General features: G+C 44.4%; 1 protein-coding gene across 1 annotated transcript; it reads left to right on the plus strand.

The window, feature by feature from the left end:
- Positions 1-36,196: 36,196 nt before the first annotated feature.
- On the plus strand, positions 36,197-235,570 carry BICC1 (BicC family RNA binding protein 1). The gene is made up of 21 exons (XM_060241083.1): positions 36,197-36,407; positions 94,621-94,667; positions 116,405-116,474; positions 168,841-168,920; positions 173,746-173,904; positions 175,786-175,839; positions 177,517-177,711; positions 178,805-179,056; positions 182,384-182,515; positions 186,565-186,751; positions 187,874-188,032; positions 188,139-188,335; positions 190,786-190,927; positions 201,857-202,013; positions 206,186-206,351; positions 210,058-210,097; positions 211,227-211,381; positions 223,275-223,431; positions 225,306-225,466; positions 229,322-229,421; positions 232,782-235,570. Exons 1-21 carry the CDS (start codon positions 36,212-36,214, stop codon positions 232,913-232,915), a joined length of 2,940 nt encoding a protein of 979 aa, XP_060097066.1. The 5' UTR covers positions 36,197-36,211; the 3' UTR covers positions 232,916-235,570.
- The last annotated feature ends 52,788 nt before the right edge of the window (positions 235,571-288,358 follow it).

Here is a 288,358-nt window from a genome sequence, read left to right on the forward strand (position 1 = left end):
AGACGGCGTATTACTTGGCGACTTTGATAAGTCCCCTGGAGAAAATGACTGCTTTGAAGGGTGGACTCTATGGCATTGGACCATGCTGAGGCTCCACCCTTCCCCAAACCCCGCCCTCTCCTGGATCCTCCCCCAAAGTCTCCAAGTATTTTCCAACCCAGACCTGGCAACCTTGTCTCAGTCACAGCGGATGTTATTAGGCTACCCAGACTAACATTCAGGCCCAGAGTAAAGCAGCGTCATACATTCAAAACCCAGGTGAGTATCCATGAAAATCCAACATGAAGCTTTGCAATACCAACTAGTTGTTTATCTACAGAGCATTTTGTTAGAGCAAGCAGCTATCTTGACCCACGTCAACAATGGAAGGTTCTGAGAGATATTTAGAAGGTTCCAGTTATTGCCATATCAAATTTAAAAACTAAACATGTGAGGAAATATGAGGTTCTGCTCTGGAGAAGTTTTGGTTGATTGAGATGGGTAGGTAGCGAGATGTCTACCTAAGTTCTGCGTCATGGTTCAATTAAACCAATTTTGGGGAGAAAAGCTAAAGAAATAACTGGGTAGCATGATCATCTGAATGTGGACTATCCTATTAATTATGTGACAAAGTTAGAGGCCAATAGCACCTTTCAGACCAATAAAGTTTTATTTAGGATGTGAGCTTTCATGTGCATGGACACTTGATCGAACAGAATGGAATCAGATTTGCCTGTGCATATATACATGGCAGAGGTTGAACAGCAAATTACCTATTAATTATGGCTACGGGTCATCGAACTATGATTTCCCCACTTGTTTTGCTCCCTCTACTGGTCAATTTGATATTACATCACTGTATGTCCAGCATATTTCCCTGCGCTTTAAATCTCTGGAAAGAGATGCTGAACATACAGCGCTGTAATATCAAATCAACCACTAAAGAGAGCAAAACACATGCAGAAATTTGGGGGGGGGGGGTGAAAGCAATAAGGACACAGAAGTGATGAAAATAAGAATGTGAAAGAGTCCCATGATTTGAAATTGGTTCAAGATGACTTAGTCTTATCTTTTCATACAATGTACAAATGTGAGCATTCCCAATTTCACCCCAGCTTTGCCCTTGCAGCAGCCTGGGATACTCGAGCAGAGAGGGTCAACATTAAGAAGAACTTCCTGACCATTAGTGTGGTTCCTCAGTGGAACAGGCTTCCTTGTGGGTGGGCTCTACTTCCTTGGAGGTTTTTAAACAGAGGCTAGATGGCCATCTGACAGCACTGAAGAGCCTGTGAATTTATGTGGAGGTATCTGTGAGTTTCCTGCATTGTTCAGAAGGTTGGACTAGATGACCCTGGAGGCCCCTTCCAACTCTATGATTCTATTATTCTAGGGGAAAAGAGATGAAATCTGCATTTCTTGTGCATTTGAATGATCGCCTGCAAGCTGAATTGTGCTTTCATAAACTAACCATAGTTGAAGTAGCCACGTCCAAACACAGCCAATATATAAAGAGGCCTGAAACGTGTTACATTTCATCTTATGTGATTAGATTTGGCTCACGCTGAGCCATATCTAATCACTTAACCCACAATGTTGATAAGTTCAATTACTCAGGGCTTTCATAATTGTTGTAACAAACTCTCATGGAACCAAATGCTAAAATTCCCAGCCTGACATGACTTCCCATCTGTGTGTACTTATGTGTGTGTGTGTTTTTAAAGTCAGCCTATGAATGCCAAGTGTGATATCAAATGCAGGCTAGAAGCATAAAGCAAACTCTGCTCTTACTGAATTAAGGGGAAAGATTTTCTAGAAGGATCTTTGTTTTTTCCCTTCGGTTACACATAATGATTTGTTCTTCTGACAAATCCCGTTTGTCAGAAGAACCCAGAGGTGCGGGATGGAGGAGGGTGGAATGCTTCCGGATTAGGAGTTCTGCAAAGGGTAAAATGGAAGATCATTGGATGTAAAAATGAAATTGCATATGTATGCATCCCTGCCACAGTGGAGCTGGGGAAAGGGCAGGTGTGTTTGGTGCAGTGGTTAAGTATGCGGACTCTCATCTGGGAGACCCGACTTTGATTCCACACTCCTCCACATGCACTTGCTGATGTAACTTTGAGTCTGTCACAAGTTCTTTCAGAGTTGTTCTCTCAAGAGCAGCTTCTTGAAAAGAGCTCTCTCAATCCCGCCTACCTCACAGGGTGTCTGTTGTGGGGAAGGGAAGGGAAGGGAAAGGAGATCTGTAAGCTGCTCTGAGACTCCTTTAAGAACATAAGAGAAGCTATGTTGGATCAGGCCAATAGCCCATCCAGTCCAACACTCTGTGTCACACAATGGCCAAAAAACCCAAGTGCCATCAGGAGGTCCACCAGTGGGGCTAGAAGCCCTCCCACTGTGCCCCCTCCCAAGCACCAAGATTAAACTTGCTTGGATTAGCAAAAATCTCCTCCTCCTCCTCTTCTTAAAAAAACATTTTTCTTTAAAGAGGATATAATATCAATGCACTGAAGAAGCTTTCAGCTCTTGAAAGGGCCTAAACCAACAACTTGAACATTATGAGTACCCTTAAGAATATTCAGAGTTCTTAATGTACAATATTTCAACCATTCTTATCACTTTTAAGGCTCTGTCAGTGTTTTTTGTTCTCCTGAGGCTGCCCACTGAGTCAGTGGCTAAAAGAACAGATACTTTCCAATGAACAGTAACTATCCCAAACCTGCTGTCTTAGGGTTGCCAACCTCCAGGTGGGGCCTGGACAGCTCCCAAAATCACAACTGCTCTGCAGGCAGTTTAGAGCAGTTCCCCTGGAGAAAATGGCTGCCTTGGAGAGGTGGACTCTCTAGCATTGGGAGGAGAGCAACCACATCACAGTACAATTCCCTAGAGTCCGCCCTCCAAAGTAGCCATTTTCTCCAGAGGAGCTGATAATAATAATAATAAGTTTTTATTTATACCCCGCCCTCCCCGCCAAGGCAGGCTCAGGGTCGCTTACAAAGCATGATATAATATCATGGTATAACAATAAACAGATAATAAAATCAATAAACAATGGCATAGATACAATATATAAATTAATATTAAAATTAAGCTATTAAAATTAAGCTAAAAACAATACAATAGTGCTACAATCTCTGTTTATCCAAGATAGCATAATATTAGTTCTGGTTCCATCTTAAAAGGCTAATTGGAAGAGGGCGGTTTTGCAGGCCCTACGGAACTGATTGAGATCCCGTAGGGCCCGCACCTCTTCCGGCAGCTGATCTTGGTCATCCAGCGATCCAGGGCTTTTTTTGTAGAAAAGGCCCAGTAGGAACTCATTTGCATATTAGGCCACACACCCCAACACCATTGTTTTACACTGGGCTTTTTTGTATGATATTATTTTAACTCTGTTTGGTTTTACTGTTGTAAGCCGCCCTGAGTCTGCTTGCAGGATGGGGGGGATATAAATCCAAATTAAATTAAATTTAAAAACCCAGGAAGAACTCATTTGCATAATAGGCCACACACCCCCTGGTGCCAAGTCAGCTGGAATGGTGTTCCTGCACATTCCTGCACAAGAAAGACCCCGTGGAGATCGAACGTAATAGTGGGAGCTCTCCAGGAGCCACCTGGAGACTGGCGACCCTAGCAATTGGATTCACAGACTAGCATGCATAGAGCGCTGTGGTTTGTTTTGGAAGCCTGCTTCAGTAACTTGCTCCTGACAAGAAATGGCACACTAGGCAGGATTTGAAACACAAGAGCTTTCTCTGGCCCCTGCCTTTCTCCTTCTTCCCTCTTTTGCTGCCTTTCCCTCCTTCTCCCTGACCCCCTTGGCCTGTCTAGTCCTGCAGCCTATACTACAGAAACTCAGAAGGGACAGATTTCCAAGCAAAACCAAAGAATGACGGGAAGTGTCGTGTGGGTAAGGAATAAGTGGACACCCACCAGGCCATCATGTTGTTGTTATTCCAGTTGCATCTGCCCTGCCTGGTGTAGTGGTTAAGTGTGTGGACTCTTATGTGGGAGAACTGGGTTTGATTCCCTACTCCTCCACTTGCAGCTGCTGGAATGGCCTTGGGTCAGCCATAGCTCTCCCAGAGCTGTCCTTGAAAGGGCAGCTGCTGTAAGCGCTCTCTCAGCCCCACCTACCTCACAGGATGTCTGTTGTGGGGGGGGGGGGAGTAAAGGAGATTATGACTGCTCTGAGATTCAGAGTATAGGGTGGGATGCAAATCCAGTTTCTTCTTCTTTCACTCCACCTGCATTACCATATAATTTAGGGGATGTTTAAAATTCACTTCAGAATGGGGGAAGGTGAAGCTTGCCACAGATTTCAGTTTGCGCATCATTTTATTTTACGTTACTGATGCCAGAGTTGCCAAGAGCTGCCACAGGCAGACCCTGGGACAAAGATTCTTCCCTCCCTCCACCTTTTAAAGAGAGAGGGAGAGAGCAGAAAGCAGACAGTAGTGTTTGATGAGCCGCCCAAGTTAAATATGTATACTGTATGTGTTATGTATTGTGTTTCACTGGATTGTTGTTGCCTAAGCTTGAGACAGGCACTCCTTGCAAACCAGGATCCTGAAGCCTGGAAGAACTGGCCAATCAGGATGCTAGGCAGGTAACAACTTGTAACAAAGAGATGCAAATGAAGGATTCTGGAATGAGCCGATAGGAGTAACTGTTGCCTGCTGGGGGATGTGGTTAATCATGGCCAGATTGCATATAGTTGCAGTTTTGTCTGTGTTCCTCTGTGCCTGTTTCTTCCTGCAATAGTTCTTGGTTGATTCAAAGCTGCCTGAACTCGCTTTATTTCAGTAGAGGCTATTTAAAAAAAAAAAAATCTGAATTTGTGACCTGACACAGATTAGCAATTTCTGCTTTAAAAAGAAATGCACTATTTTCAGTTGTATAACAACTGAAGGATACATATAACAACGGAAGGAATGCAAGAAGTTATGTTTAATATGCAGATTTGCAATTCCTATGGAATATCAACAGCTCAACAGCAGTCATGATGATGTATTCCCCCCCCCCCCAAAAAAAAGAAAACAGGAGAGGGGCAACAGTATTGCTCCTTATCATGACAAACAGTGATATCGTGCAACCTCTGCTGGAATTTCCAATATTAACCTACCTGTAAACCAAGGGAAACATGTTCTCATAGCTCAGGAATTGCATGAGCACATCCGTTTGCTTACTGGAGAAGGAATGCAGCTTATTAGAATTCCTCTTAATTACAAATGTAACGGAGGTCAGGGCAACCAGAAGCAAGGAATTCTTGAGGGTTACTTATTGCATCTTATTTATTTAGTTGCAACAGAAGTTAAGCAAAGACTCCGCTATTGCTAACTGACTGCATACTGACTACAATACCTGTCTAGACAGTGTACCTGTGAAGCTGCTTCATAGTGACTCAGATCCTTGGTCCTTCAAGGTCGGTCTTGAATGTCTACCCAAACTGGCAGCAGCTCTCGAGGGTCTCAGATGGAGATCTTACATATCACCAGGGTTGGAATTCTAGCAGGAGCTCCTTTGCATATGACATGTCTTGTTAGCCGCCCTGAGCCTGCCTAGGCGGGGAGGGCGGGATATAAATAAAAAGTTTATTATTTATTATATTAGGCCACACTCCCTGATGTAGCCAATCCTCCAAGAGCTTACAAGAAAGAGCCTTGTAAGCTCTTGGAGGATTGGCTACATCAGGGGGTGTGGCCTAATATGCAAAGGAGCTCCTGCTAGAATTTCAACCCTGCACATCACCTACTGTCTGTTTACCTGGAGATGCTGGGAATTGAACCCCGAAACTTCTGCATGACTAACAAAAGCTAGGAAATTTTATCTGCTACCATCCCTCTAACACCGCAAGCTACACTACTAGATTTCTGGAACATGAAATGTAATGAGGAACCGAAAAAAGAAATTGCTCTCATACGTACGTCTACAGCAAAAACTTTGTCAGTGTTAAAATGGAACAATCTGAAAATACCTTCCATTGATCAATGGGTAAATAAACTGTGTGATTATTTCATTTTAAGTGAATTGGCGTTTACTACTTCTAACTGCTCTCCTGCATTATATGATAGAAAAGTGGTAAGACCAATTTATTCTGTTACGAAATGATTACTTACCTGCCAATCAGTGTTCCCTCTAAGCTGAGTTAATGTGAGTTAGCTCACAGTTTTTTAGCCTCCAGCTCACACATTTTTGTCATAGCTCGGGAAGGATGGCCCCAGAGCACACTAGTTTATGCAGGAGCTCACCACTGTAATGCCAGGAGCTCACAAAGTAGAATTTTTGCTCACAAGATGCCACATCTTAAAGGGAACTATGCTGCCGATGTAGTATGTTGAAAAATTATTTCCTTTTAGACTACTCTAGATACCCTGTATTTTCTCTTTTACTTTGTCTTATGAACACTGTGTATTTGCATTGTTTGTTTGTTTCTTTGAAATTCTGAAAAACAGGCCTTGAATTCAGCAGGAGCTCACAGGAGCACAGCTCCTGAGCCTTTCTGAGGGTTCCCCCTCTTCCTCCCCACCTACCTTGTCCACTGAATAGCAGGTGCAGCTGCATAATGATCCCTGGATGAGGAGAGCGGGCAGCCAGGAGCTTTGCCACACCCCCAGGGGCCCTCATTAGCCCATGGAGAAGCCTGTGCCACCCTTTCTCCCCTCCTGATGTGATTTTGGGCAGTGGGTGGCTTGCTGGCCTTTTGACTGGGGAGAGGGGTGGCCCAGGAGACCCCCAGGAGAGCGAGGCCTGCTTGGGCTGGCTGCATCGGGTTGCTTTTATTTATTTATTTATTGGCTGGAGGGGGGATGGCATATGCTAATGAGTTATGCTAATGAGCTCTGCCATCTATTTTTATACAAAATGACCCCTGCTGAAAAATAATAAAAATTCTAAATTGAGGGGGAGGGCGGGGGGGGGGGGAGAGAGAAACAGCAACCAAAGGCTGAGTCCAGACCGGCAACTTCAGACTCACAGGAGGCATCTCAAATCGGGCCAGTTCAAAATGGAAGAAGAAGAAGATAATGAGATGATATTGGATTTATATCCCACCCTCCACTGTAAATCTTAGAGTGGCTTACAATCTTCTTTATCTTCTTCCCCCACAACATACACCCTGTGAGGTGGGTGGGGCTGAGAGAGCTCTCACAGCAGCTGCTCTTTCAAGGACAACCTCTGCCAGAGCTATGGCTGACCCAAGGCCATGCTAGCAGCTGCAAGTGGAGGAGTGGGGAATCAAACCCGGTTCTCCCAGATAAGGGTCTGCACACTTAACCACTAAACCAAACTGAAGAAGAAGAAGTTTTATATTTCATTCTTAACTACCTAAAGCAGTCTAGGAGGGGCTTACAATAACCATCCATACCTCTTCCTGCAACAGACACCCTGTGAGGTAGGTGGGGCTGAGAGAGCTCAGAGAGGATTGTGACTGACTCAAGGTCACCCAGCTGGCATCATGAGGAAGATGGGGAATCAGACCCTTTTCTCCAGATTAGGATCCGCTACTCTTAACAACGACAACTAGCTCTAGGTAGACATACGCATGGCTGGCTATGTTGGTGGGTCTGTGTTCAAGCCTGATCTGTGGAAACAGCACAGGAGGGATTATACAAATCCTTTGTTTGTTAAAAATGAAAATAAATCAACTCAACCTAATTGTTCCTTTTTTCTTTGAGCAGAAGCAACAGAACACTCTCTTGCTGTTTCAGTTAATGATTAGAAGACCTTTCCCAGGGGTTAACCAAGTAAAGTTACTTATTTAGTTGTTGTGGGTTTTTTAAATGACATCATAGGAATTCAATGATATGAGAATCATTTAAACTATTTTTTTCTTTCATCACCTCAATATATCTAGAGTCTGCAGAATGCTAGGAATCGAGACTGGGATAGTGTTTTGCACTCCCTGACTCCCCAAGCCGTAAGATGCTCTGAACCCTTTCCCAGGATCAACTTCTGTGTGGGGGCAGTGTGCTGGAAATCTTTTGTGTGTGTGGGGGGGGGGGGGGGTTGTATAGTTTCAGTTAATTTGCAAACACAAAAACAAGAAAGGGAGAGTAAGAGAACATCTTTAAACCAGTATGCATTTCCCTACTTCTTGCTAGGCAGTTCCGAGAAACAGAACCTCTTTTGAAGTCCTTTTCTCAGTGCCTCTACCTGAAAAAGCATAGCAGGTGATAACCAGAAGCAGGGCCCTCTTGGTGGTGGTGTATCACCTTTGGAACGGTCTTCCTTTGAAGCTAGGTTTTGCTTACCTTACTTTCCTGTAGGTACCAGACCAAAACATTTCTCCTCATCCAGACTTTTAACTAAGAGGATTTCAGCTTTTTTATGGTATGTTCCAAGTTTGATAGGGTTGCCATTCTGGGAGGCAGGGAGATCCCCACCCCTTGGGGGCAATATATCTCCATAGAAACCCCCCCCCCTCCTCCCCTTCCTTCTGGAGCTTAATTCTACAATAGCAGCCCACCCTGCCCCAAATGTTCTATGTAAAACAAATTTTATTTTTTTTTCCAACATATTGAAATATATTTAACCATATACTTTAAGATGTTAACCAATACATTACAAATTTCCTCCTTCCCCCAACCCGCAGTTTCTTTTTCTCAGTTAAAACAATTTATTTGGTAACATATGGTAACAAATTATATTTCTTGCATCATTAATAACTTCTTTTATCTGTCCCATATATTACTTTCTACACACCCCTCCCCCCGTTACTTGACCCTCGCCGGTGTTATTTACTTAAAGTAAATCCCATTACTTAAAGTAAATACCCATTAAAGGTACCCTTAACTAATAAAAACAAAATTTAATATTCTTCTTTTTTCTAAAACTTAATCATTATCAAAAATTGCCCAATGTCCTTTCATTTTCCACTCTTTTTCTACAGATCTTCTAAACTTTTTCCACTCCATCTTAAAAACTTCTAAATCATAGTCTCTTAAAATTCTTGTTAATTTGTCCATTTCACTCCATGTCATAACTTTTACAATCCAATCCCATTTCTCTGGTATTTTTTCTTGCTTCCACAACTGCGCAAATAATGTCCTAGCAGCTGGAAGCAAGTACCAAATTATAGTTCTATCTTCTTTTGGAAATTTTTCCATTTGTAATCCCAACAGAAAAGTCTCTGCAACTTTCTTAAATTCATATCCCAAGATCCTAGAAATTTCTTGTTGAATCATCTGCCAATACTTTTTTGCTCTTTCACAAGTCCACCACATATGGTAGAAAGAACCTTCATGTTTTTTACATTTCCAACATCTGTCTGGCATCTTATTATTCATCTTTGCCAATTTCTTAGGAGTCATATAGCATTTATACATCATTTTAAAACAGTTCTCTTTAATACTATGACATGTTGAAAGCTTCATAGAGTTCTTCCACAAATATTCCCAAGTTTTCATCTGTATTTCTTTATTTACATTAATTGCCCACTTAATCATTTGAGATTTCACTACTTCATCTTCCGTAGACCATTTAAAAAGTAATTTATATAATTTTGAAATTAATTTTTCGTTGTCTCCAAGCAGAACTTTTTCCATTTCTGTTTGATCTTTTCTTATTCCTTCAGTTTTAATGTCATTCTCCACCAAGCTCTTTATTTGTTGCATTTGAAACCAATCATATTTATTATTCAGCTCTTCAGCAGTTTTCAATTCTGTTTTGCCACTTTGTATTTTTAATAGTTGATTATATGACAACCACTTTTCTTCACCCATCTCAGCTGTTATATTTATCACTTCGGCTGGCACTATCCATAACAGTTTTCTCTCATCTCCATATTTCTTATATTTCATCCATGTATTTAGCAAGCTGTTTCTTATATAATGGTGAGAGAAAAAGCCGTCTATCTTATTTTTTCCATAATACATATAAGCGTGCCAGCCAAATTTATTTCCATGACCTTCCAACGCTAAGAGTTTTTTATTTAACAACATTATCCATTCTTTTATCCATACTAAGCAAACTGCTTCATGATATAATTTTAAGTCTGGTAATTGAAATCCGCCTCTCTCTTTTGCATCTGTTAAAATTTTCATTTTAATTCTTGGTTTCTTCCCCGCCCACACAAATGCTGAAATTTTTCTTTGCCATCTATTAAATTGTTTACTGTCCTTCACAATTGGAATAGTTTGAAACAAATACATTATTCTTGGTAGAATTTTCATTTTAATTGTGGCTATTCTACCCAACAGTGACAAATTAAGTTTATTCCACTTTAACATATCTTCATCCATTTTACGCCATAGCTTCTCATAATTATTTTTGAACAAATCAATATTCTTCATTGTTATCTCCACACCGAAATATTTTACCTTGGAGGTAACTTCACAGCCCGTTAGTCAGTCTCTGCAATTCTTGTTGCTTATTTATTTGCATATTTTTACATAGCAGTTTTGATTTTTCTTTATTAATACAAAGTCCCGCCAACTCCCCATATTCTTGTATTTTGACTAACAACAAAGGTGTGACTTGTATGGGGTTTTCATTTATAAACATTATATCATCTGCAAATGCTCTGTATTTGTAAGTAAATCCTTTTACTTTTAATCCTTCTATTTCTTTATCTTCTTGAATTTGCATCAGTAATATTTCAAGAGTCATTATAAACAACAGCGGGGAAAGTGGACAACCTTGTCTTGTACCTTTACTAATTATCATGTCTTCTGTAAGATCAGCATTTATACATAGCCTTGCACATTGTTCAATATATATTACTTTTATCATTCTTATAAAGCTTTCTCCCAGCTCCATTTTCTCCATTACTGCAAACATAAAATCCCAATTTAAATTGTCAAATGCTTTCTCTGTGTCTGCAAAGAATAATGCTACTTCTTTTATGGATGTCTTTCATAATATTCTACAATATTTACAACAGTTCTGATATTGTCTCTTATTTGCCTTTTGGGAAGAAACCCCGCTTGATCTTCCTTTATGAAATTTATCAAATATTGTTTAAACCGTTTTGCCAAGATTCTTGTATATATTTTATAGTCATTATTTAATAATGAAATTGGTCTATAATTTTTTATGTTCATAACATCTCTATCTTCCTTTGGAATCAACGAAATAACAGCTTGCTTCCACGCATTTGGTATTTTCCCTTTTGTTCTTATCATATTCATCAATTTCTGAAGTTTCGGGATTAACTCCTCTTTGAGGGTTTTAAAACATTTAGCTGTATATCCATCTGGCCCAGGTGCTTTTCCATTTTCCATTGCATTAATTGCTGCTTCAATTTCTATTTTTTCAATTGGATGGTTCAAGACTTTTCGCATATTTTCTGCTAAGGGTGCTATTTTTATCTTTTGTAAGTACTCATCCATCTTTTCTTTCCTTATTTTAACACCTTTAAATAACTTGGCATAATACTTAAAGAATTCTCTTTTTATTCCTTCTTGATCTACCACCCATCCACACAATTTTATTAATAATTTTACTTTCTCTCTTTTTCTTCAGTTGCCAGGCCAAATATTTTCCGGGTTTGTTTGCTCCCTCGAAAGATTTCTGCTGCAATCTTTTCAGATTCCATTCCAGTTCTTTATTTAACAAATGTCTCATTTGTGTTTGTAATATTGTAATCTCCCTTATAATTTGCTTTTTCCCTGGCCTTTTTCTCGGTTCCCCTTCTTTTTTCTTTATTTCATTTTGAATGTCCAACATCTGTTTTTCTTTTGCCCTCTTATCTTTGTTATTCAATGTAATCAATATTCCTCTCATTATAGCTTTATAAGCATCCCAGACCGTCTGAAATTCTATATCCTCTTTATCGTTTATTTGGAAGAAAGTTTTAGTTTCATTTTCTAGAGATGTCACTATTTCTTTATTCTGTAGTAAATCTTCATTCAATCTCCATCTTCTCAACTTCTTAGACAATTTTGTAATCCACATTATTGGGTTATGGTCAGGCCCAATTTTAGGTAAAATCTCTATTTTCTTTGTTATAAGAATTAAGTCTTTAGTGCCCCACAACATGTCAATTCTAGAAAAAGTTTTATGTCTTGCTGAAAAAAAGGTATAATCCCGCACTTCAGGATTAAATCTCCTCCATATATCCTCCAAATTTTCTTGTTTGACCAATTCAAAAAAAGACTTTGGCAATTTTCCTTCTTTATTATTTTTTTTACCCCCAGACCTATCCAGTGTGTTCTTAATTGTTCCATCAAAGTCGCCCATTATCAAAACTTGGTCATGTCAGTTCATCAAATTGTTGTATAATGTCTTTTTTAAAAGCATCCTTCACATCATTTGGTGCATACAGTCCCAATAACAATGGGTTTTTTGCATTTAATATTATATCTACCACTACAAATCTTCCATCTTTATCTTTAAACACTAATTTCGGCTCCAATTCTTGTTTAATATAGAAAATCACTCCCCTTTTCTTCTGTTCAGCCAATGAATAAAATTCTAGTCCCAATTGTTTATTCCATAAAAATTTGTAATTCTTTTGTTTGATATGCACTTCTTGTAAACAAACTATATTACAATTTTGCTTTTTAATCCAATGAAACATTGCCTTTCTTTTTTGTGGTGAATTTAGTCCATTTACATTCCAAGATAATAATTTGTGCAAATTCTTTATGTTCTTCATAAAACCTACGCAGTTCCTGTGTGCTTATCATTATATTCCTTTTTCCTTGCAGCTCAAAGCTCAGACCTTCAGGTATTATCCATCTATACCTCATTTCATTGTCACATAGTTCGTCTGTCAATTTTTTGTATGCTTTTCTGTCATTTATCACTTGTCTTGGCAATTCTTTCATAATTCTTACTCTGCTGCCTCCCACTATCAATGTCTTTTCCAAATTTTTATTCAAGATTTTTCCCACCATTTCTTTTGTCATATATCTTATAACCACATCTCTTGGTAGATTATTTTTCTTGGCATATAGTGAGTTCACTCTATACATATAGTCATACATGCTTCTAGTTCCTTCAAGGTCTTCCTCCAAAAATTCTGCAATTATTCTTATTATATAACCTTTCAAATCAGTCTCTTCATCCTCAGGTACTCCTCTCAGACATATCTGGGTTTCCATCAATTTGCAGTCATGAATTGCCACCTTTTCTTGTATTTTTAGCAAGGTAGAATCATGTACTTTCACTCTCTTTCCCACCTCTTGCACTTTCTTTGATGTTACTGCAGTCTCATTTCTTAGATCTTCTATATCTTTCCTTAGCTCTTCAATGTCTTTTCTAATTTCTTTTTTAGAAGCAGTTATCATGTCTTTCACCCCTTTCATCATCCTGGCTTCCATTGCTTCTAATTGCTCTTGCATATTCTCCATTGAGGCAGTCCTTGCACGGGTTAACTTATGCTCTGACATTTAAAAAAACACCGAAAATTTTAACCTCTCCAAATTAAATTAAAACTAGGTTTGATAGAATAAGGCTTGCTCTTTTCACTAAGCCTAATTTCGCTGTCCTCAGAGCCTCCTGGGCTCAGATATTAATTTTTAAAGTTTTTATTTCTTCCAAAATGGCGGTCGCGACTTTCTGCTTCCCTTAAAAAAAAATTTCCTTCAAAAGGTTTCTAAAATAATTATCAGCGATAATGTCCAATAGTATTTACCTTATAATTGTCACCACTGTCAGCTTCACCAATTTTTAATGTCCCAAACACTTTAAAAACTTTGTTTAAATTTTGACCTCCTAGCAATGGCCGCCGATGTTTTCCTATGATATTATAGTCCTAGAGTAGGCTAGCTGCTTCATTGATTTCCCTTTTCCATCCAACACTTCCTGCTTTTCTTGCCACCAAATCCCGTTTTCACTGGTAAAAGATCTCACGATGTTTGACGTATTTCCTGTGTTGACTGAGAGAGCTACAAATCTGTGACGATGGGGCTTTTTCACCAAAACCACAAGTTGACAAAACAATAAATTCCTTTCCGCTTTTTAGCACTGTCCTTTAAATTTACAAAATTCAAATTTTGCCCCTTCTCCCCTTCTTCTTCCAAGCTTTCTGAATCTCTATTTTCCACCTTCTGATTTTATTTTGTTTTATTTTGTTTAGTCCCGGAATGAAGATAGTCATCAGTATCTTTTTCTGCAGTTATCCAGATCCAACACCGGTCTTGTATAGCTTTAGATGTTTAGCAGTCTCAAAGAAGGTTAGGATCCTGTCAAGCTCATGTCAAATAAATGACTCTGGAAACTTCTGCAGATGATGAATATGCAACTCGTCTCTGGAGACCCCTCAAAGCCTCAAAGGAGCCCCCCCCCGGGACTCCCTTTTATCCAAGGTAAATCTCCTCAGAGTTTCCTGTACATATCTTGGACTGATCTCTGACTGAGAAAAGTAGGCAGTAGGCATTAAATTGCCCTCCACTACCCCAAACAGAAGCCCCAGCTTGCTCCCCTTCTGAGAAGCAATTCAGCTCGGCATTTTCCAACCTCGGAAGTCCCCTGCCCCAAATGTTCTTCTCCAGTGTGCCTGCCCTGAGTCCATCCTGAAGGACTAAGTTTGCACAAGACTATGTTTGCACAGGGGAGGGGACAATCCTATTGCCAGGGCTTTTTTTGTAGCAGGAACATCTTTGCATAGTAGGCCACACCCTCCTGGTGTAGTCAATCCTCCAAGAGCTTACAGTGGTCTTAGTTAGGGTTGCCAAGTCCCTCGTGGTCTCCAACTCTAGCATTTTGGAAGGTTAAAATTCTATGGTACCTATTGTGCCATAGAGTTTTCCCTCCAAAAATGCTAGAGTGTCCAGGAAAACCATAGAGCTTTCCTGGAAATCCTAGAGCAGCTGGCGCGTGACATCACCAGCACTATGACATCACTCGTGGATGATGTCATTGTGCTGGCAACGTTGGGGGAGGTTGGGAACCTCCTGGGTGGGAGAACACCTGCCCAGCCTGGGGACATGGCAGCCCTACTTAATACAGGGTCTACTGTAAGCTCCAGGAGGACTGGCTACATCAGGGAGGTGTGGCTTAATATGCAGAGGAGTTCATGCTACAAAAGACCTTCCTATTACAGCATTCTAGGCCATGGAAGGAGGGAAGGAGGCAGGAGCCTACACAAAGGAGGCTCAGCCCTGCCTCCCCTACCAGGAAAGCTTGTGAGAAGCACAGAGGTAGACAAGGAAGGGAAGGACAGGTTTGTGTCTGGCTTAGTTCATCTAAGTCAGAAAGAGAACTCAGTATCACTAATAAATGGGAGAGGAGAAAGAGAGGACCTCTTCTCAAACTAGGGTCTCCAACCTCGTCTGGAATTACAACTGATCTACACAGATCAGTTCCGTTGGAGAAAATGGCTGCTTTGGAGGGTGGACTATAGGGTGTTAAACTCCAGTGAGTTCACACCCCTCCCAAAACTCCACCCTTCCTGGTTCCACCCCTGAATGTCTAGGTTTTTCACAACCCAGAGTTGGCAACTCTATCTCAATTCCTGCTCTGTGTCCCCAGCTCAATAGGTGAGACAAGGAGTGACTAGGGACAGGACTTTTTCAGTAGTGGCTCCACTCATCTTTGGAATGCCTTCCCCTTGAGTCTCAGCTGCCATGGCACCTGCCTCACTCTCTTCTAGGCAGCCAACCAATGGATTCTCCAGGAAGGAACTAAGGAGCTCCATCTTTTCAAACTGTTTTTATGGTATGATTCTAGCTTGAGGTCTTTTTAAAAAATCTTTCTTAAGCTGCTTTTTATGCTTTTTTAAACATCCTGGCTTGTCTCTAATGGCCTGTTTTAGGACTTCTTGTATGGCTATTGTTGATCACTCTTCAGCTTTTAAGAATGATTTTATTGTATTGTTTTATTTTGTTACCTGCCTTAAGCAGAAAAGGCAGCATATAAATTTTCTCAGTAATAACATTGCTTGTGTTTTTTCTTCCCTTCCTCCATCCCTCTTACACACACACTGTGCAAGGGGCTTTTTTGTAGAAAAGGTCCAGCAGGAACTTATTTGCATATTAGATCACACCCCCTGGTGGCACCATCGTTTCACACATGAACTCATTTGCATATGAAGCCATACACCCTTGTCACCAAGCCAGCCGGAACTGCCTTCCTGTGTTCCTGTTTTAAAAAGCCCTACATCTTGCACCAAATGAAATGACACAATTTGTGGCTTTCTGTGAGCTTGTTGACCCCCCTCCCTTTATTCTGCCATCCCAAACAAACATAAGAAGAGGTTCCTTGCATCTTTGATGGGATGTGATATAGGGATGGTAAACAGCATTAATAGATTTAGAGTTTCATGCCCCACTTTTTCCCTCAGTGGAGCTGCAAACACCACCCTTCCCCCCTCCTCCATTTTATCTTCACGCCAACTCTGTGAGGTAGATTAGGCAAAGGAGTGACTTGCCCAAGGTAGGGGTGCTAAGTTCCCCCTGGCTATTGGCAGGAGATAGGGGGAGGAGAGGGTTGCCAGATGTGGTATAGTGGTTAAGTGCGCGGACTCTTATCTGGGAGAACGGGGTTTGATTCCCCACTTCTCCACTTGCAGCTGCTGGAATGGCCTTGGGTCAGTCATAGCTCTCACAGAGCTGTCCTTGAAAGGGCAGCTGCTGTAAGAGCTCTCTCAGCCCCACAGGAGATTGTGACTGCTCTGAGACTCAGAGCAAAGGGCAGGATATAAATCCAGTATCTTCTTCTTCAAATCCAGGTTGGGGAACTCCTGGAGATTTGAGGGTGGCGCCTGGGGAAGACAGGGACCTCCATGGGGTACAATGTAGGGTGGACAGTTCTGCATTGGGAAATACCTGCGGATTTTGAGGGTAGAACCTGAGGAAAGCAGGGCTCGGGGAAGTGAAGGTCTTCAGTGGGATATAATGCCATGAGTCCACCTTCCAAAGCAGCCATTTTCCAAAGCAGGTGAACTGATTTTTGTTGCCTGGAGATCAGTTGCAATCGTGGGCAATAGCGCCACCACCTGGAGGCTGGCAATGCTGTAGATGTCACTCTCCAAAGCATCCATGTTCTCCAGGTGAACTGATTTCTAGAGTCTGGCGATGAGCTGCAATTCTGGGGGAACTCTGGGACGCACCTGGAGGCTGGCATCCTTAGCCCAAGATCACCCGGGAAACTTCTGGGGCAGAGTAGAGATTTGCACCTTGGTCTCCTAGTTCGACACTATAACCACCACGGTGAGCTTGCTCTCATCTTGATAGCTCATGCCCGACACAGGCCGGTTCATTTCCTCATGCAATTACTGCTGGTTTTGTTTGATAGCAGGAACAAGTGAAATGACCGTGATCAGTGCCGGATTAAACCCTGTGGAGGCCCCTGGGCAGTCACAATCTTGGGGGGGGGGGCCTTGCAAATTATCTCAGAGTTGGAGCGCCTGCCCCATTGCCTGTGGCCCCCGCTGCAGCCTGCAGGCACCTTCTCAAAAGCCCCTTTAACAAAGCTGTGGGGGAGAAGGAGAGAGAGAGGCAAACTTGGAGACGATGCCAGCAGCTGTGCCAGGCAAAGAGCGGCTCAGTTGCTGACTGCATGCAGGCTGGGAGGGCTGCAAGCAGGGGGGAAATGGGGGAGCTGGCCCAGGGTCCCTAAAGGCGTGGGGGCCCATAGGCGAGTGCCTGCTTGGCCTAATTGTTAATCCAGCCCTGACTGTGATAGCTTTTTAATGTGACCTCGGAAGAGCGAGGCTGATTCTTAGGAGGGGTTCATTTGGAGACAATTTTGACTCAACACGAGAAGGCGGTTAGTAATAACGATCCAGCTCAGATCTTACTGGGTTTCTTTTCAGAGTCATTTTGAAAGTGTAGGCTTTTGCAAGGCCCTACCATTGAGTTAACAGCATTTATACATCAGTCCCAAGTGGGGATTTTATTTGCTGTTTTGAGGAACCAAAAGGACATATGCCATTGATCAGGTTGAAGGAATCTGAAGCAGCTGCTAAAAGGGCTGGTGAGTGTCTGGTTCCCCAATACAACAATTCCAATGGGGCAAACTAATTAATGTTACTTGTGGCACAAGTTGGGTCATTGACAGTAATTGCAACCAGCACATGGAGCATCATGGAGAGCAGAGCTGCAAATGCACTCATATTCCTGAGCCAAACTGGCCCTCAGGGAAATGCTGATTGACACTTTGGTGCCAGTTAGCAATTGTTCTCCAAGCCAGTTAGGCAAGGGATCCTGGGGTTTTTTGCCATCTTCTGGGCATGGAACAGGGCTCACTGGGGATGTCTGTGGGGGGGCGGGGGGAGGTATTTGTGAAGTTCCTGCATTGTGAGGAGAGTTGGACTAGATGGCCCTGGAGGTCCCTTCCAACTCTATGATTCTATGGTTGGGAATGTTAGTTACCCGTCTTTCTGCACAAAGGACGCTGTGAGGTTGGGAGAATCTAATTCATGCCACTGAGACCATATAGTCTGGCCTTTTGATACAATCCATTTGATGCAGAAATACATTTTAAATTAGCGGGATTATTTGATTTGACAGGACTATCTGTGTTTTCAATATTACATTTTTAAATGCAGCATTAGAATATCAGAATTGGTAAAGAATGTGAGGAGCTAGCCCCAAAGACCCCCCCAACGTGGATGGCCCGTGTGAGCCTGATCTCAGAAGCTCAGCAGGGTCATCAGCTCCACTCAGTATTCGGCTGGGAGACCACCAAGGAAGTCCAGGGCTGCTATGCAGAGGCAGGATGTTTCAAACAAACTTCTGAACGTCTCCTGCCTTGAAAACCCCACTACGGATCACCATAAGTCGGCTGTATCTTGCTGCATCTTGCACCACCAGTCCAAGAGAGCTTGGTAGAAACGTCTGGGCAGAAGATACAGGAGCTGAGGTGCTTTGAACACATGAATCTGGCTTAAATTAAGCCAGATTATTGGTCTATCGGGGCCTGTGTTTTATTCGCTGTATTGTCTGCTCTGATTGGCAGCAGCTCTCCAAAGTTTCAAGTAAAACACATCACCAACTGCTATCTTACACCTACTGGTCACCTAGGGTTGCCAATCCCCAGGTAGGGGCAGGGGATCCCCCAGTTTGGAGACCCTCTCCTTGCTTCAGGGTCACCAGAAAGAGGGGAGGGGGAGAGGGAAAGGTCTGCTGAGCCCTTCATTATTCCTTATAGAGACCGATTCCCATAGTGTATAATGGATAATTGATCCATAGATATCTGGAGCTCTGGGGGGCTGTATTTTGAGGCAGAGGCAGCACATTCGCGGCATAGCGTCTGGTGCCTCTCCTCAAAACACCCTCCAAATTTCAAAAAGATTGGAGCAGGGGGTCCAATTCTAGGAGTCCCCAAAGAAGGTGCCCCTGTCCCTCATTATTTCCTATGGAGGGAAGCATTTAATAGGTGAGTGGTCCCTTTAAATGTGGTGTCCAGAACTCCCTTTGGAGTTCAATTGTGCTTGTTCACACCCTTGCTCCTGGCGCCACCCCCAAAGTCTCCTGGCTGTATCCCCAAATTCCCCAGATGTTTCTTGAATTGGACCTGGCAACTCTATGGTCACCTGCCTATGGAGGGCAGCTTCCAACCCCCGCCCCACCCTGAGCTTCAGCCTCCAAACTCCAGCCCCCTATGTTCTCTGGGCAGAGGAGCAGGGGGAAAGAGGAGAAAGCAACGATGCAGATGATGATGTCACCAACACAACCCCTCCCCTGGCTCAACCCACAATTTTTTTAATCGGGATCGTCAGTGGAGGGCTGACAACTGTGGACCCCCTGGAGATCAAGTGGAGATGCTGGGGATTGAACCTGGCTCATTTCCTTCAGAGTCAAAATTGTTTTTTGTGAGCCCTTCAGGATCCATACAGGCAGGGCTTTTTTTTTGTAGAAAAAGCCCAGCAGGAAATTTAGTTAGTTAATTTGATGTATTTGATTTATATCCCACCCTCCCCACCAAAGCAGGCTTAGGGAGGCTCACAAACACAATACGATAACAATAAAAACAGTTAAAGTAAACATTAAAATAAACAATTTCATAGAATCATAGAGTTGGAAGGGACCTCCAGGGTCATCTAGTCCAACCCCCTGCACAATGCAGGAAACTCACAAACACCTCCCCCTGAATTAAACAGGATCTTCATTGCAATGATCATATTTAAAGCAGTTTAAATAATTTGGTGCTAATTCCGTATGATTTAGTGTTCTTAGGCATCCAACTGGATCTGATATCGTGGTGGTGGTCGTTGGTCAGTTAAAGGCTAGTTGAAATAATACTGCCTTGCAAGCCTTGCGGAACTGGGCAAGGTCCCGCAAGACTCTGATCTCCTCAGGCAGGTGGTTCCACCAGTGGGGGGCAGTGATGGAGAAGGCTCTTTCTCTAGTTGTTTCCAGTCTTGCCTCCCTCGGGCTGGGGAACAATAATAGATTTGTGTACCTGTTCTAAGTACCCTCTGGGAACATGTGGGGAGAGACGGTCCCTAAGGTAGGCAGGTCCTCGGCCTTATAGGGCTTTAAAAGTAATAATCAGCACCTTGTAGCGAATCTGGTATACCACCGGCAGCCAGTGCAGCGTCCACAGTCCAGGATGTATGTACTCCCGCATGGAGAGCCCTAGTAGAATATTAGGCCACACCCCCGATCCCAATCCAGCCAGAACTGCGTTCCTGTGCGTTTCTGCTCAAGAAAGGTCCTGCGGGATCCAAGTCTTGCTTTGTTTAAAATACAAATGTGCTATATTCTTGTCCTTGAGGAGAAATCTAAATTAATAACAAATTAGCCTCATTTTTGGTCTATTGCTGTCTTCTTTGAAACCCAGCAAAATTGGCTTGGGATTCACCGCGACAGCAAAATCGAGCAGACCTGACTATGGCCCCGTATACTGTTGCAGGAACTTGTGTTCCTAGCTGTCTCTTTTTGCTCTGGGCGTGCCCACCCACAGGAAGTGGGGGAGAGACCCGTATGCCTTACATTTAATGAGGTGCAGATTATATGGTAGAAACGACAATGTCTAAGCCAGAGAAAATAGAAGACCACTGTCAGCACAGTCAGATAGACAACTATTGTGAAAAATCCAGCTCAGATGAAGTAATTATGCGCCAGAAAGCTAGAAATAGTCAATTTTATCAGTGTGGTGGACTAATTCATATTTATGTGTTGTGAATAGAAATACCTCTTTGTTTCGAACCATTTTGTAGCCTAGCCCTGGGCACAGTTATTCAAAAATAAGTCCAGTGAATTTAATAGGACACCCAGGTTGCTGCCTGAATGTGAAACTTTAGGTAGCTAGTATGGTTGCCAACAAGTTACACAAAAATAGACTGTGGTATCCAGTGTCTACTTGTTAGTAATTTGTTGTCTTTTCTGTGGTTCTCTCCATTGTATTTAACCCCCAGGTGGTGGCTGGAGGTATCCTGGAATTACAGCTTCTCTCAAATGGAACAAAGTTGAAGTCCAGGAGCATCTTTAAGACCAACAAAGTTTTATTGAGAACGTGATCTTTCATGTGCTAAAAGCACACTTCATCAGGTGATGAAATGGGGTACAGTGAGCAGTGCTACATATAGCTGGTGGGGTAGTGTTTAAGCATGTAAAATAGTGTAAGGATCAGAGACCCTCTCCCGAGAATATTGTTGCTAGTCTCATATTGATTATTGATTAACGAGCCAGACCAGGTGCTGGAAGCAAAAGGACAGGCCTGAACTTGAAACGTGAACTCCCTAAATAAAAGGCAGGCAACTTTTAATAAGCTTCAAAATTCAGCCTTGAAACAATAAATTTTCCTATACAGACACAGAGTTGTCTTATGAAGCCGCTTGCCAACTCTAGTCTACAAGGAGGCTTTTAGACTGAACACCTGTTGGTACATAATTAGAGAAGTGGAAAGGAAGATATCACCTAGGGTTCAACATGTGTCTTCTTCATTAATTAGCTATAGTAAGACTTGCTATGTAAGCTGTATGTCTTTTGAACTCTCGTTATTTGAAATTTACGGTTTGTATACCTCATTAAGTGTCTGGAGCCTTGGACCATGGTTTGAAATTGAAAACACAGGTTTCCATTTATTGTATTATTGGTGGGGTCAAAAGTACCACCAATGAAAAGTGCTGACAAATATGTTTTCTTGATCTGCATGCTCAAGTTTTAAACAAAGAAAGTTCAATCGAGCATGCTCAGTGATGTCACAATGAGGTGTTTTAGAAGAGGGGCAACCTCAGGTATAAAATTATGTGTTACCACTGTATCATGAAGGTCTGGAGGCTGAATTTTGGCCAACACACCTTCCTTTGTTTGCAAATAAAGATTAGTCCTATGCTACCTGGTCTCCCAGCTTATGGTGTGACCTTATTGGCTCAGCTGCACTGCCTAAGAATCTCTTCCCTGAGGTATTCCTTTTAACAGTACAAAGTTAGCAGTTCCCCTGGAGAAAATGGCAATTTTGGAAGGTGGACTATAAGACATTATACCGCATTGAAGTCCCTCCTCTCCCCAAACCCCATCATGGCTCTGCCCCCAAACCTTCCGGTATTTCCTAACATGGAGCTGGCAATCCTAGCAGGCAGGAATGATTTCCACACTAGGCAGACTCTTAACAAAAACAACAACCTTCAATTCAAAAATGGTTGTAGGAAAGACTTGCCTGAAACTTGGAAATGTAGGGTTGCCAGGTCTGACTCAAGAAATATCTGGGGACTTTGGGGGTGGAGCCAGGAACAAGGGTGTGACAACCACGACTGGACACCAAAGGGAGTTCTGGCCATCACATTTAAAGGGACTAAAAAGGTAAAGGTAAAGGTAGTCCCCTGTGCAAGCACCAGTCGTTTTCAACTCTGGGGTGACGTTGCTTTCACAACGTTTTCACAGCAGACCTTTTGTGGGGTGGTTTGCCATTGCCTTCCCCAGTCATCTACACTTTCCCCCCAGCAAGCTGGGTACTCATTTGACCGACCTCGGAAGGGTGGAAGGCTGAGTCAACCTGGAGCCGGCTACCTGAACCAGCTTCCGCTGGGATCAAACTCAGGTCGAGAGCAGAGGGCTTCAACTGCAGTACTGCAGCTTTACCACTCTGCGCCACGGGGCTCTTTTAAAGGGACCACTCACCTTTTAAATGCTTTTCCTCCATTTGGAAATAATGAAGAATAGGAGCACCTTCTTTTGGTCCAATCTTTTTGAAACTTGGCAGATGTTTTGAGAAGAGGCACCAGATGCTATGCTGAAAATTTGGTGCCTCTGCCTCAAAAAAAAAAGCCCCTCAGAGTCCCAGATCAATTCTTCATTATACCCTATGGGAATTGTTCTCCATAGGATATAATGGAGCGTCCAGCAGGCATTTCCCTCCCACCTGCCCGCTTTCTGATGACCCTGAAGCGGGGGGAGGGCCTCCAAACTGGGGGATCACCTGCCCCCACCTGGGGATTGGCAGCTCTAGATGACACCATTAATTGTTAATTGTTATTATTTGTTATGTCTCAATGTTTTATTCTTGTCTGTGCTTGGTTTTGAAGTTTTAGAAGTTGGATTATGTATTCATTCATTGTTGTAACGCGCCCTGAGCCTGCTTGTAGGGCAGGGTGGGCTAAAAGTCCAATTTAATAAAGAAATAAACTGCAAGAAAGAAAACTTCCTGCAAGTAGAGATTCTGCCCATTTCCCAAACTTCCCCTTCTCCTCGAAAGGAACCAGGAGGCCTTGGCTTGGCTCACTTTGTAACCTCAGACTGGAACCTCAATATTAGGCCTTCTGTGGGAGACCAAGTCTCAAGAAAGGAATTTTTCTCCCTTATAGATGGGTCCCGTGAAGGAGGAAGTCAAGACAGGATAATTTATAGCTCGTGTGTTAATAAAATTTCCCCTTTGGAAGAGGGGAATTGATTCCATGCCCTATAGCAACAAACAGCGGCTCGATAATTTACCCACACTGAGACTGGTAAGAAATTTGTCCTTCATTTTGTTTGGGGTTGTGAGACCACAGAGGAGCCAAGCTCAATAGGTGGCGGGGGCAGGGAGATAAAGGAATATAGAACTGAATGAGAAAGCTCTCATTACTCGGCTTTGATAAAAACTACTAGCCAAGCACACGCAAAATCACCGAGCGGAATGTGCCAAAGTCAACACCAGCCAAATATTCTCCTTTCGCATTGCCAATTTCCTCCTGGTTCTCCCCCCCCCCCAACCCAGTTTTCTCCGCATGTCGTGTTGTTCTAAGCATTAAGAATGTGGCTTTCTGTTTTGTTTGAGTGTAACTTAAACCAAACCATGCAATTGCCATTTTATGCCTTTGCTGAAATGCATGGGAGAAGGACTCTGCAGTGAATGCAACCTGTTATTACGTTAGAATTCGAAGGGGCATGAGGAGGGAGGGGGAGAAGACATTATAATGGCATCCAGGCTGTGACCCCACTAGCTGTCCCAGGATAGCGCTGGGGAGTTCTCATGCAGGGCCAAGCCTAGACTGTCTGGCACTCTAGGCAAGGCTAACTTCTGGTGCCCCTCCCCCCGTACTGATAACATGACTGAGTCACATAGGGGGCACTCAGTTTGGTGCCCCAGAAGGCTGGTGCCCTGGGCAATCACCTATTTGCCTAGCGGTAAGGACGGCCCTGTTCTCATGAGAAAAAACACTGAGAGATAAAGGCTGACGATAGGGTTGCCAAGTCCAATCCCAGAAATATCTGGGGACTTTGGGGGTGGAGCCAGGAGACTTTGGGGGTGGAGCCAGGAGACACTGGTGTGGAGCTAGGGGGAGGGGGGGGGAAATGGCGCCGGGGAGCGTGGCGAGCCGCTCCATCTCGGAGTGGGCGACACCGCTGTGCAGCTGCCGCCTCTTCTCCGCTCGCCGTGGCTGCTCCTCCGAGATGGGCTCAGGCTGAGGCCATCTCGGAGGAGCAGCTGCGGTGGGACGGGGGGGGGGGGAAGCGGCAGCGGCGCAGCGGCCTCGCCGGCTCCGCTCCGCCTCTGGGGTGGAATCGGACGGGGGGGTGGAGGCGGGCCAGGAGCATGGCAAGCCGCGAGTCTGGGTCCTAGAAGGGCCCGGATTCACGGCTCGCCATGCTCCTGGCCTGCCTCTGCCCTCTCCTGGTTTTGCCTGCGCTGCTGCTGCCTCTTGGCTGCTCCTCCGAGATGGGCTCAGCCTGGGCCCATCTCGGAGGAGCAGCTGCGGTGAGCGGGGAGGGGGCAGCAGCGGCACAGCACGGCGGCCTCGCCCGCTCCAGGATGGGGTGGCTCGCCATGCTCCCCGGCGCCGTTTCCCCCTCCCCCTGCTTCCGTTTTTTGGGGAAGAGGGTGGAAATTCTGGGGTCCCCTGCCAGGGCGGGAGGGTTGGGAAGCCTAGCTGACGAAGGCCTGAAACTGTGGGGAATCCCGGACTGTGGTCCCTTACTCTCTCAGAGGCAAGCTGTGCTGGAGATCTGAGAACTCCACCCAAGTTGCTGAACATAAGGGAGAACAGCAGGAAGGCAATAGCCTCTGAGGAGCTGTACCTTATCATCTTCAAGCAGCAGACAGTGTGGGGGAGTGAAAAGAACTCTTTATCCAACTGCGTTTGTATTATGAGCGTTTGTGAATTTAGTATCAGGAGCGGTTTATAAATTACCAATGCTATGCATGTATTTTGATAAATGTAGGTTGCATATACACTATATTGTTAAAAGTATTATTGTTATTCTGGTGTTTTTTCACATTATTCGCTTACATTGGAACCTGTTGATATTTACCATTTTCTCCAGGGGAGCTGATCTCTGCCAGCTGAAGGTCAGTTGTAAAAGTGGGAGATCTCCAGGTTCCACCTGGAGACTGGTGACCCTAAGAAAAAGCACCTTGGGGGGAGATCATCCATAATCTCTGAATAGTTAAGAGAAAGGGACAGAGGATGGAGGACAATGCATTGACCTTCCTTGGCAATGGCGATCCAAAGCAGCTTACAACTTCATTCTCCCCTCCTCCTGTTTATTCTCACAGCAACCCTTTGAGGTCATCTCAACTGAGAGTGTGTGACTGGCCCAAGGTCACCCGGCTAGCTTCCATGGCAGAGTAGGGACTCAAACCTCATTTAGAACCTGGAGTCTCCCACATTCTAGTGGACCTGGCTCTTCATTCAAGCAGAAAATGTCTCTAGCAAGAGAGTGTTGCCAGTGTGGCATCATGTGGTGTAGTGGTTAAGTGGCAGACTCTAATCTGGAGAACCAGGTTTGAGTCCCCACTCCTCCACATGAAGCTGGCTGGATGACCTTGAACCAGTCACAGTTCTATCAGAACTCTCTCAGCCCCACCTGCCTCACAAGGTTCCTGTTGTGGGCAGGGCTGGATTAACAATTAGGCAAAGTAGGCACTGGCCTATGGGCCCACACACCTTTAGGATCCCCAGGCCAGCTTTCCCCCCATTTGCCCCCTGCTTGCAGCCTTCCCAGCCTGCACGCACAGCCAGCAACTGAGCTGCTCTTTGCCCGACTTGCCTGGTGTGGTTGCTGGCATCGTCTCCAAGTTTGCCTCTCTCTACTTCTCCCCACAGCTTTGTTAAAGGGGCTTTTGAGAAGGTGCCTGCAGGCTGCAGCAAGGCAGGTACTCCGAGATAATTTGCGAGGGGCCCCCGAAGATTTTGACTGCCTAGGGGCCTCCACAGGGTTTAATCCGGCACTGGTTGTGGGGAAGATGATTGTATAAGCCACTTTGAAACTCCTTAAGATAGAGAAACGCAGGTGTAAAAACCAATTCTTCTTCTTCGTCTTGTCGCCCCCTCTTGGCTCCTTTAACCACGCCCTTTTAGCACTGCCCCTCCTACCTGTGTAGCCATTTCCATTCCTTCAAGGAACAGATATGCAGTAATAGGATAATAAGAAAGGAAATACTTCTGAGCAGGTCCATGAGCAACTGTAGACTAGCCACCCACACTTAGAATGAAGGAACATGGCTCTCACTCAAGACTGCCTCTTTAAAACCTTAACTACTGCCTGATAATATCAGAAGAAGATGTTGTTGTTGATGATGATGATATTGGATTTATATCCTGCCCTCCACTCCGAATTTCAGAGTCTAAGAGCAGCTCACAATCTCCTTTGCCTTCCTCCCCCACAACAGACACCCTGTGAGGCGGGTGGGGCTGTGAGGGGTCTCACAGCAGCTGCCCTTTCAAGGACAACTCCTGCCAGAGCTATGGCTGACCCAAGGCCATTCCAGCAGCTGCAAGTGGAGGAGTGGGGAATCAAAGCCAGATCTCCCAGATAAGAGTCCGCACACTTAACCACTACACCAAACTGGCTCCCGTTGGAGGCCGGATAAATGTTCACAGTGTACTCCAAAAGTCCTTTCCCTGCCTGTTCCTACCCATTTATATCACTTAGGGGGCTGGATGAGATCACAGGGTTGACAGCTCCATGTTCAGAAATTTCTGGAGATTTGGGGATGGAGCTTGGGGTGAGTGGAATTTGGGGGAGTGAGGGAGCTTAGTGGGGAAGTGAAACCACCCTATGGCCCCCTAAACTTCCTCCAGGCGAACTGATCTCTATAATCTGGAGATCAGCTGTAATTCCTGGAGATCCCCAGGTCCTGCCTAGAGATTGGCAACCCTAGACCTTGACCCCTCTCTTCTGGTTTCAAACACCAGAGTTGGGTGGGCAAAGGAAGAGGCAAGAAGCAGTAGTGGAGGCACACTTAAGCTTCTTATGCCTCCTTCCCACATACGATATACATAATAGCTGAAATAATATAGTAATACAGAAATATATAATAGCACCCATATAATGCAATAATAATAATAATATAAAAATTGGCCAACTAGTATAGAGGGCTTGCATAAAAGATGCTGAGTCCTTATTTTCAACAGTAATATAAGAACCCATCATTAAGGGAGTTATTTCCACTGCTAAGAAAATAGATAGAATGTATGGATTCACGTGGGACGTTTCCAGTAAAACCCATAATAGACTTCATTATTTGCATTACTGCTGATACAGTGCTGGGGTACAGTAGCCTGTATGTTAGACTTAAACTTTGCATAGCATTTTTCATACAGTCTTCCAATCCTAAGGCCAATATTATCGTACCGTATGTGACAAGATAGCAGCTTTCTACATGGAAACATCTAAAAAGGGAGAGCGACTGACTGTTTTAGAAATGTTATGTGTCACCTCTCTAGACCAAATTGAGGTGGCTTACAGGTAGGGTAACAAAATAAAGTCATTAAAACACAACCTTTAAAACAGGCCAACACTATTAAAAAGAGCTTTTTTTGTAGCAGGAACTCCTTTGCATATTAGGCCACACACCCCTGATGTAGCCAATCCTCCAAGAGCTTACAGGGCCTACTGTAAACTCCAGGAGGATTGGCTACATCAGGGGTGTGTGGCCTAATATGCAAAGGAGTTCCGGCTTTGAAAAAAAAAGCCCTGAGAATACTGCTATTAATAAAGAGGCTGATGCAATCAGTATGGTTCCAAGTCCCTGCTGTTCAGTGTTGAGTGGGTTGACTTACATGCTGTGAAGGAAATCTGGATCTATAGGCACTCTGGGGGGCGAGAACAAACACGTCTGCTTCATTCACTTGAACTGCCCACCGTGTCTTGTAGAGTTGCCAACCTCCAGGTATGGCATGGTGATCTCCAGGGCTATTTTTGGTAGAAAAAAGCCCAGCAGGGACTCATTTGCATATTAGGCCACACCCATTGTTTCACGCAGAGCTTTTCTGTGGAAAAAGCCCAGCAGGAGTTCTTTTGCATATTAGGCCACACCCCCTGATGCCAAGCCAGCCAGAACTGCGTTCCTGTGCGTGCTCCTGCTCAAAAAAGCCCTCACGATCGCCCAGAATTACAACTGATCTCCAGATCACAGAAATCAGTTCCTCTGGAGAAAAAGGCAGCCTTGGAGGGTGGACTCCATGCCACACTGAGGTCCTTCCCATCTAAAAACCCTGTCCTCTGCAGGTTCCACCTCCCAAACCTCCAGGAATTGCTGAAGCCAAAGTTGGCAGCCTTCCCTGTCACATAATCCAGGGCTCCGTGTTCAAATTTGTCATTTCACTTATATATTTATATCTGTATTTTAGACTTGCCAATCCCCAGGTCCCAGCAGGGGTTCTTCTGCTTTCCCAGACTCTTTCCCGCCCCCAGTCAGCTGGCCGGCGAGGGGAAGCCGCGCCCCCAAACCCATCATGTGACTTTCAACCTCTGGAGGCTCCAGTCTCCGATTGGAAAGGCTTCCTCTTGGGATGGGGTGTCTGTGTTACTTGGTAGAAGTTGGCTGCAACTCATGAGTAGAGAGGCCAAGCCCTCGCTTCAGAGTCACCAGAAGCGGGGCGGAGTGTGTGTGTGTGTGTGTGTGTGTGAGGGAAACGTCTGCTGAGCACTTTATTATTCCCTATGTTGAGATCGATTCTCATAGGGTATAATGGGGAATTGATCTGGAGGTTTCAGGGGCTCTGGAGGAGCAGTTTTTTTAGGTAGAGGCACCAAATTTTCAGTATAGTATCTAGTGCCTCTCCCCAAAGTACTCTCCAAGTTTCAAGAAAATTGGACCAGGAGGTCCAATTCTATGAGCCCCAAAAGAAGGTGCCCCTATCCTTCATTATTTCCTATGGAAGGAAGACATTTTAAAAAGTGTGCTGTCCCTTTAAATGTGATGGCCAGAACTCCCTTGGATTTCAATTATGCTTGTCACACCCTTGTTCCTGGCTCTGCCCCCAATGTCTCCTGGCTCCACCCCCAAAGTCTCTTGGCTCCACCCCCAAAGTCCTCAGATATTTCTTGAATTGGACTTGACAACCCTATTGTATTTAGATATTTATACTCTGTTTTTCTCCTCCATGGAGACCCAAAGTAGCTTCCAACATCATTCTCACCTCCTCCATTTTATCCTCACTGCGACAAGTCTGCAAAGTAGATGAGGCTGAGAGAGAGCGTCTAGCTCAACTTGTTCCATGGCAAATGGGAATTCAAACCCGCGTCTCCCAGATCCTCATCTGACACACTAACCATTGCACCACGGGCTTGCAGATCAGTGCTTCCACATCTCAGGGCTAATTTTGCATTCCGAATAGATCCATGTGAGTAGTCATGTGGGCCCGAAACAACGGAGCAAAGTTTGAGTCCAGGGGCACCTTTAAGACCAACAAAGTTTTATTCCAGGTATCAGCTTTTGTAAGCAGGCAGACTTCTTCTATCTGGAGACGGGTGCATGCACATGGAAGCTTATACTAGTTAGAATAAAACTGTTGTATTCCTGAGTAAAGCTCCCATATAAATAGGGTTGCCAATCCCCAGGTGGGGGCAGGGGATCCCCCGGTTTGGAGGCCCTCCCCCCGCTTCAGGGTCGTCAGAAAGTGGGGGGAGGGGAGGGAAATGTCTGCTGGGAACTCTGTTATTCCCTATAGAGATTTATCTCCATAGAAAATCATGGGGAATTGATCCGCGGATATCTCGGGCTCTGGGGGGGGGCTGTTTTTTGGGATAGAGGTACCAAATTTTCAGTATAGCATCCAGTGCCTCTCCCCAAAATACCCCCCAAGTTTCAAAAAGATTGGACCAGGGGGTCCAATTCTATGAGCCCCAAAAGAAGGTGCCCCTATCCTACGTGATTTCCTATGGAAGGAAGGCATTGAAAAGGTGTGCCGTCCCTTTAAATGTGATGGCCAGAACCCCCTTTGGAGTTCAATGATGCTTGTCACAGCCTTGATCTTGGCCCCACCCCTAATGTCTCCTGGCTTCACTCCAAAGTCTCCTGGCTCCACCCCCAAAGTCCCCAGATATTTCTTGAATTGGACTTGGCAACCCTACATATAAAGGAAAGCTGAGAAAGGCTGCATGAGAGCCAGTGTGGTGTAGTGTTTACGGCAGGGCTTTTTTCGAGCAGGAACGCACAGGAATGCAGTTCCGGCTGGCTTGATGTCAGGGGGTGTGGCTTATTTATTTTTTATTTATTTGTTTACCTTAAATTTCTATCCCGCCCTCTCTGCAAGCGGACTCAGGGCGGCTAACAGTCAATTTAGATATTTACATTAACAATTTAAAAGCCAATAAAATACAATTATAATTAAAACATTCTAAAAAACATTCTATGGTGCTGACTTTAATGTAGGCGGGTTCTTTTCCTGATGGTGATCAGATGGTAATCATAGCTCTTTAGAGATGTGGGGTGGCAGTCTTCTCCTGGGTCAGATGTTAAATGCCTGTTGGAACAGTTCTGTCTTGCAGGTCCTGCGGAAGGTAGAAAGATCCCGCAGGGCCCTTATAGCCTCCGGGAGAGCATTCCATATTCCTAGTGCTGCCACCAAGAAGGCCTTGGTCCTTGTGGAGCATAACCTAGCCTCCTTTGGTCCAGGGATGGGCAGTAGATTTTGTGTCCCTGAACGCAGTGCTCGCTGGGGAACATGTGGAGAAAGGCGGTCCCGCAGATAGGCAGGCCCCCGACCATAAAGGGCTTTAAAGGTCAATACCAACACCTTGAAAAGGACTTGAACACAATAGGTAGCCAGTGGAGCTCTTTGAGCACTGGCTGAAAATGTTCCCAACGAGGGAGCCCCATTAACAGTCACGCCGCAGCATTCTGCACTAGCTGTAGTTTCCGAGTCAGAGTCAAGGGTAGCCCCATGCAGAGAGCATTACAGTGATCTATTCTCTAGATGACCGTAGCGTGGATCACCATTGCTAAATTGGCATGCTCCAGGAAGGGGGTCAATTGCCGTACCCGCTGAAGATGGAAAAAGGCAGATCTGGTAGCGGCTGCTACCTGGGCCTCCATTTTAAGAGAGGACTCCTGGAATACTCCCAAGCTCTTGACCTTAGGAGCCGGTATTAATGACACCCCTTCAAGAGCCAGTAAAGGGATCTCCCTTCCCGGACCACCCCAACTCAGATAGAGAACCTCCGTCTTTGCCGGATTCAGCTTCAACCAACCCAGCCTGAGCCAAGATGCTATGGCTTGAAGAGCCAGGTCTAGAGTTTCCGGGGTACGGTCGGACTGGCCACCCATCAATAGGTAGAGCTATTCCTTCCTGCTTAGTATGCAAATAGTTCCTGCTGGGCCTTTTCTTTTAAAAAGTCCTATGTGGAACAATGGTGGCATCAGGGGGTGTGGCCTAATATGCAAATGAGTTCTTGCTGGGCTTTTTCTGCAAAAAAAGCCCTGGTTTACAGTGTTGGACTAGGATCTGGGAGATCCAGGTTCAAATACCCCACTGCCATGGAAGCTCATTGGGTGACCTCGGGTCAGTCACACTCTCAGCCTAACTTACCTCACAGGGTTGATGTGAGGATAAATGGGGGAGAGGAGAATGATGCAAGCCGCCTTAGGTCCCCAATAGAGAAAATGGAAAGGTATAAATGAATAAAATAAATATAGAATAAAATAGAATAAATGCAGAAGTTCAGAGGCAGGGTCAAGTGACCGTAAAGAAGAAGCAGGCAGGGGAACTCTCCCCCCCACCCAGCCCATTGACTTTGTAGGCAGGTCTCTTTATTTTTTTCTGACCTGACTCACTACTAACTTGCAACAAAGAGTGCAACAATTTTAAGAGCATTTTTTTGTGACTATTTTAATGCCGCCTTAATAATTATAGCAATGTTACATGTTACTAACAAGCAGTTTTGTGCGGTAAAAAGATGGCTGTTTCTGCATTATTAATTCTTAAGTATGCATGGGTTGAACGTATATTCATTTACTTCTTTATAACTATAGTTACTCAGTTGGTAACAGTGTCTGGAAATACGGATACTGCTGAGCTAGATACCTGTTTGCCAGAACACTGGATGGGGCTGTCCCCTGCTCTCTCTAAACGACACTTTTGATGGAGTTTTATTGGTTGAGTGTATTTTGACCCTGCCTTTTCTCCCAGTGACTCAGATTAGTGTGGCTAGTTCTCCACCCCTTGAGTTTAATCTCACAACAACCCTATGAAGTAGGTTAGGCTGAGAGAGAAAAGTTGGTCCAAGTTCAGCCCCTGAGTTTCATGGCAAGTGGTGATTTGAGCCCTGCTGGTAACAAGATGGCAAAAGGTGATCACTATTCCTTGTGGTTTCCCCCTATCGTCTGGCAATGACGGACAGAACTGAAACCTCTGCAAATAGAGGTTTGATTTCTATTGACAGACCATTAATTGTTTTGCTATTAGTGCTCATAGCAATAAGCTGATTTTTAATTAGTTTATTTAATTCATTTATACCTCACTTTACTCCCCAGTGGGAACTCAGAGCACCTTACATCATCCAACACTCCTCCATTTTATCCTGGCAACCGCCTTGTGAGGTAGGTTAGGCTGAGAGAGTGTGACTGGTCCAAGGTCACCCAGCAAGGTTCTATGGCACAAGTCAGGATTTGAACCTGGGTCTTGTACATACTAATCCAACACTCTTTAACCATGACATCACACTGGTTCCCTGGAACATCAGGTCTCCCTCCCCTCACAATGGGCAGGTATGGAACTCTATGAGAAAATCTATCTGCATGCATCATCATCTCAAAACATTAATGGAGTTCTTTCTCCTTGAGCTCAAATTACATACATTGCTGAGACTTCTGTGATTGTTTCTGCTAATAACAGGGGTGGCTGGGGTTGATGGGAGTTGTAGGCAAAAAACATCTGGAGCGCTACCGTTGGCCACCTCTGCCCTATAAGTTTAAAAGTGTTTTTACCTGAAGTGGAACGACCATTTCTGCTTCAGGTACCAAAGTATTTTGAGCCATTCGTGTCCATTGATGGTCATGCCATTGATGATGGGCCCCACAGACACTCAAGGAAGCCTTTCAGGGCTAGGTCAGTGGTTCCTTAAAGAGCCACAGGCTAATTGGGCTACTCCTCTCAAAAGAAAACCCCCGTTTCTACAAAAAGCACTTTGCAACTGGAATGGCTGCCTTCATAAAAATTAGCAGCAAGTCTAACTGTATCTCAAAACTAAATTTTTTTTTAATTGACGCCTAAGCATTCACGAGCCATAACCTGGATAATCCAGGCTAGTCCAATCTCATCAGATAACAGAAGCTAAGTAGGGCTGGCCCTGGTTAATACACGGGTGGGAGACTGCCAAGGAATACCAGGGGTGTGATGTGGAGGCTGGAGAACCACCTCTAAATGTCTCTTGCCATGAAAACCTTATGAGGTTGCCATGTGACTTGTCGTCAAGAGAAAAATAAAACTCATATATTCTGTGCTTTTTCTGTGTGAGGATCTACTAGGCTCAGTTTGTGTGTGGGCGCACGTAGAAGCGTTCAGATCTGGGTCCACTTTGAAGCGGATACTCCTGAAGCAAGAGTGGTTGTAATTCACTCCCTCCAAGCTGTGGAGCCTTGTGAGCAAAAAATTCTACTTTGTGAGCTACTGGCATGAAAGTTCTGAGCGACTGCACAAATTAGTGTGCTCAGGGGCCACGTCTCCTGAGCTAAGACAAAAATGTGTGAGCCGGAGGCTAAAAAACTGTGAACTAGCTCACACTTAACTCAGTTTATGGGGAACACACTGGATATGATTGGAGCAGGCTGTAATTCCTTGGTGGACATGAGTAACAATGTGAAAGCATTCATGAAGTAGCAGCCACACCTTCGGATGGACGACATTTCATGTAGGAGCCAGGAAAAACCAAACATTTAATCAGTCACGTCAAGGGGCTCTGAAATGCAGGATGCCCAAGGTGAAAGCTAAGGATGTAAATTCAAATTTAACGCTACCCTGTGTAGAGTTACTCCAAACCTAAACCTATTGAAACTAACGGGTTTAGATTGGAGTGACTCCGGGTAGGTTTGTCCTCAGTGTTTCCCAAAGCTTGCTTGTTAACCCCTTCCTGGACAGAGAATCCCAGCTGAGCTAAAGCCGCTGCTTTTCTTCTGAAGGAGCTGGGACTCTCTTTCCCTCAAGTTGAGGCAAGAATAAAATCTCAAGAAATTCCTGGAAGGGCCACAACAAGACTCCCGTGCCTGACCGAGGGAATTCGGACTCTCTCCCCCTTGGACACTTTTGTGGGTGTCTGAAGGGCTCCTAGCCTCTGACTAAACCAGGGGTGGCCAAACTTGCTTAATGTAAGACCCACATAAAATAAATGTCAGATGTTTGAGAGCCACAAGACATGAATGTCAGGTGTTTGAGAGGTGCATGGAAGGAAGGAAGGAAGGAATAGATGGGGGAAGGAAGGGAGAGGTGGAAAGGAAGCAACTCTAACTTTAAATGCTTCCTCCAAGCCACCAGCTGGCTTGGCTTCAAGAAAAAATTTAAAGAGAGAAATGCCTTATATCCAAGCCAGCAGACAGGTTGATGGGGACTTCTAGAGCCGCACAATATGTGTGAAAATATTTCGTCTGAAGGAGTTGGGACTCTCGTCCCCTCATGTTTTAAGGGCGAGAATAAAACTTCGAGGGATTCTTGGAAGGGCCACAAAGACTCCTCGCATCTGTCCGAGGGAACGCTGTGCTTTTTTTTTTCTGTGTGAGAATCTACTAGGCTTTGTTTGCGGCACTGTTCCCTCTAAGCTGAGTTGGCGTGAGCAGGCTCACAGATTTTTAGCCTCCAACTCAGGCATTTGTGTCTTAGCTCAGGAAGGATGACCCCAGAGCACACTGGTGGATGCAGCAGCTCACAAAGTAGAATTTCCCCTCACAGCTTAGAGGGAAGGTTGGTTTGTGGGCGGATGTAGGGTTGTGGGTGCATTCAGATCTGTGTCCACTTCGAACTGGGCGCTCTCTGCCCCTGAACACTTTCGTGGGTGTCTGAAGGGGCTCCTAGGCCGGGACTAAACCGTCGCACAGAAACTGATGTTTGTGCTTTGGCGGCAAGCCGGCGGCGCGAGTCAGAGCAGGGTCGGGGCCGCGGAGCAGGAGGGGGGGAGGGGAGGGGGAGGGGCGGGATGGAGGGGGCGGGGCCTGCGGAGTTTCTCTCAGAGCCGCGGCTGCAGAGCGAGAGGCGCGACTTTCGGGCGTCCGGGGAGCGCTTCTTTCTCGACCCCCCCCCCAACCCCTTCGGCCCGCCCCTTCGCGCGAAGCTCTCCCTCCCTCGGCCTGTGCTCGGGGCCGCCCAATGGAGGAGGCGGGGGTGCTGTGCGGCCTGCGGGCGGGATGGGGGCGCAGCCGAGCCGCCGCCGGCCCGGGCCAGGCGCTTTGCAAGGCGAGCTGCGGTGGCGGCAAGCGGAGCCGGGAGTCCGAGCTGGAGGCGGACGAGGGCGCCCGAGGAGGAACCGCCGAAGCCGCCGCTCTGGCGGGCTGGGATGAAGCGGGCGGCGGGCGGCTGTGGGGCCAGATAGCGTCCCGAGGAGGAGGCGGCGAAGGCGGCGAGGACGGCTGCTGCTGCTGCTGCTGCGGAGAGGACGGCGAGGAGGCGGCGGCGGCGGCGCTGGAAGAGGAGGACGAGGACGAGGGGGCCGCCGCCTGCGTGGCTTCTGGCGCGGAGTGGCGGCCTGGAGCGGCGGGGCGCGGGATGGCCGCCCCCCCGGGCTACTCGCTCTCCGACCCGGGCTCCACCAGCGAGCGCAGCGCCGACTCGCCCTTGGCCGACGACGACTGCGGCGGCTCCTCCTCGGCCGGCCCCGCCCGCGCCCCCTCCGCGGCCAGCCCCGAGTGGGGAGAGGAGCGGTTCCGCGTGGACAGGAAGAAGCTGGAGGCCATGCTGCAAGGTGAGCCCCCCGCCGAGGGGGGAGGGAGCCAGCTGGCTGCAGGGGTTCAGTGCGCGGACTCTGATCCGGGAGAAGCGGGTTTGAGCCCCCACTCCTCCACTTGCGGCTGCTGGGATGGCCTTGGGTCAGCCAGAGCTCGGGCAGAGGTTGTCCTCGAAAGGGCAGCTGCTGTGGGAGCTCTCTCAGCCCCACCCACCTCACAGGGCGTCTGTTGTCGGGGAGGGAGATAAAGGAGATTGTGAGCCACTCTGATACAGAAAGAAGGGCAGGGTATAAAGCTGCAGTCGTCTTCTTTCGTGGGAGTTGTTCTTGAAAGGGTAGCTGCTGCAAGAGTTCTCTCAGCACCACCCATCTCACTGGGTGTCTGTTGGGGAGGGGGGGAGATAAAGGAGATTGTGAGCCGTTCTGAGACTTTCTTCCAGAGAGAAGGAAAGGAAAGGTCCCCTGTGCAAGCACCAGTCGCTTCTGACTCTGGGGTGACGTTGCTTTCACAACGTTTTCACGGCAGACTTTTTACAGGGTAGTTTGCCATTGCCTTCCCCAATCATCTACACTTCCCCCCCAGCAAGCTGGGGACTCATTTTACCGACCTCGGAAGGATGGAAGGCTGAGTCAACCTGGAGCCAGCTACCTGAAAACCCAGCTACTGCCAAGGATCGAACTCAGGTCGCAAGCAGAGCTTAGGACTGCAGTACTGCAGCTTTAACACTCTGCTCCACGGGGCTCCTCAGATCCAGAGAGAAGGGGGGGGGGTATACATCTACAGTCTTCTTTTGTAGGAGTTGTCCTTGAAAGGGCAGCTGCTGCAAGAGCTCTCTCAGCCCCACCCACCTCACAGGATGTCTGTTGTGGGTGAAGACGATGAAGAAGATTGTGAGCCACTCTGAGATTTGGAGTGGAGGGCAGGATTTAAATCCAGGGTCGTCTTCTCTTTCCCATGCCGCTGCACTGTCTGGGGAGCGAGGCTTCTCCACGTGCCAGCCAAAGTCCCTCCAACGCCCACGGAGGAAGCCCGGCTGCACAGGGGATATATGGAAGAAAGAAGGCAAGGGAGAGCTGAAAAGGGTACCCCCAAAGGTCATCTAGTTGAACTCCCCTTCCCTCCACGATGCAGGGAATTTGCGGCTAATCCATCCCTATGGCCACGCCCAGGCTAGTTCCGCGCTGGACCTTTAAGCCTGGTCTGACCCTGTCCCCAAACTGATTTTCTACACTAGAATCACAGGGTGCTTTCACACATGCTGAATAATCCAGTTTCAACCCACTTCAGCAACCGTTTGATAGTGGAGTTTGCCATTTCACACAGTAAAATCCAGTTGAACTGTGCATTGAGGTTGGATTGAAAGTGAATCGTTTATTGGATGTGAAAGCACCCATAAACTCATAGAGTTGGCTTCTCCTATTCTACCACTCAAGTGTCAGTTTGGGGAGAGGGCTGAACCAGGATTAAAGGTCTAGTGTGGAATTGGCCCCAGTGATCCCTCTCTGTGCCCAGAGGACGTAGAGGAGAGCGCTTCTGCTACAGGGCCAGAGAAGCCGGGAGCCTGACCAGTGCTCCCTCTAAGTTGTGGGGTTCGGTGAGCAAAAGTTCTGCTTGGTGAGCTACTGGCGTTAAAGTTGTGAGTGACTGCATAAATCATTTTGCTCAGGGCTGTTTTTCCTGAGCTAAGACAAAAATGCGGGAGCCGGAGGCTAAAAAACTGTGAGCTAGCTCATGCTAACTTGTCTCAGAGGGAGTGCTGAGCCTGATCCCAAAGCAGACCTGAAATGGCAAGCCGTGGTGCTCTTTCTGGTTTTCACACCTGCTGTTGACCAGAAGCCAGAGGGAGATAAACGCCGCTTTACCAGAGAACAGCTTGCTGAAATATGCTGAAGCCAGGGCTGGCCCTAGACCATCTGGCACTCTAGGCAAGGCTAACTTCTGCCCCTTCCCAAACTGATAACGTCATTGCGGGGGCACCCAATTTTGTGCCCCCGGAAGGCTGGCACCCTAGGCAATTTCCTAGTTTGCCTAGAGGCAGGTCGAACCTGTCTCCTCACCGCTCTTTACCCTGGGATGAGATCTTGTCTCTCCCAGTTGCCTGCAGAACAAAAAATAGTTCTCCTTGGTTTGGACCTTAGAAGCATGCCAGAACAGAGAGAGTTTGTCTTGCTAGATCTTTGAGTCCATGAGATCATCACTGGTGGAGGGAGGGAGAGAGTAAAGGATGCCCAGGGGCTCTGCTCTCTCTCCCTCCCCCACCCAGTTTTGATGTCACTTTATGTCAATGGCAGTGTGCGGAAGTTATAGAGTTTCCCTGTAGAACAAAGTAGGAGTCAAGTTTCACCTTTAAGACCAACAAAGTTTTATTCAGAACGTAAGCTTTCATGTGCTCAGACAAGGAATCAGGTAATGAGAGCAGAGCTACATATGGCTGGTAGGCAGTGGTTTAGAATGCAAAATGGTACAAATTTAAGATCCAGTGGCAGAGCTTCCCTGTGTCTTCGGGATGGCTGCCCTCACCCTTTATTATAGAGGGCTCCTAGAAAAAGATAGATTCTAGTTCAGTCGCATCTGAGAGACCAAAGGGATCCTTGATCTCAAAGATGCTAATGAACTGGAATCTAATTGTTCTACTTCAGACCAACATGGCTGCGTTCCGAAGCTGTCTTCTGGAAAAGAGTTTTCCAAATTTTGTATGTTGCAATTGGAGTCTTGGAGTTTACTCCGTTTAGTCCAAAAGACATCTTACCCAGGGTCAGGGGCAATGTTCCCTCTAAGCTGTGGAGTCTTGTGAGCAGAAATTCTACTTTGTGAGCTTTAAGCATTAAAGTTGTGAGCTGCTGCATAAATTAGTTTGCTCTGGGGCCATTTTTCGTGAGCGAAGACAAAAATATGTGAGCCAGAGGCTAAAAAACTGTGAGCTAGCTCACACTAACTCAGCTTAGAAGGAACACCAGTCAGGGGTGTCCAGGGGAGTTCAGCAGATGGGAGGGGCTTGCTTAGAGGTGTCCCTGACCAGTGGAATTGGATTGGTAGCCAAAAGGCAGGATCTCTACTGAGACTTGGCAGTCTCCATTACTTCTATACAGCAGTGGAGAACCGGTGAGGTGCTTAGATTTTTAAATTTTCCTTCCTGTTTGGTTCCAAGCCTCGGGTCACTTCCTCTGTTCTGGCTGAGGTTGATTTGCTGCTCTGGGATGCTTCAAGTTCAGAGTCTCTGTCCTCAGTCCCAAGTGCCAGCTAAAGTAGAAATGCTAGAAATAGGCTTCCCGGCACACACTTTTGGCTCTGGTTCTTGCATGCTGTTTTCCGTCTCCTTCATCCCCAGTCTTTGTGGCTTGTTTCCCAGAGACGTTCGATCTCCCAGATGTGGACGAACTTTCCTTTCTACAGATGGCAGGACTTGTAGCTTCAGCTGTTTTCAGGGGGAGTGCTTGTTTTAGGGTAGATTTTTCTGGAAGCTGGCATCCCTTGTTTGGAGGCTTGGTACAAAGTATTTCATTGGCCTCTTGTGCGCTTTTTTCGAAAGTGTTTTAGTAATTTACACGGATGTTAAGTTCTGCCGCACAGCAGCTCAAGGCAGTAGGTCTCGCTGGCCATAATGAAACGTGAACTCCAAGAGAACGTCAGAAGTTACGACATAATTGTACTGTATGCGTTCACATTTCCAGAAGGCAAATAAATATTTAGCTAGGTGACATTTTTGGTTAAGAAGCTGCCATTGCTATAACGTGTACAGAAAGAGATGGCTAGACAGGAAAGTGATATTGTAACAAAAGGAAAAAAACTGTATAAAAGTAACAACTGTTACAATAGAGGGTTGATGTTACAGCAACAGTTTAGCACAGAGACCTTTTGAATCTGACAAAAGGTAACCCCTAATGGAACTCTGTTGATCTCTGAGGCTCCAAATCCAACTGTCTATACAACAATTGTAAAAGCTAGAGAGTGTCTAAATATAAATTTGAAGGAAATACTGGGCATCCCATTACTGAATTCAAGGCTTTACCTAGTATATTGCAGCCTGAAGAAGGTGAATGAAATGGATAGTCATCTAGGCATTCCATTTCCACTGCTGTTGCTGTAACATCTACCCTATTGTAATTTTGCCAGTGTTGCTAAAATCTGGCATCTAGTGTGTAGTGTTGTTTGTCAGTAATATGGATAATAAATTGTTTCAAAATATAGAAGAGCAAGCCAAGACTTGTATCAACAGTGGTAACTTTTATATAGGTTTTTCCCCCTTTTGTTACAATATTGCTATAATGTGATCATCTCTATGAAAACTTTCAGACTTCCCTCCTCCCTTCTCTATTAGGCATTATCCAAACCCAGACTTTGCAAATGTCCTTACTCTTATTTTTGATGTAACCTGATACCTCTCCCATATAATGTAACCTGATACCATCTCCCATGATGTAACCTGATACCTCTGGAGAGCCAGTTTGGTGTAGTGGTTAAGTGTGAGGACTCTTATCTCGGAGAACCGGGTTTGATTCCCCACTCCCCCACTTGCACCTGCTGGAATGGCCTTGGGTCAGCCATAGCTCTGGCAGAGGTTGTCCTTGAAAGGGCAGCTGCTGTGAGAGCCCTCTCCAGCCCCACCTACCTCACAGGGTGTCTGTTGTGGGGGAGGAAGGTAAAGGAGATTGTGAGCCGCTCTGAGACTCTTCGGAGTGGAGGGCGGGATATAAATCCAATATCATCATATAAAGTGCATTTCCTAGGCCTTTTCGATCCATTTTGGTTTCCTAAGGCAAACAGATCCCCCCCCCCCCAAGGATACAAGTAATCTTCCTGCAGTTAAAGAAGCTTAATCTGTGTTTTTGAAGAATTCTTTTGCTCTGATTTTTTTTTTTTGCATTTTATTATGGTTGTGTGAAACCCTTTAAAAACCTATTTGCTTTCAGAGGCCAAAGTGGGTTAACAAGCCCTATGAAAGGGACTACAGTAACGTCTCGGGGGGGTATTCTTTGAGGTCCATAGAGTTAAAAGTTCTGTTTAAATCATTATCTTCACATGGAACTCAAGGATGTTGCTGAGAATGTGGGGACTTGGTGCCCACTGGATGCTTCTGAGTTCTCTTGAACTGAACTGTTGTGCAAAGTGGTACTGCTTTGCTTTTTAAACAGAACTGATGGGTGGTACTTGTAGTTGTAGCCCATATTCTCATTCCTTTTAACTCCCCCCCAGTGTGTGGTCAAAACAGGTATTGCAGGTTTTAGAAGCACGAGAATCCTTTTTGACCATAGATGGCAATGGGACAGAAAAAGCATGGGTGTCTATAACACAAGTGGCCCGTGGCGCAGAGTGGTAAAGCTGCAGTACTGCGGTCCAAACTCTCTGCTCACAACCTGAGTTCGATCCCAGCGGAAGCTGGGCTCAGGTAGCCAGCTCAAGGTTGACTCAGCTTTCCATCCTTCCAAGGTTGGTCAAACGAGTCCCCAGTTTGCTGGGGGTGGGGGGAAGTGTAGATGACTGGGGAAGGCAACAGCAAACCACCCTGTAAAAAGTCTGCTGTGAAAACATTGTGATGCGACGTCACCCCAGAGTCGGAAACGACTGGTGCTTGCACCTTTACCTTTTTATCTATAACACTTTCATACAAGGTCTCCAAGGGTGTGTTGGGGGGACTCGTGTACTTGCCTCCTGGAAAGCACCTGTCAGTCCATTGTCGTTTCATATTGCAGCTGTTTGAAAAGAGCATTTAATGTCTGTAGATACCTGAAAGGCTGTGCAGCCATTGTGTGCTGGTTTTCTTACATTGTGCGTGTTGAATTCAGATACCATAGCTTTTGATCATTTCAGTGAGCTGTGGGTTAGCAGAAAAGCAGTTGGTGCAGCTGACTATAAGGCTTGGAATTTGTTTCAGATTAGATTCAGTCTCCTGGGGGTAGGTTAATCTTTAAGCAGTTAATATTTTGCTTTGCTTAGTAGAGGGGTTTTGGAATGCAGCTGAGTAGAGTTCAGTGTTTTCGCAATTGCTGTAATATCATAATTTGAAGATGCTTTTAAAGGCTGGGAAGGTGTTCTAAAGAGTTGTGATTACACATACTTGATGTTAGGAGGCAAAGAGTGAAGAGAATTTGTAGCATAGGGCAGATATTGCCATGAAGTTTGCTGTTAAATAATATACCTAGAAATATGGTAGAAGTTTCCTTATCACTTAGGAGGGCGATAGCCAATATGGATAATATTGCCATACATTCAGGGCTCTTTTTTTGGTAGCAGGAACTCCTTTGCATATTAGGCCACACATTCCTGATGTAGCCAACTCTCCAAGAGCTTAGCAGGGGTGTCAAACATGTGACCCGGGAGCCAAATCAGGCTCCCAGAGGGCTCCTATCAGGCCCCTGAGTAACTGGCTGTTGTCTGTTTCCTTCTCCCTCTTCTCTCGCTTCTTTCTGTATCACAGCTTGCTATGCCAGGCTTGCTCAGTAGCACAGACTACAGAGCAAAGTCTCTACATTGGCTGAGGCTTCTCCCTTAGGGAGGAAGGGGGAGAGGGATAGTTTGCTTTGCCAGGCTCTCTGTTGCACAGGCTACTAAGCCAAGCCTCTCTTCCTTCTATTGGATGAGGCTCCCTCCCACACGCACTGGTCCCCTGGGGAAGGAAGGAAAAAGCCAGAGCTTCCTTTGCCCAGTTTCCTGAATCACACGGGAGAGAAACAAAGAAAGCACCATTAAGACCAACGAGTGCTAATTTTTTAAGCATGTTTTATTTTAAGTTTTAAAAAATCTTTAATTGTGTTTGTCTGTGTCCTTTATAAAGTTTATATCTCTGCTACCTGGCGTTACATTTTATGACGCACATGGCCTGGCCCGACAAAGTTACATTTATGTCGGATCTGGCCCTCAACAAATGAGTTCGACACCCCTGACTTACAGGGCTCTTAGTACAGGGCCTACTGTAAGCTCCAGGACGATTAGCTGCATCAGGGAAGTGTGGCCTAATACGCAAAGGAGTTCCTGCTACAAAAAGAGCCCTGCATACATTTATAAAACCCTGTTTGTCCTGGGCAAGCTGAAGCAAGGAACTTAGCTGTCCAAGTGTGGGACTCATAGGTCATTTATTACATTTGGTTAGACTTAAGTGCCTAGTTTATTATGGGTACCTGCGCACCTTGGCTAACAGTCACTTGGCCAGGAGTTGTCTGTACCCACCCTCGTGCAGGTCTAGCTTTAGTGATACTAATGGGCCTGCCAGTCTTTACAGCATGTAAAGGGAGGGACGGTGGCTCAGTGGTAGAGCATCTGCTTGGGAAGCAGAAGGTCCCAGGTTCAATTTCCCGGCATCTTCATAAAAAGGGTCAAAAACCTAAACCTTGGCTTGAGACCCTGCAGAGCCACTGCCAGTCTGAGTAGACCATTACTGACTTTGATGGACCGAGGGTCTGATTGAGTATAAGGCAGCTTCATATGTATAAGATGTTCAGCTGTTGCCAAAGGTGCTTTGCAAGGCCGCCACTTGTGTGGTGTTTTGGATTTGGTACAGCTTCATTATTTTGGCTTGATCACTTTTATCATAGCTCCTCTTGACCATTCCTTCGTTTTTGCACCAGACAGTTGCCAAGGAAGAGGGCCAGTTGAAATAACCAGGATAAATCAAAATTTTCCATTGATGGTTTTAACTGCTTCCAAAATAAAAGTTCATAGTAGTGCGTTACTAGAACAAAAAAAGCTACATTGAATCAAAACTTAATGATCTGTATATAACCTCTGAGGAGCCGCAATAGATTTCTTAAATATTTAACTGGTTTTCTAAGACAGTCAAAATATGAATGATGCACTGCTTTTATACAGTTAGAGAACTTGAAAGTTCATGACCTGTAACCATGGCAGATTTTTGTGGACAAGCATGGATTGGAATACATGCAAACCTGGGGCAGTTTCCCACTCTTCCTCTCTGCTTTAGTATGACCCATCTCCTTGGCTCTACCTGATCCCCTCGTCTGATGAAGTGTGCTTAGAGAACACACGAAAGCTTACCTTCTGAATAAAACTTGGTTGGTTCTAAAGGTGCACTTGACTCCTGCTTTGTTCAACTGCTTCAGACCAACACGGCTGCCCGCTTGGATCAATAAAAAATAAGTAACCTCAGTCAGAAGTGCCTGGGCCAATCTCATCAAGTTTTAGGCAGGGTCAGCCCTGGTTATTTCTTTGATTGATATTGTTACAGCAGGGGTGGCCAAACTTGCTTAATGTAAGAGACACATAGAATAAACATCAGATGTTTGAGAGCTACAAGGAAGGAAGGCTAATAGATGGGGAGGGGGAGGTAGAAAGAAAGCAACTTTAACTTTAAATGCATTCTCCAAGCTGTTGGCTGACTTGGCTTGGACAAGTGATTTGAAGAGAGAAATGCTTTCTCCAAGCTGGCCAATGGGGGCGGTGGGAGATTTAAGAGCTGCATGTGACTCTTGAGATACAGTTTGGCCACTCCTGCATAAACTTATAACATAAGTTTAAGCATAAACTTATAACAATAGTTACATTAAAACTATAAAACCATCAATTCCTAACACAAAGCAATTAAGAAAAAAAAGCCCAGTGTGAAACAATGGTGATATCAGGGGGTGTGGCCTAATAGGCAAATGAGTCCCTATTTATTAGTGATCCAATACAGCCAGATCCAAGGCTTCCCGGTTTACTAACTCCCTGCCCACAACAACTGGAAAACAGTTTGGCAGGAAGTTTGGGCAGGAGGGGCCGAGCAGTATTAGATTGTTGCCTCAACTAATAGCCTGGTTAGTATTAGGATGGGTCCAGAGACAGGCAACGGTAAGCCCCTTACGTTCATCTCATGTTTATCTTTATGTTTAATTCGATTTATACCCCACCCTCTCTGCCGAGGTAAGCTTACCTTAAATTGATGGGGTAATTTAAATTGGCTGCAACATGACAGCGCCACCTTGCCTCCGAGAACGAGGATTTATTTGAAGCTGAACACTCTGATTGGAAAACTGGAAACGGTGTCCCTGTAGGTGTCCTAGATGGTCCATAGCTGTTTATAAACAGCTCCCAAAGCCCAGACCATGCCCTCATCTGACTGGCCCATGATAGCTCAGTCTTGCCAGTTCTTTGAAGCTAAGCAGCTCTCGTTAGTGGTTGGATGGGAGCAGGGGTCATTTTGTAGAAAAATAGGTGGAGGAGCTCATTAGCATATGCCACACACATACACACCAAAACCAACCCAATGCAAGAAAGGAGAGCCCTGGGCGAGCGAGGCCTGCTTGGACTGGCAAGAGATCCAGCCAGCCCAAGCAGGCTTCACTCACCTGGGGTTCTCCTGGGCTGCCTGCCCCCCCAGTCAAAAGGCCAGCAAGCCACATAAGAAGAAGACGACATTGGATTTATATTCCGCCCTCCACTCGGCTCACAATCTCCTTTATCTCCCTCCCCCACGACAGACACCCTGTGAGGTGGGTGGGGCTGAGAGGACTCTCACAGCAGCTGCCCTTTCAAGGACAACCTCTGCCAGAGCTATGGCTGACCCAAGGCCATTCCAGCAGGTGCAAGTGGAGGAGTGGGGAATCAAACCCGGTTCTCCCAGATAAGAGTCCGCACACTTAACCACTACACCAAACTGGCTCTCATAGAAGTGGAGAAAGGGTTGCACGGGCTTTGTCATGCTTCTGGGGGCGTGGCAAAGTCCCTGGCGGCTGGCTGGCTGCCCGCTCTCCTAATCCAGGGATTGTTATGCAGCTGCACCTACTGTTCAATGGACCAGGTAGAGGGGGAACCCTCAGAAAGGTTCAGGAGCTGTGCTCCTGTGAGTTCCTGCTGAATCCAAGGCCTGGATGGGAGACCTTCAAGGCACACCAGAGTTGATATGCAGAGACAGGCGATGGCAAGCCACCTCTGAATGTCTCTTGCCTTGAAAACCCAACGAGGGATCACCACAAGTCAGCTGTGACTTGATGGCACTTTATGCAGGCCCAATCAGAAGTGAGGGCTGCTGGTAGTTACTGGGCAGACCAGTATTCTCTATGAGAAGGGAAGTAGATTTACCTGACGGGGAGAAGGAAAGTAAATGTCCTCTATAACTGGAGTAGTGATCCAACTGCAGAGACAAGGTGGTTACACAGATCTTACCTGTGTAATCACAGAATCATAGAGTTGGAAGGGACCTCCAGGGTCATCGAGTCCAACCTCCTGCACAATGTAGGAAACTCACAAACACCTCCCCCTAAATTCACAGAATCTGCATTGCTTTCAGATGGCCATCTAGCCTCTGTTTAAAAACATCCAAGGAAGGAGAGCCCACCACCTCCCGAGGAAGCCTGTTCCACTGAGGAATCGCTCTAACAGTCCGGAAGTTCTTCCTAATGTTGAGCCGGAAACCCTTTTGATTTAATTTCAACCCATTGGTTCTGGTCCTACCTTCCGGGGCCACAGAAAACAATTCCACACCCTCCTCTATATGAGAACCTTTCAAGTCCTTGAAGATGGTGATCATATCACCTCTCAGCCGCCTCCTCTCCAGGCTAAACATGCCTGGCTCCTTCAGCCTTTCTTCATAGGACCTGGTCTCCTGATGTTGTGGTGGCATCTGTTATGCCATGCCTGTCCTCAGCCCCCGCCCTCATGCCACTGGGTCCCCGCTGGTGAGAAAGGCACAGGTACAAATGTAAATAAATAATAATACCACAATAAGTATATGAACTGGGATTTCGTCATGCTACTGTAGTCTCCACATTGCTGTTCATTTTATTTTCCCGGACCTCAGTTCTGTGGGTCTGTCCTTTGTGAAACTTCCTTTGTGTCTTGTTTGAATGGCTTGCACATCACCTAGATCTTTCAAGAAAGGTGGATTGAGGAGGAAGGGGGTGAAATGGCCTTCTCCGTCTTCATCAGAAGAGGAAGGGAAATGATTGCATCCACATCTCCTTCTGAACTGCCCCTTCATGACCTGCATAGCTGTTAGTCCATGCAGGTCCCACAACCCAGGGTGGGGGGCACAAAAAAACCCCATATTCATCACCTTCTGTTGACAGATTACTGGCCCTAGCCCATTGGCATTAATGCCTTTCCCCAATAAAGTAGCTTGAAGTAGCATTTAGGATACCATTCTATGAACCCTGCCTTGGGGACGATGCGGTTGAACTTGCGTTCTGCTAAGGACTGGGCTGTGAGTGTGAAGTAAGATTGCCAGCCTCCAGGTGGGGCCTGGAAACCTCCCAGAATTACAGCTGATATCCAGACTACAAAGATTTGAGAAGAATGCAGATTTATACCCCGCCTTTCTCTCTGAATCAGGGTCTCAGAGTGGTTTACAATCTCCCATCTCTTTCCCCTCCACAACAGACACCCTGAGAGGTGGGTGGGGCTGAGAGGGCTCTCACAGCAGCTGCCCTTTCAACATCAACTCCTGCGATAGCTATGACTAACTCAAGGCCATTCTAGCAGCTGTAAGTGGAGGAGTGGGGAATCAAACCCTGTTCTCCCAGATAAGAATCCGCACATTTAATCACTACACCAAAATGGCTGCTTTGAAATGTAAACTTCTTCCCTTCCTCAATCTCCACCCCAACGCTCTAGGAATTTCCCACCCCAGAGTTTTAGCAAGCCTAGCACTGTGGAATGAGAGTTGCTGAATGGGCGAACTTCCTCCAGTTGTCATCCTAGTTCATTTTTGGCACAGCCAGGGCTTTTTTTGTAGCAGGAACTCCTTGCATATTAGGCCACACACCCCTGATGTAGCCAGTCCTCCACGAGCTTACAGTAGGCTCTGTAAGAAGAGCCCTGTAAGCTCTTGGAACATTGGCTACATCAGGGCTATGTGGCCTAATATGCAAAGGAGTTCCTGCTACAAAAAAAAAGCCCTGGGCACAGCAAATACAATAATCATTTCAATCAAAGAAGCAAAGTCTGAAACACTTAGCAAATATGGAGTGCTGGAACATGATGTTCTTCTGTGCTTCTCCAAGGTGGGGTGGGGGGGGGATGAGAAATGGTCCAGCTAAGTTTTATTCCTGTAACAGGGGTGAGCAACTTTCTTGACACTGAGGATTTTATTACAGGTATGTTGTAAGCTGCTGGGCCACGATTGATTTGAATGATTGCATGGTGGAATGCACTTTAGGTAATGTGATTTGTGTATCAGTTCATGAACATGATGGATTCCAAGCTACAGGGGGTATGTTGGCATTCATTCTAGACTAGTTCTGAAAATTCAAGCGTTCATATGAAAAAAAAACAACAACCCTAAAGTACTTGGGGCTGTTGGGAAATCTTGCAGCATCAATATAGAAATCTTAAGTTTTAACATACGTTTGAGTTTGGGTTTGAGCTGCCCAGCCAATGGCTAAGCTTCCTGAACTGAAGACTGGTGGCTCAAAGCACTGCATCGGTAGGCCACGTACCTTGGCAGCTGCATACAATCTGGGTCTCATATTTTGCTCATTCCAGTGGTAGAACTTGGAATCTGCTGCAAAGAGCACAGTGCGGGTGCTCTTTTATTATTGCTTCTGTGTTCTGCTGCTGATCTGTTGTAGAATTTAGGATGGCGGACATACAGTTTCCCAGCCGGTCTCCCACGCAAGCATTTGTCCATACCTCTGTAGCTTTAGCAAGGCAGTAGGATCCTATGCTTTCTGGCTATACCCTGGTCCCTGGATGCTAGTTTACTGGGAGGGAGTTGTTGGTTCAAAGCTAGTTCACTGTTTTTCCTCAGCTGCTAGCAGCAGTCTGCTTAACTGGCGTTGGCAGAGGCACCATTCAGTGCGAGCTTAAACGCTGCGGAGGCCCCTAGGCAGTCGAAATCTTGGGGGCCCTCTCGCAGATTATCTCCATCTGAGTGCCTGCCCCACCGCCCACGGTCCCTAATGCAGCCTGGAGGCAACTTCTTAAAAGCCCCTTTGACTAAGCTGCAGGGGAGAGGCAAACTTGGTAACAACGCCACACCAGGCAACAGCAGCCACACCAGGCAAGTCGGGCACAGAGCAGCTCAGTTGCTGGCTGCTCATGCAGGCTGGGAGGACTGCAAGCAGGGGGGAAACCAGGTGGGAAAGCCAGCCTGAGGCCCCTAAAGGCATGGGGACCCATAGGCCAATGCCTACTTGGCCTAATTGTTAACACGGCTCTGGTGTTATTAATTTGCTGCAGTTGGCTCGCTTGGGAAAGAGGGTGTAGACTGCAGTGTTAAACTTGTGCTTAAATCTGTGAAAGTATTATTTTTGTTAGCGCACCAGCCTATTATTTTAGTAATCTGTGGCCTAGCAGTCCCAAAGAGGGAGAGGATCTCAATCCTATTCTTATTTATGAATTATTTTTTTGCTTGCCACAGCTGGCCAAGTACACCTGGTGGAGTGCTTCCTTCTTCCTGTACATATGTAGCGGCCCTGTCAAATTAAGGCTCGTTTGGTGAGCTTTTGTTCAATGCAAAGGGGCAAAGGAGTGAGACCATCAACAATACTCTCTAAACTGGAGTCTTGTGAGCAAAAAATTCTACTTTGTGAGCTACTGACATTGAAGTTGTGAGTGAGCGATTTGGCTACTGCATAAATTAGGTTGCTCTGGGGCCATCCTTCTTGAGCGAAGACAAAAATGTGTGAGCTGGAAGCTAAAAAACTGTGAGCTAGCTCACACTAATTCCGCTTAGAGGGGACACTGACCATCAGTAACTTTTCAGCATGTAGGCAGAGAACATATGAACATAGGAAGTTGCCTTATACTGAATCAGACCCTCAGTCCATCAAAGTTAGTATTGTCTACTCAGACTGGCAACGGCTCTCCAGGGGCTCAAGCTGAGGTTTTTCACACCTGTTTGCCTGGAGCCTTTTTAGGTGGAGATGCCGGGGATTGAACCTGGGACCTTCTGCTTACCTAGCAGAGGCTCTACCACTGAGCCTCCATCCCTCCCAGAACTATCAGTAATCCTGCTCATTGCAGTGGCAGACTGACAGTTACAGAATTAACATTAATACGGCTAAGAATAATAGCTATGTTTGATAATCTCGTGCCTTGAAGATGAGCAAGAGGTTTTCTCAGACTGTTTAGACTTGCACAGTACTGAATGCTGGCACCAAAGATCCCTGAAAAAGGACGTTTCATCTCTCCATATTTTCCCCAGTACACAATTCTGTTGTTCTGGCAAAAGGAAGGAAGCATAAACTTCACTTGTATTACTGAAATAATCCGGTAGTTGTAGCTATGAGTATGGCAAGGTGTTTTCTAAACGCACCGTTCTCTGACTTCCTTACTATCAGCAATCATGGCTGTAGCTCTAAGTGATGGATGAATGTCGTGGTGCTGTTTACGGTTTCCCAAAATTAAGCGTCTGAATAGGCTGCTGGAATACGTAAGACCAACAACTCATCCATTCCCAACACACACACACACAGGGTGAAATCCAGGGGCCATCAGGAGGTCTAGAGGTGAGGCCAGAAAATGTTTAAATGCTTCTAATTTTTTGCTTGGGATGTTGCAGTACGCTTGCTTTTTGTTAGCCCAGCTTTCAGCTGCTTCTGCCATAACCAGGGTAAAACCAGACAGGTTCCTATTTAACCTTTTTATTTAGTAAGACTCCAAACAGGATGGGCAACCTGCAAAGGGGTCACTTGGTCACTGTAGCTTCCATTGCCCAGCTTAAGAGTTGGGTTCATCTCATTTAGTGGAGAAGCAGTTATTAAAGTGACAGATTTGTGTGAAGCATAGAACCAGGGCTTTTCTTTGGTAGCAGGAACTCCTTTGCATATTAGGCCACACACCCTGATGTGGCCAATCCTCCAAGAGTTTACAGTAGGCCCTGTACTAAGAGCCCTGGAAGCTCATGGAGGATTGGCTACATCAGAGGCGTGGCCTAATATGCAAAGGAGTTCCTGCTACCCCCCCCCCCCTTTGCATAGAACTGTTTGTAGTTCATCCTCTCCTTGAGCCTGCAGTTAGGTGCTTCCTTTCAGTGATCCAACATCAGTTAGATTGCATTGTCTGCTTTTTGCCTCTGTTTGAGAAGAGATCACATGAGTGTATTGCGAGGTTAGATTAGTTGAGATTATGGGCAGACTCTCTGCTCAGTTAATGTCTCCACTCAAATCTCATCCTGGTTTTTCTACCTTTTACTGTGTGCTCTTTGAAAAACTGGAGGCAGTGGCAGATGGTTTGCAAAGGAATTGATATTGGTGTGATGTGAACAAAATGAAATCTGCAGATGGTTATAATCACCCAGACTTAGTAACATTTGGACAGCTCATCAAGCAATGGACTTGCCAGCCGCCAAACTGGTTGGGTGTTTGAGCATAACAGATCACTTTAACTTGGTCACTGACTTTCTGAATTTCAGCATAGCTAATATTAGGGATAACCTGACTTGGATGGCCCAGGCTAGCCTGATTTTGTCAGACCTCAGGTGCTAAGCAGGGTTAGCCCAGGTTAGTTCTTAGATGGGAGAGCACCAAGGAAGTCCGGGGTACCTATGCGGAGGCAGGCAATGGCAAACCACCTCTTGAACATCCTTTGCCTTGAAAACCCTACAGGGTTGCCATTATGTTGGCTGTGACTTGATGGCACTGTCCACCACCCCCAATTTTGGGGATGGGCTCTGGGCTACATAAGGAAATTGTTAGGGCTTAAAATACTTAGTAAGCTCAGGACAATTGTTCAACTCTGAGAGTGACATAGTTTGCAAATCTTTGCTCTGTACATATGAAGCTGCCTTATACTGAATCAGACCCTTGGTCCATCAAAGTCAGTATTGTCTACTCGGACTGGCAGTGGCTCTCCAGGGTCTCAAGCTAAGGTTTTTCACACCTACTTTCCTGGACCCTTTTTAGTTGGAGATGCCGGGGATTGAACCTGGGACCTTCTGCTTACCAAGCAGATGCTCTACCACTGAGCCACCGTCCCTCCCCAAAGCTGGGTACTCATTTTACTGACCTTGGAAGACTGAGTCAACCTTGAGCTGGCTTCCGCTGGGATCAAACTCAGGTTGTGAGCAGAGAGTTTGGACTGCAGTATGGCAGCTTTACCACTCTGCATCATGCGGCAGACTGTAGACAGTAAACTGTAGACAGGCAATGTTCCACACTGATTGTCTAATACTCCGTTGCTGTTAAGGGGGTTATTGCCTCAAGTACTTGAAATACTCCTGGTAGTGATTTACCCAATTGGAATAATTTTGTCTTAAGTTAAAGTGCAGAAACCTACGTCAGATAACGGCCACCCTCTGAATGTCAAGAGTAAGTTAAGTTAGTTTTGAGGTTTACAATTAAGTAAGTAAAGTAAGTAAAGTAAATTTATTTTTATATCCCGCTCTCCCCCGCCAAAGGCGGGCTCAGGGCGGCTCACAGACATGGAATACCATGATTTGAATAAAATACAATGTAAGCAAACAATTTAAAATACAATTCAGTTACATAAATTAATTAAAATAGGTAAAAGGTGCTATAAGGTACTATAGGTCACAATTATGCATAAGATGGCTAGATGGCTACAGGTCAGTTTAGCCAGGTTCTGTCTTAAAGGCAAGCTGAAAGAGAAAGGTTTTGCAAGCCCTGCGGAACTGATTCAGGTCCCGCAGGGCTCGCATCATCTCTGGAAGTTGATTCCACCGAGGGGCCATTGCTGAAAAGGCTTGCTCCCTGGTTGTCTTCAGTCTAGCCTCTCTTGGCCCAGGGATTTGTAGAAGATTTTGAGAGCTAGATCTCACTGCTCTCTGGGGAACATATGGGGAGAGGCAGTCCCTAAGGTAGGCAAATTAAAATGCAAATGTGATGGATAATTTATGTGGCACCGACACCTTCATATTGAACTGAGCATTTCTATGTCTTCAATTTCGGGGAATGAGATTTTTGCAAAATCCCCTGGCCTTTAATTCTGCATGCCCATGCAACTCTCGGTGTTTTGAATATCGTGATAAAAGGTCTCTCTGTGGTTTCTACTATTTAACAGTTTCTGGTGGTTGAAATTGAAATCAATTAAGTTCTGGCTCCTCTGAAATGGGTAGGTGTTCAGGGCAGGAAGCAAATTCTTTCCTATGTAAATAATTCTTGGTGTAGTAATAAAACCTCTGCAAGAATCCAAGTCCTTTTAATGTAGCTCTTAGCAAAACCAAAACGCTGAAGTTTCAGGTTAGCAGGCGGGATTTTGCAGTAATGGGACATCTTTAATAGCATTTACATTTGGTGTTTCGTGTGTGCCTAGGCAGGAAAGGTTTCAGTTACTCCCTGAGACTTCACATGCCAAATTTGCTGATGAGGCTTTCCTATAGAAAAAAATAAATATACAAAATTGATTTGTGGGAGTTGTAGTTTTTAAAAATGTCCTTGCATTCCATTGTTAACTATTGTAATAATACCACTTCCTTGAATTCCCGTGTTTCCTTAGTAGTATAACAGGCTATCTTGGTTTGGCATGAATTTGTTTTTTGGTTCAGTATTGCTGGCTTGCACATTCTTGCTGGTTACATTATAATCTTTACCTATCATTGGAAAATATGTCTTGTTACGGGCTGGCTGTGGACAGCCTGATTTAATGCCTGTCTGGCAAATAAACATGCCTCTGTGTAATTTTTCAGCAGCAGCAACATCATTAAATATACACATACCTTAGTTTTAAGGGACAAGTAAAAAGGATGGCAGAGGCTATATGTACTTTGCACCAAAAGAAATGCAAGTTTGGGTCCAGTGGCAATAATTTTGGGGGTAACGAACCTATCATTTGTATAGGTTTCCCTCCCCCTGAGTTTCCACAGAAATGTTTTTCCTGTAATGAGCCAGGATTTAAGAGGAACTGGGGAGGGGGGAAGTCAGTGGTAGTTGTAACTAAGCCACCCAGGAGGAGGGCATGCAAATAACTGTAGAAGAGGGAAGCTCTTCTGCAGCCCCCTATATGCCCCAGAGAACGCTACGATCTGGCAGTGTCTGCTTACTGTCCCTGGCCAGAAGGACGTCTGACTAGTCTCGACCAGGGGCTTTTCGGCCTTGGCCTCAGCCTGGTGGAATCAGCTCCCCTCATAGATCCTTACTGAATTGTTACCTTTTCGTAGGGCCTGTAAGACCCTATTCCAACAGGCATGTGGTTGAGGCAGCGGGCGTCCTTTCCCATCGGCTGACCGTGTGCTGCGATACCACCTCTGCTGAAATACTGATTTTATACTATCTGATGTTCAGTACATTACGATGTGCCCAACTGAGCTGCCGGAATTGTATTGTGTTTACTTTTATTGGTTTCAATTGCTGTTTTACTGTTTTAAAACGTTATCTGCCCTGAACCCATCTGGGAAAGGGCAGAATATAAATGCTCTAAATAAAAATAAATAAAAGCTCTTCGCTGTAATTTTATGACTACATGAGATCCTAACCAAAGTCCTCTGTGGTTGCTTCAATTTTGGTCCCATCTCTATCTCTGGTATAAAAAAGAAACGAAACAAAGCCCATACCTTCAAAAGCAGAGATTATTGATACTCTGCTGTCAAATCACAGCTGACTCACGGCAACCCCATAGGGTTTTCAAGGCAAGAGATGTTCAGAGGTAGTTTGCCATTACCTGTGTCCGCATCACAGCCCTGGTCGTCCTTGGAGGTCTCCCATCCCAGTGCTAACCAGGCCTGACCCTGCTTAGCTCCCATGATCTGACAAGATCAGGCTGGGCAGAGCTGATTAGAATGAGTGCAATGGCTTGCCTGTCACTCCAGTGCTTGGCGTATTTCTTTTCTTGTTCTTTTCCACCTGTGACCTTTTGCTGTTCTTTCACATGTTCAGAAGTCCGTTTTCCGGATCAGGTTCCTGAGCAATGCTTCCTCTAAGCTGCAGGGTCTTGTGAGCAAAAATTCTACTTTGCGAGCTACTGGCATAAAAGTTGTGAGCTCCTGCATAAATTAGCTTGCTCTGGGGCCGTTTTCCCTGAGCTAAGATGTGTGAGCCAAAGGTTAAAAAACTGAGCTAGTTCACTAACTCCGCTTAGAGGGAACACCGTTCCTGAGTACACTTCCTTGTGTCTAGCTTGACTGTTATTTCCTGAAACAATTCTTCTCTGACTTGAAAAATAAGTTAAGAATTTGGGCATGCTAACACTAAGGTTCAAAGCCGTGCAGACACAGATGCAAAAGTTCCTTTAAATGAATTCCTTACTGTTTCATTGATTACAGTAAGCTATGAGAACAGACCACCCAATCAGTCTCTTGCTTGAGTATATCCTGTATTTGGGCTGTGCCTTTCTCTTGATAAATTTCTTGCATTTGTTTTAGCTTGTGGTTTCCCTGTGCAAATCTAAAGTCCATGATTTGTGGGAATGTCCAGAGGAAGGGGACAGGGAATTAAATGTTTGTGAGACTGACTACAAGAGAAAGTGATGGGAGCAATGGATCCTAGTGGATACAATGATAAGCCTGTGGGGGCGCACTGTTGGTGTATAGATACACCAGCATTACAAACAGTAGAATTCTTGGAATATAGACAAGCTTTCTATGTGCACATAATTACAGAACCAAATGAAGGGGAGATCAAGCCTCAGGAATGAAGAATCTGGCATCTATAGCTGATGTCTCTTGAGTCATTTATATCCCTGTATTGTAGATGTATCTTGAGCAGGGCTTTTTTTGGTAGCAGGCACTTTATTGCATGTTAGGCCTCACACCCCTGATGTAGCCAATCCTCCAACAGTTTATAGTAAGCCCTGTATTAAGAGCCTGTAAGCTGCTGGAGGGATAGCTACACCAGGGGGTGTGGCCTAATATGCAAAGGAGCTCCTGCTACAAAAATAAAAAGTTCTGCTCTTGGATCGTTTATATCCCTGTTGTCTGAAAGAGTAGCTGATTCCTAGGTCTGATGTGCTCTCTGCTCTCTCTCCCGTCCCCCATCAAGAGTCAGCTAGTTGTCTTCAGTTTCATTTTTCTTTGCTGCTGCTACAGAGTCAATGTTACAGATTTCAACAGGCTTCACCTTCTTTCCAGTAGGCCGCTTATTAGACTTCTGCAAGCAGCATACTATCATTTTGAGTAACGTTCCCCCCCTCCCCCACATATTCAAACTTGATGTCTTTGAGGAAAAATGAAATCTTCAGTCCAAATTAAACGAGTTTTAAGTTGTTCACTGAAGCGTTACGTGTTAAGCAAAAAAAAAAAAAGAAGTTCAGTAAGGTTGAAATGTATTCTGAAGATATTATGTCCCTAACTTGTATGTGAAGGAAACCCCTGCTAGAGAACAGATGCAGTCTCTGCCTTTCCCACAGAATTGCAGTAGCAGTCTAAAGCCACACTGTAGAGAACATTTGCACTTCAAGGTTCAATTTGTTAAGGGCATATTTTATTGACTTCCAGTGTCTTTGGGAAATGCCTGTCAGTTTTGCTCTTTGACAGAAAACTTTAACCACAGCTATTGAGAATCGAAGCGTTACAGCAGCAGTCCCCAAAGGGACCAGCTAGCATAAGCAGACTTTGTTCTTTTCTTTGCTTAAAAAGCCATACAGGAGCATAGAATCATAGAGTTGGAAGGGACCTCCAGGGTCATCTTGTCCAGCCCCCAGGTTCAAAGACATTTTTGACTACACATATGTTGTTGTATGCTTGATGTTCTAACTTTAGAGATAGCTCTTTTGGATGCCCTTTCATAGTCTTAACTTGGTCATGTTTGTGTTTAAATTTTGCACTTCACTGTTTTATCAGCTTATTTGCATACACTGCTTACAGGGAACTTGTCAGAGAAACTTGGATGTGTAATTAATACCAGCATGTGTCTACAGACAGATTCGTTCTTCTTATCTACAGCCTCTGATTATCAATAGATTTCAAGTCTCCTTTACTAAATTCATATTTGGTTCAGTATTTGCAAGTTTTCTTAGCAGACATGTGGAATAAAATCTTGTTTTCCTGGCTTGTAACAGTGACATCCCTTCAATAATAACTTGTTGCATGTTTGTCCCTACTGTATGTAACAGACATCCTTGTAACAAACATGGGTGAAAGTGGCATATAAATGAAAGTTTCTCCCTTGGGAACTAGAGAAACTTTTAGGTCTTTCATGGCGGATTTCTGTTACATACAGTATTAAGAGAATTAACTGAAGTAGAGAAAAGAGTTAACAAAACATACAAGCTTGCTTGGTTAAGTTGTGTAGCTCACAGCAACTGACCAGAGACACCTAAGAAATAAAGCAGGGGTGGCCAACGGTAGCTCTCCAGATGTTTTTTGACTACAACTCCCATCAGTCCCAGCCAGCATGGCTGATGGTTGGGGCTGATGGGAGTTGTAGGCAAAAACATCTGGAGAGCTACCGTTGGCCGCCCCTGAAATAAAGGGTTACAACCTGACCTGGGTAGCCCAAACAAGCACGATTTCTTTAAATCTCAGAAACTAAACAGGGTCAGCTCTGGCAAGCACCTGGATGGGAGACTTCCCTGAAATACCAGAGCTGGGAGGGCTTTATTCAGCCACATCTCAATATTTTCCAGGCCCCCAGTAGGGGTCCATCACCAGAGGTTGCCATGATGTCCAAGTTCATACACATGTACATTAAAAATAGAAATAAAAGGTCACAAACGGGCTAGTTGAATGCCCCCCTTTCCCTATATGAGACTACCTTTCAACTAGTATCTTCCAGACATGCCCTGCCTGCAATGCCTTCTTTATACTAGATGTGGTTATCGATGAGCCAAGTAATGGCCTTTTCAGTGGCAGCTCCAGTTTTATGGAAGGTGCTACCAGAGGATTTGTGGAGAGCATCTTTCTGATGTTTTTCAGTTGTCCTCAAACTTTTTAGGAACATGGGTACCTTTGTAAATAGGGCTGCCAAGTCCATTTGTCTTGGCAGCAGTGGTGGGAGGAAGCCATTCAGGAATGTGGGAGTCAGGGAGACATTGCTCCACATGATGACATCACACAGAATTGATGTCATTGTGCTGGGGACATCATGCATTAGTGCTCTAGCATTTGGCTGAAACTCTATGGGAGACTTTCCCATTTCCTAAAAATAGATATATAAAAATACAGTCTTCATTTCCTCCTCCTCTTTTTTGAATTCAAATGTTTCTGCAGCAGCTGCACTTCACTAAAATGAAAATGAACTCACACACTCTCACAAAGCAGCCAAAATAAACAGTTTGCATGCCCACACTTTTGTATCCCCCTGAGGCAATGGTATAGATAACTTTACTCACTGGAGTTGCTGAATGTAACAATCTGCTGTAGTTCAACCAACTTAGAAAGAGAGCAGTCTAGGAGGTGACGTTTTCCTCTACCCCATACTCAGGTTCTAGTTAATGCTTTACTATTCATTTTCTTACACAAGCAGCTTCTGAAAGGAATGCAAAATGAACAGAGGGATTGGGCTCTCTCCCTTCCTCTCTCTCTCACACACTTGACTGTTCCTGCTCGCTCCCCTGCAGCTTCAGTCTTGCTGAGATTTAAAGGCACACACACACCTTCTAAAACAGAAGCAGTTGCAAGCTTCTGACCCTGCCTGAGATATAAAGACACATTGTGGCTGTTGGGGTGGGGCTTCCCCCTTGCTGGTTGGTGGTGGGGAGGAGCCTGCAAAACCAGGGTATCCCCTGCCCTGGGGTCTGGCAAGCCCAGATAAGCTTGGCCAAGGCTAGTTGGCTTTAAGCGTCCAGCCTGAATTTAATTATTTTGACTCTACCACCAGTTCTTTAACTCAAAATGACTTATTAGAATGGAACTTGAAAATGCCATCCAGTAATTCTTTCTACTTTGCTGTGAAAGCAGGAATCCTACTGTCAGTGAACACAGTACAACTCATTTAGAGGAAGCTGATGCAGCATAGTCTCTGGTGTTCTATGGCTGCTCTTTCTTCTGTAGAGCTAACAGATACTTAGCTGAATCTAAAATAAGAGTCCCATAATTACGGCTTTTGTAGGAGTGACAAGCTGTCGTTCAGTTCCCATCAGTGTGTTTGGCGTCAGTTCCCATCAGGATACCCACATTTTAGCAACTACTTATTTGTCTGAAGCATTCTTCAAGATTACTTTCTTTGCCTGGTCTAAGTCCAAAAATGTGGGCCCTTCTTGAAGTTAATAAGGGTGCAGGAAGTTGAGGAAACAAGTGATTGTGGAAAGTTTAATATTTCCATAAGGCTTTCTGTTGACCTCAAGCGCTGAGTGATCTAGTCTCAAAGCAGTGTGCTGCATACTTGCTGCTGGAGCCCAACGAGAGAATGTTACCGTTTCTCAGGATGCATCCCTTCACCATGAAATCTTAGTTTCTCTTTAAAAAGAAGAAAAAGCTTCCTTGCTTCTTTGAGTTATTGGAGCCTTTACTTGCTGTAACTGCACTATTGGGAGAAAGTGTAGATACCTAAGATTTGAGTAAAATTTCCTTTAGCATAATGTCTTCCAGGGACTCTTAAGGCATTTCCTTTTCCATCTTGTGATCTGTATCACTGAAGTGCTTCCAATCACCACAGCTACACTGCCAAAAGGGTTGATTGGCTGCCAGTGCTACAAGACCTGGTATGTAGCCTTCTACTCAGATCTGGATGGCCCAAACTAGCCCAATCTCAGAAGCTAAGTAGGGTATATTCTGGCTAGTACTTAGATAGGAGACCAGGGTTTCTATGCATGAGTGGCAAATCACCAGTGTTCCTCTCTTGCCTTGTAAACCATATGTAAAGGTAAAGGTAGTCCCCTGTGCAAGCACTAGTCGTTTTCAACTCTGGGGTGACGTTGCTTTCACAACGTTTTCATGGCAGACTTTTTACGGGGTGGTTTGCCATTGCCTTCCCCAGTCATCTACACTTCCCCCCCCAGCAAGCTGGGAACTCATTTTACAGACCTCGGAAGGATGGAAGGCTGAGTCAACCTGGAGCCAGCTACCTGAACCAGCTTCCGCTGGGATCGAACTCAGGTTGTGAGCAGAGGGATCTGACTGCAGTACAGCTTTACCACTCTGAGCCACGGGGCTCATATGGGGTCACTGTAAATTGGAAAGTGTCATGAAGTCACAGCCACTTGAGCCTTTTAGAGTTTTCATCACACGTTTTCTCAGACTTGGATAGCTCAGGTTAGCCTGATCTCATCAGACCCTGGAAACTAAGCAGGGCTGGCCTTGGCTAGTATTTGGAAGGGCAACCTGCAAGGAATACCAGGGTCACGACGCAGAGGCAGGCAATGGCAAACCACCTCTGAAACATCTTGTGCCTTAAAAACAAGCCTAGCTCGCCACCTAGTGGTGCATAACGCTAAAAGAGCCAGAACGTCTTGCTGCCAGACAGTCTTAGGATCTTACAACGATGATGATGATTGTTAGTTGTATCACAGCCTAACATTTGTACAGATTGATGTTGATAAGTAAATTAGGGGGACTACAACTAGGAAATACACGTCCTTTTGTGATTCACCTATATTTACAGAAACACCAATTGGCAGAGGACTTTATTACCTTTTATGGCCATCCAGACCAAATGATCAAGCCACACTGGTTTACCATGTGAGCAGTCTGCATACTTAATCAACAAACTGCTTGCATTTCAGCCCACAATACCTGATCCCCTCTTCTGATGAAGTAGAGAGCCCACGAAAGCTTACATTCTGAATAAAACTTGGTCTTAAAGGTGCCACTTGACTCCTGCTTTGTTTAACATTTGGGGAGTGGCTATACTGGGATACTGTACACATTTCCTTGTGTGGTTTCAGGGGCAAAGAAAAAATACTGGGCTAGCTACAGAGAAGAGGCCTTGCATATTTCCTTGTAGATTATTATACAACTGCTTAGCATTTAAGTCCACAAAAATCTATACTAACCCACATACACCTTTTACTAACCCACATACGCCATTTGCTGAAGAACTATTCAAGTTTCCTGTTTAGTCTTTTGGAGATTTTCTATCCCTGTAGCCTGGCGAGTGACAAATGTAATAAAATTGCATTACAAATGAGTAATACCTCATATAGCTCAATAACGAATGTAAAGCTGACGGTGGGTCAGCAAAAGCCAAATGAGAAATAACTCTTGACTGGAAAAACAAAGTTGGAAACTAGGAATGATGTTTAGATGTTTGATTCCGAGTTGCTTTTATAAGCAGAATACCATACCCTGAAAGTGTAGCCTTGAAATGCTCGGTTGAATAGAGAAATGTTTGAAACGTAACAAATGGGCCATCTGATGTAGTTCTCTAAACTTGCTTTAGTGTGTGGTATAGGGGATTTGTTCACTAACAGGCAAATTTGTTTTAATGGTTCTTCTAGATTGCATAACCTTTTTTTCTTAATAGGCTGTTGATAAAACTCATGGAGAGAATCCTTTTGCTTTTTTGCTGCAGCTAGTACTTTAAAAATTAAAACAATGGATGCTCGTGGTCTACATGCAATTTAAGAAATTCCTTACAGAGAATAACAAACATTTCCTCTCAGTGACTCACTTAATTCAGTTAATGTCTCTTGCCTGAACCACTGCTGTTGTCTAGTTGTTGGCAATTTTTGGTTAGTGCAGACATCACAGAATGCCATAGTTATGCAAACTAGGGCATCCACGTGAGACTAAGGGAGAGAAGGAGAGATCTGTAAGCACACAGCCTATCCCTGATCTTCTAAAACCATTTACAGGAACTTGAATCATTCTTCACTTTGGAAGAAGAAAAAAAGAGGAATGTTGAGGTCTTTTGCAATCTGAATCTTGTGCTTATCATCCTAGTCTTCTGTCTGTGCTTCTGCAGAATCATGGCATACATGCTTTGGGAGAGTTGACTCTGTGGCATTGTACCCAGGGGTGGAATTCTAGCAGGAGCTCCTTTGCATATTAGGCCACACACCCCTGATGTAGCCAATCCTCCAAGAGCTTACAAAAAAGAGCCTTGTAAGCTCTTGGAAGATTGGCTACATCAGGGATGTGTGGCCTAAAATGTGAAGGAGCTCCTGCTAGAATTCCACCCCTGATTGTACCCCACTGAGGACCCCAAATATCCAGCAGTTTTTCAACCTGGGGCTGACTGGTGGGTCTGCTGGTGGACGGGGGTGAGTGGGGCTGACAAACCCTACTGATCTCACACCCTTCCTGACCATATTGGTGCAGCCCTATATAACTTTTTAAAAATGACACAGTATAATCTTGATAAGATGGAGGTAATGAAGATTGGGAAGCCTGAGGGCTTGAAAGACATTGTGCTTCCCACTTTTGATGGGGTTCAACTGACCTTTGCGGTCTCAGTCAAGAGCCTAGGGCAGGGGTCCTCAAACTTTTTAAATAGGGGGCCAGTTCACTGTCCCTCAGACTGTTGGAGGGCCAGACTGCCGTTACAAGGCCGCGGGCCGTCAGTTCTCCGTCTTCTGCATCTCTCTCCCTTCCCCACACCACACACCCCGGCCTGGGAACTCACCTCACCTCGGTATCGCCTCACACTCTGTCTCCGCCGCCTCAGCCCAGTGCCAGAAGTGTGCGTTGCTAACGCGAGTTTAGGTCGAACGTCACTTCCGGTCTGATTTTGCCATAACCCGGCGGGCCGCATAAACGTCCTCAGCAGGCCACATCTGGCCCGCGGGCCGTAGTTTGAGGACCCCTGGCCTAGGGATTATATTTTCTTTCAATTTAGTTTAGCCTGGAAAATGGCCTCCTACCTGCTGCTTTGGCTACCTGGAGCCAGGCCAATTGGACTAGAATTTCTTCAGTCCCAGTTCTTTTACATTGTTTATTAGTTGTCTCCTGTATCTTATTGATTGTACTGTCTTCCTTATGTAATCTATCTTGAACCTCTGTCAAAAAGCTGAACTTTAAATAGCCTAATTAAGTTATGATGTAGTGAACAGCTTAGTTACTTATTAGTTATTTTAAAAAAAATCACAAAAACTGCTTTTCTTTATGTCTTTCTCTCAACTGGTATTTCCCCCCCCCCCCCAACTGCTGTTCTATTAAGATTCTGATTTCTCAGCCCTCCCCATCAACCCAAGCTTGTCTGTGCCTTACACATTGGCTAGGTACTTTTTCCTCAGAGCACTGTTGTGTCAAATGGTTGGCTTTCGGACAACAGCAATTGGAACCACAAGGAGATAGTAAGATGGTAGCTTTGGGCAGAGAAATTGGACTCCAACTGACCTTTCGTCAACCAATCCCTGATCCTCTGTGACCCAAACTCTAGATTTGTGACCTCCAGTATGGCACCCAGGTGCTTGCTGATGGGTTTCTGGGTTCCCATTTGTGTTTCACCAAAGCAAGTAACCAGTTCTGGTTTTCTTCACCTCAACAGTACTTTCAGGAAGAACCTATGAAGATTCCCCTTTATGTTGGCATGATGCATCCATTTGGATATAGCTGCCTCTGTGGTAGGAGGAAGCTTGCTTACAGCCTCCTAATGCTTAGTGATTATCCCCAGTAGCTGTTTTGCAATGGCAGCCATTTTGTAATAGCAGCCTCCTACCATCCTCAATTCCTGTGCTTCATATTTTGCTCTTGAATACTTAGTGCAGTTCCCAGATTTTTAATACGGGGCTTCTTTTCCTCTAAACTTCATTGCATTGGCAAAGCCTGCGCTTGATTATACGTAAGAATGAGCTCTTGGTTTGGCTCCTGACAGTGCAGACAGTCTTCATTTATGTTCATTTTATGTGAAGTTCTTAAAGTCTATAATATTGTACTTGAAGTGGAATGTTAAGAATCCTTTTTTTGTGGGAAAAATGCTTTTTCCCTAACAGTGCTTCTTATTGTTTCTATGGATGATGAAGGGAATGTGACTCTGTAATCAATTTTCAGTAAAATGTCACTCATATGATAATTGAAGATTCTGAAGGCTTCAGTTGGCACCAACAGTGCTGCCATCTTAGAATTCTTTGTTGACCTTACTGCCATGTTTGCTAATACTGTGGTCGATCTCTCTGAGTGTCCCATCCCACAAGGATTGGGATATGAAGAGCTGTCCTTGGATGATCCTTCAAACACTGGTGGCTTGGCCAGCCACATAAATAAACTACTTATTCCCCAGTTCATGGTTCATTTTGAGTTTGCATTCTTCTTCTTCTCCTTCTCCTTCTCCTCCTCCTCCTCCTCCTCCAACATCAAAGTCAATTGGTTGACTTTTTGAAAGCATATATAGCTTTTTGTATAGTGTGCTGTGTTTTATAAATTGCCTTGAGAATCTGCTTTGGCCAAGGAATAACTAAAAAAAAAAATTAAATACTTCTACAGACTTCAGTGTTGGAGTTGGAGTGGTCCAGGAAGAAGAGGGGCTTGGTCAATTGAGCAGTCAAATATTGGCAACTAATTTATTGTATTAATTTATCAGAGGAGTAATAATAATAGGAATTGCAAATTTATACCCCGCCCTTCTCTCTGAATCAGAGACTCAGAGCGGCTTACAATCTCCTGTATCTCCTTCCGCACAGCAGACACCTTGTGAGGTGGGGGGGGGGGCTGAGAGGGCTCTTACAGCAGCTGCCCTTTCAAAGACAACCTTTGCCAGAGCTCTGGCTGACCCAAGGCCATTCCAGCAGGTGCAAGTGGAGGAGTGCGGAATCAAACCCGGTTCTCCCAGATAAGAGTCTGCACACTTAACCACTACACCAAACTGGCTCTAAAATCAATACTGTGATTGTAGCTGTTGCTGAAAACCATTTTTAAATATCTGCACAGCCAATCAGATGGCCTAGTGGGTAGGAGCTTCATCTGGTCCCACCCACTTTCTAAAAAAACCTTTGTGGGCGCCAGCAAAGGTGCTAACAAGTGCCACAAAGGCCACGTTGGGGACTTTTGGATTATGTGGTTGAGGACAGTTGCATGAAGTCATCAAAAATTAACCTCTGTTGATTCCACATCTTGAATATAAGTAGCAGCTAATAACAATGTAAGGAACCTTCCTGGGACAGCACTTGGTGAATGTAAAACCTCTTGCAGTTCCTCCCAGTCCTGCAGCATGTCTGGATGTGAAGTTTATAGGAAAGCACAAGCCAGCTGCTAGCCAGAATTGTGGAGACACCAAACCCAAACAAATAATGCCAGTTGTTTACAGCTAAAAAGCAGACAGCAGACTAATGTAGAACAGACGTGCTTGCCACTAGTGGTCACTAAAGGTCTCCTTTTTGTCTCCTTTTCCAAATGTGAAATAGGACAATGAACTGCTTTTATTGCCGCTGTTCACTGTAAATGAAAAATGTTTAAGCTCTTGCATTGGTAAACCTTCATTGGCTTATGCCTCCTACTTTGAAACTACATGGCAGGGTATAAAACTCAAATGTTGTGACCTGGATAGCCCAGGTTCACCTGATGGCATCAGATCTTGGAAGAGCAGGGTCAGCCCTTGGGCAGTCACCAAGGAATACCAGGATTGCAGTGTTCCCTCTAAGCTGAGGTAGGCTGAGCTAGCACACAGGTTTTTAGCCTCCAGCTCACACATTTTTGCCTTAGCTCAGGAAGGATGACCCCAGAGCCCACCAATTGATGTGGTAGCTCACAATTTTCATGCCAGTAGCTCACAAAGTTAGAATTTTTTGCTCCGGGGACTCTGCAGCTTAGAGGGAACATCGCTACCCAGATCTCAGGGCATTTCTTGCCTTGAAAATCCTGTGGGGTTGCCAATAAGTCAGTTGCGACTTGATTGCACAAGAAAAAACCCCCCTCAAATGCTCTATGCTTTTTCTGTGTGAGAATCTTTGTTTTTACATCCACGTAGAAGCATTAACGTTTGGGCCCACTTTGAAGTGGACACGCATGAAGTGAGAATGATCCTAAAATGTGGTTGAAGCTGGTTGTGATTCTTCAGTGGAATTTAACAGGAAGTCCCCCCAGAGTGTGGTCAGAATACAGATTTGTGTCTGGATGAAGATAAATGACTCATCCTGGATATTAAGAGCAGCTGAGAAGACTACGATTTAGAAATCTTAAAACATGAGCTGTTGGCTTACTTTATTCCTCAAAACCAGTCTGTGTCATTCAATAACTCAAAGGGTGGGGTGGAGGTGTTCATTTAGTCTTGTTTCATATTGATGGTTTCATCAGACAGGCATGGTGATATTTCTGGATTTTTATCTGCTATTCTATCATTTCAAAATGCCCCTTTTTAGATTGTTATTGTTATGTACGCCAGTAAAAATTCCATGTCTCTTAATCAAGTATCTGGGGAAACGCTAGAGTTTGTAGTGTTTTACCTTTCTTCCATGGTTGTTTCCACCCTCCACCCCTAGCTTTAATGAAGGACTGACTGATAAAATTTGGCTGAGATGATCTTTCAGCCTTCAGCACTTCCACTTTCTAGGTAATTGTCAGGAGTGCTGGCATTTCTACGTTCTGTTCTTCATTGGCCACAGAAATTTTCTGAATAACAAATACCACATGGGTATTCTGTGTGTCCCAGTAGCTTTAGTGGTGATAACCTGAATTAGATTGGAGGGGTTTTTATGATTTGCAAGCCTGCTATAGCAGAAAATATTCTGCTGAAAACTTTTAAGTGTAAGCTGCTGTCTTCAGGAGGAGTTTTGTGTGTGGGTGGCGGTGTTACATTTAATACTACTAGAACAGCGATTCCCCCCCCCCTTTTCGAAATGTAACTGCAGAGTTTTGCTCTGTGTCACTGGTGTTTGGATAGCTGACTGCTGCTGCATGTGTTTCCTCTGACTAACTCTTGGCTTGGTAGTTCTAACACAGCTTTATTCTGTTTAAATATTACTTGTTGATTCGATTGATAAAAATGCACTGCAAAAATTGGGGAAAAACCACTTATTAATGCATGTAACGATGAAAAAGAATGAGCAAAACGTGCATGCAGTTGGCATTGGATATAGTTTTGGAGAAACGGCCAATTACTTAAATAAATAAATTGCTTTATACTTCAAAACGACAGGCTATGGCTATGGCTTTTGTTTTCCAACAATCTTTATTCCTATTGTTTTCCAACAATCTTTATTCCTTTATTGGTGCACGCAAAACACTGAGTTAACATTTAAAAACACTCATGCGGCCTGAATGAGAGGTCTGGCAGCAAACACATGGTCTCTACTCCTCCATTGGCTTCCAGTGTTCAGACAAGGGGAAAGGGACAAAGGCAGGATTAGGTCTCCCATGTTTGCTTGCAAATCAGTCTTACCTAAAAAACTGACACATGCCAAGCCAAGCCAGCTGGTGGCTTAGAGAATGCATTTAAAGTTAAAGTTGCTTTCTTTCTACCTCTTCTTCCCTCTTTCCTCCCCCAACTACCTTCCTTCCTTCCTTCCTTCCTTCCTTCCTTCCTTCCTTCCTTCCTTCCTTCCTTCCTTCCTTCCTTCCTTCCTTCCTTCCTTCCTTCCTTCCTTCCTTCCTTCCTTCCTTCCTTCCTTCCTTCCTTCTCTCAAACATATGATGTTAATGTCTTGTGGCTTTCAAACATCTGATGTTTATTCTCCTGTGTGGCTCCTGTGTTAAGCAAGTTTGGCCACCTCTGCTATATATAATCAGACTTTTAATCCAATAGAGTCAGTATTGTTTACTCCAACTGGCAGCAGCTCTCCAGGGTCTCAGGCTGAGGGCTTTCACATCACCTATCTGGTCCTTCTAACTGGAGGCGCGAGGGATTGAACTTGAGACCTTCTGCATGCAAAGCCAGAGCCCCTCCCAGAGTTGTGGCAGTGGTAACATGAGGCTTGGTGAGGCAGCTGCCTTAGGCAGTGAATTTTGTGAATTATTAAAGGTGGCAGCAGTGTGGAAGATAAACGGGGTACAGTAAGCTGAGAAGTGACCCCACTGCAATTTAAAATGGCTATGCAAGAACAGAGGAGCTCTTTTGCAGCCATTTCCAGTGCCAGGAGAACTTCAAGTGCCTTGAGGGATGATGTGGTGTACTATTGGACTGGGGCCTGGGAGGACTGGCCTTCCAGATAACCGTAGGCCTTCCAGATAACCGTAGGCCTATCACAGTCTCTCAACTTAACCTACCCTCACAAGGTGGTGGTGGTAGTTGTGAGGATTAAGTTAAGACTGCTGAGCAGTCAGGCTAGAATTGATAAAAGGAAGTGCTTCTTCATCCAAAGGGTGATTAACATATGGAATTCACTGCCACAGGAGGTGGTGGCAGCTACAAAGCATAGCCAGTTTCAAGAGGGGATTGGATAAACATATGGAACATCAGTGGCTGTTTGCCACAGCGTATTGTTGAAACTCTCTGTCTGGTGCAAGTGATGCTCTGTATTTTTGGTGCTTGGGAGTGGCAACACTGGGAGGACTTCTTGTGTCCTGGCCCCACAGGTGGACCTCCTGATGTCACTTGGGTTTATTTGGCCACTGTGTGAGTGTTGGACTGGGTGGGCCATTGGTCTGATCCAGCATGGCTTCTCTTATGTTCTTAAGTTGAAGGGGGATGGGGGAGAGACAAAATGAAAAGCTGTTTTGAGCAGATTCAGAGTGAAAAGCAGGATACAAATAAATATGCTAATGTGTGTGCCTTGGGCACCAAAGTGTCTTGGGCTGGCCCTGGCACAGGGGAAAGGGATTTTTTTTTGGGGGGGGGGTCAAGAGAAGATCAGCTGGGAGTTAAATTTTGGTACATAGCTATATTTTCATGTTTTGTTTTTTCACATATTGCCTTCTCTAAAGGCAAGGGGTAAGATGGAAAGTAACACCCATACAATTGAAAGGGCATAGAAGTAGAGACTTGGCAGTGAGCTCGGAAGGGCATTTAGCTCAAGTACACAGAGCTGGTTTTACTTAACCGATTTGTCTAAAGAATGTGCATTGGCAGCAGACATGTATAGCAGACTCCAGGATGGTAAAAAAAGTAACATTGGCTTTTCCTGTTGGGTCCCTGACATTCCTTCCAAACTAGTGCAATTCCTGATGTCTCTTTAAAGAAAACAGCCCGTTTGGCAGCAGTTTTTGAGGGAAGCACTGAAATACATGGAGAAAAAAATTGCTAAGGGGAAACTGAGTAAGAAATTTAAGCCTTGCTGCCTCTGGAGTCACGTGCCATGGTGTCTCATTCACTGGATATCTGATGCACCGTGGAAGTATACAGCATATGCAAAAGGCAGGTGATAGTAATTTGTGTTTAAAGGTACTGAATTCTTCCTTGTACTGCCTTGCTAAGCCACTGCCTGCTTAAACTATTATAAGCATACCGTGTTGCTTTATAAAAGATCAGACCTTCAAAACCTGTGCCTTGTTCAAGCTGGTTTTCCCTGAAAGTGTATCATGTACTCCTAATTATTTTGCTGTTAGTATTGCACAAGTGTGAGCCCACAATACCAGGCTGCACCACTACTGCCAGTCCCAGCATGGGACTTTGTGGTGGTCTGGTGGAAGCCATTTTGAATTCCTGCTTGGTCTGGTGATTGACGTTTCTTTTATTTTCATGAACTCTTCATTCTTATGCTTCAGTGAAACTGTGGGTGGTCTGGGGTAAGCAATTCTTCAGCACAAGAGGTCCAAAAATAGAGGTAATTTTTTTTTTTGAGCTTGCCCTTGATGGCCAGCCTAAATTTGTTGGCTTACAAGTGTTGCCTTTTCCTTAGGGGGATATCTTTGTGATCCTGAGTTCCACTGAGAACTAGCATAACTCTGTATTATGAGTGTTGCCTTTTCCTTTAGGGCAGGGGTCCCCAACCCCTGGGCCGTGGACTAATCTCGGTCCGTGGCCTGTTAGCAACTGGGCCATGAGTTGTATAATTATTTCATTATATATCACAATGTAGTAATAATAAGAAGACGATGATGACATTGGATTTATATCCTGCCCTGCACTCAGAGCAGCTCACAATCTCCTTTACCTTCTTCCCCCACAACAGACACCCTGTGAGGCAGGTGGGGCTGAGAGGGCTCTCACAGCAGCTACCCTTTCAAGGACAACTCTGTGAGAGCTATGGTTGACCCAAGGTCATTCCAGCAGCTGCAAGTGGAGGAGTGGGGAATCCAAGCCAGTTCTCCCAGATAAGAGTCTGCACATTTAATCACCACACCAAAATAAAGTGCACAATTGTATCATCCTGAAACCTTGTCCCCCCCCCCCCCCCCGGGGTCCATGGAAAAATTGCCTTCTGCAAAACTGATCCCTTGTGTCAAAAAGGTTGGGGACCACATGCTTTAGGGAGATATCTTTGTGGTCCTGAGTTCCACTGAGGACTAGCATAACTCTGGGCACTCAGTTAAATTGCTGAGCAGCTGGGTTAGAATGGGTAAAAGGAAGTACTTCTTCACCCAAGGGGTGATTAACACATGGAATTCACTGCCACAGGAAGTGACAGTGGCTACAGGCATAGCCAGCTTCAAGAGCGGATTGGATAAGCATATGGAGCAGAGGTCTATCAGTGGCTGTTAGCCACAGTGTATTGTTGGAACTCTCTGTCTGGGGCAAGTGATGCTCTGTATTCTTGGTGCTTGGGAGGGGCAACAGTGTGAGGACTTCTAGTGTCCTGGCCCCACTGATGGACCTCCTGATAGCACCTGGGTTTTTTGGCCGCTGTGTAACACAGAGTGTTGGACTGGATGGGCCATTAGCTTGATCCAACATGGCTTCTCTTATGTTCTTATGCTGTGTTACTGTCCCATGGATCCATGTCCCATGGATCCATAGAGAGAATATGCTTTAAACTGGGGAGGGCCTCTGTCTTCCTCTGAAGCACAGGAGAGTGGGGTTTCCCCCCTGATCCTTACATTGAGTTTATGAAACTGTTCTTCCTACTTTCCAAACCTTTCCAAGTTCAATTCGGCTGGGATGAGTCCCTGACACGAACGAACTTCAGTCGGCTGCCAAGGGTCAGTCATAACGTGTGGATCATTGGTTCAGTGCAGTGTTACTGATTTACAGATAATTCATTCTAGTGTGGTTTCAGTATAGAATTTAGACCAGCTTGGAATTCACCTTGAGTTTGGTTACTTGCACGTCTACTGATACGATCCACTTTTTTTTGTTTAATAATGTAGGGCATGTTTATGGTGTCTTGTACATGACTAGAACAGTGTAATGAGTTCAGGTTATTTCCGTTTACTCAAATTGATTGACTGTAGCTTAAGCCATAAACATTTGCTGTTTTCCCCCTCACATTTTAAAAATACAACAGCTTGGACTCTGTTGTGGAGAAGGAAAGGCAGAAGGAAGCATTATAAACAAGTTTAATACCACTTGTTTCAGTGTTCTCTCCCATAATGTGCATTGTGTCTTCTTTAGGGACTCTTGTGTTGCTTTATTGTTATGTAAAATGTAAACATATTGTTCTGTAGAACATAAACATCTTGTGCAAGATGGTAATTTTTTTTCTGAATATGGAAAATATAAAAAATGGTTATGAAAAGCTTTGAATTGTCAAGCTAATTTCTTTTGACATCATATGATATTTAGCCAGACGGTTAAGTATATTGCTTAAGAGTTTACCAGTGCAATCCTTTGTAGGGTTACTGTAGTCTAAGCCCAGTGATTGCAGTGAGGCTAGAGCCAAACTGGGTGGTTTGGGAGTGGCCAAACTTGGGAGTGGCCGAAGGGGTGGCCAAACTGTGGCTTGTTAGCCACATGTGGCTCTTTCACACATACTGAGTGGCTCTCAAAGCCCCCACCGCCCCATTGGCTGGCTTGGAGAAGGCATTTATCTCTTTAAAACTTGGATATGCAGTTAAAGTTGCTTTCTTTCCACTTCTCCCTCCCTCCCTCCAAACATCTGGTGTTTATTCTGTGTGGCTGTAACATTAAGCAAGTTTGGCTACCCATGGTCTGGAGTATTGTAGTCATACATCAGAAACGATGAGCCTAGTACATGCATAGATGTTGTTATTCATTGTTAAGTGAACTTACCTAAAATAAACACAAAAGATGGAGTTTCAGTTAGAACAATTCTCTGCACTACTTTATAGACTATCTATTTGTTTTATTCATTACTTTGTATGTTAGGATATTATTATTCATTGTTTTTAAATAAATAAGAATTATATTGTGAAAACTGCAGAAAACAAAAAAAAAATTGATGCGTCCACTCATTGAAGAGCTTAGATTGGCAAAGTTTGCTGCCATGTGATGTGTGAAATAGAGTCATGTCCAGCATTTGTCTTTTCTGTGAAGAGATGCATCATTGGCTTCCTCTTCTACTGGATACAGAAAAGGAGACAGAAGGGCAATTGAGGCCTTGTGGGTTTTTTGAACTCACAACAACAAAAGCAGTTGAACAAAGTTTGAGTCCAGCTTTAAGACCAACAAAGTTTTATTCAGGTTCAATTAAATGGAAATTACCAATCCATACATATAGGTGGAGGTTGAGTGGTAAATTAGCATACAGTCTAATGAAGATGTTTAACAGATTCAAGGATAAAACAAGAATAAATAAGCTTAGTTTATATGGTTACGATTCATTTGGGTTTAATTCTAGGGGGAAACATAGTGAAGGAAATAAATGTCAACATTTGGAGATTGATGGGCAGATATATCCTTAATTGTGGAATGCTGAGAGTAATTAACTGAGACCCTGCCATTACACTTCATCCATTCCCCTCAAGCATGGATGAGATCTTACAGCATCTTCTTCTTTGAAGTGGGGCAATGGGCTATTTAGAGTTACCCAGCCCATCCCCAAATCAGAGAAATACATTCCAGTGTACCATTCCAAACTGCATTACATTCTACATTACTTTACATTACAATCTACTATTACAATCTGTTGTTTCAAATAAGAAATAAAATAAAGAGGACATATGGCGCTTCTAGGGGATTGATGAGAATACAGATGCAAGGGCTGAATGAGGTAAGAAAACAATATCCCTGTTAAGTCCTGGGGGTTGCATTTTTCTGAGTGTTGTAAATAATTTGCAACTCAGTAATTTCCCTTTCTTGTCTGTTCCTGAAGTTTCTCTGCAATAAAACAGCTACACTAAAGTCACCCATTTAATGTTCTGGAAGTCTGAAGTGTTCTCCTACAGATTTCTCAGTCTTGTGATTCTCGATGTCAGATTTGTGTCCATTTATCCTTTGGTGTAGTTTCTTTGTAGAGAGCTGAAGGGCATTGTTGGCATTTAATAGCATATAGTTAGATGAGCATGGGAATAATCCTGAGAAGGTGTAGTTGATAGGTCCACTGATTGTGTTGTCTGGGTGTATGTGGCAGCAAAGTTGGCATCTGGGTTTATTGCAAGCTCTGGTACCCACGTCCATCTTCAGATTAGATGTTGTGTTATTATGGGTGATGGGTTGTTTGCGATTGGGGGACTGCTGTGGGCAAGAAAAGGTTGCGCCCCCCCCCCCCCAGTAGAGGTTGTCAGTCACTGATGATGCGTTAGACTGTTTTGAATTGAGAGCTGTATGTGACCGCTAGTGGTGTTCTGTTATTGTCTCTTTGGGGCCTTTCTTGCAACAGGTTTTTTTCTGGGTACCAGTCTGACTTTGTTAATCTGCTGTGGCAGTTATTAGCATGGATTCATGTATTCTCTGTTTCTTACGCTGCATTATTTGAGGTAAGATGGGAGAGGGGGGAAGATTCAAAGAGTTGTATGTTCAGTAGAATTTGTTTTCACTAAGTAGCTAACCATACCTCAGTCTGCTTTAGAAAGTTCCCTCTGTAGTGGACACATACATTAAGCTGCTCTATACCAAGTCAGGCAGTGGGTCTCTTATAGAGTTGGAAGGGACCTCTAGGGTCATCTAGTCCAACCCCCTGCACAATTCAGGAAACTCACAAATTCCTCCCCCTCTTGACATTAGTATTGTCTGCTCTGTCGGTTTCCCAGGTTCTCCCATAGAAGTGATTTACATCATTGACTATCTCATCCTTTTTTAGCTGGAGATGCTGGGGATTGAACCTAGGACCCTTCTGCATGCCAAGCAGATGCTGTGCCATTGAGCCACGGCCCCAGTCCATGAACATTGACTGCTTTTGATCAGTAGCCAGAATTGGTGGCTACTTACTGATCTGCTGCTTTCTCTAAATTGGGGGTAGAGGTTGAAATGAAGTGAGTTCAGCCAGCTCTGAATCAACCAAGAGCACTTTATTGCAAGAAGAAACAGTCACAAACAGTTTAATCACAAACACTTCACTCATTATATACACTCTGACTCTAGCAGGCAACAGTTACTCCTATTGACTCACTCAAGAATCCTTCATTTGCATCTCTTTGTTACAAGTTGTTACATGCCTAGCATCCTGATTGGCCATTTCTTCCAGGCTTCAGGATCCTGGTTTGCAAGGAGTGTCTGTCTCAAGCTCAGACAAGTCCCAGTACAACACAATACATAACAGAGGCCTTGTCCTTTGCACTTTTTGAATTAAAGGGACCCACAATGTAGCGAGAAGACTTGTGTTTCTGATTGCTTTTGAACCCCTGGTGTGTTAGCTGGGTGAATCTTCCCCCATTCTCTAGGCAGGGGCTCAGCTCTGATGTTGTGCTCCATATGCTTGCTGGTTATCCCTCAGTGTCAGATGCAGTTTGCTTGTGGAAAAAAGAAAAGTGCTGCTGTCTGATCAGAAGCAAACTCAGAGGTCTCTTGAGCATCCTGACTATGGGATTCTTTGGGGACCTTCACCATAACTATAAGATCCCCATGGCGCAGAGTGGTCAAGCTGCAGTACTGCAGTCCTAAGCTCTGCTCACGACCTGAGTTTGGTCTCGGCAGAAGCTGGTTTCAGGTAGCCGGCTTGACGTTGACTCAGCCTTCCATCCTTCAGAGGTCTGTAAAATGAGTCCCCAGCTTGCTGGGGGGAAAGTGTGGATGACTGGGGAAGGCAATGGCAAACCACCCCATAAAAAATCTGCTGTGAAAACGACATCACCCCAGAGTCGGAAACGACTGGTGCTTGCACAGGGGACCTTTCCTTTTCCTTTTTTTTTTTTTTTAACCATAACTATATTGCAAAGGCCCATATGTGAGACATGCATAAAGGGATTGGTAGATTTCTCTCAACTTAGTTTGAAATACCTTTAGATTATTTTAAAAACATCATTTGCTCTTGCCAGTCAGCTGCAATATGTTTGAATCCCAACTTAAACATATGAACATATGAAGCTGCCTTATACTGAATCAGACCCTTGGTCCATCAAAGTCAGTATTGTCTTCTCAGACGGGCAGTGGCTCTCCAGGGTCTCAAGCTGAGGTTTTTCACACCTACTTGCCTGGACCCTTTTTTAGTTGGAGATGCCGGGGATTGAACCTGGGACCTTCTGCTTCCCAAGCAGATGCTCTACCACTGAGCCACCATCCCTCCCACTTGATTTTCAACCAACATCACTCCCGTGTTCTTAATTTTCCTTATTCCGTCTCTCAACACAAAAATGCGACTTCACGCTACTTCTTGGCCATCTGGCAGGATTCAACGCAAACAGTGTTCCGATTTGTTTTCTAACATTGTTTAAATCCCTGCAGTAAAAGAGCTGTGTTAGCAGAAGGATCCAAAATCTGACTTATGACTTCTGGAAAGCTTTGTGTTCTGCTGCTGCATTGTGAGCAGTGAGTAGCATTTAGGTTTAAACTTTCTTAACCTGAGAAGTGCAGGCTCCCTAAACAATTCTCTGCACAGCATGGAGGGAAAGGTAGTTTGTAAAAGTCATTATCCTTTTTCCAGATTTTTCCCAGTACTCCATCATATTTCATTCCACCATCACAGGAAGCCTTTGGAGAAAAATGGCTTTTTAATAACTGTCAAGACTTTTAAAAGTTGCCTCTTTGTAATATGTGGTTTTTCACATAGTGACTTCTGAACAAAATGACTTTTCTCAATCTTAGCCTGTAGGACTTTAACTTTTGAGTGGGTTTTTTTTTTTTGTAATTGGGGAAGTAGCCATTTCCTCCAAACATTATCACAAAAATTGTAATCCTTATGAACCCAGCATTTGATGAAAACTGGTAAACTAAATGAGGTCATCAACTTTTACTCAGGTATGGTTTAAAAATACATGGTGCTTTAAGGAGAGAAGAATGGGAATGTATATAAAGGGGTATTTGATCTTCACATAAAGGAAGCACTATATGAATTGGTATCAATGTAAGCAAAGAATACTAGGATACTATTTTCATTGCCGTGGTATAACTTGGTGTGTGGGCGGGGGGGTGGGGGGGTGGGGGGCTTATCAGCAAACAGCAAACATTGGCCTGTTTCTCAGACTGATTTTGCACTAGGTTTGTTCTGGGTGGAGAACCCTTTTGCTCCCAGCGCTTCTCTTGAGTTTTCACACAAACTGCCCCGGAGCAGCAACTTGGTGTCCTGCTTTTCTGCAGCAAGTGAGATCCTCTTATAAGCGGTTTCTGCTTGCCATGGGAAAGCAGCAGGCCAACTTGCAGCTCCGGAGCAGCTTGTGCGAAAACTGAGAGATGTGCCCGGGGCAAAAGAACTCTCCACCTGGAACAAGCCCTAGTGCGAAATCGGTCTCACTTTCTGCATAAGTGGGTGTTGTATCCAGATCAGAAAGATTGTGTGGTGCTGAACAGGCATGTGGACAGAGAGTGTACCTGTGCATACATATGCAATCCTGCTAACTCAAATGGCAATGACAGATTTCATAATCTGTATTTATGGACTGATGACTTTTCTACACTCTCCAAATAATGGTGGTCCTAATTGTGATTCTGTGGCTGGGTTAAATGCAGATGTTGGCACTTGGTGACCTCTCTGTTTGGAGTGGTGGCAGTTTTCTGCAAAAAAAGTACGGTAAATGAATTGGGAAAAAAATAATTTTCATGGAGGAAAAGTGAAATGTGAGTAGGCGACTTGATAGTGTGATCTGACTGAATGTGTCTCTTTTGACTTGCCATTATTAAACAACATTTTAACAGCCCATGTTAATTTTATGTCAATATAGGAGTGAAATATTCGAACAGAACTATTTAAGAGGGGAGGGGGAAATCAACATTTCCTTTCCCAGTAACTTAACTAAAGTTAACTAACTTCAACTAACCAGCCACACATCCAAGTATTTTGTAAGGAATTTGTAACTGCATAGCTAAATATGGCTATATCACATGTGCGTTTAAATTTCAATTCAAACAAATTCAAAACTTGGTGTGGAACTTATTGTTTTAATTGGAATATTTCATCTTTAAAGACAGCGAGGCAAATAATTTGAAGGCTTTGTTCCTGGACGTGCAGGAGCGGGTAGTGGACATAAGAACAAAATGGGTATTTTTCAGGGGCTGAGTTCATTTTAAAAAATGCTGACAGCACTGAAAACTGACACACTAATTTTAGCATATGCAAGGAATTGTGCATGATGTGCTATGGATCTGTTTGCCTACTCACATTTCACTTTTCCTCTGTGAAAATCAATGGTTTGCCTGTTTCAGAGTCATTCTACACAGTATCACTTGCGGTATTTCTTAGTTCCACATCAGATGGAGGCAAATCTGATTCAGCATCATTTGAACCACATTACCTTTCACTAAAGGATACTTTTACAGTGAGTCTATGGACAAGGGCAATTTATCACATGGAGAGCCAATCCAGTGGATTGGATTGGACATGGAGAGCCGCTGCCAGTCTGAGTAGACAATACTGACTTTGATGGACCGAGGGTCTGATTCAGTAGAAGGCAGCTTCATATGTTCATATTCTTTGAAGGAAGAGTCCCCATTAGGGTTGCCATCTCTGAGTTGAGAAATGCCTGGAGATTTTGGAGGTGGTCTCTGCGGAGGGAGAGGTTGAGGTTTTTATCTGAAACGTTCCAGTTACTTTCGGGGCCTGCGGAGGGAGAGGTTGAGGTTCCAGTTACTTTCAGGGCCTGCTAAGAAAGCACTTTGTTTTCTCCCAGCTCAGGATATGAGACTTCATGCCATTTCACACCGTAAAATCCAATTGCAAAGTGGATTGAAAGCGAACCAAAAATGCATTATTTAGTTCGTGGGAAAGCACTCTGTAGGAACTGAAACTCAGTTGTAGTTTGGTTTTGCTTTGACTCGGCTGAGATGAACAAGAATTTTAGTTTTGGTTGTGCAGGTCAGATCAGAACCATTCAGGTAAATTCGTAACTTGATTTTTAAAAAACATTTTTTTTGTTTATAGCTGCCCCTTTATTACAAATCAATAAAATACATGTACAGTCATGTCATTATTAGGGATGATCGCCTGAAAAACATTACCAACAAGGATTTGGCAAGCAGTTGCAACAGCCAAGCATCTGTCACTGGAAGGGTGTAGAACAAGGGTGGCCAAACTGTGGCTCGGGAGCCACATGTGGCTCTTTCACACATATTGTGTGGCTCTCATAGCCCCCGCTGCTCACCCAGCTGGCTTGGAGAAGGCATTTCTCTCTTTAAATCACTCTTCCAAGCCAAGCCAGCCAGTTGCTTTGAGAATGCATTTAAAGTTAAAGTTGCTGTCTTTCTTCCTGCTCTCGAACATCTAACATTTGTGTATTGCAGCTCTCAAACATCTGACATTGATTCTATGTGGTTCTTATATTAAGCAACTTTGGTCACCCCTGGTCTAGAAGGAACACAGACAGAGCGGTAACTAGCCAGCAGCCCCCATTATCTCACAGCAGTGGAGGGGGCCAAGTTCTAAGGACCAGTGGTGTCCCATTTTTAAAAATATTGGATGCTTGCTACATATATCACTGTGTCCTAACTTAGGTGGTCCAGGCTAGCTAGATCTCATCTCTCAGAAGCTAAGTGGGGTCAGCTCTGGTTAGCACTTGGATGAAAAACCACCATGAAAATCCAGGGTTACTTCACAGAGGCAAACCCACCTCTTGCTTTGAGAAAACCCTATGGCAGGAGTGGCCAATGGTAGCTCTCCAGATGTTTTTTGCCTACAACTCCCATCAGCCCCAGCTACTGTTGGCCACCCCTGCCCTATGGGGTCACCATAAGCTGACTGCCACATGATGGCAAAAAGCCCCTTGTTGACATTGGGAGGAGAGGACATGCCAGGTGCAGGGAAAATATGGAGTCCAGCCTCGTGTGGATGCTCGGTTTTTGGTACAAGTTGAGCTGCATTTGCAGTGGTGGTGAGTGCACCCCAGGGAATTGTCGCCATGTGTGGGGGGGTTTTTTGGTGCTCAGTGGCAGCTTGCTTGGTTGTGTGAATCATTGATTTTCTGAAGCTGAGCAGACACAAGCTGTGAGGTTCTGATCTCCTGAACCTTCCCAACTACCAACATATCTTTTGAAGAATGAGGTATTTATGTTGCTAAAACGAGCTTGCTTACTGGGATTAATCTGCCATGTAACCAGGTCTCATTTTGGGCAGGAGCTCACAGGAGCTGAGCTCCAGAATCTCTAAATTTTATTTTGCTCTTTCTTTCTTAACCCCCCCCCCAAATACTTGCTTCTGAGTTCCATTGTTCAAACCCCCTGTGAGAATTTTGCTAAGCGCTAAGATTTGACGAACTTTCTAATATTTTTTTCCTCAAAAAATGGGAAAACAACCAAAACATATCAAGCAGACAGATGGAAATCTTCCTCATGCCACTTTGGCCGCATAGGAGAAAGTCATTTTAAAAGTATGATGGGAACAGTTATTTTAAAGTCATTTTAAAAGTAAGATGAGTTATCTTGGGCTAGCTCACATCTTTTTAGCCTCCAGCTCACACAGCTTACAACTTCTAATGCCAGTAGCTCACAAAATAGAATTTTTGCTCATAAGGCACTACAGCTTAGAGGGAACATTGAATGGGAGTCAGGTTTTCTTAATGACAATTCTAATTCAAGAAGCATTTTAAGGTAGGTGCTGAGCTGATATGATTGAGCACACCTTCCAGTGATGTCAGGGGTGTGCAGCATAGGCAAGTGAGTTGTGCTAATGAGCTCTGGCACCTTTTCCCCCCCTACAAAATGACCCCTGCATGTAACAAGCATCTACTCGTAACAAGCATCTACTCTTGGTGTAGCTCTGCTTGGGTATGAAAAGGGGAAGAATGTGGCTGCTTGGCTCCTGACTGAGGATGCTGTCACCTTCTCACAAGCTTTCAGCAGTGTCAGAGAGAAAATAAGTGTGAAGCTGCAGATGGGTGCTGGGGCCGCTTTATAAGAAGGCTTTGTTGTTGGGTGAACCACAAACGGCCAAAGTTATTTTTCCAGCTCTTCAAAATCTTGCTTTGATACCCTTTCCAGATTTGGTTGTAGCACTGATGTAGAAAGCAGATGGGAGCTTAACCTTCTCTGCATTTCTTTATAACCTTCATAGTATTACAGATTAATTTTGTAAAGTGCAAATTAGCCACAGTGTATTGTTGTAACTCTCTGTCTGTTGCTTGGGAGGGGCAACAGTGGGAGGACTTCTAGTGTCCCGGCCCCACTGGTGGACCTCCTGATGGCACCTGGGTTTTTTGGCCACTGTGTGACACAGAGTGTTGGACTGGATGGGACATTGACCTGATCCAACATGGCTTCTCTTATGTTCAGTAGCAACAGAGTGATACCAAATCTGGGATGGAGTTGAGACAGTTCTACTGACCCATTTGAGAAAAGTGTGTGAAAGCAGAATACATGTTAATAATTTTCGCACAAAATAGGTTATTGACAGGTGGGAAAGAGGGATAGATGCAGACCTAGTCCGCTGGACCTGTATTAGACAGAGTTCTAGACTAGTTGGACCCGCAGTCTGATCCAGCAGAGCTCCTCTTATGTTCCTATGAATGGTGATATTTTGAACAATATTATTTCAGTGCTGCACACTTGAGATTTGGTATGCTGCCACACTGACAGTCCTTGTTCAAATGAACATATTGACAATAAAGGGGGCTTTGCATGGTTTGTGACTTGTCATTGTTCTGGTGCCAGGCAGTTGGCAAAATCAGGAGGTTTATTGAGCCCCTGATTGGTCACTGCAGGGCTGTTTTTTGTAGCAGGAATTCCTTTGCATATTAGGCTGCACCCCCCTGATGTAGCCAATCCTCTTGGAGCTTACAGTAGGCCCTGCAATAAAAGCCCTCTGAGCTCTTGGAGGATTGACTATATCAGGCTGGGAAATATGTGATGATATGGAAAATTTTCTGAGTGCTGTTGAGCCTGTTTGTTCATATAATGTTTTTATTGTATTTTATTGTTTTGTCATATGTTGTACTCCGCCCTGAGCCCTATGGGGAATAGGCGGAATAGAAATATACTAAAATAAATGAGTAAATAATATGCAAAGAAGTTCCTGCTATGAAAAAAGCCCTGGGGCACTGTATGTAGCCAGTGGGTCGCAAGTTGTGTAGGCTTGCAGCAGACGCGAGCATCTAACTGCGGAGTCTTGAAGGTTGGGAAGCATTTTTCCACTTCCTAAATTGGTAGGGTTAGGGTTTTGCTGCCCTGACCTGGATGGCACAAGCTAGCCCAATCTCATCAGATCTTAGAAGCTAAGCAAGGTGAGCCCTCCTTAGTATGTGGATAGGAAACCACCAAGGAATACCAGGATTGCTATGCAGAGGAAGGCAATGGCAAACCCGGCTGCAACTCGACAGCAAGGCACTTTTCACACGTGCATGGAGGAGGGCGTGGTTCTAGCTGTCCGCTGTAACACAGAGACTTTTGTCTTCATCTAGGCCAGGGGTGGCCAAACTGTGACTCTTTCACACACATTGTGTGGCTCTCAAAGCCCCCACTACTCTGTCAGCCACTTAAAGAAGACATTTCTCTCTTCAGATCAGTTCTCCAAGCCAAGCCAGCCAGCGGCTAAGAGAATGCATTTAAAATTGAGTTGCTTTCTTTCTACCACTCTCTTCTTCCCTCCTCCCTCATCTTCCCTCCCCCTCATCTTCCTTCCTTCCTTCCTTCCTTCCTTCCTTCCTTCCTTCCTTCCTTCCTTCCTTCCTTCCTTCCTTCCTTCCTTCCTTCCTTCCTTCCTTCCTTCCTTCCTTCCTTCCTTCCTTCCTTCCTTCCTTCCTTCCTTCCTCAAACATCTGACATTTATTCTATGTGGCTCTTACATTAAGGAAGTTTAACCACCCCTGATCTAGACAACTGAGTCCTCGTCTACCCCCCCCCCCCAAAAAAAAGTCTTCTCAGGTTTGTGTCGCTAATAGTCCCCTAAGTTCTATGACGTGTCCATGCAATGGTTTGGATCCAACCTGCCTTTTGGTTGGTGAAAAAGGGGAAGAGGAGAGACCCTTACAATCCCCCAAAGGGGTTGTAGTTAGGAAGAGAATTGAGGTTGTTTGAACTGGGCTGGTTGGACCAGCCCCATTGGTCCCTGGAGCTGTAATAAGAATTGCCAACTGCTATTTTTCCAGATTATCTATACGCAGACAGCTGTGAAAATATAGCTCTGCTCTCCAGTCTAGTTTTTCCTGTGCTTTCTGCTTTGATGTTGCCCCAATGGTGACTTCATTTCCTCAGACAAAAGCAGAAGATTTTGATAGTGCGAGTGCCCTTAGACAAGCGGCTTTTAATGTAGACAGCTACAGTTTGTGCTTGTACTGATCAGCTGCAGTTTGATGGGGATTTATCGTCACCCTGCTGGATGCTTGCACACAGTCCTGAAGTTACGTCGAAGTTGATCATCAGTCAAGCACAGATATCCACCCTTACTTCTGTCGCAGCTTTCGTTTACATAGTTTGGCCCAGATACATCACAGTGCGGATGGAGTTACATTCAAGCAAGATTTAGTGACATAGAGTTGTTTGCCCTTGCTAAGGATATATCTGGGGACTTTGGGGGTAGAGGCAGGGGACTTTTGGGGGTGGAGCTAGGAACAAGCACGATTGAACTCTGAAGGGAACTCTGGCCATCACATTCCTTTTAAATTGCCTTCTTTCCTTTGGAAATAATGGCAGATGGGGCACCTTATTTAGGGACTCATAGAACTGGACCTTCTGGTCCAGTCTTAATTTTTTTTTGGGGGGGGGGGTTGAGGAGAGGCACCAGATCCTATGCTGAAAATTTGGTGCCTCTGCCTCAGAAAACAGCCTCCCCAGATAACCCACAGATCGATCCTCCATTATACCCTATGGGGACTGGTCTCCATAGGTTATAATGGTGACCCCAGCAAACATTTCCCCCCATGCTTTCTGACAACCCTGAAGCAGGGGCAGAGTGCCTCCAAACGAGGGGATCTCCTGCCCCCGACTGGGGATTGGCAACCCTAGATGTGAATGGGAAGCAGAGTTTTTTTCCATGTTTGCCTACAGTATCCTGCTACTTCCACGCATGCTTCCCTGCATTTCTAGCGACCGTTCCAGACTGTTCCAAAGTGAGGTTATTGGAAAGATTTCTGCAAGGCTTTGAGGGGCCCCAGTATGGAAGGGGGAAATCCAGCTCTGCCCCCCATGAATGCCATTGTTCTTACCCCAGGCTTGCCAGGTCCCCCCTGCCCACTGGTGGGGGATAGAGGGGGCCATAGGGTTGCTAGATGCTGGTTGGGAAACTCCTGGAGATTTGGGGATGGAACCTGGGGAGGACAGAGACCTCAGTGGTGTTCAGTTCAGTGCCACACAGTTCACCCTTCAAAGCAGCCATTTCCTCCAGGGGAACTGATCTCTAGTCTGCACATGAGCTGGAATTCAGGGGATCTTCAGGTCCTACCTGGAGGCTGGCATCCCTAGCAGTGGCCATTCCTCCCTCCACAAAGTGCTTTTTTTTAAAAAAAAGTAAATATTGGCTCGTTATAGCATTATAACAGCACTATGACAATCTGCCTGGTTCTCTAAATTCCAAGATTTTGTGTTGTTTTTTTTAAAGCTGTAGTCCCTTTCATTGTGGAGATATGTCTTTTTCCTGGTTGATGCAGGGGACATGAAGGGACAGCTGCCATGTGAACGTAAGCTCCTTTGCTCCTGTGCTGCATAATGGGCCATAGCAGCCATGGAGAAGTTTCAGAAGAATAAAACTTAGACAGCTGATAACACTGAAGCAGTTTATTACATCAGTAGGATCGCCTGTTCCTTGGTCTGCTGATTGTGCCTTAGTGCTTTCAGACACACTGAATCCTATGCTATCAATGAACTTCAGCAGTCATTTGCAAGCGGATTTTGCAATTTCACACAGTAAAATCCAGTGGCAAAGTGTATTATTTCATTCCGTGTGACTTCCAATGAACCATCCACCAAAACGTTTTTTAAAATCCCATTTTCAAGTACTCTGAACCTTAATGAAGCGATGCAAGTACTTTTTATAGCTATGCAAGTACATTTCAGTTGTAAGACTGGTCTTCCATTGCACGTAGAAAGCATCATGTAAGTAAATCTTGCCTGCTAGAATTGTGCTCCCAGCTGAGATTCTGGCACATATAGAGCCTTCTATAAGTGGCAGGATCTCTGCTGGGAGAGCAGTTCCGGGCTCCAGGCAGAAATCCTTCCCTTTTTGGAGCCCAGAATTACTACTCCAGCATGGTTTCTGGCACGTCAGGTCTCTGCCGGCAGCAGAACCACTACCTTGGAGCCCAATCACCATTTAGATAATGATTTCTAAGTGCTGTAGGAGCAATTTCCTAATTCATATCATCTCTCAATTTCAAGACCTTTTGCCCCTTGGGTTTCCTTGAATATCTTTGGGAGAGTTATGGGAGCTGGCTTGGAAAGGGCCCTAAATTTTGAGCGTGCTGCAGATGCTGAGTTAAAGTAGAGAGGAGGCCATCTCTGAGCTACTTCCCTCTCAGGTTTTTGGACTGGATCCCCAAGAATGCAGAGAGGGCTTGAGGGCAGAATGGGATGGAAATGCAAGAGGCAGCCACCCCTAGTAGGCTAGTAGCCTTGCTTGACCCTCTGGGCTGCACCCCATCTTTCCCCCTCCTATTTAACTTGCGCAGCTTGGCACTACGGAACAAGAGGATTTGTATAGTGTCCGATAATGAGAGATTTAACTCTCAAAAGCTCGTACCCCGAAAATCTTCTTGGTCTCCAAGGTGCTCCTGGAGTTTAAAACCTGGCTACTCTGCTGAGCTGATAGTTTTTCAGACATTGTTTACAAACGCCAGGGTGTGTATTTTTGTGTAATATCAAATTTAACATGAGAATCAACCATGAATGACTAAATTATGGATAATGCAGTGCCTATTGATGTCAAACTTCTTAATGGCTTATTACGGGTTTCAGAACTGTTTACACTAGTGAAGTGGGTCATGCTTCATGTTTTCAAGACACTGGACAACTCAAAATGTACCTGTCTCATTGTTTGTTCTCATGATCTGTGTGGGATTGTAGCATTCTGGATTTGGATTCAGATCCTAGATCTTAAGCACTTACTAAGACAAAAGAGCCCAAACAACTTTCTCAGCGTTGCCTTCCCATTTGTAGTAGGGCTGCCAGCTCTAGGTTGGGAATATTGACTGGGGGTGTCTCTCTTGCTCAGTCCTCCAAGACTACAAGCATCATAGAGCTAGACAGATAGCTAGGTTCATATCAGTCTCCTTCCTGTCTGCTGTCACTCACCCTCTCTAACCAATAGCATGTAATCAAAGGGAACTTCATTCTTCCTGTTCCCCTCCTCTTCCTTCTTCTTCCCTGCATGCATCAGGAGGAACAGCATGGTGTCTCTCCTCCTGCTCTGAACTAACCTACTAGACGGTAGATGGCCTACTACAATCCAAAGCCATCCAGTTAGAAAGAATAATGTAGTCACTCTTTCTCTCCAGAATACTTATGTTTTATTTTAATAAATCCAACACTATTGGTTTCTTAGCTTAAAGCAAGACTCACTGTACACTGAAGCAGAAGATAACGTGGTAACGGTTAGACTAGGCCATGCTGCTACACTGAAGCTCAGAAGGAGCACTCTGCTAAGTGAAGATAAGGACGGCTTGCCTGACCAGTCCAGCCATCCTAAACCAGACCCAACAGGGAAATACTTGGAGATTTCAGGGGTGGAGCCCAGGGGGAGGCAAGGACCTCAGCAGGGTATAATGCTATACAGCCTATCCTCCAAAACAGCCATTTTCTCTAGGGGATCTGGTCTTGGTCATCTGGAGGTCACTTGTAATAGCTGGAGATTTCCAGGTGCTGTCTAAAGATGGGCAACCCTAACTAGTATAAAGCACAGGTTTACAAGGATGAATGAGAAATGCCTCAAAAACCACCGACTGTACTTGGTTTATAATTAGTGAAGAGCTGACAAACTCAAAGGGGGGATGGGGTTAACTGGGAATGTGACTTGCACAAAAGAAAGAACGACAAGTGGAAAAGTACAGCTCCTGAACTCCAGTGTGGTGTGGTAGTTACATTGTTGGACTGACGTCTACGGGATCCAAGGTTTGAATCTCCACACTGTCATAGTGGCTTGCTAGGCAACCTTGGGCCAGTCACACATTCTAAGCCTAACCTAGCTCACAGGGATGAAGGATGACATGGTATAAACTGTTCTGGTTCCCCACTGAGAAGAATGGTGGGGCATGAAAGAAAGAAATAATTGCAAGCTGCAACTGTGTGTCAGAGCTATGATGCAGATAGGGAGAGTTGCTCTGCCATCACTTTTCTATTGGCTTTTCCGCACTGCTGTTTTCCTTCGTGGTGTGTTCCTGTTTTTTTTAGGGTAGGGGTCTATTCCACACCTCTTACTCCCTCTAGTGGTTAATTCAATATTACGCACTTTATGTCTGGCATAAAAACCTGTAGTTTAAATCTGCAGGGAGATATAAGGGACATAAAATATAATATTGAATTGTCCACTAAAGGGAATAAAACATGCAAAACTTTTTTTGGGGGTGGGGCAAAGCAAAAACAGGAGTGCACAAAGGAGGAAAATTAATGGGGGAAAAGCCATATGTTGCAAAGAACGATTTTGACAATTTAGTGGCGACCATCTTCTATTCATCTCACATAAGATGGTTTTATGCATTGAGGACTACAGTGCCCAGAAAAGGTTATTGGATAAGATGTTTTTGATTAATTCCAAGATTTTTGTGGCAAAACAGAACCAATGAATGGAAAGGTTTAGAATTGACTGATGAAGATCATTTTCTAAACAAGTAATACCTGGGAGCTTGTCACAACATCTAATCTTCATATTTGTATACTCCATGTGTATTTAAATTGAGCGGGACATTGCCACATATTACGTATTGCATTGTTAGATCCAGGTGGGCAGCCATCTTGGTCTGAAGCAGTAGAACAAAGTAGGAGTCAAGGTGTACCTTTAAGACCAACAGAGTTTTATGAAGTGTGCTTAGAGCACGTGAAAGCTTACATTCTGAATAAAACTTCGTTGGTCTTAAAGATGAAACTTGGCTCCTTCTTCGTTCTGTTGCACTGTTGTCTTGGATTTTGTATTTTAACATGAAACTTCAGCAGTTGTCATTGATAAATAACAAGACCATATTTAAAGATTGACAATATTTTCAAGAGACCTACTGTTATTCTAGATTCAAACAAAAATTTGCCCCTGTCGTTATTCTTTTCAAAACGTATTAAAGTCTGCTGACGTGCACTGTTTGGATCTGAAATAATACTTAAAGTAGAATTTCAAGATCGTTTTTAAAATTTGATCTCTTTAAGAATTTTCCAATCGTGCTTTTTCATGACTAGGTAGACAAAACCTTGAAGTTCATGGGTACCATAATAGTTAACACCTGTTTCAACTTGCGGCTATTTTTGTTGGCCGGGACTTCTGCAGCTTCATATTGGCTGAAAATGAGGGGCCCATGAAATGCTATATGGCACGATAACTGGGAAAACCACAAGAAAATATACATTGTTTTAATGTATGTATTTGAATAGGAATAGGTACAGCTCTCAGCACACCTGTAATATATATAATATAGACTACTTAAGAATGGACAGATAGATTGTACAAATAATGTAACAAAAATGCACAGTCAGTTAAATTTCAGAAGGTTGTGTATATTAATAGGAATAAAGAAACCAGCTGTCATTTTCTTAGAACAGAGATGGTCAATTCCTATATTCTTGTGAGTCTGTTGCACAGTGGTTTAGGGGGGGAAACAGATTTTGTGTCTCAAACGAACTCCATCTCAAATCAACCCCATGAGTGAAGCTTAAAGTCCATAGTAGAGGTGGGTACCATTTTGCCTTTGTTCTTCTTCTGGAAAGGAAAGGTTCCCTGCGCAAGCATCAGTTGTTTCCGACTCTGGGGTGACGTTGTTTTCACGGCAGACTTTTTACGGGGTGGTTTGCCATTGCCTTCTCCAGCCATTTACACTTTCGCCCCAGCAAGCTGGGTACTCATTTTACCGACCTCGGAAGGATGAAAGGCTGAGTCAACCTGAGCCGGCCACCTGAAACCAGCTTCCATTGGGATGGAACTCGGGTCATGAGCAGAGCTTAGGACTGCAGTACTGCAACTTTAACACTCTGCGCCGACACAGAATAACGTATGAGTCTCTCTCCCATTTTATCTTAACAGCTCTGTGAGGTGGGTGAGGCTGAAGGAAATAAAACTGGCCCATTGCTACTGATGCTTTTCACAATGAGCAGGGGTTGGCATCTGGTTCTCCTTAGGGACTCGTCTTGATGTTTTGACCTCCACAGCACACATACTTGAGTATACTCCTGGGCAACATCCATGTACCCAAAGGGGCAGAGTAGCTCTACTCCTTAATACTTTTCTCTGCAAGTGGAACTATCAGTTAACTGTTTATCAAGCCTTCATTACCATTTGGTAAGCACACTGCAGAGCAGCGAAGATGACTTTAGGGACCCAGTCAAATCCGTGACTGTCATTTGACTGTCTTTAGAGTTGGGTCTGGAATGCGAAAAGGGTGTTTCGTTTCATGGTTTGCTGGGTTGCCCAATTTATTGGTTCATTTTGGTTCATGTTTCTCTCCCCCCCCCCCAAAAAAAAAATTTCCCAAATCATTGGTGCATTTGGTTTGGGAAGGGTTAGAATGGCTCCCAAGTGCGCTAGAGATGCCAAACTTGTGGCACTCTTCAGCGTACTCTCTTTTAGCTAGTGTCCAAGCTTGGTGAGAATTGCATTTCAGGGGGCCGAGTTACAGCCCCCCAAAGCAGGTGCACCTAAGCAGTTTGCTTGTTTGGGAGGTAGAATGGCCCCTCAGTGGGCTAGAGATGCCAAAATGGCATCAAACTCTTCAATGAGCTCTCTCTACTCTACCTGGAAGGCTGTCTGGAAAAATGAATTAAAATGACCCAAATGAACCACCTAGGAAAACAGCTGGCTCATTTTTCAGTTCAGGCATGATGCGATCAAGCAAACCAGTTCTGAATGAACCATGAATTGGCCCATTTTGAGCACAAATTGTGATTCGTGGTTTGTTTCATGCCCATGCCTGGTCTTTAGCATAGTTTGGCGCAGTACCTTGCTTGATGTGTGAAGTTTGCACTGATTATTGTGGAGTTGGTTTGGGTAGTGCTGGGCATGAGGCAGGGCCTTTACTGTTTCACTGACCTTTATCTTGTAAACCACTTTCATATCTGTGGCCTTCCCAGCTACTTCACGCACCCCTCCCCCATGGCCAGCTCTGCTCACGACCTGAGTTCAATCCTGGCGGAAGCTGGGTTCAGGTAACTGACTCAAGGTTGACAGCCTTCCATCCTTCCAAGGTCGGTAAAATAGTACCCAGCTTGCTGGGGAGAAAGCATAGATGACTGGGGAAGGCAATGGCAAACCACCCCGTAAAAAAGTCTGCCATGAAAATGTCATGATTCGATGTCACCCCAGAGTTGGAAACAACTGGTGCTTGCACAGGAGACTACCTTTACTTTTTAAAGGGGGAAAATGTTTTTTTCTGCTCACTGACATTATTTAGTTTCCCGTTATGCCTTAACAATGATGCATTCAAGTTGGTTAATCTAACCACTCAAACATGTTAATTTAAAACTTAAAAATTTTAAACCATCTGGTAGGATTTTGAGCCAGTTTGTTTTCTCCGTATGTATTGCACAACTTTCCTGTCTTGTTCTAATTACAATCCAAACCAACAACACAATCAAAACAATCTGAAATGTTTGCTCATTGCATTCTGGTTTGGTTTTTATCTTTCTGCTTTTCTGAAAAGCAACTCACAAACGTTTTAAAGTGCTCAAGAAATTAGAAGACAAAAACTTTAAATAAGAAATCAAATCTGAAAAATATTTTAACAAAGCAACATGTTTTGATTATCAACTTCTATATCTCTAGTCCGGCGAAACCAAAAACAATCCTAATCACATTCTTAACAATTAAACTTATGTTTGTTGCCATAAAAAAGGATATATGCAACTTCCCAGTGGATTTTAAATTGAATGGTAAATTGTGTTAGGTGGTGACTTTAATAACTGCATGGGTATTTAAGTTGTTTTTCTCCACTGTTCTTCTGAACAAAATACATTCTTATTGAAATTCATTGTTGTTGATAGTATGTTTTGGTGAAAACAACTATTGGGAAAATTCTAACTCAGGGATGTCAGCCTCATTTGTTATGAGGTCTGGATCTGACATAAATGAGACCTTGTTGGGCCAGGCCATGTGTGTACTTATTTAAGATTAGGTAACAGAGATATAAACTTTATAAAGGACACAGCCAATCACAATTGCATATATTTTTTTAAAAAAACTTAAGATGCTTAAACCACTAGCACTCATTGATCTTAAAGGTGCTTTCTTTGTATTTCTCCCATGGGATCCAGGGAACTGGGCAAAGGAAGCTGTGGCTCTTTCCTTTCCTCCCCAGGAGACTGGAGGGGGAGGAGCCTCAGCCAAAAGAAGGAAGAGAGGCTTGGCTCAGTAGCTCTGCTGTGCAATTGAGAGAGCCTGGGAAAAAAAGCTCTGCCTCTCTTCCCAAGGGAGGAGCCTCGGCCAGTGGAGAAAATAGAGGCTTTGCTCTGTCATTCCTATGCAGTTGAGCAAGCCATGCAAAGCAAGCTGTTTTGCAGAATGAAGCAAGATATAGGCAGAAGGAAGCAGGTGATAGTCAGTAGCTCGGGGGCCTGATAGGCGCCCTCTAGGGGCCTGATTTGGTCCCCAGACTGCATGTTTGACACCCCTGTTCTAACTGGTATGTGAAAAGTCATTCTTGGTGTCTAGAAAACCAAATGTTCTGGCGCTGTGCAGGTCTCGCTTCTTTGTCTCCTCACCCACCCCTGCCAACTGATAACTCTTTGCTGAAGAAAGTTGGCACTCGAGGATCTGAAATGTATTTCATTCTGCTGTTTCAGCGCTCACTGTGTGAATATTAAGGTTGGCATAGTATTAACTGGAATGACTTTCTCATCTCAAGAAGCGTTCCCTGTTCTGAGGTGTTACTGTAATTATTAAAAGTCTGTGTTCGCGATTGTGCTAACTGCAAGGCATACCACAGTGGTTTTAGGAGTAGGTTATTTCCCTTGCACACTGATATTTTTGAAGGAAATGTCTTGGACATAATTTAATTTGTGGCTAAAGAAGAAAGTAAGCTCTCTCAGGGAGTATGGAATTCGATACTTTTGAATGCGCCATGATAGTTCATTCAAAGACATCTCCGTCTTTGGCTGAATTCTGACTTTATGATAAAGTTTAATAAAACCAAACTCGGGCATGAACACAGTTCGACGCTGTGTTCCCCATGTCCCCCCTCCAGTTGCAGATTGGAGTTGGATTGAAAGCCTCTCGATCAAACTTTAATTTGCCATGACTTCCGAACCCAGATGGAGCTGCGATGCTAAACTGGGATTTAATTGAGGTCTTGAAATTCTGGCTCGTGTGGACGGAGCGTGCTCCAGTTCACTAAGAGTTCAGCATTGAGAAGCCACGGCAAATTTAATCCTGATCAAACCTGGGTAAGGTTTAAGTCATGCTCTCCGCCTATGGGAGGAGAGAGAGGGGAGCTCATGGCAACCATGTGTTCATGCCCAGTTGCTGTCTAATGACAGCTCCTTTTAGGTGATTCGGTGAAGCCTTCCTTGTAAAAGCCAGTGCAGAAGCTTAGATTTGCACTTGTGGAAGGCCTGTGAGACTTCCTCATTGCCAAGCCTGGTGCAGCTCCCGGCACCGCTGTCTACTGTTGAGCCCAGCTGCCAGCATTCTCTGCCACCATGGCCAGGCCTGGAGTGGCTTCCTTCTTGGTGGGTAAGGGCATTATCTGTGTATGCACAGACAATGCAGTAGTATTGGGGGGGGGGGGGGCTTTTAAAACCCCCTATATCAGGGGTGTCAAACATGCAGCCTGGGGGCCGAATCAGGCCCCCGGAGGGCTCCTATCAGGCCCCCGAGCAACTGACTCTTGTCTGCTGCCTTGTCCCTCTCTTTTGCTTCCTTCTACATCACAGGTTGCTTTGCAAGGCTTGCTCAATCACACAGGAGCTACAGAGCAAAGCCTCAATTTTCTCCATTGGCTGAGGCTCCTCACCCTCCTGGTCCTCTTTTTCTTTTGCTAAGTTCTCCGGATCCCATGGGAGAAATACAAAGAAAACACCTTTAAGACCAACAAGCGCTAATGTTTTAAGTTTAAAAAAAAAAAATTAGTCATGTTTGTTTTTGTCTTTTAAAAAGTTTGTGTTTCTGCTACCTATCTTAAATTGGTACACATGTGGCCCAGCCCAATATGGCCTGGCCCAACGAGGTCTCATTTATGTCAGATCCATTCCTCATAACAAATGAGTTTGACGCCCCTGCCCTATATAGTTCATTTTTTATTTCAGATTTTCTGCAAATCTGGAGAGCCCCCCAGTTTTGAGGAAAATCTATTTAGCATCAATATGGCCTTAGTCATTGGATTTAGGTATCTGCAGATGGGGCGTTGCTATGAGAGAGATAGATAATCAGGCAGGGAAAGGTGCACCTCTAGTTCTATGCACCCAGGGTTGAAAGAATATTGAAGAGCAGCCTCTGGGAGCCAGTTTGGACTCTTAACTGAGAGAACCGGGTTTGATTCCCCACCCCTCCACATGCACCTGCTGTCGTGACCTTGAGCCTGTCACAAGTTCTTGCAGGGCTGTTCCGCTCAAGACCAGTTTTTGTCAGCGCTCTCTCAGCTCCACCGACCTCACAGGGGGTATCTGTGGAGAGGAGGGGAAGGGAAAGGGAAAGGAATATTGTAAGCCACTCTGAGACTCCTTCAAGTAGTGAAGGGTGGGGTATAAATCCAATCTCCTCCTCCCCCTCCTCCTTCAATAGGTGAAAAAGGGAGGAATTCAGAATCAGCTTGTGATACTGCATTTGGGTTCAAAGGGAACAAAAATGAAATACTATTGAGGATGCTTCACATTTCTGGGTTCAATACAGCCTTAGTGAAGAGATGAAGGGTAAGGTAGTCCTGATCTGAATAGCCGTGCTGTGTCTCTTGACACCAGTTCCATTCTTGTGTGTGTGTGTGTGTTCCTTCCTTCCTTCCTTCCTTCCTAGCTACCATTTCTATCCCGCCCTTTCCACAAGCAGACTCAGAGCAGCTAACAGTCAATTCAGACCTATATTTACAATTTAAAATCAGTAAAATACAGTTACAATTAAAAACATTCCATGGTGCTGTAGCATGGTAGATGAGTTAACAATGCTCCTTCATTTGAATAAATATCAAATATTTGAATTTAAAAGTTGGACTAGCGTGATTGTAGTGATGGTCTGATGAAATTGGAGTGTGAATAGAAGCATTTTTAGTTTTCCCAACACATGTAATGCTCCAGTGGTCAACTTTTCCCTTTGCCAGCATACTGTTTCTGTAGAAAGGTGCCTCCTCTGCTTTAAAATACATGTGAATCTGGCAGAAAATAGGAATCTTTGTTGTTAAGTGACTGGAGCCTTATGTGTTTCAGTATATTTTTATTCAGTTTATAAGGAGGGGGTTAGGGGTGGGGGGATACAGAAAAAAGAAAAGAGAGGAAGGGAAAAAGAAAAAAAATCATCGTCTTGCTTTTTGTATAATCAATCTACAAAATGTTATTCCACTATTTATATGATCAAGACTAAGGACTGTAAATTAGTTCTTGATAATCTACTAATTTACACAGTTATAGTTTCAGGGATACAGGGATAGAATACAATATTCGATTTTACAATAGAGAAATTACACCAATACATTACGCCAGTCATAGAAAGGTTTCCAAATATGGTTAGCATCTTTCATGGATTTGCCCTTCAAAAGAGATGAGAGTGTGTCCATCTCTGCTGTCTCCAGAATCTTATCAAGCCCTGGTTCTTACCCCCCCCCCCCAGCTCTTTCTTATTTTAGGCAAAGGAAGTTGCCCAATGTTATCTTCAAAGTAATTGCTGCACAGGATCTCTTTGCTGTTTTTAAACAGGCAACTTTTTTCTCCCTTTGCTGCCAAAGTCGTTCTTCCAAGAAAATTGTCAACACTTGTGGGGTGAAGATGTATTATTGCAAAAAATGGGAACAAGAATTCCCAAAGAAGTCATGCCCAAGGCTGTCCTGAGCTAGGATGAATTATGTATGCAGGGGTGGAATTCTAGCAGGAGCTCCTTTGCATATTAGGCCACACACCCCTGATGTAGCCAATCCTCCAAGAGTTCACAAGGCTCTTTGTAAGCTCTTGGAGGATTGGCTACATCAGGGGTGTGTGGCCTAATATGCAAAGGAACTCCTGCTAGAATTCCACCCCTGTATGTATGATAAGAAATGAATATATGGCTAAAATACTACGGTTGAAGAGGTGGCTTATATCTTATTTAAATTTGTGTCGTTTTATTTTACAGCTGCTGCTGAAGGAAAAGGCAAGAGTGGGGAGGACTTTTTCCAGAAGGTAAGAGAAATGGCATATTTTTAAAAGCAATGTAGCAGATAATGTGCATAAGCTTGCAAAGCTGTCTTCCTTTGGCCGAAAAAAGCTGAAGTAGATGCTGTAGTTCTAAGCCAGTGAGCTGCCTGGAATTGTGTGCCCCCTCTCAGGCCTTGGCACACTTGTGCCCCCATTGACCTTTGTGATTGGCAGGTTGTGTAGGCCCTCTGGGTTGGCCAGATAAGGTAGGCCAGGAAAGGGGCTGTGGCTTAGTGGCAGAGCAGCTGCTTTATATGCAGAAGGTCCCAGGTTCAGTCCCTGGCATCTCCTGTTAAAGGATCTGCCAGTAGGTGACTGGAAAGACTTCTAGCTGAGACTCTGAACGGATGCTTGAAAGCTGAGTGGACAATACTGCCCTTGATGAACTGATGGTCTGGTTCAGTGTAAGACAGCTTCATGTGTTCTGTTATGTATGTGGACTCAAGGGAAGACTTGGGATGTTTCCGCCGGGCTCATTGGAGCCATACGGACTGAGCTTGGGGACTTGGGAACAAAGGGTTGCAGGATTCAAATCCTTGCAGCCCAGGACCAATCACAAGCCCGCACCAGTTTGAATGACCCAATAACATGCTTGTGCGGGAACCCAGGGATGTATATAGGTTTGGGCAGTGGGCCCCAACAACAGTTTTGTAATGTGACCTTATACTATGTCACTCCTATGTTAAAGAGCTTGTAATCACTTACTCTGAGACTCTGCCATGCATAGAACCCACTATATTATAAGATAACTTCGGCTTTTCATGCACATGAGACTCAACCTGTAAGATGGCACTCTTCCACCAGGCATTTGTTAATCAAGATCACAGGCTACAACAGACTTTGAAACAACTGGACCATTTCTAGCAGGAACCTAAGATCTGTTTCTGTGTATAACATCCTGCTGGAACAGCAGAACAGAAAAACGTGATATAAAAACAGATTTGCTAGCTAGCTATCTTATCAAACAGATTGCCATCCAAAGGTTAATATGGCATTGGAATGCTTTGATTTTTATGTTTTTTATGTCTTAATGTACTTTTAACGTACTTAATATTTAATGTATATAATGTAATTAATATTTCATATATATACATGAACATGTAAGCTGCCTGCTGTAGCGGGCAAAGCGGGATATAAATCAAAGTAAATAAATAAATAAAAATAAACCGTTTACCTCATCTCCAGCAGTTAACCTGATGTTTGGAGGATAGACACACACCCCACATCTCTGTTTTGGCCATGACTGTTTAACGGATTCAAAATATGCTTTTGTCATCTGTGAAGTTGCTAAGCATTGGGTTAGAATTGGTCACTAAGGCAAGTGAATGCTGTGCATAGCTGATACAGAGTTAAGTTGTGTTTACACATATGCTATAGAAAAGAAAGACTTGCTTTTCCTCAAGCAACTTGAGGTGTGCCACAAAGACAGTGGGCAGAATGTAGTGTATTAAAGGTCAAGAGAGGGGAGCATTTCATATAGTTCTGGTGTTATACGATAGTTGAAGGGTGGGTCAAGGGCTCAGCCTATCTGGCTTCAAATCACATACCAGCAATGAAGTTCCCTGGGTGATCTTGGGGCACTCATGCTTTTTTTCAGCCTAACCTAATCTGCGGGTGCTTGTGAGGATAAAATGGGAGAAGGAGGACCATGGAAGTTGCTCTCAGATCCCTTAGAGCAGTGACATTCAGTGGATTGGAAGCCACCCGTGGCTCTTTGGCGTGTCGCTCATGACTCTTCTGAGCATCACTCCCCAATGGGACACCTTGCACTATGTTTCAGAAAAGTGGGCAAGGCCCTGCCTAATGGGACTTGTAGCTGATAGGTGGTTGACACCTTGAAACAGGGTCAGCTTTGGCTAGTACTTGGATGGCAGATGGTGGTGGACTAGGTCTAAAAACATTGGTTGCCAGAGACAAAGGGGGCACACCTACAACTATAAGGCACGGCTATCATTTAATTTTTATAAGAAATAAATAAAATTTTCCAAAAATATGTAAGTGGAAAAAAGATACAATTAAAACTTTTGCGAAATAAGTGTGTGTGTGTGTGTGTATCTATATCTATATATCTATCATCTATCTATATTTTTTTCTTTTTCTTTTCTTTTTTCTTTTTTTTCTTTTTTTTTTTTTGCTTGCTTGCTTGCTTTCTTCTATCCATCCAGTAATTACAGTGTACATATGTTGTACATTTTACTGGCAGTATGCAGTAGATATTATTTGTAAATATTTAATATCTATTGCAAATTTTAGTTGCATTACAGTAATAATATTGGAACTTCTATTATATTTTCAAGCTCTTAAAAAGTCATTAACATGTTTAACATATTGCCTAATGTTTAAGGGAGCCCATTTCATCGGGGGATCACTTGCCATCAGGCAAGCTGACACCCTGGCCAGTCCGCCACTGGTGGGAGGCCACAAAGGAAGTCCAGGGTCACTATGCAAGCCACCCCTTAATGTCTCTTGCCTTGAAAAGCCTATGTAGCCACCATAAGTCACCTGCGTCCTCACAGCACTTTTTACCACCACCATGTTCTACATATTTTTTCTTGTATATGGACTTGGAAGGATTGCAGAAGTCACAAATGTTCATTTAAACTGAACTCTAGCTTCTCTTCTCTGGTAATTAGGTTCAAAAACAGTGGTCTAGAGATTGTAGCTTGGCTTACCGTTGACTCTTTCCTTTATTCCAAGTCCTTCTGTGCTGGAGAGGGGAGAGGTTGGGGGAGGTGGGAAGACTGTTGTGCTGAGCTGTAGAGCACGCTATATGCTTTCAGATGTTTCTTATCTTGCTGAGGTTTGAGGCAGCCTGGTCCAAATCACAATCTGATGAGGCATCTTAACCTTCCAGAGACTGAAGGGAGTGGTCCCTGATAGTCTTCTTAGCTTGCTTTTTGAATACTTAGCTCAAAAATGACATCAGCAATACTTAATATTAACATGAGCCTTTTGCCCCATACTGATGACAGTGTAGTTCTCTGTGGAAACGCCCAGTTTCTTTGGTTGCATGGGGAACATTTTGGGATAGCTGAAATTGTTAGGTTTTAAAACAGTGATAGACACACCAAATTGATATGGTCACCGACTGGACTTTTTTTTTTTTGCTCATTACTCAGGCAACATGATTCAATTGTACTAATAGACAAGTTGCCTATTACCATATTAAACTTAGATCCTTTACATGCAGCTGCTTGTGATGGGCGAAGGATACTATTTTTGAAGCACCTGCTTTTTGACATTCTGGATGCACTTGCTAGCAACGTAAAACACCTTGTGCACCACGGTGTAACACCTCAAGATGTGCACGGTCCCAGTCCCCCCCCCCCCTTTTCTTCACCCCTGCCATACTTATCCTACATTCTCATGGCAACCTCTCATCTCAATATCAGTAAGCATTACCATAACAATGGCTATATAACTATAGAACTGCTGGCTGATATTTATATTCAGCTTACACTGGGGACATATATATGTGTGTGTGTATTTCCTCCCCATCAACAGCATTCCGTTCTGCCCTGATCTGGATAGCCCAGGCAAGCCCAGTCTCTTTAGATCTCAGAAGCTAAGCTAGGTCAACTCTGGCAAGTAATTGGATAGGAGACCTTGGAATACCAGAGCCAAGAGAGCAGGGCAGGCTTTATGCAACAGTTTCTCTGAATATCCTCCAGACCCCCAATAGGGGTCAGTCATCAGAGGTCACCATGATTTCCAGGTGTGTGCATGTGCAGATGCACACACACACACACACAATAAAACCCCCAAACACCATCAGCATTCAGTTCCTGGATAAAGCCAGTAGGTAGGATATAAGAGAACATAAGAACATAATAGAAACCATGTTGGATCAGGCCAGTGGCCCATCCAGTCCGACACTCTGTGTCACACAGTGGCCAAAAACCAGGTGCCATCAGGAGATCCACCAGTGGGACCAGGACACTAGAAGCCCTCCCATTGTTTTTTCCCCCAAGCACCAAGAATACAGAGCATCACTACACCAGACAGAGAGTTCCATCAATACTCTGTGACATAGGAGCAGAAACTGCAAACCAGGGCTTTTTTTTTGTAGCAGGAACTACTTTGCATATTAGGCCACATCCCCCTGATGTAGCCAGTCCCTCCTGGAGCTTACAGTAGGCCCTGTACAAAGAGCCCTGTAAGCTCTTGGAGGATTGGCTACATCAGGGCTGTGCAGCCTAATATGCAAAGGAGTTCCTGCTATGAAAAAAAAGCCCTGCTGCAAACCATTTGAGGAACTTTACACTTTCAAAACAATTCAGCATCCTTTTGTTGCAGAACATGGTAAGGGTGGAAGGTGCTATCAAGTTGCAGGTGTCCAGCTTTTTAGGTGCAGTGTGAGATTCAGATGTGAAAAGTAAGTCCAAATACAAGTCTGAGCAAATACAGGATTGCTTCTCATCTCTGTGACTGTCTCCCTAAATCATGTCAGAATTCTATCACTGGCTGCCTCTGTCAGAGGCAGTGGGATATTCAGGATGGTGATGGCGATTCAGGATGGTGATCAAGGAAAATTATACTACCCATGAATGTGGAGAACTCATTTTTTGGGGAACAGCATTATTGTTGCATTATTGGTCTTGCGTGCTTGTCCTCCCAAATGCCTCCATTCACTTTTATTGCACTTCCCATTTATGGACATTGGTTTCTCTAGTTCCCCAGATACTTAGAAGACGAAACTGATGTAAGGATTTTGTCATCTTTCCATAGGCCACATCAAAATACGAGCTTGGAGAGTATATGGAATAGTGTAATTGAGGAGCAAACCTGAGAATGACTTTCAGGGCTTTTAGAATCTTTTTTTTTTTTTTTGAGAGTTGCTCATGGCTTACTCATTGTCTTGTCTGTCTAGTTTCCTCCAGTCACTTTTAATGTTTTTCTCATGTGAAGTGGAGAGAGCCAAGTTCTTTTAGAGAGAGACGTATACAGAGCTGGAGACTATAAGAAGGAAAATGATACTGAGGCTGTAGGCAACAATGTCCATGCCTAAGTCATCTGTTTCCAAATGGGAAACTTTTACATGGGGCAAAATATTTGGCAATCAAACTTGCGAAAGGAGATGACCTTCCTTTGAGTTACTGTGCAATGATGAGTCAACAAATTAATGCCTCATTTTTAATTTGGCTCATATTTTTAGGAGCCTATAACTTCTGAGCATCAACATAAGGAAGGTTGAAGAACCAAGATTGAATCATTTACTTTTGAGTTTGCGGGCTTGTATATTTTATCCCGTCCTTTCTCCAGGAAGTGCAGGGCAATATACACTGTTCCCTCCTCTTTCATTTTATCTTGGCATCAGCCCTGTGAGGCGGGCAAGGCTGAGTGCCTGACTCACCCAAGGTGAGCATCATGGTAGAAGGTAGATTTGAATCTGTATTTCCAATCATGCTACACTCTCAAGTTTAAAATTCTTTCATGCACAAACTGAAAAATAAAGTGTATTAACAGGGATATTTATCAGAGCACCAGGATGGGCCATGATCCCTGCTGATTGTATGCTTAGTCAAACGCTTGGAGTTGTTACTGTGTAGTAGGTGCTGTGCCAGTGGGTACCATGCCACCCACCTATATCTTTTCTGAAGCCTACCGTGTCAGGGTTGCCACTTTCTGGAAAGTCAGGGAAATGGAAATTGGTCAGGGAAATTGGTCTAAAGTCAGGGAAATTGTGATTAAATATATTCAAGCGGTGGATTTTTGACTTGCTGCTGCAAGAGCGCGATCTGTTCTTGTGGCAACTGGAATAGAGAAGTAGCAGAATACAAGTAAAAGTTAATGATGCCCTTTCCCAGTGCCACCTTTTTCTCCGCTCCACCCCCAGCAACCAGCCTAATATGTTTGTTGAGCTCTGTCCCTGCATGATTTACAAGGTCTGCCTGTAGCATTTGCAAAGCAAGGCTAGTTTAAACGTTTAGCAGTATACAAACTTTAAACATCTGACTGTTTTCATCCCAACCTGCTAATACTGCATTTAACTTACATATAAAGATAAGCATGTTTTTGGTTCATGCTTGTGTATGGAATGGACATTTTGTCTCCTGCTAAACCCAGCACAGAGTTGCACATGAGTTTTGCCACTGTTGGATTTCACAGACAACTAGCACTTTCTACTCTGCACCATGCAAAGTAAATTTTGCGAATGTGATTGCTTGTTCCCTCTGGAGTTTACAGAGTATCAGCTTTCTCACCCTCTTTCCTGACTTCTCCCATGCATAAAGGTTGCAAATGAGGATTGTCTGCTTCTCTAGATTGCAGGAACTCCACCTCCTTTCTTGCTGCTGATCTGCTCATTACAGTTTCTGGAACCAGAAAGTAAAAATGAAACTTTCCCAGCTTTGGAAAGTTCCTACTCTGAAAGCATTCAGAGTTCACTTGAATTGAAGTTAGTATTGTGGTGTAATTTTTGGTGCAATTGCAAAACAGACGTTGCTGCACTTAATTTTGAAAGAAGCTGATATTGAATCTCTTACTTCGACAAATATTTTTACAGTTGAGACTTATGTAGTTGTAGAGTGGAACATTTCATTAAACTTTGCATTAATGCAACATGACTTATTCATTTTTCAACTTGTGGTTATATTTGAATGGTGGAAATTGACAAAAGTTGGTCAGGGAAAGTTAGGGAAATGAAAAATAAAATTTTAGTGGCAAGTGTTGGGGCCTGGTGGGGCTTTTGCACAGCAAGGTTAATGACAGCCATTAGAGATTTGATTAGCTATACAGTTGCTTCTTAAGGTGCTTTGGCAGTAGTTGCCACTACAGCACAGGGATCGTCACTGTTGGTCTGACAGTAAGCTGTGGCAACCATTTTATGTTGGTGCTGCCTTCTGTGGCAGCCATTTTGTGTCATAATTCCGAAGATGCCCATGGGGTCAAAAAAGGCTGGGGTCACCTGCTGTAGAGTTTGTGAAAGCAGCCCTTAGAATTTATCAATCCTTGAGGTGAAGTCTAGAAGACTGTCTTAAAAGCTTTTTGCTGTTGACAGCTGGAGTTCTGCGGCTGAGAAATCCATTTATTAGATATTCATAGGCAATGAGTTCTAGCTTCAGGCAAAGAGACTGGAGGCTCTTTCACAAGTGATGCACTGGATCATTGCCTTAATACAGTTGACTGTAGCTGTTTCTAATATTTAATGCAAAGAATGTCATATCTGGTTCAAACTGGACCTAATACTTGGGTTGCTCTGGTAGAACAATACATCATACAGTAAGCATGCACTGCTGTATTAATGCCCTGTTTTGTTGACACCAGAGCTAAAAGTGCAAGGTTGCTGACTCTCCTTCCTTGGATTTGTAGCCCTTGCTTAATTTGAAAAGTGAGGATGGAGGAAACTAGATTAATGGAGATTTTGCCCTGTGAGTAGTTCATTACAAGCTCTTAGGATACCCTGATGAAGGAAACCCACTTATTAGCTAGCAGCAGTGCAGACTGTATGCCAAGATATCATGAGATCAAACTTTGCTATTTTGTACTTTTAAAATATGGAGTCGTTCTTTTTTCATTGGAAATGCATAAAGGAGCTATTTTGGTAGAGGCAATAGCGGAGAAAACCCAAGGAGCGAAAGGTTCCTGGCTGTTGAGAAGGGGACAAGGAATCTAGAACACACTGCAACGTATTGCCTTGCTGCAGAGGAGCAAATATGGCTTTGGCCACTAGTAAGATAACCAACATGTAAGCTTCTGAGCAGTAGCTGCCAAGTCCCTTCTCCTTTTCATTTTGTTGGCTTGTTTCAAGACACGATGCTGCCACTCTCAGCTTAACCCACATATTTTGAGTACAGAATAGGAGTGAAGTATTAAATGCTGTATGGGAATCCCCAGTTCATTTCTTCCTGCAGTTTATTTATTAAAGCATTTATATCCAGCCTTTTCTCCTGAGTCAAGGCAGCAGTTGACAGCTGAGACAAGCTGAGCAGAGTTAGAAAGTATGGGCTATTTTGTATCTCTGGATCCTGAGTGCATAGGGATCCTTTATCGTTGACTGCAGAATCCTATTTGACAATCTGCAAAATGCTCAGCTTTACAACATTTTGTACTACCTTCATATGTAGGGATGTAGATCAACCAAACGTATCATGATGATGATGATATTGGATTTATATCCCGCCCTCCACTCTGAAGAGTCTCAGAGCGGTTCACAATCTCCTTTACCTTCCTCCCCCACAACAGACACCCTGTGAGGTGGGTGGGGCTGGAGAGGGCTCTCACAGCAGCTGCCCTTTCAAGGACAACCTCTGCCAGAGCTATGGCTGACCAAGGCCATGCCAGCAGGTGCAAGTGGAGGAGTGGAGAATCAAACCCTGTTCTCCCAGATAAGAGTCTGCACACTTAACCACTACACCAAACCACTACACTACACCACTACATTTAATAAGCTTGTTGGTTTCTTTGAGTTCTTAAAATTTAAGCTGTTTGTATTGAATTGATTGTTGTAGTAGGTATAATCTGAGCAGAGAGCTAAGCAAAGAAGCCACGTCACAAAGGCCATTTAATGGTCCATTTCAAAGCTAAATTATCCATTTCAGAGTTTGTATGTATTGTGCCAAACCTCATCTACTAAAACTATGAATTAGGAATTCTAGGTATGGGAATTCTAAGACCGATTCCCCGCTAGCCTTGTTCCAGTCTCGTTGCTTCATTTCCTGCCGGCGCTTCTGCTTGATTCGCACAAGCTGCCCCGGGGTGGCGAGTTGACCTGCCTCTTTTCAAGTTCCCTCCACGGCAGGCAGAAACTGGTTTTCAGAGTATCCTGCCTGCTGTGGAGGGAACTTGAAAAGAGGTGAGGCAACTCGCTATTCTGGGTCAATTTATGCAAAATCCAGCAGAAGCTCAGTGGGAAAAGGAGCAACGAGACCGGAACAAGGCTAGTGGGGTATTGGTCTAAATCTTCTTACCTCTATAAAACCCTGCTCAGTTTGTATCTGAGGAAGTGTGCATGCACATGAAAGCTTATACTTAGAATACCTGATTCTGTAAACCCTGACTGATTTTGCACTAGGAATTGTTCTGGGTGGAGAGCTCTTTTGCTCACAGGGCTTCTCTCCATTTTTATACAAGTTGCCCCAAAGCTGCTAGTTGGACCACTGCTTTTCCACAGCAAGCAGAAACCGCTTGTCAGAGAATCTCACTTGCTGTGGAAAAGCGGTGGGCCAACTCGCAGCTCCAGGGCAACCTGTGGAAAAACGGAGAGAAGCCCCGGGAGCAAAAGGGCTCTCTACCCAGAACAAGCCCTAGTGCGAAATTGGTCCCTGCTTGTGCAAATCCACACTCTGAACAGCCCTCCACAGATCTGCTTGTGCTTGGTCTCAAAACACAACACTACTAGTAGAATTAGGGATAAGGCTTACCAAAGATCCAGATGATTTCAAGTTTGTATTGTCTTGTATGCCCAAGTTCATTGTTAACATCTGATCATTCTTAATGGTTCAAATAAACTTTGGATTGCCTTTCAGAATCTTAATTAAACCTTAGTTTGTTTTGACCAATATTAGTGATGGTCAGATGTGAGAATAAATATTTATTTACTTTATATTTTTATCCTGCCCTCTCTGCAAGCAGACCTAGAGTGGCTAACAGTCAAATTGGACAGGAGGCCAATTATAAAACTTCTGATATTATTAAAATACAATCACAATGGTGCTATATAAAATCAGTGGCCAATTTCAATACATTCTTCAGCAGGCAATTCAGTTTCAAAATTAACTCTTTTAAATTAGATCTTCAGTTTCCTTATCACCATCAATAATCCTTAACATGCTATTCTTACAGTAGATAGTGTCTACAGTAGATCAGGGATCCCCAACCACAGGGCCGTGGGCCAATACTGTTCTATGGCCTGTTAGCAAATGGGCCATGAGTTGTATAATTATTTCATTATATATTACAATGTAGTAATAATAGTAATAAGATGATGACATTGGATTTATATCCTTCCCTCCACTCTGAATTTCAGAGTCTCAGAGCGGCTCACAATCTCCTTTACCTTCCTCCCCACAATAGACACCCTGTGAGGTAGGTGTGGCTGAGAGAGCTCTCCCCAGAAGCTACCCTTTCAAGGACAATTCTGCAAGAGCTATGGCTGACCCAAGGCCATTCCAGCAGCTGCAAGTGGAGGAGAGGGAAATCAAACCCAGTTCTCCCAGATAAAGAGGCCACACACTTAACTACCACACCAAACACTTTAGAAATAATGTGCACAATTGTATCATCCCAGAACCATTCCCTGCCCCCCCCCCCTGCCCTGTCCATGGTAAAATTGTTTTCCGCAAAACCGATCCCTGGTGCCAAAAAGGTTGGGGTCCACTGCAGTAGATGATATTGCTCAGTTCTTGTAGGATGTGGCAGCTCTCTCCTGTCTCAGATGTTGTAGGCCTATTGAAATAGTTCTGTCTTGAATTCACAGATGACACTCAATCTGTGAAGTGTTTCTCTCTCCAAAACCTTATGGGTCTCTAAGGGGCTACTGGATTCATATTTAGAGCGATGATTTTGAGTTTGTTTGCACGTGTGGTGAGTCGAAGCATTGCACTATCTATCTCAGGGTTGTCTGCTGTGAGTGATGGAGGCTTTGTGATGGCTCCGCAAAGGTGAATCTCAGCTGTGCTACATGAACTCCCTTAACTGGAGATAGGATTGAACCCAGTACCTTATTGCGTCTGCTTCTTGTTTAGTCATTGGCTCTGAAATCCTGTGTTTTCCTTTTCATGTAGTTTGGTTAGCCGGAAATAGATTTAAACCCAAATTTAGGCTGTGAGCTTGCCAGTGGAGTACCCTGCAAGTCTACACATCTGAGGTCTTTATTATTGAGCAGACTTTGCAGATTCCAAATATCCAGATTGACTCAACTTCAAACTCTCCAACTAAAGTTGTTGCTCTTACTTGTTTAATTTCCTTAGCAAGTTTTCCTTAAGCACAACATGCTTAGATCTTACAAGGCAGGTCACTGCACACATGACTTTTTAAAGATGCTGGTGCCATCAGATTCAAAAACACCCTTAGAGATTATATTAGTAATAATGTTAAGAGGTGCAGTTGCTACTAGTATAAAGTGGTAAATATTAAGAGGTGCAGTTGCTGCTAGTATGAAATGGCATATGGGTTGGTCCAGAAAAAAATGAAAGCAAATTCCCATAACTTAACCATGTCATAACTTCCCCCTTGAAAGCAGTTGAATTTAAAAGTGCCTGTTACATTGCATTGGAGAAGTTCATTGGGTTGGATGGCTTGTTCTTAAGGCTGGATCCACACCTTAGACGGGAGCAGGGGTGTCCAAACTGTGGCTCAAGAGCCACATGCAGCTCTTTCACAGATATTCTGTGGCTCTTTTGATGCCACTGCCACCCTATTGGCTGGCTTGAGGAAGGCATTTGTCTCTTTAAGCCCTTTGCCAAGCCAGCCTCTCTCTTGCTGTGTCTCTCTCTTAATTGTTTCCAATTGAGAGACCTAGAGAATGTTTGCCAAAATGTATCACTTTTAAGAAAAAAATTCAGGAAAAAAACAGTTCAAGTTATTTGGTAGTTCAGTTTATTACCATGAAAGATCAGTTAAAACTGAAATAAATAAGATGTTGTGTCAGCAGCTCGAGGCTGCTTTTATTCTTGCCTGATGTGCTCTCTCTCTCTCTCTGTATAATAATATATTATTGCACAGTGAATTGGACAGGGGCATGGTCGGCATCTCAGGAGGTGGCGGGTGAGAGCAAATCCGGCCATATTCATGTCTTGCAGCTCTCAAACATCTGATGCTTATTCTATGTGGCTCTTACATTAAGCAAGTTTGGCCACCCCTGGACTGGAGTAACCCTGCCTCATATTACGCTCTTGGTGATCCCCATTGCAACCTGATGTGGCTTGGTCAAGTTCTGAAGTACAAAATGCTCTGCTCTTGTTCAGCAAGACCCAGGCCATAGGACATCTGAAAGCACCTAGAATTCAGAATATTTTTTCCCCGAGGAAGTCATATTACTTTTGAGTATTGCCTCTTGAGGTTTGCCTCACGGTTAATACAGCTTACATTTCAGTTTAGACAGAATTCTTCAAGACAGCAAAGATTCCAGTAGCACCTTTGAGACCAGGGGTGGCCAAACTGTGGCTCAGAAGCCACATGTGGCTCTTTCACACATATTGTGTTGCTCTTGAAGCCCCCACAGCCCTGTCAGCCGGCTTGGAAAAGGCATTTCTCTCTTTAAATCACTTTTCCACGCCAAGCCAACCAGCAGCTTGGAGAATCCATTTAAAGTTGGTTGGGTCTTTAACCGTATTAAATTTGACCTGATATTTAAAGTTGCTTTCTTTTTATAACTCCACCTCCCCCATCTATTTGCCTTCCTTCTTTCCTGTCTTGCGGTTCTCAAACATCTGCTGTTCATGTTTTGCAGCTCTCTAACATCTGATGTTTATTCTGCATGGCTCTTATATTAAGCAAGTTCAGCCACACCTGTTTGAGACTAACACATTTTATTGTAGCGTAAGCTTTTGAGGAACACAGCAGCTCTGTTCATCAGATGCATGGAGTGTATGTAGAAACTGGCCAGAGATATATAGGTGGTATGGGGAGGGGTAGTGGATGCAGGAAGTGCGTGCAAAGGAGTTGCAAAAGTCATGGAAAAGGTAGACTACACAATCCAGACTGAGTGTGACCGCTTCCTTCTGCTGATGAATCTGAATGGAATACCAGGAAGGGAAAGGCAGTTAACTGCAAGACAGGAATGGGTATTTTTGAGTGCTGGATTCATTGCAGTAGAAATTTTACACTAAGTAGCTGGCATTGGAAAGTTACAGATAGTACACTCCAGTACTATGCTTGTGGCTTGAAGATTAGAATACCTTCACCATTTGCTCCTTTTTGCATATTAGACGTCCTTATTTTTGGTCCTCTCCAGCCTTCTAATGGTCAGCTCTTAAAATACATAAGAGTTCCCCCAATATTGCACTTGGAAGAAATCAGGAAAGGTTCTTGACTGGAGTTCTACAACTGAGAAAGCTGTTTGTCTTCCACCCTCTAGTGACTCTGAGAGATTGGTAGAGAATGTGTTCTAATTTTCCACCATGTACAAAATAAAACCCCAAGCTTGATCAGTACAAAAACAAAACCTTAAACATGACCAGGTGTTCAAGTCATGTGCATAAATCTTTCCTCCCACTTTAAAGATTGCCAGTAAGACAGGATCAGATTGGTTCAGTTTGGTATAGTGGTTAAGTGCACGGACTCTGATCTGGGAGAAATGAGTTTGATTCTCCACTCCTCCGTCTGCAGCTGCTAGAATGGCCTTGGTCAGCCATAGCTCTCATAGGAGTTGTCCTTGAAAGGGCAGCTTCTGGGAGAGCTCTCTCAGCCCCACCCACCTCCCAGGGTATCTGTTGTGGGGGAAGGAGATAAAGGAAATGGTAAGCCACTCTGAGACTCTTGATTCAGAGAGAAGGGCGGGGTATAAATCTACAGTCTTCTTCAGTCCAGAGTCATGGAGTAGCCTAGCCAAATTGAATCATGTAGCAGCTTTGGATCCAGTGTTGCAGTTGTTAAGAATTGCCATTTAATTTATCCCATCTTCTGCAGAGTAATACATTTAGTAATCTGTTGTCAATTCAACTACGGTATATTTTGTTCCCACTAGTTCGTTCAAAACAGACATCTGTTGGGATTAGTTGGTTTAAAAAAAACCCCAACTTCTTAAGGTTTAAGTAGAAGTTCTTACTTTTAAATAATTCTTGTCTGATTTCACGCATTCATTTACAGTACATATGGAAACCTTGTGTTGGTCTCCATTTAAAAAGCCTCTGGCTTAGTGGTGTGATGGTGTGACCATGTGATCTCTGAAGTAACTGGATGTCGCTTGCATGGCATTCTAAAAAGGTTTAGGTTTATTAAATTTAAAAATGCTGCTAGGAGAGCCAGGAGGGCAAAAACCGTTACACAACTGCCAATACAGGAGCAACCACAAAATCTGTATCTGTAGTAATGTTGGTTTTTTTCCTTTTTTCCCAAGTCTCAACCAACTTACCAGAATCCTAATAGAGTGTTTAAGGCAGGGGTGTCAAACGTGTGACCTGGGGGCTGAATCAGGCCTCTGGAGGACTCCTGTGAGGTCCCCAAGCAATTGGCTGAGGCTCCTTCATTGGAGAGGAAGAGGAGAGAGGGATAGCTTGCTTCAAAGGAAGCACTGGCTCTATCCTTCCTTCTCCGGTGGGGGGGGGGGGGGGAGCCTCAGCCATTAAAAGGAAGAGAAGCTTGGCTCAGCAGCTCTGCTATGCAATTGCGAGAGCCCAGATTGCACAGGAGAGATACAAAGAAAGCACCTTCAAGACCAATAAGTGCTAATGTTTTAAGCATGTTTTATTTTAACTTTTTTTGCGTTTGCCTATGTCCTTTATAAAGTTTATATCTCTGCTACCTGGCATTACATTTTATGACTCACATGGCCCGGCCCTACAAAGTCTCATTTATATCAGTTTTGGCCCTCATTACAAATGAGTTCGACATCCCTGGTTTAAGGGAAGAGACAAACAGAGGTGGTTTGCCATTGTCTGCCTTTTGCAAAGCAATCCTAGACTTCCTTGGCAGTCTCCCATCCAAGTACTAACCAGGGCCAACCCTGCTTAGCTTCTGAGATGTGACAAGATTGGACTGGCCTAGGCTAGCCAGGACAGGACAATGCTCCTTAAGCAGCTGTGAGATTTTCAAAGACTCAAGTTTACAGAAGGATGGATCGCTTGTATGGAACAGCTGTTGTACCTTGAGATGAAAGTGTTTATGTGAATTTGCTCTTATATCTGCTCTATATGGATTCTGTGTGGTTGCCATTGCCCCTGTGGTCATTCCTGTGTTGACTTTGTATGGTAACTGTGCACATGTGGTACCTCTAATGCAGGGGTGGCCAAACTTGCTTAACATAACAGCCACGTGGAATAAACATTAGATGTTGGAGAGCCGCAAGACATGAACATAGGATGTTTGAGGAAGGAAGGAAGGAAGGAAGGAAGGAAGGAAGGAAGGAAGGAAGGAAGGAAGGAAGGAAGGAAAATAGATGGGAGGAGGGAGGTGGAAAGAAAGCAACTTTAAGTGCATTTTCCAAGCTGCTGGCTGGCTTGGCTTGGCTTGGAGAAGTGATTTAAAGAGACAAATGCTTTCTCCAAGCTGGCCAATGGGGTGGCGGGGGCTTTGAGAACCACACAATATGAGGCCAAACTGAAAGTCACGAGGGAGCAGGCCTTCTCTATAATGGCCCCCCACTGGTGGAATCAACTACCGGAGGAAGTGCGAGCCCTGCGGGACTTTAATCAGTTCCGCAGGGCTTGCAAAACCACCCTCTTTCTGCAAGCTTATAAGGAACCCTGAAAGCGACATCTACCCATCGGAATATACCTATTGAATATAGCACCTTAACTTATTGTACTTTTAAATTTTATGTAACTGTTTTTAAATGTATTTATTAACTGTATTTTACAATTGTTCTATGCAATATCATGGTATATACCATGTCCTGTTAGCCGCCCTGAGCCTACTTTGGCGGGGAGGGCGGGATATAAATTAAATTTATTATTATTATTATTAACATGTGTGAAAGAGCCACATGTGGCTCCCGAGCTGCAGTTTGCCCACCCTTGCTGTAATGCAAACGATGCCTGCTCTCTTGAAAGTTACTCTGAAGGGAGCCGTACAGGACAAAGCCTGTCTTGGAAGGGGAACCCAGAGGGAGAGAGCCGCCTACGCCATTGGGTGCTTATGAAGACGTTAGTCTTCCAAGTGTTCCCTTCTTCTGATGAGTGACTCATTTCAAACAGCTTTGAATGTCGAAAGCCAAAATGCTTGTGCCCAAATCTTACAGCGAAGCGTTAGGAGACCTGAGTGATTTAGCATAACCGAATACTACGCCATTTCATATTCCACATCTGGGGTTGGGAATTCGCAGGAATAGCTGCATGTCAGTGGTAGAGTTTCACTCATTTGGAAATATCCCCTTCCAGCTGCAATTTATTATCCCGTGGCCGCTGAAACCCACACAAAGCAAAGTGTACTGAGTCCTGGCTGACATTTCCCACTTTTTCCACATGGCATCCGACTCTGGAAATAGCAGCTTCAAAGAATGCTATTGATACAAGCAATAGAAATGGGCATCGGCTGGAGGAATTTAGGTTTGTGTGTTTGTTTTCCGAAAGTGGCTGTGTTAAGGAACCACCAGAGGATGCCCCTGAAGTTCCTTTCATTCTTAAATTGCAGGAGTCGGTTCGGGGTTGGGCAGTTCTTTCCATTCTTTAGGTCAGCATTTCCAGACTTTCGATAGTTGAGCACTTTTCCCCCCTGAGCCAAGATGGAAGGCATAGAGACGTTATCTTAATGCACAAAAAAGGGTTGCTTTGACTGAGTCGGAGGCCCTCAGAGCAGCCTATCTGATGTGCTTCTGCATAAGGAATTGTTTTGAGATTGAAAAGAAGCCACAGTGCCGCAGGAACTTATATGTGGCTTTAAAAGGCAGCATCCTGTCTGCCTTGGGAAGCAGGGCTGGCAATCCCCAAGTGGTGACTGGAGATCTCCCACTATTACAACTGATCTCTAGCAGTGCTGGATTAAACCCTATGGAGGCTCCTAGGCAATTGAAATCTTGGGGGGCCCCTTGCAGAGCATCTCAGGGTCAGAGCACCTGCCCCGCTATCCATGGCCCCACTGCAGCCTGCAGGCACCTTCTTAAAATTCCCTTTGACAAAGCTGTAGGGGAGAGGCAGAGAGACAAACTTGGTGACAACGCCAGCAGCAGCTGCAGCAGGCAAATCAGGCAAAGAGCAGCTCAGTTGCTGGTTGTGTGGGCAGGCTGGGAGGACTGCAGGCAGGGGGGAAACTGCAGGGAAAAGCCAGCCAGGTTCCCCTAAAGGTGCGGGGGCCCATAGGCCAGTGCCTACTTGGCCTAATTGTTAGTCTAGCCCTGATCACTAAGCAACAGATTAGTTCATCTGGAAAAAATGGCTGCTTTGGGAGGTGGACTATATGGCATTATTCCCATTGAAGTCACTCCCCTCTTCAACCCCTGCCCCACCCCAGTCTCTACTCCCCAAATCTCAAAGTATTTCCCAGCCTAGAGCTGGCAGCTCAATTTGGCAGTGATTGGATCAGTAGAACCTGTTGCAGAACTGTAGCAGGGATACCGATCATCAGCACTAGTTGATTGGAAGGAGATGAGGGTAGAATGGAAAATTAGGGACGGGCACAAACTTGAAGGATAGTGGTTCATGGTTCGTTTTATTGCCCAAGCCAGTGGTCCATGTTGGTTCATTATTTGTTTGATTTCCCCTGAACCAGTTTGTGGTTTGGAAGGTGGTAGAACACCCCTCTCGCGAGATAGAGATGCCAGACTCACAGGAAGTCTTCAGGTGGTCCTCCACCAGCCCTCCATGTTTTGCAAAAATTGGATTTGGGTTGTCTGAGTTATAGCCCCCCCAAAGCCAGGAGCCCCCAGGAGAGCTCAGCTCTAGCTTCAGGTTTGGTTACCGAAACTACAGCAAGGAACACTTTCCCAGCCGGGAGAGGTGTTTGAAAAACTGTCCCCACTATGTGGCGGGAAAGCGAGTACCTCAAAGCCTTGGCAACTCCCCTAAGTGAGCCTTGCAGTAAACAACAACCAAACTAACTCTTCACTGTTTGTGCTGCAAAGTGAAAGCATCTGAGCCAGGGTATAGTATTATACTGGTATGTAATCTGCTTCAATAGAGCAAAATGGGAAGCCCATGGTTGGCTCCCAGAACCGCCAATCAAGCTGTGGGCAACTGCTTTGGGTGTTTCTAGGACCCTTCACAAGTCTACCCCCTGCGTTGCCTGGGAACGGATTGAATCGGTTCCAAGGTGTCTTGAGAATGAACCACAAAAATGAGCCAAACAAACCGTCATGGAAAAATGGTTTGGGAATTATTTGACCAAATGAACTAGTTTGAAATGAAACATGAACTGGCTGGGTTTGTGCTCAAACCATGGTTCATTTCTCAGTTTGTGCCCACCCCGACAGAGTCATGTAGAGTTGCAGGAATCCCTCTTTATAGTTGAGTGGTTTGAGTTCATAGGAACCTATTAGGAGGTCATAGGACCGTATTAGGAAGTCACGTGCAGTACATAACAGTAACTGCTGATTTTGCTAATTAGTAAATGATGTTAGTGGATTGTTTCTAAGAACCTCTTTGGGTTGCATTAATTAACTATTCAGAAGATGCTATTTTAACATACAGAGAGAAAACAAAGCTTTGTACTGAGAAACAGCTGCCACAAAGTGTTCTCCCAAAAGAGTGAATTAAAGTTCTGGCATTGTGCATGTGAGGAGTGGAACTAGTAAAATAGCCAACATATAAACTTCTGAGCAGCGTGTATTATTATGTAGTGCATACATATCTATGTTCAAACCTCATTTCCAGGAAATTGGTTGAGACAATTGCCAAATGCACTATACGTGCTAAACTTAGATTTCTACTTGTTAACCTTCATTTTCAGTGTTTTGAGGATCTTCAGTTTTACAGTGTAAAACCTTGCCACTTTTACATATGTTGTGCAATTATTATTTTTTGTTATGAGATTTGCCTTGTGAGACGCATTCAGCGGAAAGGTGAAATATAAATAGAATAAACTTCTATGCTCAGTTTAAACTGTTTTTGGTAAATGTTTTTTTCTCTTAGAGAAATGTAGTCTGAAATTGTGTTGAAACTTCTGGAAGGTTGTGAAACAATAGATGCAATACATATTATATAGTAAAGATGTCATATTAAGGTAGGTATGTAAGAGAAGAGAAAGAACTGGATGTGCATAAATCTTATCTGGCTAGATGTAGCTTTTCCAGTTTTCAGTATATGATGGAGGTGCTAGATATTGCTGCTTTGGAATGATTGAAATGCTTTTCCAGATGAAATTTTGCTCAGAACATACAGTGTGAAGGTTTTTCTATGTATGTTGATGCGCATGGAATAATAATCTGTGGGGGGTGGAATTCTAGCAGGAGTTCCTTTGCATATTAGGCCACACATCCCTGATGTAGCCAATCCTCCAAGAGTTTACAAAAGAGCCTCGTAAGCTCTTGGAGGGGCTACACCAGGGTGTGTGGCCTAATATGCAAAGGAGCTCCTGCTAGAACTCCACCCCTGATAATCTGTATGTATCCTGAAGATATATAAAATGTTCAAATTCGAGATGCATTTCTGTACTAGAGGATGCTGCTGCTGCTATCTTCACAAGAGGAGCATATGGATGTGTTCTTACTTCAGAGGGGTAGCCATGTTGGTCTTGAATAAAAGAGCGAGATTTGAGTCCTGCAGCACCTTATAGACCAAGAAAGTGCTGGTGGTACGTGCTCCCCAAAGTCAAAGCTGTCAGATCTGCTAAGGAAGCTTTGAGTGTTGAAAGCTCACCGTGTTGGTCTCTTAAGGTGCTACAGGGTTCAAATCAAAGTTTGTTCTTATGGGTTTCTTTGGTGGCCTTTTGAAGCAGGGAAATAACGAGGTCCGCACAGACTTCTGAAGCGAGGTTTACTTTTTTGGTACCAAAAGGCAGATCCCAGTTCGGGCAGAACAGCCCCACAGAACTGAGATGCATTTCTCTAAGTGCATGCAGTTTTTCTAGCAAACAAGAAAGCGAGTAGGCTGGCGTAAGCTTATCTGATTTCAGAGACCCTGCCTCACGGATCTCTCCCCAGTAAATTTCCATGATATCATTCCCTTACTTTATCTCATTATAGCAAGTTGCCTCTAAGAGGTCGCTTCTCTTATATCTCTTGCCAGCTTAGGCATAAACCCACTTTACTGGGGCCAGCGTTTTAACTGAATGTTACAGTCTAGAGGCAACTCATGCTCTTATTCATTATAGCAATTATTATTATTATTATTATTATTATTATTATTATTGGGGGTATTAATTAATTATTCAGGGGCTCTTCTTGACTTTAGAATGAAGGTGTATCTTTTTTGTAGCATACAGTGTCAAAGTTTGCATCTCTCTAGTATTGTGTATATTTGCGATTTTGCTTGTGGCAAAGTCAGGCATTTATACGATTTTGTAACTATTCCAAATATAACTGTATAATAAATGTTGTATTCTATACTTTTTTAACTTTTCAAAGATTTTATTAACTATTTTGACAATACTAAATAAATATATGAAGAAACATTTTAGCAACCTCCAATAGAAATTACTGAGCATATAAGCATGATAAATCCTGTACAATAGGCTAGAAAAATGTATTTTATACTTAAGCAGTGAAATGAATTGATAAAGAATCACAAAATGTATTTCAGTTTTTGTCAGATTTTCAACATTCTTCCACCAAAACCTCTCCCTGTGGCTTCAAAATTTCTGGAAAGCCTTGTTTCTCTTGCTTTCTGAACACATAGGTCTGCGGTTTATATGATAAGCCAAGCTGAGCTGGAAGTTACCTGACTAGTTACTGCCTAAGAGCTAACTTTTCACTTTGAAAATTATAAGTAAATTTATCTCAGCAAAAGAGCGATGTTTTGAAGAAAAGATAGGTCTAGGAATAATGAGATGATTTGGAGAGAGACAGTGGCTCTTAGTGGTAGAGCATCTGCTTGGTAAGCAGAAGGTCCCAGGTTCAATCCCCTGGTAAGCAGAAGGTCCCAGGTTCAATCCCCGGCATCTCCAACTAAAAAGGGTCCAAGTAAAAGGCATGAAAAACCTCAGCTTGAGACCCTGGAGAGCCGTTGCCAGTCTGAGTAGACAATACTGATTTTGATGGATCGAGGGTATGATGCAGTATAACGCAGCTTCATATGTTCATAAGCAAAGTACTTCAAGTCCCCCTCTATCTTTGCCTTTAAAGTTATGCACAGTCAAATATTACTGCTAAGGAGACAAGAATGGGTTTTAAATTTTTTTTAAAGGGAATGTTTACAGGATGCTAAGGCCCCCTGCAAACATTAGCCCTTCCTTGCTGTATTGTACGGTTGCCAGGCCTGTGTTGGAAAATACCTGGGGACTTTGGGGCTGGGGCTGGGAGGGAACGTGGGGAGGGGCCTCAGAATGGTACAGTGCCCTTCAAAGAAGCCATTTTCTTCAGGGGGGCTGATCTCTGCCAGCTAGAGCTCAGTTGTAAAAGTGGGAGATCTCTAGGCCCCACCTGGAAGCTGGCAACCCTATTGCAGCGTCTCTTCAGAAGGAAAAGTGTTTCTAGGAATTTTGGAATTGTCTGAAGGACCATGATGCACGTATTCAGCTATAAAGCTAGCAGGTCTTCTGGACAGCTAACCTCTTGGGAACTGTACGGAAGCTGCTCCAAGCACTTTGGAAGAAGAACAGGATATAATTGAAATAAATATGAAAGGGTCCAGTGATAACTCCTTTTGAAAGATGTTTTTGAGGAAATAAGGGAAGGGAGCATCAACAAATACAGGAAACAAGTAGTGTCAAGTGGAAAAGCTTAATATGGAATAAGAAATGAACGTTAAAATGCAATGTCTCTGCAGATTTATATGGATATTGTGTTACAGGTTGTTGTGTGTTTTTTTTAAACTTTCAATGAATTGTGACACTGGGAATTGGTTGACTTTAGATTGTATTTTAACTGCTGCTGGAGATACAATAGGGCTGGTTTTTATTGGCATTCCTTGGAAATTTGCAGCAGTTAGAGCCGCTCAATACCAGCCCCTCGTCTGCCAGTTGTTTTTAAACAAAAAAAACCCCCCCTTTCAACAGAGCATTTTTAAACAGAGCATCTTTGTCCTTTTTTACAGATTATGGAAGAAACAAACACACAAATTGCTTGGCCATCTAAGCTGAAGATTGGTGCAAAATCAAAAAAAGGTAAGACTTTTGTCCTTCAGAAAACATGGCCTATGACAGTAAAAATACCACTAGAGCTGTAGATAAATGCATACTGACTTCCACATACCTGAAAGCTGAACTGTGCTAGATACCATTTTGCTGCTTCTCTTGTTTGATTTGGCTTGCTGTAGGGCCTATAAACTTTGCATGTTATGGGATCTTTCGTCTGGATGGTTGCTTCTCTTTGAAGATTAGAATACAATATATTTGTGTGACACTTTGGAAAAAGTTGTTAATATCCCTGCCCACTAAGAAACCACAGTTGAATAGGGATGGAGCAAATTTAACCCCATCCAGTGTCTTCAACACAGTAAAAAGGGTTGGGCAATGCCAGGAGATTTTGGAAGTGGAACCTGGAGAGAGTGGGGCTTGGGGAGGGACCTCAACCAGAGCATAATGCTATTTAGTTCACCTTCTAAAGTAGCCATTTTGTCCAGGGGGATTGATCTCTGTTTTCTGGAGAACAATTGCAATTCCAGGAGATCTTCAGGCACCACCTGGAGGTTGGCAACTGTCTCTGGTGGATTATTGTTGAGGATTACTGGAGTATCAGGGATTTGGAATCATTTACTGTGTTTATGTGTTACAACATGAGAACTGTGTGATCCATGCTGGCTCCCTTCCTGGATCGCGATGACCTAGCAACAGTGATCCATGCTACAGTCACCTCGAGGTTGGACTACTGCAATGCCCTCTACATGGGGCTGCCCCCGTGCCGAACTCGGAAGTTGCAGCTGGTGCAGAATGCCGCGGCCCGGCTGTTATTGGGTCTCCCAAGATGGGGGCACATTCGGCCGGGTCTTCAGGCTCTGCACTGGCTCCCAATAATATACCGAGTTCGGTACAAGGTGCTGGTCATCACCTTTAAAGCCCTATATGGCTTGGGACCTGCCTACCTGAAGGACCGTCTCTCCCCACATGTTCCCCAGAGAGTACTGAGATCGGGAACTCAAAATCTTTTCACCATCCCTGGGCCAAAAGAAGCCCGCCTAAAATCCACTAGGGACAGGGCCTTCTCTGTTATGGCCCCTACATGGTGGAACCAGCTGCCGGAGGAGGTGAGGGCCCTGCGGGACCTTGTTCAGTTCCGCAGGGCCTGTAAGACAACCCTCTTCCGGCTAGCTTATACCTAGCTACACCTAACTGAGATGGGAAATTAAATGTAGCTTTACCAGATTCCTGCTATACATATTGTTGTACTGTTTAAGGTTTTAAGGTTTTAAATGTTCTGAATGTTTTATATGTTTATATATTTACATGCTAGTTTAATTTTATGTTCGACTACCTGTTGTGAGCCGCCCTGAGCCACCTTCGTGGGAAGGGCGGGATATAAATCATAAATAAAAAATAAAAATAAAATAAATAAGAAAGACAGTCAAATAAGGTATGATAGCTGAATGGATACCATTACGAGCAAGTCCTCAACGCTGTTCAAATCAGTAACTTCTCAGGGAAGTACCCTAGAACGTGTGTTGAGCAGGGTGTATTTTTTGATTCCGTGGCATGCAGGGGTAAAAAACCTCATCATACTTCTGTTGTTTGTGCTTGAATATGGAATATATTAGAAAGCTAGTTCAGTCAAAAATTGGTGTTGGAGGAGAGTTTTACATATACTGTAGATGACTAAAAAGATAAATCAGTGTGTTCTTGATCAAATCAAGCCTGAACTCTCCCTAGAAGCTACAACAGCTAAACAGAGGTTGTGTTTTGGTCACATTATGAGAAGACAAGATTCACTGGAAAAGACAATAATGCTACGAAAAGTTGAAGGCAGCAGGACAAGAGGAAGATCCGACAGGAGATGGACAGACTCTATAAAGCAAGGGTGTCAAACATGCTATCCAGGGGTCGAATCAGGCCCCCAGAGAGCTCTTATCAGACCCCCAAGGATCTGGCTGTCATCTGCTTCCTTCTCCCTCTCTCTTGCTTCCTTCTGTTTAACAGCTTGCTTTGCAAGGTTTGCTCAATTGCACAAGAGTTAGAGCAAAACCTCTATTTTCTCCATTGGCTGAGGCTCCTTCCTTGGGGAGGAAGGGGAGAAGGCAGAGCTTGCTTTGCCAGGCTCTCAATCCAACAGCAGAACTACTGAGCCAAACCTCTCTTCCTTCTATTGACCGAGGCTCTCCCCCCAATCCCCTGGGGAAAGATGGAAAGAGCCAGAGCTTCCTTTGCCCAGTTCCGTGGATCCCATGGGAGAGATACAAAGAAAGCACCTTTAAGAGCAATGAGTACTGGCATTTTAAGCATGTTTTACGTTTTTTTAAAAAAATGTGTTTATGTGTGTCGTTTATAAAGTTTATATTTCTGCTACCTAATCTTAAATAGGTACACACATGGCCTGGCCTCACATGGCCCGGCCCAAAAAGGACTCATTTAGGTCAGATCCATCCCTCATAACAAATGAGTCTGAAACCCCTGCTATAGAGGAAGCCACGTCCATCAGTTTGCAAGACCTGAGCAAGGCTATTAATGATACAGTGTTTTGGAGGACATTAATTCGTAGGATTGTCATAAATCGGAAGCAACATGATGACACTTCTCTCACATACACACACACACACACACACACACAATTTGCTTTGCTTCTGGAGTAAAAAAGAGAGACTATTACCGTTTTCACACACAGCTTACCTTGCAGTCACAATCCTGTTCCCTCCGCAGCGTCTGTTGGATTTCCCACCATCTGCGCCGGAGTTACAGGAAGTGCCGCGGCTTTTGCGTAGCAAACGTAAACTGGGTTTTAGCGGTTTACGTTTGCTACGGAAAAGCTGCGGCACTTCCTGTAACTTCGGCGCAGATGGTGGGAAATCCGACCAGACCCTGCGGAGGGAACAGGATTGTGACTGCGAGGTAAGCTGTGTGCGAAAACGGTCTATGCGGCCATGGATAATCCTTTGTTGAAATAAAAATGTAGCACAACACAGCTCATTGGCCATGAGGAGGTCAAAGAGGGCACATAGAGTTCTATCAGGTTGAGGTTTCTGGCTTGCTGTTAAGTAAGCAAAATGTCATCACAAGCAGTCCTTTATGGCTAAAGCACCAAGAATCTGGGAAACCTTTGTGGGAAACTCTGCTTGTGAAGAAGAAAATGTGTTAGGAAATTTGAAACTCAGCAGTCCTCCTCCATTCGTTTCAGATGTTCTTTCCCTTTGGAATAGTCTTAACTTCTGGATTGGTTAACTCTCTTCATTTATTACGTAAACTGCTTGGCCTGTTGGGTTTCTGTGTACCACAATGATTGCGAAAATAAAATGCTTGACTTAACCACCAGCACCTCAGTCTTAGAAATATGTGGAACTCTGCTTCCTGCAATGTCTCTGGAGGCATGGAACATCACGTGTTGGTTGTGTTGGGCAACAGCTGATATGTTCCTAGTCTTGACATTCGGCTTGATGATGTAGGACAGGGGTGGCCAAACTATGGCTTGGGAGCCACATGTGGCTCTTTGTGTGGCTCTTGAAGCTCCCACTGCCCTATTGGCTGGCTTGGAGAAGGCATTTGTCTTTTTAAACCACTTCTCCAAGCCAAGTCAGCTGGTTGTTAGAGCGGTTCTTCAGTGGAACAGGATTTCTCAGGAGGTGGTGGGCTCTCCTTCCTTGGAGGTTTTTAAACAGAGGCTAGATGGCCAACTAACAGCAATGAAGATCCTGTGAATTTAGGGGTAGGTATTTGTGAGTTTCCTGCATTGTGCAGGGGATTGGACTAGATGACCCTGGAGGTCCTTTCCAGCTCTATGATTCTATGAATGCATTTAGAGTTAAAGTTGCTTTCTTTCTACCTCTCTCTCCCTCCTCCCACCCCATCTATTTGCCTTCCTTCCATCCTTGTCTCACAGCTCTCAAACGTTTGATGTTCATGCCTTGCAGCTCAAACATCTGACATTCATGTCTTGTGGCTCTCAGACATCTGACATTTATTCTATGAGGCTCTTACGTTAAGCAAGTTTGGCCACCCCTGATGTAGGACAAACTCTGACATTAGGGAAGTTATTCTTAGCTGGAACAAAGGAGGTAAACTACAGGTACAAAAATGGAAACGTTGGCTAATGTAGTGAGCGGAGTCATCTTAGCTGAATAAAGCCAAGATTAAGGGTTTGCTGCAAAGAATTCTGCATAGCAGAAAAGCAGATGGTTTTCTGTGGGAAATCTGTGCTGCAGTGTTATGGTATAGTTTTTTTTCTTGAAGATCTTTCTACCAGGAATTGGAATGTACATGTGGCCAAGCTGTTGCGGGGAGGGGGCAATCAAAATTGCTGACATCTTTTGTTTAGTAGATTGGCTAAATCTGTACTCATATGTCAGCCATGCATAGTTGAAATTAAAGGCAATTTTATGTTCTATAAAGTGAATTAATTGGAAAAAAAATCACTTAATGGTGGTTATGTAAAAGAAGCCATTGTATAAACCATGTTTTAATGAACATATGCAATGGCCTTATAGCAGGTCTCCGGGTTTTGGGATAGAGAACATAAGAACATATGAAGCTGCCTTATACTGAATCAGACCCTTGGTCCATCAAAGTCAGTATTGTCTACTCAGACTGGCAGAGGCTCTCCAGGGTCTCAAGCTGAGGTTTTTCACACCTATTTGCCTGGACTCTTTTTTGGAGATGCCAGGGATTGAACCTGGGACCTTCTGCTTACCAAGCAGATGCTCTGCCACTGAGCCATCTTGTTCATGTACTACCTGACCACTTTGACTGGAGATACTGGGGGTTAGACTTGAGAATTTCTCTTTGCAAAGCAACTGCTCTGCTTCTGAGCCATGGCCCTACCTCATGTTGAGAACATTTTTTATTACTTGCTTTAGACGAGGCCCTAATGACTGTTCCATGTAGAGTACATCTCATTGTATAGAAACAAGAATCAGCTCACATTTCACAGGAAATGTGGCCATGGATAGATTTTTGGACCCCGTCGCAATGAAATGTGTATTTAAAAATGCACTCAAAATGTATTTCTGCATGTATAATTGAAATTGTTCAGCAACAATACCATACAGCCCCCATGTACCAAATTTCTTCTATTTTTGCATGGAGTGACTGACCAAGTCATGGCCAGATCTGGGGGGGGCAGAGGGGGGGTGCTTGCCGCAGACCCTGATGGAGGGGGGCACCAAATTGAGTATGGAGTCCATTGTATTCTATGGGACCATAAGATATAATGGCCCATAAGGGGATGTCATTTCTTAATTTTGCCCCCCCTCAAAAAACATGTAGATCGGTCCTGGCCCCAGTTAACCGACACTGTCATTGTTATATGCAGTTTATCTACTTGAAGTACAATATTCATCTTTTACTGCATTTCTGTCCCGCTTTTCTCTCCAGCGTGGACCTAAAGTGACTTACAGTATTCTCCCATTCTCTATTGTGACCGCACAGCAACCCTGTAGACAGATGAGGTCAGGTGTTTTTGGGTAGAAAAAGCCCAGCAGGAACTCATTTGCATATATTAGCCCACACTCCCTGATGGCACCATTGTTTCACAGCAGGAGCATATTTACATATCAGGCCACACCTTCTGACACAAGCCAGCTGGAACTGCTTTCCTGCTCAAAAAAAGCCCTGGATGAGGCAGAGTGTGTGTGTGATTAGCCCAGGTTCCCTTAGGAAGCTTCTATGGCAGAGAGGGGATTTGAACTTTGGAACGTTCTGTCTGGGCACTCCCATTTCCTATACCCCCCTGCCCATTGGAGAGCTGGTTTGGTGTAGTGGTTAAGTGTGTGGACTCTTATCTGGGAGAACCGGGTTTGATTCCCCACTCCTCCACTTGCACCTGCTAGCATGGCCTTGGGTCAGCCATAGCTCTGCCAGAGGTTGTCCTTGAAAGGGCAGCTGCTGTGAGAGCCCTCTCCAGCCCCACCCACCTCACAGGGTGACTGTTGTGGGGGAGGAAGGTAAAGGAGATTGTGAGCCGCTCTGAGACTCTTCGGAGTGGAGGGCGGGATATAAATCCAATATCTTCTTCCCCACAAGATAGCAATCCTGTTAGGATTTTAGCACCATACCACCATCCGTGGTCAATGAGTAATTAATCAGACTATTACGTTTTTATTGTTCTATTAAAATCCTGTTTGTTTTACTGATGTTTTATATTACTGTGTTGTACACTGTCCTGAGCCTGGTTCAACCGGGGAAGGGCAGTTGATAAATAAACAATTGTGGTTAAAGTCCTTTAGCTTGCCATGCAACTATTTTGCTGGTATATACATGCTCTGCCTCCACCTCCACCCCTGCAAAGTAAATAATAATAATGTCTAAGTATATACAAAATTGAAGGGCCCCATGGCGCAGAGTGGTAAAGCTGCAGTACTGCAGTCGGAGCTCTCTGCTCACGACCTGAGTTCGATCCCAGTGGAAGCTGGGTTCAGATAGCTGGCTCCAGGTTGACTCAGCCTTCCATCCTACCAAGGTCGGTAAAATGAGTACCCAACTTGCTGGGGGGAAAGTGTAGATGACCGGGGAAGGCAATGGCAAACCACCCCGTAAAAAGTCTGCCGCGAAAATGTTGTGAAAGCAACGTCACCCCAGAGTCAGAAACGACTGGTGCTTGCACAGGGGACCTTTCCTTTACCTTTTTTATATATACAAAATTGTTTTTAATGTCTTATGATTTACCAAATCAACTGACAATTTGAAAATCCCTACTCTTTCAGAAAGAGCCCCTTGGTGCAGAGTTGTAAAGCTGCAGTACTGCAGTTGGAACCCTCTGCTCATGACCTGAGTTCGATCCTGGCGGAAGCTGGGTTCAGCCAGGTTGATTCAGCCTTCCATCCTTCTGAGGTCGTAAAATGAGTACCCAGCTTGCTGGGGTGGGGGGAGTGTAGATGACTGGAGAAGGCAATGGCAAACCACCCGGTAAAAAGTCTGCTGTGAAAACGTTATTAAAGCAACGTCATCCCAGAGTTGAAAATTACTGGTGCTTGCACAGGGGACTACCTTTACCTTTTCCTTTTCTTTTTTTTTACTCTTTCTGAATCACCCCCAGGATGTTCTGAGCTCTCAAGGGCTTAAACTGCCTTCCTCTCTTCCTTGTTACCACCTTTTCCTTTAAGTGGAACTTAGCTTGCCTCAGGAATCTCACCCTTCTGCTGCATTTTCAGCCCAAAATTTTGGGGTTTTTTTCTGTTTGGTTACATTACAGTGTCATCACCTGGGAAGTCTCCCAAGTTTGTAAATGACAAATTTTCTTAGACTCATTTTTCAATCTTCAGGGTTTTGTATTTAACGGGCAATTGCCTGTCTAAGATGATGCCAGCTACTGCGCATGTTCGTATATTGATACATTTAAGCAGATCTAGCATGGAATCTGAAGCAGAATTCAGAAGGGGGTTTATTCAGTTTATAACCTGCATCCTCATCATGCACAATATAACATTAAAACTTAAATAGATAATGAAACCAAATAAATACAACAAAACAGATTCTAATTACAAATTAAACCACTCATCAGCTCTGGAACAAAATCTTGCCAGCCAGCTCACCCATTTTCTTAGTTCATTAAATGTTGCACAAAACAAGGCAGGCTTGCAAGCCCTATGAAACCTTAACAGGTCACTGGGCATGAACCTCCTTGGGAAGCTATTTCCAAAGGGCAGGGGCAGCCACCAAGAAAGCCCTTCCTTTAGTGGATGACAGCCAGATGTTCATGTTAAGCCTGTTAACTTCAGTAGGCTTAGGTCCAAGCTCATCATTACATTTCCCAAATGATAGCCATACAACAGCTGCAGGAGCCCAATTCAGCTTGGGAGGAGCAAAGGGCTTGATCTCCCCTCACATACATTTTCCTGGCCTAAAACAAATGGCCCTGGGGAGTATTATCTGCTCCATCAGGGGGCTGCACATGGCACTGACCACTTGCACTGGCAGCTTGCCCGAACAGATAACTCCCTCTGAGCCATTTCAGGTTGGGGAAACTCACCTTTCCTCCCCTGCACTGTAGTTTCGATCTGAATTGGGCCCTGCACTGGTTTTTAATTTAGTTCCCATGGGAAACTCTCAGCTGGCATCCTCCTTCAGGTGCCCATGCCATGCTAGAGATGTAGCGTGTAGTTTTTTACCTAGAAGATGGAGGCCGCAGCAGGATGGGCATTGGAGCACCCAAGGCTTTTGATCCTGGGTGACTTCAATGTTCATGCCGATGACGTGACCTCCAATCAGGCGATGGACCTAGTGTCTTCCATGGCGACACTAGGACTCTCCCAAGTAGTTGCGACACCCACCCACCAGGCGGGTCACATGTTAGACTTGATCTTCGCGTCGGGAGTTTTAGTGAACGATCTTGCTTCTATAGCAGTGCTATGGTCGGATCACTATGCCCTCAAGGCTCGTGTGGACGTCCCACCCCAAACCCGTTTGGGCGGCGAGCTTATTTTAGCTCGCCCGCGGAGCCTGATGGACCCGGAACGGTTCCTGACGGCTCTGCGGGATCCCAGGCCCCCTGGCGATTCCCTCGATGACCTGGTGGAATCTTGGAATAATAGACTCGCCGGGGCCATCGACGAGATCGCACCTAGGCGTCCTCTACGCCCTCGTTCAAGGCCGACACCCTGGTATAACCAGGAGTTGCGGCGGTTGAAACGGGGACTCAGACGATTAGAGAGGCAATGGCGGCGTACTCGAGACGAAGCGATTCGAACATCTTATAGAGAGTTTATGAAGTCCTACGAGATGGCAGTCAAGGCCGCAAAGAAAGCATACTTTGCGGCGGAGATTGCGTCCGCAATTTCGCGCCCGGCCCAACTGTTCAATACAATTCGGACCCTTACAACACTGCCACAGGGCAGACCAAATTCTAATGAATTGGAAATTGGCTGTGAGGCTTTTGCGAATTTCTTTGCGGATAAAATCGCATCGCTCCGTTCCGACTTCCCTGCCATATTAGATACAGCTAGCGAACCTGAGGCTCCGTGCCTGTCTTCGGATCGTGTTCTGGACGGCTTTGGCGCGCTCAGCCTGGAAGAAGTTGACAGGATCCTCCTATCTGCACGCCCAACAACTTGTAAATTGGACCCATGCCCCTCTTGGCTTATTAAGACCTGCCAGAGGGAGCTAAGATATCCTATACGGGATATCATAAATAGATCCCTACTGGAGGGGCATTTTCCATCAGCGCTCAAGGAGGCGGTGGTCCGTCCCCTCTTGAAGAAAACAACGTTGGATCCGGCCGAATTGGCACACTACCGGCCGGTCTCGAATCTGCCCTTTTTGAGCAAACTTATTGAGAGGGCAGTGGCGTTGCAGCTACAGAGTTTCCTGGAGGATGCTTCTGTCCTTGACCCCTACCAGTCTGGTTTCCGCCCGGGCCATGGGACGGAGACGGTGCTGGTCGCCCTGGTGGATGACCTTCAGCGGCATCTGGATCAAGGCGGCTCGGCGGTGCTGATTTTGTTGGACCTATCGGCAGCGTTCGATACGGTCGACCATCGGCTTCTGGCGTGCTGCCTTGCCGACGCAGGGATTCAGGGGCTGGCCTTGCAATGGCTTTCCTCTTTCCTTGATGGTCGGGGACAAAGGGTGGCGATTGGGGAGGAACTGTCCCAGAGACACACGCGTGATTGCGGCGTGCCTCAAGGGGCGGTACTTTCCCCGATGTTATTTAACATCTATATGCGCCCTCTTGCCCAGATTGCCCAAGGGTACGGGCTGGGTTGTCATCAATATGCTGATGACACCCAGCTCTATCTGCTTATGGGCGGCCGGCCCGCCTGCGCCCCAGAAAATCTGGACCGGGCGTTACAGGCAGTGGCTAGGTGGCTTAGACTGAGCGGGCTGAAGCTGAATCCGGCGAAGACAGAGTTCCTTTGCTTGGGTCGCTGCGGCCCAGGAAGGGAAATCCCCCTGCCAGTTTTTGACGGCGCGCCGCTGACAGCGTCGGGCAGGGTCAAGAGCCTGGGGGTGCTATTGGAGCCTTCTCTGACGATGGAGGCTCAGATAGCAGCCACTGCCAAGTCCGCTTTTTTTCATCTTAGGTGGGCGAGGCAGTTGGCCCCCTTCCTGGAACGCGACGACCTAGCAACAGTGATTCATGCTACGGTCACCTCGAGGTTGGACTACTGTAATGCCCTCTACATGGGGCTACCCTTGTGCCGGACCCGGAAACTGCAGTTGGTGCAGAACGCTGCTGCCCGGCTGCTATTAGGGCTCCCAAGATGGGAGCACATTCGGCCGGGGCTCCAGGATCTGCACTGGCTGCCAGTAATATTCCGAGTCCAGTACAAGGTGTTGGTCATTACCTTTAAAGCCCTATATGGCCTAGGACCTGTCTACCTTAGGGACCGTCTCTCCCCACACGTTCCCCAGAGAGTACTACGTTCGGGTTCACAAAACCTGTTGGTAGTCCCTGGGCCAAAGGAGGCCCGCCTAAAATCCACCAGGGATCGGGCCTTCTCAATAGCGGCACCCCATTGGTGGAACCAGCTGCCGGAGGAGGTGCGGGCCCTGCGGGACCTAGGGCAGTTCCGCAGGGCCTGTAAGACAGCCCTCTTCCGGCAGGCCTATAACACCTAACTGATAATGAGAACACCTCTGGATGGAACAAAATGCTTTTATAGACCGCTGATTTTATCTTATCTTTGTTTTATTAACTATGGTTTTATTGTATTTGTAAATGTTTTAAATCGAATTGTATGAATCACTATGCTGTGAGCCGCCCTGAGACACTTCGGTGAGAAGGGCGGGATATAAGTCCACTAAATAAAATAAAATAGAAGACTGTAATGCCATTTAAGATGGCACTGTCAATCAACTGAAAAATTTTTTTAAAAAAATTCTTAATATAAGATTTAGTAGCTTTATGGGATGAAAGAGACAAACCCTGTTTTTTAAGTGCATTTCCAAATGTTCCAGAGTTTTTTTAGGCACAATTATCCCACCAATACGGGGGATCTGATTATTTATGCCTTTATAAATGTTATCCCATACTCTGTGTGTGTGTGTCTTAGAGAGAGAGACTTAACATACACATGAATTTTATGCTGATCTCTTGTTTTGATACTGGGATAATGTGTTATTGTGGCGTCTTTTTTTAAAGGGGTTTTTGGCTGAGGGGCTTTAAAATGAGCAATTTTATTTGCTGCCATCAGAGTTTCCTTAAAGTATTATATGTTGTTAAGGATCTCAGTCAGTCTTTTGGACGTGAGCTTTTCAGTTGGATGATTCTTTATTTTTTAAAGTCAAAGGCTCTGTCCTCCCTTTGGGACTAGGATTTGCAGAATCCAGCTATGTAAAATGAAACGTTCCAAAGAATTTGGCAGCTTTGGACACTGCAGCTAAAGTAAAATAGAGGTTTTGAAAGGAAATAGCTGGATGATCTTGAGCAATGGAGTGTGCTTTCAGAGCCCTTGGCTTTTCCGCGTGAAACTGAACCACACTGTAAATATGTGCGAGCTTTACGATGCTTGAGCTCATGCTTCAGAGCAGGGCGGTTTGTGAAATGTATACGTGAGAAAATAAGACTGAATGAATCACGCCGTTACGAAAAGCTAGCACGAGTCTGAAAACATTTGTGTTGTCAAACCCAGAAATGGCCGAAGCTCTAGGTGGCTGTAGGGAGGTCATCTTGGATCACATCGCGAGTTGTTCTCCGAACCTGGTTTTCCCTTTGCAATCTCATCCACTCAGATCACTTTCTTCTGTAACGCAAGCGTTCCAAGCTTGGCTAGCTTTCTTCAGAACAGATAAATCTTTCAGGCCACACGCAGTTTGGTTCTGTAAAAATTAGAATGTTGGAAAGTTTGTAGAAGGAGGTGGCTTTCAGAGTTTTTAAGAAGCAGCAGTTTTCAGTCCTGCCAGTGGTAATATGTATAATTCTGTCAGTTTAGCTTCAGTTTTAGGGAATGGTAGGAAAATAGTTTGCATAAATGGTAAATGTGTTGAGATAAAAAAAAATTTTTGCTGCTGTTTATGGCAAATAGCCTTTAGCTACAGTTACCCAATCAGTTCTGTCTCAAGCTCCTGACATGAGTTTGAATTTCCACCGTTCATTTATTTTGGCTTGGGCTTCCTCGATTGTTTCCTGTGTTGTATTAAGTGCACATTAAAGTCTAGCACTTGGCTAAACAAATGGTTTCCTGGTTTTTGACTGCTAAAGATAGCTGTGGGTGCCCACCCCAGAGGATCTTCCTGACAAGCATCTACCCAACCAGCTTCCTTAAAACAAAAATTAAACCTGAAACTCTTTGGCTGTAAACAGAAGAAGAATTGAAGAATTGCAGATTTATACCCTGCACTTCTCTCTGAATCAGAGACTCAGAGCAGCTCACAATCTCCTATATCTTCTCCCCCCACAACAGACACCATGTGAGGTGGGCGGGGCTGAGAGGGCTCTCACAGCAGCTGCCCTTTCAGGGGCAACCTCTGCCAGAGCTACGACTGACCCAAGGCCATTCCAGCAGCTGCAAGTGGAGGAGTGGGGAGTCAAACCCAGTTCTCCCAGATAAGAGTCCACACACTTAACCACTACACCAAACTGACTCTCACTACACCAAACAGGAGCTCCCGTATGCCTTTTCCAATGCACCTGCCACAGCGGGCATGCTGGGAAAGGCTGAAGCCATTGGGGAGGCATTCACAGATGCCACCCCATGCCTTCCCCAGTGTGCCAGCCGGAGCCTTGTCCAACCCAGGCGGAGCTCCACTCCTGTGCGCTCCCGCCCCCAAAAAGCCCTGGCTGTAAATATATTGCATATGCAAAAAGTAATGTGTACATCTATTCCCCTCATCCTTCAATGGCCCTCACTACCCCATAACTGATCATTCTATTCATAAAAAACCAGGTCAGCTAACATCAGAAATTATGGATTGACCTTCAGCTCATGTCCTTCCTAGAATGTGGAATAAGACTATGGGCATTATGTTAATTGTAGCACTGCTCACGTGATTTGGAAAAGATTTTTGCACCTGTAAGTGTTCTTCAGAGTGGAAGACCAATGGATCCAGGATAGTGCCTGAGAAGACACCACCCCACTGGTGAAACCCATAGAGGGATGAGAATTTATGAGAAAGACATGCTAGCCAGTTACTACTTCTGGCTTCCATTTGCAGGGGGTTTAATCATAGAAGCATAGAGTTGGGAGGTACCTCCAGGGTCATCTACTCCAACCCCCTGCACAATACAGGAAGAATATCCACATTGCCCAGGAAAGGGGGGAGTGAGAGGTTGGAGAGGTTTGTTACTTGATTATTTAGCATTCACTCATTTGTGACTCTTGGAAGAAGAGAAGACAATTTGTGTTATATAATGAAGGAAGCAGATAGGAAGTACCTCCCCAGTCTGTAAACTTCATTCCTGTTATCAGAGTTGACTTTTAAGTACCCTTTTAAGAAGAAGTGCTTAGGATCTCATATGGGAACAAAGGAAGAAAGTACCAGGTAACGCATAGATGGGTGCCACATTGAGTATCAATGGCCTATGTAGCAGGTTGCAATCCATTGTATGGAACTGCTGTCATACGTAAATGTTTCCAGGGTGTTCCCTATGGCCTCCATTTAAGTGAACTCTGTTGACAGTCAGCTCACACCATACTTTCCACCAGGGCCAGCTCGCCCACTAGGCAAACTAGGCGGTTGCCTAGGGCGCCAGGAGGTGGGGGGCACCAAATTGGGCTCCCCCCTCCAGTGCCCAAGACAACTGCCTAGTTTGCCTCCCCCCCCCGGCCGCTGTGGCCACCACCAGCCCCCTCTGTCCCGCCACCCCCACGCTCCGCTCACTCCCTCCCTGAAGCTCACCGCGACTAAAACTGAGCCCTACCGGCTTCTTTCAGCCCGCGACTGTGCGTTTTGTTAAGAGACGGTTGGAGGAAGCAAAGCTTCCCCCCTAACTTCCCATTCCGGTTTTAGTCGTGGCGAGCTTGGTGGGGAGGGAGTGAGCAGAATGAGGCAGCAGTGGGGGGCGAGCTGAGTGCACCTGGGGGGGTGCTGGGGAGGCACCTACCTATGGTGCTATTCACCCTAGAGCTGGTGCTGCTTTCCCCCCAACCATTCCAGTTACACATACGTATGGATGAATGCAAGCTTTACAAATGTACCTTGGTGGTCTTGCGAATGGCTGTAGGCATGACCATGGAAGTGTGATGTGGATCGTGAAGCATGTGCCTGAGCAAGGTCAGGTTTGTTTGTGTAGAAGAAAAGCGCTTCACCATAAGATGCCCCCTGGTGCCCTGTAATGAGTCTGGATAGCCCTTTTTTAAGATCAGAGGGCAGGTAGAGCAGTGGTCCAAATGGAGGGTAGCCTGGATACCAACCTCAGATCAAAGAGGGCTTTATTTTCCATTCACTGTGTGAAACAAGAACAAATTAACTTGAAGGGGAGATAACATCACATGAACTCAATAAAGCACGTTTCTGAGTCCCCGAGCATCTGAGATGATCTCATTACTTTGTGTTTATGAATGTTTATTCCCTTTGTGTTCGCACTGTATATTTTCCGAGGCTCTTTTAAAAAAGGAAGGGCATTGCTTACTGCTTTAACCAGAAATGAAGTCAGACGAGGAGACGGCAGCTGTGAAAACAAGTCTAAATTGCGTGGCTGCAGTCTTATCTCTCTCCACTTTTACTGCATGCTTGCCGTGTGTCTCTTCGGTTTCCATGGCTACCTGCTAAGCAGCTCGGCCTTCTCGCTTGGCATGTCCTGGTGGTGTCCCAGAACCCGCTAATGGAAGGAGAATTCAGGATGGCTGCTTTGTTGGGGCCCATGAGCCTTTGTCAGCAGAGTTTTATTTAAAGCCGCGGTTTAAGAGTTCTTGTCTCCCAAGGTATAAAAGTTGTAGGTCTGATTTTTATAGCGTTTCACCGAGGCATCTTGTGCGGGTGTTTGTGTGAGTGAATATTGGCCTTTAGCTGTGTTTCCTTGTCCGTCCCCATGACGACTGAACTTCTTGCCTGCTTTGCTATGGAATTGTGCATCCAGCAGAATTCCTTCTTGGTTTCGTTTGGACCTCTGCTTGCCCAAAGGAGAGGGAAAAGCTAGGAAAAAACATTTTATGCTGTGCTCTTGTATATTCTTTGTGGACTGGGAGGGTCTCCCGAAACCAGGTCTGCAGCTGTTTAAGAGGGTGGCACAATGTTTAAGACTACAGAGAGGAATTTTGCAGGCCTAAACTGGGAAGTTTTTCCTTCCAAAGGCACTCCCTTGGTTTTAAATCAAGATTTGAAGGATAATGGAAGATCACTCAATGGGGGGGGGGGGGATACTGGAGTAGGTTTGGAGTTCAGAGTCAAAATTCAGCCTTGCTGAGGCCTACAGTGATACCTCTGTAACTGTGATATGTTGGCCTATTCAGCACTTTGGTCTGTTCAAGTAGTGTCTGAAAATCTCTTCACACAGTCCTTTCCCCCCAGATGTCTGCCAAAACCTGTGAGGAATGAACGTAATAAAGATGTTTGGAAATGTGGGGATCATATACATAATGGGGATTGGCCACTGATCCTTGTTAGTACATTAGGTTTGCTCCCACACAATATGGGTTGGAACACTTTCCCTGTGAAGAAAGGTTAAGGTGTTTGGGGCTCTTTAGCTTGGAGAAACATCGCCTGAGGGGTGACATGATAGAGGTTTACAAGATTATGCATGGGATAGAGAAGGTAGAGAACGAAGTACTTTTCTCCCTTTCTCACAGTACAAGAACTCGTGGGCACTCAATTAAATTGCTGAGCAGTCGGTTTAGAACGGATAAAAGGAAATACTTCTTCACCCAAAGGGTGATTAACACATGGAATTCACAGCCACAGGAGATGGTGGCAGCTACAAGCATAGAGAGCTTCAAGAGGGGATTGGATAAAGATATGGAGCAGAGGTCCATCGGTGGCTATTAGCCATAGCTTGTGGTTGGAACTCTCTGTCTGGGGCAGTGATGCTCTGTATTCTTGGTGCTTGAGGGGGCAACAGTGGGAGGGCTTCTAGTATCCTGGCTCCACTGATGGACCTCCTGATGGCACCTGGGGTTTTTTGGCCACTGTGACACAGAGTGTTGGACTGGATGGGCCATTGGCCTGATTCAACATGGCTTCTCTTATGGGAAACAACCCTCATGTTAACCTTTATAATAACAGTATCATTTCCATTTATCATCCACTTCTTTGAGAGCCTCAGGTTGGCTCCAGCACCTTGTTGAATGTTTCTCATTGAATGCTTCATAGGCAGTTCTTTCCTTTATCTCTTTTAGCCTTACAACAACCCTTCAAGATAAGCTAGGCTAAGAGTGGCTGGCCCACGGTCACTCAGAAAATCACATGAGGAGCAGGGATGTGAACCAGGATCTCTCCAGTCCTATATTGGCATTTTGTTGAGGCACTAACCATTCAAAGTACTTTATGGTATGAAAAATGAGCAGCAGAAAACCATAGAGCAGTGATCAGAATGCCTTGGATCAAGTGAGACTGGCAGGCCTTTCTGGTCTCATCCAGAGTGATCAGAGTTATTGTCACTGTGTGGGAAACAACATAATCTCTGGGACTGCCTCTCCCCATATGAGCCCCTCCTGGGCTCTGAGATCAGCTGCACAATAGTTTTTTGTGATCCCTGGGCCTGATGCCCGGCTGGCTTCAACGAGGGCCAGGGCCTTTTTGGTCTGGGCCCCTACCTGATGGAATGAGCTCCAACTGGAGATCTGTGCGGGACTTATCCAAGTTCCACAGGACCTGTAAGATGGAGCTCTTTCGCCAGGCATTTAATTGATCCAGCAGATGTCCCCTGAAATCATCGCTTCCCCTAGCACCTAACTATCTCAGTGCACAAGTTATGGCAAACGCTTCCAGCCTATATGTGGTTTTATGACTTGTAGCCAATGACGTGGATCTGGGTTTTTGATCTAATCTGATAATTCTGTAATTATGATATTGTTTGGTTTGGATGTGGTTTATCTAATGTTGTTGTAATGTTTTGAATGTTGTAAGCCACCCTGAGCCCGGTTGCGGGATAGAGTGGGATATAAATCAAAAAATTAAATTAAATAAGAAATTGAAAAATAGCCTTTCTCCTGTTCACAAGTCCCCTGTGTTGGCAGCAAATGCAGCATCTACTTATCCAGCAGCTGAAATATATTTCAGAGACCTTTCTCTGTCATTTTCCATTCTCTGACTGGAGATGGACATTGGCAAGAGTTGGAGTCTTCTCAGCTGTCTCACCCTAATAGTGGATTAGGTACTCCCCATCCCTTTAAAGGGGATTTTGTTTAAATTTCCAGTGGCAAGAGAAGCATTCTGCTGGTTTGTAGTTTTTGTGTTAGCATTTTGATTGTCTTCTATGAAGTTGGCTCCATTTATTTTTAAGAGGTGTTTTTTTTTAATATACTGCTATATTTTTGCTAACTTTTTGCTGGTGTTGTGCAATTTAAGAAATCATTGCTGGTGCTGATTTCGTCTGGTGCTCTCTTTCAGTTTGTATTGACTTTGCAGATAAATGTTGTGTTGGTGTGGATTCCCAACTGCAAGCATCCTCAAGAGCTGAATTTTGGTTTGAGCATTTTGTGCAGTGTAAATATTTTGTAACAAATAGCTGTTGAAGAACCAGCAATGCATATTTGTAGTTCTAAGAAAGAAGAATAGCTTTCTTGTAAGATTTAGTCTCCAAGCTGAATAAATGTTGGCTTTGGCTGCATATGAAAAATGTATTCTCCCCCTCAGTTCCAAGTGAAGAGTTCTCAAATAATGATTATGAACTGCTTTAAAAAAAAAAGAATCTGAACAATATTTTAAAATGTTGAAATTTTAATTTAAAATATTAAAATGTTAATATTTTAAAATGAGCAGACATTGATGCTAGTATGGTAGCTTGGCTATCTTTATAGGCACTTGCTTCAGCTTGACATTTTGCACTTGGTTATTGGCGTATAAGAGGATACATCTATGTATGAGGGTTGTGACTGCTGTAGGAAATCTGTGAAGGGATATGCGCCTTTTCCAAGTGACACCATAAACAATTGGAACACTGTATGTGGAACACTGAATTGGAACACTGTATGTGTGTCAGGTAGGAAGCCCTGTGGCACAGAGTGGTAAAGCTGCAGTACTGCTTTGCTCATGACCTGAGTTCAATCCCGGTGGAAGCTGGGTTTAGGTAGCTGGCTCAAGGTTGACTCAGCCTTCCATCTTTCTGAGGTTGGTAAAATGAGTACCCAGCTTGCTGGGGGGGGGGGGGGAGTGTAGATGACTGCGGAAGGCAGTGATAAACCACCCTGTAAAAAGTCTGCTGTGAAAACATCGCATGCAACATCACCCTAGAGTCAGAAACAACTGGTATTTCCACAGGGGACTACCTCTACCTTTTCCTTTGTGTGTGTCAAATGCTGTCAAGTTGCAGCTAACTAATGTTGAACCTGTAGGGTTTTCAAGGCAAAAGACTAACAAGAGGTGGTTTGCCATTGCCTACCTCTGTATAGCAACCCTGGTAAGGAATACAAGGAATTTCTACATACCAATTTGAAGGGTCTCCCATCCAAATTCTGACCAGGGCTAACCCTGCTTCACTTCTGAAATCTGGCAAGTGTGTACAAACGGGGTGGGGAGGACCCACTAAAGAGCACCACTGTGCAGTAGACAGGACAGGTCAACCAATAAAAAAATTCCTTAGGGCAGCATTGTAAAATGAGAATCACAATTATTGGAACAGACTTAAACTCATGTGCAGTACACACACAAGAAAACACGTATGACTATTAAGAAGCCTGTATGAGTGTTAATTAGATGTCTGGGGCAGTGATGCTCTGTATTCTTGGTGCTTTGGGGGGGCAAGATGATGATGATATTGGATTTATATCGTGCCCTCCACTCCGAAGCTCAGAATTTCAGAGCTGCTCACAATCTCCTTTATCTTCCTCCCCCACAACAAGCATCCTGTGAGGTGGGTGGGGCTGAGAGGGTTCTCACAACTGCTGCCCTTTCAAGGACAACTCCTGCAAGAGCTATGGCTGACCCAAGGCCATTCCAGCAGCTGCAAGTGGAGGAGTGGGGAATCAAACCCGGTTCTCCCAGATAAGAGTCCACTACACCAAACTGGGGCAAGAGTGGGAAGGCTTCTAGTGTCCTGGCCCCACTAGTGGACCTCCTGATGGCTCTTGGGTTTTTTGGCCATTGTGTTGAACTGGATGGGCCATTGGCCTGATCCAACATGGCTTCGCATAAGTTCTTATGCACTTCCATAAAAAATACACCAAACATATGAATACGTGTAGCTGCCTTACACTGAATTAGATCCTTGGTCTATCAAAGTCAGTATTGTCCGTTCCAACTGGCAGCGGCTCTCCAGGGTCTCAGGCAGAGGTCTTTCACATCACCTACATGTCCCTTTTTAACTGGAGATGCTGAGGATTGAACCTGGGACCTTCTATGTGCCAAGCAGATGCTCTGCCACTGAGCCACGGACCCTCTCAAGCCTTAGCCATCAAACAGCCTTAGACTAACCTATTTCTCTGTGGTTAGTATGTCCCAAGCAGTTTCTCAGCTTCCAAGTTTTCGACAAACTCGTCTATAATAAGTACTAATCTAAGGGTTTTAAAGTTTTCAGCCCCTCAAAGTCTAGTTTTAAACTATGCAGATAATTTAATTAAAAACCCTTTAGCATGATACTATGCCTAAGTCTATCTGGCGGATTGCCTCTAGGATGAGCTACCCAGTTAAGACGGCCAAGAAAGCTCAACTGAACGCATCATCCCAAGCAGGATGATCACAAGCAGATGTCTCATTGCTAAGGCAATGACTCATTTCTTTTCCCCCCCTCTGCAAAAGGGGCTTCAGCAAATCTGATACAACCTGCATGTTTGTCTCCTTTGCATGTTGGCTGAGGAAGTGTGGTTTGGCCAGGGAGATAAAGTCGTTCATGGCCTAGACTTTGTACCCGAGCTCAAGCCTCGGGAGCGAAGGGAAGCGCCTAGCCCATGAGAAGCTGCACTTAATGTGGGAAGGGGGAAACGTGGCTCGAAGGGCAAGTAGACAAAACACAACAAGGAGGGGGATAGTGGTTATGGAGAGGCAGCAGAGTGGAAATTGTTATCTTTGGGACGAAAAGCACAGGATGTCTGAGAAGCTGAGTTGGGAGGGACCTGAAGCCTCATTAGCCTTTAAACCCTCACACACCTCTGCTGGAAGTTAGGCACCCGTCTGCCAACCTGCTGCTTTCCCATGTTCCACCACTGTTAGAGTGAAGTTCTTCATAATGTCCAGCATGACTGTTGCTGCCTGAGACCATTATCTCACCCATGATAGGCAAGGAGAAAAAGGAGCTTGTAACCTTCAGAAGGACGTTCAGATCATCTCTTACATGGATTGGAAAGCTGTCTTCCTTGGGACAGGCCTATGCTGTGGTGAACTGCCACTGTACTCTACTGACCTCTATGTTGTCTCTGAGCATGTTGGAGAGTTCTGGGCCAACCGAGGTGCATTGCGCACAGGTAATTCTCCACATTTTGGGGTGTTCTGGGAAATGCTGGTGGACTTGGAACATTTGTGCATATCATACATAGTAAGCAGCCATCCCAGGACTTTTTTGTAGCAGGAACTCCTTTGCATATTAGGCCACACACCCTGATGTAGCCAGTCCTTCAAGAGCTTACAGTAGGCCCTGAATGAAGAGCCCTGTAATCTCTTGGAGGATTGGCTACATCAGGGGGTGTGTGGTCTAATATGCAAAGGAGCCCTGCTTCAAAAAAAGCCCTGAGCCATCCTAATGTCAAGATAAAAAGATGGTTCAATCCATTACTTTGTTACTGAATGCATCTTAGATCTTAACAATTCAAGCGTGTATTTTAGCTCTATGTATTAAATCTGATGGTATTTAAGTTCGATTTTTACAAGGCCATCCAGGGAGCTGCTTGGTGCAGTCTGTTTATTTAAAAAATTCCATTTTGTTATTTTAAAAATTATTTAGCACATTTGTAGCCTCCCTTTCTGTCCAATTAGGGTCTTCAGGGCAGCAACAAAACAATTTAAAAAGTCATTAAAATCAGCTTGAAAACTGTATGCCCAAATGCACACCATCAAACAAAGCCAAAACAGATAGGTCAGATGAAACCAAAGTCTTCACTTGCTGTCAGAAGACATTGATCAAGCGGGAGTCTCCCTGAGGATGGAATTCCATAATTTTGGTGTCACAACAATTGCGAAGGTCCTTCCTTGGGATGCCAGTCATCTAGCCTCAGATGACAGGGTACCCAAAGTGGGGCCCTGAAGATGGTCATAATGGTCAGCAGGCTTGTGTGGGAGTAGGTAGTCCTCAGTGAATTCAGACTCTAGCTTTAAAGGTCAGTACCAACATGTTCAGTTGGGTTCAGAAGAAGATTGGAAGCATGGGCAGATGGAACAAGACTAGCATAGTATGCTTCCTTTGACAAATTCCAGGCATCATTCTTGATGCAGCATTCTGTACTCACTATGGGTGCTGGACATTCTTGAAGGGCTGCCCTACATAGGGCACATTGCAGTAATCTAATCTGTATGTTACGAGGGCATATGCCACAGTGGCAAGATCTTTCTTCATTTGGAAAAACCTCAACTGGCTCACCAGCTGAAGGTGGTGAAAGGTGCCTTCAGCTGCTGCTGCCATCTCTTTATCCAACAGGAGGCCTGCATCCAGGAGCAATCCCAGATGGAAAACCTTCTCCTGTAGGGGGAATTCAATCCCAGGAGACACCTCAGATCATGGACTGGCCTTCTGGCTACTAATAACACCTCTATCTTATCCAGATTAAGCTTCAGGTTTTTGGCCTTCATTCATCTCAGAACTACCTCACAGTATTAATTCAGGGTTTCCACAGCCTCCCTGGTATCTGCGGGAAGAGAGTCGAGTGTCATCCACATACTAGTGACATCTCAGTCCAGTTCTCCATATGGTGTCACTAAGTGGCTTCATCTAGATTTTGAAAAGCATAGGGGACAAGATAAAATCTTGCAGCATCCCATAAAGCAAGGGTCAAGCAGCAGCACCATTTTTTTTTTTTGAAACTTGCCTTCTTGGAAGGACCAAACCGCCATGAAATGGTGCCTCCCAGTCCCAACCACAAGAGGTGATCCAGAAAGATACTATGATTGAAAGCTGCTGAATGGGCCAAGAGCATCAAAGGGTTGTACTCCCTCTGCCCTTCTCCTGGTCATCCACCAAGGGCTTTTTCAGTCCCATAATCAGGCATAAAACCGGAGTGGGAAGGATCCAAACAATACCCTTCAGCTAGGAATCCTTGAAGACTTCAGTCCATTCCTCATGCAATCCCTTTCCTCAAAAATGGCACATTTGAGATTGGGCAGTCATTACTCAAATCCTCTGGATCCAGACAAGAGTTCCGTAGGAGTGGGTGTACCACAACTTGTTTCAGGACTGGAGTAACTACCTCTGTTCTCAGAGAGGCATTCATTGCTTCTTGGAACCGATCAAGCAGCTACCCTTGCCCTAATTAACCAGCAGAGTCAACAGTCACATGAGCAGGTGGTAGGCTTTAGATCTCCAAAAATGCTGTCCACAGCCTCAATCCAGATGCATTTAAAACTTTTGCATTTAGGGGAGAAAAAGCAACAAGATAATATTGCTGGTAATCTTAATTGCAATCATTTGATGTTAGAAATTCTGTACCCTTTCAGTGGGTTTACAATATTTGGTAATCTGGAGTTTCATTATGTTGGCTTTTACCACCAACATGAATTGCAGGTATCAATTAGCATAAACTTTTTCCTGTCTTGTTACCTGGCCCTTAACTGCTGTCACTTGGTGTCTAAATTTGGCCATCATAAATACGTTCCCAGAGCTGCTAGGAGTGGATTTGGTTTGGGGTTCCCCTTATCCAAATTCCCTTACTGTGACACCAAAGCACTTTGGTTGCTCAGGTTTTTATTACAGCTTTTCCATATGTCCTAGTGGGGATCAGTCTAGTTGACCTTTTTCGAGAGAAGATTCCACACATGGAGCCACCACCAGAAAGCCCTTGTTTCAGAACTAACTACTTTTGCTTTGTATCTCAGTACCATAAGAAAAAATTGGATAATCACTAGGACTTAACAGGAGTGAGCCACCTATGGGGCAAGGTGATCCCTCAAAACATCACTGGGCTGACTCTGCCAGTGTGCCTTGGGAAGAAACTAGAGTTTATGCACTGCTTGTGTCTGAGCTGCATGTGTATCCACGGGAGTAGTGGGGGGCATTCATTTGAAAGGAAACAAGCATGCCTTTCCCATTTCAGTGACGATAGGAGGAAATTGCTATTAATGCCTTGGCTATAGTATCTATGAATGCATATCATGAAAATGTGGAAAGGCACTGTGAATTTTCAGAGCCTGTCGCACTTCTGGAAACAGTCTTAAACATGTCTTGCTTTGAAACTGCATATGAGCTTTTCCAGTGGTCTGGCACATTAGCCAGCTCTGGCTTCCCACTCTTGTGTGTTTTCTTTTTCCCCCTGCAGTAGTGCTAGTGTTTCTGTCTGGCTGGCTGTCTTGTTTATTTTTGCATTTTTATCATATCTTATACACAAAGAGGGCAGAGTACATTAAAAACCTTCAGTGTTGTGTTCAAATGATTAAACATATCAGCAATCAATATTAAAGGGATTTTTTAAGTATTGGGAGTCAGGGAGTTTTTTTTAGCAGGAATCATAGAGTTGGAAGGGACCTCCAGGGTCATCTAGTCCAACCCTCTGCACAATGCAGGAAACTCACCCCCCCCCCCCCCCGAATTCACAGGAACACACAGAAATGCAGTTCCGGCTGACTTGGCATCAGGGGGTGTGGCCTAATATGCAAATGAGTCCTGCTGGACTTTTTCTACAAAAAAGCCATGTTGGGAGTCACACCCTAAGAAATTTTGAGCAGGCTACAACCTTTACTGAAAATCTCCCATGAGGAGAAGTAAAGGGAAGATGGGGGGTTGATGGGGGTTCCCTGCAAAATCAATTGGGGCACTCGGGTGGAATTCTAGCAGGAGCTCCTTTGCGTATTAGGCCACACACCCCTGATGTAGCCAATCCTCTAAGAGCTTACAAAAAAGAGCCTTGTAAAAGCTCTTGGAGGATTGGCTATATCAGGGGTGTGTGGCCTAATATGCAAAGGAGCTCCTGCTAGAATTCCACCCCTGGATGCCCCAATTGATTTTGCAGCCCCCCTCCCTTCCCAAATCTTCCCTTTACTTCTCCTCATGGGAGTCTAGCTCTTCAATGCAAAATGGAACTCTGCCACTCAAATTCTTCAGTGTTCCAGGCAGAAGTTCTGCGTAACAAGATGTCTTTTAAAATGAACATATTGTTTTGAAATATTTCCCTGCATACACGCAGTGCAGCTTCAGTCGTCAGTGAAGATCCTTGTGCTGGGGTGGCAGCTGCTGCCAAAGCAACCTTCTAAAAATTTGCACAGCCAATCAGAAGCCTTGCTGGGCCAAACCCACACCTGGCCCTGCCCGCTTTCTAAAAAAACATTTGGTGTGTGCCAGGAAAGGTTTGTGGGCACTACAGCACCCAAGGGCACCACGTTGGAAAACTCTGCTTTAAGTGGCATTTGGCCTTGCCCTTTGGATCCTGCGTTGTGGGCCATGGCTTTTAGGTCCTTTGCAGTGGCTGGAACTGATGTGTAATCAGGTGGCATCTAATGCTGCGCTGCTGAAAGTTTCCTGTTGCAGTGCTGCTTTTAATTATTAGTGAATCTGTCCTGTTGAGTGTTCTCTTTTATTGTTGGATGAGTCCTCCAGTGCTGTTTGGCAGAGTTCTCTGGGATTTCTGTTCTTGAACAGAGAATGCTTGTTTGAGGTTTTGCATTGCTGTCGGAAGATGATAAATACACTTGGGCTTGGTAAATCTCCGTAGGTCAGGAGCTGTTTAGGTATACTACTGTGTTGACTGATGGAGTGTGGGGCACAGGAGATAGTTTTTGATTTTAAGACAGCTTTTATTTCCCCCTTTTCATCCCTTCTTGAACAGATGCAATACTCCCCACCCCTGCCAGTATATTCAGCAAGGCCAGATAGTGTCAATTATTGGCATGCAGCCTTCCTAAACTTATTCTGGGCGATTGCCACCATCCTCCAAAAAGTTTGTATGGCAGGCAAAATAGAATAATAGATTGCCAGTATAGTCTTTTCACCATTGATAAGAGAAATTTGCTTTTGGCATGCTCATAAGCTCTAAAGTATACCACTGGGCTCTGCTTCACTTGGGAGCACATAACTGAGTCTAATGATTTCCAGATGTTTCTCCCCCCCCAAAAAACAGACTTCAGCTGTTTTGTGCGCATTGAAAAATGGCACCGAACGCCAAGCTGTATTGCATTTCATATTGCCGGTTGTACCTTCTGTGTTGCTTCAGTCGTTGGTCCTGGTGTCGCTCTTGCTGATCTTGGTACAGGATGAGATATCTGTGCCAGACTTGATCTTGGTCAAATTCCAGATCTTGAGGCCTGGTTCTTATACAGAGTTCTGTTAGGAATGCTACTTTTCCTTGCCGATGTCAGTGACAGAGCAGGAAGACTAACCAGCCCAGTTGACGAATAGGTAATGCTGGGCTGTGAAAACCGGGTAGTTCACTTTCTCGTGCAGTACAATGGTACGGTATTGTGGGGATCAATGAATGTTTGCATCATTTACCTCGGGGATCCTCAGTCTTTTTATGCCTGTGGGAACTTTTGGAATTCTGACACAGGATGGTGGGTGCAACTGCAACATGGCTGCCACAGGAGGCAAAACCCTATGTACAGTAGAAGCTGCAGTGTAGGGGAAATGAGGGATAGTTTTAAAAATACATTGAGGAGGAAGAGGAGAATGCAGATTTATACCCTGCGCTTCTCTCTGAGTGACTTATATTCTATATCCTCCCCCCACAACAGACACTCTGTGAGGTGGGTGGGGCTGAGAGCGCTCTCACAGCAGCTGCCCTTTCAAACCCGGTTCTCCCAGATAAGAGTCCACACACTTAACCACTACACCACCAGCTCTGGGTGGTGGTGGCGGCTGCTGCTGCTGCTGGAACACTGTTGTTTTAATCTACACAGCGAATCGGATCTTCAGTGGGCAATTGCAAAGCCCTGCTGGGCAGCATAACTTTCTAAAAACACTTGGTCGATGCCTGGACCTTGATACCCCTATGGGCTTGCGGTCCTGGCTGTGGCTTATTTGGATGCATGTCTCCCGGTCTGTTGAAATCATGGGGTAACCTGAAAGGACTATGTTCTTATGATTGTTACTGATTGCTGTAGCTTGCCCATGAAAGAATTAGAAGGCCCATCCTCAAGTATTCCTTTTCCCATTCTGGTGGTGGTCCCCGACCCAAGAGAGATCTGGCTGTTCTCAACTTCGGCCAGGGCCTTTTCGGCCCTGGACCCCACATGGTGGAACCCCCTGCCAGAAAACATTTGTGCCCTGCAGGAGTTATGGCCTTTCCACAGGGCATGCAAGACAGAGATATTCTGGCAGGCATTTGGTTGAGAGCAGCAATGGGAGAGCACAAAATCTGGCACTCTCTCTCACACACGCACCTCTGTAACCCTCCCCCTAGGAGGTCTATAGAAGCTGATTTTTTTCTGCCATCTGGAAGTATACGTTCTATTTGTTGGTGTTTTTAGGGTTTTAATGTTGGCTTTAATTTAAACTGTTTATTGTACCTCTCCTTTGTTGTAAGCTACCCTGAGCTCTGCTTGCAGGAAAGGTTGGCTTAATAAATCCCAAAATCATAATCATAATATCAGCTGTGATCACACACACCAAAGAATGCACTTCCAGTCCACTTTCCAACTGCATTTTACTGTGTGAACTGGCAAAATCCAGTTGAAAAGGACCTTAAAAGTGGATTGAAAATGTATTATTTATTGCATGTGATCACAGCCTTAGCTGCTTTGGTATTATTATAGATTCTGTTTTCTTTGGTGCCAGATTGGTGTAGTGGTTAAGTGCGCGGACTCTTATCTGGGAGAACCGGTTTGAATTCCCCACTCCTCCACTTGCACCTGCTGGAATGGCCTTGGGTTAGCCTATAGCTCTTGTAGGAGTTGTCCTTGAAAGGGCAGCTGCTGTAAAAAGCTCCTCAGCCCCACCTACCTCACAGGGTGTCTGTTGTTCCGGGGGGTGGGGAAGGTAGAGGAGAAGGTAGAGGAGATGGTGACTGTTCTGAGACTTTGAGATTCAGAGTATAAGGAGGGATATAAATCCAGTTTTTTTCTTCTCCTCCTCCTCTTTTCCAACAGGGAATAGTTGCTGGAGAATTCTTTACACGCAAAGATGAGTTCTTTACTCAGGCACTGCTTAGAATGGCAGGTCTGAAAAACTGCTTTTCTGCCATTTCAGTCCTGGTGGAGCAGTACCAATCCAAAATACGGCTGCCCATGGAAATTTCAGGAGAAGCCAGAAATCAGGTTGTGGCTCTCCAGTAATCTTGTTTTGCTGAGCCCTCATCTGTTTGAGATGGGGGTTGCCTCTGTGAGCATGATTATTTTTGTTCCTGCTTTATCACTCCAGAATCGGAGGCATGGAATGCAGTAAGCAGTTTCTCAGCCTGCAGCTGCAGTCCAGATGTTTGCATGCATGAAACTTTTCCGAATCCGTTGTACCACCAGATGCGTCTGCACAAGCAGTCGTGCAGCATGAGGCACATTGGGGAATAGCTAGCCAGGCAAAAACACCTTGCTCGTGGGCCACAGCTTTTCAGGATTCTCCCCTCACCCCCAGTTGCCTTGACGCAGTGCTCTTACACATGCTGGAGGAAGTCACTTCTCTCCCTGTAGAAAGGTCTCCCTCTGAATTTGAGTTAAGTGATTCACAACGCTGTAAACCCAATTAGGCCAGCCTTCAGCTACTTTCAAGAAAGGAAATTCGTGCCAGATAGTAATATCCCAGCAGCTTCTAGCTAGCGTTGATGTTTGAAAGATAGTGTGTTTCCTTATTTAAAATTTTTCTTCACATGGCAAATATTCATGTACTCAGCGTTCAAGCTGAGAAGATGCTATCTTTTGCTAGTAACCTATTTAGATTGCAACACATGTGCTTGCAAGCACTCAGTTTTACGCCACTGGATTTAGAATTACAGTTTGAACGTTTGTATATTACGTTTGTGTACAGTTCTGGAAAAACATTGCAGAGCTGGAAAAAGTACGGAAGGAAGGAAATCAAGATGATTACGGGATTGGAGCACCTTCCCTATGAGGAAAGGCTGAAGAGTCTGGGGGTTTTCAGCTGGGAAAAGAGAAAAAAGGGGGGGCATGATAGAGATTGATAAAATTATGTGTGGGGTGGAGAGAGTTGACAAAGAGAAATTTTTCTCCCTCTCCCAAAATACTACAACTTAAGGCCATTCAATGAAGCTGATGGGCAGTAAGTTCAAGATGGATGAAAGGAAATCCTACTTTACACAGAGAGTGGTTCAAATGTGGAATTCGCTGCCAGAGGATGTAACCACAGGAATAAACAGCTTTTAAAAGGGATTAGATTCATGGAGGATAAGTCTGTCAGTAGCTACTAGCCATGATGACTGAAGGGAACTTCTACAATCAAAGGCAGTAAGCCTCTGACATTAGGAGAAGGCCTTGGCCTCTTTGCTGTGTTTCTGGCTGTCCAGAGGAACTGATTGGCTATTGTGTGAGACAGGATGCTGGTTAGATCACCTATAGGTTTGTTCCAGCAGGAATATTCTTATGTTCTTATTTTGACCAGTTAGCTCGATTAGACAGTGATTCCTAGGCCCCGGTAAGCATCTCTCTCTATCCCTCACCTGCATGTTAAGGAGTCAGTGCCTTTTGATTTGGATTGCACTGCATGTGTCTGAATGGGGCTTCTTCATACTCTGTCTCCAGAAAGAATTAGGAGAGATCCACAGCGGGTACTTCAGGCCCTGCATTTGAGGAAACATAATACAGCTTTGGAACAGATGGTAGCTATTCCTTTGCAGTGTAAAGAATACAGTGTGCCCATATTTGAGATGTCAGTTTGAGATTTCTTCCTAGTGAGTATTGTCAGAACAAGCCCTTCCTGAAGGTTGTATCTTCCCGATGTTGCCACTTAAGCCTAGAGGGGGAGATCTGTACGTATACTTTGCATTCCTGTAGGACACAACACCTCTAAACTTGGGACTCTTTAGCTTGGAGAAACGTCGACTGCGGGGTGACATGATAGAGGTTTACAAGATAATGCATGGTATGGAGAAAGTAGAGAAAGAAGTACTTTTCTCCCTTTCTCACAATACAAGAACTCGTGGGCATTCGATGAAATTGCTGAGCAGATAGGTTAAAACGGATAAAAGGAAGTACTTCTTCACCCAAAGGGTGATTAACATGTGGAATTCACTGCCACAGGAGGTGGTGGCGGCCACAAGCATAGCCACCTTCAAGAGGGGTTTAGATAAAAATATGGAGCACAGGTCCATCAGTGGCTATTAGCCACAGTGTGTGTGTGTGTGTGTGTGTATGTATGTGTCTGTGTGACACAGAGTGTTGGACTGGATGGGCCATTGGCCTGATCTAACATGGCTTCTCTTATGTTCTTAAACCTTTGTTCTGCTAGCCCCTTTAAAGCCATCTGGGCTTTTTGGTTCAATGCCATTGTGTAATGCCCTTGCAAGTCAAAGATGAGGGAAAGGAGAGCGATGCTTTGACGGCTGCTTCGCTGTCCGAGTTCAAGACAACAAGCCACTCTTGTTTTAGGGGCACATTCCATGGCCACAGCAACTGAGCCCAACTAGCTGTTTTCATTGACATAATGTGCTGTCTTCTGGGGTCATAAATAGTTGATCTGGGATGGCCTCCAGCTATATTGGAGCCATGCCTGTTCAGCAGAGACCCTTTCGGAGTGGAATGGGCCAGCAGACCTTGAATACCACAGACATTAGCAAATGCACATGTTCTGGGAGAAGAGGAATAGCTGAGCAGTTCCTTCTTGGTTTAATTAGTAACATTTTTTACATGTTGCCACACTGTGGGGGGAGGGGGAGAGGGGGAAATAAATCTGCAGAAGAACTTGCATTTATGCCGTGTATTAAAATATATTACTGGAACAAGTTGCCTTTATGGAAATGCCAGCTGAATCTGCTAACCTCCAGCTACTCCAAAAACGGCTTTCCCTAAACCGTAAAGCGACTTGAAAACAAGCTTGTTGCGTGAGAGGAACTTTGTTGAAAGCTAGCCGCAATTAGACTTTTAATGTAGACTTTCTGATGCTCATTTCTAAAATGTGTGGGATTTATAAGATACTGCGTTTGAACTCGTTTCTAAATCACCACGATATGGGAGATTGGTGTTGGTACATTTCTTACATATCCGCTTTGGGGGTTGTGGAGGGGAGAGATATCCGTGGGGTATAATACCACACCACTCTCTGAATAAGCCATTTCCTACAGGGAAACTGATACTTGTTGCCTGGAGATGAGTCATAATTCCCAGGGATCTCCAGGACCCACCTGGAGGATGCAAGCTGAAAATAAGCTGTGGAAATTAACTCATACAAATGAGTACAAAAAGTCAAAAAGGATGTGTTTTTCTAATATCTCAATCAGGACTCTATTGCAAATATATATATAAAGTCTCACAGTCCAAACAGTTCAACAAACTGCGAAACAGATCACATAAGACTTCCAAAGTCTATAAAGCTGTTCCACCAGGCCTGTGGTTGAGGCAAGCAGGTGTCCTCGTCTTATTATACCATCTAACTGGCCTTCCAGCAACGATTGCCACCTTGACTGGGGCCGATACTGCTGATATCTTTGGGCAATCTAAATTGCCTAAGATAATTATACCTTATGCGCTCACACCATCCAGGCCGTCCTAAATTAATTCTGATCTCTAGTTTAAATTGTTTAACTGTACTGATGTTTTATTGTTGGTTTTAATGGTTTTATTATGTTGGAATCCGACCTGAGCCCACCACGGGAAAGGGCAGACTATAAATTTACGGAAATAAATAAAGTTCCAAGGTGCATCATTCTTGTAACTTTTAAGGTAAGTAGGTCTTCCAATCTGCTCCTTAGTTCTTCATTGAAAGTGCTTGTGCCAATCCCAAATAACAAATAAAGTGCTTTCAATCCATTTGTACTTGTGTCTTGTCAATTTCACATTCCGGTCTTAGGCATGGACCTGGATATAAGCCTCTGACGGCATTGTCAACTATCCATTTCTCCCCGGTCTTTATCAGAGAGGCATGATCAAAAGTCAATCTCTACAATATACAAACCAAGAATCATAACAATACAATATTCATAAACAACATAGAAACATTCCTAAGACATGTTACACGTGCATCGTTTGTATTTATCCTCATTTCTATTAGTTAATTTTCACAGTTTATTTTCAGCTTGCGCCCTTTTTCGTGATTCTCTTGTGGTTCCACCTGGAGGATGGCAACTCTTCCATAAGAACGTAAGAGAAGCCATGTTGGATCAGGCCTATGGCCCATCCAGTCCAACATTCTGTCACACAGTGGCCAAAAAACCCAGGTCCCATCAGGAGGTCCATCAGCTGGGCCAGGAAAGCGCTCCCACTGTTGCCCTTCCCATACACCAAGAATACTGAGAATTCCATCTGTCACTTGTGGCTCATAGCCACTGATGGACCTCTGCTCCATATGTTGATCCAATCCCCTCTTGAAGCCACCTATACTTGTAGCTGCCACCACCTCCTGTGGCAGTGAATTCCATGTGTTAATCATACTCTCCATGAGATGGGCTTTGCTGCATGGTTGAGTGAGTGTTACGGCAGAGTGAGGATCTACACTGAGGATGTTAATTTCCAGGTGTCCCAGACTCAAGACCAGCTTCCAGGTGTTGCCAGCTTCCAGGTGGTGGCTGGAGATCTGGGATTACAAATGATTTCCAGGTGATAGAGATTAGTTCACCTGGAGAAAATGGTCACTTTGGAAGTTGGACTCTATGCCATTAAACCCTGAGGTCCCTCCTTTCCGCAAGCCGCACCCTCCTCAGGCCGTACTCCCAAAATCTCCAGGTATTTCTCAACCCAAAGCTGGCAATCCCACCGCCATACCACTCCCTTGTTGGTAGACAGTTATCCGGAAAATACCAAGTAGACCCAGTCAAATCATCTGACTTGAATGGAAAGCAGAGTAAACCTCTCTTTAAAATAAAATAAAATCCTTTGCCTACTCTGTTCCATTTTGGGTTTCCTGAAGAGTTAATGAAAAGCTAATGATCCTTACTCTAATATCAGTGTTTAAAATACTGATAAGGGATAGAATAAACACATTTATGTAAACAATCCATATAATCAGATCGAATTGGTAAAACATTGTTGGATTTAAGATAAACAATAACTGGGTCCCTGTAGTGTTGCATATAGTTTGTTGTCAATAATAAAGAATCTCCTAAAAAGAATACATTTTGGATAATTTGAGACATAATGAAAGTTTCCAAAATTCAATCGTACTGTGTTTTGAGTGTAAATTTGGCTGAATTTTTCCAGCAGGGGGCAATGATATGTCTGACAGCCGCTAGTAGCTGAGAAATAAAATCTCTCTTGGATTTTAGCATTGACATATCTGGCCAGTGATCTAAAAGCAGAAATTCAGGACTAAAAGGGATATGCATTCTCGTCCGCTCTACAATTCGAATCCTGACTTTTGCCCAAAAAGACGCCACCTCCTGACACACCCACCACAGATGAAAATATGTTCCCAACTGACCACATTTTCCCCAACAATATGGAGAATGGTTCCATTTGTCGTCGTCTTCTTTTTTCCCATCCAGTGATGTGTTCCATCTCAGGAACCAAACCACATACCGAGCAAAAATTCAAATTTGTCTTCAATTTCACTTGTTTTGCAACTATGTGTTTAATACTGGCTTGTGTATTCTGTCATATCTGAATCCTCAAAAAATCCTAGACTTTTACGGCTTGACTTTCTGACTTGCCAATAGTGGATGCCTCTGCTTTTGTGTGTACCCTGAATAGCTGGAAACTAAGACAATCTCTTGTGAATGGGTGGTCCCTCCCATCAACATTACAGCGTAATGTTTGGGGGCAGGGATCAATAAAAATGTGGTTTATATTTGATTATTGGCTTGTGGATAAACAGAAGGAATATGTACTCTACGTCTAGTCATTGTGGCTCCAAACAGTTGCTTTTCACATATTTTGCTCTTTAAAAACAAAGCAAAAAAGTTGGCCTACAAAATACCGACATCACAATGTTTTTTTTTAAAAATGCTTTACGTATCCCTTGCAAACCTTAAACATTTTGCTTAGTGTCTTTAAGACCGTTAGTACTTATTGCTTGTCTGATCAAGATCTGTAGAGTATGTTTTTCTGCCAACGTGTTTATTGTTTTGCCACATGAATTACAGTATGTTTTGGGCCTGTACGTTAGAAACAACATCTGCTTTTTGTTAGGATGTTCTCTCTAATTAAGAAACATGTTGTTCATCTGTTAGAAAAATACGTATTTTTTTTAATGCCAAAAAGAAAACCAAACCTCCAGTCACCCTACCCTTTCATGAAGCAGAGCAACACAAATGTTTTTGGACCTAGGCAAATGGATGGCTCCCCTAGCCATAGCAGATTTCTCTGTGGCTCATACGCGTGAGAATCTCTTCTGCATATGAGTAGCTTGCAGCACATGCTTGTGTGAGCTCTCTTGTATGACAGGAACAAGCAGGTCTCATTTTGGGCAGGAGCTCACAGGAGCAGAGCTCCGGAACCTCTAAATTTTATTGTGCTCTTTCTTTCTTAAACCCCCCGCCCCCCCCCCAAAAAAAACCCCTTGCTTCTGGGCTCCATTTGTTCAAAAACCCCTAATATTTTCCCCCACAAAAATGGGAAAATAACTAAAACATATAAACATAAAAAATGGGGAAATAACTAAAACATCATGCCACTGTGGCCACATAAAGAGAAAAGTCATTTAAAAAGTATGATGGGAGTAAGGTTTATGACAATTATAATTCAAGAAGCATTTTAAGGTAGATGCTGAGCTGAAATAATTTAGTACACCTTCTGGTGATGCCATGGGTGTGTGGGATATGCAAATGATTTGTGCAAATAAATTGTGCTGATTAGCTCCAGCACCTCTTTTTCTATGAAATGACCCCATCCCACTTTCCTCAGTGTCTGTGAAGATACTGCATGTTCTCACAAGAGATTATTGAGGATTCTGGGAAGAGTACATCTATGTGTCGTACTATTTAACACACACCCTAAAATAAAATCTTTCAAAATTAGTCATATTTTCTTTAAAAAAAAACATGAGAGTTTTGGCATTTAAAGTAGTTTATTTTGAGGGGGTTTATTTTAAAGATTAATGAGAGGACATAAAAGAAAAGGGAATGTTGGGGAATAAAAATAGAGGTATATAAAAGTACTTACATTAATCGTGGGCATTGTTATATATATTGCATTATGCCAAAATGTAATGTGCTTCTTTTCACAAGAAACAATTAAGTAAATACAGAAATGCTTAAAATCTATCCCAACTGCCCACAATATAAATAAAAGCTTGTTACAAGTTAAGGGAGTTTATTTTGAAGGGAGCCTTTTTTGTTGCTTTTCTTATTTCACAGGAAAGAGTAATTGTGTTCTTCAGTATGATAGAAATAAAAAATAAAAATCCTTTTGAAATTAGCAAAACAAAATTCTTCTCTCATCCTTAACATCTGTTATACAGAACTCCTTCTCTAGAGGGACTCACCTTGACTGCTTGATATTTGTGCAACAGGCAACAATTTTCTTTTTTGGAGCTGGAGTTCAGAGTAATTTTTTGTTGGGGGGAAGTTATATAGACGGGGGACTCTTTTGCCCTTCTTTACTGAAAAGTCGAGATGAAGTTGTTAGAGCAGGGATGTCAAACTCATTTGTTATGAGGGCCAGATCTGACATAAATAAGACCTTGCTGGGCTGGGCCAGGCCATTGTGTCATAAAATGTAATGCCAGGTAGCAGAGATATAAAATTGATAAAGGACACAGACAAGCGCAATTGAAGATTTTTAAACAACTTAAAATATGCTTGAAGATAAGCACTCTTGCACTTTCATTTATTTAACCATTTCTGGTAACCGATGCCTCTTGCTCTGAATTATTGCATCAAAATCTGGAAACAATGTCTGTGCTGTAGCAATCTTGAGTATGCTGTTCTGGTGCGTGTCTGTAAGTTGCAAACCTACTTTTGATTTATTGACATTCATTACAGAAATCTCAAGGTCAGTGCTTTAGAGCCGAAGACCCAGGGGGAAATATGAAATGGCTAGGCACTGCAAGCTTTTGTACATAAGCTGCTTTGTGTGCTGGTCAGCCAATGGAGAAAACAGAGGCTTTGCTCTGTAGCTCCTGTGCAATTGAGCAAACCTGGCAAAGCAAACTGTGAGGCAGAAGGAAGCAAAGAGAAAGAAGCAGATGATAGTGAGTTGCTCGTGGGCCTGATAGGAGCCCTCTGGGAGCCTGATCCAGCCCTTGGACCACACATTTGACACCCTTGGGTTAGAGTTTTAGTCTGGGATCTGAGAGACCCAGGTTCAAATCCGCACTGTGCCGTGGGAAACTTTCTTTATGACCATGGTCTTAGTCAAGCTAACCTACCTCACAGGGTGGTTGTGAGGATAAAATGGGGGAGCAGAGAATGATGCAAGCCACTTTGGGTCCTCACTGCTGAGAAAGGCAAGCTAAGTAAATAGTATTAGGGTTTGTAGAATCTTTCGGGCTCAAGTGCCGTGTTCTACTGGAGAAATCTTTGATAAGTAAATAGTGTCTGTAAAAACTTTCTCAAATTTTTCAAAGTATTCAAAGTTAGATACTGTTCCCTCTAAGCTGCAGAGTCTTATGAGCAAAAATTCTACTTTGTAAATTAGTGTGCTCTGGGATCATCCTTCCTGAGCTGGAGGCTAAAAACCTGTGAGCTAGCTCACGCCAACTGAGCTTAGAGGGAACACTGGATACAGCTAATTATGCATAATTCATTCACTTTACCTTATTAGATGTTGCCAAACTTGCCACTTGGTGGCCTACTTCACATATTAGGAAATTCCACAATAAGAATTAAAATAGTCTGGTATTTTCAACTTTAGGCATCTTTCCAAAGAACCTTTGCTTTAACTAGCAACATTCAATAAGGTACACGCTCTCATCCAGTCTGTGTTGATAAGCAAGAGCTAAGTTGTCCTTTGGGCAATTCCTACAACTTTTCCAAAACAACCTATGTTGGGGGATGGGACGGGATGTGATGGAATGATAGCCAACGGCAACGGGTTGAGTGAATAGGTACATCTGCCAATTTCCTTTACTGCGCAGCATATGGGAACCTTCAGAACACAAGGGGGAGACTTGCAGTGCATTAGCCAAGGAATGAGCTTCCAACAAAAGTTGATCTGGGGTGGGAGGGGGAGAACGAATCTAGCCATTTAACATAACATGGAACTGTGGAAGAAGAGAGTATCTAAGACAGATGAAGGGTGTGGATCCATTTAGACTGCATGGTCCAGTTTGCTACAGTTCGTGGTGGTGGGGAAGTGTTTACCAGTTCCCAGGGGTCGTTTTGTAGAAAAATAGGTAGCAAAGCTCGTTGGCATGACTTATTAGCATATGCCACCACCCCAGCCAAAAGCAACCCGATGCAAGAAAGGAGAACCCCAGGCGAGTGAGGCCTACTTGGGCTGGCTCGAGATCTAGCCAGCCCAAGCAGGCCTTGCTTGCCTGGGGCTCTCTTGGGCCACAGCCCGCCCCCCCCCAGTCAAAAGACCAACAAGCCATCCGCTGCCCAAAATCACATAGGAAGTGGAGAAAGGGTGGTTAATGAGGGCTGCTGGGGGTGTAGCAAAGCCCCTGGTGGCTGTTTGGTTGCCTGCTCTCCTAATCTAGGGATTGTTATGCAGCTGCACTTACTATTCAGTGGACAAGATAGGTGGGGAGGAAGAGGGGGAGCTGTGAGAAAGATTCAGGAGCTGCGTTCCTGTGAGCTCCTGCTAAATCTGCCAGTTCCCCAGGGAAACATTTTCAAGGGTAGGTAGCCATGTTGGTCTACAGTACACTGCTGGTGGCTGTGTCCTGTTTTACAAAGGTTCTGGTGTCAGATGTTGGTCTGCAGTAAAACGGAGTCAAGTCCTCTAGGACTTTAGAGACCAACAGTAGTTTCAGGGTATGAACTTTTGAGAGTTAAAGCTCATACTCTGAAACTACTGTCGGTCTTTTAAAGGGGCTGCTAGACTTGAATCTAACTAGTCTCTCGGGTAGGGGTGGAATTCTAGCAGGAGCTCCTTTGCATATTAGGCCACACACCCTTGATATAGCCAATCCTCCAAGAGATTACAAGGCTCTTTTTTGTAAGCTTTTGGAGGATTGGCTACATCGGGGTGTGTGGCCTAATATGCAAAGGAGCTCCTGCTGGAATTCCACTCCTGCTCAGGGGACAGTCTGTTGATCACTGATTGGAGGAATATATGTGATGCTTTGCTGTCAGGCATCCCTAGAAAACCAGTTATCAAAAAATGCAGAATAAACTTTACCTCCAGGAATCTTGTACCATATCCTATTTTGCTGTAATGTACATAATGAAAAAACTAACAAAGCTGAATAATATCCGGGTGGTTGCCAGGATATTTGCTGGTTGTCGTACCAAATGTTGAATCATGTTTGATAAATATGATGCTTTCCATTGCCTTTTGCAGCACATCTGTTTCTTGTTCTCTGCTTATATCAGCATCTCCATATTAGAAATATATCTATATTGGCGTATTCTGAAGATTTGGACTCCCTCAGCGCTCTGCTCATGGCTTAGTTTCCATTTTTCTGTGTCTACGTCCCCCTTCCTGGTGTTTAAGTTGTTTAGCACAGAGACAATCAGAGCCAAATCTTTTCTAGGTGCGATTCAGTCATAGGAAAGTAAAGTATTAAACTCTTGAGTAGATAGTTCATATTTCCATCTAGTCACCTGATTGCAAGGCCAGATTTTAAAACAATGCTGAGGAATAAGAGGAACTTACTAGTGTGGTGGTATATGTGCCCACAGTCTGGTTTAAATCAGAATAAGATGGTCCAGGTGAACTTTTCAGTAGCATGGTAGCACAGTACTCTGAATAGAGTTGCGTATGCAGAACAAAACACACTGGGCATGTGCAAAAAACCTAAAATAGAAATAAGAGTACTGAAGTTTACCCTTTGCTGCCCAGAGCTGAGCCAATATTGTCCTTCAGTGTGCCTGCATCAGTTTCCATTTGGTAGTACCAATAGTGCAGATAATGCATTAGAGATGACCCGAGAGAGATTTTGGGTGCCCAGGGCAAGAAAATTCAAGTGGCTATTTCCCCATGGTGGTAGAATTATAATAACGAAAAATAGTAGGGAATGTACTGCCTTTCACTGGTATATTAAAATCTTCTGCACAAGTGAAGTGAAATTGTTTTCTCTCACCCCAGAAGGTAGGACCAGAACCAATGGGTTGAAATTGAATCAGAAGAGTTTCCAACTCAACATTAGGAAGAACTTCCTGACCGTTAGAGCGGTTCCTCAGTGGAACAGGCTTCCTCAGGAGGTGGTGGGCTCTCCTTCCTTGGAGGTTTCTAAACAGAGGCTGGATGGCCATCTGACAGCAATGAAGATCCTGTGAATTTAAGAGGTGTTTGTGAGTTTCCTGCATTGTGCAGGGGGTTGGACTAGATGACCCTGGAGGTCCCTTCCAACTCTATGATTCTATGAAGTTGCTCTCAGCTGATAGATTTTTACTGCTCATGTTCACTACAGAAACCTGGTAGATCAGACATGTTTTGAAAACTGAGTGAAATGAAGTAGCATCAGGGAGGAAGTGGAAGCAAGAGACTTTCTGCTGCCCCACACAGGAAATGGAAAAACTAGAAAGGGCTTCTTTAAGTTACAGCAAAAAAAAATATTAATTACACTTGAACCCATAAAACAGGTTTGTTTATGAGTACTGCATCACCCCAAATCCTGATATTTTTTTTAATGAGACCTGACGCTGTGTTATATTTAAACTCATGGCTGCTGTGATTAGACAAGTGTGTTTGCACAGCTAGTTATATTACAGTAGCTGTCCTAGACGCTAACAAACAAAACTAAAGTAGACCGTGTAAGATAGTCAAGATAGAAGGAATTAAAACAAGGGTTCCCAATCTTTTTGGACTTGTGAAACACCTTTGGAATTCTGTCACGGTGACAGGTACGTCCCCAAATTTCCACTGTGTCAGCCACCCTCACAGAGTCAGAGAAATAATAAAACTAGTACTGTAGTGGCAGTTGGCACTGAAATATTGTTTTAATCTTCACAGCCAATCAGATCTCTAATGGGCAATCAGACGCCCCTATTGGGCAGGTGCATCCCTGGCATCACCCACTTCTAAAAGTGGTTGGGAGTGCCAGGAAAGATGTTGGAGGGCACCATGGTGCTCCCCAGACATAACATTGGAGGTCCCTGTTTTTAAGAAAACATAAAATTTAAAAACTTAGTGAACAAAAGTTGGGATTCCCAGCTTCATCTTACAGCAAACAGTCTAGCATGCCCAAGCTGATTCTTATAACAAGTTAAGATTCTGTTTCTGAACAGAGAATGTTAGCTTTGGTGGGGGAGGGGAGTGCTTTTACTAAGGGTGTAAAAGAAAATGTAAACATATTGGAAGGGTCATTGATATGATTCAGTTAAAAATGCTCCTATCCCACTGCTAAATGCAACAGCCACTGTGTTAAGTATGCAAGACTCCTTTTTAAATGGCACAAATAATAACTGGCAGAAGTTGGATGATGCAAAATGGATTGAAGCGGGTACCCTGAGTGGTAGCATTTGAAGGAGGTATCACTGAAACTTCCAAACAAGGCAGCTCTGGGCAGAGACAATTGTGCCAGGTTTTTCTTGTCGCTCAACCCAGTGGGGCAGGGAATAGTCTGGCAGAGAGTCTTCCTGGTGCTACAGATCTGCCAGGAACATGGGAGATGAGCATAGCTAAAAAGCTAAATTCGGCCTTGGTCTTCAGACTAGCAGTGCAGTCCTGAGTAGAGATGCACCCTTCAGAGTCCATTGAAGTCAGTGTGCCTAGGGAAGGAATAACTCCATTTAGGATTGCTCTACAAATCTGGCCAGAGACATTTTGTCTGGTGTTCTGATCCAAAGCATATGTTCTCTAGGACTTGAGTTCCAAGCAGAGACTTGTTATGAACCCCTGTGCCAATTGTAATCCATGCAACAATGTAATTCAGCTGCTTGATTATGTTTTCCATCATGCATTTTGTGGCATGGATAGTATGCAGCGTAGGCAGATTTTGGTGCTAACACTTGCACTGTGTATTGTTTGAGTCCTCTTCTTTCATGTGTTAGAGATTATATTCAGATTTGCTCTTGGCAGTTAACTGTTGAGCTTTTTATTAACCATCAAGTCATAGCTGACATGCTGACCTTGTAGGGTTTGGCAGACAAGAGCTGTTTAAAGGTGGTTTGCCATTGCCTTCCTTTGTGGTCTCCTGTCAACCAGGGCCAGATCCTGCTTAGTTTCTGAGATCTGACGAGACTGGAATAGCCTGGTTTATCCAGGTTAGGGCAAGTATTGATTTACAACATTTATTATGCATTCACTTCGTTTATACCCCCTTTCTTCCAAGTGGGGCAAAAAGCACTTTCCATTGTTCTCTCCTCCATTTTATCCTCACAACAGCCCAGTGAGGTGTGTAAGGCTGAGAGTCTGTGACTGGCCCAAGGTCACCCAGCAAGATTCCATGGCAGAGCAGGGATTTGCACCTGGGTCCCCCCAGATCCTGGTCTCACCACTACACTATGTTGGGCTGTCTTGTTATGTTATGTTCTGTATTTCACTTGTTCCGGTATAGTGAACATGGAAAGAATACCAGTTCTACAACCTATGGCACACTGTTGCAGATGCATGCTAAAATTACAGGGACTCTTGCCTTTTCAACACTCATGGTTGTCAAGTCTTGAAAACAGGAGGGGGGGGAATCGAAGCAAAGCAAAATAAGACTTTTAGTTTCTAGGTCTGTAGCTCCTCCCAGGGAGGGGTGGGGCAGTGGAGGCATTTGGAATGATGCTGATCAAGAAACACCAAAATATTTAGTGTCTTAAAAATGGATTCCTTCTTAAAATAGGTGATTCCTAGCAATACCAAATATAAAGCTGTCTGGAAAGGAAGATGCTTTCTCCCCCTCTACAAATGAAAGAACCAACTAGAAAACAGTCCAATTAATGAATTCTTTAAAGAATTTATTATGCAACTGAAATTAGGAAAGGCTCCTGGCCTGGATGCCATTTCCTCCGAAATCTCAAAATTAGACCCAGACTGGTGGGCTTCTCCCCTTGCATCTCTGTTTACAATTGTAGATCGAACTGGCATAATTCTCTTGGCATAGGTGAATGCAATAGTGGTCCCGCTATACAAAAATGGTAATCACACTGACCCTGCCAATTACAGGCCGATTAGCCTACTCTCCATCATTGGCAAGCTTTACTCCAAACATCTATTAGTCAAGCTCAATCTCTGGATATTGCAGGAAAAAATTCTAGGCCCTGAACAGCTGGGCTTCTGCAAAGGGAAGACCACTTTAGACCACTGCATTACCCTATCCCATCTAGTCAACTACACTGTGCAAAATAACCAGAAATTATTTGTTGCTTTTTTAGATTTAAAAGGCGCATTTGATTCAGTTGACAAGGACCTCCTCTGCATTAAGCTAGATAAACTAAACATGGATAAAAGACTCCTTATGCTTATTAAGAGATTACACACTTCTACCACCTGCCAGATTAAATGCTCATTAGCAGGCAACTAACATCGAAGATTGCTGCCAATAAGGGTGCATTTTTGCTCCCTTTTTATTCAGTCTCTTCCTTAATGACCTGGCTATTCAGCTGTCTGGTCCTGACTGCCATAGTCCAAAACTCAGTGCATTACATGTACCCTTGTTACTTTATGCTGACAATACGATGCTGTTGTCCTGCTCTAGAGTGGGCTTAAAACGTCTGTTGTCCCGTTGTGTTCTGTATTTTACTAGTAAAAAGCTCCAGCTCAATTATGAGAAGTCCAAAATCTTCGTTTTCTCAAAAAAGTGGAGACTTTACAAATGGGTTACTGATGGCAAAGAGAGAGAGCAAGTCAAGTATTTTAAATACTTAGGTGTTTGTTTTCAATATAATGTGACTTGGTCTACCCATCGCAAGTATGCAGTGAAGATAACTAACATCAGTGCATCTGCCATAGCTCACTTTTTTATGGCAAAGGTAACCAATTTGTGCCAGCTGCCGTAAAAATATTCAAAGCTAAAGTGATTTCACAACTTCTGTATGGCATCCCAGTCTGGATTGGATCTTATGAATGTGCTATCGAACGTGTCCAGTCCAAATTCTTGCGTAAAATTCTGGGCATGCCAAAATGTGTCCCATATGCAGTTATCTGCTTAGAAACTGGCATGTCTTTAATGGTTACTAGTGCATGGCTCATGACCTTCAAATTCTGGCTACGCTTGCACTACAACTCTGAACTGGGAAGCTATATCTCTCAAGTGCTCTCTGAATTTAATTTGTCAAATTGGTCAGCACATATTGAGAGAAAAATAAAAGCAATGGGTTTAATCCCAAGAACTATTGTCCATGCCGTCCTTCACCACCGCAGTCCAAAAAATTAAAAACAGGTTGCTAGATATTGAGTGCCAAGACCTATACAGTCTGGCTATGAAAACTTGTTCCCCACTGAGTTTTGAGATCTCTCTTAGTACTGGAAAAATGGCCTCATATCTATCCGTCTTGCAGGTGCCACAGCAGCGTAGAGCTTTTTCCCTTGCCAGATGCAACGCCATGCCCTCTGCCATTCTTTATGGCAGATTTCACAAGACAGCCTACTCAGTCAGATGCTGTCTCAGTAAGCAAATATGTGTGGAGTCAGTTACTCATATTCTTCTTTATTGTAATTTGTATACAGATCTTCGTCACAAGTATTTACATCCTCTTTTAGTTAGCATGGTTGATTGTTCTGATGCACTTAAGGTCTATAGTCTTTTGAACGATACTTCATCTAGTGTCACTGAGAAAGTGGCTAAGTTTCTTTATTCTGTTTTGAAGGCACACCAGAGCATCTCATAGAAATAGCTTATGTTTATGCTTTTCCTTATGTATATGTATGCGATCGTTCCATTTTATCTCTTTTTTTTAGCCAATTTGCTCTGATATATATATCTATATATTTTATGCCAATAAAGGCTAACTTGACTTGAATTCTTTGCTGTCTCATATTTCTTTATTTTTTAACATTTATATCCTGCCCTCCCCACAAGCAGGCTTAGGGCAGGTCACAAAAACATACAAATACTAACAAAGATCAATCAGACTTAAAAACAACCATTCTGAAATTCCATAAGAAACAAGATGGCATTCCAAAAACTTGTGGTGTCCTTTATTGGTAAAGTGTAGCTTGCTTATGTTTGGTGTATCCTCCATAGCATTCTTTTTCAACCTTGCATCCCCCTCCCGTTTCCGCTTCATATAATCCAAAAGTAAATTAGCCCAAATTCGTTTCTCTGTGTTGAATATTTTAAATGGCTCCTTGCCCAAAATGTTAGTCTAAGAGTGATAACAGCCATGGTAGCTGCATGCATTTTGGTGGATCTCATGAAAGATCTACAATTTGTCACCCTTTTGATCAGCTAGCAGAGAGCCTCACTAATTTGGTGGTGCTGTTGCATTAACACCAATTAACCAAGGAGATCCTAGTCTATTATACTGTCGAGGAGTGCACTGAATTCCTGGGGAATAAACATAGCTACAGTAGATACATCTTGAGTGGATGTTCTGTATACTTGTATGTACACAGGATTATGTAGTATGTACACTGTGCACTTATCTGTACACAGGATTAGAAGATTCCGAAAGGTAATCAGAAGGAATTTTCAGGGCAGTTGAGTGGAAACCCCAGCTCTGTAGAGGCACACTTCTGCCTCACTTGCAGGTTTGTGGTCATTCATACACACGGTATTTTTGTTTCCAACACTCATATTGAGGCTTAGGGTTTTCCAGGTTTTGTTTCTTTCAGTTCACAGGCAGCTCCTGGTGTTTATCCAGGTGCCACTATGATATGTGTTCAGAAAGTGACAGCTTATGCACATGGCATGGCTTTTTTTGTAGCAGGAACTCCTTTGCATATCAGGCCACACCCTCCTGATGTAGCCACTCCTCCTGGAGCTTATAGTAGGCCCTGTAAGAAGAGCCATGTAAGTTCTTGGAGGATTGGCTACATCAGGGGTGTGTGGTCTAATATGCAATTGGATTTGCCATGTTTGAAATACTGGGTTCAGCCCCAGTGGTGACATAGGCTTGGCCAACTTCTTCATTACCAGGAAGTACTTTTCTAACTAGTATTCCCCGTTACCAGGGCTCTTTTTAAAGCAGGAACGCAATATGCAAATGAGTTCCTGCTGGATTTTTTTCTGCAAAAAAGCCATACACGAAACAATGTCAGGGGTGGCGTAATATGCAAATATCAGGGGTGGCGTAATATGCAAATGAGTTCCTGCTGGGGGGGGGGTTCCCTGCAAAAAAAGCTTTGCCCGTTACTATGTGTGAGTGTGAAAGCTGGCAGAAAATAAGTTGATTCATTTGAAATGTGGTGTTAGCCATATGCTATGTCAGGTAAGAGTTGCATGGATTTGAGTTGAAAAATTCGCTGGTGGTTCATTTCTAGCTGACATATTTCTCATTTCCTTATGAGTGTAGTGGAAGCCTTTTTTGTTGTTGTTAAAAACTTAAACCCACATTTAATGTCGCTTTATTAAGGATATGCATTTCTTTTTTTACTCTGTCAGAGTGTTAGGATCCTAGTTGTGGATACAGCAGGAACAATTTGAGACTCTTCCGAGTTTGTGTGTCTGCATCCAATAAATTGTTTAACACTTATGAATCTTTGTACGGAAAGAGTTTTGCTTCCATGCCTCAGGGCAGCTAACGTAATTGCTGCAACAGTTCTTGTCATCTGCAGTTACTGGACGATCTTAAACTTGTTGAGCCAAAAAGTCATAAATCTCTTGGAACAAAGATGTTAAGGTATTTGGCTGCTAGCTGGTAACAGCTTTTGCCAAAACCCTTTGGAAACAGAACTGAATGTTTCTAATGGAATGCTTCATAAACAGCATAATAAACTTAGATAAGAAGTTGAAATATACACTGTATATCATGCTTCTATTCACACAACTCTTTTTTTCCTGCTAACAACTTTACGTAATAGCATAAACTGCTTTCCTCCCGTCATGTTCAGCATTGAAATTGGTCACTGTTGGTGGAGTGTGTGTCCATTAAAGATCATCTCATAGAAGTTGCACTTATTGTGGAAATTTTAAGCCCCATATAGAATCAGTAATCACTTGGCTACAGGAGTTTAGTTTATTTATTTAAAATGCTATGCTGCCTTTTACCCAATTCACGGTGCCCAAGACAGCAAACAATAAAACATTACAACAAAACACATAACATTTAAAATGATGAAATAAAATATAACGTGAACACGTTAAAACTAAACACCCAGGGAGGAAAATGTGGAATTTGCTGACAGAAAATGTGATGATGGCCATAGAAATAGGGAACTTTAAAAGAGGATTAGATAGATTCATGGAGGATAGAGGAGAACCTCCACATTCAGAGGCAGTCAGCCTCTGAATCCCAGAGCCAGGAGCAACACCAGAGGATTACCTCAGCAATTACCTATGCGCTGCTGTTGTCTGTCCAGAGGAATTGATTGGCCAGTGTGTGAGGTAGGGTGCTGGACTAGATGGACTGTTGGTCTGGTCCAGATTCTTATGTTCACTAATCTATGCTGCAGTAACCTCTGGACTGAACATCTGTAACATGCTCAACCCAGGGCTCCCTTGTTGGCTGCCACCTTTATTTTCAGGTGCAGTATAAGATGCTATTACCTACCAAGTCCTATCACCTGTCAAGTTGGTTATTACCTGTTGAGAAAGTCAAAGAATCCTCAATGTGACCTCTTCAATGTATCTGTCGTGTCTCTGCTCCTGTTGGCCAAATTAAGAAAGGCCAACATCTGTATCCTCGAGGGCCATTGTGGATGATGACCCAAGAGCCAGAAATATGTGTTGGCTGCACAATTCAAACCCTTAAGAGATGTTGCATTAATTCAACTTTTGGATCAAACTTTGTTTTTCTTACCAGTGATTCTTTGGCCATCTCTTTTTAAGCACATTTTGGTTATAAACTATGTCTCCCCCATCTTGTAAAGTAGGTAGCTGGTTTTTTTTATAGATGGGTCACTTAGGGGACGGTGAGAAACGAGGTTTATCAAGTAAAAGCCAGCATAGTGTAATGGCTAGAATATTTGACTAGTTGCAGATCCTAAGCTGATGTTCAGTAGGTTGGCCAGGCATGCTCTCTCAGTTTAAACAACCTTGTAGACTTTTTGGGAACCAAAACATGAAGAGGAACCTGCGCAGGGCTCTTTTTCTAGCAGGAGCTTCTCTGCATATTAGGCCACGCCCCCTGATGTAGACAATCCTCCAAGAGGCTTAGAGGGCTCTTCGTACAAAGCCTACTGTAAGCTCCAGGAGGATTGGCTACATTTGGGGGGCATGGCCTAATATGCAGAGGAGCTCCTTTTAGAAAAAGAGCGCTGAACCTACATGTTTTGTCCTGAGCTTCATTGATGAAAGGTGGGAAGTTAAAAAAGCTGACATGATGTAGTGGTAAGGAAGGAGCTGAATTTGAGCATAACCCTGTGTTCTTTCTGGTCCTTCTGTGTATCCCAGTGGTACTCACTCTTGTAGGTTGTGAAGAGTCACATTCATAGTTCTCATCCTAAAGATTGATGTGGCAAGTATATGCCCTGGATGCTATCTCAAATACACACAAACAATAATATAAAATATTTCGCTTTTAATTACCAGAATATTTCCAAGCATCTAGAGTTGTCTTTCCTCACTACTAAGAGTTTTCTTTTATGGGCTAGTGTTCAATAGTTGTATGCTGCACATGTTGACCCAGCTTCAAACATAGAATTCCTGCATCTGTACACCGTCGATATAATGACCCATTTCAATTTCTAAAGTAATTGCCCATTTTCCTGGTACATGGGGTGAGTGCTGTGGGGAAAAGTACTCAGAAGAGCTACTGGTGGCATATCAAAGAGCAACATGTAGTTCTGAATCACTGGGCAGCACTGCTTTATGTGTTACACCACGTAGGCTTAATAATGTATTTAATTCTGCATAGATATGACCACTATAAGTCGGTTACTGCTTCAAAACAATCAGACTTGCTTCGTTGCATCTGCAGTAAATTGGTTAATCTACTTGAGTTTTAATAATTTCCTGGCTCATATTCAATGCCTGTTTATGAAGAGACAGCATCACATATTTTTGAGAATAGTGGGATCTGTTTTGGTAGTGTTTACCCCCCCCCCAGGTTTCTGCATGTTTTCACTATGTAACTTCCCCAAAGCAAACCACATTTAACTTTTAAATTGTTTAAGGCAATCTGTGTGTGACTTGCTGACTAGTACATTTAAAAAAAAATTGGTTATTTTCTTAACCTGTTACCCTCCCCACCCCCCTCAAATCGTGACATAATGTTAAAAGTTCATTCTCACCTACATTTCACTCTCTTTTGCCCTCTGAAGAAAATAAGATGAATATTTGAGCCAGCATTACAACCTTGGTGTTCCTTGGTGGTTTCCCATCCAAATACTGGCAAAGGACAACCCTGGTTAGCTTCCATGGTCTGATGAGATTGGGCTGTCCTGGGCTGTCCAGGTCAGGGCAAGTATAGATCTGGCCACCCCAAAGGTTTTTGGAAACTGCTTCCATATGTATCTTTATTTCCCTGTTCTCATTAGGATCCCACCTTGAATCTGTCTCTTAGAATTACCTTTGTCCTCAGAGTTTTAGGTCAGCTAACCAGTATGTTGCTTTCAAAATAGTTGAATTATCTGTCCAAATCAGGGGTGTCAAACTCATTTATTATGAAGGCCAGATCTGACATAAATGAGGCCATGTCAAGCTGGGCCATGTGTGTTCCTATTTAAGATTAGGTAGCAGAGATACAAACTTTATAAATGACAGAGACAAATGCAAAGGTGTTTTTGGTTTTTTTTAAAGCTTTAAAAATGTTTAAAACATTAGCACACATTGGTCTTAAAGGTGCTTTCTTTGTATTTCTCCCATGGGATCCAGGGAACTGGGCAAAGGAAGCTCTGGCTCTTTCCTTCCTTCCCCATGGACACCAGGAGGGAGAGTAGCCTCAGCCAAAAGAAGGAAGAGAAGCTTGGCTCGGTAGCCCTGTTGTGTGATTGAGAGGCCTGGCAGAGCAAGCTCTGCCTCATCCCCAAGGGAGGAGACTCAGCCAGTGGAGCAAACAGTTTTGTTCTGAAGTTCTTGTGCAATTGAGCAAGTCTTGCAAAGCAAGCTGTGATGCAGAAGGAAGCAAAAGAGAGGGACAAGGAAGCAGACAAGAGCCAGTTGCTCAGGGGCCTGATAGGAGCCCTCCGGGGAGGGGGGGCTGATTCGGTCCCCAGGCTGCATGTTTGACAACTCTGGTCTAAATCTTCCCCATGCTTGAAGAAAGCCCTTTCCCAATTACTGACAAATCTTAAGTACAAATTTCTGCATCTCTTTCTTAATAGATGCAATACACAGTACCCAGAATTCGGCCCACACAGAAAGATGTAACCATTCTTTCTCCTGTATCAGAGTTGAGGGAGTTTTAAAAGAATGGTAATTTTTAAAAAGAAAACATGTCCTACACGCACATCTGAAAAACAGCTCAATGAGAAGGAGGAATAGAAATACTATTGACTTCTATGTCTACGCCTTCACATTTCTAATATTTGCTGCTCTGGAGAAGTGGCCATAGGATAAATAAAATATTGAGAACAAAGAATACTTGAGCACTGTTAAGGGGCCGTGGCTCAGTGGTCAGGCATCTGATTGATATGCAGGTCCCAGATTCTATCCCTGGCATCTCCAGTTTAAAGGATGCAATAGTACATGATGTGAAAGATCTACCTAAAATATCTGAGAGCCATTGTTAGTCTGAGTAGACCATACTGACTTTGGTGGACCACAGTCAGAATCAGTATAAGGCAACTACATGTCTCCACTTTTTTTGTTTATAGACTTGTATTTTTCTATTCAGTTAATATTTTAAGTATCTTACAGTGTTCCTCAAATGCACTAGCACTAAGAGATCTTAATGTCAAACTAGGCAGTTAAATATGTTAATTGATCTTCTTTGGAATCTCTTGAAAGAGACCTCATTTTTATCTCTATCTTGATACTGCTGTGTTAAAAAATAATTTGGAGATCATTGAAGAGTATTTGAAACTCTTTAAGATACTATTCATCTTCTATTTTGCAAGCGTTCTAAAGCATTTTATTAAAATAATGTGAAAGATCGATATGGCAGCCGGAGCAGAAGTGGGACTTTGGGGCATGATTCCCCCAATTGGTTTATGCTGAGTAAGGAAGGATTCTTTGTTGTCTTATGGGATGGGGGTTCCGCTGCAAAATTCAGGTTCCAGACATTTTTATGTCATGAAATCATCTGCCACACAAGTGGAAAACATGCCACACAAATGCACGGCTTCAGTGCAGAAGGGTAGTGTCAGGACAACAGACTTAATTCAAAATGTGGAGTACCTGAATAGTTGTGTGGAAGACATATAAAAAACACCAGATAGTGCTGTCCTAAGTTTCGTATATCATTCCTACTTTTTCTGTTTTGCTGAAGTTTCTTCCATATCTGGTTAGCATGGCAAAAACCCTGCCAGAAGAACTTGAACAAAAGTTCAAGAACATTTCACTTTGAAGTAGTTCCATGCTTTCTTTCTGTTTGACATAGAAGTTAAGTGTGCGGACTCTTATCTTGGAGAACCTGGTTTGATTCCCCACTTCTCCACATGTACCTGCTAAGATGACCTTGGATCAGGCACAAGTTGTCCCAAAGTTGTTCTGTCCAAGAGCAGTTCTGGGAGAGCTCCCTCAGCCCCACCTACCTCACAGGGTGATTGTTGTGAGGAGGGAAGGGGAAGGAGATTGTAAGCTGCTCTGAGACTCCTTTGTGTAGTGAAGAGCGGGGTATAAATCCAATCTCCTCCTCCCTCTTCCTCCATGTTCTTTGGGGAACAGTGTACATTTTCTTTCTTGCTTAGGAGCGGCCAAGAAAGTGTTCCAGTTAAGTCCCTAATTGTTAATGTTGCTGTCTCAGTTCTCCATCCCCCTCCTTTGATTTTGTCAGTGTAAAAGATGTTGCTTTAACTGAGTGGGGAACAAGCCAGTCTTTTCACAGCACACCATATCGAATCGAACCCGAGACTGCCACAGTCCCTGTTACTTGGTATGACACAGCCCAGAGAATATTAGGCGAGTAGCAGTGGCCCATTGCCTCTAAAATACTTGGTAAACCAATTAGTCCAAATGTTTGTTTATAGTGAAAGATGGTCTTAAATAACTGTTGGGACTGAGTGAAATTCTAAGCCATTATGTTAATTCCCACAGACATTTTCCATTAACATTAGCCCTTTTATCCCACACAAGGAACCTGCCCACCAACACGGGCACAAGAACTTCTTGCGTTGAGAGAAGATTCCCTGCTCAGCTACCTAAAAAGAAACTCTGATAAAGCTGCTTGGCTAGATGGAGTCATGTCAAAGCTCAAACACATGGAAATTGCAATTGATGATCTATTTTCAATCTGATGAATCTTATAATTTTAGATTTATCAAACAGAGATTCTTAGATCTAGAATCTCATAAACTGTGTCCTGTCCAGTTTTATACTTGCTCTCCTGCCTCACGATCAGATGGCCTGGAAAATGGCCAAATATTTATCAGAACTAGATAACCTGCAACATTGGAGAGCTTTTATGCCGCCTAGGATGAATGCATTTCCCTCCAATGTTCTCTATGGGAGATTTCTTCAAGTCCCTTATAGCAAGAGACATTGTCTATGCGGATCAAGCTTGCCTGATTCCATCCAGCATATTTTATTGAACTGCCAACTGTATACTAATCTCTGGAAGGCACTGTTAAATAATCTTTCTTTACCATCTATAATCAAGAAAATAGGATTGATTGCTGTTTCCCACTAAATGACAACATAACCAATATCACAAGAGCTGTTGCCAGATTCTTGGCTGAAATTGTCAAAAATTATTCTAAGCAGGTTTTATTGTGATTCTTAATCTTATTTTAGCCTTTCATGCTTTGAACAAACATATTTGATTGTTGTTTGGTTGACAGGTTTCTGTATATCTCTTTTAGTTATGCCAATAAAGATGTGATGTGCTTGACTGAATGTTCAACCAGTTAGCAGAAAAGAAACAAAAGACCATAAAGAAGTTATTTATGAAAAATTGTCCAAATACGATGGTGTTAATTTTTCATCCTAGTACCAAAAGCCTAAAGCCTTCCAACACTATTTAAAAATGAAATTAAACAAAACACACACACCAACTGTAATAGACAACAGTCTGGGTTTCTGCATGGCTGTATTCAGGACTTTTTTGTAGAAAAAGCCCAGCAGGAACTCATTTGCATATTAGGCCACACCCCCTGACACCAAGGCAGCCAGAACTGCGTTCCTGTGCGTTCCCGCTTTTTTTTTTTTTTTAAAGACACCCGGCCTGATTGTAATATTGGGCAGACAGGGTGCATGCTCCTGAATGGGGAAGAGCACATACAGACCTCCAGTATAAAAAGAACTCCTTTGCTAGTAGATAAATACCATTAAATAGTTTTTCAAAAGGGAGGCCACTATATTCATAAAGGCCGTTTCACAGCCTACCTGCTAGCTAGCTGACTGGCAGGTCAGCACTATCCTTAAGTTTTGTTGAAGCCATTGGGAGGTGAGCATTTCTTTCCTGTAGATTTCATTGGACCTTAGGGTAACCAGTGAGTGCTAATAGCGACTGCAAGCAGACTTCTAAGAACCCATTTGCCTGATGGTGTGTTATAAAGACTGCCAGATAAGGGTGATTTCAAGCTCCCTCTTTTTTCTTTAGTTCAAGCAGCAGATTGCTAACATTGTGTGGGCTAGTAAGTTTTACTCCTAGAAAAGTTTCCCATGATTTCAGCTACTTTGAGCGTATCTTTGATATATACTAAAGCTGTTCTGTACTTGGTAGAGTCCATTTTTGCATTCCCCAGGTGTTAATATGTAACCTGGAAGTTCTGTTTCATTAAAGCAGAGACCCCTAACTGATACAGTTCATAATTAAATTGGGTTTGTGACCTTTGAGAAGTGCATTTGTATGGTAGTAAACAAATTCCTTATGAAGCTACAGTCTCTTTTAGAGGTTCTCTAATGGAGCATGTAACATACTGTTGGCCTTTACTGTGAATATGCAGTCTGTGTAAAATGATAGATGGCTGAAACTTCTCCAAGACTGTGTGGGTTGAAATCTTCTGTTAGAAAATGCGGGTAACTTGCTAAACTATTTGTATAGCTGACTCAAAGTAATCTTTCTGTTTTCTTTTCAAGATCCCCATATTAAAGTCTCTGGGAAAAAGGAAAACGTTAAAGAAGCGAAGGAGAAGATCATGTCTGTCTTGGACACAAAAGTAAGATGAAAATCAGATACACAGTTCAAGACTAGAATCCCAAGTCTTGGGCTTTTTGGCTTTTGAGAAACAGCAGTATTGAATGTGTCAGCACATTGAAGTTCTTGAACCATCTCAAGTTGCATTAGAAAGCAAACATTTTCACTGAATTCTGATATTAACATTGATAATGCGCCAGTGGTTATTTCCATGCTACATTCAATCCACTTTTAAGTAGTTCACCTTTACAGGCCATAAAGCGAATCAATGACAGCGCCCTGCAGGATCTCTGGAAGTACTTTGGAGAACTTGGGGGGTTTTGTAATATGAGAATATCACCGCATTTTTATCATGGGCATCCTGATCCTATTAAGTCTCTTTTAGCTGTTTTGGCATAAACCACAGTCTGCTTTTCGACAGCTAAATTGGAATTCTACATACTGCTTGGTTACATTTGCATGGAACAAGGTGGGGAGGGAAACTAAGTTTTGTAAAAACAAGCTCACAAATGTGCTGAACACAGTTGTTCTAGTCTGTAGTGGAAATGAGAGAGGGGAAGAAGTGCATCCTGGGTAAGAGCAAAGCAGTTATCATGTCATATTTTGGCAGTCTTCAAATGCTGAATTGTGCAATGTTAAAATTTTGGAGTAATTTGACTGGCTTGGGGGTGGGCAGTGGGAAAGCCAGCTGGAAGGACCATTGCTAAGCGTGAAAGGAACAGGCTGCAGTTTGAGGTGACCTTACAGATTCTTCACAGCCATACGCATGGAACCTGACAACAATCAATTGTTGGATTTGACTAGTGGGAGGTGAAAATGGGATTCTAGGAAGTCGCCTCTGGCCTGTTAGGTTTTGCTGAACTGCTTCTGAACGAACTCATGGTAGAAAAGATGAGCAGTGATCTATGAGAATTTGAAATAGAAATATACTTATTTCAGAAGGATTGTCAACTCCTAATTTTAAAATTAATCCAGGAGTAATTTATTGTTTTTATTGTAAAGTGAGTTCAGTCAGCTCTTAAGTAAGCAGCAATAATTTATTCAAGAAGAAACAATCACAAACAGCACAGGCAGCTCCACTCAATATATACACTGTGGATGAGTTAAACATGCCCCCTTTAGTTGGTGGCAATCCCTCCTAAGATCCTTCATTTGCATTTCTTGGAAGAAATACTTCGCATCCCAATTGGCCGGTTCTAACAGGATGCTGGGGAATAATGGGGGCGTATTTCAAGCTCAGGCCTACTAACAGTAAACACAGCAAATACATAAAAGTTTTGTGTCTCAGTTAGGATTGCCAATCCCAAATTGGGGGCAGGAGATCCCCTGGTTTGGAGGGGGGCCCCTGGTTCAGGTCATCAGAAAGCGGGGAGGGGGATGTCTGCTGGGCACTCCGTTATAGTCTGTGGAGACTGATTCCCATAGAGCATAAAGTTGAGGGGGTTTTGTGGGTATTTGGAGCTAAGGGGGGTATGTTTTTTGAGGTAGAGACACCAAATTTTCAGCATAGCATCTGGTGCCTCTCCTCAAAACACCAGACAAGTTTCAAAAACATTGGACTTGGGGTCCAGTTCTATGAGCCTCAAAAGAAGATGGCCCTATCCTTCATTTATTCTAAATGAAGAGAAGGCATTTAAAAGGTGTGCGGTCCCTTTAAATGTGATTGCCTGAACTCCCTTCAGAGTTCAGTTGTGTTTGTCACACCCTTGCTCCCAGCTCCACCCCTAGAGTCCCCAGATATTTCTTGAGTTGGACTTGGCAACCCTAACCTCAGTTTTCTACCAGCTACATACAGCCTACCAGAATAATACTTTTTGGAAGTCTCTGCAGTTCTGGCTCCCAAGATCAAGGGTGGGATATTGGTTTGTACAGCTGAGAAGCCTGTTCTAAGTAAGACCCCCTTACAGGATTGATGGTAGTTCTGTTCAAGCGCCTCATTGGATGCTGCTCTCTGGTTCTGTTTCTCCCACCACCACCAAGATCTTTACAAGCCACATTAGGGCAGTTGGGTGCACTTGATAGCTGAGCTTGTGGCTTAGCATTTGGGCTTAAATGTCTGAGTTTGTGGCTTAGAACTTCGGCATATCTGTCCCCTGTCGTTCAGACCTATTATACTCAGTACCAGGGCTTTTTTTGTAGAAGGAACTCCTTTGCATATTAGGCCACTCCCCCCTGATGTAGCCAATCCTCCTGGAGCGGACAGTAAGGCCTGTACTAAGAGCCCTGTAAGCTCCTGGAGGATTGGCTGCGTCAGGGGTGTGCGGCCTAATATGCAAAGGAGTTCCTGCTACAGGATTTAACTCGTAACTCAAATGTTCCTTGAGGAGAAAGAATTCAAGAGACAGGGGGAAAGTATATAAGCTAATTGTTGTTGAGCACTAATGTCTTTTTTTTAAAAACTGCCAACCCTCAGACATATTCAGGTGGGCAGCCATGTTGGTCTGAAGCAATAAACAAAATTTGAGTTTAGTGGCACCTTTAAGACCAAGGAAGTTCAGTTCTGGTTATAAACTTTTGTGTGCATGCACACATCATCAAATACAGTAAAACAGACTTCCTCAGTCACTGCATGCGGTAAAGAGAGGATGGTCTGTTGCTATCCCCAGGTCTTACCATTTGTGCTAATCCAGTTTTAGCTATACTTATTGCTCAGTTACTTATGAAACTTGACTCTAATTAGCCCTTCTTGGCAACAAAATGCCCCTCCCCCCATGTACAAGGCTTGAGAAAGTCTGTTTCAAGGTATCTGAATAAGTGTGCATGCACTCAAAAGCTTATAAGCTTTAGCCTCCAGCTCACACATTTTAGCTCAGGAAAAATGGGCCCAGAGCACAATAATTTATGCAGTAGCTCACAACTTTCATGCCAGTAACTCACAACTTTAATATCAGTAGCTCACAAAGTAGAATTTTTGCTCACAAGACTCTGCAGCTTAGAGGAAACATTGCTTATAATGAAGGGTTGTATCTTGAAATCTTCCAAAATCTTTCAGTGTTGAGTCATTGCAGTAGGTTACTTATGTTCTGTTGTTTTTTTTTACTTGTCCAGCAAATTTATACTGTGTCTTTTGGCCCAGCAATGCCCTGTGAGGCAGCTTGCAATTAGAAATAATCAGTTAAGTCACATAAAGTTCCAAGTGTAAAAACCAGACACTTCATAACTAATGTCAGATCCTAGGCAGGAAGGGTACAACTCTTATTTCAGTTGCTGTTACGGGGTGTGAACAATAATATATGCACATCAACTGGCAACTAACTATTATATACATCATAAAAGAGAAGTGTGAAAAAAATCTGTAGTAGTAGAACATAAAGAAGTACGGCAGATACCATTTTAACAAAAAAAAATGACTGGATACATAGTCTAAGCTTGACTGAACATAGCGAAGAATCTATAACAGGAGAAATTGTCATTAGTGTGGCTTGACCTTAAAATACCACAGGTGTGCTTTAGTCTCTTTGGCCGTGGCAATGATTGGTAGCTTTTCAAGAGAGGCATGGTCTTGTTGGAGTTGTTGTAACTATTAAAATTGAATTTTTATGGTGCCACAAGACTGCCTTTGTTTTTTATTGACATTTTCAGTTAGCTGCATAAAACTTCATTGGCTTAAATTCACACTGTTCAGAAAAGGGGACCTGAGAAACCAGAGGACAGGAGGACAGTATTCAGAAGTGGAACAGAAAAATTTGTATATAACCCAACCGTTTAATGAAATATGAGCAGCTCCGTAGCGAAGAGTCACAGGGGATGGGGGCCATGGGAGGTTGTAGGAGGGGGGCCATGGGGGTGAGAACAAGAAACTGGAGAGGCTGGGAGCCACCCCTCTCTCTCCCCCTTCCAGTGTGATTTAAATAGCATGTAAGCTCCCATTCCCTTTCTGCCTTTCCTGGAGATCAGGCTGCAGTGATCACCTTCTAATTCCAAAGTTCAAAAGAAGGCTGATTTGTATGTCTGCTCTCCCTCCCCATTTCCCTGCTTTCCTGTGCCCTTTCTCCAACCAGGAGCAGCAGGGGACATGCACAGCTTGTACACGCTGGCTGGGGGAGACATGTCCTGGCTGTGGCCACCCCTCCCTCCCCACCTCAAAAGAACTCTAGCTGCCCTTGCAGCCTGTGCAAACTAGGGGCCTCCCCCCCCCCCACACCCAAGAACTTGCCATTCAGGGTGAGGGGTCCTGAGGGGGGGCAAGGTTTGGGGAGGGGGCCCGTAAAATCTACAAGGAGGCTGGGTCCTCTTGGACCCATGGAGTGCTATGGGTCTGAGTAGGAATAGGATTACCAGCCTCCAGGTAGTGGCTGGAGATCTCCTGGGATTACAGCCGATTTCCATGTGACAGATCAGTTCACATGGAGAAAATGGCAGCCTCGGAAAGTGAACTATATGGCATTGTTGTACCCCACTGAAGTTCCTCCCCAAATCCCACTCTTCTCAGGCTCCCCCCCACCTACAGTTATTTCCTAACTAAGAGGTAGACACCACTTTAGTATTTACTTTATATCAAGAGTAAACTGCATTAAAGAGCCCCATGGTGCAGGGTGTTAAAGCTGCAGTACTGCAGTCCTAAGCTCTGCTCACAACTTGAGTTCGATCCCTGGCGGAAGCTGGGTTCAGGTAGCCGGCTCCAGGCTGACTCAGCCTTCCATCCTTCCGAGGTCGGTAAAATGAGTTCCCAGCTTGCTGGGGGGAAAGTGTAGATGATTGGGGAAGGCAATGGCAAACCACCCCATAAAAAGTCTGCCGTGAAAACGTGAAAGCAACATCACCCCAGAGTCGGAAATGACTGGTGTTTGCACAGGGGACCTTTCCTTTCCCAAACTGCACTAACAGATACTTCAACCCTTTTGCAGAGCAATCGAGTCACCCTGAAGATGGATGTGTCTCACACAGAGCACTCTCATGTGATTGGCAAAGGAGGCAATAACATTAAAAAGGTGATGGAGGAGACGGGTTGCCACATCCATTTTCCAGACTCTAATAGAAATAACCAAGCAGAGAAGAGCAATCAAGTGAGTCTTCTTCAAGTCTGTTTATCCATCCTAGCCGTAAATATGGGTTGGGGTTTTGTTTTATTTCATATTCTCTACATTTTGAGGAAAAGAGTGCCATTCAACCCTCCTGGGATGATTTTTTAAGAGGATTGTCAGTGTTTGAACACTTCCCCGTAAATTCTCCCTGCATTTTTTTTTTTAAATAGCAAGTCAGGCGGTTTAAAACATTTTGCTTTCTGATGTGCTGGTTTTCACATGCATTTTTTTTTAAATCTAGTGAATTATTTAATTGTACAATTATTCATCTGCATTTCTGTTTATTTTAGAGGTTCAGTATTGGTATCGACTGTAAACGATGACATACAAAATGTTACAAAACATTTAAAAATATGCTCAGTGTTATGGGAGCGAAATGCGGCATTACAGAACAGAGCGCATTTTATCCGGTTGCTGAATTCATCCTGCCTCAGCTTCCTTCTCCTGAAGTTGGCCACATACACCCATGCTCTCTCTTTTATGTATCGGCTGCTTGCCAGAGTTTTGGCTATCCAACTTCTCTTTCTTCTGGAGTTGTGTTCAATTACCACTGCCTGGTAATGTGCAGTTTACAACACGTTAAGGTGTAATCACCTGTCTTTTTGGAGTGCTGTCATCTCTCAAGGGCCGTCCCTGGCACCTTTTCCAAATGCATAGATTGGCCATCGGAGGGGTACAAAGTATTCCAGAGAGGCATTTTTATAGAGGAACTAGGGCTGCATTATAATAGAATGATTCATAAAGATGCTTCAATAGAGAAATGAGACTGTATTACTAATATCCGTTGCTGTATATTTTTATTGGGCTCTCACAGCCCAATTATATTTCTACTTACATAATATCATTTCTGGCACTGCTTAACATTTAATACTGAATGCCTTGTTTGAGATTTCTGCGGTCCTATTACATTATTTGTCTTCTCATTCCATTGATTCCACTGTGTAATCTGCAGGGCTGCCAAGGTGGGAGTGGGGGATTCCCAGTCCCCAGGTCTTGCTGCCTGCTGCTATTCTGAGCCTCAGTTGGGGTGGGGGAAAGGAAAAACTACTGCTTTGGGTTCTTCCCAGAAGTTCTTCCCCAAAGTGGAAAGGGTAGTTCTAGGAATCGTTGGAAACTCTGTGATTTTACCATAGAGATTCTGGCGATTCCTAGAACTAGCCTTTATCATTTATGGTTTTCAACTGACATAGCACTGCGTGCAACAGTGCAGTGCCCTCCAGCCTACCCAGAACCCTCCTACTGGTTGCCAGGCACTGCCTGTCAATCCTAGTAACTGCCTTTACTCCCTCTCGGTATGGCAGGCTATAAATAACCTGTCAAAGGAGTCCGTTTTAAACCCTAAGCTTTCTTTTTGTAGCTTGTATAATCACAAATCTTCTTCAGCCTATAGCCATTGTGCCTACAGTGGCAACCTTGAGCCAGAGACAGTAGTACCTCCTGATTTTACACAGCCAGTTAAAATACTTGCCCAGTTGATCAGAAGGTTTCAGATATGTTTCAGAGACCCATGACAATCTGTGAGGAAAACACATGTGTCTCATAAAGCTCTCTAAACTCTTCCAAAATTGCCTATTACCCAGTCTGGTTTTGCACATAGAATAGTTTAAATATTTATATTTAAGAACAATTTTCCAGCATGTCACATTCTGTTTTCAAGGCCTTAATTGTATGATTTAGTATTTAATGCTTACATTTTACAAGAAACGTTATAAATAGAAATTTGCTCTGCAGTATATTGGCACATCAGGAGGTACAATTGCATTTTAATTTGTGTGTTTTAAATGTTAAGGCTACCAGCAGAATTACAGCTTTGAATCAGAACCATACAATCATACTTAGAATTCAATTTTCTGATTTCCACAGGTGTCTATAGCAGGACAGCCAGCTGGAGTTGAGTCTGCCAGAGTTAGAATACGGGTAACTATGGAATTCAGACTTGATGCAGTCTTCTGTAAGACACTTGAAATGAATCAGAGTTTTATGTTAATTCTATATGCTAATTGTAATTACTTGCAGGCTTGCGGCTGAAGGAAATGTGCTTCAATCCCTCATTTTTCCCAGTAGTGTTCTTGCATGTCCCAAAAGGACTTTAAGGGTCACACAGACTACAAACTGGAGACTTAAAATAACCATTGTAGCTGATCACATTCACTGTTGCCGCCTACATGAGACCAGAGAATTCAGGGTAGTATCCTTATAGGTGGAAAGAGTGGGCAGAGAGTTACTGAACAAGATCCAGCCTTCCGTAGTGCTATTCTCTGTGTGATACTTCAAAATTACACATCTTTCTTTCTTTCTTTCTTTCTTTCTTTCTTTCTTTCTTTCTTTCTTTCTTTCTTTCTTTCTTTCTTTCTTTCTTTCTTTCTTTCTTTCTTTCTTTCTTTCTTTCTTTCTTTCTTTCTTTCTTTCTTTCTTTCAACTGTGCATTGAAACATTTTGATTTGAGGGGCATGAGTACAATTTAGAGCTGTGTACCAAACATACACAATTTCTAAGAGCCAGTTTGGTGTAGTGGTTAAGTGTGCGGACTCTTATCTGGGAGAACCGGGTTTGATTCCCCACTTGCACCTGCTGGCATGGCCTTGGGTCAGCCGTAGCTCTGGCAGAGGTTGTCCTTGAAAGGGCAGCTGCTGTGAGAGCCTTCTCCAGCCCCACCCACCTCACAGGGTGTCTGTTGTGGGGGAGGAAGGTAAAGGAGATTGTGAGCCGCTCTGAGACTCTTTGGAGTGGAGGGTGGGATATAAATCCAATATCTTCTTCTTCTTCTAATACTTTATTTCCCAATTTGTGGATGGATGATGATGGAAGATCCTTGTGGATTTCTCCTTTAATGAAAAAGTGCAGATGTACAACATTATCCTGAACCTTCTCAGCTACAACTTGGGTTTTATATAACAGCTTGTCTGAAGAAGCCCACCAAAGCCCTAAGCGTTTAATAAAAAGCTTTGTGATGCTTTCTAGTTTGCTTTCAGTAATCTTTCATGTTCATTTGTAGCATTTTGTTATTGCCTTATTCAGGGCTTTTTTGAGCAGGAATGCACAGGAACACAGTTCTGCCTGGCTTGGCATCAGGGTGTGTGGCCTAATATTCAAATGAGTTCCTGCTGAGTTTTTTTTCCTACAAAAAAGCCCTGGTATTATTTATGAAACACTGGGGCTGAGCTCACACACACTATATAATGCACTTTCAATGCACTTTCCAACTGTCCACACAGTAAAATCCATTTGGAAAGTGCACTGAAAATGGATTGAAAGTGCATTATTTAGCGTGTGTGATCTCAGCCTAATCGAAGCTGGTCTTTATTATGTCTTAAAATTTCATTTGTTTGTATTGTGCTCAGTAGAATATGTATGCAACAGCTTCTAAGAGCTGAACTTTTATTCATTGGTAAACTTAAACAGTTCTCCGAGTAACAATCTTGCTCCATTCTGGCAGCGATTACGCAATGTAATTCTAGAGGGCAAGTTTGTTTGCCACAAAAAAATGTTTCTTCAGGCTGCCTGATGTTTCAAGATGTGCAACTTTGCAATAGGCTAAGAAGGTTTTTTATTAGCGTTGAGCATTTCCTGTGTTTTGATTTGATCATATTCTAGGAGCTGCTCCCGCTGGTCCTGATGTTCGAATTACCTATAGCTGGAATCCTTCAACCAATCCCCGATCCCAATTCTCCCACCATTCAGCATATATCTCAAACGTACAACATTTCAGTGTCGTTTAAGCAACGTTCCCGGACGTATGGTGCTACAGTCATCATCAGAGGATCTCAGAATAATGCTAGTGCTGTGAAGGTAACGTCTAAAATCACTTGGCTTTTTCCTGTTATGTCTTAAAATTTCTTTGTTGTGTTATATGTCAATTTGCTGTTTAGCCCTGTCTAAAGTTTGAGTGGTTTTCTTCCATTTCATCTGAAGAAGTGTGCTTGCACACAAAAGCTCATACTTCGAAGAAAACCTCGTTGGTCTTAAAGGTGCCCCAGGACTCTAATCTGAAATCCCTGTCATTGTTGTAAAGGTCATAGTTCCAGTTTCCGTTTGACTGGTGTCTGCTTATCCCGGTTCAGCTTTTGTATGGCTCATAGTCGATCCCAGCCGCTATCGAAACTTTCCTAGATCTTGGCTTCACATCTAATGGATACATATTTACAGACTTTAGTAAAGGTGGTTCAGGCTGAAATGTATTTTTGATCATGTTAGTGGGGATTGTTGGCAGTGAGGAACTTGAAGAGTAGAACGTGCTATTGAGTTGCAACCGACTTGTGCTGAACCTCCATCCATGAGGCATTCCAAGCAAGGGATGTGTGGAGGTGGTTTCCTATTGCCGTCCTCCACATAGCAACCTGAGACCAATTCCCCACTAGCTTTATGCCGCTCTCATGTTCCTCTTCTTTGCGGGGCTTCCGTTGGATTTTGCACTATCTGCCCCCGGGGCTGCAACTCACTTTGCCTTTTTTGCGCGGTCAACAGAAACCGTTTTTTAGAGGATCTTGTTTGCTGCGTGGAAGAGGCAGAGCGAGTTGCAGCCCCAAGGCAGATAATGTGAAATCCAACAGGAGCCCCGCAGAGAAGAGAAGAGTGAAAGCAGCGTAAGGCTAGTGGGGAATCGGTCTGAGTCTTCCTTGGTGGTCTGTCATCCAAGTATCACTTAGCTCCCAAGGTCTGAAGAGCCTGAGCTGAGCTATTTGGGCTGGGATGCAAACGCAAACATAATGTATATGTTCAGGGAATGCCCATTAATTCTGTTGCTTGGGTAATAGCATATTAGGTATCATGTTTTTAGTTCAGATTAATTGAATACTTTTTGCCTTACAGAATGTACAATGAGTAATCTGATTGTAAAAGCTTACCTCAGTCCTTTTTTTCCCTCTCTCTTTCAAAAAAACAGGAAGGAACGGCTATGCTTTTGGAGCATCTGGCCGGTAGCTTGGCATCCGCAATCCCTGTGAGCACACAACTCGATATAGCAGCTCAGCATCATCTCTTTATGATGGGTCGAAATGGCAGCAACATTAAACATATCATGCAGAGAACTGGTGCTCAGATCCACTTCCCTGATCCTAGTAACCCACAGAAGAAATCCACAGTCTACCTCCAGGGCACGATTGAGTCCGTCTGTCTTGCCAGACAGTACCTCATGGTAAATAATTCACAGGAAAGCTTTGGGAAAATATCACACCATGTTAAGAGAGGAGGGGTGTTCATGTGATTAAATGGATGTTAGGTAGGGCCCTGTGTTGACCCTCTAGGCCAGGGGCCCCCAACCTCTGGGCAATGGACCAGTACTGATCCATGGCCTGTTAGCAATTGGACCATGGAATGAGGCAAAGACCTTGGCCTACTCCTCATTTAAAGACCCCCATGGAAGGACAGGGATGGGGTGTGGGCTTAGGGGCAGCCTGGGGCAGCAAAAACCCCAGCACCTCCACCCCCACCGGTCCATGGAAAAATTGTCTTCCACAAAACTGGGCCCTGGTGCCAAAAAGGTTGAGGGCCACTGCTCTAGGCATACGTTTGGCACTACTGCTCTTGCTTAGCTTTCTGAGGACATCAGCGCAAGTCTGGGCTGTACCACTTCAGGTTACGGGTAGGTCCTCCCGTTACAGAATACTTTTCTAGGCAACTCTCCCCATTAAAGAGTTAGTGTGTTGAGGAGGTGATCACCCCAGGATCTAGAATGGCACCTCTAGGGAGGTTTTGTGTATGACATACTAGTTGGTCATATGACTCCCACCCGGACACAAGTTTATGACTTTGTCTCATTAAGAGTATTTTGTGGTACATGTTTCCAAACACAAGTGCCTCATTTGCACGCTTCTTCTTAAGTGTACATACAAAACATCTAAAGTAGATAAATTTTTCCAGGTGACGGATGTGATCCAAAGAATGTTCGGTACTTCTAAGAACCATTAATTTTAATGGGAGAATTGAATCTTTCCCATTTAAATCAATGGGACTGGAAAGTGCTAAACTCCAGGTGGATTGTGACCATTGGGTAAAGGGGCCACTAGCTTATAAACAGTTTTAACTGTATAAATCTGAAGTGAATACTTTTTTAAAAAATGGGTTTTCAGGTCTGCTTATTTCAGCTCCTAATGTTGGAATGAGCTAGCAAAATCATTAAAATATCTTCTTGAGGGTTTTTTTAAGCAGAACTTTTGAATTTGGGGCTTACAAATACAGGGAAACATGCAGTTTTCCTCTCTCATAACCTAAAAAACAACTGAATTTTGACTCATGTCCCAGTAATTTCCAGTGTGTACTCTCTTTTGGCAATAACTAACATGCTCATTCTTTCTTTCAATGCTGCAAGGAAGTGCACTTATAATTGGATGGTAAGACATGGTTCCATTTTGCCTATATAATATGTGATTACTAAAAATCCAGCCGGTAGCATTCACTGTGGAGAAAGAAATTAATCTAGAACCATGGTCTTTAATACTGTTCCATGAAAAAAGGGACAAAGTAGCTTTCTATTTAGTGATGTAAAAAAAATTGCTTGTGGTAACAAAGATCTTGCGTTTCTTAAATATACTGAACAATAGCGAGCAGATGGTGCTAGCCTATGGTACTAAGCCCTTATATATTCAGTATGTCTAATGACTGTTAAAGTATAATAGAGGAGAGCTATTTTAAAATCTGAGATGCATCATAATCCATAGCTTTTGTTTTCATTCACATTTTAAGCACTGGAAATAATGGAGGTATTGTTTCACTTGTAGTGTAAAAAACATGCTAAACCATTTTGGATCCCACCAAAAATAATCACTGGCCAAAGTATTCCTGTCACCAGAACGTGAGTTTCTCTCCTCCTCCTTTCCTCTGTAGCCCAAATTCCTTCCAAATTGCTGTTCCTTGGGGATGGGAGACCCCCAGAAACAGCACAGAGAGGAAGTTGGAGGTCTGCAATGCGAGGTGGAAATCAGTAAAAATTATCTCCCCTTCTGCTTGAGGAAGTTGTTAGGTGGGATCCATCCCAGTGAAATTCTTGGTACCACTAAATGGTTCCTTGTTCTTCCAATGTTCGGTTGCTTTTTGCCATTTTTGTTTAATTTAACATCTGCATTTGAGAGAAGTTCATAGTTTCATAATGAACTTCACAACTGGCATGTTTCTTTACATCACATTAAGGCTTTTCGTTAGCATTTGAACATTTACTGTTGGCCATTTTCAATAAATGGTCATGTTCCCGAATTATTTGTGCAGGTTGAGGTCAAACAAGGCACAACACTGTGACTTAGTAGATAAACTAATTATATCTGAATGCTGGCCATTCCACTGAATATGCCATTGTGGACCTGTCATGGTGATGAAGTAACCTGATGTGTGTCTTATGAGTTAAGGCTATGTTTACATTACCATACTACTGAAATCTATGGAAATCAGATTCTAGTATTCTAGCCAGGAGTGGAATTCTAGCAGGAGCTCCTTTGCATATTAGGCCACACACCCCTGATGTAGCCAATCCTCCAAGAGCTTACTAAAAAGAGCCTTGTAAGCTCCAGGAGGATTGGCTACATCAGGGTGTGTGGCTTAATATGCAAAGGAGCTCCTGCTAGAATTCCACCCCTGTTTCTAACATCATTCGTTTTTGCATCTTGAGGTTTGTACTTTTAAACTTTGTGTTTTGCTGCATCTTGTCCCCCCTCCCCCTTTGATTCCTTGCAGTGACCGGCTACAAGCAATAGCCAAAGATTGCAAGGTTAGGCAGCAGGGTTCTGCTTACAGAAGTTGGAGAAGGGATTAATATTGGTCCCTCCTCACTACAGCGCATCAAACTTACCTCTTAGTCATCAAGGTTGCTGGTATTCATCACAGAGAACTGGTGCAAAGCATAGGATAGGAAAACTGGTTCCCACCCTAGTCTTATTTGCAATATTTCTGTTCACTTTTCACCTTGTAATGCTAGAAAGGAGGGACATACGAGGTGGGCAGACTTCTTTAACATAAGAGCCACAGAGTAAACATCAGATGTTTGAGAGCTGTATGAACGTCAGATGTTTGTGAGCAGGAAGGAAGGTAAACAGGGGAAGGAGAGGTGAAAAGAAAGCAGCTTTAAATACATTCTCCAAGCTGCCGACTGACTTGGCTTGGAGAAGTGATTTAAAGAGACAAATGCCTTCTCCAAGATGACTGATGGAGCAGTGGGGGCTTCGAGAGCCACACAGTATGTGTGAAAGAGCCACATGTGGCTCCTGAGCCACAGTTTGGCCATCTCTGATCTAGATGCACCAAGCTGTTAAGGTTTTCCACAGCTACCATTGTTGGCAGTCTAGGTCCTGCACAAGTTGTAGGTATTTCACTTATGTACAAAAATTGAAGAAGAAATCAATAAAAAAAGTTTCCTTTTGACGGCCAACTGACCATCCATACACTGCTGTGCAGGAGGCATTAATTGTGTTCTGAGTTTCAGGATGGCATTTTACGGACGAGCTTTTAAATTAGATTTTGTAATGCATCTTTTCAGGGTTGCCTTCCTCTTGTGCTGATGTTCGATATGAAGGAAGAAATTGATGTAGAACCACACTTTATAACTCAACTAATGGAACAGCTGGATGTCTTCATTAGTATTAAGCCAAAGCCAAAGCAACCAAGCAAGGTGGGTCAACAATCTGTCCTTTGTATGGGAGATTCATTTTTGCTGTCGCCCTGAAATATACTGACTGTAGTATACATAGAGCCAGTTTGGTATTGTGGTTAAGTGCGTGGACTCTTGTCTGGGAGAGCCAGGTTTGATTCCCCACTCCTCCACTTGCAGCTGCTGGAATGGCCTTGGGTCAGCCATAACTCTTGTAGGAGTTGTCCTTGAAAGGGAAGCTTCTGGGAGAGCTCTCTCAGCCCCACCCACCTCACAGGTATCGGGGGGGGGGGAGGAAAAGGAGATTGTGACCACTCTGAGATTCAGAGTATAGGGTGGGATATAAATCCAATATCATCTTCTTCTTAGTTAGAAAATTTTGCTTTTAATTGACATTTTGTTGATGTCTTCTTCCGCAGAGTAGCTGTGATACCGATTTGTATTTTTAAGGGATGAATCTAGTTTTTAATTTCTGAGAAAAGTACTTTTCAGCAATTCAGAAGCTCTGTGCCAACCCACCCTGTGCTTCTAATGCAATCGGGAAACTAAGTCATACTAAGGTAAAAGAGGGTGGTATTCCTTTGATCCCTAACTATGGGTTATTATTGCATCTTTAGTCAGTCACACTGATATTGCTGCCAGTCTGCTTCTTTTAAAAAACCATGAGCTCCAGAAGCATAATCGAACATTATCGCCCAAGTTCACTGCCTTATAAAAGTTTGCAAGAAGAGTAGTTTTTTATAACCCCCCCCCCTGCTTATGTGTATCTTAAGGAGCCTCAAAGCAGTGTACAATCACTTTCCCTTCCTCTCCCCATAACAGGCACCTTGTGAGGTAGGTGGGGCTGAAAGAGCTCTGAGATTACTGTGACTGGCCCAGCAGGCTTCATGTGGAAGAGGAGTGGGGCATCAAACCCGATTCTCCAGACTAGAGTCTGCCACTCTTAACCATTACACCACACCCTGAGGAACTTCTTTCTTTTCAAAAAAACTTCTAAGGCTTTAGTCTTCCTCTCTCCACAAGAAAGTAGCTGCCAGAGCCGGATTAACTATTAGGCCAAGTAGGCACTGGCCTATGGGTCCCCATGCCTTCAGGGGCCCCAGGCTGGCTTTCTCCCCCGGTTTCCCCCCTGCTTGCAGCCCTCCTAGTCCGCATGCACAGCCAGCAACTGAGCTGCTCTTTGCCCGGCTTGCCTGGCGTCATTGCTAAGTTTGCCTCTCCCCTGCAGCTTTGTCAAAAGGGGCTTTTGAGAAGGTGCCCACAGGCTTCAGTGGAAGCCACAGGTGGCAGGGCGGATGCTCCGACTGAGATAATTTGCGAGAGGGCCCCCAAGATTCCGACTGCCTAGGGGCTTCCACAGGGTTTAATCCGGCACTGGTCGCTGCTGATTCGGCTTATGTTCCCTTTGTCTGAATGTATTTGGGTGCCCTTGGATGAAGGAAGTGTGAGTGCCCCGCACTTCCTCTTTGCGGCAGTGCTAATCCACAGTAGCAGGAGATGCACATGCTTCTCTTATGCGGATAAATCGTACCATTTCCCTGGGTGTGTAGAGTTTTGCCAAGTCCTTGTTTGAGATCTGAAAAACACAAGTCGCTGCCTCTTGCTGTTCCAGAGCTTACATGAAAAGCATATGTGACTCCCCATATTTCAAGCGGAGCGGCTCATTTGCCGGGATTCTGAGCATTTGATGGATACCGGCTTCCACAGCTCTGCTGCTCTTGTGCCAATCTCTGTTTAAAGGGAAGGAAGACAAAATTAACATCTTGCAGCATTTGGGAGACATTAATAGGAACAAGAGTTAAATGCGGCAAGATCCTGTACAGTTACAATTGGATAATATCTCCTATGATCCTGCTTTTAAACTTTACAATATTACCTAATTTGTATCTGGCTTCATTTGAACTGGCCGTACCATACTGTAGTTTCAGTTTCACTGCCTCCCCCCAAAAAGTCAATATTTATCTTCTCGATATCACAGTAACCTTCAATAATAAAGGCTTCCAAGGAAAGCGAGAGCAGAGCCCTTATTTCTTTTCTTCTTCTTTAAATGTGGGTTTGAGAGATGCAAGAAAGACAAATACAAAATCCCAAGCAAGATGAGGGGAAATGAGCCAGATGCCTTAACATTTCCCTAAATGATAGCAGGCATCGTTACTAAACTCTGGGCTGATTTTTCGCAACCTCCAAACGCTGCCAGGCAATTTAGGCAGCTCCTGTGGGTTGTAGGTCTGTATGGGAGAGAGAGCACTGGAGTTCTCCCCCTTGTGCCAAGAACCTGGTTCTCTCTCCACAATGCTGATATTCCAAAAGTGTTGCAGCGGTAAGGTGAAGCAGATTATTATTATTATTATTTGTCTATTTATATTCTGCCCATTCCCCCATGGGGGCTCAGGGCGGAGTACATCAATATAGGTAGTAATAAAATCACGATAGAATCACGATAAAATCGGTTACAATATTTAGTTAATAGTAAAGCAGGATGATCCAGCAGGATGGTATAGCTAGATGGTACAGCGGTATGGTACATCAGGGGAGGCCAACCGATCTAACAAATGGACGCCCGCTGCCTCATCCAAAAGCCTGGTGGAACGGCTCCATTTTACAGGCCCTATGAAAGGCTAACAAGCCAGGTAGGGCCCAAATCTCCATAGGGAGCTGATTCCCCCAGGTCGGGGCCAGGACCAAAAAGGTCCTGGCCCTGGTAGAGGCAAGACGGGCATTTCTTGGGCTGGGGATGGTCAAAAGATCTTGGGAGTCCGAACGAAGTGACCTCCGGGGCATATATGGGGAGAGACGGATCCATAGGTATAGTGATGTAGCACTTCAACCCCTCTCTTTGCAAACCTTGGTTTAGAAACCAGAAACCTGCCTTGTAAATGAGCTGGCATCCTTTCCTCCTGTTTGGAGCAGTTCCCTTCTCATCTTTTCCATTTTTGATGCTAACTTTGATTCTTCACTACAAAGAGAAGCAAGTTTCTTATTACCATAGAATCTTGTGTTTGGTTTGTGTTGATGTACATATATAGCATGAAACCATGGTTAACTTATAGAAAGAAGGGAGCAGTTAATAAATGTTCACGAGTCTGCTTCATTTGCAAACTGTAGGTTTTAGGGAGCCAACATTGCACGTAGGTTGTGTTTGAAGTGTTACACAGTTGGGGCAGGAGTATCAATTGGTTTGGGATATAGAATTTGGAAGTACCACAGTTTGGAAATGGAATCATTAGTGGCATGCATTTGTGTGATGCCATCATCTTTCCAAAATGTAGAAGGGGAAAGGGGGTGTTACTCTGGATGCTTTAGAACATCTTGTTCACTAATCATGCTTTTAGGAAAGAGGAAAAAAAGGAAAATTGCCCTGAGCTGGATAGCCCAGGCAAGCCCCATCTCAGAAGCTAAGCAGGGTTGACTCTGGTTAGTAAATAGGAGACCTCCTGGAAATACCAAGTCCGCAGGACTGGGCAGGCTTTATTCAACCACCTCTCTGAATATCCTCCAGGCTCCCAGTAGAGGTCAGTCACCAGAGGTCAACATGACTCCCAGGTGCAAACACACACAGACACACACAAAATGCAAAAAATACTGAAAAGGAAAATCACCGTTCTTGGGTAATGGAGCTGTAGAGGACAGACCATGAAGGGAGGAAGAAGTTTGCTTGGCTACGCACATCAAAAATTGGCTAGTTGTCAAATTTCTTATGTAAATATTCATTTATGTAAATATTCCTTAGAATTATACTCAGTCATTTCTAAGGAATATTTACATAAGAAATGGATTTTTGTTTAAATGTCGATTTACCTCTCTCTTTTGAAGTCTTACGAAACTTTGATTCAATAACTGTGTATTTTATCCTACAACTGTTAGAAGCTAGCTGCATTTTAGTGGGCCCATGTTCTAAAAGTCTTTTAAAAAATTAGAAAACTCAAATGCGTTCGGAGTGCATGTGTGCATGCCAGAGGATGAATTTGATTTAAGAGTAGATTCGTAAGCACTTTGTTGCCAGCTGTATCAAATGGTTTGAAATATTTATTGTACTCTTACTGTTGTATATTTCCTTTCCTTCTTTACAGTCTGTAATCGTGAAAAGTGTTGAGCGAAATGCCTTAAACATGTACGAGGCACGGAAATGTCTCCTGGGCCTTGAAAGTAATGGAGTTGCCGTAGCAACGAACCCGTCCACAGTCTCCTGTCCTGTAGGCCTCTCATGTCCTGGCTTGGATATCCTCTCCTCAGCTGGGCTAGGGCTCACTGGACTCGGTACAAACCATTATGCTTGCGTTCATAATATTTTCAAACTTAGCCTAATAATTTGCAAAATATGAGCTACGCGCCTGAGATCCAACAGGGGAAATGGAAGTAATTGTGTTTGTCTTAGACATGGGAAATAAAGGGATTTAGGCATCTGCTGGTAAGTCAGCAGTAAAGATTGGAACTGTTGAAATAAAATGTGCAACAGGAAAGAACTGCGTAAAATGTTTGGACTTCTAAACAACTGACTTGCCAAGTTCCCAAAGTAGACTCTTGATTCCTCACACTAGTTTAATGTTTGGGGGACAGGAAGGGAAGCTGCAGTTCTCCATTTCAACCCATTGTACATACATGCATATGATATATAAGTGAAGCTGCCTTATACTATATCAGACCATCACTCCCTCAGGGCCAGTATTATCTACTCAGAGTGGCAATAGCTTCCCAGGGCTTCAGGTTGAGATCTTTCACATCACCAACTACCTTAACTGGAGAAGATGAGGATTGAACCTGGGACTTTCTGCATGCCAACCAGTTGCTCTTAACACTTAGCCATGCCCCCCTTCTGAGTTCTAGTACTTGGTGGAAGAAACCACCATTCTGGCAGCATTGATTTTTAGTGAACTACACTTCAAGAATACCAAGAATATAATGCATCCTTTCATGGGCTTCTCAAGAACAATTAATGTCAGACTAACCTTATCTCCTTTTTTGAGAAAGTTACTACCTTGCTGGATCAGGGGAATGCTGTAGACAAAGTTTATTTTGATTTCAGTAAGATAAGGTTCTACATAGTATTCTTGTTGACGTTAGTAAAATGTAGTTTTGATCTGGTTACTGTTCGGTGGATCTGTAACTACTTGATAGATCAGACACAAAAAGTGTTTGTGAATGGTTCCTTATCCTCTTGCTGAGGAGTGACAAGTGGAGCACCTCAAGGATCCGTCTGGGGCCTGTTTTTTTCAACATCTTTATAAATGATTTGTATGAAGGAATAGAGTGAGCGCTTACATTTGCAAATGATATTAAATTGGGTCACAAATACAGTAGAAGACAGAGTCAGGATACAGGATGATCTTGACTGGCTTTTCTGTACAGGCTTTTCTAACTGGTCTCTTATTTTTGGTGCAGGTCTCTTGGGTCCAACTGCCTTGTCCGTCAACACATCCACTACTCCGAATTCTCTCCTGAATGCCCTTAATAGTTCTGTTAGTCCTTTGCAAAGTCCCAGTTCAGGCACACCCAGCCCAACATTATGGGCCTCTTCCATTGCCAATACGAGTGCCACAGGCAAGTATTTGTCTTCACACGCTGTTTAAAAGTAAGGTTTTTGAAGTTTTTTTTTAAAGGAGGAGCTGTATTAATCTGGAAAGGACTTCTATTTCCTTTCCTGCAGGATTCTCTGCTATTCCCCATCTGATGATACCATCCACAGCCCAGGCCACCTTAACTAGTATACTTTTGTCCGGAGTGCCAAACTACGGTCAGAACACACCCTCTCCCCCTCCTGGCTTAACCCCCGTCGATATCCACGTAAATGGCATGCAAACGGAAAGCAAGAAAAGCCAAACTTCTTTGAACGGCCACGTAAAGGTAAATAAGGCGACTTTAATATATACGCTCAAGAGCCCTCATGGCGCAGAGTGGTAAAGCTGCAGTACTGCAGTCTGAGCTCTCTGCTCACGACCTGAATTCAAACCTGGCAGAAGATGAGTTTTCAGGTAGCCGGCTCCAGGTTGACTCAGCCTTCCATCCTTCCGAGGTCAGTAAAATGAGTACCCAGCTTGCTGGGGGGAAAGTGTAGATGACTGGGGAGGGCAATGGCAAGCCACCGTGTAAAAAAAAGTCTGCCGTGAAAATGTGAAAGCAACATCACCCCAGAGTCAGAAACGACTGGTGTTTGAACAGGGGACTGTCTTTACCTTTTTAATATATAAGCTATCAAAACCAAGACTTGCAAAGTTTAGGTTGGGGGTGTCCCCACCTTTATGAACCTGTGGGCACCTTTTGAATTCTGGTGGGCACAGCTGCAAAGTGGTCACATGAAAGGCCAAGCTAACCATACATGCAAGGGAAGCATGCGCAAGGGAGAAGAGGAATGATTTTTTTTTAAAAAATAGACTGGGGAAGAGGAGTCAGCTAAAGAATAAAACCAATAGTATTGGCGGTGGTAGCTAAAATGTTATTTCAAGCATTACCATGTTATTTTAATGTTATTTGAGATCCAGCGCCACCAGCTTTGAAATTATGCACACAGACAAATGGCGTGACCTGAATAGCTTTTAACATGTGTTGTTTTAGTGTTTTATGTGTATTTATTGTACTTGAGGTATTTTAGAGTCTATTGTGTGATCCACCCTGAGCCCGCTTGTGGAAAGGGCAAAATAGAAACAGAAGGAAATGAATAAAATGAGCTTCCCAACCAAATCAGATTGTAAACTTAGAAGCCCTATTGGGCAGGAGCCTGCCTGGCCCTACCCGCATTCCAAAAACATTTAATAGGCACCAGCAAAGGCATTGACAGGCTCTATGGCACTCCCCGGGCACCATGATGGGGACCCAGTTTTAGATTAATTACTGTCTGTCAGTCAGTCTGTCTGTCCGTCCGTCATGTTAGATCAGGGGTGGCCAAATTTGCTTAACATAAGAGCCACATAGAATAAATGTCAGATGTTTGACAGCTGCAAGACAGGAAGGAACAGAGGGTGGGTAGAAGGAAGGGTGGAAGGGAGGAAGGCAAATAGATGGGGTGAGGCGGAAAGAAAACAACTTTAAATGCATTCTCCAAGCCATCGGCTGGCTTGGCTTGGAGAAGTAATTTAGAGAGATAAATGCCGTCTCCAAACTGGCTGATGAGGTCATGGGGGCTTGGAAAGCCGCACAATACATGTCAAAGAGCCACATGTAGCTTCTGAGCCAGGTTGGCCACTCCTGTGTTAGATTTATATCCCGCCCATTCTACAATGACTCAAGGCAGCTAACAACATAAAACAAACAAAGGCAAATAAACAGTATTAAAACAATCAAATGATCAAACAATCAAATAAAATCACAGTGGTGCTACTACATCTATTATAGGCAGGATAACAGATAACTTTTAAAAAAAAAGTTGAGTAGAAAAGTTCCACAAGTAGGACAACAGACTGTACTAGTAGTTTTTATAGATATTTTGAGATCTTAACTTCACCATTTTGAAAGCATGATCGATAAAAGTGTGTGTGCTTGCTCCGGTTGGCACTGTAGTGGGTGAACAAGGAAACAAAACCTCCTGCAGAACTACATTGCTGAGATCAGGCTTGAGTCTGAGCCACAAAGTAAGCAAGGTGCAGTTAGCCATGACTAATTGGGAGAGTCAAAAGATGCATTGCCAGTAACAGAGAGCAGATCATGTCTCCATTTAAGGGAACTGCCTCAATCCACTTCTGTCAAGGGGGGAGGGAATTAATCGGGTGGTGTTTTGGAAACATAGCTGCTCCTCAGTGCTGTTGCTGGTGAGTCTGCTTTGTCCTCAACAGCCATCCTGAAGGGTAGGATATAGCCATCAAGATACTGGACCAGAGCTGGCTAAACTTGGTCAGTGTAAGAGCCACATAGAATAAACATCAGATGTTTGAGAACCTCAAGACATGAATGCCAGATGTTTGAGAGCAGGAAGGAAGGCAAATAGATGGGGAAAGGAAGAGAGTTGAAAGAAAGCATCTTTAACTTTTAAATGCATTCTCTAAGTCGCCGGCTGGCTTGGCTTGAAGAAGTGATTTAAAGAGAGAAATGCCTTCTCCAAGATGGCCAACAGGGCAATGGGGGCTTCGAGAGCCACACAATATGTGTGAAAGAGCCACATGTGGCTTCTGATCCACAGTTTAGTCATCCCTGTACTGGACCACATGAACTTCCAATCATGCCCTTTATTGTGTGTTGTTACAGGAGTCTTGCAAGTTGAAAATAAAAATGGTTTGAAGCAATACATTGCTTCGTGTTTGTTTTGTGGTGCTATTTTTTTGAAGTCCGAGATGGTGATTTAAACATTCTTGTACCAATTCTAGACCTCAGCTATGAAGTATTCAGCCTTGTCTGCTGCATCTCTTGGTGAGAATGTATTAAGTTCAAATCACAGCGATTCATCCCGGCAGACAAGTAGCCATAACGCGTCTGAACAAGTGACCACCAAGGCGAATGCTGGAGAAGGTAGAATCAAAAATAAGCATGATGTGTTCTCTATGTTGCTTCGTCTTTTTTTTTTTTTTGGGGGGGGGGGAGAGTTGGCTTTTCCCTCTTAGGACATTCAGGATAAATGTAATGCTTGAACAGGTGACAAGGGAGTCTGAACATCAACTTAGAAAGTGGCATGCTCGAAATTAAGATCGGACTGCCTGCTTAGTCAAGACTGTCTGGTCTGGCAAAATGGGAACCCAAGATCAAATTGCTTGGTGTGAAGCAGGCCTCATTTTGGGCAGTCCCACAACTGACAAATCCCATCTTAGAAAATGGATATTTGACTCTGATGCCCGACTAGATCGTACCTTAATATTAAAATCAAAAACAGCACCATGGTACAAATTAATTAAACTGGAACACCCAAGATCTCCATACTTAGTTAACATTTCTAATCATGTTCTTAAAGCGTACTTTACCTCCTTACGATTCCAGTCAATGCCAACAGCAGTCATGGAAGGTCGTCTTAATCAAACTCCAGTGGCCCACTGTTTATGCATTTGCTGTTCTCATGCAATTGAGGATTTACCTCATTATTTATTTTTCTGTTTTGCTCTATTCCAGTCCCAAGGGCTAAATTTTTAGATGGAATTCTGTCAGGCCTAAGTGCTTATTCAGTTGAAGAAAAAAATAGTATTTCTTTTATCTGATATTGATGCTTATAGCTCCCAGAAAGTTTCAGTCTTTGCCCTCGCAGTGAAGAAAATACGTGCCAAGGTGGCAATGCAGAGGGATAACTTTTAGATTTATGTCTACACCTTTATTGTTTAATTTTTATAATTTTTTATTGATTTTAACTACAAAGAAAAGGAGCATAAGCACAGATACATTATGGAGGGGGAAGGATAGATACAAAATGGGAAAGACAGAAACAAAGAAAAATACAAATATATCAGTTACGGTTCTACCTCCAGATAAAATACCCAATACTTTTTATCCGCAAGTATAAAATTCTCCCCATATATTTTACCATCTTTATCTTTCGTTATATCTTTTTTTTTTTTACTAAACTATTACTTAAAATATGAGTCTAAACAATTCTTCTTCAACACATAAAAGTATAAAAAAATCAGAGCAGTCTCAACAGAAAGCTAGCTGGCTAAACTAAACCATGTTGGAAGCACAGACTAACTTGTTAGTTTAACAATATCAACGTTGGAGTAAACATATGAAATATCGTGAAGGCACAGACAGACTTGTTAATTTAATAATATCATCCTAGAATTAACATGAAGCCCATATCCTTAACAGGCTAAGAATAAAATATAATCGTTTATCTGTCTCAGTATGAACAGTTTCTCCAAACAAACATATTAAGAGCAGATCTGCCGAATAAAAAATAATTGTGTTGTCTGCCCTCCTAACCGTCAATCCAAATTAACTGTATATTTATCTAACATTTTAACAAAACCTTTCCATCCTTAGAATCCCCCTTGACCTTTTAAAATCACATATCAGTTCTTATTAACAATTGCATATTTAATTACTCACAGAGAAAACCACAACTCAGAAACCCTTCTTTTTGGGAAAGTTTTTACATCTTGATTTTTACTACTTAACCATATTAAAAATACAAACTCGCTTATTAATTTGACGATATCATTATTACAGTGAGCATAAGAGACAAATATCTTTATCTATTAAATGCAAATCAAATTGAAAGATAATTATGTTATCTGCCTTCTTAAGTATATAGCCCAGACATCCCACATAAGCTCTTAAAATCATATATAAGTTCTTACTGTGAGTTCCATATCCAACTACCCGCAAAGTCTGCCAACTTGCAAGTTGGTTACATTATCTGTCTTCTTAAAATTTAAAAACTTTTCATTCCTCTAGCTTTTACATCCATATTACTCCAGAAAAAACAACTTAATATAACCCAGACATCACATTTTGCCTTTTAAAATCGCATGTCAGTTCTTACTGAGAGTTTCATATCCGACTATCCACAAAGAGAGAGTTCAAAAATCCTTCTTCCTAAAATATTTCCACATCTTGATTTGTTGGCTGAGATGCACCTTCTCTCTTCTCAATGCAGTCATCCCTCTCGATAACGGTGGAAACAATTCTACGCCATTTGTTCCTCTCAGCAGAACTTCACTCAATCTCGATTTCTGGTCTCGTTTTTTAACTGCACCATAAGGTTCCATTTTGGTTTTCTTTCGTTCATTTCGCAACGGATCACTTTCCCCTTCTAATTCCACAGACGTCACCAGAATCTCTTTAGCACTCTGCTCATGTAGATTTGAGATTTCACTAGTTTTCAGCATAAAAGCTCCCATTTGCTTTCTAATCAACTCCGTTAATAAACCAAGATCCTGTTTCAGAGAAGTAATACTCCATAGTATATCTTTTTTGTAAAACATTTCGCCAGCAAACTCAGTCTCTTAATCCAAGTTGAAAAGTTGTTTAAAGATCCAGTTAGACTGTCATTCCAAATCTCCTCCAGCTGTGATTTTAAATGATCTTCTTCGTGGTCTCTGTGCATTCACACATATGGGTAATCCGCAGGATTGGCCCCGACCTCGGAGAGTTCAAAGCAATCTTGATCGTAGATCTGGCGCGCCTCCCACTTGTCCTGGGAGGAGACAGCTACTGCGCATGCCTGGACAAGGGGGAGGTGCTTAGCCACTCAGTTTCTTCCTTACCGCCGACCGGATCGCACCTTCCTCGTTGATCTCCAACTTCTTCATTGCAATCTCCAACAACTACCTTCTCTTCGCTTCAATTCTTCATCTTCTACTTCTCCTGGTATCGTATAAAAAAAAAAAAAAAAAAAAGCCTCCTCTTACTATCTTTCTGGACTTTCCCCCTCCCTCCCCCCCCCCCCTCCCGGGCGGATGGAAGGAAGGGACAAGATAATCTTTAAACGCTGTACCAGCTGCTCATCCAAAATCCCCTCGTCCGACGGCCACTCTCTTTGCCTGTTCTGCCTTGGAGAGGCACACCGTCCAGACTCCTGCGTGCACTGCAGCCAATTTGGTAAACAGGCCCGCAAGAACCGCGCCGCGAGACTCAAGAGCCACCTCATGGAAACCTCACTCCGACCGGCCATGCCGCGTGGCGGACAACAACAACCCGCGCCATCTTCCCCACACCTCGTGGGAGAGGCGCAGTCGGCAGCTTCCGTGGCACAGACTCCCTGTAAGCCTAAGACCGGCAAGCACTCTAAGAAGTCGGACGACCCCAAAAAGCGCCGCCGCTCCGATTCCGCCCACTCGGACCCGACGGGTAGCACTAGCTCAAAAAAGCATAAGACCCGCCCTCTCGACTCGGCCTCGAACCCGACCACCAAACCGAAGGCCCCGAACCCGACCGCCACTGCCTCCGGATCGATGCCGAAGACTCCGACGTCGAAGTCGACGGCAACACCGTCAATCACTCCGTTGGAAATCATCCGCATCTCATCAAAGTCGCCGTCCATTCCGAATTCCCCACCAGACCAGCTGCTGGATACGCACTCTACCGCATCCGTTAGGACCCACACTCTCGACCCCACTAAATTCATAGATCTCTCACAGCCGATAGACGCCCACGCGCTCACCAGAGAACCCTCGACCCCGAGAGATCCCCTGACTAGACCTCGATCTCACAGTCGCAGACGCACCAGGTCCCGCAGTCGCCGACACACCAGGTCCCGCAGTCGCCGCCGTACCAGGTCCCGCAGTCGCCGCCGCACCAGGTCCCGCAGTCGCCGCCGCACCAGGTCCCGCAGCCGCCGACGCTCTCGCAGCCACCGCAGGGGGAGACACTACTATTACTCTCCATCGAGATCTAGGTCTCCATCCCCACGGCACCGAAGACGGCACCGACGATCACCATCCCACGATCGCCATTACCACAGCTACCAAGAGTCTCCGCGCTACCGAGATCGCACACACAGACTCCAAACTGCATCGATCGAATCGCTTCACCACCATGACGACCCTACGGACCTCGGCGCCGAACCGAAGCTCCCGTCACCACTAGAATCCCTACACACGGCTCCCAAGATAACACCTCAGCCCGACCTACCTCAAGGAACCGACGACGGATCCGAGGAGGAACTCTCCGACTCCGACCACTCTTCGGGTTCGGACCTACAATCCCCAGACTCCGACATAGCCAAGCCAGCAGACTTATCACCGTCTGAAGGCCCAAGATCCTACCTCGACCTTGTAGCAAACATGGCAAGCTCGCTAAATCTAAAGCTCAATACAGACGCTCCCAGAGTCTCGGACGTCGTTTTTGATCTAGTCCACGCGGATCTTCCATCCAGCTCTTCTCTCCCAATGCTCCCCGTTCTACTAGAAACACTCAAAGAAGCATGGGACAAACCGGCATCGGTACCGCCAACATCCAAGAGGGTTGAAGCGCTGTACAAGATACACGCACCTGATTCCAAGTTCCTGTTCACCCACCCGGCTCCGAACTCGATCATTGTACATTCGTCCTCGAAGTCGAAGCAGACTAGACACCCGGTACCACCAGAACGGGAGGGCAAAAAAACTCGACACGATCGGAAGAAAGATTTACGCCCTCACTACAGCCACAACCAAAATCCTCAACTACATGGCATGCTTCTCCGCATACACCCACAACCTGACCACCTCCCTCGCCGCATTGGTACCATCCCTGCCCGAGGCATCCCAAAAGTCAGCCACCACCACCCTGCAGGAGATGGCCAGAGTAACCAAACAGCAAATCAACACTGCCCGTCACGCTGCACAATGTTCCTCCAGAACCTTGGCCTCAGCCATAGCACTCCGCAGACACGCGTGGCTCAGGTCCTCCTCCCTCCAACCAGACATCAAATACAAAGTTGAAGATTTGCCCTTTGATGGCCTTGGCCTGTTTAGCTCCTCTACAGATGACATCCTCACATCTGTAGACGATGGCAGGAAGAGGGCAAGACGACTGGGAGTCTCCCAACCTCTGACCCAAACCAATCGACAAAGGAACTGGAGGTCCAACCAATACAAAGGGAACAGATCCCCACGGCAACAGGAACCATGGAAGCGCAAACCACCGCAATCCAAACCTTCCTTTCAACACAGACGCCAAACAACCAAGAAACCTTCAACCACACCCAAACCGTCTCTCTGACCTCCCTGCCCCGAGCCGTCCAGTCTCCCTCCATCAGCCAAACCCATCAACACGACTACAACCATTCTACACTGCCTGGAGGACCATAACATCGGATGCCTGGGTCCTCGCCATCATTCAAAGAGGCTACCTAATAGAGTTTACGTCCACTCCAAAGCACCACCGGTTCCTCACCACACCCCCGTCCGCACCCCTGCAGACGGAAATCGCGTCTCTGCTGGACAAAGGCGCGATAGAACCAGTCCCACCCCAATACCATCGCACCGGCTTCTACTCCCGGTACTTCCTGGTGCCAAAAAAGGACGGAGGACTCCGACCCATTCTCGACCTCCGCAAACTCAACCTACACATAACCTACAAGAAATTCCGTATGGTCACGCTTCAGGCAATCCTCCCGCTCATCCCAGAACGAGCATGGATGGCGTCCATAGACCTCCAGGACGCCTACTTCCACATTACAATCAACCATCATCACAGAAGATTCCTCAGGTTCGCCATAGGGAAGCAGCACTTCCAGTTCTGCTCCCTTCCCTTCGGTCTCTCCACAGCACCAAGGGTCTTCACCAAGTGCATGGCAGTAGTAGCAGCCACATTACGCCAGCAGCAGATATCAATCTTCCCGTACATAGACGACTGGCTGATCGTCGCCCATTCCAGGGAGCAACTACAACTGGACGTCTCGACCACCCTCTCCACCCTGGCCACCTTAGGCCTCCTAGTCAACCTCTCAAAATCCAAACTAGTCCCTACCCAGAGGATCCAATTCATAGGAGCAGACATCTCCACGCTCTCGCAAACGGCTTTCCTACCTCAGGACAGGGCACTCGCCATAATGTCACTGGCCAACACTATCATCGCCCAGCGCTCCCAAACAGCGCTCACCTTCCAGAGAATGCTAGGCCTCATGGCAGCAACCACAGCAGTTCTGCGGTTTGCGAAGCTGCACATGCGTCCCCTCCAAATGTGGTTCGTAAGAACTTTCCGCCCTCACACACAACATCAATCCACACTGCTCACCCTTCCACTACACATTGTACCATCCCTCAAATGGTGGACCAAGGAACGTCACCTCTACAAGGGCATGCCATTCAAGCAGACACCGCCCTCGGTGATTGTAACCACAGATGCCTCCAACTGGGGATGGGGAGCCCACTTGGAAGACCTCACGGTGCAGGGCCAGTGGACAGACTACGAACGCTCTCTCCACATAAACTGCCTGGAGCTCATCGCAGTGCACAAGGCTTTGCGGTCCTTCCTCCCATCGCTAAGGAACCAGCACGTCCAGATCACCTCCGACAACATCGCCACAGTCTTTTACATCAACAGGCAGGGCGGCACCGCCTCCGTCAGACTCTGCAAGAGAGCCCTAGCCCTGTGGCATTGGAGCATAAGCCAGGGCATCTTCCTCACGGCCGTACACCTACCAGGGGCCGAGAACACCCAGGCAGACGCCCTGAGCCGCCACTCCACCAACAACCACGAGTGGTCTATCAACAGCCGATACATCAGACAGATATTCAGCATCTTCGGACAACCGAAGATAGATGTATTTGCTTCACCGTCAAATGCCCAATGCACCCGCTTCTACATGAGAGGTCCTCCATCCCACCTCTCCAGGGGGGATGCCTTCATACAAACTTGGAAAGGAACACTCCACTACCTCTTTCCGCCCATTCCACTTATCACCAGAGTTCTACAGAAGATTCAGGTAGACCACACAAACTGCATCCTCATAACTCCATGGTGGCCGCGCCAACCCTGGTTTACGACCTTGCTGCTCCTGTCCAACAATACCTTCATCCAGCTCCCTCAAACACGGGATCTCCTCTCTCAACAGGGCGGCAGGGTCCTTCACCACAACCCGGCATCGCTCAAATTAACAGCCTGGAGAATCAGTTTCTAGACTTCCCTCCGGAGGTCCGTCAGGTCCTAGTGAACTCCAGAAAACCATCTACTAGGAAATCCTATCTATTTAAGTGGAAACGCTTCTCACACTATGCCTCACAGCACAACTTCGACCCCAACCTCGCCACTATACCTCAGGTACTAACTTACACCCTAACGCTCTCCAGAGCGGGTCTGTCGTATTCTTCCCTGAAGGTACACCTGGCAGCCATCTCTGCCTTCCACCCCCGCATCGATGGCACAACGGTATTCTCTCACCACGCGACCAGAGCTTTCCTCAAGGGCATCATTCGCCTACACCCACCAATCAAACAAGTTCTACCCACCTGGAGCCTGTCCCTAGTCCTGAGCCAACTCATGAAACCACCCTTCGAGCCCATGGCCTCCATCCCACTACACCTGCTGTCATGGAAGACGGCACTACTTACGGCCCTCACCACAGGCAAGAGGGCCAGTGACATCTGCGCATTCAGAGCAGACCCACCGTATACGATATTTCATAACAGTACGGTGGTCCTCCGACCTGACCCGACCTTCCTACCCAAGGTCGTCTCTACCTTTCACCTAGGAAGACAGTCCACTATACCAGCCTTCTTCCAGCACCCCGCGGACGCGGGACAAAGGGCACTCCACAACCTGGATGCACGGAGAGCCCTAGCCTTCTACATAGACAGAACCCGCCAAATCCGTAAAGACCCTAGACTCTTTGTCACCTACGCTACCCATAATAAGGGCAGCAGAATATCTACTCAGAGACTCTCCAAATGGATTGTTGCTGCCATCGAACTCTGCTACCAGCTGGCAAAACAACCAATCCCTCAACATATACGAGCCCACTCAACCAGAGCCGTGGCTACCTCGTCTGCCTTCATGAAAGGCATCCCTATAGAGGACATATGCGCTGCAGCCGTCTGGTCCTCCACATCTACCTTCGCCTCGCACTACGCTCTCGACGTCCGTGCCCGGCGAGATGCCTCCTTCGGACAAGCAGTGCTACGATCGATCTTCGACTAACCACTGTGAGTACCACTATCATTACGTTACGCTCTAACCCTTCATGTTCTTACAGGTCCAGCACCCACCTCCGAAGAAATGGCTCGCTAATCACCCATATGTGTGAATGCACAGAGACCACGAAGAAGATGGACAGGTTTCTTACCTGTAACTGGTGATCTTCGAGTGGTCATCTGTGCAATCACACAGACCCACCCAGCCTTCCCCGCTGCTGGAAGCTAGTAAGCACAGTTATTTCCACCTATCCGGCGGCGGGAAGAAACTGAGTGGCTAAGCACCTCCCCCTTGTCCAGGCATGCGCAGTAGCTGTCTCCTCCCAGGACAAGTGGGAGGCGCGCCAGATCTACGATCAAGATTGCTTTGAACTCTCCGAGGTCGGGGCCAATCCTGCGGATTACCCATATGTGTGATTGCACAGATGACCACTCGAAGATCACCAGTTACAGGTAAGAAACCTGTCCTTATCATTTCAGTTGCAGTCGGACGACAGGGACAGATCTCTCTAAAATATATCTCATTTATGTTCAGACCATATTGCAGTCAAATAATAGTCTATTTAACATATATCCAATTATAATCCGGGTCAATTTAAGTATTTGTATTCAGTCCAATTCAGATTGTTACCGATACTTAAAGTTGCTCTTTAACTTTTCGAGGCCTCATTCACAGGAAAAGTAGACATATAATCGACCTCTTTCCCTTCCTTTGAGCTGCCCGCTTGTTGTTATGTAAAACGACCCATTAGCCAGTGGTATTGGAAGCACACTTACTTGCCAAGTAGAATTGCCATGCTTGGGGTAGAGAAGCAATACATCAAAAACTTATTGAAAGGAGCGAAAGAAAGCAGTCGGGCATCACCTTTTTTTGCTGCGTCAGCTATCATGGCGGCGGAGCCTCGGGACATGCAAGAAGGACAGGAGCAGCTGCCGCTGTGCCCCTAACTTCCCACAAAAGTCCCATGCCAAGGAAAACCCCTCCAGGGTCTCCCTATGGGGGTGCCACATCTGTGGCCCCCCTCCAGCCACCTCATTCAAAGGTGCCTCAGGAGGACGATCTGAGGACACCCCTGAGTTCAAGGCGACATAACCCAGAAGTCTACACCTTTATTGTTATTGCCATTGTATTGCATCCGTTGTTATACCCTTGTTATACCTTACATGATACTTTGTATGTTTTAACTTCTAGTTTATTTTCCTTTTTCTTGAGATTTTTTTAGATTTGTAACAGCCAATGGCTAATTACAATAAATGAACTGAACTGAACATTTTGGGCAGGAGCTCACAGGAGTGGAGCTCCAGAACCTCTACATTTTATCGTGTTCTTTCTTTCTTATTCCCCCACCCCCACCCCAATACTTGCTTCTGGACGCCATCATTCAAACCCCCTGTGAGAATGTTGCTGAACTCTAAGATTTGACAAACTTTCTAATATTTTCCCCCACAAAAAATGGGAAAATAACTAAAACATATCAAGCGGACAGATGGAAATCATCATCATGCCACTGTGGGAGAAAGTAATTCAAAAAGTACGATGGGAGTAAGGTTTTATTATGACAGTTCTAATTCAAAAAGCATGTTAAAGTAGATGCTGACCTGATATAATTTAATACATCTTCCGGTGATATCAGGGGTGTATGGTATATGCAAATGAGGGGTGCTACTGAGCTACAGCACCTCTTTTTCTACAAAACGATCCCTGGTGTGAAGCAATGTCCATTTGCTGTTCTTTGCTCTAGGATTCACAGTGAGTATCTTGAAGGTTTCATTCTGAACCGAGAAGTTCAAGTTTTGTTAATTTCACAATGTATGAATGATGAGTGTCACACTCTGGGGTGCTGGCAGGGAACAAGATTCTGTCCCATGACAATGAGAGAATGGTCATTAATAGGAAGACCATAATCCCCATGGCCTCTTGCTGCTTCAAGTAGTTGCTGAGTACATACGTGTGCACGCATAGCTGTAGATTCTTTTATCTTAAAAAAAAATCTAGCTAGCATGGCCCCAGATTTGACTTGAAGGAGCATTAAATTCTTGAGACTCTTTAAATTATAAAAACTAAGTATGTTTGCGTATAGTTGTAGTACTTCTGGCAAAATGCATAACTTAGATAATGACTAGATGCCTCTGCAGACTGTCACCTCATTAGTCTGTTTCCAGAGCTTTAAATGCTGCCAACTTCCTTTCTCCAATGAAAGCTCTAATCTGGAATTCCAATCTTCTGCAGCGTGATTACAGCTCCCTGACCATAGGTAGAACATTAATTCATTTGTTAACAGTTTGCCTAAGCTTTAGTGGGTTCAGTACTGTAGAAGGGTCCCGCTAATCTCTGTTAGTGGTAGGATTTCCCTTAAGAACATAAGAGAAGCCATGTTGGATCAGGCCAATGGCCCATCCAGTCCAACACTCTGTGTCACACAGTGGCCATAAAAAACCAAGTGCCATCAGGAGGTTCACAAGTGGGGCTAGAAGCCATCCCACTTTGCCCCCTCCCCCAGCACCAAGAATACAGAGCATCATTTGACCCAGACAGAGAGTTCCAACAATACACTATGGCTAATAGCCACTGATGGACCTCTGCTCCATATGCTTATCCAATCTCCTCTTGAAGTTGGCTATGCTTGCAGCCGCCATCACCTCCTGTGACAGTGAATTCCACATGTTAATCACCCTTTGGGTGAAGAAGTACTTCCTTTTATCCATTCTAACCCGACTGCTCAGCAATTTCATTGAGTGCCCACGAGTTCTCGTATTGTGAGAAAGAGAGAAAAGGACTTCTTTCTTTACCCTCTCTATCCCATACATGATCTTGTAAACTTCTATCATGTCATCCCTTAGGCTTCAGTCATCCCTGATGGGATCCCATTGTATATATGTTTGCCTTGTTTTTCCTTTGCAGGTTGCAATGATGCTTTTGTGGAAGTGGGCATGCCGAGGAGTCCTTCGCATTCTGCTAATGCCAGTGATCTGAAGCAGATGATGGGTTCCTCCAAGCCGCCCTGTGCAAAGAGGCAGACGGTAGAGCTGTTGCAAGGCACCAAAAACTCGCACTTCCAGTATGTTGCATTCATAAATATAAGGTCACAGAAAGTACAGTGGGGACAATAAGTTGCCCTCTTGAGTGAAATGAGCTACTCGGTCATTAGTAGTCCTCAATTTTTTGTCCTTGTGGTCCATACATAGATTCAAGCCTGGTTCCAGGTTTTGGGATACCCTTGGATAAAGCACATCTGACCGCTGCCAGGCCTTCCCCTCTTACCCAGGCCCATGTGGGGTGAAATGGCTACACATGATAATCCCTCGACATTGTACACCTAGCTGAGGTTCTTTTTGTTCCTTCTGGAGAGAGGTATCCAGGGCTTTTTTTGTAGCAGGAACTCGTTTACGTACTAGGCCACACTCCTCTTATGTAGCCAATCCTCCAAACATTTACAGAGCCTACTGTAAGCTCTTGGAGGATTGGCTACATCAGGGGGGTGGGGCCTAATATGCAAAGGAGTCCCTGTGACAAAAGAGGCCCCAGTGGTATCTGTGTCATGGTGCTTAACATTTACGTAACGCTCTGTTTTCAAAGAGGTTTAGGAACATTACTGTGGTGGTGGTTTGTAGTTCACATTTATCATTCAAACTCAAGATGGATTACAGGGTGTAAATCAAGGACAGTCAATAGGATGCGACATCAAATGAATAGTGTTTAGGCTATAGTGTTTAGGCTATAGAAATCTGAAAAGAAACAGAAATCTCCAAAACTGTCTGATAATCCTAATCCTGTAAGGTGTAAGTAGATATTATCCTAATATTACAGGTGGGGATGGCTAAAAAGACCTGTGAATTCATAGCTAGAATCAGGGACTTCCTGACGTAGTGTGTTACCCACTATATTAACTCCTTAGAGGAAATGTGTTTTCAAATGAGTTCTTAGTCAAGAAAGCAGGTAGCGATAACTATATCTGCGTGTAACTTACAAGGACTGGCGTTTATATCATTTCGGTCCTGAGGTTGCTGATTCTGCATGGCTGTTGTTTATGTTGCTCAAGCCAAATGTGAGCGTGGAAAACTGTTTGGAAGAGGTGTGTAATGTTCCCTTGTTTCCACAACAACATCTGTGGTGCAAGGGAAAAAGTAAAGGCAGCATCATGGGATTCAGTTATGTCTTGTGACCCTCTGAGGTGATCTTTCTGTTCCATTCTAATTCCAAAATGGTATTGGAAAGCAGCCATATTGAAGTGGCAACCATTTTACTGAGGTAACATGAGAATTCTCTTAGGAAAACTTAAGATGGTTCCGTTGGCAGTGTTCAGTTGCCCTCTCTCGAGGGACACATAAATCAAAAAAGATTACATTTCATGGCCCCATATTATTTGACGTTAGAAGGGAACTTGTGGGTGAATATTGGGAAATAAAGGGTAGGCTTTCTTAACTTAGTTATTTCTTCTCTGAACTCTGAACATTGAGGCAACACAAGGGGAGAGAGGCACATAGCTTCTTGTGTAGGTTAGAAATGGATGGGTTTTGCTTTCTGTCTTCTGACCCAGTTCTGATATACGCTGAAAACTGGGGAGAAAGAAGCTTGCACCTAAATCTGAACCACTACTCTAGTGTATATCCATTCCATACTTCGGGTGTTCTCTACAACAATTAAAAAAATATATACCTTCAAATGGTCCGTAGTGTATGGAATGGCACTATTAAAATGATATGACAATTTAATATCAAAAACTGAAAACCGAGGATTTTAAGTTAGGTTTTCTGTTGCCAATATCTGCATAACTCCTCTGGGAGAGATCATCTGACTTGCGGTCCTTATGCTGATTACTTAGTTTCTCTTTTTCAGCTTATACTGGGTAATGTGGAACTTGTGAATAGGAGTGTAGAGTCAGCAGTGGGCTGAATAACAGCTATTCAGTGGATCTAGATGAGGCTAAAGGTGAACATATGAACATATGAAACTGCCTTATACTGAATCAGACCCTTGGTCCATCTAAGTCAGTATTGTCTTCTCAGACTGGCAGCGGCTCTCCAGGGTCTCAAGTTGAGGTTTTTCACCCCTATTTGCCTGGACCCTTTTTTTGAGATGCCGGGGATTGAACCTGGGACCTTCTGCTTCCCAAGCAGATGCTCTACCACTGAGCCACCGTCCCTCCCCTTGGTGGAGGTGCTCTTGGTGGCCAGTTTCTGTGTTCAAGAAGGTGGCGCCAGACCTGTTTTAGACCTGCTGTGTCCTGAATGGAACAACACAATTTCGAAAACCAAAGTGTAGCTCTTAAGAAAAGAGCCCCATGGCGCAGAGTGGTAAGCTGCAGTACTGCAGTCCAAACTCTCTGCTCACAACCTGAGTTTGATCCGGGCGAAAGCTGGGTTCAGGTATCCAGCTCAAGGCTGACTCAGCCTCCCATCCTTCCGAGGTCTGTAAAATGAGCACCCAGCTTGCTGGGGGGAAAGTGTAGATGACTGGGGAAGGCAATGGCAAGCCACCCCGTAAAAAGTCTGCCGTGAACATGAAAACATCATGATGCGACGTCACCCCGGAGTCGGAAACGACTGGTGCTTGTACAGTGGACTACCTTTACCTCTTAAGAAGGGGACACTGACTTCTTCCAATTTTCCCCTCCTTCTGCATCCCACTTGAACCCCCTAACGTTTTGTTCCCAGGAAGATGGCAAACCCTCAAGAACACTTTAGTGAAGTTTGCCATGGGAGCAGGAAACAGGTGGCCCCTCTTAATAGTTGAGGACAAAGATCCAAACGGCCTGATTGGATACAGGCCACCATCTTGTTACCCTGCCCCTTCCTCCAGTACTCTCAGCGTGGCATATATAATTCCTCCTACATTTTGTCTTCACACAACAATCCTGTTGGGATGGACTGCGACAACCCAAGCTCACTCCGTTGTCTGACACACAATACCGTGCTTGCTGAAACTGGGCTGCGCTTTCCCCTAAGGACCTTTCAACTCTTGGGACTGCTAGTTATTAGCCCCTGCTCTTTCTTTGAAGGCTTATGTCTTCTGTGACATAAAGGAATGTTCTAGCTTTGGGTGGTGAGCCCTTCTAGGGTATAGTCTCGCCACCGCTATTTGTGCTTGTTTTATCATCTGTGCAAGGCTTTTGCAACGCATCGTATGTGAGCCTGCTTTGAAGAATATTCAAAACTTCAATAGGTCTGGAATAGATCAGCCAAAATAGCTCAGGATTTGGGTACCTAAAGGACTGCTGGTTCCATGGTCAATCTGCCAGTGCTTTGAGGCTACAATACCTGATCCCCTCATCTGATGAAGTGTGCTTAGAAAGCACGCGAAAACTTACGTTCTGAATAAAACTCGGTTGGTCTTAAAGGTGCCCTTGACTCCTGCTTTGTTCAACTTCTGCAATTGCAGTTCCTCTTGCCTTCTGAGGTTAGGCTGGTGGAAACCAGATGTATTGATCTTCTCCTTGCTAGTGTCCTATGCAGGAGCTCCTTTGAATATTAGGCCACACACCCTTGATGTAGCCAATCCTCCAAAAGCTTACAAAAAAGAGCCTTGTAAGCTCTTGGACAATTGGCTACATCAGGGGGGTGTGGCCTAATATGCAAAGGAGCTCCTGCCAGAATTCCACCCCTGGTCCTACGTAGGAAATTCCCAACTCCCCAAAGAAATTAAAGTGGTATCAGATTTACTGAGGCTTAGTCTGAAATGTTTTCTCCTAAGCATAGGTATGGTAGCTGAACTTTTTAAAAGTTCCATTGGCTGCTCCTTGCTGATAACACACGCTTGTTTTAGTTTTATATTGTTTGTCTTCGTAATTTATGGCAGCCGTTCTGAGCGCTTGAAAAAAAAATGCAAAGAAGGCTCCATTTGCAAAAGGAAGCAGAGCTCTCTTGGCTTCTTGCAATCGCACTTCAATTGTTGCTTCGTGATATTTAGATTTTTCTGGGGTGTATTTGTTTATCCAGAGAAGGAAATGCTGATTATAGGCAAAGAGCCCCCAACTCTCTCCTCACTTTGATCTGAATTTGTTGGGAGGGAAAGCATGCAGTTGTGGTGACCATGGACACCGACAGCAAAACATTCACAGATTGCTTGCTGTGTCATCTGTTTAAAAAGCCAGCTTGAAAACTCTGGAGGAATATGCACTGCATGATTGAAAGCCCACTTCCTAAAGAATAGGTGCTTAATCCATTTTACCCTTAAATTCTGTTTTCCTTCAGGTTTGCTTAATGGGGGGAAACCCTTTCTTTATTTTTACAGCACCGGGGAGAGGTTACTGTCAGATTCGGAGCTGAGCGCTTCAGAAGGCCCCGTGGCAGATAAAAAAGCCCCCGGAAGCGAGCGAGCTGCTGAGAGGGCCGCAGCCGCCCAGCAGAATTCAGAAAGGGCCCGTCTCGCTCCAAGGTCATCGTATGTGAACATGCAGGTATTGGGTGTGGATTCAGTCAGCCATGTTTCTACGGTGGCCTGTAAACCAGAGGTGGTCCCACAGGCAGTTCTCAAAGCAATCCAGTCTGGTCCCAGCAGCCTTAGCACATTTTTTAATTGTTTAATTTAATTCTCATGTTGAAGGAAGGAAAAGTCTTTTTCCCAAAAAGGGGTGTGTGTGGAAATGCACACTTGAAACATAATGTGCCTTTGGGTTGCATTTATAACATCCCACCTCCTCTTCTTCTGAAACGGCTAGATAATTCCATTTTGGTTCCCGTGCTTGACCAACCCTGCATGTAGATCCAGGTGGGCTACTGTATTGGTCTGAAGCTCCAGCTTTGTTCAGCCATTTGTGTGTGTGATGTGGTGTGTGCAAGTCAATTTTGTGTGACAAAATAACTTCTTGACTCCCTGACTCCTAAACCGTCTGAGGTATAAGGGGGCTTTCCAGGAATGCAGATAGAAACTTACTGACAGCAATAAGTGCCTCTCTAGAAACATCTGGTAACAGGGACTGATTTGATGTTCTGTGACTTTGAGCCCCCTTCCTCCATGTAGAAATTATTCACTTCTCTGGCATCTGCAAGAGTTACTGATGAAAAGCAAAGGATGATTTTTTTGGCTTGAGGCACTCTCTCAAGGGCGTGGCAATATGAGCTGTTAAGATCTGTGGCACGTAAAGCCCAGTGGTAAAAGTTAGACTGTCCCCCCACCCCCCAATCAATCGGTCTCACCTAATTGCAGGGACTATCCCTGGGTGCCTTTGGCTGGCAAGTGGCACTGTTTTGGTAATCGAGAGGCCAAAACCAGCCTACAGTGGGAGGAAAAGAGGATGAAGAATCAAGCCACTTTCAGCTGGTGTCTTCAAAAGCAGTGGCTGTTTGGCAGAGATTCATAAATTGTGGTCACTAATAAACAGGGCTTTTGTTGTAGCAGGAACTCCTTTGTATATGAGGCCACACACCCCTGATGTAGCCAATCCTCCTGGAGTTTACTGTAGGCCTTGTTCTAAGAACCCTGAAAGCTCTCGGAGGATTGGCTACATCAGGGGTGCGTGGGCTAATATGCAAAGGAGCTCCTGCTACAAAAAAGCCCTGCTAATAAATAGCCTATTGTGATCGCAGTGAAAGTGTTTTTTCCCCAAGGGAAAGGCAACCATTTTACCTCCCATGTGCTCTAGATCCCTTTAGTCAAAACTGTCCTTTACCGCTTGTGAACTGCCTTGGACATATAATTTATCCATCCAGCCCAGAATTTTTCAGTTGACTGGCAGTGGCTGCCCTAAGCTGTGGGCAGAACCCTGCCACCTGAAACTCTTTTAACTGGAAGGAGCTGGGGATTGAACCCGGGACCTTCTGCATGCAAAGCTGGCACTCCACTGCTAAGCTACAGCCACTCATATAGCTGAAAGGGACTCTTGGAGAAACAGATTTGCAGCTCAGAGGCAGACATTCTGAAGTTGCGTGATACTGTGGATAAAGGAGGTCCCTAGCAGGGTGCCCATCAATAGCTTCACTGGTGCTCACCAAATGTTTTTAGAAAGTGGGCGGGCCAGGTAGAGCTTTTGTCCAGAAGGTTTCTGATTGCCTATTGGAGTTTTTTGATTGGCTGCTTTTTAAAATAAACATTGCTATGGCGGCAGCTTCCCCCATGGCACAAGGGTCTTCACTGTGTGACTGAAAATAAGCTGTGGCACCCATTTTGTAGTTTGCTCCGCCTCTTATGGCAGCCATTTTGTGACTGTGCCCACTACACTGTGTCATAATTCCAAGTGTGCCCACAGGCTGAAAAACGTTGGGGACCCCTGGGTTTAGAGTATTTGTTGGACTAGAACCAGGGAGACATGGATTCATGAAATTTGTCATTAAACTTAGTTTTTATTTATTTATTAAAAAACATTTCTAGGCTACCTTCCCACCCAAATATGGTCCCCTTAATGGACAACTTTGAACCAGTGAGTCGCTCTTGACCTAACCTCCCTTTGCAGGGTTGCTGTAACGCCAGTAAGATAGAGGAAAGCGGAACAATATACAGAGCTTCTTGGTTCAAGGGCAGAGGTAAAATTCTGAAGAAATAAACAGCCCTGGCAGGTGACTGCCTAGCTTTCCCCCCGAATACTTCCATGGATGTAAATTTCCCCCTCCTCCTGGGTGTACAATCAAGCTTTTCCAAGGAGGCAAAAACACATCATAAAGTTGCTGACTTAAGGGCTACTGTATACAAGCAGAAGAAAAGGTGGAAATTTTGACCTAGTCTGGTCCTACTTCAGGATGCAGGGAAATCATGAGCTGCAGCACATATAGGGCGCAAGGGTTGGGACTAGGGCTTTTTTTTGTAACAGAAACTCCTTTGCATATTAGGCCACACACCCTTTATGTAGCCAATCCTCCTGGAGTTTGCAGTAGGCCCTGTACTAAGATCCCTGTAAGCTCTTGGAGAATTGGCTGCATCAGGGATGTGCAGCCTAATATGCAAAGGAGTTCGTGCTACAAAAGAAACCCTGGTTGGGGTTAACCTTTCCAGCTTGCCAGCTTTCAGTATGCAAGAAGGGTTGCATTTGGTTGCCTGGGAGTGCTTGTGAGAATTTAAAAGTGTGGTATACCTCCCATCTTTGCCCTAAAGTAGGTAGGATAGGCCAGGCAAAACTTTAGCACAATTCAGTTGCCTGTACAAACTACCCCTGAGCTTGAATATGAAGACAAAAGAAATATGGGAAACATTATTCATTACTGCGTGCATATCCTCTTTGCCATTGAGACTTTTATAATTTGAGCCTGGCTTCTGCTCCTCTCCCCATTTTCAGCATAGGCGCAGCAGACAGCAGAAAGAGTTTTACTTTGCTTTCATAAGAAGCGATGTATGAAAATGGGGCAGTCCAGAAACAAGCTATAATACTGTTCTGTAGTACAGCAGGCCCTCTTTTAAATATAACTGGAGTTATACAGGTGCCATCAGTGCTGATGTGTCAGCTCCATGTGATTTCAGTTTAGAACATGTTTACATAACTCACAAGTGACCCTCCTCTAAAGGGGGTGGTTGTTAACTTGCAAGTCACATAGGCACAGAGGTGAAATTCTAGCAGGAACTCCTTTGCATATTAGGCCACACACCCCTGATGTAGCCAATCCTCCAGGAGCTTACAAAAAAGAACCTTGTAAGCTCCAGGAGGATTGGCTACATCGGGGTGTGTGACCTAATATGCAAAGGAGCTCCTGCTAGAACTCCACCCCTGCGTAGGCACATTCTGAGGCAAAGTTCAACAGGCAGAATTTTCTCAGCATTCCTAAAGCACTACGGGAGGAACCACAGATGCAGTGACACTGTGTGTGTGCATGCATTTGCATGTGTGTGTTTGTGTAAAAAAAGACCAAAGTTTGGGGCTGTTCTAGAAGAGACTGTCATCTAAAATCTGAATAGTTTTGGGGAAAAGATTATGTTTGAAAATTCTGTATTGCGGTTACTGCTAAACCTTGACTCTCAAAGGGTGTTTACTGCCCTAATTAGCTAGGTTTAAATGAAACTTTAAAGTATATCAGAAGTTCATTGGCCTGATGGCACATTGTTGTTCAGCGCTTAGCTCTCCTCCTAGACAAACTCATGGAGCGCATTCAAAATCTTTGTGGCTTGGAAAGCAGAGTTACTGACCTGACATTTAGCTGGAGCTGTGATTAAGCTTGCCTTCTGTGCGTTTTCATTTTTAGGCATTTGACTATGAACAGAAGAAGCTATTAGCAACCAAAGGTATGTGGGACAACTCTGACTTTGCAGCCTATATCTGTTTGTTAGCAGTGCAGTGAAAAGGGGTTTTGGCCTCTGTGCCACCCCCCCCCCCCCACCACCCCCAAGATTTGGCTGGGTTGGTTGCTAGAACAGAAAAACTGTATCTTGGGACAAGTTTTGAAATCCAAACTTGTATGGGTGTAAAAACCTTGAGGCTACTGCTATGTTTTATATAGCAAGAGAATGCTGTAAACCTCAGTCTCAGTGCCCTGGCTGTCCAGAGGAAATGGTTGGCCACTGGGTGAAACAGGATGCTGGACTGGATAGACCACTGGGCTGATCCTACAGGACCCTTGTTATGTCCTTAGGAAGGCCTCAGCCTCTATGCCTTGTTGGCCATCCAGAGGAACTGGCTGGCCTCTGAGACAGGATGCTGGATTGGATTGACCACTGATCTAATCCAGAAGGGTTTTTCTTGCATTCGTGTGAGATAGAGTCTAAAAAACTATGAGATAGTTTACATTAACTTCGGCTTAGAGGGACCACTGCTTACATCCCACACCTCAGTGCATAAAAGTTGAAGAAGGTGACAATGTGGATATATCCATGCATGTAGGAGAGCCTTCCCTAGCACATAGAGGAAAGCCTCCAGAAATTAGATAAACTGGGAATTCACAGTATAGGTCCCAGATTCTCAAATCCAGGGCTCTTTTTCTATCAGGAGCTCCTATGCATATTAGGCCACGCCCACTGATGTAGCCAATCCTCCTGGAGCTTACAGTAGGCCCTGTACTAAGATCCCTCTAAGCTCTTGGAGGGGGGCGTGGCCTAATATGCAGAGGAATTCCTGCTAGAAAAAGAGCCCTGCTCACATCACACATACAGCATTCCCAGTATGAACTGGAAACTGGCTCTTGGAAAGTATGAATTGGCTCATGGAAAAATGCAGGTCTGTTGGACCCTTTTTAAAAGATGGGTAGGAATGGAGAAGGCAGACACTGAGAGCAAACTGTAGATTTTATTTGAGCTACTGATGTTCTGCATGGAGTATCCTGGCTAGCCACTAGGCTGAGTTTCATTTTATCCATACTAAGGCTTTGTTTACAGGACTAAGGTTTACAAAGTATTTTTTGTTGGTCCTTTTCTCAAGCTATGTTAAAGAAGCCAGTTGTCACAGAGGTGAGGACGCCAACCAACACCTGGAGTGGGCTTGGCTTCTCCAAATCCATGCCAGCCGAAACAATCAAGGAACTAAGGCGAGCTAACCATGTATCATACAAGCCATCTATGACGATAACTTACGAGGTATGTCAAGCAATTGGTGGTGGTTTCCTTGGAGTGTCAGTGGTGCATACAAAGTGTTGGATCTTGCTCATGTACACACTTGGAAGAGGAAGAGGTTGCAAACTTCCAGGACTTTGGTTCCTACCAGAGCAGAAGGGCATCCCTCTTAAACAAAGACCGATTTCCCACTAGCCTTCTGCCGCTCTCACTCTCTTCTTCTCTGCGGAACTTCCGTCGGATTTCACACTTATCAGTCCCGGGGCTGCAACTCGCTCCACCTCTTTCATGCAGCAAGTGAGATCCTTTAAAAGCCAGTTTCTGTTTGCCATGTGAAAAAGGGGCAGAGTGTGAAATCTGACAGAAGCCCTGTGGAGAAGAGTGTGAGAACGGCATAAGGCTAGTGGGAAATCAGTCAAAATGTATTTGAGCATAGGGAATTGTTGTGAGAAGCAGGAACTGACTAAATTCACCTCTTCCTTTCTCTTCCCATGCCTGTTTATTTACTCCTCACTTAACCTCTTGTGTTGCCTAGTTTTCAAATGATTTTTCCGGGGGCAAAGGTGGGGAACCGCTTTCACATGCTCCTTCAGCTTGCCCTTCCAAGGTCTTTGGGGACATTAAGATATGGGGAAGCTCAGTCCACGAACTCTGCAAGCTTACCTTATCAGGGCTCTTTTTCTAGCAGAAGTTCCTCTGCATATTAGGCTACTCCCCGCTGATTCTCCAAGAGCTTAGAGGGCTCTTAGTACAGGGCCTACTGTAAGCTTCAGGAGGATTGGCTACATCAGGGGGGTGTGGCCTAATATGCAGAGGAGCTCCTGCTAGAAAAAGAGCCCTGCCCATTATTAACTGGAGGGATCCTCCTTAAGGCTGATGGGTATTAAAAACTTGTTTGATGGACGTTTTGCAGAATCCAGGCATTGTACAAGAAATAGCTTGCAGGAAATATAAATGACTAGCGTGTCTGTGGTGGATCACTCCCAAAGTGTTTCTAGCCAATTCCTATGGCCAGGGCTTTTTTTTTTGAGCAGGAGCACAGATCTGGCTGGCTTGGTGTCAGGGCGTGTGGCCTAATGTGCAAATGAGTTCCTGCTAGACTTTTTCTACCAAAAAGCCATCTGTGAAACAATGGTGATGCCAGGGGGTATGGTCTAATATGCAAATGAGTTCCTACTGGGCTTTTCCTACAAAAATAGCCCTGCCTATGGCCTGTCAGATGTTTCAGTGAACCTGGTGGTGACCAATCCAGGGACAGGCTGTGGTTCAGTGATAGACTATTTGCTTGGCACACAGAAGGTCCCAGGTTCGATCCATGCCATCTCCAGTTGAAAGAACCTTGCAGATAGTATGGGATGGGAAAGACCTGAGACCCTGGAGAGCTGCTGCCAGTCTCTGGACAATACTGTCCAAATACATAGGAGTGGACAATACTGACTTTGATGGACCGATGGTCTGATCCAGTATAAGAGAGTGTTGTGTGATCATTTGTATGCCAAGGATAGTGGGCCATGGTTATGATTCCACAAAATGGAAAGCTATGCTTGGTTGCCATAGGAATGATTCTGGGGGGAACTTGCAAGGGGTATCCATAGTATAAATCTTACTCCCTCTTAATGTATATGGGAAAGTATTTGAGCAGTTTGTCCTAATATGACATATAGAGTAGCACTCAGAGTCCCAGTCTGAAAATATATTCACTACATTTAGAGCTTTTTTTGATAGCAGGAACTCCTTTGCGTATTAGGCCACACACCCCTGATGTAGCCAGTCTTCCGAGAATTTACAGTAGGCCCTGTAACAAGAGCCCTGTAAACTCTTGGAGGATTGGCTACATAAGAGGGGTGTGGCCTAATATGCAAAGGAGTTCCTGCTACAAAAAATTGTAGTCTTCAAAGCAGTTTACCTCACTTTAATAAATCATTAGCAATCCCTCCCCCACCCCCTGTTCTGTGTACAGGCATTGTTTTGTAGAAAAATAGGTGGTGGAGCTCATCAGCATAACTCATTAGCATATGCTGCCCCTCCTCCCACCAGCCAAAAGCAACCTGACACAAGAAAGGAGAGCCCTGGGTGAGTGAGGCCTGCTTGGGCCGGCTAGAGATCCAGCCAGCCCAAGCAGGCCTTGCTCACCTGGGGCTCTCCTTGGCCACTACCCAAAGTCACAAAGAAGTGTAGAAAGGGTGGTGTGAGCTTCTCCAGGGGTTAATGAGGGCTGATGGGGGTGTGGCAATGCTCCTGGTGGCTAGCTAGCTGCCTGCTCTCCTAATCCAGGGATTGTTATGCAGCTGCACCTACTATTCAATGGACAAGGCAGGTGGGCAGGAGTAGGAGGGGGCCGTCAGAAAGGTTCAGGAGCTGTGCTTCTGTGAGCTCCTGCTGAATTCAAGGACTGTCTGTATTCATCCCTCTTAGTGAGTGACTATTTTAAGCCTTCCTCCCACGGATGAGAAGCCCTTGATGTTCTGAGAACCAAAGAACACTTCTCTGTCTCTGATGTTACGATGGCAGTTGCTTGGGTTGAAGATGGGGTATCTCCTGCCCTCCCCTCCAAGGACCAAAATGTCTTAACTGCCCTGAGAGTTAATGCTAACAGTCTTCTCTTCGCACCCCTCCATGATTTGCACTTTGAAAGAATCTCACTCCACATCGCTTGTCCTGTCTGGCTTTCACACAGAACACCACAATCCTGTTTGGATTCCCTAATTTCCTCCTCTTCCTGCTGTGATTTGCTGTGGCTCATCAGCAATGAGATTGTGGTGTTTTGGGTGGGTGGTGCTGAGGGGAACAGAGTATTCTTTCAGGACTGTGCTTGGCTTTTGTGGTCGTAGAATACTGTACACTGTGCTTCCGGCAGCTCTTTCTCCCTTTAGACTATAGAATTCTCTTCGCCTCATGAAGGAACAATCCTTGCCACATACCACATATTCCATATATTTCCTCAGCCCTAGGCAGTCTGGTTTTGCCGCCTTTTTACTGGGGAAAAGCTGTGAGAGGGAAAGGGTGATTTGTCGTTGAAGGTGACAGGACTGAGGCAAAATAAAAGGCCGATGGTAAGACCACACTTTACTCCTATTTGAGTATGAACCATGGCCAAAGCTATATACTCTTATTAATTCCTTGCCTCACACAAAGTCAAAATTATTGCTTTAAATGGGATGCAAACCATCTGCACATCTCTGAATGGGCTTTAAGTGATAAAACAAAGTAGGTTTTTCCTTTGGAACAAGTTTAGATAACAGAGTACCGTGTGTTTTCCATTATCTTCCAGAGCCATTTTACTTTTGCTTCCTTTTCTTTTCTTTTTTTTTTGAGTTGTAGTTTATTAGGAGACTAAAAATGTTTTTCTGTGTCTGAGTCATTTGGCCGTAGCCCAGCAACAAACCACAGCCCCTGGGCTTCTTTGCTCCATAAACGATTTCTTCAGAGACTCCAGCGCTTATTGTTTGCACTGTGTTTTAGGACATGTGGGAAAAATAATTCTTTACCCAAAACACCACAGGTCCCTTTGTTTTACTACATGTTTTGGGTGGTTTTCAGTGCTCCCACTGGCCTTAAAAAGCAATCCTGCCACGGTACTTGGCTTATCATTCTGGAAAATGATGTCAAGCCTTTACCAGGAAGCTGAGAGGGGCTTGTGGGTTGGGACACCAACCTGCTGATTGGGGGTGGAGGGTGGCAAAAGAAACTGTTGCTGGAGAACTGATTTCACTTCCAAGTCAGGGTGGAGACAGACCGGACAAAAAGGGCTGTGACGTTGGTAGGACTTTCCCCCCCCCCCCTCTCTTTGTTAAAGTATTGCAGAAAGCAAAACACTGGCATACAAGTTTAGTTTTGGAGTGGCCAGACAAGTGCCTTTTATTCAAAATTGTTATTTTTCTGGGAGGCAGTCTTTTACTTGCGGAAATTAATTTTTACACTGCTTGCCATTCTTTGTCACTGTCTGTTTGCTCCACTTTTTGTTTTCCAGCATTATGAGTGCAAACTCTATTGCCTATGAAATGCCATTTATAGACGCCTTTAACCATATGCTCCAACTAGGGCCTTTTTTGTAGCAGGAACTCCTTAGCAAATTAGGCCACACACCCCTGATGTAGCCAATCCTCCAAGAGCTTACAGGGCTGTTAGTACAGGGCCTACTGTAAGCTCCTAGAGGACTGACTACATCAGGGGTGTGTGGCCTAATATGCAAAGGGGTTCCTGCTAAAAAGCCTTGGGGGGGGGGGTGGAAACTCCCAAAATCTCAAATCCAACTGATGCTTTGAGCCTTTTAGGTCTTTGCTCTCTATATTTTATGCAGGGCTTTATTTTTGCCTGCCTTGGGGAAACTGGCACGGGGATGCAGAGTTCAATTCTTCAGTAGGCTGCTTTTTAAAATTGAGTATTAATAAGCACACATTATCCTTCAGAGGACCTGTTTGTAAAGCAGGAGATAAGGGTCTGCTGAGTATATCTGTTAAGGCTGTTTGTGTATTGGGGCTTGATTTGGTCCCTGAAGGCTCCATCCTGACCTTTTATTTGTGTGTCTGTGTGCATCATTTTCCCACTTTCAGTAGTCTTTGAGTACATTTGTATTGTTTGGAACCGTTCCATTGCCTCTTGTTCCCTAGGCAGCAGCCGCTCCTCAGTGCTGTTCACCTTCCCTTGCCTTTGTCATTCTCTGCCCTTACGGCTGCTTTACTGAGCCGACTGGGCTAACCAGTGCAGTTTTGATAGTGGCTGGCTGTGATGTCCTCAGTAAAACAAGGAAGGTCACAGGCTCAATGGCAGCAAGGTAAAGAGTGCTGAGTCTGCTGAAGATGAAGAATGCCTCTGAGAAGTTCCGGCCAGGGGAATGTAGGGTTGCCAGGTCCTACCTTCTTGCCGGTGGGGGCATTTGAGAAGCGTTCCTGGAGGGGGCGGGGACATTGCATGATATCCGCAATGTGATGGCATCACACGGAAGTGACATCATCATGAACATAAGAGAAACCATGTTGAATCAGGCCAGTGGCCCATCAGGTCTAACATTCTGTGTCACACAGTGGCCAAAAAAACAGGTGCCATCAGGAGGTCCACCAGTGGGGCCAGGGCACTAGAAAGTCCTCACACTGTGGCCCCCCCAAGCACCACAAATACAGAGCATCACTGCCCCAGGCAGAGAGTTCCAAAAGTACACTGTGGCTAACAGCCACTGATGGACCTCTGTTCCATATGTTTATGCAATCTCCTCTTGAATCTGTCTGTGCTTGTAGCTGCCACCACCTCCTGTAGCAGTGAATTCCATGTGTTAATCACCCTTTGGGTAAAGAAGTACTTCCTTTTATCTGTTCTAACCCAGCTGCTCAGCAATTTCATTGAATGTCCACAAGTCCTTGTATTGTGAGAAAGGGAGAAAAGTACTACTTTCTCTACCTTCTCTAACCCCTACATAATCTTGAAAACATGTTGGGGATATCACATAGAAACACTGTTCTGAGGGCAAAACTCTGTTAAAATTGCCCTCAAACCATCGAGTTTTATCCAAAAGCCGAAGCATCACTGTACAATGTCCCAAACATGACAACATCACTTCTGCATAACATCATTATTTCGGGGATGTCCCGCATGATGTGGCTGTTTTGGGGGCAGGGTTTCCCCCATCAGCCAACTGGCTGGCAACAAGAAGGAGCGCTGGAAAGCAGGGAATCCCCCTCTCCCAGAAATGGGGACTGGAAACCCTACGGGAACAAGAAGGCCAAAAAGTGTTTATTTTTTATTTTATCCAATTTATATCCCACCCTCCCCATGACAGCAGGCTCAGGGCAGCTTACATGTTCATGTAAATACATGGAACATAAAACCACATTAAGGTATAAAAACATAAATATCAAACCAAATGCTGTAATCTTTGGATTTTTCTATTCTGTTGTTCCAGCTGGGTGTTCTATAGAAAGACCAATCTTAAGTTCATATTCAAGGTGTACCAGTAGCTAAACAATACAATGGTGACTCTTCTAGTAATTGCTGCGGACGCATTGGATATGCTGAGCCGGACCAAATATCAAATCTAGTGCATATTTGTTACAGGGCTGGTTTACTGCGCTCTGCACAAATAAAGAACACTGATGGGGCAGTAGGTTCAGGATGGACAAAAGGAAATACTGCCACACACAGAGAGTGCTTAAGATGTGGAATATGCTGCCAGAGGGTGTAGCAGTGGCCCCAGGAATAAACAGTTTTAAACGGGGATTAGATAGATTCATGGTGGATAAGTCCTATCAGGCATGGTGGCTACTAGGCATGGAGGAACCTCCTCATTCAGAGGCACTAAGCCTCTGAATCCCAGAGGCAGGAGGCAACATCATAGGAAGGCCTCGGCCTCTTATGGCCTGTTATTGTCCATTCAGGGACACTGGTTGGCCACTGTGTGAGATAGGATGCTAGACTCGATGGACTGCTGGTCTGACGGAGCAGGGCTCTTCTTATGTTCTTAAATGAGGTAGTGACTGACCTGGGTGGGGCGTCACAAGGGAAATGGTGGACGCTTGATCCTAAAGTGCTGCCTGACCGCCCTGGATTCCTGCCGATATCCACTCTCCTCCACGGGGTTTTCAACATAAATCAATGAAAAAAGACAGGGGAAGCCTCTCTCCAAATAAACAAAGAGTAAAAGCGACTGCTAAAGCAGCCCTCACCACAGAGCTTCAAGTGTCAGGGGAAAGGAGAGCAGCGGCGGAGACAGAAAAAATGACGTCTGAAACTGCAGGTGGAAAAGGCTCCTCTGAAGAACCTCTCACAACGACTACCATGCAGAATATGCTTAAAACAGCTTTATTGGACACTGAGAAAACCATTCTGGACAAGCTTGATGTAAAGCTGAAGGAAATTATTCACCCTCTGTCTGAACAAATTAATGATCTTTCCACAGCACTGAAAAAACCAGACCTCACTGCAGAAAATGCTATGAAACTGGGAACATTATTGCAAGCTGAAAACCTAAAGATGCACTCAGAGGCGCAGACTTTAAAAGACAGAGTACTTCAGTTGGAAACCCAGGCAAGATCTCAGAACCTTAAATTTAGAGGCTTTGAAGAAAATCCAAATGAAACTTCAACACTTCTTCAAGATATGAATGTTTGGCTCGCCCCAGTCCTCCAGTTCAAAGAAGGACTGTATCCTGTTCTACTAAGGGCACATCGGATTGGAAATTTAAGCAAGGCAAATAGACGACAACCTAGAGACATCCTAGTCTCTTTTGCTGATATAAGACAAACAAAAATGGTTCTTGCTAAAGCCAAAGAGCTAGGATACCTGACTTTCCAAGATGCAAGAATCGAAGTGTATCCAGATTTACCTCCTGAGACTTTGGCAATACACCAAAAATTTAAGATGACCGCAACCAAACTTGGAGAAGAACATATTCCTTATTGCTGGGTTGTGCCTGGAAAAATCATGGTGAATAGAAATTGAAGTATTTTGTATGCAACAGATGACAGTGGAACAAAGTTACTTAAAACACTGGGACTAGAAGTACCTACTGATCCAAATAGGAAATAGGCTAAAAGAAAGCTATCATTGCTGGACACCCGACAAACAACAAGAATAGAGGTCTTTATGGAATATAGCTTGTTGAACTTCTTGAAACCTAAAGGTGAACTCCTGCGAAATGCAACTCCGTGGAAAATTTGAGTGTGTAAATGCTAATATAGTAAGCGGCAAGGGCGGGAGGGCGACCATGTAAGAGGGTTGTGCTCCAAGTTCAGTTACCAAATAGTCGGTTTGCAATGATAGTGGTCACAGAAAGACTAGTAGTTGGGTTAGTGGTGTGGGTAAAAATAATTTAGTGATAAGGTTGGCAACTGGCTTTAAGATATAATTTCTATATTATACATCTTTATATTTGATATACCTGTTTGGGCTTTCAATTAATACTCCCCCTTTTAAGCTTTTTTCTCCTTATCTTGCTTTTCTCTGTTTAGGAGTTTGTTTTTCTCTTTAGCTTTTAGCCTCTTTATTCTTCTCTGTCTTCTTCATAAGTTATAGTTCTGGTTCATTCTTCAGTAGACTATTATTTTTCATATAGTACTGGTTATTTGACATAAGTTATCTGTTATAATTACCACAATAGCTGTTAATATATAGGTAAGATAGAGCTGGTATCTTTAAGATCTTTTGAGAGCTTATTTATAATTTAGAACATCTTGGATAGGTTGTTATTATGCATTCAATCTGGTCTTGGAATGTGAGGGGACTTAATAATTGCATAAAAAAAAGAGAATAACAAGTCACATTTTAGAGGTTAAGCCCCAGATTTTGCTTCTTCAAGAGACACACCACAGAAATGAGTCAATCCCACTTCTTTCCATTAAATGGTATACACAGCAATTCTCCTCTCCTGGCTCGTCCAAAGCGAGGGGCACAGCTATATTATTAGCTAAAACAGTGAAGTTTGAGCTGGAAGCAGAATTAAAAGATAAGCAAGGGAGATTCAACTTCATAAAAGGAAAACTTGATGGTAAAATGTTGACAATTGGCTCAGTGTATGCACCCAATAACAACCAGTTGAAATTCTTGCAAGAACTTTTAGAACAACTTCAGACATTCCAACAAGGTGATACTTTGATGGGGGGTGACTTTAACTATATTGCTGACAAATACTGGGATAAATCCAAATTCAATAAATCCACTGTTCCACAGAATAGGAAAACAAACTTACACTGTCTACTAGAACAGTATGGCCTCCATGACATTTGGAGGACACAACACAAAGGGGAAAGGGATCACAAATACTTCTCGCTTTGCCATAACACTTTCACCCACATTGACTTCTTTCTGACATCACCCCATCTAATTTTAATTATTTTTGGAGACTTCATCCAATATGCCCGACAGAATAAGTGCAGCGGACATAGAGTTTAAACTCTGGTCCGATCATTCGCCCATTTCGTGCAAACTGCATACCGGAGAAGCAAACAAATCAGACTACAGATGGAGGCTAAACGCATCACTTTTATTAAAACAGAAAATCAAGGAAGAGATAGCCAACAACATTAAGCTTTATTTTAAGGAAAACAGGATCCAGGACACTTCGGCATGCAATACTTGGGATGCAATGAAGGCAACTAATATCAATTGGCTCCATCCTAAAAAAAAGAGAAAGAACAACAAATTAGTGCAATACAGGAAAGGATCTCCCAACTAGAGTACACTCATAAACAAACGGAGCAAAAAATATACACACTTAAATTAGAAAGGAAAGCCTTGGAAGCTTTAGTTACATCTAAAACTTCAATAGACCTGCTCTATATGAAGCAGGCATTTTGGATGAAGTCTCCAAAAACAATAATGCTAGCATGGAAAGTCAAATAACAGAAAACATGTAGAATAATATACCGTATTTTTCGGACCATAAGGTGCTCCGGACCATAGGACGCACCTTCCTCCTGGGGGGCGATCCGCTGCCTCCGCCTCCGATCCCAGCACTTCCCCCGCGCCTGCCTGCCTGGCTCCAGCTTCTTCCAGCAAGCGCTGGGATCGCTCCACGCTGCCCCCACCGCAAACCCAGCGCTTCGCGAGCGCCGGCTGCAGAGGGGGCAGCATGCTTCCTCCGTGCCTGTCTGCCTGGCTCCAGCTCTGACGCTTACAGCAAGTGCCAGGATCGCTCCCTCTGCCCTCCGATCCCAGCGCTTGCTTTAAGCATCAGAGCTGGAGCCAGGCAGACAGGCACGGAGGAAGCACCCGCCCCCTCCGCAAACCCAGCGCTTCGCGAGCGCCGGCTGTGGAGGGGGCAGCGTGCTTCCTCTGTGCTTGTCTGCCTGGCTCCAGCTCTGATGCTTAAAGCAAGCGCTGGGATCAGAGGGCGGAGGGAGCAATCCTGGCGCTTGCTGTAAGCATCAGATTTTTTTTCTTATTTAGAACCTTGCCAATAAAGATTTCACCCAGAACATTTAAGTTATGGCAAAGTATGTTTAGCAAATTTTTTGGGACACATAAAAAGCCCAGAATTGGTATTAAAACACTTAACAGACCAACAGCTAGAGGAGGAATAGACATTCCGAATTTGAAACTTTACTATGAAACAATTAATATAGGCTCACTTATTAAAGCAGCCACAGGGAAAAACCCACCTGAATGGGTTTCAGTAGAATCAAATTCAATGGGCAGCCCCATCCTATATGACATGCTATGGAACCCAAAATTAGTTAAAAAACAGGGTTAATAACAGTAAAACATTTTTAGACCACTCATTATTTCTGTGGTATAAACATCAAGGAAAACTAGCTCCACAAACATCCCCACTATCCTCTTACACCAACCAGAGATGGTCCATGCCAAGTTTAAATCCTGCAGTGTTAAACAAATGGGAGGAAGCAGGTTTCACCTGCATCAAGCATTTTGGGGAGAATGGGGCAATTATAGAAAAAACAAGCTTAGAGCAAAAACTGAACCAAAAAGTGCAGTGGTTTCAATATATGCAATTACGACATTGCCTAAGTTCTAAACCCACGAAACAAGCACTTATTAGAGACTTAACACCTTTAGAAAGACTGATATAGCTAGGAAAAGAACATCATATTGGACTCACCAGGTTCTTATACAAACTATTAAGTGCTTCAGAGGAAGAAGAGAGTACACTATAACAAAAATATTGGTCTATAGTTCTAAACAAAACAATATCTCAGGAAGACTAGGACAACACCTGGACCTCCCCAGGTAACACCTCAAAGATCTTTACAGTTAGATTTCAAACGTATGCACTTATGGCAAGGTGGTATTTAACACCTTCAACTCTGTACAAATTTAAGGGTTCAAATACTCCCAACCTGCCCTAAACAATGTGGTCAATTGGCTACCTACCTTCATCTATGGTGGTCCTGCCCCTATGTACAAAAATACTGGAAAGCTATTGTAACCGAGCTTCACTATACTAAACATCCACTTACCTCACAATCTTGAAGTACTTCTGCTGGAAAACTGGTCTCATTCGGGAGTACCTAAAAGGAAATGAGAAATTGCGTCAATTTTATTAGCAGCTGCAAAAACACTATTGGCATACAACTGGAAAACTCCTTACACAGTGACCCTAAATACATGGGGGAACAAAATTTGGGGTTTTTTCATTCTTAGTAAATTAGCATACTCCAATAAAGATATTTCCCCAAAACTGTATGAGAAAAAGATCATATAGCAATGGTACCCAGTTGTTACTTACCCGACTGAACATGATATCTTGCCTAGGAACGTAATCTACCAGAACTTCATCTACTTTTGATATGTAGTTTATGCTATTACTATGATGGGGGGGGGGTTCTTTTTTTTTTTTTGGCTAAGTGTCTTACCTGTATAAGTAATACCTGGAGAAAACTTGTGTAAACTAAGAAAACTAATAACTTTTAAATTTAAAAAAAATGAGGTAGTGGCTGGCTGCGGTGCATGTAAAAGTGTATCAGACTCCAGTGTCTGCAGACATCAAGGCTTAATGTTGCCTTCAGCTGCCTGTGGAGGCAGTGTCAGGGAAAATGACAAGTGGAGTTACGAGAACCCGGTTATCCTGCAGGATATCCTCCCTCTTGCTTCTTCTGTGCACACTTGCCTTTGTTGGGCCTCTGCTGGCCTGCACTGAAGCCTGAAGCTGGCTTATTCTGATGGATCACAGACTCTTGATCCATCAAGGTCAATGCTGTCTACTCAGACTGGCAGCAGCTCTCCAGTGTCTCAGGTCTTTCACACCCCGTCTTACCTGATCCTTTGCTCTAGAGATGCCAGGGGTTGAATTGGGTACCTTTTGCACGCCAAGCAGATGCTCTGCCACTGAGCCACAGCCCTTCCTGCAATGAGGGTCACTACTGGTTGTTGCATGTAACTGTGTCAAGCAATGGGTATAGCAATTTTTCTGCTCAGCTTTCATGTTAACCCGCCCCTACCTCCCCCCCCCCCCTTCTGGCCTTTCTTAAAGGGTTCATCCATGTCTCTCTCGCGGTCCAACAGCCGGGAGCATCTGGGCGGCGGTAGTGACTCAGATAACTGGAGAGATCATAACGGCATTGGTCCCGCGGCTCCCAGCAATTTTGTCTCGTCCATTGGCAGCCCTAAACGGAAACAAAACAAATCCGGTAATGACTTTTTAAAGCTTCTTTTTTTAAAAAAAAAATGGGGGCATGGAGGAACTGATACAATGATGTTGGATGAGATCAAATTTGTTCCAAACACAAATTATGTTTTATGAATGATGCCATGTTGGAATACTAGAGCACAGCTAAATGTTAGAAATGCAAGCCTTCCTCTGGAAATGTCAGCAGCGTGTTGAGTTCCCTCTCTTGCCACAACATGTAGTTCACTTTCCTTTACAGACAGGTCTGTCGATAGCCCTCAGCCACAGTGGCTGAATGGGATCTCCATGTTTGGAAACAATATACCACTGGGGATAGTAGCAGTGGAGATGCTTTAAGCCCTTCCTTGTGGTACCTGGTTGGCAACTCCAGAAAACAGGATGCTGGACCAGATGAACTATTGTTCTCATTCACCAGAACTCCTTTGCATATTAGGCCACACACCCCTGATGTAGCTAATCCTCCTGGAACTTACAGTAGGCCCTGTAAACTCTTAGAGCCAGGGGTCCTCAAACTTTTTAAATAGGGGGCCAGTTCACTGTCCCTCAGACTGTTGGAGGGCCGGACTGCCGTTACTGTACAAGGCCGCGGGCCGTCAGTTCTCTGTCTTCTGCATCTCTCTCCCTTCCCCACACCACACACCCCAGCCTGGGAACTCACCTCACCTCGATATCACTTTACACTCTGTCTCCGCTGCCTCAGCCCAGTGCCGGAAGTGTGCGTTGCTAACGCGCGTTTAGGTCGAACGTCACTTCCGGTCTGATTTTGCCATAACCCGGCGGGCCGCATAAACGTCCTCAGCGGGCCGCATCTGGCCCATGGGCCGTAGTTTGAGGACCCCTGTTTAGAGGATTGGCTACATCAGGGGTATGTGACCTAATATGCAAAGGAGTTCCTGCTACAAAAAAAGCCCTGATTGTTTCCATACCACATCTTGGGTTCCTGGTTTGGGTAGAGAAATATTTAGTATAAAGTTGGAGTGTGTATTATAAAAGGGGGGGGGAGAGATCTTGATACAGGGCTGCCATTATGAGCATCAGCCCTGGTTTTCTAGTATATATAGTACATAGTTCCTCCATTTCTGGCAGTACTTTGAATGCCTTTTCATAGTGCTTTCAGTGTATTGTAAATATTGACTCAGTTCAGACCTAACACAAAATTACGGTTTGTTGGGGTTTTTGTAGCTAGCTTTCTGAAACTAGGATTTGGTTCTCAGATGATAGTTCAAGGAATGAGCCATTGATCACATAGCAGATGCTGCTTCTGAGACCATCACTCCTGACTAGGCATCTCAATAGCCCAGAGGAGTACAGTGGTGGGCAGGGGTAGAATTCTAGCAGGAGCTCCTTTGCATATTAGGCCATACGCCCCTGATGTAGCCAGTCCTCCAAGAGCTTACAAAAAAGAGCCTTGTAAGCTCTTGGGGGATTGGCTACATCAGGAATGTGTGGCCTAATATGCAAAGGAGCTCCTGCTAGAATTCCACCCCTGGTGGTGGGGTATGGGGACAGGGGCAGGAAATAAGTCAGGAAGAACATGTGCAGACCATACCTCATACATAAGGGTAGCGAAGGCTTAACTGTGATTAATGAACCAACTTCAAACCATGGTTTCAGATACTGGATTGACAAACTAAACAGAGTTGTTGAGCAATCCCACTAAATGAATGATCCCACTAACCACAGTTATCATGATTAAATTGTGGTTTTGCATTGTACCTTGTATTGAAAGCGAACTGCTTTGTGCAGAAAATAAACAAAAGCTGCACATCAGAGTGGCTTGTGCACCCTTACAGTAGTTCAGTGGGCTGTGTTTCTTTAACGGGAATGACAAACTGCTTGGAAACTCAACGGTCGCTTCCTCTCTTGAATGTCCAGCCGAACATTATCTCAGCAGCAGCAACTATATGGACTGCATCTCTTCGCTGACCGGAAGCAACGGCTGTAACTTGAACAGTCTATTTAAAGGGTCGGACCTGCCTGAGCTGTTCAGCAAACTTGGCTTGGGCAAATACACAGACATTTTCCAGCAACAAGAGGTCAGTGTCCGGCGGAAGGCTTTTTCAGTTGTTGTTGCCACTGTTGTTCCCGCTGGAGTGTTTTGATTACTTTCCAAACCAAACTGCTCAATGACTACCACCTGCTGTACTTCCATGGACTATCCTGTGAAGATCTACCATTACAGTCCTTGAAGAGGCACCATCAGACATCAGCGCATTCAGAACTCTGTGCTTGTCTTCAGTCTGCCCCTTAAAGCTTTTAGTTCCCTCATAATCATTCCAAGACCTCATTTTGGGCAGGAGCTCACAGGAGCAGAGTTCCGGAACCTCTAAATTTTATTGTGCTCTTTCTTACCCCCCCCCCCCCAAAAAAAAATACTTGCTTCTGGGCTCCATCGTTCAACCCCCCCCCTCCCCCGTGAGAATTTTGCTGAACTCTATGATTTAACAAATGTCCTAATACTTTTCCCCACAAAAAGCGGGAAAATAACCAAAACGTATCAATTAGACAGACAGAAATCTTCATCATGCCACTGTGGCCACATAGAAGAAAATAATTTTAGAAGTATGGTGGCAGTAAGGTTTTATTATGACAATTATAATTCAAGAAGAATTTTGAAGGTAGATGCTGAGCTGATAGGATTGAGTCCACCTTCCGGGGATGTGTGGCATATGCAAATGAGTTGTGCTAATGAGCTCCAGCACCTCTTTTTCCCTACAAAATGACCCCTGATCATTCCGTGATGTGTATTAACCTGCAGTGCATGAATGGCCCCCTGCAGCATGGGTGTGCTTGTGGATCAGTGGGCTGTGGCAGATCTAGATAGGAACAGAAGTTTGTGTGAATTCAGTTATGGACATATTCCTGCTTTAGCCTTCCTGTGCTTCTTGCTTCCCCGTCCAGCTTCTTTCCATGAAAGAACTGGGCCCACAACACAGCATCCTAAGATGCTTGCGCTCTGTGACAGACAGCAAGGTATGCTGAAAGGAGATTGGAGGATATTTCCAGACACTAAAGATGAGGTTTCAGTGCCATGGCCTAGTTTGGTGTAGTGGTTAAGTGTGTGGACTCTTATCTGGGAGAACCGGGTTTGATTCCCCACTCCTCCACCTGCACCTGCTGGAATGACCTTGGGTCAGCCATAGCTCTGGCAGAGGTTGTCCTTGAAAGGGCAGCTGCTCTCAGCCCCACCCACCTCACAGGGTGTCTGTTGTGGGGGAGGAAGGTAAAGGAGATTGTGAGCCGCTCTGAGACTCTTAAGATTTGGAGTGGAGGGCGGGATATAAATCAAATATCATCATCATCTTCTTCTTCTCCCTTGTAACCCCTCCTGGATCTTGGGGAATGAGAATAAATAATGCAAAATTAGGAGAGCTGTGAAAATATATTCAGTTTGCACCATATATATATAGGCTGCAGAATCTAGCTTTTCTTGGTTTAGAATCTGGATTTACTGAACGTGCAGTTTTATGTTTTGTAGCCAACACAGCCTTGGATGAAAGCACTTTGTGGTATATAAAAACAAGGGTGTGCAAAAAAAAATGGCATGGTTTCATGCTGTGGATGATTTCTGGAACATTTGCCAAAATAAATGGCTGTCGTCAGGGCTTTTTTTGTAGCAGGAACTCCTTTGCGTATTAGGCCACACACCCCTGATGTAGCCAGTCCTCCTGGAGCGTATAGTAGGCCCTGTAATAGGAGCGCTGTAAGCTCTTGGAGGACTGGCTACATCAGGGGTGTGTGGCCTAATATGCAAATGAGTTCCTGCTACAAAAAAAGCCCTGGCTGTTGTGACCAAACTGCCTGGGGTTTCACTACCTGTCACTCACCCTCAGTTTCCAAACAACACTACTGGCTTGCTCTCCTGGATGTCCTTTTCTGGGTTAGAATACGGCAGCTGGTGCTATAGACCCAACTGCAGCTGATTTCTTTGAGCTTTTTTTTTTTCTTGACATTTTTAAATTGTCAGATTAAGATGGGTGGCATCCCTTCATAGGACTACAGTACAGAGGCAATTGAATGTGTGTGAGATGATTTCAGGAGTATAGATGTGCAAATACACTTGGAAAACTTGTTCCTGAAACTATGGATTTGGATTATAGCCAGGGGTCATTTTGTAGAAAAATAGGTGGTGGAGCTCATCCAGGGATTGTTACCCAGCTGCACCTACTATTCAATGGTAGGTGGGGAGGAGGAGGAAGGGGAGAGGGAACCCTCAAAAAGGTTCAGGAGCTGTGCTCCTGTGAGCTCCTGCTGAATTCAAGGCCTGGTTATAGCCTCTGTGATGAATCTCATATTTCTGCTGTCAGTAGTAGAGGTGCTTATACAAGTTACCTTGGATGCTACAAGCTGGCACTCTGTTTTTAATGTGAGGCAATGGGAAATGATCCCATGGTCACCTGGGTGAGCACCAGTTTGGTGTGGGAGAGCCAGTTTGGTGTAGTGGTTAAGTGTGCGGACTCTTATCTGGGAGAACCGGGTTTGATTCCCCACTCCTCCACTTGCTCCTGCTAGCATGGCCTTGGGTCAGCCATAGCTCTAGCAGAGGTTGTCCTTGAAAGGGCAATTGCTGTGAGAGCCCTCTCCAGCCCCACCCACCTCACAGGGTGTCTGTTGTGGGGGAGGAAGGTAAAGGAGATTGTGAGCCGCTCTGAGACTCTTCGGAGTGGAGGGCGGGATATAAATCCAATATCTTCTATCTTCTTCACCAAGTGCCATGGTAAATACCTGAATGATAGACCTGAAAATGCTCATAAAATGTCTACTGCTCTCTCTGACTACAGTGTTCTGGTCATTGTTAAAGTCATAGATACCTCTACATCATCATGTAAATTCACCATTTTATTAGATTCACCAATAATTTTATTTATTAATAGCATTACCTTATGAAATCAGTGTGATCCATGTAGCCAGCTATTACCAATTCAGCTGAGAAGTTAGTTTGAATGGGCAGTTGTTTTCCTGCCTGATTAACCAAGATGTGTGTTCACACGTGGCAGTTTTATATTCCTACAGTCGGTAAGGCAATGACTTTGAGATGTTAGATATTCAATTTCAGGCCTGTCAGCTTTCAGCTAGTTTACACACCATTTATGCATGCTTGTAGCAGTTTGAGTCCTGTCATCTTCAGTGACAAGAGCCAGGATTTGGCATGTCCTAGGAGATAGGGCACCTAGAAATTCCGCTGTGGCATCTAGTATTTTCAGAAGCCATCTATTGTAAGTGTTTCTTGGTGACTCTCAGAAGAAATACAAAGCTTATTTTAAAGGGGAAAGATAGAGGTTAGCTTTTTGTTGTGAGGGCAAACAGAGTTACCCCATTTTTTTTATACACTGCAACACTTTTCGTACAGCTTTAACAAAAATTACAAGAAACTGAAGGGTTTAGGATCAGGTGATGTGGTAGCAGTAATCAAAAGGCTTGGTCATTAAAACCAAAAAAATTAAAGGCTGGAAAATAACAGCAAAGAAACTTACATGATGTATTTCTCTGGTGTTGTGAATCATGCTCCAATTGGTGTGTCTTTAATCTCTCCTACTGTGCTCTGTTCCGTTTCTTCAGTGAGGTTATAGGCAGGGGTGGAATTCTAGCAGGAGCTCTTTTGCATATTAGGCCACACCCCTTGATGCAGCCAATCCTCCTGGAGCTTACAAAGGCTCTTTTTTGTACGCTCTTGGAGGATTGGCTACATTGGGTGTGTGGCCTCATATGCAAAGGAGCTCCTGCTAGAATTGCACCCCTGGTTATAGGTATCACATATGAATCGCCTCACTGCAAAACATACATTTAAAATATTTTGTGGCAAAAAGGCTTCATGCTTTTCTTAAGCAAAAAGGCTTCTCCCACGACCAAACAGTATATTCTTTTTGTTATCCCCCCCCCCCTCCCCACAGATTGATCTTCAGACATTCCTAACTCTCACAGATCAGGATCTGAAAGAGCTTGGGATTACTACTTTTGGTGCACGAAGGAAAATGCTGCTTGCAATCTCAGGTAAACAAGCCCAGCCGTTCTTGCGCGTGTCATCCGAGGACCCCCCTGCGCTTCTCAGTCTGTCAAGGTGCTACAATAACAGTGGCAGCGCTTAGCATTTGTGTAGTGCAGATGGGGGTTTTGCACAGCGGGGTTTCTCACTGGCTGTGCAGGATTTTTTTTTTTATTAAAAAATATTGCTTTGGCAGCAGCTGCCGCTACTGCACAAGGATGATCATTGCATGGCTGAAGGGAAGCTCTGTGTGTGTGAATTACGTGCCTCTGCTGCAGAGAGAAAGGGCAGACCCAAAGAAGGCCTGGCTATTCTAGTCTCTGTGATACTTCAGGCCACAGTAGTACAATTAGGGCCAAGTGTGCCCAGCATGTGCAGGCTGTAGCTGTACAGTTCAATAGATTTTTGCCTTGTTAAGGCATACATAGCCCCTCAATATAATAAGCATAAAGGTAGGTAAAGCTGCAAGCACTAGTCATTTCTGATTCTGGGGTGACGTCACATCACAACATTTTCACGGCAGACTTTTTACGGGGTGGTTTACCATTGCCTTCCCTAGTCATCTACACTCTCCCCCCCTCCCCCAGCAAGCTGGTACTCATTTCTCCGACCTCGGAAGGATGGAAGGCTGAGTCGACCTCAAGCCGGCTACCTGAAAACCCAGCTTCCGCCGGGATCGAACTCAGGTCGTGAGCAGAGAGCTTGAACTGCAGTACCGCAGCTTTACTACTTTGCGCCATGAGGCTCTATACATAGGCTACAGGAAATCTGGAGTAATCTTGAAAAGTACATGCTATGTGAAATTTTCCGCGGTAGATTTTTCCTCACCAGGCACTAACCTGAAGTTTTCTTCTTCTTACCCCACATTTTCGGAACTCACTAAAACTGGAAATTATCCACGTCTTCTGCTGAAGTTCTTTGATGCTTTGCTTTTAGTAGTTGGCGATTCTAGTGCCAGACGCGGCCCCTCTGATGAAACGTTGTATTTAAGCAACAATGCTGCACCCCCAAGATGAGTCAGCATTTCCCTTATCCCTCCCTCCCCAGCCCCAAGACAATCCAAAGACGCTAAATCAAAATGAAAATGATTTTGCTTCGCACAATTAGCAAGCAGATTAGATCTGTTTATTTTGAACAGCGCAGTCAGGGCTGATATTCCTGGTGAGGACTCATTCTGGTCAAGTTTGAGGAGCTGGTACCATTGATTTTTGTCTTTGCTTGATGCAAACGGTTAGATTATGTAGATTACTTAAGAGTCAGGAGTCGGAATCTCAAGATAGCAACCACTTTATCACCTTAGCATTAAAGAGTCAAAATCTAATGGTTGATGTTGAGGTGACTCATGTTTTTTCTGATTTTAAAGGAATCAAATGGTCCAAAAATGTAGATAAGCAAACCAAAGACTTTCTCATCTCCTACAAGATCTCCCTGCTTTGCAGCAAAGTGATCAATTACACACACTTTGAAGCCATCTTAGAATGTTATCTACAAATACTGAATGGATGGGAAGAACTGCTCACTAAAACCAAACCTATCCTAGAGCCCCTGAGAGTAAGATACTCCACAAAACCATTATTCAATCAGGATTGTCTGTCAGCAACAAATAAATTAATGGACAAGTTTACCCAATATAAGTCAAAGAACATCTGTATTAAAAATATTACTCTGGCAGTTGCTGCCACCATTCCACAAAGATCATCACTGTATGCAGGGCTTTTTTTGAGCAGGAACACCCAGGAACGCAGTTCCAGCTGACATGGCATAAGGGGGTGTGGCCTAACATGTAAATGAGTTCCTGCTGGGCTTTTCTACAAAAAAAAGCCCTGACTGTATGACTTTCCCAGCTCTCTCCTTGCATCTCTACATTTTTAAATCCAATGCATAATTGCAGAATGGGGGAGACTTGTATTGGCAGTAGTATGCATGAAAAGGATCTAGGGGTCTTAGTGGACCAAACACTGAACACGAGTCAGCAGTGTGATGCAGTGGCTAATAAGGCAAATGCAATTTGGGGCTGTATCAACAGAGGCATAGTGTCCAACAGAAGTATAATGTCCAGATCACATGAAGTGATTGGTATCATAATGCCCCTGTATAAATCGATAGTGCGGTCTCATTTGGAGTACTGTGTGCAGTTCTGGTCGCCGCACCTCAAAAAGGATATTATAGCATTGGAGAAAGTCCAGAGAAGGGCAACTAGAATGATTAAAGGGCTGGAGCACTTTCCCTATGAAGAAAGGTTGAAACGCTTGGGACTCTTTAGCTTGAAGAAACGTCGACTGCGGGGTGACATGATAGAGGTTTACAAGATAATGCATGGGATGGAGAAAGTAGAGAAAGAAGTACTTTTCTCCCTTTCTCACAATTCAAGAACTCGTGGGCATTCGATGAAATTGCTGAGCAGATAGGTTAAAACGGATAAAAGGAAGTACTTCTTCACCCAAAGGGTGATTAACATGTGGAATTCACTGCCACAGGAGGTGGTGGCGGCCACAAGTATAGCCACCTTCAAGAAGGGTTTAGATAAAAATATGGAGCACAGGTCCATCAGTGGCTATTAGCCACAGTGGATGTGTGTATATAAAATTTTTTGCCACTGTGTGACACAGAGTGTTGGACTTGATGGGCCGTTGGCCTGATCCAACATGGCTTCTCTTATGTTCTTACTGCTTTGCTCTGGTTAGACCTCATCTAAAGTATTGTGTTCAGTTTTGGCCATCACAATTTTAAAAGGACATAGACAAGCTGGAATATGTCCAGAGGAGGGCAATGAAGATGGTGAGGGGTCTGGAGACCAAGTCCTACGAGGAAATGCTGAAGAAGCTGGGTATGTTTAGCCTGGAGAGGAGACAACTGAGAGGCAATATGATCACCATTTTCAAGTACTTGAAGGGCTGTCATATAGAGGATGGTGCAAAGTTGTTTTCTGTGGCCCCAGAAGGTCAGACCAGAACCAACAGGTTGAAATTAAATCAAAAGAGTTTTCAACTAAACATTAAGAAGAATGTCCTGAGAGACAGGTTTCTCAGTAGAACAGGCTTCCTCGGGAGGTGGTGGGCTCTCCTTCTTTGGAAGTTTTTAAACAGAGGTAAATGGCTATCTGACAGCAATGAAGATCCTGTGAACTTAGGGGGATATATTTGTGAATTTCCTGCACTGTGCACATTTGTGAATTCCCTGCATTCCTGCATTGTGACCCTGGAGGTCCCTTCCAACTCTTTGATTCTATATGAACAGCACTTGTTAACTTGTTGAATTAAAACACATCCGTCTACTCCCTGCTGAACTACTAGTCACAGTGACTTTATTGGCAACCACGAGTTTTGTTGCTTTTGTCATGGGAGCCTTCCCTCCTCTTCCCCCTGCAGAGCTGAACAAAAACCGAAGGAAACTGTTCGAGCCCTCCAGCATCCGTGCCTCCTCGTTCCTGGAAGGCGGCGCCAGCGGACGGCTGCCGCGTCAGTATCACTCGGACATTGCTAGCGTGAGCGGCCGCTGGTAGCAGGAAAGGGAAGCTCTTGCGGTCGACTGCGCAACCTGACATGGCAATCCTGTGGACGGCCATCACTGCACACCACCCTCTGCACTTTGGGAGTCTAGGTACCGAGGACCAAAGCCTTTCTTTTCTGCACAAAATCCTTGTGCCAAAAAATAGAGAGAAAGAACACTCGTTTTTTGTCTTTCCAAGCACCAAATGTGGATTGTTTTACTCGTGTAGATTGGACAGAATTTGCAATATAATATAGGGTTCTTTAGTATTTTATTACTTATAATAACAATATTGTATGCACTGAATTTTTTTTTTTTATTTTCTTTGAACGAAGAGTGAAGGGCTGGGATTACCAGAGGGGCATAGCATGTGGGGGGTTTTTTTTAACAAGAAGGTATTTCTGGTACTGCTTAAAAATTAATTAATTGAGGTCTTTCTGCACGTTACGTGTTCTGATTTCTTGTCCTGTGGAAATTGTATTGTTTCCCTCTAATTTCCATGGGTGGGGGGGGACCTATCGTTTGGCACTAATCAACATTTGCCACACATCTTCCCACATTAGATTAAAAATCTTTACCCATAAACGGTACTAGCAAAATCAAATTTTTGATGATTTCTTCATCTCCCCCCCCCCCCTCTTTAAATGTAAAGAAGTCCTCCATAATCAGATGCCTTAGTACTGGGGCCAACCCTGTTTTTTTCACATTTGGGAAAGCAGTCTTGAAACCCTTGGCGGAGCTAGCACACTGTAAAAAGATGCAATGAAAGACCAAAATGGACCTTATTGCCATCAATTTAACCCTATTTAACTGCTGCCTGTAACGCTAAAACTGATTTTAATGGTTGTCTCAAAGCAAAGGACTATTTTTAGTATATACTGCCACTTTATTTATAGCAAGCGTCTTGTTTTTTAGCATCTGTACTCTTAGAGTGCACCAGAGATTCAGTCAACTAAAAAGTTGACGATAGAGACCGGAAGGGGATTTCATCAAACCAGAGCTCTTGAGCCATCCCTGCGTCTAAACAAAAAGCCTTCATTCCATGTGACAAGACAGACCTGTTGCATTTGTTTCGAGAAGGATGTTGCTTGCATGACTCTTTCTCCAGCAGTAGAGCCAACACATGCCCGATAGCCGCAGTTGACATTTGCTTTTCTTGAATCAATTCAAGGATGCCGTTGTCAGCTCTGAGAGTTAGTCCAAAACCTTGTGTTGACTATCCCTGGAAAGAGAGTCCATGCTGTGCATGGCTAGAGCTAACAGTTGTGTTCAATACTGTGAAAGGTCAAGAGATCTGGGTTATACCATTTCTGTCTATTTTTTTTTCCGCTAAACGACTCGACATAAATTTACGAAGTGAAGGGGATAGCATGAAGTGCCTCTCTCGATGCAATATGTTTCCAAACCTGAATTTATCGGAAAGAGACAAACATTCCCATAGCAAATATTGTGAATTAACTTGTACTGTAATGTCTTATTTATGTACAACGTACAAACCCTTTAAAGTGGATGTAAAACCACTCGCGACTGAAGGCATTAGATTTAATCAATTTACCGTAGTGTTATTTTTATATATATATATGCAAAAATCTGGTGGGGAGAGATAGCTGTGACACTTTTCTGTGGATAATTCCTTTCTAGGGTGAGGAAGAACATAACACACAAAAGGGAATTTTTTTCTTTTCTTTTTTTAAGCAAGAGCATAGATGCAGTAGTAATCTATTACCCAGTTTTCTTAGTGGCTGCATAACTTAGCAGTCTGTTGCTGCCACTGAAACAACTGCTGGTTGCTTTCTGCATGCTAAAAGAGCACTTCCAGGACTGCAGAGACTCTTTTGGGGTACGTGCGTGAAATCATTCATTCAAGCTGGGAACTCAAGCTCCAGTCTTGAAACATATGTCTGCTTATGCAGTTAAAGGTAGAGATCCTGATACTAAAAACACTAATTTTTAAAATCACGAGTACTCCCTTTGGTATGAGTCTGTTCATGCGCTGTAAAATTAAGCACTTGTGTTAGCAGATCAGGACCTCTGCTTGCCCGTGTAAATTATTGTTACCCAAATACAACTTGGGCTTACTCTGGGACAGAGGTACTTAGAAGAGCATCAGCACTCTAGACTTATATTGTCCCACCTCCCAAGTTAACATTCCTTCCCCCTCAGAATTGTGGATGTTGAATTTTTCTTTGTTTTTATACTTTAAATGCCATAAGTTATGACAGTATTACTCCAGAAACTACTGCAATCTATGCCGAAGTAAAGAATTTCCCAGAGAATAGGAACAAAGATAGAACTGCACATTCGCTCACACACTCTCACACACCACACTGGAAAAGAAATGCATTTTTTTTTCTCACTCCTTTTGATTCCACAAAAGGGAATATGGCAATGCAGTCTTCCGTATTGTCAGTCTGGTATTATTATGCACAATAAATATTGAAACATTAGTTTTAAATTTGTGCCTTTATAGTGACCAGTTATCTGTAAATATAGAGCAGATACAGATTGTATTTTGGGAGGGAAAGGGTCCTTTTTTAGTGATTCTTTTTTTAAAAATTAAATAAATGAAAGATGGAATAAAGCATTTACAAATGGGAATTATTGAAACTAATCAAATGTTACATGAAAGAATAAATTTATATAACCCCTTGTTACACTGCTTATTAAATGTAGTCTTGTCGTCTTTCACTTCACAGTCTCACAGTGTGTAAAAAAAAAACTTCCTGAGGCAGATCAAATGAGTCTTAATAATACTGTTGTAATATTGCAGGCCTCTGTTTATCCTATCCTAAACAGAACTTGGCTTCAAAGAGTGTCGGCTATCTTCCAGAACATGGAGGGACATGTCTTGTGGTGAAAAAGTAGCAACTATAGACCACACTCTCACCTGGGCATGCATGTTCCTTCTCCATAGAGAGCTTCATCATCTTCCTCTCAGCTGATCTGAAGAGGAGAGGAAAAAAAGTGGGGAGGAAATAGAGGGGGGCTTTTTGGAGGGAGGGAACCAAATATAAGGCAGACTTTCTGCAGTTCTATACATTTCCCCTCAAAGGAAATACTACATCCTCACCAGCAGAGGAGGGATTTCTTCACTTCACCAGGAATATCCTCCTGTCCCATGAAAGAATAAATATCTTCATTGCAGCATCATAGTATGCTCTGAAGGTTCAGCACAAGACAAGCTAACCCCCCCCCCAAAAAAAAATAACTGCTACATTAAAAAAGTTTGGATGAAAGTGTATGCCCTACTGATTTGCCACTTGTCAGTGGAAGTTCATGAACAGGGGAGGGGAAAGAGGGGAACCACAAATGGGTGCGAAGCAAGTTGCCAGGCTGAGGAAAGGATGGCCATTGGATGAAAAAACAGGAAGGAAGGAGAATCAGAAGGGTGGATGATTGAGAAACGTTGGAGTACAGTTTCTCACCAAAAGCCTCTCAAACATGGCAATATTTAAATGCAAGTAAAAAGTTGACGAAAATGCAAGACTGAAAACTATGAAGCATTATGGAATCTGAAAACTACTGAGAAAAAGCAGGGAAAGCACTCCATTCCTTAACTCCACAAAACTCTACACCACGCAAGTGAACATCCTCTGTTCACCGTCGCCAGCCCCAGGTCAGCGTTGCAGGTAAATTTTCATAAGCCTTATCCTTTGTGAAGGTTCCGACTTTACAATGCAAAGTTACCTCAGTTTTATTATTGGTTCACCTCATACATCCTGCGCCTGAATCCACCTCACCTTTTCTCCTCCAAGGTAAATAAAAGATTGTTTATTTTGAACTTTCAAAAGACTCTCGTGTGCCATTTCAAAAGCAGAGTGATTTTGTCTCTTCCCTCAGTTCCCTGGGCTAGGCCAGCAACAGTGTATGTCTGTATAGTAGAGTGACTGGGTGGGACAGCCATAGGCTAACAAGAATAAAATAGATAAAGGTATAAAGACAGAAGGGGAAATCCTGTGTGTGAGGGAGGGAAGAGGGAGAGATTGTCATATTTCTGTGCAGGGGTGGGGGAAATCCTACCTTGCAAGCAATTCTAACAACCAGCAGCTGCATGCTAGGAAAGTAAATCCTGTATCAATACACTTTGCAATATAATAATACTGGTGGGAGTTTTTAGCCAAGAAGTCAGTAGAGGCCTTATGCAAACCACTGTTCTGTCAGCCAGCGCCTGCAATGCGATGAGAAGGCTGGCCAACTTTTTATAAAGCTGCTGTGAGCATTGAAGCAATGTATGAGAATGGTTTTGGATATGCGATATGCTATATAAATACAAGAATCCAGTCTCACAAAGGGAGCTGTGACTTTTGAAAGCTCATACCCTGGAAATCTTGTTGTTCTCTAATTTAGCTCTTCTGCTGCAGACCAAGATGGCTACCCACATGAACAGGGCCAACCCTCCCACTAGGCAAACTAGACATTTGCCTAGGGAACTGGGCTGGGAAGGGTGCCAAATCGGGCCCTCCTGGCCCAGCTCCATAGGCAAATGCCCAAGTTTTGCCGGCACACAGTCTCTATATCGCTCCGAGTGTCCTCCGCAGGGGTTGAAGGTAAATAGGGGAGGGGGGAAGGGGCTGGGGTGCGGTGCCACAGATAAAAAATAGGGGAGGAGGCAGCCCAGGGGCAGAGCCAGGGACATGAAGCTACACAAATAATTCCTCTAATAACAATGGGTCTTCGCATTTTCATTTGGAGAGCGTATTCAGTAGCCTTAGAAGAAATCTAAGAAAAAGCTCTATCCTACCTTGAAACTCAGACCTTATTTCAGGCAGGAGCTCACAGGAGAGGAGCTCCAGAACCTCTAAATTTTGTTGTGCTCTTTCTTTCGTACCCCACCCTTCCCCAAATACTTGCTTCTGGGCTCCATTGTTCAACCCACCCACCCCCCTGGTGAGAATTTTGCTGAACTCTTAAGACTTGACAAACTTTCTAATATTTTTCCCCACCAAAATTGGGAAAATAACCAACACATATAAAGCAGACAGAAATCTTCCTCATGCCACTGTGGCCACATAGGAGAAAGTCATTTTAAAAGTATGATGGCAGTAAGGTTTTATTATGACCATTACAATTCAAGAAGCATTTTAAGGTAGATGCTGAGCAGGATATAATTTAGTGCACCTTCCGGTGATGTCAGGGGTGTGTGGCATATGCAAATGAGTTATGCTAATGAGATCCGGCACCTCTTTTTCTACAAGATGACCCCTGTTGAAACTATTTGCCTTTCACTGAGCAACAAAACTTTTGACTTGTTATCTTAATGGGGTAGTGCCTCCTCCCTGAAATGAATGTGAGGTTGTAGGTCGCAGATTCCCCCGGGCCCACTGAAGATCTGTCTTGCCTACTGAAGTTGGACATTCTGAAGTGACTCTTTGCAACAGCCCTGGGAAATGCTACCTCCGATGTGAGTAACTGATAGCCATCGCATTTCTCAAATTTTTCCTAGTTCACCCAAACTGGAGTTTGCTTTCCAAGTGCTTTGGATTCGAGCAACTGAAATTGTATGAAGATTCCAAGCATCCCATGAGTTGTGGTGCGCGTTCACAGTTTGTTCTGGTTCGCAGGGCCTGAAAAGGTTTACAGGTTATAGGTTTATTAAATTTATACCCTGCCCTCCCCACCGAGGCAGGCTCAGGGCAGCTTACAACAATAGTCGTAATAACAGTAAGAGACTAACACGTTAGTGCATCGTCATCATCAAATCAATTAAAATTTAAAATGGTGCTAATAATATCCTGGTGTTACTCAGGTTCGATGACGTCAGTATTTCTTGGATTCCTCCTGCTGTGATAAGTCTCAAAGTCAGCTGAAAGCGAGCCAGAAGAGTGGTCTTACAAGCCTTGCGGAACTGGGCGAGGTCCCGCAAGGCTCTAACCTCTTCCAGCAGCTGGTTCTACCAGTAGGGGGCTGCTACTGAGAAGGCATGATCCCTGGTAGCCATCAGTCTCGCATCTCTCAGCCCGGGGATCACTAAAAGATGTTGAGTTCCCGATCTTAGTACCCTCTGGGGAACATGTGGGGACAGACGGTCCCTCAGAGAAGCAGGTCCTCAGCCATAAAGGGCTTTAAAGGTAATGACCAGCACCTTGTAGCGAATCCAGTATACCAGTGTTTCCCATTAGCAGGGTCGCGACCCGGTACTTGGCCATGGAAGCCTCCATACCAGGTCACAAGAAAAGCCAAAGCTAGCCCAAATCCCAGCAAACCCTGAGCTCTGCTCTGCTTTCTTCCTTTCCTTGTCTCTCTGTTGTGCAGAGAAAACCTAGGCTTAAAGACTGACACAGGCTACAAAGCCTGAGCTCTGTTTGACTTCCTTCCTTCTCCCATCTCCGTGTTGTGCAGAAAAAAACTAGCCTTGAACAGAGACACAAGCAAGCTTGGTTGTAGCTTGAGGCAGGGTTCCAGTAGTAGCAGCTGAAGAAAGGGCCTACTAAATGTGTCACCATATTTTGAGGTAGAGGAGCTGCCAGGGCCCAGTGTGGGTGGTACACAGTGCTGGCATTCCTGATGGCAATGGCAACAACACTCCCAACAGCATAGACTGGCCAGTGCTGTTGAGTAAGGGGTGTGTAGGTGGTGCAGGCAATTGAACATGGGCATTAAGAGTGCTTGCAAGCTGGAGAAGAACACACAAACAGATAGGTGCATGCAGGTGTGGGGGTGGAAAGAGAGGACCCTGGGGATGTATGAAAAAGTTGCAGACCATCCACTTTCCACCCCCATTTTGGCTCAGCATGAGTTTCAGAGAGATTTTTCTGAAAACGAAGTTACTTCAGAAGAAGAGGCAGGTTTGGGGGAGTATCCTGGAAGTGATCTCTCAGGAAGAGGTGGAGTTTAGGTTCATTGTGCCTAGAAGTGACATTACTTGGCCCGTGACCTGGAAGTCTCTCTCTCGCTCTCTCGGCTTGACTTCACGAACAAAGATTTAAGAAAGGTGCAGTAGTCCACATCTGCTGCAGGCTCGCTGGTGGCTGACAAGACCAATGCGGGACAGGCAGGTCCGGCCACAGTGGCTGCAGGGAAAAGTCTGATTTGGGGTTGGTGCTGTAGCAGTACAATTCTTCCTCAATCTCCTTTTGTCCTCAAGACCAGCTATGCGTGCGTTCTCAAAGGAAGAGACAGCCTGGTGGATGGTGTGCCTCCATGCTTTGCGATCTGAGGCTAGGTCAGACCACTGGTGATGGTTAATGCAACAGATACCAAGGGATTTCTTCAAGGAGTCCTTGTACCTCTTCTTTGGTGCCCCTCTATTTCGATGGCCGGTGGAAAGTTCGCCATACAGGGCAATCTTGGGAAGGCGGTGGTTTTCCATCCTGGAGATATGCCCTGCCCAGTGCAGCTACGTCTTCAACAACAATGCCTCGATGCTTGTAACCTCCACCCGCTTGAGGACTTCAGTGTTGGTCACAAAGTCACTCCAGTGGATGTTGAGGATGGTGCGAAGGCAGCGCTGATGAAAGCGCTCAAGGAGTCGCAGGTGATGACGGTATAATACCCACGATTCGGAGCCGTAGAAGTGACACCACAGGAAATGACATAATTCCTGTCTCACAGCTCCACCCCCAAAGTCTCCTAGCTCCACCCCCGAATTTTAGTGGGTCATGAAGGGGAAGTGTAAAAATAACCAGGCCACGAGAAAGAAAAGTTTGGGGAAACCCTGCGGTATACTATTGGTAGCCAGTGCAGTTCTTGCAGCGCCAGCTATAAAGTGCTCCCACCTGGGCAGCCCCAATAACAGCTTGGTCGCCGTGGAGATGCTAAAGGCTGCCTTGGCAGAGATGCTAAATAATCCCAGGCGTTATTTCAGCTAAGAATAAATAATGGAAATTATTCCATGTGCGCCAAAGGTTGTTGCGACCTCATGGAGATGAACAGATGGAGAAGGCAGAAAGAAAAGCACAGCGTTCGACAGACCTCACTTGCACCCAGCCCCTCTTGACAGCGTCACACTGTGATTCCTGGGCTCCTTGAGAACAGGTGCAAGGATCATGTGGGTTCACATTAAACTGTCTTTAAAGAAGGCAGGTTCGAGGGTCAAGTTATGATTTGTGCTTGAAATGCAGCACATACTCTTGAAAACACTCCACTTCAATACAGTCTCAGTCTTCATGAGAATAATTGTGTTGCATTTTGCTTATTAAAATACCTCTCTGTTGGGGTTCAAAGTGGCTTACAATCCTCAATTAAAACAATCTATAATGCAATGAAACCTAGATTCAGATGGGTAGCCATGGTGGCCTAAAGCAACAGAACAAAGTTTGAGTCCAGTGGCAACTCGAAGACCAACAAAGTTTAATTCTGGATAAGCTTTCGCGCGCATGCACACTTCAGATGTTAAAGGTGCCGCTGGTTACAATAAAACCTGTAACTCATAACATATAAAGATGCCTGGAGCTCATAATAGCCCCTAAGAAAATGCTTGTAAATCAAACCCTATTAAAAACCCTAGCAAATAAAACCAGTCTTACGGCATCCCCTAAAAATTTCTAAGGAATGCTGTCCTTACCTCCCCAGAAAACCTGCTTCAGGCTGTACAAGCCACGACAGAAAAGGAACAGCCTTTGATGGGTGACAGGCGACTATAAACAGAAAACAAGCAGGATGTGTTGCTATCAAGTCCCAACCAACTAGCAGCAAGGGGCTTTCAAGGCAAGGGAGAAGCAGAGGTGGCTGGCTATTGCCTTCCTCTGCAGAGCCTTCTTTGGCGGTCTCCCTTTTAAGACTGACCCTGCTTAGCTTCCAAGGTCTGACAAGTTCAAGCTAGTCTGGGCCATCCAGTTCAGGGCAATAAAACCAGTATGTGTGGAAGTGCCATCAAGTCACAGCCGATTTACGGCGACCCCAGCAAGTGGCTTTCAAGAAGCAGAGGTGGTTTGCCATTGCCTTCCTCTGCAGAGTCACCCTTGGTGGTCTTTCTTCCAAATACTGAGCCAGCTTAGGTTCCGAGATCTGACAAGTTTGAGCTATACTATGCCACTTTCCTTCCCAATCAGAATATTCAGGGGTGGAATTCTAGCAGGAGCTCCTTTGCATATTAGGTCAGACCCCCTGATGTAGCCAGTCCTCCAAGAGCTTACAAAAAAGAGGCTTGTAAGCTCTTGGAGAATTGGCTACATCAGGGGTGTGTGGCCTAATATGCAAAGGAGCTCCTGCTAGAATTCCACCCCTGAGAATATGACAGAGGACTGTAATTGGTGTATGGGGAGGGAAAATGTGAAGATACATCCTTCAGATTATGTAGGTCTTTAAAGGCTGTTATAACCAGCACCTTAAACTGAATTTTGAGACAAATTTTCCACCTGTGCCACTGTTTTTCAAATAGGCAAAACATATCCCCATCAGCAACCCTCTGGCAATAACTAGGCTGTTGCATTCTGAACCCATTGCAAGTTGTGGGTAGTCTTCAAGGGCAGCCCACAAAGCATGTAAACAGTAGCGTACAACTGAATGGCCAGGCCAGATGCATATACAATAGGAAAAGAGTTGACCAGCAAAACGATACTGATAGAGAGCACTCTTGGGCACTGTGCCAACCAGTGTTCCCCCTAAGCTGACTTAGTGTGAGCTAGCTCACAATTTTTAGCCTCCAGCTCACACATTTTTGTCAGGAAGGATGGCCCCAGAGCAAACTAATTTCTGCAGTAGCTCACAGCTTTACTGCTAGTAGCTCACAAAGCAGAATTTTTACTAACAAGACTCCACAGCTTAGAGGGAACATTGGTGCCAGCCTGCATTTTGGACAACAAGACTGAAGCCATATGCTCTGCCAAGCTATGAACTCTGACAAATGGGTGCAAGAGTCAAGCCAGCTATCACATTTAATGCATTGTGAGTTGGTGCCAAATTGAATCAATCCATCAGTCATTGTAATGCACCAGTAGGGCTTCAAGACTGAGAAAACATAAATCTAAGAATGCCATCTGCAGAAGCATTCCATGCCGTCCTTTGACCGCTGTTGTCCCCCTGTCACCAAGTGAAGAAGCTGGAGTTACGTTTTCCATTAGGGAATTACAATGTAAGCTATGGTTGCCAAGCTCCAGATGGTGCAACACACAAGAAAACACTGCATATAATATTTACAGGGGCTGGATCTAGGGGGGCAGAGGGGGGTGTTTGCCCCGGACACTGATGGAGGGGGGGACGCCAAATTGGGTGTGGAGTCCATTGTATTCTATTGGACCATAATAAGAAGAAGAATTGCAGATTTATACCCCGCCCCTCTCTCTGAATCAGAGACTCAGAGCGGCTTACAATCTCCTATATCTTCTCCCCCCACAGCAGACACCCTGTGAGGTGGGTGGGGCTGAGAGGGCTCTCACAGCAGCTGCCTTTTCAAGGACAACCTCTGCCAGAGCTATGGCTGACCCAAGGCCATTCCAGCAGCTGCAAGTGGAGGAGTGGGGAATCAAACCCGGTTCTCCCAGATAAGAGTCTGCACACTTAACCATTACACCAAACTGGCTCTCTCCACACATAAGATAGAATGGCCCATAAGGGGGCGTAATTTTTTAATTTTACCCCCCCCCCCCAAAAAAAAAAATGTAGATCCGGTCCTGAATACTTGTACACTATATATTCATGCTTTACTTTTTAAATACATTTTTTTCTTTCAAATGTACTAGCTTGTAACCAATGTTCCCTCTAAGCTGTAAAGTCTTGTGAGCAAAAATTCTACTTTGTGAGCTACTGGCATTGAAGTTGTGAGCTGCTGCATAAATTATTGTGCTCTGGGGTCAGCCTTCCTGAGCTAAGACAAAAATGTGTGAGCTGGAGGCTAAAAATGTGTGAGCTAGCTCACGCTAACTCAGCTTAAAGGGAACACTGCTTGTAACATAAACTGCGCTTGAAATAACAAATTACGGAGAGTGCTGACTCCTTTGAAGGACTTCCTGTACCTCCATTTGAGAGGCTTTCTTCTTTCGGCTCAAAATACCTCAGCATTAACTTAGAAGACAGCTTCATTCTCTTCACGTTGCAAATCCATTGGATCAACCAGAGTACACTGGATGAGTAGCTCATTCAAGGACTGTTTATCGAAGGACTGAGCCTTTAAGGTATTTGCTTTGGAGTGTATGTGGCTGGTATAAGTAATTTGTTATTTCAAGCGCAGTTTATGTTACAAGCGAGTGCATTTGAAAGAAAATATATATATTTAAAAAGTAAAGCATGAATATATAGTGTATAAGTATTACATGCAGTGTTTTCTTGCGCGTTGCTTTGTCTCACTGCAGTTTCTGTGTCTTTCTCAAGCTTCATATGGTGGCTGGAAACCTCCTGGGAATTTCTGCTGATCTCCAGGCCGTAGAGATCAGCTCACCTGAAGAAAATGGTCACTTGGGATTATACCCCACTGAAGTCCAGGTATTTCCCAACCCACAGCTGGTAACCCTAACATAGGCCCATCGCTAGTGAGTGAACTATGAAGAAAAGGTGTTATTTCAGAGATGTGTGGAATAATATTGAATAATGAACCTAAAAATGTACTCAATTTAGTTATAGAAATCTCAAACGCTGGGCCATTTTGAGCCTTTCTTGGACGTTCTAATGTAGGAGGTCTCCCTTTCACAAATTATTTACCTCACAGCTAAACAGGTGGAATTCTAGCAGGAGCTCCTTCGCATATTAGGCCCTGATGAAGCCAATCCTCCAACAGTTTACAAGGCTCTTTTTTGTAAGCTCTTGGAGGATTGGCTACATCAGGGGGTGTGGCCTAATATGCAAAGGAGCTCCTTGCTAGAATTCTACCCCTGCAGCTAAATAAGGGTGGGAAGCTATCTCTATAACTGAAAAGTTACTACGAAGTTCTTATACTACAGAATGCTAAAAATGGCAAGCTGAGGAGAAGCCTGGTGCATCTGGTATGCATAAAAGCCTGGGCCTCGGATGCTAGGGATTGAATCATGGTCCTCCTTTATGGAAATTGGCTGCACATTTTCCAGTTTTCGTTTAATCATTTCTTCATCATATCCTGTCTCCGACCTTTGAATGTTAGAGGCCCAGAACAGCTTTTGGAACCACACATAGCTTTGTGGACTTTGTAGTTACACAAACAGAGTGTTGCCTGGTCTTTATTTAAAGTGATGAATGTGGAAGATTTCCAAATCTGCAAGAAACAGAAAAAGGAACGTTTGCAGGACAAAGTTGTATTGTGTGAGGGCAGCAGAAAGCAAGCGACTCTAGAATGGAAGCGATAAGTGCCGAGTCGGTTTTCTCTGCTAGGAAAATGTCCCCTCTTTATCTGTGGTGTTTACTTCAGTTTTACCTCATCTGGGATTAGTTTACCTCAGAGGAGGTGGGATGTCATAGCCTTAAGGCTGTTCACAGTGTGTGGGTGAAACTCTGCAACTGGAGAAGGGTAGCAGTCAACCCCAAGTTTGTTTTGGGCCACAGAGGCCTGATGTCTCTCCCAAGCTTCTTCCCCCACCAACTGGCTCAAGAACTAGACTAAATTCTCTGTCTTCATAATGAGCATTTTAAGGCAAGGGCCCATGGCTCAGTTGTAGAGCATCTGCTTTACATGCAGAATTAGGGTTGCCAATCCCCAGGTGGGGGCAGGGGATCCCCCAGTTTGGAAGCCCTCCCCCCACCTCAGGGTCATCAGAAAGTGGGGGGAGGGGAGGGAAATGTCTGCTGAGAACTCTATTATTCCCTATGGGGACTTATTCCTATAGAAAATAATGGAGAATTGATCCACGGGTATCTGGGGCTCTGGGGGGGGATGTGTTTTGAGGTAGAGGCACCACATTTTCAGTGTAGCATCCAGTGCCTCTCCCCAAAACACCCCCCAAGTTTCAAAAAGATTGGACTAGGGGGTCCAATTCTATGAGCCCCAAAAGAAGGTGCTCCTATTCTTCATTATTTCCTACGGATAGAAGGCATTTAAAAGGTGTGCGGTCCTTTTAAACGTGATGGCCAGATCTCCTTTTGGAGTTCAATTATGCTTGTCACACCCTTGCTCCTGACTCCACCCCCAAAGTCTCCTGGTTCCACCCCCAAAGTCCCCAGATGTTTCTTGAGCTGGACTTGGCAATCCTATGCAGACCGGCTACTGTCGTCAACCTCTGGGCGAGGCCTGGAGATCTCCCAGAATTATAACTGGCCTCCAGATTATTTCAAATGAGTTTTGGTGGAAGCAAGCATTCCAACATTAAAGACTGTTTGTTCTTGTGGCTTCCAAGAAGTTGTCTTTGGGTGCCTCGTTCGAACACCAACAATGCCCATGTCAACTCTTTTCTCCTATGAGCTGGAGAAACATTTGTCAATACATAAATAACACAACTGAACGTCACCCCAAAGCAAAAACCAAAGCTTTACATTTGCTAAATTTCCCTATTCCAGAATATTAATCCCTAAGCAATCCTCCAAAACTAAAAGTGATCACTAGTAAAATATATAGTTCCAGGTGAGCAGCCGTGTTGGTCTGAAGCAGTAGAACAAAGTAGAAGTCAAGTTCATCTTTAGGACCAACAACCTTTTATTCCGAATGTAAACTTTCATGTGCTCTAAGCACATTTCATCAGACGAGGAATCTGGTACTGTGAGCAGAGCTACATATAGCCGATGTAGGCAGTGGTTTAGAATGCAAAAATGGTACAAATTTAAAATCCATTTTGCATTCTAAACCACTCCCTACCAGCTATATGTAGCTCTGCTCACCGTAACTTGTTCCTTGTCTAAAGAAGTGAGCTTAGAGCACACGAAAGCTTACATTCTGAATAAAGCTTTGTCGGTCTTAAAGGTACACTTGACTCCTACTTTGTTCTAGTAAAAGTATATGCCACTTGATTTCTACACTCCCTGACTCTCACACATCCCTGACATCTCTAAGCTGACATGACAGTAAACACTTCGCTGTTTTATAATGGTTTCAGATGTCGAAGCTGGAGCTGCGACTGCAGCTTGCAGGCGACAGCAGATGGCAGCCTATTTCCACTGGAGTGACTGTGGAGCGCGCAGTCAGATTCTTCTACTCCCCCTGCTGTGGTAGCAGATGGAAGCCTTGGCCGGAAAGGAGGCCACGACACTGTAATGGTATGTAGTGCAGGGGGGCTGTCTTTGATGCCTTGCCAGTTGGCACATGCAGCTTTCATAAGCACCGAGCAGGGTAGACCAGAAAACACCCCCAAGAGTGTAGCAGACACCTACCAAGAGCTAGAAAAGTAACTGATCGGATGCGCATTCATTCAAATGCAAGTCGCCCCTGCGTCTCGTTCTCAAGTAATTTTGTATAGTAGCGGTTTTGGTAGGGGTGGAATTCTAGCAGGAGTTTCTTTGCATATTAGGCCACACCCCCTGATGTAAGAGCTTACAAGGCTCTTTTTTGTAAGCTCCAGGAGGATTGGCTACATCAAGGGTGTGTGGCCTAATATGCAAAAGAGCTCCTGTTAGAATTCCACCCCTGGGTTTTGGTATCGTGACCCACAACTTCACACAGGGCTTTTGTTGTAGTGATATTTGGCATCATATTATTATTGCATATTATGCCACACACCCCTTGATGTAGCCAATTCTCCTGGAGTTTACAGTAAGCCCTGTACTAAGAGCCCTGTACTGGAGAGCCAGTTAGGTGTAGTGGTTAAGTGTGCAGACTCTTATTTGGGAGAACCAGGTTTGATTCCCCACTCCTCCACTTGCACCTGCTAGCATGGCCTTGGGCCAGCCATAGCTCTTGCAGAGGTTGTCCTTGAAACGGCAGCTGCTGTGAGAGCCCTCTCCAGCCCCACCCACCTCATAGGGTGTCTGTTGTGGGGGAGGAAGGTAAAGGAGATTGTGAGCCGCTCTGAGACTCTTCGGAGTGGAGGGCGGGATATAAATCCAATATCTTCTTCCCTGTAAGCTCTTGGAGGATTGGCTACATCAGGGATGTGTGGCCTAATATGCAAAGGATTTCCTGCTACAACTAAAGCCCTGAGTTCACATTTCCTTGGTACAGTGTCTCATCCAGGGCTGGCCCAAGGGTTTTTTGTGTCCCAGGCAAACTATGACCAATGGCACTGGTTTAGGTCAACATTCCATTATCTAACAGTGGCTTACCAGATGTTTTTGAGAAACCAACAGACATCACACAAAGGGTGCAGCTGCTCCCCCCCCCCATAAACCTGAAGCAAGTGGCATTCCAAGACAGGACTCCTTGCATCAGGTCATTTTAACTGACATGTATATGAAGGGGGAGAATACCAACTCTTATATGAAAGATACTGTTTCCAGGGTCAGATCTTGGTTTCCAAAAATACAAAAAAGAACAATGGAAAGGGCATGGAGTGGCCATTAGAAAGGACTGATCTGGAACTCACTTTCAGAGGCTTTGTGACCCACTTTTGTATCCCAACCCAGAGATTGGGAAACACTGGTGTGTAGAAGTGCAGCACAGGGCACTGCCTGGTGTAACTTGGTGGGGACAAGGGCGAGACGGCTATAACAAGGTCAGTAGCATAGGAGGAGAAGGGAGGAGGGGAAGGAGAAGGAGTAGAAAGTTTTATACCTCCCTCTTCACTACCCAAGAGCCCCATGGCACAGAGTGTTAAAGCTGCAGTACTGCAGTCCTAAGCTCTGCTCACAACCTGAGTTCGATCCCCGGTGGAAGCTGGATTTTCAGGTAGCCGGCTCGAGATTGACTCAGCCTTCCATCCTTCTGAGGTCGGTAAAATGAGTACCCAGCTTGCTGGGGGGGAAAGTGTAGATGATTGGGGAAGGCAAACCTGGCAATCATGCTAGCAGCAGCCGCACCAGGCAAGTCAGTCAAAGAGCGGCTCAGTTGCAGGCTGGGAGGGCTGCAAGAAGGGTGGAGGTGGTCCGGGGCCCCTAAAGGCATGGGGGCCCATAAGCCAGGGCCTACTTGGCCTAATAATTAATCCAGCCCTGGACTGATCCAAGGTCACTCAACAGGTGCATGTGGAGGAGTGGGGAATCAAGCCCAGTTCTCCAGATTAGAGTCTGCACTCTTAACCACTACATCAAACTGGTTCAGGATAAGCATTCGAGGATATCCATTCCCATTCAATTTGCTCAAATTCATGTTTGTTGCATCAATAACACTAACCAGGGGTGGTTTTGTAGAAAAATAGGTGGTGGAGGTCATCCAGGGATTGTTATGCAGCTGCACCTACTATTCAATGGACAAGGAGGTAGAACTTTCAGAAAGAGAAGGTGGAACTCTCAGAAAGGTTCAGGAGCTGCGCTCCTGTGAGCTCCCACTGAATCCGAGGCCTGATACAAACCATCTCATCTTTTGCCGTCCCCATCTTCTTTTACCTTCGATCTTTCCCAGCATCAAGGTCTTCTCCAGTGAGTGCTCCCTTCTCATTTGGTGGCCAAAGTATTTGAGCTTCAGCTTCAGTATCTGACCTTCCAGGAAACAGTCAGGGTTGATTTCCTTTAGGACTGACTGATTTGATCTCCTTGCCATCCAAGGAACTCTCAAGTCTTCTCCAGCACCACAGTTCAAAAGCATCTATTCTTCAGTGCTTGGCCTTCCTTATGGTGCAACTCTCACAGCCATACATTACTACTGGGAATACCATTGCTTTGACTTTTGTTGTCAGCGTGATGTCTCTAACTTTTTATTATGCTACCTAGGTGTGCCATAGCTTTCCTCCCAAGGAGCAGGTGTCTTTTAATTTCCTGGCTGCAGTCACCATCTGCAGTGATCTTGGATCCCAAGAATTTGAAGTCTGTCACTACTTCCATGTCTTCTCCTTCTATTTGCCAAGGAGTGATGGGGCCGGATGCCATGATCTTAGTCCTTTTGATGTTGTGTTTCAAACCAACTTTCTTACGCTCCTCTTTCACCCTCAGCAAGAGGCTTTTTAGGTCTTCTTCACTTTCGGCCATTAAAATGTATTGTCTACATATCTAAGGTTACATTGTACAATCCAGTAATTTAACAAATTTTAACATACCAAGATGGCTTGTAGGTCTGTAAGATGCCCAAGATTAAAAAGGGCAAATACCCCGCCCCACCATAGTTATTAGCAAACTAAATAGAGGGGGTGAAGCAGAGGAAGCCTGACTAATGGGACATCCATCACCTCAGCCAAGGACCCTGAGGAACATCTCTGTTTTACAGACCTTCAGCAAATCTGAAGAGGTGATATGAGGAATTGGCTGAGAGGTGATATGATCAACATCTTCAGATACTTGGAGGGCTGTCATGTAGAGGATGGGGTGGAATTGTTTTCTGTGGCCCTAGAAGGTAGGACCAGAACCAGTGGGTTGAAATTAAATCAAAAGAGTTTCCGGCTCAACATTAGGAAGAACGTCTTGACCATGGTTCCTCGGTGGAACAGGCTTCCTCAGGAGGTGGTGGGCTCTCCTTCTTTGGAGGTTTTTAAACAGAGGCTAGATGGCCATCTGACAGCAATGAGGATCCTGTGAATTTAGGGGGAGATGTTTGTGAGTTTCCTGCATTGTGCAGGGGGTTGCACTAGATGAGCCTGGAGGTCCCTTCCAACTCTATGATTCTATGAAGCAGGGCCCTGATCTCACTTGAGAGAATATTCCACCAGGCTGGAGCTAGAGCCAAAAGGGTTCTGGCCGTGGTAGAGACTAAATGGATGTCCTTAGGGCCAGGGACCACCAGTTCCCAAGTAGACTCTGGGGCCCTGAGATTTTTGCTGATGAAAGTAGTCAGTTCAATGCTGATGGAAGTAGTCAGTTCTACAGGATTTCATCTTCACATTACACAAAGTAAGGTTACAGATGGCGGACTTGTTTTTCATTGAGCGATTAGCACAATGTTTCTGTGTCTGAGGCATAGCTGGGGTAGCATATAATGCCTTTTGTTGTTGTTGTTGTTGTTTTTAAATCCCTGAGTCTCCAGAGGTTGATCTTACCAGGAAGAATCTAGCTGGAATCTTCAGAAGGAATCAGGAACCAGATGAATTTCATAAGCGTAAGGGAAGCGTGCCATACAATAACTGTGCAAATCCAGCTGCAGTGCTATTAGAGACCCAAAAACATTTGACGTTGAAGCACTCGCCGCAAACTGCTGTTTCTAAAGGGGTTTTGTTTAGTTTAACCAGGACCATTTCTGTATCTTTGAAGCGTGTGTAGAACACAGTCTTCAGCGCGTGGTGGTATTCTCATCCTTGTATGATAAGTTTCATCCCGCAAAATTTCCTCTTATGCCCAGAGTGAGGACTAACCTGGAGGAGAGGATGAGACGGATGACACAGACTGGACTGGGAGAGAATCAGGCCACAACTTTATTGATCACAGGTTCCTCCGATCTTGTCACAGCCTAGGCTGGGGACGTTGAGTGCAGCTGATAGTCCAAATGCTGAGAGTGATCTCCCCCCAACCTGACCTGTTGGTGATGTTGTTGGAGGAAGCAACGCAGCATGCCTGGACATTGGGGGATACCACATCCAAAGAGGTGTGCATGCACACAAAACCCACAGAATTAAACTATTTTTGTCTTAAAAATGCTGCTGGACTCAAACATTCTGTTGCTTCAAACCAACACGGCTACCCACCTGAATGCATCACTCTAAACGTGCATAAGTGTTGTCTCCTTGTGTTAAATAGTGAGTTCAATGCAGCGGAATTCAACACAGAACATGCTTTATTGCCACTACATGCTACAAGACAAAATGGCAGGGCCGAGACCCCACTTATAAACACGCAAACAAAACACCGCCCAGAGTCCATACCAAATCACAGCGGTCAGGTTTTGCACCAAGACCATTCATTGGCTTCAGAGTTCAAATTCATTCAGGTGACCCGCGAGGAAACGCGCGATGCAATAAATTCAGTGCATAACACGCCTTGAATGGGATGCCTCTCTCTTGGTCTTAACCTGGGAGCTGTCCTCTGTCCCCGCCTCTCTCTGTTTCCTTTGTTCTCCCCTGTCCTTCACATGGCTCTTCATAGAGTCAGATGTCTCTACGGGTCCGTCCTGTAGAAACGCTGCCCTCATACTTCTGTACACCTGATAACTGGCCACTTGTGATAAGGAAACTACCCTTCAGCTTAAGCTTCTCTCTCTTCTTTCAATTGCAACTTGAATGCAAACCGGATGGACTTGAATTAATGTCAGTTTTACTTTTGCAATGTAGTCCTTTGGGAGATTGATTCACTGCACTTCTATGCACTTGATTCACTTCTATGACTGGGCAAACTCTGCTGTACTGACCATATATCCCAATAGAAGTAACCAAGGGAAAATGACTGTTTTTTATTTATTATTGCTGGAAGTGGCAGAAGCTGCCGTTTGTGCCCATTACCAGCGTCTTGAGAGTGAGGTCAAAATGCCAGCTCCAGAAGTGGCTTGCAGATACCTCATCCACAGAGCCCCTTAAGGAACTTCCTTTTCAGGGTCATGCCAGGGAGCCTACCCCTGTAACTTTGCTCCCCAGCTGGTGCCTTCAGGCAATGAAAGTTAATAAAACTATTTTAAAACTTTCATATTGTAAGGAAAGGAAAGGTCCCCTGCGCAAGCACCAGTCGTTTCTGACTCTGGGGTGACGTTGCTTTCACAACGTTTTCACGGCAGACTTTTTACGGGGTGGTTTGCCATTGCCTTCCCCAGTCGTCTACACTTTCCCCCCAGCAAGCTGGGTACTCATTTTACCGACCTTGGAAGGATGGAAGGCTGAGTCAACCTCGAGCCGGCTACCTGAAAACCCAGCTTCCGCCAGGGATCAAACTCAGGTCGTGAGCAGAGCTTAGGACTGCAGCACTGCAGCTTTAACACTCTGTGCCACAGGGCTCTTCATATTGTAACACAAGGTCCAATTCTAACTTTCCCATATTACAAAATAAATCCTATTTTAACTTTCATTGCTTGTCTCCTTAACTGTGATTCTTTTTGTTTATTATGGTGCCTTAATGCAAGCAGCCAGGGGTCGTTTTGTAGAAAAATAGGTGGTGGAGCTCATTAGCATAATTCATTAGCATATGCTGCCTCCCACACCAGCCACAAGCAACCCAATGCAAAAATGGAGAGTCCCAGGCGAGTGAGGCCTGCTTGGGCTGGCTCAAGATCCAGCCGCACCAAGCAGGCCTCACTCACCTGGGGCTCTCCTTGGCCACCCCCACCCCCCTTCAAAAGGCCAGCACTGCCCAAAATCACATAAGAAGTGGAGAAAGGGTGGCATGGGCTTCTCCAGGGGTTAATGAAGGCTGCTGGGGGCATGGCAAAGCCCCTGGTGGCTGGCTGGCTGCCCGCTCTCTTAATCCAGGGATTGTTATGCAGCTGCACGTACTATTCAGTGGACAAGGTAGGGGGGGGGGGGCATCAGAAAGGTTCAGAAGCTGCACTGCTGGGAGCTCCTGCTGAGTTCTAGGCCTGCAAGCAGCTATTAGTGACAGTTATGTCCAATTAACGGTGCAACTGCATATACATAAAATGTATTCTGGGAAGGCGAAAGCCTCAGTGAAAAGCAACGAAGTTACTCCTGGAACTGTTGGTTTTATTGCAGGTTTGTGAGCTGCATGAAAACACACTTTTGGTTTTGTTCATGTTGTCAGCTGAAGAATTGTTTATTCATCTTGACAAATTTTCAGGGAGGGAGGCCGTTTCTCTGCAAGCACGTTCTTGAAACATGAACCTGAGGTTGCAAACAAACTGAAGCTGCATTTCTCGTGGGTGTGCTGTGATCCCTTCACATAAGAGGTCATGCATGTAAGCACGACCAAGCAATGTCTCTTCAAGCGGTAGCATTTCACTGTCTAAGCTGACCTGCAAAACTGGTGGGGGTTTTTTTGAAAGCAAGGATGTGGAAGGGCATGGTAGAGCCCAGGTTTGTCAGATTTCAGAAGCTAAGCATGGTCAGTACTTGGATGGGAGACCACCAAGGAAGACTCTGCAGGGGAAGGCAAAGGCAAACCACCCCTGCTTCTCACTTGCCTTGAACACCCCTTGCTGGGGTTGCCATAAGTCAATTGCAACTTGATAGGACTTCTGCACAGACTGGATTTATTGTCCTGAATTGGATGGCCAGGCTGGCTTGATCTTGTCAGATCTTGGATGCTAAGCAAGGTCCACACTTGGAGGGGAGACCACCAAGGAAGACTCTGCAGAGGAAGACACTGGAAAAACCATTTCTGCTTAATCACTTGCCTCGAAAAACCATTTTCTGGGGTCACCATAAGTCAGGTGTGACTAGACAACACTTCACACAGAGAAAGGCAAAAAGCAACAACAGAAACACTAGCTCCTTATCCTTTTGAAAAGCAGAAACAAAGAAGAAGGTAGAAGAAGACTACTACGGATTTATACCCCGCCCTTCTCTCTTTCAAGGACAACTCCTGTGAGAGCTACGGCTGACCCAAGGCCATTCCAGCAGCTGCAAGTAGAGGAGTAGGGAATCAAACCTGGTTCTCCCAGATAAGAGTCTGCACACTTAACCACTACACCAAACTGGCTCTCTGAATAAGGAAAGTTTATCATCTCCTTTGTTCAGTCATTTTATTTTTTACAGACCGTGGAGAGCGAAAAGTGAAGTTTAACCAGTTTCATCTGCCACGACTGCTGTTCCATTCATTCAAAGCAGAACCACCTGGGAATTTCACCACTTGCTAAACACTGTGCTAAGAAGTTCATTTTCAAGGAACTGATGAGTGGATATTGAGAGAGTGCAAATCCCTGCTGAGTTCTGCTTCCCAAAGATGTCACTCAAAGCCTCTTGAGAGTGCTAGGAATTAAAGAAAGTGTTGGGAGAATCTCTTGCACCTGCACTATCTCTGGAATGCCTCCACCCCAGAAAGACAGGCTGAAAACATCTGGATAGCCTGCACAACTTGCCCTGCTTCTTCAGACAAATCTTCAGGTAAGAGCCCCTGTGGCTTAGTCTCTAAGCGCGAGGCTGAAGCTATGCTGGATCTCGGTTGAATATTTACATCTGACTGAGAAGATCTTTCCAGATTGGTAGTGGTCGGCAGGGCTCTTTTTTTTTTTGGAGCAGGAACTCCTGTGCATATTAGGCCACACACCCTTGATGTAGCTAGGGTTGCCAAGTCCAATTCAAGAAAGATCTGGGGACTTTGGGGGTGGAGCCAGGAGCGAGGGTGTGACAAGCATAATTGAACTCCAAAGGGAGTTCTGGCCATCACATTTAAAGGGACTGCACACCTTTTAAATGCCTTCCCTCCACTGGAAATAATGGATAGGGGCACCTTCTTTTGGGCCTCATAGAATTGGACCCCCTGGTTCAATCTTTTTGAAACTCGGAGGGTGTTTTGGGGGGAGGCACTGAATGCTATGCTGAAAATTTGGTGCCTCTACCTAAAACAACAGCCCCGCAGAACCCCAGATACCCTTGGATCAATTCTCCATTATCCCCTATGGGAATCTGTCTCTATAGGGAATAATGGAGTGCTCAGCAGACATTTCCCTCCCCCTCCCTACTTTCTGGTGACCCTGAAGTGGGGGGAGCCGCAAGACATGAACATCAGATGTTGGAGAGCCGGAAGGAAGGAAGGAAGGAAGGAGGGAGGGAGGGAGGGAGAAAAAGCAACTTTAAATGCATTCTCCAAGCTGCCAGCTGGCTTTGCTTGGAGAAGCGATTTAAAGAGACAAATACCTTTTCCAAGCCCGCCAATGGGGTGGTGGGGGCTTTCAAGAGCCACATATGTGTGAAAGAGCCACATGATATATGTGAAAGAGCCACATATGGCTTTCGAGCCACAGTTTGGCCACCCCTGGATTAAAACAACCCATGAAGCAGCCATGAAAGGGTCAAACAGTCCACTGAAAAAAACAGTGCCCTGTTTATTCATCTCTCCTAAACAGGATGTGACCCAAACCACAGAGTATTTGAATATCTCCGACTGTGATAATGGAAGCTTCTGTTGTGATTAAAAGAATTTGCTCTGTTGACAAAGATGCAAGCAGAGCTTAATTGGAAGCAATACAGAAATATATTAAATAAAAGTATTTTTAAAAGCAGCACTCCCACAAACCTTACATCAGAACTCCCGGGAGCCACTGTTTCAGCCCCATAGCAGTGCGCCTAAGCTAACTCTGGGTGTCAGACTCTTTCTGAATTCAAACTGATTCCAAACCATTCCTTTGCCTCTGCCTAAAAGATGTTAACTTTGGAAGGCAGAAGAGAGACTCCAGGGTGACAGGAAAACAGGATCTTTTTGTTAAAATCCCCAGCTGCTCATCATTGCCGGTTCACAAATACATCCAGGGCTTTTTTTGTAGAAAAAGCCTAGCAGGAACTTATTTGCACATTATGCCACACCCCCTGATATCACCATTGTTTCATACAGGACTTTTTTGGTAGAAAAAGCCCAGCAGGAACTCATTTGCATATTGAAAACTCATTGTTTCACATAGGAACATTTGCATATTAGGCCACACCCCCTGGCGCCAAGCCAGCTGGAAGTGCATTCCTGGTACAAAAAACTCCCTTGAATACATCCATTCACAACACTCACGAGGCCATGAAGGTTGGAAACAGACATCCGGTTTGAGACGTATGGTGTATTTTAAGAAATCTTATCTCCATTATGGACCTTTTGACACTGAAATATTCTTGCTGAGTTACTGGAATGTAAACACCCTCGATGATTCGTTACAGCCTTCTGACATCAGGGTGAAATTAGTATATGTTTTCTTCATTCTCCCCCCCCCCCAAACCCTCCCCCCTCCATTTTATTAAGATTTTCAAATCACAATCAATAAAACATTCAATTGAACAGAGAGGTAAAAATAGAATTCGACATTATTATCAACGTACATATGTGGTGCTTTTGATTTAAGCACATATTGAATAGCTGCAAAGGAAAAAGTAGATTATATATTCTCATACTACTACTCAGTTAAATACAGTACGATATTAGTCTAATAGTGACAGCAATGTAGTTTTCTTGGTGCCTATACTTACCTTTAGGTGCCATAAATCAAGAGCTTTAAGATCACTTGCATTACCCTCTTGTTTAGCCAAATATTCCAGTGCCATAGACCATTTTTTTCAGCGAAATTAAAGCATTGAGAATGTGAGTTATAGTGTTGTATTTGAGCTGATTTTTTTTCTTTTACAAATTGTTCCCAGCTTTTACAGTGCCATAATGCCTCTTCATTCATTTATATGTATAGCCTGCCCCCATCCCAGGTCGCAAGGGCAAAAATCAGTCATTCCACAGGGCTCTTCCACATTCTCATACAAACCTGCAGCCCAAACCTGCAGGGAGATATGCCAAACATAAACTTATGTAATATCAAATCAACCACTAGAGGGAGAAAAACATGCAGAGCAGGGAACTCCCCCCCCCCTTCACAAGCAGTAGGAACACACAAACTTCTGCCTGCAGAAAATGTAGATTAGGGTCAGGGGTGGAATTCTAGCAGGAGCTCCCTTGCATATTAGGCCACATCCCTGATGTAGCCAATCCTCCAAGAGCTTACAAAAAAGAGCCTTGTAAGCTCTTGGAGGATTGGCTACATCAGGGGTGTGTGGCCTAATATGCAAATAAGCCCCTGCTAGAATTCCACCCCTGATTAGGGTGCTCTAGTACCCATGATCACCTTACCATTTTCTGGCACCACTAGAACTGAGGCCACTTCTCTTGGCTGCTTCTCTCTGGGAGGGTGGGGAATTCTGAATGAGTGAGCTACCCAGGGGAATGTTCACCTACTCAGGTGTATGTTCACTCATGACCTACCCAGGTGAACCTCAAGCACGGTTATGGTCTTCCTGATTATAGTCCTAGGCAGGCAGTATGTGGGCCTGGTTGCATTATTCCCTGGTCACAAATCGTGCATTGACACACGCCATCATTATCACAGCATACATACATAATTTATTTCTACAGTGATTGACCAAATACATAAAAGAAGAGTAAAAGATCTCATATCAGCCAGTACACTATCAAAATTCATACAGACATCAGCAATATCAATCAGTAAAGTATTAAAAGTGAAATACTATTAAATAATTAAAATAATTAAAATCTCTGTTTGGGCTAACTGTTGATGACTTGTTTCTGGATTTTAATGGCCCACATAGCAAATTTCGCCATGTTTAAAGTAATTACCTGCTCACTGTCACCTAACAACTTGTCTAAATAAAATCTTTCATTTCTCTGCCATCATTATCTGGAAACGGACTCCAACATATCTGCCATCTAAGTAGGATCCCTTTCAAAGACAGAAGGTTGGGGACTCTGCCCAACAGAGTACTTGGCTGTTGGAGATCATAGCCTGTTAAGCACATAACGTGGAATGTTGTCGATGGGGGGAGAAAACTCTACGTGACCCAATTCTTTCATTCCCACTGTGAAAAAGAACACTTAATGGCTGCATGTAACACCCCCTCCCCATATAAACCAGGAATTTTTGAAAACCCCTCTGCTCAGCATTTTCCTGTGGAATTTAATAACCTTCCAAATGTTGCTCAAAAGCATTTCACAACTGCACGCTGGCACATCTGTATTGTAATTTTTGCCAGTTCTCTTCCCACGCAAGTTTAGTCTCAAAGGTATCTGAGCTTGTTGAAGGCTGGGCAGTTAATGCATTGTAGGAAAATGAAAAAAAAAAACCCAGTTCTGAAGTTGTTATTCTGTGCTGAAAAGTATATGTGAATATTTATCATAGAGAGCTGACAAATACATTAAATCTATACTTATCTACTACCTGGCGCCTTTTGATCATGTTTCCTTTGTTAATTGGTTTTTCAAAGCAATGAAGCTTTAAAAATGCAGAGATAATGATTTATATTCAATGATTGCTTTATAATATAGAATATATGATCAATGTTTGTGGATGCACGTACTTGTTATTCCTCTACTGAATGAACGATTGCCAATTTTCTTTCAATCGATTTCATTTCTTTCTGCTTTAGATCTCTATCAGATTTTCACCTCTCCGCAGTGGCACGCCGATACATCTTGTTTTTCTGTTATTCTCTTGTGAGCATCTTTCTCGTCCAATATTTGATATGTAAGATTCCTGCGGCCGACACACTAGAGTACTGTTTGATAACGCCTGTGTGTAGTTTCCATAGCAGAAATGTCAAAAACATTTTAAACCAGTGTTCCAGTAATTCAGGAAACTGTTCTTCCAATGTCAAACCAATATTTCTTAGCAATTGGACTCGTCTACCATAATAAAACATTCCTCTGTAACGTTTCTAATATAAAGGACTATAAATGCTATTTTAGTTCAATTGGCTTTTCTCGGGTGATAGAAACCATTGTGAGATTTTTTTTTACCTTGTGGCCAAGAGACAGTCTTCTGTGTTCCTCTTGTCACAGATTAGAATCTAAAAGTCTGAGGAAGTACATAGTTTTTATTTACTGAATTGTTTAAAAAAAAACCTTTAGTGCAGACAATCAGATAAAAAAAAACCGTTCAGCCAAAGGCTGTGATGGGATATTAGTGAGGGGCTGTTGTTCAGTGGTCAAGCATCTGCTCAGAATGCAGAAAGTCCCAGGTTCGATCCCCAGCATCACCAATTAAAATGTCCAGGTAGGAGGTGGTGTGAAAAATTTCCCACCTGAGAACCTGGAAAGCCACTGCCAGTCTGAGTAGACCAGAAACGCACAGGAACGCAGTTCTGGCTGGCTTGGCATCAGGGGTGTGGCCTAATATGCAAATGAGTTTCTGCTGGGCTTTTTTCTGCAAAAAAAGCCCTGAGTGAAACAATGGTGACACAGGGGGTGTGGCCTAAAATGAAAATGAGTTCCTGCTGGGCTTTCCCCACACAAAAGCCCCAAGTGAAACCATGATGACATCAGAGGATGTGGCCTAAAATGCAAATGAGTTCCTGCTGGGCTTTTTTTTTGCAAAAAAGCCCTGAGTGAAACAATGGTGACACAGGGGTGTGACCTAATATGCAAATGAGTTCTTGCTGGGCTTTTTCTGCAAAAAAGCCCCAAGTATGAAACAATGGTGACATCAGGGGATGTGGCCTAAACTGCAAATGAGTTCCTGTTGGACCCTGAGTGAAACAATGGTGACACATTGGGGAGTGGCCTAATATGCAAATGAGTTCCTGCTTGGCTTTTTCTACCAAAAAAAGGCCCTGGAGTAGACAATACTGATCCTGACAGATCCATGGTCTGCTACAGTATAAGGCAGCTTCATGCGTGTTCAATCTGTGCGTGATGATGTTGTATCCTGTGGTAGAAACCAAAGTGTTCCGCCATGGTTTGGTAGAGAAGTAATAAAAAAAACATAGCTTGTTTTAACTGAAGTAAATTTCTGAAGATCAGTAAAATTAAAGTTTTGCTCAAGAAATGCTGGTTTCATCACCTTTGCTCTCTGTCAGGTGTGCCCACAGCCAGGAAGAATGTGAGGACAGCCTCAGGGGGAAAGCCCATATCAATGTCGGCATTTATGCTTTGCGTGAAACCAAAAGTGCTCCATCCATTAGGCAGCCCTAGGCTATCGCCACAGACATCCAAGTGCAGGGGGTACCAAGACAGCCTTGTGATGCACTGGTCCCCTCCCAGCATGGCCAATCAGCAGTTCGGGAGGTACAAGCTGGGAACTCAATGTGTACGTTGTGGTACACCTGGGCACACCTGTCCAGGCCAGCTCATTGGCAGGTGGCTCAAGACATGCTGGGCCAGAGGAGGCACTCCTGGATTGGCTTCAGGCACCAAAACTCCTTGGGTCGGCCCTGCATGAAACCCTTGAGAAAACCAAGTCCGGTCAAGAAATCAACCTCAAACCACAGTTTTAGAATGTGGTTCAATGTATCCTAATAAGCCCAGGTGTGTGGAGTGAACGTAATCTGCCTCTTGCATGAGTGGAAGTCCACTGCTGGATGTGGCTGGAGAGAACACGAACAGGGAAGGCAAGGAATGAACAGATTTTATTCATTTGGTCATTGTCAGATACCTTCCCAACCAACCCTGTCCCTCCCCTCTCTAACTTATTTCTTTCCTTAAAACATTTTTATTCTGCCTTTGGACAAAAGGAATTCTCCATGATTGTTCATGAATAAAGGGAAATGAAAAAAAATATGGGTTGGATCCTATTCACCTCCTACCACTCCACGGAGCAAAGTTTGAAGTCTTCCTTCAACTTCAGTGGCTTTTCCATTGGAGGAAGGCTCCATAAGATGGAGGGATGTCTAAGGTTGCCAGCTCTGGGTGGGAAATTCCTGGAGAGTCAGGGGTGGAACCTGGGGAAGGCAAAGTTTGGGAAGAGGAGGGACCTCAGTTGGGCACAATACCATAGAGTCCACCCTCCAAAGCTGCCATTTTTCTTTCAGGGATCTGATTGTTGTGATATGAAAATCAGTTGCACTTCTAGGTGCTCTCGGGAGGGTGGCAACCCCACAAAGGTTGACATCAGGAACCCCAGAAAGGTCCTTTGGATGCTGGTCTGATCCATCCCTGTATATTTTCACCTCCCATTATACATCCTTTAAATGGGGGAAGGGATGCAAAGTGGTTAACATAAGTAGTTAACGGGATCTCACTCATCACCTTCAAAACCGACAATGTTTGTTTTAACAAACTGATGTCTCTTTCTTCACTGCTCCCACAGCAAACAGCATGCAGTGTTGATAAACAGCATGTTATCAACACTGTTAGTAATGAATTTATCAGCACCCTGCAATACGGTGGTAATTTATGTCAGGGGTACCTTCTGAAAAACAATCCCGTTGAAGAAGAAAGGCTATGGTCATTTTTCATAAATGACAGGTACAAGGGGAGCTCCCCAGATGTGATGAAATAGTGATCTTCAGTCACAGGGACCCCACAAACTAGGACTAGCTTCCCTAGTGGGACCTGGGGAACCCCAGAATTACAGCTCATCTCTGGACTACAGTGATCAGCTCCCCTGGAGAAAATGATATGTAACAACAGGCTCTAGTACTTAATAGAAAAACCAAACACTTCACTTTTACACTCCATTGTGTATATATATATCTAGTCTATTTATCACAATTCAAAAATGTACAAATAACATTCATACATTAACTTTCCCAAAAGACCCAGCCTTATACAGGATACCCAGAGTTCTCACTTCTACTCTTAAAGGCCCATTGAACGTCCACACAGTGTGTTTATGGGCTATAGCCTCAAGTCCGATCCTCTTATATTATTCAAATCAGAACCCTCCAGTATTTCTGTGAATGCAGATGTAACGCTGCTTCTTGGAGGCACCGTATGCATTTCTACGGAGACCCAGAAACATGTTTACAATTGCATGAGCTGATCCGTGTTTGTGAAATGCATACTGTGGCTCTGAGAAGCAGTGTCAGTGGCAGATAAAGACTGAGGAAGGACCGGAAACACGAAACCGTGAAGAAGCCTAGGAGCATGGTTTTATCTCCTTTGGAAACCTTCTACTACTGCGCCAGTGGCAAGGGAGGACCTGGCAGGAAAGGAAAGGAAAGGTCCCCTGTGCAAGCACCAGTCGTTTCCGACTCTGGGGTGACTTTGCTTTCATGTTTTCACGGCAGACTTTTTACGGGGTGGTTTGCCATTGCATTCCCCAGTCATCTACACTTTCCCCCCAGCAAGCTGGGTACTCATTTTACCGACCTCGGAAGGATGGAAGGCTGAGTCGACCTCGAGCCGGCTACCTGAAAACCCAACTTCCACCGGGGATCAAACTTAGGTTGTGAGCAGAGCTTAGGACTGCAGTACTGCAGCTTTAACACTCTGCGCTATGAGGCAACACTACGACAAAAATCCAAGGGTGCCCCTGGGTGAGATCTACAATCGCCCAGAAGGAGCAATTTGAATCACAGTTCCTGAAAAGCGGATTAACTTCCCTCTGCATTTTTATTTTCCCCTTTGGAACTGCTATTTGCCTCACAGGGGAAAACATAGAGCCCCCACATTATATCTGTATCTGTTCTTCATGGAATAAATAGCAGCTGCAGGAAAGAATGATTCAAACTAGAGAAATGCCATTGGGAGTTATCACCCACTTTTCAGTACTGTGACCCCCCATTTAATTTTTCCCTTTCCCATTCACATTGGACCTTCCCTCCCCCAACCCTGCCCTTTCCAGGCCCCACAGCCAAACTGTGCAGGTATTTCGCAATCCAGACAACACACACGGATAGACAGGCAGGAAGTGCACAGATTCACCTGTCTAATATTTCTAAGTGAGCTTGTCTAAGGCATACTTTTGATTGACGCTTGAAGTCGTGGCCTCACTACGCTTACGGCAGGAATAGAAACAGGATGCGAATGACAGGTGACAAGGCTATAAATATGTTAACAAAATGTTGAAATTAGGATTTTTTTTAAAAAAAGGCTTATAGCTTCCATTCTATTGTGCCAGTTTTTCAAGAGAAGCATTTGAAAATTCAGAGTCATTTGTACCTGCATCTTATTGGAGAGAGAACTCCTGCTAGAAAAAAAAGCCCTGGAGAGAATGGAGCTACTTTCTCTATTTTATCCTCACAACCACCCCGTCACTTAGATTAGGCTGAGAGCATGTGACTGGCCCAAGGTCACCTAGCGAACTTTCACAGCAGAGTGAGGATTCGAACCTGGTTCTCCCATACCCTAGCCCAGCAATCTAACCATTACACCCTGTTGGCCCTTGGTAGATGAGGAGCTTCCGTTATAAGAGGTGAATATACGTCAGATCTCAGAAGCTAAGCAGAGTGAACTCTGGCAAGTACTTGGATGGGAGATCTCCTTGGAATACCAGCAGTTGGGAGGCAGGAGCAGGTTTTCTTCAGCCACCTCTCTGAATGTCCTCCATGCTCCCAGGCTCACCATGACTTCCAGGGGCGTGTGCATATACATACACTCAAATCTGCAGACACACACACACATGAATACAAAAACACAAGAGAGAGAGAACACATGCTGTTTAGTCATATAATGTGAAGATATTACCCTTCTCTAGGCCTTTGCTTAGTTTTATATCTTTCATGTTTCTTGGATGTTTGGGGACTAGCATTTGTGCCAAGTTGCACCTTTAAGACCAACAATGTTTTATTCAGAATGTAAGCTTTCGTGTGCTCTAAGCACACTTCATCAGACACGGAATCAGGCACAGTGAGCAGAGCTACATAAAGCTGGTAGGCAGCAGTTTAGAATGCAAAATGGTACAAATTTAAGATCCAATGACAGACTAGTAAAATTAACAAACTGAGCAAACCTTTGATCTGGGTAGCATGAGCATGAGAAAGCAATAAAACAGTAATACGTCAAAATGTGAAAATGTCTGTTAATCACTCTATTGTTATAAGCCTGGGCCAAAAAGAGGACATTTCTTTCTCAGTAGTTTTTCCCATCCAACTAATTTACCTTTTAACATATAACACACACATAGTTTGCCATTAGGAGAAAAATACATTGAAATATAGTGGAAGATGGGTTTAGTATATGTAATAAGATAACAGCCAGTATCCCTATTTGAGTATGTCAATACAGCTAAAAGAGAAATACATTGGATTGTAATGTTCTTGTCCACCTAATTTACTTTTTAACATGTAAACATCATTCCAGTTTGCCGTTAAAAAGAAAGGAAAAAAGAATAGAATAAAATATAGTGAAAATGGGTTAAGTATACGTAATAAGATAAGCAGCCAATATCCCTATTTTGAGTATGTCAATACAAAAAATTATTCTGATACACTGTTCTAAAAGAGAAATACATTGGAATACTGTGGATGCATAACTATACTCAGTGAATGGAAAGACTCTGGGCGTTTTCGCACTTACCTTACGCCGGAGCGACGTCCCTCTTCACCGCGCAGCGTCTGCGCGGATTTCACACTAATTGCTCCGCAGAACCTGGAAGAGCCGCAAAGTCCCGCAGCTTTTGCGTCGCAAATGTAAACCGCCAAAAACCAGTTTACATTTGCGACGCAAAAGCCGCGGGACTTTGTGGCTCTTCCGAGTTCTGCGGAGCAATTAGTGCGAAATCCGCACAGACGCTGCGCGGTGAAGAGGGACGTCGCTCCAGCGTAAGGTAAGTGCGAAAACGCCCACAGACTTTCTGTTCAAAATCAGCGAGAAAGAGGTCACTTTGCCCATTCTGTGATGGAAACCGGAGATTGGGGGGTGGGGGGGTGGAGCCTGAGGACAGTGGAGTTTAGGGAAGGGAGGGGCCTCCACAGGGTATCATGCTGTACAGTCCGCCCTCCAAAGCCACCATTTTCCCCAAAGGAACTGACCTTTGTAGCTCATTTGTAATTCCAGGAGATCTCCAGGCGCCATATGCATACTGGCAGCCCTGGAAAGAAGCGGGAGTATTGTATTCAGCTGACAGACAGCAGCCTTTGAGAGCTTCAAGGGCATGTGCTTGCTTTGGGGGAGATCAGGGGTGGAATTCTAGCAGGAGCTCCTTTGCATATTAGGCCACACACCCCTGATGCAGTCAATCCTCCAAGCACTTACAAAAAAGAGCCTTGTAAGCTCTTGGAGGATTGGCTACATCAGGGGTGTATGGTCTAATATGCAAAGGAGCTCCTGCTAGAATTCCATCCCTGGGGGAGCTGATGCCACATTAAGACTGGCATGGCTGATCTTAGAGTTGTCATGTCACTCCTGCCAACAAGCAGGGAATGGAGGAGATTTATCAGGAGCAGGGGGGAAGCCCAGCTGAGGTTTCAGCAATGTGCCTCACCTGGAAGTAGGGTTTCTAGTCCCCAGATCCTGGCAGGATTTCCCCCAGTTCTGAGGGCTTCTGCCAGCCAGCAGGCTGGTGGAGGAAACCCCACCCCCAAACAGTGATGCCACTGTGTGACATCCCTGACACAAGGATGCCAACCAAAAGTGATTTCATCATGTTGGGAATGTCACGTGGCGATACTGTGGTTTGAGGGCAAAACTCTATGGTTTGAAGCTGGTTTTACCATAGAGTTTTGCCCCAAACCCAGAGTATCACTGTGTGATACCCCTGACATGATGACATCGCTTCTGGGTGACATCACTGCATCGGGTGCAACAAGGGGACCAGGCAACCCTACCCAGAAGTGACATCACCATGAAGCGATGTCAGGTGGCGTTCTAATATTTGGCTAAAAACTCCATAGTAAATTTGGCTTCTACCATAGAAGTTTTGCTGAAATACCAGAACATCATCCCGACATCCCTGATGTGATGACATCACTTCCAGGTCATGTTGGAAATGACATAGGCATATCTGAAACATCGTCTGGGCCTGTTCCTTTTTCAGGTAAGTTCCCCCTTCTGGCCAGCTGATCAACGGCAGGGCAGTGGGACTTAGTGGTGGGGGGACTCCTGTCTCCACAACTGTTGCTGATATTATGTCCACCTACTCACCTGTGTACAAGGTGAGTAGGTGGACATCATAGAGTTGGAAGGGACCTCCAGGGTCATCTTGTCCAACCCCTTGCACAATGCAGGAAACTCACAAATACCTCCCCCTAAATTCACAAGATCTTCATTGCTGTCAGATGGCCATCTAGTCTCTGTTTAGAAACCTCCAAGGAAGGAGAGCCAACCACCTCCCGAGGAAGCCTGTTCCACTGAGGAATCGCTCTAACGTTCAGGAAGTTCTTCCTAATGTTGAGCTGGAAACTCTTTGGATTTAATTTCAACCCGTTGGTTCTGGTCCTACCTTCCGGGGCCACAGAAAACAATTCCACACCATCTTCTATATGACAGTCCTTCAAGTACTTGAAGAGGGTGACCATATCACCTCTCAGCCACTTCCTTTCCAGGCTAAACATATGGGCAAAAAGTGACCTTTTTCATAGTCTCCAGAGATCTCTCTTGACAAAGCGAAAGGCCCTGACCTACACCCCTCCAACCACTTGGAGAACCATAAATCAGTTCATATATATCCTCTACTGTTATATATCTGCTCCACATTTAGATACATCACAGCATTCACCTTTTTGGCAGAGCTGAGCATTTCCACACTAGCTTCTTCCCTCATGTGAACATTTTTTAATGTATAAAATCACTGCTCACCCCTCTGCAGTGCTCTAGGGAAATTACTGGGGAGCCACAAGCCATTAAATGTTCAAGTGATTTAATAGAGCTGTAAAAAAGTGTTTTATTAATTTTTTGGCAATGGTAGCCATTGCGAACTCCTCGGAGAGGGACTCAAAATCTTTGCTCGAGGGAGGACAAGAGGAAGTGAATGGGCAGTGCTAGCCAGCTTTGGGGAAGGAAGCACATGGCAGTGGGGCCAGGGCTCAGCACCCCAAATTGGGCCAAGAATGTGAGAAAGAACTCCAGCCTGGAATCCAGAGTGGCATTTCCATAGCAATCAGCACAAAAAAAGCCATAGCCCATGTCTGACTGGGTCTTCCTTGTCATATTTTCAAAATGAATGTAGTTCAAGGAGCTTAATAAATATCTGATTTGCAACCCAGCAAGAGGGATGAAGTGTTCCTTCCCAGAGCCAATCCAGAAAAGCGCCTGAGCTCTTGATGTTGCTTTCAGTGGTGCTGACGATACGGTTGCCAACTCGGGTTGCCAGGTTCAATTCAAGAATTATCTGGGGACTTTGGGGATGGGGCCAGGAGGCTTTGGGGGTGGAGCCAGGAGACATTGGGGATGGAGCCAGGAGCAAGGTTGTGACAAGCACAATTGAACTCCAAAGTGCATTCTGGCCATCACATTTGCAATGAACTTCAAAGAGAGATCTGGCCATCACATCTTTTAAATGCCTTTCCTGGATATAATGAAGGATGGGGGCATCTTCTTTTGGGGCTCATATGATTGGACCCCCTCCTCCAATCTTTTTGAAACTTGGGGGGGGGGGTAGGAGAGGCATTGGATGTTATGCTGAAAATGTGGTGCCTTTACTTCAAAAAACAGCTCCCCCAGAGCCCCAGGTACCCACAGATTCATTTTCCATTATACTCTATGAGAATCAGTCTCCATAGGGAATAATGGAGTGCCCAGCAGACATTTCCCTCCTCCCCACCTCACTTTCTGATGACCCTGAAGTGGAAGGAGGGCCTCCAAAACGGGGGATCCCCTGCCCCCACCTGGGGATTGAGTAACCCAGAGCACTACGGTAAGGTGTAGTAACTGTTGTGAGCACTAGCACTTTAATTCACCACGTCGCAGCGGCTGGATCGTCTTTGAAGATTCGGAAGCTGGAAACTGACATGCACACAGATATGGACTATTAATGTTGTAGGAGTTGTGAAGTTTAGAGATTTATGAATGGATTTATGGGTTGCTATACTTTAGAGTTTGCTTTTGCATTTATTTATTATAGTAACACAGAATTTTCTGAGAGCTTTGCTCTAAGTTTGCTGTTTCAGTTTAAAATTGCATCATAGCTTTTTCGGGATCATTTTATTTTCTTTCATTATTTTCCACAGTCTTGTGTCTGTTCGCTACCCCACCTGGGGATTGCCAACCCTGGGCCGGTGAATTCCTACAGATTCAGGGCAGGAGCTTGGAGAGAGGGCAGGGGACTCAGAGGGGTACAAAGTCCATCCTTCAAAGAAGCCATTTCTTTTCTCCGGGATCAGCAGATCGCTGTAGTCTGGAGATCCATTATAATTCCAGGAGATCATCAGGGCTCACCTGGAGGTTGGCAACCAGCTATTTAAATAGCACACCAAGTGGTACAATAAGGGTTGCCAATCCCCAGGTGGGGGCAGGGGATCCCCCGATTTGGAGGCCCTCCATCCGCTTCAGGGTCACTAGAAAGCGGGGGTTGGGGGTGGAATGTCTGCTGGGAACTCTATTATTCCCTATGGAGACTTATTCCCATACGAAATAATGGAGAATTGATCTGCAGGTATCTGGGGCTCTGGGGGGTGCTATTTTATGAGGTAGATGCACCAAATTTACAGCATAGTATCCAGTGCCTCTCCCCCAAAATACCCCCCAATTTTCAAAAAGATTGGACCAGTGGGTCCAATTCTATGAGCCCCCAATGACAGTGTCCCTATCCTTCATTATTCCCTATGGAAGGAAGGCATTTAAAAGCTGTGTGGTCCCTTTAAATGTGATGGCCAGAACTCCCTTTGGAGTTCAATTATGCTTGTCACAATCTTGCTCCTGGCTCCACCCACAAAGTCCCCAGATATTTCTTGAATTGGACTTGGAAACCCTGGGTACAATATTAGGGGCAGGGCTTTTATTTGTAGCAGGAACTCCTTTGCATATTGGAACACCCCCCCCCCCCAAAAAGAGCCTTATAAGCTCTTGGAGGATTGGCTATATCAGGGGTGAGTGGCCTAATATGCAAAGGAGTTCTTGCTACAAAAAAAGGGAAAGGCAGGGTTGTCAAAGGCCCGGAGCAAAAAGCACTGTCCTTTTAATAGGTGCCAGAATGGTCTGGGGAAGCTCTTCAGGGCATGGAGGCAAATAACAATGCATCCTATTGGGCCTCTCTTAAAGGCACAGGCCATTTTTTTGTTCCTCCAGAAAGTAAGACACATTAGAGAAAGAGACCTGGATTCAATCATTGTGTGGTTTTCTGACCTGCCCCAAACTAGGATTGTCAGCCTCCAGGTTGTAAGCAAAATCAAGGTGTGTAAGGAAATCTATTGCAACTAAAGCACTGTGTTTAAGCAGGTTCAAAACTTTTATATGAACACTTATTGATAATAAAGGGTTCTGGTAATTACTAGCTTCCTTTATTGTCAGTAAGGGTTCATATACAGTTATAAGAGTTTATACGCAGTATGTTAGTTGCTTTAAACCTACAGCTGGTGGCTGGAGATCTACCAGGATTACACCTGATCTCCAGGTGACAGATATCAGTTAGGGCTACTAGGTCCCCCCAGCCACCAGCAGGTGATTGGGAAATAGAATTACCAGGTTGGGAAACTTCTAGAGATTTGGGGGTGGAGCCTGGAGAGGACAACACCACAGAGTCCGCACCCACCACAGCACCCTGACCTTGATAGCTCAGAGAAGCCCAATCTCATCAGCTCTTGGAAGATGAGTAGGCTGACCTTGGCAAGTATATGGATGGGAAACTTCCAAGGAATACCAGGGCTGGGACACAGAGGCAGGCAATAAAAAGTTACTTCCCTGAACATTCAAGCCCCACTCTCCGCGATCAAATGTCCATTGAAGACCTATCTCATGTCATATTTTATTGTGTAAAACATGAGGCTGAACGAAATAGGTTTTTATGTACCATTATATCTCACCTTCTTGGAAGGGTGGAGCAAGAGAAATTAGTATTCCTATTGTCAGATAGAGAGAAATATATTTGTTTCCAAGTGGCAAGATTTGTGGTTGCCATTATGGATTTTTAAAAAATGAAGAATGAGATATATTGACTACTCTCCTTTTTAACCACTCTGTGTTATTTTATTTTTGGGGGGAGGGGAGATGTTATTGGATAGATTTTAAATTCTTATAATTTATTATTGATAATTTAGCTTAAATTTTATTAAGATTTATATAATTTTATTGTTGTATTGAATGTTTTATTGAGGTTTTTTTCCCCTACTGTTTAGTCATATATATTTTATCTATACAGCACCAAGCCAACCGTTAAAACAAATTTAAACGTTAAGGCTCGTTGCTAGTTGCTGTGGCATTTTGTTGCTAATGCAATCAAGATTGATTGATTGATTGATTGATCTAAGCCCCACTAGGAGTTGCCAGAAGTCAGTCATGACTTCTAGACATGCATGAATGCATGCACACACACACAGCATCTATTTTCTCCAGGGGAGGAGTGGCCAAACTTGCTTAATGTAAGAGCCACATAGAATAAATGTCAAGTGTTTGAGAGCCACAAGGCATGAATATCAGATGTCTGAGAGCCACGAAACAGGAAGGAAGGAAAGAAGGAACATAGATGGGGGAGGGAGATGTGGAAAGAAAGCAACTTTAAATGCATTCTCCAAGCTGCTAGGTGGCTTGTCTCGGAGAAATGATTTAAAGAGACAAGGGCCTTCTCCAAGCTGGCTGACGGGGCAGTGGGGGCATAGAGAACCACACAATATGTGCAAAAGAGCCACATGTGGCTCCCGAGCCGCAGTTTGGCCACCCCTGCTCCAGCGGAACTGATCTCTGTAATCTGGAGATGAGCTGTGATTCCAGGGGACCCCCACCAGGTGGCGGGCAACCCTAATTAATTCACCTGGAGAAAATGGCCACTCTGGAAGGTGGACTCTATGGCACTGTACCCCTTCGAAGTCCTCCCCTAACCCTGCTCTCCTCAAGCTCCACCCCCCAGATCTCCGGGTATTTCCTAACCTGAAGGTAGTAGCAACCCTGCAGCTTCACCCTGCCAGTCTTAAGGGAGAACCAGTTCCTCCAAAGCTCTTTCTTCTCAAACAACTGCCAAAGTCAAGCCTCTGCCTCCTTCCTTGGTTGCTCATTCAAATGCCCAACAGCTTCTCGCAGCCTTCGCCTCCGCCCAGCCTGGGTAGTGCAATCGGAACTAGAAGTTAATAACCGCCAGCTATTAAAACCAGTTAGTGCTTCTTCCAGCAATCGGTGCCCATTAACCAAACCTCTTCAGCTATTCGCTATGCAAAATAAAAAAAATATAAATCCTCACTTGACAGCAGTAATTATACTATTAGTCATTGATCCTTACACAGCAAAAGTGTTTATAACACATTAACGCAGCCTTAGCAAGCAAATAGTCCCCTTGTTTTACCTGGAGGGGCAGTCTGGCAGCCTTATGCATTTTATTCCCTCCTTCCTCCAAGTTCAGGGTACCCCACAATCAATGTTCCCTCTAAGCTGCAGACTCTTCTGAGCAAAAATTCTACTTTGTGAGCTACTGGCATTAATGTTGTGATCTACTGCATAAATTAGTGTGCTCTGGAGCCATCCTTCCTGAGCTAAGACAAAAATGTGTGAGCTGGAGGCTAAAAAATCTGTGAGCTAGCTCACGCTAACTCAGCTTAGAGGGAACACTGCCCACAATAACCCTGAGAGGACAACCCTAATTAATTCACCTGGTTCCGGGCAACCCAGAGTTGATAACTCTATCACTGTGGGAAACTTCCAGAATTATCTTGAGGACTTAATGTTAAATTCATTTAAATAACTCATCTGGTTCTTTTTTCCATATAGAGCTGATTGCTTGCCAAAAGCTGATTCTGGTCTGAGAGATTTATTTTTGTCTGAAGTGTGGGAATATGAACAATTCCTATATCAGAGGCTTCAGCTGCTGTCTCTCCACGTTATCTCTCAACCCTTTTCCACTGCTAACTAGAGTTGCCAGGTCTGTATTGGAAAATCAGGTATTTTCCAATACAGACCTGGCAACTCTAGTTAGACTTTGGGGATGGATCTAGGAGAGGGAAGTTTGGGGGAAGGGGTCTCAGCACGATACAATGCCCTAGAATCTACCCTTCATTTTCTCCAGGGGATCTGATCTCTGCCAGCTGGAGATCAGTTGTAAAAGCAGGCCCCACCTGGAGGCTGGCAACTAGGCTTCCCAATCCCCAGGTCCCAGTGGGGGATACCCTGTTTTTACAGGCTTCTCCCCGCCCCCCAGCCAGCTGGCCGGTGGGGGAAGCCCCCCCCCCCCACAATCACCATGTAGCTTTAGAGCTCCTGCAGGTCCCTTTTTAAAATATGTGCCTTTAAGGCTGAGCAGGAAGCAGGAAACAGGAAAGGCTTCGGAGAACGGCCCCTCCCTTTGTTTTGCTTTCGTTTTCAGAGCAAGTAAAGTTCTGCAGGAAGAAGACCTGGTAAGTATTTTTGTGTGTGAGAGGGGGAGGGGGCAGGGGATTCCCTGGTTTGGAGGCCCTCCCCCCCACTTTAGAAAGCGGGGGGGGGATGTCTACTGGGCACTCTATTATTCCCTATGGAGAATGATTCCCATAGGGAATAATGGAGAATTGATCCACGGGTATTGGGGGCTCTGGGGGGCTATGTTTTGAGGTAGAGGCACCAAATTTTTAGTAGAGCATCTAGTGCCTCTCCCCAAAATACCCCCCAAGTTTCAAAACAATTGGACCAGGGGGTCCAATTCTATGAGCCCCAAAAGATGGTGCTCCTATCCTTCATTATTTCCTATGGAAGGAAGGCATTTAAGAAGGTGTGCTGTCCCTTGAAATGTGATGGCCAGAACTCCCTTGGAGTTCAATTATGCTTATCACACCCTTGTTCCTGGCTCCGCCCCCAATGCCTCCTGGCTCCACCCCCAAAGTCCCCAGATATTTCTTGAATTGGACTTGGCAACCCTGTTACTAAGAGTAACTGGGACTAGTTCCACTCTAGTTCGACCTGTGCTTGTGATGATTTGTTCACTCATTTTTTTTACGGATCATTCAGACAGCCTTGCAACCAATACGTTACATTGAAATCTTTTCTGCTCTGTTTGGCTTTTCTTCATTTTCTGCTCATTCAAGGAGATTCTTGTCTACTTCAAACGCAGTCGCTGCGCTCTGCTGCTCCATGTTGTTAGTCAAAGCAGTACAGAGGCTTCCCAGAGCGACTGTCGCTTTACAGTTCTCTCTCTCTCTATCTCTTCTCCTTCCGTTCTGAATAATTACTTTCTGTTTCCTCCAGGCCTTCCATACACTCCTGACTCATGATGGTCTTGATTAGCAGAGAGCCAGTTTGGTGTAGTGGTTAAGTGCATGGACTCTTATCTGGGAGAACCGAGTTTGATTCCCCACTCCTCCACTTGCACCTGCTGGAATGGCCTTGAGTCAGCCGTAGCTATCACAGACATTGTCCTTGAAAGGGCAACCTCTGGGAGAGCCCTCTCAGCCCCACCCACCTCACAGGGTTGTCTGTTGAGGGGGAAGGAGCTAAATGAGATCGTGAGCTGCTCTGAGACTCTGATTCAGAGAGAAGGGTGGGGTATAAATCTGCGGTCGTCTTCTTCATCGGAAGTCCCTCCTGGCCACTGGTGAGGTGTGTGTGTGGGAGGGGGTATAGGTTTGCCCAGGGCTTTTTTAGTGGAAAAAGCCCAGCAGGAACTCATTTGCATATTAGGCCACACCCCCTGGCATCACCATGGTTTCACATAAGGCTTTTTGAAGGAAAAGCCCAGCAAGCACTCATTTGCATATTAGGCCACACCTCCTGGCACCAAGCCAGCTGGAACTGCATTCCTGTTCGTTCCTGCTCAGAGAAAGCCCTGGGTTTGCCAAGACCCAAGTTGAGAAACTCCTGGAAATGCGGGAATGGAACCTGAGGAGGTAGGCTTGCCAATTCCCAGATGGGGGCAGGAGATCCCTCAGTTTGGAGGCCCTCCCCCCACCTCAGGGCCATCAGAAACCGGGGTGGGGAGGGAAATGTCTGCTGGGCACTCCATTATTCCCTATGGAGTCCGATTCCCATAGGGTGTAATGGAGAATTGATCTGTGAGTATCTGGGGTTCTGGGGGGGCCTGTTTTTTGCGATAGAGGCACCAATTTCCGCATAGCATCCAGTGCCACTCCCCAGAATACCCTCCACGTTTCAAAAGGATTGGACCAGGGGGTACAATTCTATGAACCCCAAAAGAAGATGCCTATATCCTTCAAGGAGGGAAAGCATTTAAAAGGTGATGGCCAGAACTCCCTTTGGAGTTCAGTTATGTTTGTCACACCCTTGTTTCTGGCTCCACCCCCAAAGCCTCCTGGCTCCATCCCGAAAGTCCCCAGATATTTCTTGAATTGGACTTGGCAACACTATGAGGACAACAGGGGCCTTATTGCAGTATAATGAGCACTTTCCAAAGCATCCACTTTTCTCCAGAGGAACTGATCTCTGTAGTCTGAAGGAGATCAATCGTTCCAGCAACTCCCCAAGTTCTACCTGGAGGTTGGCATGCCTATTTGGAACTAAGGGAGGTCTTAAGCGCCTGTTATTTCCCCCTGAATTTAACAGCAAGCCAGGTTTCTGACCCTCTCTTATTCATTTTTATGAAGTATATTTTGTAATTGTGTGCTAATGCTAGGAAACAACAGCATTAAAGATGAGCAATGAATTCTGCTTGCTACAAGAGCTAAGAAAATGCTTCATCCTTACCCTCCAAAAAAAAGCTGATAATTAAGCATTTATTCATAACCTGAAGGACAGAACTAGCAAGCTCAGCTAAAACAAATCATTAGCTAGCCTACAAAGAGAGCAAAAGGGGAACTGCAACCAGTCGCAAGACCTTTGCAGAGAGGGATTCACTTTCAAGTAGACAAATAGGAGGAACTTGCCTGTGGCAGTTGTTTTTAATGGGAAATACAGAGCTTGAGCGGGTGGAGAACTCTATTTTATTTTTATTATTTATTTTTAAAAAATATTTTATTGGAAAACCCAGTGCCCACATGGCAGTGCCTTATGAGAAGCCAGTATTCATTTTGTAAATGTGCTCAGTTAGATGCAAATACTTATTTACTTCATTTAGATGCCACTTCCCCCCCACACTGGGGACCCAAAAAGCCTTGCATCATTCTTTTCTCCCTTTTCTCCTCATAACAACCCTGTAAGGTAGTTTAGGGCTAAGTGTGGGCAGGGCCACACCCTTCTTAAGTAGCCAATCCTCCAAGAGCTTAAAAAAGTTAAAGGTAGTCCCCTGGGCAAGCACCAGTCATTTCTGACTGGGGTGATGTCGCATCACTACCTTTTAATGGCAGACTTTTATGGGGTGGTTTGCCATTGCCTTCCCCAGTCATCTACACTTCCCCCCTAGCAAGCTGGGTACTCATTTTACCATTCTCAGAAGGATAGAAGGCCAAATCAACCTTGAGCTGGCTACCTGAACCCAGCTTCCGCCAGGATCGAACTCAGGTCGTGAGCAGAGCTTGGACTGTAGTACTGCAGCTTACCACTCTGCCCCACGGGGCTCCTTCCAAGAGCTTACAGGGCTCTTAGTACAAGGTCTACTGTAAGCTCCAGGAGGATTGGTTACATCAGGGGGTGTGGCCTAATATGCAAAGGAGTTCCTGCTACAAGAAAAGCCCTGAGTGTGGGTGACTGGTCTAAGGTCACCCTGCCCCTCCAAGCTTCCATGACAGACATGGATCTGGGACCCCCTGGAATCACAGAGATCAGTTTCTCTGGAGAAGAGGGATGCTTTGGAGGCTGGACTTTATGACATTGTATCCTACTGAGGTCACTGCCCTCCCCAGGCTCCACCTCCAAATCTCCGGGAATTTCCTAGCCCTACCCCTCACCGGTGGCCAATGGGGACCTGGGAACACCCCCCTCCCTCAAAAAAAATTGCATCAGGGTCAAGGGCTGCAATCCTGGACTCTGCAAGGGTCCTTTAATCTCATTGCCGTGAATGGGATTTAAGCCCACCAGGTGTTGGCGGGATTGCAGCCTATGGGTCTCTCTCTCGTCACTGCACTTATTAACTAATTCTTGTATTCATTCACAAGCATCTCCAACAGCCATTGGAAGAAAAAAAACAGAAAACATCTCCTGAGTCATGCTTTTGAAATGCCTGTTATTTCTAAATAACCTTGTTACCTAATGTGGCGTCGAACGTTTCTATCGTAATGGGTCTGCTCTGGCACCTGCGGTCGGCACAAAGGCTCCTGATTACGGTGCCACAGCGAGTGGCAGCCGGGAGTGGGAGGCGGGTTGATCAATCAAGAATTTTACATCTGGATCTATGAAGCTTTTAGTAAGGAAAGGAAAGGACCCCTGTGCAAGCACCAGTCGTTCCCGACTCTGGGGTGATGCTGCTTTCACAACGGTCGTTTTCGCACTCACCTTCCGCCGGCGCGACCCCCCTCTTCACTGTGCAGGATCTGTGCGGATTTCGCACTAAACGCTGCGGAGCAGCCAGAAAAGCCGGAAGCTCCCGGCGCAAAAGCCGCTCAAACTGAAACCGCCAAAAAGCAGTTTGGCGTTTGCGCTGCTTTTGCGACGGGAGCTTCCGGCTTTTCTGGCTGCTCCGCAGCGTTTAGTGCGAAATCCGCGCAGATCCTGCGCGGTGAAGAGGGGGGTCGCGCCAGCGGAAGATGAGTGCGAAAACGACCAACGTTTTCACGGCAGACCTTTTTACGGGGTGGTTTGCCATTGCCTTCCCCGGTCATTACACTTTCCCCCTCAGCAAGCTGGGTACTCATTTTACCGACCTCGGAAAGATGGAAGGCTGAGTCAACCTCGAGCTGGCTAAAAGAGCAAATAAAAAATATCCTGCAGGGCGCTTTTTTTAAAGCAGGAACTCCTTTGCATATTAGGCCACACCCCTGTGGTGTAGCCAATCCTCCTGGAGCTTACAGTAGGCCCTGTACTAAGAGCCCTGGAAGCTCTTGGAGGATTGGCTACATCAGGGGTGTGTGGCCTAATATGCAAAGGAGCTCCTGCTACAAAAAAAGCCCTGCTCATAATATTTATGTTGATTGATTGGTTGTATTGAAATATTTGATGCTGTGGAAACTCTTGGAGGATTGGCTACATCAGGGGTGCGTGGCCTAATATTAATTAAATATGCAAAGGAGTTCCTGCTACAAAAAAAAGCCCTGGACCTATGATTAAAAACAAGGGCAATGAACTGTGCAGCAGCCTTCCCATGTCTTCCACTTCTGCTTGTTTAATAGGTTCAGGTGGCTTTGTTTTCTCAGTGGGTAGGTTGCTAAAGTTCTTGGAATCCAGCGCTAGTGTTTAGCTCCCACCTGTATATGTTTGCCTATCAAATAGGGCCGTCAGCAGATCCCCCGCTGTTACAACATCTCCAGGTGACAGAGATCAGTTCACCTGAAGAAAATGACCACTTTGGAAGGAGGACTCTATGGCATTATACCCCATTGAAGTCCCTCCCCTCTCCAAATCATGCAGTCCTCAGGCTCCACCCAAAAATCTTCAGGTATTTCCCAACTCGGATCTGGCAACCCTTCTATCAAATGAGGAGTTTTGTTTTTTGGAGGAGGAATAAAATGGTACAGTCTTGAGCAGGTCTACTCAGAATCCTACTCAGAGGGGTTTACTTCCAGGAAAATGTTCCTAGGACTGTACTGTTAGCCACTCAGAGTGTACAGGATAGGGTTGCCAGGTCTTACCTGGCTCCCAGCGGGGTATGTCCCTCACGCATGGCACAATGACTTTACCCTGAAGTGATGCCACACTGGGCACATCTATGGCAACATAGAGTTTTTAACCCAAATGCTAGAGCATCCCCCATGTGGCATGCCCAGTGCGATGATGTCACTTCTGGGTGAAGTCATCACACCGGGCATGTCAGGCGTTGAAAGAGATCTAAAGGCGGGAATCCGCCTGCCAGCCAGCTTAATGCCGGAAGGTTGGGGCCTCCAAACCAGTGAAAAACCCACCTCCTGCTAGTACAGGATGAAATACCTGTACCCTAGTACAGGATGAAGATTTGTATAGGCGTCTACAATGTTAATTAACAGTAATTTCTGTGTGTGCTGCAGACCAGGGATCCCCCCCAACCACATCACACTTACAGACAGTTGTGGAATTTTGAGTACCAAGTAGCGAGTACCACCACAAAATGGCTGCCATGGGGCTGAGGCCAATCACAAATTGTCAAAAGGTTCCAACCCAAGTATATCCCATGGTGTAGGCAGCTGCCTGCACATGACTGCTGTTTGCATACCAAAGGGTGAATGCCTCCTGTGCTCTTCTGAAGTACTTTCTGCTTTGGTGAGATGCAGGAAAGGCAGGACTGGCTGTTTGCTGTGGGCAGAAGACGTGCGTGCCGGGGATGGATCAGTGAGTGCTACGGTGCCTGAGGGGCACTACATTGGGAATCATCGCTGCTGTAGATCTATACAATACATTCTCAACCACATGTCTAAATATGACGAATTTTGGCAACGGTTCATATACTACACTATCACACAGTCCAGCGTTTTCAGGGTTACATAAACTTTTGACAGTATTTAAATATGCCGCTATTGTGGCTGTCTAAAACTGTTTCTGTATACATTACAGACTTGCTTTCCGGTATTAAAAATGTGTGGGTTTTATTTTCAATTTTTATTTTCATTTCCCCCCTCCTCCTCAAGCGGTAAATATTAAGACAAACACGAAGGTAGCATTCAGTGCAGCAGTTTGCAGCTCTCTCTTTTTAGTATTGGATTTTCCTTGTGGGAAACAAATGCCGTAAATATGCCATGAATACGTCAAGTAGTACTGTTTTATATGTTCATTACATTACAAAAACCATAAATTAAGCTGAGGCTTGAGAAGTAAACAAATATCGCCTATGTTTCAATTTCCCCCAGAGTCTCTATTTTGCTCTGGGGAAGAAAGGGAAAGTAAAATAAGGAGTTCTAATCAAACCCGAGCTTTCCCTAGAAGCTAAAAATGACTAAACTCAGGTTGTCATACTCTGGTTGCTTTCTGCGGGGAAAAAAGAGTCACTGGAAAAGACGATAATGCTAGGAAAAGCTGAAGACAGCACAAAAATAAGAGTTCAACACAACATGAAATGAAGAAGAAAATACTGGATTTATATCCTGCCCTTCACTCTGAATCTCAGAGTGGCCCACAATCTCCTTTACCTCCCTCCCCTACGAAAACACCCTATGAGGTAGGTGGGGTTGAGAGAGCTCTCCCAGCAGCTGCCCTTTCAAGGACAGCTCTGTGAGAGCTACGGCTGACCCAAGGCCATTCCAGCAGCTGCAAGTGGAGGAGTGGGGAACCAAACCTGGTTCTCCCAGATAAGAATCCACGCACTTAACCATTACACCAAACTGGCTCTCAGATGATTGACAATCCATCTGATTGACTGTATAAAGGAAGTCACGTCCAGCAGTTTTCAGGAGTTGAGCGAGGCTCTTAATGATAGACTGTTTGAGAGGACATTAATTAATTCGACGGGCCTTTAACATCTAGACCGGTAGAGGGCTGCCATCCTACATTGTTGAGGAATCGCGATCATTGTGGGATCACTGTTAGAAAAGAAAGATCCCGCCCATACTGTAGCTGGACAGCATCATAAAATGTTTTCAACTGTTTTAATTGTAAATTATATTGTTTTGAAATTGTGATTGTGGATGTTTGAACTAACTGTTAGCCCCCCTGAGTCTGCTTGCGGAGAGGGAGGGATAAAAATCTAAAGTAGTAAATAAATAATAGGTTTGCCAGGGGGTTTTTTTGCAGCAGAAACTCCTCTGCATATTAGGCCACACACCCCTGATGTAGCCAATCCTCCTGGAGCTTACAGTAGGCCCTATACTAAGAGGCCCTGTAAGCTCCAGGAGGATTGGCTATATCGGGGTGGGGGCGGGGCAGTGGCCTAATGTGCAAAGGAGTACCTGCTACAAAAACACCTAAATCAGTTCCCCAAAAAACGCCTAAATCAGTTTTGCTCAGGGGTTAATACAGTTGCCGCCAACGAGAAAAGAAAGGAAAGGAACTGGGTTTAGACTCAGTCTCCGATAAAAATATTTGAGGTTTTAAGATTAATGTAGTGATGTTAGTTTTAGCAATTACCCTTCATGGCAGATTGGTTTCAGAGGTCTGTGGTCAAATATGTGACTAGTTATATCACATGCCAGACCATCCTATTCCTCTGTAGCTACTGAGCTTACAGTAGGTTCTGTACAAAGAGCCCTGTAAACTCTTGGAGGATTGGCTACAACAGGGGATGTGGCCTAATATGCAAAGGAGTTCCTGCTACAAAAAAAAAAGCCCTGGACACAGCAGTCCAACCAATGGTAGGTAGAAACCTTTCCACCTGCTCTGCCCTTCTGTGACATTCGTTTACTTCAGCCAGAGGCATCCTTGTAAGGCCATAGAGTCTACCCTCCATAGCAGCCATTTTCTCCAGGGGAACAAATCTCTGATCCGGTGCTGTGTAGTGGCTAAGAGTGGCAGACTGTGATCTGGAGAACCAGGGCTGATTCCCCACGCCTTCACAAGCGGTCTGCTAGGTGAACTTGGGCCAGTCACAGTTCTTGCAGAACTCTCTCAGCCCCATCTGCCTCACAAGGTGCCTCTTGTGGGGAGAGGAAGGGAAGGCAATTGTAAGCTAGGTTGAGGCTCCTTAAGGAATATTAAAACTTCTTCTCCTCCTTCAACTGCTACCACAATATCCTATATTGCATGTGCACAAAAACTTATACCCAGAACTTTGTTGGTCCTAAAGGTGCCACGGGACTCAAATTTTGTTCAGTCTCTCTCTCTCTGTGTCCAGCTCTCTGACACAGAGAGAGCTTTCCTTAGGCATTTCTTATGTCCCTGTGTAAATCGATGGTGCAGCCATATTTGAATACCGTGTACAATTCTGGTCACCACATCTCAAATAAGATATTATAGCATTGGGAAAAGTGCAGAAAAGGGCAACTAGAATGATTAAAGGGTTGGAACACTTTCCCTATGAAGAAAGGTTAAAGCGCTTGGGGCTCTTTAGCTTGGAGAAACATCAACTGAGGGGTGACATGATAAAGGTTTACAATATTATGCATGGGATAGAGAAGGTAGAGAAAGAAGTACTATTCTCCTTTTCTCACAGTATGAGAACTTGCAGACATTCAATGAAATTGCTGAGCAGTTGGGTTAGAATGGATAACAGGAAGTACTTCTTCACTCAAAGGGCGATCAACACATGGAATTCACTGCCACAGGAGGTGGTGGTGGCTGCCAGCATAGATAGCTTCAAGCGGGGATTGGATAAACAAATGGAGCAGAGGTCCATCAGTGGCTATTTGCCACAACGTATTGTTAGAACTCTCTGTCTGGGGCAGTGATGCTCTGTATTCTTAATGCTTGGGGGAGGGGGGCACAATGGGAGGTCTTCTAGTATCCTGGCCCCACTGATGGACTTCTCAATAGCATGTGGTTTTTTTGGCCACTGTGTGACACAGAGTGTTGAACTGGGTGGGCCACTGACCAGGTCCAACATGGCTTCTCTTATGTTCTGTTATCTATGATAAAAAGAATAGAAGGTACTTCCCTTTCTTTGACCTCCCTCTTCATTTAAGCATTTGTTGTCATGGACTTTCTTGTCATATTTGCATAACTAGAGTCTGCATGCTCTAATAATCATTAGACAGAACATCTCCTGTATCTCAAACCCATTTCAGAGAAACCGGAGATTTAAAAAACATCATTGGGATTAATTTATTCCTTGCTTTTCATGTTGTAGTTAAGATCACAAACAAGTCTCTCCCCCTCTCTTTCCAATAGAGTATAAACATAGCAAATTGGAATAGGAATAAAGTTATAAGAAAGCTTTATTCCATATTCACCGCTGCAATGAAATTATTCATCTTTACTCTCTTTTCGTTAAAATTATGTAGAGTGTTTTATATAAATTTAATGGAATAAAAATAAAGATGATGGCAATTTCATTTCAATGGGGAGTTCCCCTGGAATAGGGGATCCCCAGTATCAGCATTGGGGGGGATTGGGGGGTGCAATGGGAATGGGGAAAGCATGAAAATCACATTTGATGTGTGGCAGGCCTTCCACGGAAATGCTGTACTGAATCCAAGCCTAGTGCTCAAAATGTCTACCTGAGCAGTAGAAAATCAACTTTCACTTTTGGACTTCAAAGACTAAAGTTGCTAATGTCTGAAAGGGCCCTTACTTTTGTGGGTGCACCAACGATGCAGGGTGGAGGATTGCCTGCTTCTGAAGTTTCAAAAAAAATAATGACAATGAATGGGGTACCATTGCCAGTACAACATTAACCGAGCTTGACAGTTTCAGTGGTTTAGGGTAGCCCTATTGGACTCCTATAGAAGAACTAGATTTGGGTCCAGCAGTGTCTTAGACAAAGCTCAGGCTCTAGTTTCAATGTTGTACTCGATGTATTGCAAGCGATTTTTTTTGGCGGGAGGGGGGGATTGTATGTGAGAGGAACTATAATTTTTATTGATTTGTAAACTGAGAGCAAAGGTGCATGCAACCACAAGAGATGAGCCAAATAAAGTAAATTAAATTACAAATTCATCTAACTGGCTTAAGGATACATTTCCTCCTGGCTTCATCTCCAAAGTCTCCTGGCTCCACCCCGGAAGTCCCCAGATATTTCCTTAGTCAGACCTAGCAACCCTAATCTTAACATTTCTAATTTACAAAAAGCCATATTTGTCTGTTATTCCTTTGGTCACTGTCCCTCTCCAAGACTGTTTCTGAATTCTGCATTTGTCACTGTTTAGCTCTGATTCTGCCCTACAGACACATCCTCAATGATCTTTCTGGTCAAGAACAGCAACGGTATTTCCAGCTAAACATGTGACACCACGCATAATACTGTCCCCATTTCCTTTTTTGTAGCAGGAACTCCTTTGCATATTAGGCTGATGTAGCCAATTCTCCAAGAGCTTACAGAGCTCTTCTGACAGGGCCTACTGTAAGCTCCAGGAGAATTGGCTACATCAGAGGGGTGTGGCCTAATATACAAAGGAGTTCCTGCTACAAAAATAGGCATTTCTTCCCAACATTTTCAAAGCCATCAATTTGGATCTTCCAGGACAATTTATTTTTTATTTATTTACATATTTATATTCTATTCTAGTCTATTCTATGCAGACTGCAAGAGGGAATGAAAGGAGTAGAGGGGTGAGGAATGCCCCAATCTCTCATCTCAAGAACCATGTAATGCTCTGGGGGTTATTAGAAGATTGTTGTTGGGTCCTCTCCAGTCATCTGGAGTCATTTATGGTGATTGAAGAATAATTCCTCATGCCACAGTTCCTCTTTGCCTGGGAACACTGGCAAAAAAAAAAAAAAAGATTAACCCAACCAGCGTGGAAGTCACTTACGAACAGAAAGTTCCTTGCGTCCATAAATCAAGGAGATTTTCTACGAAATTTCATACTAAATAAATTTCATACTAAATATTTCCACAGGCATACTGACTGACTGAAAGAAAGAAATATGGGATGAACTATTCCGCCCTCCCCCAAACGCAATCCAAATGAAAATATTTGTTGAGGTTAACAAAATGAAAAATGTTCAGAAATGGCTTTCCATTATGCTTTCTCCTCTGTGATTCCCGATCTTCACGGGGTGTGTGTGTGTGATGGTTTGGGCAGTGCCTGAACCAGGAAATAATGAAAATCCTAAGGAATTTGGGTCCCCAAACAGTTCACTGAAGCTGCCAAAACTTTTCAATCTTATCTATCGCCAGTGAAGTACTCCCAGTTTTCTCAAATGTTCTTTTCTCGTTGGGTTGTGTTGCAGTGCAGTCGTAGGCAGAGTTACACCCTTCTAAGTTTATTGAAGCAAAATAGTCCAACCTGGGCAGTCCAGGCTAGCCTGGTCTTGTCAGATCTCAGAAGCTAAACAGGGTTGATCCAGGCTGGTAGTTGGATGGGAGACCTCCTTGGAATACCAGTCATGACACAGGGGCAGGCAATGGCACAAACCACCTCTGAATGTTCTTTTGGCTTGAAAACCCTTTGCGATAATCACAATTACCCTTTGGGATAATCCTAATTTATTTTGACAGCGAAATAAAATAAAAGAAAGGTTTATTGAAGTCAGCAGGCTTGGAAGGGTATAACGCTTTCAGATTTTCAGTCCTTCGTTTGGGACTGCAAAACATTGTGCAAGTGTATCCTACAGTAGCAATCAGAAATCAGCCCTTTGCTGTCGTCCTCTAGAATTTAGCCTTATTGGTTCGTAACAATTTGAATTGCAAATACTGTTGGATTAATCTCGGAGGCTAGACGAGGCTGCTTTAACACAGCAATGAAATTCATTTTCTAAGGACTCAACAAATGTCCTGTAGCATTTGAGTGGGGAGTATATATTTCAGAAATAATTAAGATGGCTGTGATTTCTTTGCATAAAACAAAGTGGGACAGTAATGCTCTGCATTCTTGTGCTGGGGGGGGCGCACAGTAGAAGGGCTTCTAGCCCCACTGGCGGACCTCTTGATGACACTTGGGTTTTTTTTGTTTTTTGGCCACTGTGTGTTGGACTGGATGGGCCACTGGCCTGATCCAACATGGCTTCTCTTATATTCTTAACCATCATTATGCAGGCTTTCCGGCAGGAAGAGCTGGTCTGGAAATGATTGGATTGCTTTCGAACCAACAATGTGTGGCTTCCTCTAGATCAGGGTGTGGCCACACCCAAATGTGGCTTGGAAACCACATGAGGCTCTTTCAAACATATTGTGTGGCTCCTGGAGGTCAAGGAGGAACTTAATGCAGGCTTACTCTCAAGTAAGTGTGCTTAGCATTGGGACCTCAGTCAGCCTCTGAGCACCGTCCCGTAGGTAGGTCACAGTGACTATTTCTGCTGTGTGTGAAGTGGGAAAGGAGGGGGAAATAGGTTTGCAAGCCCTTCTCCTCCACCACAGAGGTCGACTGGAAACAGAGTAGGGTAAGACAGCACAAGAGCAGAGGGAGACACTGAAAGGAGGGATGGGATTAAAGTGGGTTGTGCATGGTTCCCCCTTAATTTCACAGCTCTTGTAGGGGCTGTATTTATTAACTGTGGAGTCAAAGCAAAAAGAGATGTATAATGATGCATATGGTGGTCAGTGATTTATATTGTACATGTGTGTTTCCTTTTCCCACTGGTGCCAAAAAATAATTTCCTAACCTTTCCCTATGCTGGTTTTATGGGGACTGTTATTCCCAGTTTTTGTTTTTCAAAAAGTTTCCTTCTAGCATGAGGGAAATTGGAGGAATTTGCAAATCAAAATGCGTTTGGCAACAACTGGTGGGGAATTGATCATTTGATCCGGGGAAAGCAGAAATCCGGGGATGGAGCAACTGTTAGTGAGGAATTGGTTGGAGTCCATATAGCCAGAAATTCCTACCATAATTGTGCTGCTGCTGAGTCTGTGTGTCACTCAGCCGAGGTTTGTTTTCTTTCTTTCTGCTGTTTCTCAGTGAGATGTATCACATGTGATGCTGTAGAGTGGTCTCTCAGTGACCTGTATGCAGCCACTCTTGTTTGTGATGACAACAGTCCTTCCTCTGTTTGGCCTCTTGGATTATGATGTCAGCATTGGCCAAGGGAGGATATGCCACATTTTCCTTAGGATAGTGTGATATGGAGCATAAAAACCAGGACTTTTTTTGAGCAGAAACGCACAGGAACGTAGTTCTGGCTGGCTTGGTGCCAGGGGTGTGGTCTAATATGCAAATGAGTTTCCACTGGGCTTTTTCTACAAAAAAACCCCCTTATGCGAAACTATGCTGATGTCAGGGGGTGTGGCCTAATACACAAATGAGTTCCTGCTGGGCTTCTTTTAACAAAAAAGTCCTGATAAAAAACCAAAGGGGGGATTTGTGCCATTGGCAGGAATGGAGGAGGAGATGTGCGCAAGTCTCAGGGCCGTAGCCAGGATTTCATGTTTGGTGGGGCCCACAGCAGGGCTTGTTGTTTGGGGAGAGGGCTGAGAGGCCACCAGGTTTGGCGGCCCTGGGCTCTCAGCACTGTGAGCTGCCTTGTGTCAAGCCCCGAGATTCCCAATAATGGTCCTTTGTTTTGTTTCAAATAGACTGGTTTATTTAGGAATTCAAAGGTGCTCCAAGGAACAGGGTCCTTGGAAATACTGAGATACCAGAGGTTACATGGTTACTAGTATATAGGGTTTCATAAAATGTTACAAAAGGCGCTTCATTCAAATCTGAGGTTCAAAGGGTATAGCAGTAACTATTATTTTCACTACAAAAGCATTCTCACACCGCAGTGTGAACTGATAAGGAGCCTGTGAATTTTAGGGAGTGCATCTTTTAGACACAGCATGCCTTCCCCAGTAACAGAAACATTCTTTTGCCAGATGGTGAGGTGTATGTGGTGACTAGGTTGTAAATAATGGGGAAGGACTGAATTATTAACCTGACATTTCTTCAGCCATCTTATATCAAAATAACCAGGCTTGACACCTTGAGTTCCACAAGCTTACCTCCCTTCACCTGGGCAGCCACAGCAGCTCTGTTCCTCTCATCCCTTTCTTATGTGCTCCTCTCTCAGAGAGACAGAAACCTCCTGGCTCTCCCCACATGCACCTTGCTCTGCACGCTGTGTTAGGAAAGGGGAGAGGGGGAAAGTGAAATGACCAGCAGCAATGCTACTACTCGTTCAGAGCGACCATGAGCAAAGGGGACAGATTGGGGGCCCTCCAATGGAGGGCCATACAGTTGGAAGGGGGATCTGAAAGGATGGGCCTGGCCCCTCTGTAGCTACGGGCCTGGGAAGTTACATTCCAGATACATTGCACTTTATTGAGTACGTATTCTCCTCATGGAGAGCGTTGGTGGCAAAAATCCAGGCAACAGATGCCCATCTTAAAAAATACTACTGGATATAAAGGTGACTTCAACACTAACCCTTTTCTTTCTCACAGCATGAATCACCATGGTTACTAGCTTTTTGCATTCAAGGAGGATTTGGCTGAGCTGAGTAATGCTGACATGTAAGTACCATATCGGAGAAGACTTGGCTATTTCATCTGTGTCTTTGCTTCCTTGGGGTCACAGTTAGGGCTTCCAGATGGATAGATTTCTGATTGCCTCTGGTCACTTCTCTCCTGAGCAACCACCATGACCACCACCAGTCTTTTTCCTAGAAGCGTGGTGGTCAGTTTCTTCCCACCCACCTCTTGGCCTTCTCTTGTTATGTTATTTTTGCTTTCACGTCCCACACAGTTTCCAGTGAGCAACTCCTCTGGAATGGCCTGGGAGTTCAACCAACCACCGGAAAGCTCCCAGACTTGACAGGTGACGCTTGCTTTGATCTGTGAACTTGCTTCAGATTCATGTGAACTGCTGTAATGCTTTGGTCAAATGGGGACTATTTCTCATTTAAACAAAAACAGAGGTTGAAGTATTTTGTGCTTGAATGTAACAACTTGATATCTGTATTCCAGGACATCTTTAAAAAATGGTTTCCAGGCACAATCTTATTATAAAGACAGTTTCTAAAATGCAATGAAAATTTATTTGTATTTATTTCCTTCATTTATACCCCACATTCTCTCTAATGGGGACCCAGTTTGGCTCGCCTCCATTTTGTCTATGCAACAACCCTGTGAGTGAGATTAGGCTGGGATTCTGTGACCAGCACAGGGTCACCCAGCAAGATTCCATGGCAGAGTGGAGATTTGAACCTGGGTTTACCAGTTTCTAGACCCCAAGTGAAGCTTGGTATATAAATCCAACTCCCCTCCTCTAATGAGAGTCTGATGTATTCCTAATTATCTGACAAGCATTCCTAATTGTCTGACTGTAGTTGCACTGCCAACATTTCTGTCCCCTGTACTAAAAAGAGACAAATATAAAATAAAATGTGAAGCATTTGCACATCTTAAATGTTAGTGGTAGAGAAAACAGTTTCCTTTTTATCAGGGCTTTTTTTGTAGCAGGAACTCCTTTGCATATTAGGCCACACCCCTCTTATGTAGCCAATCCTCCAAGAGCTTACAGGGCTCTTCGTACAGGACCTACTGTAAGCTCTTGGAGAATTGGCTACATTTGGGGTGTGTGGCCTAATATGCAAAGGAGTTCTTGCTACAAAAAAAAAAAAGCCTTGCTTTTGATGCTTACATGTTTGCAAAAATGGAGTCTGTTCCAGATGGGAAAGGAGGATATCCATCTGAGATCAGATTGCTCAAGCTCCTTAAAAGGGATTACCCTCGAGCAGAGCAATAGAAAAGCATCAGAGCTCTGGCTGGCTTCACTCCACCAGCCAACGGCATTTGCCTCTAAAGTCCTGTTCTCTGCCATGACCTCTTGACCAGTTGTGACTGCGGCTTGCCTGCTGGCTTAAGTCCCTCTTGAGGTTATCTCATCTTTCCACCCTTCTTGCTCCCCACCTGTAATGTGAATGGTGAGCT

This window comes from Heteronotia binoei, chromosome 6 (genome assembly GCF_032191835.1).
Source record: "Heteronotia binoei isolate CCM8104 ecotype False Entrance Well chromosome 6, APGP_CSIRO_Hbin_v1, whole genome shotgun sequence".
Classification (NCBI taxonomy): domain Eukaryota; kingdom Metazoa; phylum Chordata; class Lepidosauria; order Squamata; family Gekkonidae; genus Heteronotia; species Heteronotia binoei.

Bases quoted from the DNA above. Each gene is read 5' to 3' on its own strand.
- BICC1 (XM_060241083.1), top strand. From the start codon at position 36,212: ATGGCCGCCCCCCCGGGCTACTCGCTCTCCGACCCGGGCTCCACCAGC. The intron at 202,014-206,185 runs GTATGTTGCATT...TTATTTTTACAG, and splicing joins ACCAAAAACTCGCACTTCCA to CACCGGGGAGAGGTTACTGT. The intron at 211,382-223,274 runs GTATGTCAAGCA...CCTTTCTTAAAG, and splicing joins CTATGACGATAACTTACGAG to GGTTCATCCATGTCTCTCTC.